The sequence below is a fragment of the Miniopterus natalensis genome, chromosome 13, assembly GCF_054644295.1.
Source record: "Miniopterus natalensis isolate mMinNat1 chromosome 13, mMinNat1.hap1, whole genome shotgun sequence".
Classification (NCBI taxonomy): Eukaryota; Metazoa; Chordata; class Mammalia; order Chiroptera; family Miniopteridae; genus Miniopterus; species Miniopterus natalensis.
The window spans coordinates 29529149-29817506 of NC_142093.1; the positions used below are offsets into that span (position 1 = coordinate 29529149).

The 288358-nt window shown below is 40.8% G+C and overlaps 1 protein-coding gene across 6 annotated transcripts; it reads left to right on the forward strand.

Annotated features, from left to right (window-relative positions):
• Window positions 1-6207: 6207 nt before the first annotated feature.
• Window positions 6208-153627, forward strand: CCDC85A (coiled-coil domain containing 85A). 6 transcript variants are annotated; one of them, XM_087823573.1, is made up of 7 exons: window positions 6208-6546; window positions 15362-16295; window positions 115981-116057; window positions 141151-141285; window positions 144157-144276; window positions 147764-147862; window positions 151861-153627. In XM_087823573.1, the coding sequence occupies exons 1-7, from the start codon at window positions 6292-6294 to the stop codon at window positions 151948-151950; spliced, it is 1710 nt and encodes a 569-aa protein (XP_087679699.1). In that variant the 5' UTR covers window positions 6208-6291; the 3' UTR covers window positions 151951-153627. The 6 variants fall into 6 exon arrangements, with proteins under 6 accessions (XP_087679699.1, XP_087679700.1, XP_087679701.1 ...); XM_087823574.1 differs by lacking the exon at window positions 147764-147862; XM_087823575.1 differs by lacking the exon at window positions 141151-141285.
• The last annotated feature ends 134731 nt before the right edge of the window (window positions 153628-288358 follow it).

A 288358-nucleotide genomic window follows, 5' to 3' on the forward strand; every position in this document is an offset into this window, starting at 1 on the left:
GTGAGTCTGGCCTGAGCCTCGGACTCCGAAGGCCTGTCCCATAGGGATTCAGTGAGGCCACATGCTCGCCCACGACAGTTCTTGTCCGGTCACAGTGTGGCCATGGTACTTTGAAAGGTTCTATTTGGAAAGACAATGAGTGTACCTCAACTTCTGCTGTGTCATTTATCATTTTTATATATGAGGGCATATTATAACCCAAATCCCAGGTGAGATTAATGCTGCCAAGGAGATTGTTTGCCTGCTGAAGAGCAGTCTTCCTAATCAAACTTGCAAAGCCTCAGGGCAGCCGATTTTTGCGTCAGGTGAAAAGCAATCATAATGAGCGAATGTGTGAAGAGGCGTATTCACTTGTGAGACACTTGGCTATGTCTGTGTCAGGCAGCTGAGCAAAGGGACTGAAGGCTTCCAGGTCCTGTGGGGGTGGGTCCGCGGGGGGCAGGGGAGGCCAGTTCCCCTGGAATCTGCCTCACAGCCCAGACCTGGTAGGCAGTTTCTGCTTTTAGCACTTCCTTCCTTCCTTGACCCCAGGGCTTCTCACTTCAAGTGACCAGGGCAGGCAGGCAGGAAAGTGGACTTCTGGCTGTTTGTGATCTGCACCTTTCCCATTGAGCCATCTCGTCAGGGGGTGGCTTTTTTTCCCTGCTTTTCCTGAGTTCACACCAGAATCGGGGCACCCCAGAGGCCGAGCTTCAGATGCCCTGAGCAGCCTCTGCTGTGCTCCTACAGCACCTGCCAGGTGTGGCGGAGGGGTCACCGATGAATGGCACAGGTCCCTGCCCTCCAGAGAGAAAAACTCAGTAGGTATCCAGCTAGCTATGAAAGAAGGAAGGCTGTGATAACGACAGCAATACAGATAAGAAGGGAGCGCTTTGTTATAAATGGTGCTGTATTAGCTTCCTGTTGTGGCCACAAAGTTAGTGGCTTAAAACAACAGAAATTTATTTTCTCACAGGAGGCCAGAAACCTGAAACGCGTCATACGGGACTAAAACCAAGGTGCTGGAAGGGCTGTGCTTCCTCCAAAGGCCCTAAGGAGAAGCCGCTCCTTGACCCTCCCAGTCTCCAGGGCTGCCAGCATCCCTTCACCCGTGGCCTCGTCATGCCAGTCCCTGCCTCTGTGGCCGCACCGCCTTCTCTCTGAGGAAGCCCCTCTGCCTCCCTCCTGTGAGCACAGATGTGAGTGCAGCTAAGCCCCACTGGCATAAGGCAGGGTGACGGTTCTAGCTCATGGTCCTTAATGTAACCACGTCGGCAAAGCCCTTCCCTGCTGAATAAGGTGGACTCACAGATTCCAGGGGCCAGCCCTGGCTATCTTCTGGGGTCACCATTTGGGTGCCACCCTCCCCCTTCCACTCCCTCCCCCAGTCACATACAGCTGGAATGTCCCGTATGGTAGCCCCTGGCTGCATGCTCTTAGAGGGGAGAGTGGTTATACTTCAGGGTGCAGGTCTTCGGGTTGCCTGGGGTAACCCTGTGAGGGGCCCAGGCCAAAGGAACAGCAGCTACCCAGGGCTGGCTCTTCTCCCTGTGAAGTGTGGGAGCAGAGGAGGGGGAGCAGGCAGGCAGATGTCTCTGGAAGCTTCGTCAGAGATGGAATATACCCTCAGATGTACCCCATTCCACTGGCAAAGCGAGTCTCGTGGCCAAGCACAGTGCCGTCAGGGAGGGGGTTACACTCTGCCCCTTGTGGGAGTTAGGGCAAGTCGCGTGCCAAAGGGGTATGAATTATACAGAGAAGTTTGTGAAGAATTATGAGCCATGATTCTACCTTGGCTTTTTCGATAGTTCACTTGCATAGCTGTGTGGAAAGCAGATTTGAGAGAGGAGATGATGGAGTCAGAAGGACCAGCCGGGAGGGTCAGGTGAGACCTGGTGGGAACCTGGGCTAGGCAAGAGTGAGCTGCAAAGGAACAGTTAGTTCAAAGCAACACGTGAGCTAAACCCACCGGGGCTTAATGACTGAGTCATTTACGGCAGGTTTTAGACACCTCCATTCACGGTACACAGAGTCCACTGTTAAGGCTTGCACGCCAAACTGTCAGTTGCTTATCCAATATCTATTTTCTTGTTTTTATCAAAACAACTCTGAATTTATTTGTGGCGTTAATGTGCTTAATTAAATTTTTTTTTTCCTGCCCAGCCGGCGTGGCTCAGCGGTTGAGCATCGGCCCAGGATCCAGGAGATCGCAATTTGATTCCTGGTCAGGGCATGTGCCCGGGTTGCGGGCTCCATCTCGTCAGGGGCGTGCGGGAGGCAGCGGATCGATGATGGCTGTCTCATCATTGATGTTTCTGTCTCTCTCTCCCTCTCCCTTCCTTTCTCTGAAATCAATAAAGATATATTTAAAAAAATATTTTTTTCCCCTAGCTCCCCTGGCAGCTGGGAGGTGGTCATATGGCAAGCCCTGGATAGAATGAGATTCACTAGGTCGTCCTACCAGAGACACTTTTCATAGGGGCATTGCCTTTTACCATCTGCTCCCCTCTCTTCCTGCCTCAAGTGTAGATGGCTGGCTGGAGCCCCAGCAGCTATTTTGTGGCCAGGAGGCAACTATGTTAAAGATGGCTGAGCAGAGAAAAGGAGCCTAAGTCTTTGACAACATCATAAAGACACCATACCAGCCCTCAATGGCCCGGCCCGCTTTAGATCAGTTATGTGAAAGAAAAGAAATGCCCTCTTTTTAAGTGTCTGTTTTTTGTTAATAGCCAAGTGATGTTCCTGTCACTACACACGACCTTAGCAACATAAAGAAATGTTATTTATTTAATAATTATCCTGACCAATGACCAACATTAGAAACTGTGGCGACTAATATAAATTAATATTTTTCCTCCCACCTTCCAAGTTCTTCTAGCTGGGCTAATAATCAGATTAACAGACAGATTAACGGGAAAAAAATCAAATTTTAATACATGTGCATGGCACATTCACATATACATGAAAATCCCAAAGGCAGTGAGGCAACATTTAATATACATGACATTTTGGACAAAGGACAGAAGTGTGTGTGTGTGTGTGGGGGGGGTATCGGGGGATGGGGGTCCTAAATTTCAGAAGCGAGAATGGGCGATTTACAGGTAGTGAGGAAGAGTGGGCCGTCATGGCAGACGCATTCTTGCTGGGCAGCTTAGAAACAGTGGGACACAGGGATAGCAAGGAACGGCCCCAGCCTCAAGCCCTCTTCTAATTCAAAGTAGGCTAAGGGAACATGCTAGTTTTTCTATCTGCATCTCTTAGGCAGGAAAGGGAGGGACAAATGTCCTTTGAGTGTTGGTGTTTTTTGTTTTTTTTAAATGAGTCTTTTGTTTCTTAATAAACAGTTTAAGATCAATATCCCAAAAGGCAAAACTTTTAGTCTCTTTCAAAACATTAAAACCTCATCAAGGTGACCTTGTGCAACAGTAAGCAGCTGCTGGTGTATATAAATCTGTGGAGAAATTTTTCTTCTGTTTCTTTCTTCCGTGTCCTCCCAACACAAGCCCAATTCCTCTTCTCAGCCATCCCTCTGCCTCATCATATCTACTTAGGTGTTAACTCATCTGAGAGAGCAGCCAAGGGGCTGAATGTTCTGAGTTAGAATAGGACCCTTGAAGAACAAACCTGTGATGGAGAAAAAAGCCACCGAAACAACAACAAAAAACAGAACAGATGTAGAGATTGCTATTTCCGGACAAGGAACTGCCCAAATGTAGTATCAGTAATGATAAACTTGCATTTCTGCAGGTGACTTGATAAAGCACTCCTTGTGCATTATGTCATTAGCTGCCTGAGGTTAGACGATTTGTTCAAAGAGAAGACCTAACAAGTGACAGAGATGGGACTCAAATTTTCCTGACTTATATTTTCCCTTCTCGTGCCAAAAGTGGTCTTAGGAACTGTGTTGAGGAGAGTCTTCTGTGTACAGGACAGAGAGGGAGGAATCACAGAAATACTGCGCTGGATATAAACAGGAAAGGAAGACTCCATTGCAGTGGGGGAGAGAGAGACCGAATTTAACTTTCCTGACATAAAAAGGCAGGCGGGTTCTTAAGCCCTGAGGTGAGCTATTGGGAAATACTGGAGGGCTCTGGGAGTAGGAGGAGTTGGTCGGTGTGCTCAGGCTTTCCACGTTCGCGGAGCAGCTCTCTTAGAAGTTAGGCTTCTACCCTCCCAGACAGACTGGGATACGGTGGCCTTATCTTTCTTGATGGTTCCATTTCAAAGGGATGGCTTCCCTGTCTTTGAGAAACATCCCTGGGTGGTATAACTGGTGAGAAGCTGGGAGATTTACATCTCAAGAACTGAGAAAAAATTTAGAATGGAAAGTTCTCTAAAGTAAATGCTGTAAGAAAAGGGCGATCAGGGACCCATAGCCAGGAAGAAACCTGCCTAAAGTCTAGTCAAGCTGAGGGGGAACTCCAAGGCTATCTAGCTCAGAGGGGGCCTTTCCTTACTCTCAGGGAAGCCAGGTCTCAGAAGTTCCCAACTGATCATCTCCTAACAAGTGGCAGCTTTATCAGGGACACACATTGACTAGCTGGTGGAGGGACTCTAATTTAAGTGTTCATCCAGGTGGAGACAATTCCCTCTGCACCCTAGTTTCATGAAGACCCGTGGAGGTAAATCCTTGCAGTTTTCTGGCTCTCTCCACCCTGGAGAGGAGTGCGTTCACCTAAGTGACATGCCCAGGACCAAATATATCCAGTTCTTTAGGCAAAAAATGTTTTCAGCTCAGAGATGATTCCATGCAACGTCACAAGAGGGTAGAATGGGGAGGGTGGAAGGGACTCTTGTAGCCCCAAGATAGAACCCAGGGACACAGGGCACCCCCTTTTCAGAAATTACCATCATAAAGAGCTGAACCCAGAGCCCGCAGCACAGAGGAAAATGGAAATCTCCTTGGCTGCCATTTCAGCTTGCCTACCGCGATGCTTTGCTCAGAGGGGAGGCGACCTGACCTTAAAATCCAGGCCTCAGGAAGTGGGAGATGAAGGTATTTTATTTTCCCCTTAAGGCTCTGATGTGTTTCATGTAAAAAATTTTAAAGATCCAGTTCCTCCCCCTGAAGCCCCTTAGCAAAGTAGTGGAGTTTTAGAAAAGACAAAGGCCTGGGGGTGGGTGGTCCCTGAAGAGCGTTGCCCTGAAGCCTCTCTTTCCTTTTTTCAGAGCATGAGAATTTTTTAAAACGTTCCTTACTTCTCCAGCGTCACCGCCAACCCCTTTTCCCCCAGAGATCTCTTCTTTCATTCTCCAAAGAGACCGTTACCCCTCAGGTCCTGGTACCCATTTTTCCTGAACCCCAATCCCTCCAAACACCAAGCCGCTCTCGTTTTGGCCAGGAGCTGTTTCCCCTGCCTGGGGCCAACCTGGTGTGCGGAGCAGAGGGCGCCTCTTCGGCCACACGGTGGCGCTCGCGAGCCTCCCAACGTGCCGCGCACTCGCCGCCCTACCCGCCCGTCCGCGTCCCAGCGCCGGAGGAGCCGCGCCCCCGACCTTCCCCGGCGGGACAGCGGAGAGCGCGCCTCGGGAGCCGGGGATGCTGTAGAGCGGCTGCGGGGTCCGGCCGGCGCGGGAGGCACAGCTGGCTGCGGACGACCCCGGGTCCAGGCTCCTCCTCCTGCCGGTCCAGCCCCCCCAGACCGCCCCCACCCCGTTCCCCCCACGGCTCGTCTCTGCGAATCCAAGGCTTCCCCAGGCAGCCGGGGAGCGGCGGCGGGCGCAGCTGAGGCGACCGCAGGAGCGCAGTCGGCCGGCCGCCAAGCCTTCGGGCACCAGCGGCGGCGTCGCCGGAACAGCCCCAGAGGCGCCGCGGAGTCCGACGCGCCCTTGCCCGCCGAGGAGAGGGGAGAAGCCGCGGGCCGCCGCTAGGCAAGGGGAGGAGAGCGCACGCGTGTGTGCGCCGGAGTGCGGCGGGCGACAGCCTCAAATCAGGGCGGAGGAGAGGACGGGGCAACCGGGGTGCGGCCCCTCGGCGCCCCCTCTGCACCCCACTGTCCCCGAGGTCCTCCCGCGGCGGCGCCAGCGCCTCAGCGCCCCTCACCATGGACTTGCGCGGAGTTGGGACGCGCCTCGGCCGCGGCGCGCGGGCGGCTGCCCGGCCCCGGGGGTGCGCGGGCGCGCGCACGGGGATGGCGAGGTAGGATGGCCGCCCAGCGCGACCCTTGTCGCCCCAGCCCAGCGGCCCCCGGGCGGTGCCGCTGACTCGCCGGAGCGCACAGGGGTGTGGGCGGAGGCGGCCCCGCCGCGCCCGCGCCTTTGGGTGTCGCTTTGCCTCTCGCACCCACTCGCACCTGCCACCGCGCGGATATCATGTCGAAGGCGGCCGGGAGCGGAGCGGCGGCGGCGGAAAGTTGTCCCGCGGCCCCTGCGGGCCCACCCGCGGCCGTGGAGGACCTGTCCAAAGTGTCGGACGAGGAGCTGCTGCAGTGGAGCAAGGAGGAGCTGATCCGCAGCCTGCGGCGCGCCGAGGCCGAGAAGGTGAGCGCGATGCTGGACCACAGCAACCTCATCCGCGAGGTGAACCGCCGCCTGCAGCTGCACCTCGGCGAGATCCGCGGGCTCAAGGTGAGCGGGCGGGCGGGGCCAACTTTCCCTCCCTCCGTCAACAGGTGACCCTCCCCCGTCTCCAGGGCGGCACCCCCTCTTGCCCACGCCTGCCCTTTGGAAACTTTTGTGAACTCTGGGGGCGTCGGGCTCCCTACTCTTTCCCATCCGGGACGCCCGGCGTCGAGCTCCCTCCCGGGTGCTCCGCGGCCTCGGAGGCGGGAGGAGCGCGCGCCCCGGAGGCGGAGAGGTTGCGAGGGCGGTGGGCGCGCGGCGGCTTTCCTTTCCGAGGGAGCCGGGGTGCCGGCTGCGCCCCGCGGGGGGAAGGCGCGCGAGGGAGCGCGGCCGGGCCGTCTTCGCCCTTGGGGATCGGGGCTACGAAACTGCTGCTCCGGCGCCGCGACTGCCCCGGAGGGCGGCGGGCGAGCACAGGGCGCCGGCGCCCGGGAGAGGGGCTGGCGGGGCGTCCTGGGAGACGCTGCGGGCGCCACCCTCGGAGCCGGCCTCCGCCCCCGGCCCCGAGGCGCTTCTGCTCTGCCTCCGCCCTCTCTGCCCGCCCCGCGCCCGCCTGCGCCCCGGAGTCCGACGGCGACTCTGGAGTGGCCGCCCCCTCCCCTCCCGTCCCCTCCCCACCCCCCTGATTTTAATTCCAGCTCCCGCGGTGCGAGCACAAAAGGACTCAGCATGGGAGGCGCAGGGTTTTGAAAGGGCACCCCGAGTGGCAGTCGGGATGCTTGCTTTATGAGCCAGCCCTCCCGCTTTGCTGCGAGGGAAAAGAGAAGCAGCGCCCTGGCCCCCAACTTTCTTTTCTCCGGGGAGAGCCCCGCGCGTGCGAGCCCGGAGCCCCCGGCTGCCGCTCCCCGGGGGCCCGCAGGAGCCATCCTGCGGGCGTGCACCCCAACTTCCTCGCCTCGCCCCGCGGGTGCCTCCTGGTATTCCTTCCTCTCATTGTCTGCTTTTGTTTATAGGAAGCCAGACACAAACGCAATCACTGCAGGGACCTCAGGGAGCGAATTCCCGCAGGCACAGGCCGTTCCCTCCCCTGTCCCCTCCCCTGTCCCCGCCCACCCGCCGCTCGCGCGGTGGACACGTTCTGCGCTGCCTGCGGCTCCAGCCCGGGGCCCCGGGGCCCTCAGGAGAGGGCGGAGCCGAATGCCAGGTGCTCGCGGGGTGCGGGGCCCAATCCAGGAGGAGCAGGCCCTCCCCTGACGCCCCAAACCACTGACATGTACTCCTTAGAGGGGGTGCCGTTAGGAAGACAGTGAGAAAACCCCCAAGGCTTACTCTTTCCTTCAGCCTAGTTCATCACTAACGGCGTATTTATTAAGTACCAGACTCTGGTGGGATTAGACAAGCGAGTGTAGTGGGTAGATCCTCTCAGAGGTGGGTTTATATCTAGAACCCTCATTTGCCAGGAGGGTGAGCTTGGGTAGTTAATGTCTTAGAGCCTCATTTTACTCATCAATAAAATGCAACAATAATAACCATCTCCAGACATCAGAAGTACAACTAAACTACAGAAGAACCACCCTTCAGAACGCCCGAAATCTAGCTGAGTGGAAGCCCTACAGCTAAGGGTTTAAAGAAGAAACCACACTGAGGCTGGTAGGAGGGGCGGAGACTTGCACAGGCTCCTCCCACACCCAGGTGTGACGGGTAAAAACCAGGAGGGACAGCTTGGCTTCAGAGGTACCCGGAGGAGAGGAGGTTCCACATCAGCCCTCCCAGCCCAGGGTACCGGTGCTGGGAAGAGAGGTCCTCATAACTTCTGGCTGTAAAACCCAGCAGGGATTGTGGCTGACTGAGAAGGAAGGCTGCTGGAGTCCCAGGCAGTTCCTCTTAAAAGACCCGCAACAGGGATTTACTGGGATTCACTGCCTTTGGGCTCCAGCCCTGGGGCAGCAGCTCGAAAGGCCCCAGGAACATACTGCGAGGAACTGAATTGTCTGGCATCCGGGTGAGAGCTGGAGGGACAGCTTTCTCCCAGACAGGAGCCATTGTCCCTTTTCTGAGTCCTCCCCCAACACAGCCAGCAGGTGGGTGCCATATCTGAGTCTCTATCAACCTGGCCATCACTGTTCACCCTGCCCTGGTGATTTCCTGAGACCCTGCCCCATCAACTTTGGGCCCATCCAAGCTGTTTCCAGTGGTTTTCCCACGTGAATGGCCTGTCTTGGCTCATGTTTCAGACTTTACTAAAATTTCTCAAAAAAGGAGCATCTGGCCTCGGCGTGCCCCGTACCACTTGCTAAGTGGCCCCAGGACTGGCACAATTGGCAGTAGGGCTTGGTTCGCAGCTTGGCCTCCCCTGGGCAACTCCAAACCCAGTAAAAGTAGCAGCCATCTGCAATCTTTGTAGCTCATGCAGGGTGGCCCCGGGCAGAACACAGGTAGTGGTTGACCTTGGCCTGAACCTCCTGGGAGGCCCCAGAGCCAGTACACCTGGTTGACAGCATCAGACACACCTAAGCACCACACAACCACCTCCACAAATGACACACTCAAGGGGTGGACTCAGTGGGCACAAACCCCACTGAAGTAAGTCCTGCTTCTTGGGCCCCTGCACAGCTGATCCTCTACCGTAGTTGCAGCCAGTTCTTGCAGCTGGGGGTAAATACTTCCCCTTGAGGTGCCAAGAGCAATCAAGGCTCAACTACAGCAGGAGGGTGTACACAACCCACATGGAAAGCACGCCTGAAATGCCCAGCTCGGGTGAATGGGGAGGCTGTGCCACTGGACCCTACAAGACACCTACTTCATTAGGCCACTCTCCGAAGCCCAGGAGACATGGCAGCTCTACATAATACATAGAAAGAAACACAGGTAGGCTGTCAAAATGAAGAGACAAAAAAATGTCCCTTATGAAAGAACAGAACAAAACTCCAGAAAAAGAAATAAACAAAATAGAGACAAGCAATCTGCTAGATGCAGGGTTCAAAACACTGGTTATAAGGATGCTCCATGAACTTAGGGGAAGAGTAAATGAACTTAGTGGGAACTTCAACAGCATAAAATAGTACATGGAAATCATAAAAAAAAACAGAAAGGAAGGCTACACTAACTGAAATGAAGAGTAATTTATAGAGAATCAACAGTAGAGTAGATGAAGCTGAGAATCAGAACAGCAATTTGGAACATAAGAAAGCAAAAAAACACCCAATCAGAACAGCAAAAAGGAAAAAACAAAAAAGAGGATATGGTAAAGAGCCTCTGGGACATCTTCAAGCGTTCCAGCATTTGCATCATGGAGTGCTGGAAGGAGAAGAGAGAGGGCAAGAAATTTAAAAACTATTTAAAAAAATAATGATGGCAAACTTTCCTAACCTGGTGAAGGAAATAGATATAAAAGTCCAGGAAGCACAGACAGTCGCAAACAAGAGGAACCCAAAGAGACCCGTACCAAGACACACCATAATTAAAATGCAAAAGGTTAAAGACAGAATCTTAAAAGCAGCAAGAGAAAAGCAGTTAGTTACCTACAAGGGAGCTTCCCTAAGACTGTCAGATGATTTCTCAACCGAAACTGCAGGCCAGAAGGGATTGGCTAGAAATGTTCAAAGTGATAAAAAGCAGGGACCTACAACCAAGATGACTCTACCCAGCAAAGCTATCATTGAGAGTCAAAGGATAGGTAGAGAGCTTCTCAGACAAGGAAAAGCTAAGGGAGTTCATCACCAGTACTACATGAAATGTTAAAAGGTCTTCTAGAAGAAGGAAAAATATGAACAAAAAATGGCAATAAATACATATCTATCAACAAGTGATTTTAAAAAACAAAGTAAATGAACAAGCAGAACAGAAACAGAGTCATAGATACAGAGAACATTTTGACAGTTGCCAGATGAGACGGGGGTTGGAGGGCTGGGTGACTTGGGAGAGTTTTAAATTAATTAGTCAATTAATAGTATGGAGCATTGGCATTAAAAGACTTCCCAGCCCACCTCCTCATCAAGTTCAGAAGTGATGGGTTCTGGTTACTTTCTGACACAGCCTTTATTCTTCCTTTCCATCGTCCCTGGACATGTGCAAGGTGGTATCTCCAAGACCTATAACCTACCTCTAGCACACAGTTTTAGACCCCACTGAGAGGCCAATCTTCTCCCTTCTCTTCATCATCTCAACTCAGAGCTTCCTTGGACACCATAGTGATCTCTAAATGCAGTTGGCTGAATATTTCCGGAAGGAAGGGATTTTTTTTTTTGCCTTTGATGGTTTCGGATTCTCAACTGAGGACTGTAAATTTAGGGTAATTAAGGCCATAACACTTCTTCTTTTTTATGCCCTATGTGAGCTGTCTTTGAAATTGGGTCTAAATATTTTCAAGGCTCCTCGGTGGTACTGTAGCTGTAGACATGGGGAGATGGGAGCATCAGTTCTTTTTCTCTGAGGGGCCTGTGACTCTGTCCAGCCACTGGCTGACTTATTTGTGTTTAACCATTTGGGAGGCAGTGCAATGTGGGCAGTGGAAAGACAAAGGATTCGAGTCTGGCAATTTGGGTAGCGTGGGCAAACTTAACTGCTAAGCCTCCATATTCTCATCTGCAAACCAGGGAGATTGATATACAGGTGAGGAAACACCAGTGAGGTTGAATAGCTTTCTCAAGGTCATTCAGATATAAATGTTCAAAATAGACTGCCTTTCTTTTCTTTTGGCTGGTTGACATTCTCTGGAATGTGTGGTCCTGAAAGGGGTGGAGAAAGGGGACTTAGGGTGCTGATGTTACAAGGTAGGGATTCCTGAGAACCATGTCCGTGCATTGCTGACCACGTACCAACACTCAGGCTACCCTGACTTGGAATTTTAGGAGGTGGGGGTGGGTTTGGGGGAACTGGATCTCTGCAGCACATTAATTTTCCTCCTCACTCCCCAACACATCAATTTCCCATGCTGCAGCGATGAAAACTAACAAAACAATTCTTCTTTAACTACAGATACAGCACTTGAGAGTCTTATGAAAAAAATTTTTGGTTGTATGCTATGAGATGGTTTAATCTTTTAAAAGGCCACTTTAAACAGAAGGATAACATCTGGTGGCTTGTGGCAATGTCAAAAGGACACTTAGCATTTGGGGAAAGGAAAAAAAAAAAGCCCAAGTCTTCATGTGGCAGATTTGAAGAAGCTGGCTCACAAGGTTATTATCAAGCTGGTTGCTTAGCTGTTCATCAAAAGCAAAGGAAATAGCTCAGAATTGGAGAGCAAATACTATTCCCAAGAAAACCAGTAATAGGAAGGAGCTGTGATAGAGGAAAGTGAATGGGCCAGTACCCATCCCTTTCTCCCCGACTGGAATTCTGAGAAGCATTTGGTCCACTCCATTTGGAAAGGGCATTAACTCCTTGACGCCCGCAGTTGTACAAGTCTTGTTTACTTCCTAGTTCTGGAGAAATCAGGAAGTTGTAGGATAGCCAGAGGGAAGGATTTCCAGATGGAAGTTTAGTTAGATGAAGAAAACATGACGTGAACTTTCTATGAAGTGCCAGGATTGAACTAAATGTGGAGTACTTTTTGAAGCTTAGTAAGGTTGATTTTGTTTAGTATTATTTTCTCAGAATATCCACAGCTTCTGATTTCCCCTAAAAGCATCAGTGTCAAGGGATAATTTATTTTATTACTGTAGACTCCAAATAGCAGGGGCTTGCTGCAAACAATAATAAGAAATCCTTGCTCAGTAGCTAGACCACAGGCCTAGGGCTTTAAAGGGTTGGTCAGTTCACTCTATGCAAATCACAATCCCAGGTGTGTCAAATGTGCAAAGAAGGATTTTGGGATGGACTCTGCCCTCCAGAAGCTATCTACATTTGAAAAGAAACAAAATGATGCCCAGTGCATGCTCTAGCTAGTATGTCTTACAGGCAGTAAGCAGAGAGTGGGGAAATTATGTCATTCATTCATTCATTCATTCATTCATTCATTCATGCCTGGTGCTGCTGTACTCCAGGTGTCGTTCTATGGCTGGGGGAGTCTTCTAAGGAATCTGTTCTCTTATAAGTTCATATAAAGGAGAAGATAATATTTCCTAGTTGGAAAACTGGACAAAATCAGGGTTCAGAATTAGCAGACATAAAGGAAGCTAAAGGTGGGCAGGCAGGAGAAATCCTTTCCGGCCTGGCCAAGGGCTTATTCATTTCCCTGGCAAAGGGACTGTGATGTGCAGGCTGTAAAAGGGTTGATATGCGGGAGAGAGAGAACCTGCAGGGAGTGTTTCTGGAGATCAGTCTGGACAAAGAGACCTTGCACTGGAGGGGGTGAGGGAATGGGGCAGGCCAAGGGGCAGAGGCAGACCAAGACAGGGAGGCCGGTGAGAGCGTTTGGAAATGCCAGGCCTGAGGTCAGAAAGCTGCTGCGAGAAGCAAAGGAATAGCCCGGTGTTAGAGACAAGGAAACGGGTGTCGGCGATGCCAAGAGTCGGCGTGGAGGTGCACGCTGCGCTGCACACACCTTCTTCCTCCGCCGTGAGCATCACTCCCAGCTTTGGCCTCGTGCCGTTAGGAGGTGTGCAGGGTGTGGGTGGCAGATGTTTTCTAGTTTATTTTTCTAGTCAGTAGCAGGGGAAGTGTTGAAGTCAACCTGAGTTTAAGAGAATTAAGTCCTCTCTCCGAGTACCTCTAGTTCTAGATTGGAGTCACAGGACCAGAGGTTTTCAAGGGAAAAACCTGCTTTTTTGTAAAGCAGGGGTACTCTTAGGTAGTCGCCCCTGTTTCACCCCCACCAAACCATGGTGCTTCAAGAAACAGTTACCCCTTTTACTGTATATGTGAATGGAGCATAAATGGGGCTTCTCAATTAATTTTTAAAATTCCTTGGTTTCAGGTACCTACAGTGGGGTGCAGTGTTCTGGATACACAGGGGTGAACAGAATAGACAGTGGCGGGGTCTCTACTCTCAGGACTAGTCTCATGAGGATGGAGACGTGACTCATAGCCACACTCAGCCACATGTCACCAACCATACGTGACTGCCAGTTGTAGTAAGTGCAGCAGATGCGAAGTCTAAGGGGGCAACGGGAGAACACAGAAGGGGACTTCCTTCGGATTGGGGGTGGTGGTCGGGGACAGCTTCTGTGGGGAAGTAACAAAGTAAGACCTGAAGGTTGTGTAGAAGGCTGAGGGAAAGCATTTCAAGTGAAGAGGGGAAGGGCTTGTCCCTTGAGGCCCTGAAACAAGGCCAGTGGTGGTGGGGCCCAGTGCGTGATGGGAAGGGGACCTTCTCCCCTTCTCCACGGCTGCCAGGCGTCCAGGCCACCGGCGTCTCCCTCTGCCTGGACTAGCCTAGGGGCCTCCTGGCTGGCCTCTGGGCTTCCACCTTATCCTGTCTCCTTCCCTTCTCTCCAACCCCTGCCCACCAGCTGACCTATTTTTCACACAAAACTATGGTGATTCTTTACGAAATGAATCAGACCATGTCACTCCTCTATCCCACAGTCCGAAGTCCTTTCCTGGGCTGGCCAGGCCCTGTAGTACCTGGCCCCTGACACCTTTCAGGCCTCTGCCCTCCTTGCTCACCTTACTTTTGGCACGCTGGCCTCACTGCCGCTCGAGCCACACTTGTCTCTAGGGCTTTTATGCTTGACCTTCTCTCTTCCTGGGATCATCTCTCAAATGTTTGCGCCTTTATTTCGCTCAGGTCTTCGCTGAAATGCTTTCCTTCTCTGCAGAGGTGCCTTCTCTTAAAAAAAAAAAAATAGTTTTTTAATCTACTTTAGTTTTCTTCCCAGCACTTTTCACAATGTTCTGTCTTTGCTTTTTGCGAATCGTTCCCACGAGAATGAAAGCTGTAGGAATTCAGAGTCATTGCTGTGTCCAGTGGTGTATCCCTAACATCTGGACTGGTATCTGGCACATAATAGGTGCTTACTAAATATTTGTCAAGGAAGCAGTGACTCCCCCTTCATGTTGGAGAAGTAGGTGGGGCCAGAGTATTGGGGGCCTCCTGAGACTTGAAGGATTTTACGCTTTATTCTGAGGGCAGTGAGACGCTGTTAAGGGTTTTGAGCACGGGAGTGATGAGATGAATTTTGGAATTAGATTTCAGAAGACTCCTTTGGCGCAGGAGTGGAAGGCGAGGGAGAAGGAGGCGCCAGGCATAACTACAGGTTCTAATCAAGAGCAACAGGGTGGGGGGAGGTGGCGTCTGCCGAGAGGTGCAGTTTGGGGAGGGGAGTTTGAATATCACCCCAGAGCTCAGCATTGCTTCCTTTCCTGGGAGATGCCTGGAGATGAGCAGGGGCTGTGGCCAGCGGGGGCCGGATGTGCGGGACTGAAATGCCACTAGGGGGCAATTGTGCGGTTCCCTCTGGCGGGGGAGTAGGGGCTGGAAGCCTAGGCAGAGCTTGTTTGTGCCGATGAAGGCCTTCTAAGCATTGCACAGTCACAGTGGCCGTCTTTCATCCCTGAGGGTGGGGGACAGGGCAGTGTTTTGTTGTGGTGGGGTTGTTTGTTTGTTTGTTTGTTTACCGATTTCCTGTTAACAGGCTGCTCCCTGTATAGCTAATGGTTGACCTTGGACAAGACACACTTGGAGAGGCCTAGTTTTCTCTCCTGTAAAAGAAACATAACAATCATCGTCCCCCAATACCTCCTAAGTGTTTTGGAGAAAATGAGATGGGATAACACACAGAAAGCCTCAGGCAGGGAGCCTAACCAGGACCTGCCATCTTTATTTTTATGGGCAGCTGCAAACCTGGAGCTTCCTCTCCCCTTCTCTCTCCTCCCGCAGCAATGAAGGGACCTCGCCAGTGCCAGGCTCCCTCGCTCCTGGGGTCTAATCCCGGGGAAGCCCCGCGGGGACCGGAGACAAAACCAGACCCAGCCTAAGTGTCCGTCTGTCTCTTTCCAGGATATCAACCAGAAGCTCCAGGAGGACAACCAGGAGCTGAGGGACCTCTGCTGTTTCCTGGATGACGACCGGCAGAAGGGCAAGCGGGTGTCGCGCGAGTGGCAGCGGCTGGGCCGCTTCACGGCCGGCGTGATGCACAAGGAGGTGGCCTTGTACCTGCAGAAGCTGAAGGAGCTGGAGGTGAGGCAGGAGGAGGTGGTGAAGGAGAACATGGAGCTCAAGGAGCTCTGCGTGCTGCTGGACGAGGAGAAGGGCGCGGGCTGCGCGGGCAGCCGCTGCTCCATCGACAGCCAGGCCAGCCTGTGCCCGCTCGGCGCCGCCCCCGCGCCCTGCGTGCGGGACGTGGGCGACGGCAGCAGCACCTCCAGCGCGGGCAGCACCGACAGCCCCGACCACCCCAAGCAGCACGCGGGCGGCAGCCCCGAGCGCCTGCAGGCGGCGCGGCCGGAGGGCAGCCCCGAGCGCGCCAAGCCCGGCGGCGCCAGCCCCGAGCCCCTCGCCAAGCCGCGCGCCGCGGGCCTCGCCGACCACCCCAAAGCGCTGAAAGGACCCAGCCCCGAGCACCACAAACCCCGGGGCAAGGGCAGCCCCGAGCCGCAGAGGCACCCGCACCCCGGCGGCAGCCCCGAAACGCTGCCCAAGCACGTGCTGAGCGGGAGCCCCGAGCACTTCCAGCGGCACAGGCCCGGCGGCAGCCCCGAGCGCGCGCGCCACGGCGGCGGGAGCCCCGAGCACCTGCAGAAGCAGGCGCTGGGCGGGAGCCTGGAGCACCTGCCGCGGGCCAGGGGCACCAGCCCCGAGCACCTCAAGCAGCACTACGGGGGGAACGCGGACCACAAGCCCGCGGGCGGCGGCAGCAGGGAGGGGACCCTCCGCAGGCAGGCGCCCGAGGAAGCGTCGCCCCATCACCGCACCGTCTACAGCGGCATGAACGGTGGGTCGGTGCGCGGGGGCGCTCCGGGGGAGACCTGCGGGGCGAAGGGCGGTCCCGCGGGGGGGGGGGGGGGGGGCAGGCCCCGGCCGGGCGCGTTCCCGGGGTCATGCTGTGCGCTCCTCCCCCTGGACGGGCTCTCCTTCCTGCGGCGATCGGGCAGGGACGGCGGGAACAGCAATTCCTGGGACCCTGCGGGGGCTCCAGAGATAAACCGAGTCCCAGTCTGGAGGCCCCTCCATCCTGACCTGCAGCGGTTTCCCCGCCGTGCGCTCTCCCCCTGGGACTCGCTTGTGGGCCAGGCGTCCAAAAGGCTTTTGAATCCAGTTAATCATAGTTTATGTGCAGGAAGAAATGAATGTTTGTTATGAAAAACAACATCATCATTGAAAAGGAAACATGGTGTCCCCCAAACAGGCTCGAAGCTGGGGCGCCTGAATGCCTATAAATAGGCCTTACCTGACCTTGAAGGTTTTTTTCATGGTGTTGGGGGCCCTTAGCGGGAACCTGTAAATTTACTTTGCGTCTGAAATGCATCAAATGATTCCCTTATCACTCAGTCACAGCTCACCCAACCCTCCCACCAAACTCCCTGACACGTATTCTGAATAGCTTGCTCTTGGACCTTATAAGAGAAATCTTTTTTGGTGGTTTAAAGGTTCCTTTAAAAAAAGTGCAGATGTGTTTGGACGCTCTTTTGGTTTCTAAAGCATAATATCCGGTGCATTTGGTGAGGTGACTCTAAACCCAAGTTTTTAAACCTTTGGAAGAGGTTTACTTTTCTGCATCTTGGTTCTGAAACCACTTTGAACTTGAGAGGGGGAAAAAAATCATTTCTTTAAAAAACAAACAAAAAGCACACACAGTCCTTTTATGTTACCTATGGTTGAGTTGGAACTAAAATGATTGGTTTTATGGACTGTGGGCTTTTTTCATTCAAAACAGCTGAGGTTTTTCACTCTATTTGAAAGCTGCTCAGGAGTCAGTGTGCAGTCAGCTTTGAGCAGTGGTGGCTTCCAATTTTAGCAGTGACACAATGGGGTAAATTTTCAATATTGTACTTGGGGATTTACCTGTTGGATTCCATTTCACCCTAATCCTTTCCTTGTAGTGCTGAAAATCGACTCCTGAAGCTTGACTTCTAATGCATCCAATGTTCGGTTAAGTGCAAATGGAACTAGAAAGGGTGGGAAAGATAGGATGATTGGTGGTTTGTGTTGGGAGCTGGAGACAGCGAGAAGCCAATTCACCTGTTGTGTTGATGCCTCCGGGCCGGCTGGGGCTTTTAAGTTCACTGCACAGTCACTCACCCTTTCCAGGAGAGGCAGAGATGCTGCCCCTGATGCTGTGGGCAGCCTTGGCTGTGCAGTTCTCATGGGGATGAAAGCCATTTAGAAAAATGTTGGTTACATGACTACCAAAGATGGGTGATTGCCAGGAAGCTTGGCTTCAGGGGGTAATGGGTTAACAGGAAGGTGACGTTAATGACTTTTCCATTTCTTGATTACTTTTTAAAAAAAATATATCTTTATTGATTTCATAGAGAGGAAAGGAGAGGGAGAGATAGAAACATCAATGATGAGAGAGTCATTGATCGGCTGCCTCCTGCACGCCCCTGACTGGGGATTGAGCCCGCAGCCCGGGCATGTGCCCTGACTGGGAATCGAACCCCGATTGCCTGGATCCTGGGTAGATGCTCAACCGCTGAGCCACGCCCAGCCGGGCTCTTGATTACTTTTTGATAAGCATCAGAAGTAAATAGTATGAACTATTTTAAGGAAACTGTATCTGGAACCAAAAAAAAGCCACAAATAACCCCAAAAAACCCAAAACCCCTAACGGACAGGTGATTAACTTACAAAATAATTTTCTCTACAAAAGGACTTTTTAAAATAAAGAACTTACTGAGTTTAATCAATGTGTGATTAACTTATAAGAAAAGTTTTTAGATGCCACTTTTAAATGATGTCTGGCATAAAGTAAGGATGACGTTACATTATGACTTACTGTTGCTTCGATTCAGATCAACTTAGTGGGTCTGGGTCGGTCAAGTGTCTTTTAAAATTTAACAATTTTATTTAGTTAAAAATTTGATGCGTTATTTAGAATGCCACTGTATCTAACTTTTGTGTTTACGTCTTTTCTCATTCTCAAGTGACTAATCTTTTGACAGTCAATATCCTCGCCGAGGTATATTTGTAGCACATTTGCATTATGTTTTTAGTTCAGTAACTAACTGGAAAATGAAGAGGCACAATGTTCATGGATCATCAGCCTATAAACTTGGGCATTGGCGGCTGGTATTTATCCTGCTGTTACAAATTAATTTTTGATATGGATGGTAAGACATGATCTTTTATACTTACAAATCCCCACACACTTTGGTTGAGTCGTTGGCTTGTAAACAGATAGGAACCAGTAGCAAGGTTAATCTCAAATTGCAGATTTGCCAAGTCATTTACAGAGTCATTCTGTTGGGAGCTGGTGTGAGATCCGAGTGTTTGGGATGAGCACTTGCATGTTTTTATATGAACAGAAAGCAGGGAAAAGCAAGTGGGAGTGTGCCTGCACAGCGGAAGAATGAAACAGAGACGGTGGGATATTGCCCTGCTTGTAAGGATATACATTCCCTCCAAGAAGACACAGTATGCACACAGGGAACATCAGTGAAAACAATTGCTGTTTTAGTTGACTGTGCCTTGAGCATCTTTAAATCTTCTTGTGCCTTCAACTGCAAACTCAGTGGATTAAGTAGTAGATCAACTTGACCTCCAAGAGCTTCCTTTGGTTAAAAGAGTTGGCTTAATTTCCAACTGGATGCAAAGACCAAGTTTAGGCATTTTTCTCTCTTAAAAATATCTAAGGCTATAGAGCCATTTCTCAATTAGTAGCTGATTAAAAGACAACAAAAGCAAAGACGGAACAAGTGGAGAAAACCCCTGTAAGTTGAACAAAATGCTCATGAATGTATTTGCTTGTTTAGGAGTTATTATTCAGCTCTTCATTTTCAGTTTGCAGAGAGTTCCATTTGCAGAGAGGAAGTCAATTCAACACTTATCACATCTAGACATTAGGGCATTTGTCTGTTCATTCTAGTTACTTGCTGTATTCCAGATTTGTAAATTAAGTAATTGAATAGGCACTTCTAGCTATGAATGTACACAAACTGAGAATGGGGGATTCATTTACCTGGTTTCATTGAAATCCGAGGTTGGACTGAACTGTTTTAGGTGAAAGTGTTCCCTTCCACAATGAGACCAACGGGTTTTGCTTCCAGATATCAGCTGGCAGATCTTTGCTTTTTAACAGAAAACTTTTTAGCCCAGGTCACAGATGCCGTGGATGATTCAGGTTCTTTCAGCAATAATGGCTCTGTTTTATTGTTAATGTTCCAGACAAAGATGATTCTGATCCTCAGGCTTTTCTTTACAAGGGGTCCACCCATGAGATATTATGAATGCAGTCAAAAAATAATAAGAATAGTTTTATTTTAATTCTAGAAGCACATATTTCTGGTTATCAGCAACTGAGAAAAAATTCGTAGAAGAAGCATTGCTCCGTATTTTATTATCTTCTTTCTTCTGAAAACATTGCTCAGTTATCCTTAATTTGACATTTGAGAGCACATCCCAGTGAACAATAGTTTCATGCCCTCCACTGACATCACCTAGCCAGTGAGAGCACACACGAGGGCATTATTCCACTCGTGTCAGACAAGGTCCCCTTAGAACTTGCAGGACAGAGTGTCAGGGTTGCGAGCCTTCCTCCTGAGAGCTTCTTGCTGCCTCTTTTCTTCTGTTGTGAGAGTATCTCTAGGCTTAGAAAGAGCGGCTGTTTCTCCCACTAGCTCTTTCTCTAGAGCAGGAGTTCTCAGCAGCAGCACCGTTCACATTTGGGAGCACGGAATTCTTTGTTGTGAGGGGGTCGTCGTGTGTGTTTTAAGAGGTTTACCAGCATCCTGGGCTCCACCCACGAGCCACCCCAGTTGCCACTAATTAAAAATGACCCCATACCCTGCCAGCTGTTCCCAGGGAGTGGGCAGGGTTGTCCCCGATCCAGAACCACTCCTTTGGAGTAGTGTTTTCCAATCTGGCTGCAGATTAAAAATCACTGTGTTTGATTTGAAAAAATACTAGTGCCTGGGACCCACACTCAAATGCAGATTGAGTCGGTCTGGCATTGGGCCTGGGCGCATTGCAAAAAGAGCTCCTCTGGTGGTTCTAATGAGCAGACCCGCTGAAACCCATTGCTCTGGGTGAGCGATTGTTTCAGATGGTGGGTTGCCATGAGTGACGCTCTCAAACACCCAAGCCTTCTGGGAAAAAGAAAGTTAACTTTTCCCTTCCTTTGCTGACATGAATTCTGGGCCTGAGAAGGACTGACCCCAGCAGGTACTGTAAGACTTCACTCCTTCAGCCCAGACCAAGGCTATCTGATAACGCACTTTGGGGGGCTATGCTTTGAAAATTTGAGTTTTGGGCAAGAGGAATTGTTAGGTTAGTTTGGGGAAAAGCTGGCATATGAGTAGTTCAAAATTACTTTTTAAAGCCTTCACGTGCAGATGGAAAGAGAAGAACGTGAGTTTCTAACCCGTTCACAGTAGATGCCAATGGTGCATGTGGACCGTTCGAGGTCTGCTGTGGCATCTGCAGTGCCGATGCATGTCTCCCAGTTTATAGGTTTTATCCTGGGCTTTAGGACCGCTTCTTAGTCTCTGTTGAGGTTATTAATGAGGGAACAAAAACGCTGATAACACAAAATGGCCTTGTTTATGGAGGGGCAAGAACTCTGTGTGGAGAAGCCCGGCAGGATTTTTCTGAAGTGAGGTTGCCTATAAATTAAGTAGTGGTGCAGCATAGTGTGAATAATTGCTCTCATTAATCTTATATTTTGCTCAGAAAAAGTCATAGCATCACTTATGAATGAATCTGGACAATAGAAATTGAATATCTCTTGGGAGAAAAATTTCAACGGTTGCAGTATACCAGAACTGATTTAATTGAGTATGTTTTCTATTGTGTGAACTGAGGCGGAGATGGTTAAAGAACTAGATAATAGTTTTTTATCTTCAAACTTCAATATGGTAATTTGGTAGCCTTGTATCTACTTTGATAGGACATCAATTTAAGAAGTTTTGAAAAATAGAATCAATTATTGTACCATACTTGTGTACAAGTATGTACCGTACAAATGCACCTTGCATTTATCATAAGAATATATTAGATTACATTTTTTTTAATGGCATGAAAGACTTACTATTGGGAATATTTTGCAATTTCTTAAACTATATGTGAGAGGCAAACTATTATTGGAAAATCTAGATGGCTTAGAAAGGTATTTTCTAGTGGAATGTAAGGTTTTCTACTCCACTGGCAAGAATTCCACAAAGCTATAAACATTCTTTAAATCTAGGGGATCCTTCTCATCTTTCTCCGAAGGAGAATTTCTGTGTCTGTAATCTATATGCTATGTATATGTGTGTATATGTATATTTTAATAACTTTAATACTGCATCTGAACAGTGTCAAAGTTCAGTTGACTGTTTAGTCAAACAAATGACCAAATGCATCCAGTCCCATAAGCCCTTTACTGCGGTGAAGTCAACCAGAATCCCTCTCAGCTGATTATGGTTGTGTCCTTTAGAGCCAATGAAAACCAATGAGATGTTTGTAGCTTCAGATTTATTGCAACTTTCCTGGAGATGTAGCAGAAAAAATATGATTATTGAATTAGTGATGCATTTAGCTTTTTAACTGAAGTAATTTAGAACAAAGCACGGGGAACGTGAAATATACGGCAGGTATTCCATTTCGTCAGATAACTTCACGTGACAGATGAGCGCAGATACAGCGATTGGCTATAAGGCTGTACGTTTACTCACAGTGATGGAAGGTTATTCTGGGTGCGATGGTATAGGGATCTCAGTCAAGCTCCATTGGTCAGAAATAAGAGTATGAAGCCAGATGTTGCTGAAGTTAAAAAAACACACACCGAAACAGGCTGTACTTGTGTAGCATCATTGGGCCTATGTATGCTTGATGACATTTTTCAGACTGAAATGTATGACCTTGGGCTCTAAAACTTCTTAAACTTTAGCCACTTCTGATGCTTAGAGACCCCAGGGGTTCTTATATTAGGTAGACCTCTAAGTTCCTACGGTAAACGGCCCCACGTGGCTATTCTCTCCCCACCTCCAGTATCTGCTTCTAAAATGATAGATTTCCAGTCACTTCGGGTACCAGCCTCCTGTTAGCAGTATTCCTTGCTGCCCTCAGTGGGCCTGACTTACCTCATTTTCTCACTGCTGTTTCTAAATTCTGTTCTGCTATTGCTAATGGCCATACCTTGGGAGAGGGAAGAACCACACTGATTAGAACTGTCTAAAATACGAGTGAAGGGCCAAGTGACCGGGATTTAGTGCCTGGCCATGTGCCATGTATCTGTAACTATTTTGGCTTTCTAAGGTTCATTTTTGCTTATCTTTGGGGGCCTTGACTATGCTGAAGAAAATTGAGGTATTTCTAGAAAACTCAGAAATATTTGCTTCTTGGGTACTATGGCACGACCAGGTTTCCCTTAATAGTATTTTGATACATAATATTTAGGACAAGCATTTGTACACGTTTGAGAAAAATTATTTAGTTTGAATTTGACTCTGGGAAATACTAAGAATAGTTTCAAGTTCTGCAATGGGTTAATTTTCAAGAATTCTAGGAAATTTGAGATTCAACCCCAAGAATAGACCATGGGACACTTGAGAATACAGATAGGAAATCTCAGCTCTAAGTTAGAAGAGTCTCGATCTAATCTGCAAGAGTGAGGTTCAAGTTACTGCTGCGCCCGACACAAATCGCCTCCTCTTTAGAGTGCCACTCGAGAGTTTCCAGTAGGAAGAGTGGCTGCTCTTTCTGAGACAGAGGATCCTTAAGCCACAGCGAGGCAGAGGCAGAGAGGGTTTAGCAAAGGGAAAGTGGCCGAGCAACAGCAGGTTGCGTTACTGTCCTCATAAAGGCAGTGTCGGTTTGTCTTTCCTAAGATAAAAGGCAGTAACTGGGTTAGTCACACCTGGTTGAAGCATTTGCAGTTTTCATGTAACAAACAGTTGTGGATTATAGAGCTTCTGTACTTGAATCATTATGAAAAGGGCTTGGTCTTGGGCCTGAAACCAGGCACACATTACCAGATAAAAGCTTCAGGAATAATACTTATTAGTTTATTTCTTTATATCCTCAGTTTTAAGCCTTCTGTAGGCTTTTCTATGAGACAGAATATGTTAGGCACAAAGGTTGGGTTTGGTGATTGCTCAGAGGATATTTTAATTATTCGAGCTTTCTTTCCACACACACACAATTTAGTGTTTAATAGAACATTAAATAATTGAATTTGAAGATATTAAATGACTTTTAAATACCCTTTTGACTTTTATTTTCAGCTACCTAAAAACTATGAGTTCTTACATTTTAAAATCTTGCAAACAAAATATTTATAGCACCATTTATGCCTGCTGCTACTGTTGGGTTAAATGTCTTGGTTGACTTTTGATGACCAAGAAATCAAACGTGGTCTCTGATGCTTCCTGAGTGAGTTGGCTTTGATAGTCAGGTGTACTTATTCTTGCTTTAAACTGAGAATTTTGTCTTCTCATCTTGATTGTAAAGGAAACTGAAAGGCCCTCTCATCTTTCTTCCGATCTTGAGGAGTCTTGGATTTCGGCCGAAATCCCTGATCTGGGGTGTGTGTAGCAACAGCTTCCTGCATGTCCATAATTGCTAATTGGTTCAAAAATGGTGAGAAGCATGAATGGCATTTGGAACATGGTGTGTGTTTTCTTATCAGTAGAAATAAGAACCAGTTAGTGGTGAATACGCGTATGTGTGTATATATAAATACACACACACACACACATACGTGCATGTGTATATACTTGATCAGCTCAGTTAACTGAGCATGGATTTTAAGGCTAAAGAACAGAGGGAGGGCACTGTAGTTTATTAAGTTCAGGAAGTTGCAGTATCATAGAACTGAGATCTGTAACATGCTCCGTCTTTTATCCAGTTCAACTTTCCCATTTTCTGAATGAGAAAATTGACTTCCAGAGAAATTCAGTGGATTGCTCAAGGCCAATTGCCAAGTGAGCAGAAGACTAGAATCAAGCCGACTTCCAGGGCATGGGATCAGTTTTATAAGGAAGACATTTATTCTTCTGGACCTCGAGGCCACAGGAAGTAGGGATAATGTTTGAATAATAAAGACTCTAACTGGAATACGGAACCATTCTTCCCCCTTTCCTGTTGGAAATTCTGGAAAACCAGAGACCTGCAATGATGAGAGTGGGACAATAAGAACGTCAGTAGACTATGGCTTAGAAGACCTGGTGGTTTAGGAGGTGAGCTTGGATGTGGGGACCTGTGATTAGGCCCGATGGGGTACACAGTTTACAGCTGATGGACAGCTACTCAGATTCATTGTAGTTAAAAGAATCCTTGCCCCTTGTCTGAGAGGTCAACAACCTTACTACTCCTTTCCTCCCACACGGACTCTTCCCATTCCAAGGCCACATTTCTTCCAGGTAAACATTCTTGTGAAGGTGGACTGACCTTAGTCCTGTCCTCACACATCCACTTGTATTAACAGTCCAAATGCCATGTGTCTGGAGAGGTGTCAGCTTCTGGACTGCAAAAAAGAGAAGGGAAAGAGACCAGGAGCAAAGGGACGGGCCAGATGGCAACGCCAACTGCTCTCAAGGATTTGAGTTTTGTTTTTTTTAATAACTCAGCTTACTGCAAACAAAACTAATTACACCAGTTATTCTGATTTATGCTACTATTGCAGAAGTAAAGTATACTTACATTACAGTTTTGATGGCATTCAAAAGGTCAGAATATCTGAGTTGCAGATTTCTACTCAAAGCAGTTTGGTTTGTTGAACCACTCTTGAGAATTCAAATTAACCATGCTCATTAATTCAGCATCTCTTCTATTTCCCTAGACAGCAAGTGCCAATTCACCGTTCACCCAAACAGAGTAATAAGACCCTGAAAGGCGCGTCATTAGTCATATCTGCAGATGACAGATTAGTCCTACTCGCCAGCAGGAAAGGGAGCTGAGAGTCAACTTAGAATGAGAGAGAATGAAAACAGCGGACACGGGTGGTGTGAGGGGCCAGTGCCGTGAAGAATTTCAAAGGATCTGTCTGCCTGGCGGTGCATGTTGTCAGTGGGCACCTGTCTTACGTTGATTGGCAGGACAGGCCCCCTCATTGTTACAGGAGACAACCAGACTGTACTGGCTATGGAGCTGGGAGGCCGGGGAGGCGGGGGACTGGCCGAATTTAGCTGCCTATTTTATATGTGAGGGTACTTTGATAGAGAGCTCATTTACATAATTTACAATTATGATCAATTAGAGGTCTAGAAATAAACATTATGCAGGTGGTTTGCTATGAATAGTTCCCCCAGTGCAGCGATTTTCATGAGAAACAGTTTGGAATCGAGTTTCTCAAAATCTGTAGAATAACAGGCTTGACTATTGCTTATTTTTAGTGTCCTAGACTTGACTTGGGGTGGTGAACACACAATACAGGGCACAGGTGATGTGTTGCAGAACTGTGCACCTGAAACCTGTATCATTTTGTTAACTAGTGTCACCCCAATAAATTCAACAAAAAGGAAAAAAAAAAATTAAAAATGGAAACCAGTACTTTAATTCTTCTTGCCCTAAAACTGTGTGCCACATGGTTTTCACCCTAAATTTCCTTGGCTTTTTCCTGTTGCAATCTCAAAAGTGCCCACATTGGGGTTTATTGGCCTGTCACATAAATCTATCTTTGATGGAAACATTATTCTTGCCAGAGTCTACACAGCCAAGTTATACAATAGTCATTCATCTAAAAAAGAGCTAGGCTGGTACTACGAGACCTCTTCACAAAGCATATCTAGTTATTTTGTAGGTATCTATGGAAATTCACCCATATGTTAAGGCAATATGTAGATACCCATCCTTAAATTGGCATATGGCATCCAAGCTTTATTTATGGCTGTCAAGCAATGGAACAATTTTATAAACCTCCTTCAGTCAGATTCTATTTTAATTGTGAATAAAAGTGATATGTATCTAAGAACATCTTTAAATAGTTTAAGATAATTTAAATTTTTCATGGAGTTAAAGAGTATGATGAGCTAACTTATTTTTATATTTTTATTTATCGGGGTAACATTGGTTAATAACACATTTCAGGCGTACAGCTTTATAACACAGCATCTGCGTAGGACCTTGTGTTCTCGCCACCTGAAGTCTAGTCCCCTGTCACCGTGCGTTTGGCCCCCTTTACCTTCTTCGTTCTCCCCCCATCCACTCCACCTCTGATAACCACCCATCTGTTGTCTGTATCTGAGTTTGTCGCTTTGTTTGTTCATTTGTTTCTTGTTTTATATCCCACCTATGGGTGAAGTTATCCTGTTCTTGTCCTTTTCTGTGTGACTTACTCACTTAGCATAATACTGTTAACATCCATCCATGTTGTCGCGAATGGCAGTATTTCATCTTTTTTGTGGCTGCGTAGTATTCCACTGCATGTATGTACCACGTCGTCTTTATCCAGCCGCCCATCAGAGGACACTCGGGTTGTTTACATGTTTTGGCTATTGTAAATAATGCTGCAGTGAACATAGGGGTGCTGCTTGGCTTTATGAGTAAGGGTTTTCAAATATTTGGGGTAGGTACCCAGAAGAGGGAATGCTGGGTCATATGGTAGTTCTGTTCTTAATTTTTTGAGGAAATGTCGTACTGTTTTCCATAGTGGCTGCACCGATTTTCATTCTCATCAGCAGCGTACAGGGGCTCCCTTTTTCCCACATCCTTTCCAACAATTATTTCTTGTCTTATTAATAATAGCCACTCTGACAGGTGTGAGGTGGTCTCTTATGTGGTTTTGATTTGCATTTCCCTAATAGCTAGTGATGTTGAGCATTTTTTCATATATTTGTTGGCCACTTGTATGTCTTCCTTGGAAGAGTGTCTATTCAGGTCCTCTGCCCATTTTTTTTTTTTTAATCAGATTTTGTTGTTAGGTTGTATGAGTTCTTTATATATTTTGGATATTAGCTCCCAATTGGGGGTATTGTTTGCAAATATCTTCTCCCATTTGGTTGGTTGGCTGTTTGTTTTGTTGATGGCTTCTTGTGTTTTTTTTTTTTTTTTAAATATATCTTTATTGATTTCAGAGAGAGGAAAGGAGAGGGAGAGAGAGAGAGATAGAAACATCAATGATGAGAGAGTCATTGATCTGAGCCCACAACCCGGGCATGTGCCCCGACCAGGAATTGAACCCCGATCGCCTGGATCCTATGTCGACGCTCAACCGCTGAGCCACGCCCGGCCCGGCTCTTTTGCTCTTCGGAAGCCTTTTAGTTTGATGTAGTCCCATTCATTTATTTTTGCTTTTATTTCCTTGCCTTTGAGGTCAAGTTTGCAATGATTTCTTAAAAGGCATCCTGGCACACTGCCCAGCTGGAGATTTGGGTATAGAATTGGCTTTGCCTCTTTCTTGCTCTGTGGCCTTTAGCACACCACCAATTTCTGTGGGCAAAATAATGTTATCCCTTAAGTAAGAAGCTGGGAATAGAGATCTAAGTCAGTAGTCCCAGAATTCGCATTTTACAAATGGATACATAAAACCTGAGAATAAACCTGGAATTGCCAACTTTTTACCTTTGTGAAGTATGGATAGTAAATTAATAAAAATCTTTATCTACTAACACCATCATTTCATAAAAGATCATTCGAACATTTAAAAACAGAAAGTATATATATTTACTTAAGGACAGCCTTTCTCCCCAAAGAAACAGCTGGCAACACTGTATTAATATATTTCCATTAAACTTTTTTTGGAATAAAAATGCTACCATAGAGCCCGAGGTTCAGATTCGACAATGCCCCACAAAATGCATTTCTAGTGTCCAGCCTGTTTGGAGCCTCGTTTGGTTGGTTGGCTGTTCTTGCCTCAGCCGCCACAGAAAATCTGGCTTCGCACAGGCGTGTGTGTGAGCAGAATGCGCCGCGTTAGCTCCGTTTCCCTCTGGCAGAGCCTGGCAGCTGATGGAGCAGGACCCCCACCCTCTGGCAGCTGCGTGCCCCTTACCAGGGCAGGAAGCAGGGTGACTCGTCAGCTGGGGGGGTCTCCCCTTGCTTGCCACCCCACCCGGCTCCCTCCAGAGGTTGTGCGGCTGGGCTTGGGCTCCTCCCAGGGGCAGTGAAGATATTGGCCAAGAGGGAGTCTGTGCTTCGGTGGCAAGGTCACTGCATGGCCGCGCCTGAGAGCCGCTGGACTGAACCCCTCTCGGCACCACTGCGCCTTGTCGGGGACTTGTCAGGGTAGCAATGTGAGGTGGACTCGGTCCCCTTCGAAGTGGCCACAGCGATGCGTCTGAACACCTCAGGGGTGAACAGGACGCTAATGAGGCTGCAGGGGAGGCGCCTCGGGCTTTGCAGGGCTCTAAACTCAGCCTGATGGTAGGACTCTTCTGCTTGGACAGGCCTCGGAGGGAGCCTGTTGACTCTGGTTAGGTCAGTGGGGTGAAATTAACGCAAGTTAGCCTTTCATTCATTTGGCTGTTTTTCCACTTTAGTATTTTGATATCATTTTAGTCTGTGGTGTTGCATACTAAGTTTCAGATAGCTTTCAAACTGTGCTCAAAGAGTCAACAGGTTCCAAGATTATTTTATTCCTTTTATTGTTTTAACAGAATTAGTTCATTGATTTTCACTTAGCAGTAGATTTCTGACCAGGCAACTAGGCCATATTTCCCTAAAACATTATAACATCTTTGTTACTGACTCAGAAGATGGATTTTTCTTCACTTACGACCCTCATTGTAAAACTCCCCCACTAAAGAAAAGTAATTCAGCAATAACCTTTGGTAGAAAACAAAATAAAATAATGGAAGACAATGAAATGATGGCATAAATCTAGGTGCTTAAAGACCTTAAGCACTGAGCAGTGTAAAACCTCTTAGTTCAGGAAGCCTTAAGAAATGGAATAAAAACCAAACTATGAGGCCTACTCACATCCTTGTTGCTCCTTCAACACCGAGGTGCGCTCCCGCCTCCAGGCCGGCTCTTCTAGACTTCCTCGCCCTTCCTGCCAGCCCACCCAACCCAGCCACGCTCCAGCACCAGCCTCATAACACGCCTCCTTGGGGGCCAGCCAGCACTTGGCATCCTGTGACCCCTCTCCCAGGCCCACAGAGGCCCGTGGTCCCAAGAGCTCATTCCGTCCACTTGGTTCTTAACTACACACCTTCCCTGTTATTTATCTTCATGGACCATGAACTCCTAGCATGAAGGGCCTGTGACTCCCTGTTCCATCTCACACAGTGTGTGTCACCATGCTGCACCCACATGGAACACATAATAAATGTTTGTTGAATAAATGAGCATGTCTGTACCTGTATTATTGTCAATAATCTCTCGTCTACACATGGAACGGTGCAGAAATTTATACAAAGTAAGTGAAATGTGAGCAGAATTTGATTTTCTACTGCCACTCACACCCTGGTCTTTTACCAGCCCATACTTCCTTTTAGACATTTATATTTGTTTAACTATGCTGTTTATCTCAGAACACACTCTGATTAGCCTTTAATTTGTTGTAATAAATCTCTATTATCCCTGACATTGCATAGAATGCTGGCTGCCTGATGAGTCAAGGAAATGATTTATAACAAAATTGCCATAGATTTTGCCCTTCGCTTCACTTAATGCCACACTCCCAATTTCACAGGACGGCATTACTCCAAACTAGTTCAAACACCAGCTATAAAGTAATAGGATTAAAATGCCAAAGGAAGAAGAGAATGTCTTGTCTTCTGCCCAAAGGTTCCAGGAAAAGACCCCCAAAATCCAGTTAGGTGGGAGATAACAAACACACATGAAGAGCCCGGTGCCACTGCCTGGCGATTGGCTTACTCTCTTCCCAGCTTGAGGTGACAGCCTCCTCTCCATCTAGACACAGATGGCGAAGAGACTTGAGAACATCCAGGCTACAGCAGAGTAGAAAGTGAAATCCTTCACCCTGATTTTCTAGAGCACTCGCCCACTGAGCAACCTGGGGAAACATGTAAGAGTCTGGGCACATATTTCACACAAAGCCAGTCATTTGCAGTTTTCCTCCTGAGGCCTGCCAAGCTGAAGAACCCTAACATCCCCCAGGGGTGAAGAGGGGATGCAGGCAGACTGCCACACGCTGCCCCCGACCACAGGTACCCTTTAACCGGGCAACTCTGTGTTCGACTGGTTTGTTCATGCTTCTGCTGAAGCTTTTATCTGAACAAAAGTGACACTTTACAGAATTTGAAAACCTCTGGTCTAACCCAGAAATGTCAGAAGAAGCCAGCATTTTGGATGTATGAGCTGGGGTTCTGCACCAGTCAGTGGACGGTCCCAGGTGACACCCTTTCTTGATTCTTGTCTCGGAGCACGTGTACTTGGTCTCAGCTGTGATGATAGCATGTTATGAAAACACAATCAAGTTAACTTACAGGCACAGGGTTTTTGTTTTTCGGAGGGAGACATTTAAATTGGTGCATCTTTGAAAACATTCACCTTTGGCTTCTACTTAGTCTCCACCATCTGTGCTCTATTTTGTGCTGCCTTGTGGGGGTGGAAACAAAATATAAATTCTTTAAAGGAAACCAAGCTACTCTCTATATATAGTTGCTGAGATGCTGGGAATTTTTAATGGTTTTGATAGGAAGTAAACTTCTCTAGAGAAATAGAACTTAAATGTTCATCCTTGAATCCACCAACGCCGAGTTCTCCCAGTTTACACCTCCCACTTTTCCTTTCTTTACTACGGAAACATTTAGGCAGAGCTGTGTTTTAACATCTTAGTCAGATAAATGTGATCCTTATCGCGGCACCAGGGGGTTGCCATTCCAAAAGTCCTGTTTGAGTTTTAGCTTCCCTTAGTTGCCTTTCTGCCTTGATTCTGAGTTGGTACAGGAAGCTTTGCTTATTTAAGGATACTACATTTCTTAGCTCAGAAAAAACTAAGCTAAATTGTTAATTTTTTTAAAAAATCACATGAAGTGTTAGTCTAGGTCTTTTCTCTCTCTCTCTCTCTCTCAGACACTCACAAAATGCCTCCTCTTTTACCAAATGTAGGTACCAACTTGAACTCACCGAAGATGCAGGTTCACTGTAGCAGAGTATTTTGAAGCGGCCGTTAAGTTACAGCAACACGAGATCCTTTTCTTGCCCGAAGCCGTGGCCCCTGGAGCCCTGGGTTCATGGAATGAAGAGCCTGTTTTGACTGGTGGGATCTTGGAATTTGTTGGGCACAGAGGGAACCCCCTGCCCCGCTTAACTGCCTCGCGCCCGGCTCACGCCGAGAGAGGTTGCCCAGTGGTCTCGCAGGCCGCGGAGTGCTGAGGCTTTCAGGCTGCACTTTGTTTTCCTCCGGCTCACCCGCTGTGTGCTGTGACAGGAAGGTGGGAGAGAAGGGGACATTAGGAGAACTGGGGCCTTGGCATTTAGTCTCAGGATATTCCCTCCCATTTTCTTGTGAACTCTTGGTACTTCGTGGTCTTGAATATCCACATATGAATGCTGAAGAAACCAGTATTTCCTTTGGTGTCTCACATCAAATCTCAGACTGCCCCCCCCCCCCCCCCATTTATAATCCAGACAAGGCAGCAGGTGTTCTTCACCTCTCTCCAGGACTTTCTTGTGCACACAGGCCTGTGGGCTGTCTAGCTCGGGAGGAAAGGAAAGGAAAGGAAGGAATCTTCTGGCCGTGGAATTAACTTCTAGCCATTCTGAGCCCTCCTTCTCTGAAGGCTCCTAAGCAGATCGCAGAAGGGTGGTGGACTTGAACTTGATGTGAGAGTTCATATCCAATCATCTTCAGTATTCAGTCTTGATCTGGTAATTTATACCAGAGCTCATTTCTACAGATGGCTGTGGAACAGTGATTTCACAGAAAGTAAATAGAATGCTAATTTGTTGAATGCAACCTATTTGAAAGTAAACATTCTTGTATAGTCTCACGTGACTTTTTTCTCTGTTCCTTTTAAAGAAAATTAAAACAAGCAGACAAAGCAAGCCCTAGTCACTTACAAGAAGATTAATTTAGACCTGGGTGATATTTGGTAAAAATTACAGAGATGCAAATAGGAGTTTGTTTTTTTGTTTTTGTTTTCTTTCAGAACTAAATATTGTATAGAAACCTCCCTGCTTAGTGGTTTAAATAAGAATGGCCTTTTTGGATTGTTGTTTGTTTAAGGCTTTCATTTTTGGCACAGGTTTTACCCTATGGCATACTATAATGAACTAGCTATACTGGTTGGTTTCCATCAGGTATAGAAACTTAGAACTTGTCATTTCAGTTTTAGAGTCTTAACAATTTATATTAGTTTAAGACCTAAGTGAACCTAGATTAGCTTGTGTTTTGTGTGTGTGTGTATGTGTAAGGTGCCAAAATACAATGTAAAGGAAGATCAGACAAATCACTTGCTGAAATGGTTATTTATCCATCCATCCATCCATCCATCCATCCACCCATTTATCTTTTATTGATCTGTTATATACTAAGCTCTGTGCCCATCTTTTATCCCACTCCTGAATTCTGCTCTACGTCATGGATCCCAGTCATGTTTGTGACTTCCAAACTTACTGGCCCTTGACTTCTATTGTCATCACCATGGTTTTGAGGTATTAGAATATGGACCTTAAAATCCATTGGACATTTAAAACTAGAGCAAATCTTAGAGTGTTTTTAGGAATGTTTTGGGGGCATTTCTTAGCCTTCACTAGAGCTTTGTACGTACCTGCACTTGTGACGTATTTCTTAGTTTCCTTAGTGAGCAGCCCAAAATTTCACAAAAATTGTCAGAGGCATCCTGGTATAGTGGACGGGCCATGAGCCTGGAACCAGGCTCACTCCGTAAATTCTGGTTCTAGTTTCTTCCTAAGCTCCATGTCTTTGGGGACAGCTTACGTTACTTCTCAGAGCCTTACCTACCTAAATGTAGGTAGCAGATAATAGTGGCAGTTGGTAAGTGTCAGATCCCTTCCTTCCTCTGGAGGGGAAATAGCAGTGCACCTAATTTTATATTTGTTTGACAGTTGCATAGTTTCTCCCTCATCTCTCAGCTCCTTATTTTGTCATTTTAATCTCAGCAATTTAGAAGCTAGGAAACCTCATATTGTAAGCTAATTGTCACTATGTGTGAAGAGACTATAACATCACAGAATCAAGGGAATGAGAGGTGAAGAGCTCTCAACGGGCCCTACAGTCTTAGGTGAGGGCTCTAAGCTGTTACCAGCTGACAGCTTTCAAATGAATCACCTCGATCACTGTTGTTTATAAAAGAAATAAGCGCTTGAATGTGCTTTGAGTGTGTCCAGAATGTCACAGTATTAAGCTCTCTGCTTAGTCCTGGTCCCCGGTTGCCTGCTATTAGGGTATTAAGTCAATATATTACACTTACCTGCATTTTGTCCCCACCTTGTAGATGGGAGCTCGGATGGCTTGGGTGGCGAGGCAGTGCAGTAGCAATCGGGACCCACAGCCTTGTTAGATTTTGCTGTAATTGGCAGCAGATTCTTTGTGTTGCCAAGAGCTGTAGCTAAAATTACCTATGTGTCAAAACAAAAGGAGTTCTAGGAAATTTGTTTTTCTAAGGAGGCTGGAGGAAGAAGGGAGAGAGATGGCTTGTTTGAATGCCCGCACTCTAGGATGTAGGCCAAACAGGGATTGAGCTGCCTCTTAAAATTTTTATTATTATGCACTCTAGGAACCTCTTGAAAAGAGACTAATGCGCTTTTAATGACTGGATATTAAAGAGTATTTATTTCAAGTATTTATTTCAAGTATAAAAAAGTTGCTGTTGAAGTGATTTTCTATTCTCCCTAAAAGTAACAAAGTCTAATAACTGAAAATAGCACAACCAAGAATAGTCTCTCCTCATCAATGTGACCTGCTCATGCGCAGGGCGATGGAATGGACAGTGCATTGGAATTTTGGAGAGAGGGCGCCTGGTCAGCGGCAGGAGGTGGCCGGTGGAGAGAGGCCAAGAGGCAGCACCGCGTGCCCAGTGAGGCCTGATGGGCCCTGGGGACCGGGCTGGAGTGATAGTAGGTGGTGATCGCGACCTCTCCACCGAGATACGACTCACAGCTAGGCACAGTCTCCTAGGGAAGGGTTGACAGCATATGGAACATGCAGAGAATATGTGCTCTGGGGCCAGACAGGATTTTGAGTCTTGGCTTCTCCACTTGGTACATGAATGGCCTTTGACAACTTTTGTAACCTGTTTGGGTCTCAGCTTCTTATTTACAGGAAGAGGACAGTAAACATTTCTACCTCAAGGGGACTTTGTGAACGTTACGAGCGCCAACGTACTGTAAAGCACTTAGCTTGATCTCTGCCTGTAGTAAGTGCTGCATAAATGTCTAAGGTGAATTATCAGGACTTTCCACCTATTGCCACAGGTGAGGACCAGTGGTTATATGGGTGAAAAACTTTACCTGGGTGTTAATGAGCCAGTGGGTGAATTTTCTTTCATCTTGCTGGCCAGACAACTGTATTTCCTAGATAGATGCTGGTATCCAAGATAAGCTAAAGATGGTACAGCTAAAGAAAGAAAATGGGAAAGGAAGAGCATGCGTGTGCAGATAAGTCATAGTTAACCGTTGTATTGACTTACTGGTCAAAGGCACCTGAATTCAAACTCAGGTAGTTTGAGCCTAGAGTCTGAACTTTGATTCATCAGAGTGAAAGGTGACATGCCTCTTCCTCTCCCCCCCCAAGAATCACGACTTTTATTGTTTTTTGTAAAAGTGGTACATGATCATAATAAAAAAAATTTACGCAACCTAGAATTAGAAAGAAGAAATCCAAAAAAAAAAAAAAAAAAAAGAGAGAGCCCAAAGCATAACATCCAGAAATAAGCACCACTCAGATTTGTGACCCTTCTACACATCTCCCCATGCATCATAAGATGAAGATGGATTGCAGTTTTTCACAAACAGATAAATATATCCCCCCGCCGCCTTTTTTGAGGGCTACTGTGGAGAAATTTGAGACCAGTCTGATTTTTTCTCGCCCCATGAATGTGACTTGCTTTTTCTGCCTAGAAAATTTCCCAGCAAACTTCCCCTGTGTCTGTTCTGATGTTGATGAATCAGACTTGTTTTTCCTGGGGTGCAGTGGGCCCTACTGATGTGGTCACTTTTTAATTTTGGGAAATTATCTTCTATTATGTTTAAAATATTTAACAGTCTCATTGTAACAACAGAGAAAATGGAAGTAAACTGAATTGTGCAGTTCTAAGAATTGTTTATAAAGCACACAAATTGTAACTGTCTCCCCCCAAACTCCATCTCCCTTCCCAATCAAAACCTCCCCTGTCCTTGGTGGAATCCATATCCCAACTTTGAGAGGCACCGTTTCCTTGCTTTTTCTTACTAAAGTCTTGCCGCCAGCATTCATTTCCTGAGATGATATAGTTTACTTGAGCTCATATTGTGTGTTGTACTGTTGAATAACAAATGATGTTGAACGTCTTTTATGTGTTTAATTGCCACTTGTATATCTTTGGTCAGATGTCTGTTCAGATCTTTCATCCATTTTGAAATTGGGTAATTCTGAATTTTGTTGAATTTTTAAGAGTTCTTCGTATATTTTGGTTACACATCCTTTATCAAATACATGTTTTGCAGATATTTACTCCCACTCTGTGGCTTGTCTTTTCATTCTCTTTACAGTGTCTTTGCAGAGCCGAATGTTTTAGTTTTAATGAATTGTAAATAACCAGTTCTTTCTTTCATGAATTGTTCGTGGTGGTATATCTAAAAATCTACGGTCAAATTCAAGGTCACCTTGATTTTCTCTTACGTTATCGCCTAGGGGTTTTTACTCTTATGTTTGACATTTAGATCTATGATACATTTTGAGTTAATTTTTGTGAAAGGTGTGAGATCAGTGTCTATGTTAATTTTTTTCTTTTGCATATGGACAATGCCATTTGTTGGAAGCACCATTCTTTCTCTGTTTACCTTTGCTTCTTTGTCAAAGATCAGCTGACTGTATTTATGTGGGTCCATTTCTGAGCTCTCTATTCAGTTCCACTAATGTATGTGTCTGTTCCTTTGCTAATCCTGCACTGTCTTGATTGCTCTAGTGTTATAATTATAGAATTTGGGTTGTATGAGTCCTCACTTAAAATTTGTTCTTTAGTATTATGTTGGCTATTCTGGGTCTTTAGCTTTTTATATAAACTTTAGCATCGGTTTGTTAATATCCACAAAGTAGTTTTCAGGTTGGGAAGAATTGGTGTCTTAACAATGCTAAATCTTCTAGTCCATGGACACAGAATACCCCTCCATTTATGGTAAATGATACTGTTTTTTAAATGTCAAATTCCAGTTGTTTATGTCTGGTATATAGGAAAGCAGTAGACTTTTATGTATTGCCTTGTACTCTGCAACTTTTGCTGTACTGGCTTATTAGTTCCAGGAGGGGTTTCCCTGCCCCCTTTGGGATTTTCTACATAGTCAATCATGTCATTTGCAAGCAAAGATAGTGTTATGTCTTCTTCCCACTTTGTATACTTTTTATTTCCTCCTCTTATGCTCCTAGCTAGAACTTCTGGTATAATGTTAAGTGGGAATGGTGAGAGAGGACATTCTTGCCTTGTTCTGGATGTTGGGGGTAAAGGATCCACTGTGACGTTAGCTGTAGGCTTTTTGTAGTTGCTCTTTATCAAATTGAGGCAATTCTCTATTCTGAGTTTATTAAGAGTTTTATCAAGAAGGGGTATTGGATTTGGTTAAATGCTTTTTCTATATGGATGTGATCATATGATTTTTCTTCGTTAGTATATGTTATCTTTGAACTTGCTCACTTTTAAAAGAACTCAATCTTATGTTTGAAGATCGTCAGTCTGGCACAGGTGGTTGTGCTTTCTACATTTTCATTGCTGTTTAGCAGGGATTGCTAAACTGGCCGTGTCTAGCCTGCTGCCTGTTTTTATGACTTGTGAGCTGAAAATGATTTTTATGTTGTTAAATGATTGAAAAGATCTAAAGAAAATTATCTTGTGATGTGAAAATTATGACATTCAGATTTCATTGTCCATAAATAAAGCTGAATTGGAACAGCCACATGTTTGTTGTGGAGGGTCTGTGGCTGCTTCCGTGCTTCTGTGGAAGAGTTGAGTAGTTGCGACCGAGACTGTAGGCTCTCAAAGTGGAAAGTAGTTACTATTCGGCCTGTTACAGGAAAAGTTTGCTGACCCTGCTGCGTAGTCATCCACGTGAATAGTCGTTGCGTGAGTATTCCACAAAGGATGTGTCCATTCTACTACTGATGGGCTTAGGGTGCCACTGGTTTTTGGCAACTCTAAAAAAAGCTGTCTTGAACATTTTTTGTGTGTGTGCACAGGTGCATGTGAGCATGTGCCCCTATACTATTGCCGGGTGTATACTTTGTGTGGCATTGCTGAGTCATGGAGTGTGTCTGTGTTCTAGGGTGGATATTTCTAGTTACATTCTCACCAGCAGATGAAACTCCTTATTGCTCCATATGCTCACTGATAATTGCTATTTGTATGACTCAAAACTTTTGTCAGTTTGATAGGTGTAACCTTGTACTTAATTTAGGTGTTAATTTGTTCCTTCCACCACCAGTGAGGCCTATTATATTTTTAGCATGTTTCTGCTGTAATTCTTTTCTCCCAAAACACCATTTATGTCCGTCTTTTCCCCACCCCATTTTATAGTGACTTAGCCCACCACGTTTTTTATTTTTAGATAGTCATTCCATCTAGTTTTCCTCCTAATGTTTTTCATCTCAGTCATATTTTTCATTTTTATCTTTCAATTATCTTATGTGGGCTCTACCTTCTTGTCTTATTTTATTTTATTGATATTTTGATAGAGAGGAAGGGAGGAGAGATAGAAACATCAGTGAAAAATATAGATCTGCCCCCTGCACGCCCCCTACTGGGGATAAAGCCTGAAACCCGGACGTGTGCCCTGACCGGGAATCAAACCAGGTACCTCTTGGTCCATGGGCCGACACTCAATCCACTGAGCCACACCGGCTGGGCCCATCTTACTGTTTTGAACTATTTGCCTGAAAATTCCCTCTGTTTTATTGTGTTTTCCTTTTTATGTTCTTCATCTTTTGTTCATGGGGCAAGGGGAATGTGAACTGGGACGGTCTGAAGTTTCAGTTTGGATTTTGTTTCAAAAGTCCTCTCGCCAAATGGGTTATTTTCTTTGACCTGTGAGTTTGTCTTCCCTTCCCTTTTAGCCTTGAACAGGTGATACAGGACTACGGCAAAGTCACTGACTGACTGTATTTTCTTGGCCCTGCTGCATTTCCTCTGGCCGCCTCCCTCCTCCGAGGTTAGGTCAGAGGTAATAGAAATGATGTTAAAAAAGGGTTTCTTGCCCGGCTAGGCGTGACTCAGAGGTTTTAGCATCGGCCTAGGATCCAGGAGATCGAGGTTCGATTCCAGGTCAGGGCACATCCCAGCCGGGGTTGCGGGCTCGATCCCCAGTGGGGGGTGTGCAGGAGGCAGCCGATCAATGATGACTCTCTCATTGATATTTCTCTCTCTCTCCCTCTCCCTCCCTCTCTCTGAAATCAATAAAGATATATATTTATTTATTTATTTAAGAAAGGGTGTCTGTTTGGCCCTGGCTGGGTAGCTTAGTTGGTTAGAGTATCATCCCGATACACCAGAACTCAATCCTGATGCTCCCTAAAATCAATCAATGAAAAGGGTTTCCGTTTTAGCTGTACCTCCCATGACATTCTGTGCCTTGTTCCGTGCCTGCTGCTTCCGATACGTCCCTGTAACCACCCGCCCCACGTCCCCAGGCACACGCCTCTCCGTAAGGCTGCTGTGGGTGGTCACCGACAGGCTCTCCCCGCAGGCCTCGTCTGACGTGAGCTTTTGGGGAAACCCTTTCCACCAGTGTGGGAGGCGGGCTGGGTAGCAAAGTACCCTCCATTGCTTGGGCATGCTTCAGAGTTTGCGTTTTGGAGCTGTCACTCTGTCCTTCTTCCAAAGAATTTTCTTCTGTGTTTAATTTTTTGGTTGTTTTTGAAGGAGAAGAATTCCTTTGCTTAGCCATTTTCAATTGGAAGTCACCTATATTTTTGGTGCTGTAAAATACATGAACGTTTGGTGTTAGGAAGATAAAATAAATGGGTCATGATTTCACTTTTTTGTGCACTTATGTTCATATAAGGAGAGCCAGCATTTGTAAGGAGTTTTCTTCTCAAGCGCATACACATCTAGAATGGAAGGTAAACATTTATTCTATATGGAACAAAAGCTAAATACTCCAAATATAATGATGTTCTTTCTAAAAGCTTAGTGCAATGTATCTTAATTACTCAAGGATTAAAGCACATGATGTATGGTTATTATATTAATTGTACATGAAAATCATGGCGGACGTCCGAACATACGTCGCCGAACGTGATTTGCCACCCTTCTTTGTTAGTTATAATGAGTTCTCTCCTAATTAGTTTTGCCTGATTATTGGTTTCTGGAAATATGTGCACATTTTGAGGATCACCAGGAAGTCAGTTTATGAAAAAGCATCATTAAATTTGTTTTACAGACTCTGAATTGTTCCTGCTGAGGTTTGGGGACATATGGCATCTTGTCTGATACAACATCTTGTGTGAAAAAATTTTGCTCAGAAACCAAAACAAAAGCAGCATAAGATAAGAATACGTAAAATTTTCCTCAGTCAAAATGCTAAGTAATTTCAGCAGCTATATCGTACGTGTGAGTGGGGAGACAGTGCTAAATATCTTCTATTTGTGAGAAAGAAGAGTTTAAAAGTGAACTTGAAAAGGGGAACTATACTCTTAATATAGCCATCTAAACTATTTTAAAGCAAAACTATACTTGTTAAAGAAGCAGCTAATCCCTTATTTAGTTAAATTAAAAATAACGGTATTATTACACTAGCAATAGGTACATGTTATAGAAAATTAGAAAATATAAGAAAACGAGGACATCACCTTTCTCCCACCTGAGAGATCATTAACACTGCACATTTTTCATACCCATTTCTGTGTACATGTATCTGTTTTTAACCAAACGCCCCATACTCTACATGCTATTGTATTCTGCTTTTCCCCCAGTTAATTATCACTAGCTATTCATGTCAGTAAATTTACATTTTACATATTAACCTGGTTCATATTCAAAATTTAACAGTTGTCTCCAAAATATCCTTCTCATCTTTTGTCCAGTCAGGATCCTACCCAGCCCACTCTTTGCCTGTAGTTATTATGTCCCTTAAGTTTCTAGCACGGTCCCCACTTTTTTTCCCTATGACACTCACTTGTTGAAGAGGCTGGGCAAGAAGAAATGGGTGAAGGGTCTCACGGTTGTAGATATTTGAATATAAAATTTTTTGAAGATACTGTTTAACTTCTTAAATCATTAAAAATTCTAGGGAGGTCTAGGGAGGACCAGAAGCAAGAGTGGAGGTAAGGTGACCTAAATATATTCTTGAACTGAGAAAATCCTTTCATCTGCAAGGGTAGGCTAGTTATTTACTTACATGTTTAGCCTCTGAGATGTTGTCTCCCAAACGGTGAAGCTCTGAATTCGCCCAGCCCTTCCTCCTTGCATTACTATATTACCTCGGTTATCATGAGCATCCATATACTAAAGAGCTGGTTAGTGATGCAGGGGTGCCTCTGGTGAGTTTTATTTAGACTGTGTTTGCCTTCACACCAACTCGATGTGTATGTATGTATGTGCACATATGCATGCATGTGCACACACACAGATATCTAGTTTTTCTGGGCCCCGAGGCCCAGTGCTGAAAACAGTAGCATTAGAGTGCCCGGAATGTGCTGGGCCTTGTTAGATGTTGCGGGAGGTAAAGAGGAATGACACAGTCTCTTCCCTCAGAGGCCTCCATAGAATAATTATGGAGAAAAGATCTATCAGAAGTATGAAAACATAAATCAGTACAACGCTAGAGGACACCCTTGGGGACAGTAAACAAGATGGCATTAAAAAATACTCCATGACCTTGCATTTAAAAATCGTCTGTATTGAGCTACCATTTACATACAATAAAATGAGCCCATTTTAGCGTCTAGGCTCATTTTCTGACCACCTCCCGCTTCATTCTGCTCAATACCAAGCTGTAAAGTCTTTCCCAAGTTCTGCCTTCTTGCTTTCCCAGCTATTTAGTGGCTTTTTTGGGGGGAGGGGCTTTATTGCTTTCCCCCATCTGGAAGGCCCTTTATCCCACTTTTTTAAGCATGATCTGCTGCCAACCTTTAGCTTCACACCTGGCTGCTTACTGCTCCCCTGTGCTCTCAGAGATCCTCGTCTATAACACCATTTACCAGGGAAAGGGTCTGCATAATATCTTCCACTCCATTCAGACAGTGTCCTAACTTTATATTTGCCCCATTAGCAAAATTTGTCATTTTCCTTTTTCCTATTTCATCCATTTTGTAAATATTTTTTCCATATCCATAACATATCCGGCTTAAAGCTAGATCCTGGGGTAGATAAAACTTAGAGTAAGACTTTGATCCTTTCTTCATGGGTTGAAATGTAGTTGGGGTGACAGAAACAGTATGCAGTGTGATAAAGGTCATAGAGGTAAGTCCAGTAATCTGGGGGAGCAAGGAGTAGAGCCATCAACTATGGCGGGGGGCTTCATGGAGGTTAATTCGAAAGATTTGAAGTTTCTGGGTTTGCTAGATAGAGAAGTCCAGGCCATAAGAGTATAGGAAGAGTGTATATAAAAGCATGGTGTTCGGAAGTCAAGACATACTTGGGAAATCCTGAGATGTTAGTGTCCTTGGAAGATCTTTTCTTGTATATGAGTCTTTGTCAGTATAAACACAAATGTCCTCTTCTACAATCCCTTTTAATTCCATTTGTATTTAATCTTAAACTCTATTGCCCACCATTATTATTTCCTCAAAAAACTGGTAAATCAGGCACTCTCAACATGCTGAATAAATATTTTAGGGATAAAACAACAACAAACCAAGCTTGTATACTATGAAGACAAAATACTAAATTATTAACATATCCGAGCATAACATACTATTATTTATAGCCAATCAGTAAGCTACCATCAAGCTTTTGAAAACAGCTTACCTTTATAATTATGATTGTGAAGAAATCAGAGAATAAACTAGGACATGACACAACACACACACACACACACACACACACACACACACACACACACACACACACACGGAGTGGTGCCTTGTTTTCCAGAAACTCTATCACTCAATATTCTTTTCATTGCAGACAGTTTAGCAGGCCAGACATTTCTGAGAAGGCAGCTTATATTTCATCACTTTTTCTCAGTAGCTAAGTGGCATTCTGGAAGATCACTCTTCAGAATGTCAGTGCTCTTAATGATAGGACAAACCACAAATGGATTGTCTAAAAGCTAAGTAAGACTGGCTTTACCTAACAAAATAGCAATAGAAGCTGATCTCCATTGATAACCTCTTCTTTGGTTTCCTGGCTACCAAAAATAGCATGTAACAATGTTTTCCATGAATCTAGAAGGAAAGAAATATGCAGCTGGCCAAGCAGGTAGGCTCTCTTGATTGGCTCTTTATATAACTTCCCCATTCCCACCACAGCCTTCACCACCCCTCTTTCCCCATCATCTCCGGCATTGGGCCTGCTGGATTGGACTACATCTTCCTCTCCTTTCAAAGCAAATTCCCATTGTGAAAACATCTACATTTAATGTCCTAATTCTGTTGATGTTTTCTGTGGTTCTTTGCTTTTCTGACTCCATTTCCTGATACACCAATAACAAGCACTAGCTTATGAATAAGAGATGAGCCACAGATTGTTTCATAGAGACGTCTTAGTTGGGTTTGGGCTCATAGGAGGCCACTCGAGAATAGAATCAACCTACGTGCAAGGTTTCTCTTGGCATTTTAAACTATTGGCTGCCAAGACATTTATGTCTCACCAAGAAGTTATGCATCACATACATACTTACTATGTAGTCATTGTGCACTTAAGCAACTTCCACCTGAGCTACTTCGCAGATTAACTGATGATTCCCATTTCTCTCTAAAACATACTGACTTGTGCCGAGCGCACTTGCAGCTAGAAGGATACTCTTTAGGAAGAGTGCGCTTCTCTCACTAGCTGAGTAGTTGGCTTACCAGGAGAAAGTTGTGTGTATTCCCACACCTGTTTATGTCAGTTGCACTTGTTATTGTAATCTTGAATTTAATGAAATGGTGCATAAATTGATGAACTATGACTGTAAAATGAGAATTAGTTTTCTATGAAAAGTAAATAAAAATGCTATGGAAAGGGTCAATATAGGTAAGTAGTTTGATGAAAATTGCTGTCAGATTAGAGATTGCCAAAAAAAAAAGGTAAAATATTTGAAAACAGAATCATAAAAATTTATAAAGATTTTGCTAGATTACAGATTTCTCACTACTAAGTGTTTTTTTGTTGTTGTTGTTGTTTTTTGTACTTTTTAAATTTATCTTTATTGTTGAGAGTATTACAGGTATACCATTTTCTCCCCCAATTGATCCCCTCCACTTCCCTCCCACCCCCTTCCCAGGCCTTCACCCCGTTATTAACTGTGTCCATGGGTTATACATATAACTTCTTTGGTTAATCTCTTCCCACCCTCCACCCCCCTTCCCTCTTTCCTCTGAAATATGATCGTCTGCTACATGTGTCAGTGTCTCTGGATCTGTTTAGTTCCTCAGATTCTTTTGTTCATTAGCTTCTTCTTAAAGAAGACCCTTCAACATTTCCTGTAGTGCTGGTTTGGTGGTGATGAACTCCTTTAGCTTTTCTTTGTCTGAGAAGCTCTCTATCTGACCTTCAATTCTAAATGATAGCTTTGCTGGGTAGAGTAATCTTGGTTGTAGTTCCATGTTTTTCATCACTTCGAATATTTCTTGCCACTCCCTTCTAGCCTGCAAAGTTTCTGTTGAGAAATCAGCTGACAGTTGTATGGGTGCTCCCTTGTAGGTAACTAATTGCTTTTCTCTTGCTGCTTTTAAGATTCTCTCTTTGTCTTTAACCTTTGGCATTTTAATTATGATGTGTCTTGCTGTGGGCCTCTTTGGGTTCCTCTTGTTTGGGACCCTCTGTGCTTCCTGGACTTGTAAGTCTATTTTTTTCCCCAGGTAGGGGAAGTTTTCTGTCATTATTTTTTCAAATAGGTTTTCAATGCCTTGGTCTCTTTCTTCCCCTTCTGGCACCCAAATAATACGAATGTTGGGCCTCTTGAAGTTGTCCCAGAGGCTCCTTATACTATTTTCATATTTTGGGATTCTTTTTTCTTTTTGCTCTTCTGGTTGGGTGTTTTTTGTTTCCTCATGTTCCAAATTGCTGATTTGATTCTCAGCTTCCTCTACTCTGCTGTTGATTCCCTGTAAATTATTCTTCATTTCAGTTCCTGTAGCCTTCATTTCAAATTGGTACTTTATTATGTTATCGATTTTCTCAGTTATTTCCCTAACAGTCAGCTTAAACATCCTTATAACCAAAATTCTGCACTCTCTATCTGTTAGCTTGCTTGGATCTATTTCATTTAGTTCCTCTTCTAGAGATTTATTCTGTTCTTTCCTTTGTGACATGTTTCTTTGCCTCCACATTTTGGCGGCTTTCAGGTGTTTGTTTCTATGTAGTAGGTAGAGCTGCTGTGTCTCCTGGAATTGGTAGAGTGGCTTTGTGTAGTAGGTGTCCTGTAGGGTCCAGTGGCTCAGCCTCCCCAGTCACCTGAGCTGGGCCTTCTAGGTGCTCCCCTGTGTGGGCTGCGTGCATTGTCCTGTTGTAGTTGAGCCTTGGTTGCTGTTGGCGTCCCTGGGAGGAACTGACCCCCAGGCCAATCGGCTGTGAGGACCAGCTGCAACTACAGCCAGAGAGCTGCTGTGCTGGAGACACCCTTATGGATCAGGATTTACTTCAGTGGAGCTTTAGTGTTCACCAAGTGTGCCCCTTGAGTGTGTCACTCGTGGATGTGGTAGGGTTGTAATCCAGCGTGGTAGAGTCTGATCACCAGGTGCACTGTCTCTGGGGCCTCCCGGGAGGTGCAAAGTCAGCCTGTGCCAGTGCCTTGCCCAGGGTCCCCCAGCATGAGCTACTCAGCAAACCGTAGTTGGCTGTTACTTGTGCTGGGCTTGGAGGTGCCCAGGAGAGGCCCAGCTATGAGCCAATGCAGCTGCCGCCAGTGCCAGGCCTGGGGCCGCTTATCAAGCTGTATGGGGCACGCTGCTGCTTGTTTGAGAGATTTCAGGAAGGTCCTAAGCATGAGGCTCCAGAGGCCACTTGCACAGAAAAGCCCCTGGAAACGGCCTGGATGAGCTGCAGGTGGGGAGGGCGGGGCCTCTGGGAGTCACGGGGAGGGGCCAAAGGTGCGAGTCAGGTGCTGGCGACTCAAACATGGCGCCTGCCTGCCGGCTGTGCGGGGAGGACTCGCCACAGGAGCCATGAACTCCGCCAGCCCTTCTGCCTGGGAGGAAGCCGCCCCTCCAGCTCTCTCCCGGATTTCAGGCAGGTTAGTTCCTCCCTGAGTGTCCCGGGTCCTTTCCGGCTGCTGCCCGGCGCTGGGCTCAGAGGGAGCGTCCGAGTGAGTCTGTGCCGGGCCCTTTAGAGGAGCTGCTGGGGCCCCTGCAGCCTCCACGACCCTCAGGGACAGTCCCCGCTGGTTTCACAGCCTAGAGTTGTGGGGACGTCTCTTCCCAGCCTAGAGCCCTGGGCTAGGGGCCTGCTGTGGGGCTGAGACCCCTTCCTCCTCTGGGAAACCTCCGCCGCAGAGATTCCCTCCCGGGTTTACCCCGCGGCACCGGGTGTGGGCCCTTGGCCATGTCTCCGTGATTCAGCCCCGATCCGCCCGCGTCTCCGCCCCTCTTACTGGTCTCGGTGCTTCTTCAGCTCCCTGGTTGTGGGGCTTCTGTGCAGCCGGATCTCAGGAGGCTCCGAGTGACGGTGGTTCTGTATTTTAGTTGTAATTTTGATGTGGTTGCGAGAGGCGGGGGTGTAGCTTTTACCTGCGCCGCCATCTTGTTGTTCCTCCACTACTAAGTGTTTTAAATGCTGTTAATTTCTCACTATACTTTAAAGAAGAGAGCACAACTGGAAAATCTAGGTAATACATTTTGCATGAATTTTTGTGAGCATTACATGTGTAGACTCTGAGAAAAGGCCTTTCTCTGTATCACTTGAAAATGGTTCCCAATTTATGAAACTAATGAAATAACCCCAGTTATGCTGTCTCCTAGGCAAAAGGACTTGGGAAGCCTCTGAAATACAGAGACCACCCCCCCTTCCCCTTTTTATGTGCAGTCGTGCAAAATGGAGTGCTTCCTGTTAGAACCACTGGGCCGGAACACTTCTTTTATAGGAGAATGGATTTCTGGACCTGGTCGGGGAAGGAGATGGTCAGACCTTTCAGCTGCTAGGGAGCCCATCAAGGATAATTGAACCATGGAGAGTTAATGTCTTTGTAAATCTCTTTCCTGGCACATAATATTCAGGGGCATAGCAGACACATTTTCCCACCTGTTGATAATAAATGTATCCTAAGTCCCCTGTATGAGATGTGACTGGGAAGTAAAGAGACAGATTTAACCAATATACCAGAATTTATACATCCAAATGAGCTTTCTTTTTCAAAATAATGACAGTAGGGGGCTTAACAATTATTCCAAAGATGCTGTCTCTACTCAAAAATCATTTTTGGAACTCATTTGAAATTGCTTTAGAAAGCAATTTACAAGCGTCATAGTAATTCTAGCTAAATTGTTTCAGAGTCACACCTGATTTTAAACCAATGACAGTTTTATCCATCTTGATTTGCCATCTTGGGTCTAAACAGCTACCTACCTACTTATAAGTGCCAAAGTTCTTCACTGCTAGGATATTAAAGAACTTGCATTTCAGGTCTTAAAGACAGCCCCAGAGGGAAGTTTCACAAAAGCTTTGAGCAATGGTGGCATCACTGAAATAAATATAAACCATCTAATGAGGTGGATGCTTTGAGGAGGATAGTGTTAATTTGAATGTATAAATTATTTGCTTAAAAAAGTTGTTTAGAGCAGAAGTCAGCAAACTTTTTCCATATCTGGTCCATAGAGGACCAGATAGTAAATGGTTTAGTCTTTGGGGGCCGTAAGTCTCTGTCATAACTATTCAGCTGTGCACAAAAACAGTCATAGACGTCATGTAAATGAATGGGCATGGCTCTGATCCAATAAAACTTTATTTACAAGTACAAGCAGCAGGTTGAATTTGGCCCATGGGCCACAGTTTGTCAACCATTGCTCTACAGAGTCCTGAAAAACAAATGACCCTCAATAGTTCTGTCTCAATCTCACCTACTGAAAATATAGATTGGAATCATTGTTTTCATCTTTGATGTAATAGTCACTTAAAGGACAGCTACTTATATCAAAGAATAAAAAAAATTCTGGTCATGCTAACATATAATTACAATCTGATATTCTTAGCCAGTAGCCTAAGGAAGAAGTCTAAAGGGGCTTGACTTCAGCATCTGATCAGCTAAATGTACTCACTCCCACTGTATTACCTGACCACTGCTGTTGCTGCCACAAAACCTGGCCGTACAAACGCCTGGAATGGCCATATCAGGGATTTAAGGAAGACGTGATGAGATGGGTCTTCCATTTCCCTAAATCTTTTAGAATCTGCTTCAGCTGCCTAGCTGTCTCGCCTTCCTTTTCTTCCTCCCCTCTCCCTCCCACCCGCCCTCGCTCCCTTCCTCTCTTCTCTTCCATTCCCCCTACTATCTTTCTTCTCTCTTCCTTTCATACTAAGATATAATTCACATATCATAAAATTCACCCATTTAAATATACAGTTCAGTGGTTTTTAGTATACTCACAGTTGTACAACCATCACTACAATTTTCGAACATTATCATCATTCCCCCAAAAGAATTTCTGTTTATCCCTTTAGTAGTTGTTCCCCATCCTGGTATGAAGTAGTATCTCATTGTGGTTTTGGTTTTTTTCCCCTTGATGTCTAACGATGTTGAACACTTTTTTTTATGTGCTTATTGATTATTTGAATATCTTCTTTGGAGAAATGTCTGTTCAAAGCTTTTTCCCATTTTAAAATTTGGTTTGTCTTCATTATTGAGTTGTAAATGCTCTACATATGTTCTACAATTTTTCCAAGTTCTATAGGCCGTCTTTATTTTCTTGATAGTGTCCTTTGAAGCATAAAAGTTGTTAATCTCAGTGAAGTCCAGTTTGTATTTTCTTTGGTTGCTTATGCTTTTAATGTCAAATCTAAGAAACTACTGCTTAACCCAAGGTCATGAAGGTTAACATTTATGTTTTTTCCTAAGAGTTTTGTAGTTTTCGCTTTCACATTTAAATCTAGGATCCATTTTGTGTTTGTTTTTGTATATGGTGTAAGGTAGGGAGTCCAAATTCATTGCTTTGCATGTGGATATCCAGTTGCTCAGCACCGTTTGTTGAAAAGGCTATTCCCCATGGAAAGAGTTTGGGAGTCCTGTTAAAATCACTAATCATAAAACTGAGTTTATTTCTGGCTCTCACTTGTCTTCCATTGATCTGTGTGTCTGTCCTTATGGTAGATAGAACCATGCTGTCTTGACTACTGTAGCTGTATAGTAAACTTAGAAGTTAGAGAAATGTGAATCCTTAAAATTTGTTCTTTTTCAAGATTATTTTGGCTCCTCTGGGTCCTTGAATTTCCATATGTGTTTCAGCATCAGCTTGTCAATTTCATCAATAAAGGCAGCTGAGGTTACGATAGGGATTATGTTGAATCTGTAAGGCAATTTGGGATATTGCTAGCTTATGAATATCAAGTCTCTGATTCATTAACATGGAATGTCTTTCCTTTTATTTAGATCATTTTTAATTTCTTTGTGTGTGTTTTAAACTAAATTTATTGGGGTGATGTTGGTTAATAAAATAGATAGGTTTCAAGTGTACAATTCTATAATGCATCATCTATATATTGCACTGTGTGCTCGCTACCCAGAATCAAATCTTTCATCACCGTACACTCGAACCTCTCTACCCTTCACTACTCCCACCCCCTTTTCCTCTGGCAACCACCATACTTTTTCAAAAATGTTTCGTAGTTTTCAGTGCACAATTCCTGTATTTCTGGTATTAAATTTCTTTATATGTATTTTGTTCTTTTTGATGCCTTTGTAAATGGAATTTTTTTTTTAATTTCATTTTTGGATTGTTCATTGATGTATAGAAATAGAATTGGTTTCTGTTGTATTGATTTTATAGTCTGAAGTCTTACTGAGTTCATTTATAAATCCTGGTATTTTAATGAATTCCTTGAATTTTCTACATATGAGATTATTTCGTCTGCAAATTAGGAGTTTTTTTAAAGAATAATCTATTTTATTGGACTCAGTTCTCTTCTGTGACTGTTTCAGACTTTCATCACCGTCGCTGTCTCCTTCCCAGCCTCTGAACCCTCTGCTCTCAGCTAATGCTCTTCTCCTAGAATGACAAGGGAAACCTTAAGCAGTTTCACATTAACACGACCTTAACTGCAAGTGGCTGAAAAAATAAAAATTTCATTGTTTGTAGCTGATTTATAAAAATTTCCAAGGTCAGAACAGTAGTAGGAGCTTTTAAAAATAAATTATTGTTTTCATTATTGGTGACTTTTTTTTTTTTTATGTGTGTGGGGTTTTTGTTTGTTTGTTTGTTTTGATCATAATCAGACAAGATGCTTGCTTAGGATATTTACTTGGAGCAGGGCCAGTGAGATCAGGATCATTAATTTGATCCTGTGTTAGCCAGTCTTATAGATAAGTACCATCATCTGTCATGAGATGGTGATGAAAGGGTGAAGTGAGCTGATGAGGCCTTGGGCACTGGTGGAAATGGAGCTCAGTGTGTCCATTCTAACTGGAAGAGGGGCAGTCATGTTCTCTCAGTTTATGAAATAGGCAGGGTTGGGGCATATGGCCTGGCACATTGTGCATTGAACAACTCCAGTTCACATAGACTAAAATGCACAGTTGTGCTCTGTTGGTCCTGAGATAGGATTAAATACATTGTCAGAATTGGAAGCCTTTCAGATTTACTGGTAGTGAATTAATTCAGACTTTTGAATATTCATTTATATTCACCAACTCATCTTAGATTCCTAGTGCTTGGGTTGGCTTCAGCCCACTCCTGCCATTTCTTGGCGATTTTATTGTTTTGGTTTTTTTCATCAAGTGTTAGAGGGAGTTGTTAAAAATAGACGGACACCTAATTGAGTAAGCTTTTCTCATTTATGTAGTTAACATAATTTAAGAAAATTAAAAATAAAAGTAGAACTTTTTTCTTTCACATACAGAAGTATGTCCAGTTATATAATTTTGTATGTTTGTATGTGTCAGAATATAAAGTATATGAATTTCTTCTGCAATGATAGGATGTTAAAGCAGGTGGATTTTTAGGAAGGATTTGATCCAACATCCAGATCGGCACACATCGCCTCCATGTTGCAGTCAGCGGCTTGCTGGCCATTGTCCACTTGAGGACTCTTAGTTCCTGGGAACTTGGTTTGTTTTAAAGGCATCTATAATCAACTTGGGGGCCAGATTTTGTATCACAAATCTCTTCTTTTTGTTGAACTGAAATTAGTTCTCTTGATGCCCTCCACCCATAACATCCTCTCTTTGGTTCTACTCTTGTTTTAACGCTTTACAGAGTAAACCTCATACTCTTCTACATAAAAACCCTTCTGTTCTATAAAGATGCTTATCACATGTGCACATAAATCTCCTCTCCTGCTTAAAAAATCTGGAGACTATTCCTGATATATTTTCCAGATAATCCATTGTCCCGATTGACACACTGGAATGTATCTAGAAGAACTCAGCGCCTCTCTTAAAACCAGTCACATAGACCCGAATACAGATTGACAGGTGGAATTCATTGCAAAATGCAGTGGGATTATCACCTCCCAAATCGGGGCATGTGCAGTGAGCTGTGGTTAAGACTCTAGGCCTTACAGGCCCACCACTTAATCAACTCTGTGGGGAAGTTACTTAAATGTACCTTTATTTCCTTACCATAAAGTAACGACGATAACATGGGAGCTCCTCTAGACTGTGGATTCATGGGGGCGGGAACGGCATCTGTTTTGCTTTGCTCATCCTCAGTTACCCGGCTCTTAGAACAGCGCCCGTAGCTGCAGCGTACATTCATTGTCAGTCGAAGGGACGCGTGAATGGATGCGTGTCACATAGACTGAAGGCACCGAGCACAGAGCCCAGAACTTAGCAAGCATTTAGTCATTTTAAAAATGGTCTTTAAGCAACCATGCCATACTTTATCTGATGTTAAACCTCCATTCAACTAAAAGTCTGTGATCTTTCATTCATGAACTCTTTTAAATCAAATTTTCCCAATTCAGTCTTCTTAACCTCAATGCACTTCATTACATTTGGTGTTTGTTACCTTTGGTATTATGAATTTTATCTCTTTTGTTTTGTTTACCTCTTGCATCTTTATTGCATCTCCCAAATCTGTTAGTGGAAACCATTTCCCAGTCCTCCCACTCTGCCTATCAGCTTTATAGGGTTAAAGGACCATACAGAACTCAACGACCATGGTAGTCATACCTTTACAATCTCTCTCTAGAACTTCTGCCCATAGTTTTGATATCTGACTCTACAGCTCAAGTAGAACGCTATTCAGAGGGACTGGGTGTGCAGTTTTGGAGTTTTGTACCTAAGTGTTGGTGGCTTTTTCTTTGTTTTATGAATGCATAACCCATGGGGATGCATCCTGAGGAATTTCAACAGGCAAATTCTAGCACTTAAAGGTGCAAGAGCTAACAAAAACCATTCAGTAACTAAAAATGAACAATTATAGCTAATGTGATATGAACGGCATTGCTGTGATTTTTACATGGTCACATCCCTTTGAGTAGCTGCATAGAGTCATCTTGATTAGCTCTGTACACTGAGTTTTCTGACATTGGGGAATCCGTGGCTTGCTGTTTCCAGTGTAGAAATCAAATGATTTCATGAGTCCTATTTCTTCTTTTCTCTTTTATTTATTTTTAAAAACTTTATTCTGTAATCAAGATATCCTGTTTCTATTTCTATACCCTTTCTCTACAACTGAGAATGTTGATCGAGGTCTCTGATTGTGTCATAGCAGAAGTGTGTTGCTTGGCAACAGAAGGAAAGATATAATGTGTTCAGATTTTAAAAATAATCCAGGGTTTTATCATTCATTTTTTTTTCTTATTAAAATGGTTTCATTTTTTGTGGAAAAATAGCCTGGAGGGAGAAGAAAACAGACCATGGCCTCGATATCTTCCTTGCATTTATCTTCTGAGAAACGTTTAAGCAGGAATTGGTTTTTGTCCCTCTGAGATGTATAGACGCTTTGGTTGGAGCTCAGGCTCATGGTTTGAAGATTTGCCCTGTCTTCCCATTCATGTGTGTGGAGGAATATATCTATTTTTTCATTGTTTCCTTCTAAAAAATTATAGCCCACATGTCCTCTCTCTCCAGGAAACCTTCCTGGAATTAACCATACCCGTGGGCTGACACATCAGGACCTATATTTTAATAGTTGCATTTTAATAGTTGTGTATTTATGGTGACTACGCATTAGTCTAACCTCTCTCTCCTGCTGGAGGTCAGGGGCCTTGAAAGCTTTTCTCCGTCTCCCCCCGACTCCTGTGGGGGAGGTTTGTTGATGGTTGGATTGCTCTTTTCAAGGTATGTTCACGCTGATTTCAAGAACTGTGAGAGACTCAGTACTGTGGACACCAGTGCTTGTCGCACAGTCCTTACCCCTCTGTTGTGAGCTTTCCCTGTGACTTACAAGGTAATCGGTCCTATTTCAGCATCCTAGTTGCTGAGTTGCTGAGAGGTTGAGATGATTTTTCTCAAAGACATTGCATAGGATGGAGTTGAGGACAAAAGCTCCTCCATGAGCATCAAGGAGTGACTATGTAACTAAGACCTTCCTTTGGGAAGCCGGCCAGTCCTATAATACGTATTTGGTTCTGCTACTTACAAGCTCTGCAATAAGAATAAAATTTTTAACTTTTCTATGCCCCAGATCTCTTATCTGTAAACTGAGGGCAATAATAGTACCCACCTTTAAAGGTTGTTCTCAGAATTAAAAGAGACAACACACTGCCTGGCACATAGCAGGTGTGCAGTCTGTTTGCTTTTATTATTGATACTAGTGGTCAAAGGCAACAACATAAAAGCTTACACTATGTCTTCTCCCTCATCCTTTTATTTCTTTAATTCCACTCTACTCGACCATATTAAGGTTCAAAGTCAAGTGGGGAGAAGCTTTTATCTCTACCTTCTAACCTACACTTTTTTCATCGGACTAATATTTTTAAATTTTGAGTTTTCACATTAAGGATTCCTCATTGCACAACAGAAATAAAAAGAGACCTGGATACCTGTGGGGATTGCCAAAGCTTCTGAAAACCCCAAACTTCTTCCTGTTTAGGGATTTCTTTTTTATGCAAAACCAAGCCAAGGACAGGAGTTTTGGACATGTGCAGCGTTTTCACTGTTTTTTAAGAGAGGATCTTAAAGAAGCATTTGTAGATTATTAACATTGTAGCTAGTAAAGCAGCAAAAGCTGTGGGTCAGTGATTGCCATTTTAGACTTTAGTTCTGCAAAGTTTTATAGGACTTGGGTATCAGTGGCAAGCCCGAAGTGTAGAGAAGAGGAGAAATAAAGGAAGAGAGGAGAAGGAGAGGAGGGTAGGAGGGAGAGAAAAAGAAACAGCATGTTTGCTGGGACCAGAGACCTCTGACTTGTGCTCTGTGTGACCATCAACTTGTTTTGTTTGTTTGTTTTTAAAGGTAGAAGAGCCATGTTGAAGCACAATTACAGACAAATCTATTAAGCCTAGATTTTTCCCCCCAGATGAAATATGAAAAGTGATCAATTTTTCAAAACAATATATGGTGCAAATTAGGCTTAGAGAGCCTACCTACACTGTCTTTGTCTTTTATCTGATGCGAAGATGAATCAGTCCTCACAAACAGGTTTTCACCCGGGAATCAATATGACTTTCACCTTGAACTAACTTGGCTTTAGCAGCAAGATGTATCTGAATTTTGACTCTGAGGTTACACTAGGAAAATTTCTTTGTTGTCAGAGTATTTTGGTGAGGTTGTTACAGATATTAATGTTGTCAGTAAAATTACAAGGGAATAAGTATTGTTGAGCCATTTATTTATTTATTTTTTTGACAAAAGTACTGTACAGTATCATTATGAGAATCAGCCAGTAAAATTTAGCAGGGTATTGGTAACATGGAGCCCAGCATGTTCAACATTCTACTTTCTGTATCTCATGTTTAGTTTCATTTTCTGCGTTTCAAACATTTTATAGAGGCTGAATGAACTTCTGAATTATGTAGACTAATTGCACTGAGAGTCCTTCTTTGCTTGCTTATGACATAAGTAGCTCGTGATTGATAACAGGAACACAGATTTCCTTTAAGAATGGATGCCTGGGGCAGATGAAGTAATTCCTGTACACAGGCCGTAAAAGCATAGCAGTTGTTATTTTCCTGTGCTCCCTACTCTCACCATTAGTCATTGAAAACATCATAAAAGAGGTAGTGACTCATTTCTTTTATAGGCGACCCCAGGAGTTCATATTTCCTTTCATGCTGTTACTAACCTGCAAAACTTAGATTATTTTCTGGTGGTTTTAACTTCAGTGTTGGCCATGAGATTTGAAAGCATAAATGAAGACTCTTCCCCAGCTGTCCCATGGCTGGCACCTCCTTGCCATTCAGGTACATTCAGGTCTCAGCCCACGTATTTCCTCTTCCGAAAGGTCCTCTGGCCATTCAGCCAATGTAGACAAGCCTCAATGCTTTCAACTCTTGTTACGTTTTTCAAAGCAATCATCCCCCTTTGAAAGTTTCTTGTAGATTTATTTATTTTTGCTTGTTTATTGTCTTCTCCAGTCTGCTAAAATGTGCGCCCATAGAGGGACCTCGGCTGCCCCGCAGCACTCGGTTCTCGGCCCTGGTGGCGGTACTGGCCTTCCGAGAGGGCGTCGGAACTGCTTGGTGGAGGGATGCGGGAGGAAATACGGGCAAGAATGAACTGTTTCTGGTTCAGAAACTCCTTTTGTCATGTGTACTTTCTTGCTACTGCAGGTCTGCTTAGGTGTTTAAGTGAGTTTCAAAGCAGGACCTGGACAAGCCCTGTCCAGAAATATTTAAACCTTTAAAGAATTTTTGTGTTTGTTTGAGCCAATCCGTCGACAGTTGCTGCGAAGCAAAATCTCAATGTATTGAGGTAATGCTCCAGAGAATGGCAGTTTTGCACCATTTTATACATTACAATCAAAAGAAGATGTAAGTGGGTTACATGAAATTCATTGGTGATAGATTAGGGAGGCAGGGGAAAGCAAAGCGGGGGGATGGGGTGGGAAGATCTCTGGGATTGGATAAAAAGTGAAGTGATAGACACATACCTTTTACATAGGTGGGTACTGGATAGTTAACAGTTAACAAGTACCATGATAACAATAACAGTGAGAGGATTTGTGGTCTCTGCCCTGGTGCTTCAGTTGTGCCCTAAGGATCAGGAAAAAGGGGAATTACCCTGACATTCCAAAGGTATGTTGTCATAGATGCAGAAGACAATAGTCTAGATAAAGGCTGACTTTTTTCAGGGAAGATTCTAGCCCCGGACATGACTACCTGCTGTAAACTGCTTTTAGTTAACAAGTTTTAACCTCAGACCATCCTTTGATGTTATTTAGGTCTCTGAGTTTGCAAGGCCACCACGCAGGCCTTCCCTGAGCTTGTCAGGTTCCCTATGTGGCCCCTTTTTGTCCACACCTGCTTATCTGTTTCTAATGTCTTGGGATTTCTGTAAGAAGTTCGGTAACCTTGTCACACACAATCTGGTCTCTTTCCCTCATATGAAAGGGCAACATGCCAACCAAAGTGGAGATTTAGGAGCAAATGAGAGCTATAAAAAACTGGGTCTTGCACACTGGTCTATCTTTTCCAACCTCTGACTCCGTAGGACCTGATGGTGTGATCCCGGCTGCTCATTCAGTTGGCACACTGCAGTCTCTTCTGGCAGAATCTGGTAAAATAGCATCTCGGCTTGACAGACCCCCAAATGCTAAACACAGCCTCCCCGGCCTGAGTGGGAGTAGAAGCAAGTTAGGTAACAGGATAAGGCAGTGGAGCCCCGAAATTGTCTCTGAGGGCCTGGCTCCGGCCCCTGGGCCCAAGGAGCCCCTTGCAGAAGCCGCAGGCAGCCCGCCTCTGCTGCCGTAGCTCAGCCAGTGGCTCTGTCCGAACCCTGGCGGCTCCGTTTTCTGAAAAAGACACTCAAGGAAAAGAGCTTCAGGGGAGGCTGGGAGACTCGTGGACGGCTGGACTCTCGGGGCCGCTGACTCTTGGTGTCCGTCGGGTGAAAGCAGTGTGTCTTCGCTGTGGATTTGCGTGGCTCTCTCCCGGGCGCCTGGAGCCGTAAGGGGCTCGCAGCTTTAGGGGAGCCTGTCGCGTACCCACCCCTCGTGCCCGCTGCTTCGCGGGCTGGTGCTGCCTTGGCCGGGGCGAAGGTTCCTGGCTTCATCAGAGATGTTTCTGTTGCATCCCGCTTTTCACTTCCTCACCTCGCCTTGCTTTCGGACCCCACTCCAGTTCCCACCACCTCTCCGAGATGGCTCCCCTGGAGTCCCCAGTCACCTCCAGCTGGCGGCTCCAGAGGGCGCCGTCCTGTGACCACAGCAGCGGACAGGGGTGGCCATTCTCTCCTTTTTCTGTTTTACCTGTTGGCTTTCCTGACATCACGCTCCCCAGGCTCCTTCTTTGGCTGCTCGTTCTCTTGGACTCGGTCTCACTCCCCTGCTTGACCTCTCAGCCTTGGAGGGCCCAGGCATTCTCTGGCGGAGCTCCTCGTTTTACATGTATATTTAGGTAATTCCCTCTGGGCCCATGGCTGTAAATGCTAAGAGCACAGATGATTCCCAAATCTGTACCTACCGCCATGACTTCTCTACAAGAGTTCATACTCTGATGGCTAAATACCTATTCAGCATCATCACTGGGCTGTGTTATCTGATACCTGCCCCAAACCAGACACTGGATTTCCCCCCAAAAGCTGCTTCTCCCACGGAATTGCTCATCTTAAAAAAGGGTTCCAGTTGCTCAAGCCCAAAACCTACTACTTGCATTTCCTCACTTTCCACCTCCATCCACTGACTCTGCCTCCACATATATGTGTGTGTATATTTATATATATTTGTATACTTGTATATATAAATTACATATGCATATTTGAGGTGTATGTGTAACTGAGTTATGTATGTGAATCTACAGAAGGGTGCATGTTTGTGCTTGTGTCTCTTTCCCCCACAGAGTGTCAGCTGTTTAGTGCTCTGTCTCCACTGTGCCTATAACGTGCCCGCCACATCCTGAGAGCTTAGTTATTTGTTGAATGATTAATATATGATTATATTGAAGGGGATCTGTGATTAGAAAAAGCATCAAGTATGACTGATGTCAGCAAAGCTATTGATTTGTGGTTCAGGATTTGTCTTTTGTGCCATTGTATGACCAATGCCTCTTGTGTTGTATGACTTTGACATCTCAGAAATGTGCATGTGAAAGGAGAGAGCCGTGCATGTGAGCTGGAAGTCAAGGCTAAAAACTCACTGGCCTGTCCAGTTCCTGGTGAGCCCAGGCTGCTGACTGGTTGGTGTGGATTGCAGCACTCTCCTGGACAAGCGGGGAAACTGAGGCTGTTACAAGTTAAATCACCTGGGCAATGACGCAGCTGGTGACTGAGGGGCCAAGAGTGGAACCCTGTCCTTCTGACTACAGTCTGTTCTGTAACAAGGAGACTACACAGCTTTCTTGTCTATCCTTTGAAAACAGCTGAGGGAATCCATGCTGAGCATTTGTGTTGGGGAATCCTGGCACTCTAAAACAGGAGTCAGCCAACTTTTGTAAAAAGCTAGAGAGTAAATATTTAGGCTGGTTTTCTGGGCCAAAAGGTCTCTGTCATAACTACTCAACTCTCCTGTTACAGTGCCAAGGAAACCATGGACAATATGTACAAAAATGGATGCGACTGTGTTCCAATAAAACTTTATCGACATTGAAATTTGAATTTCATGTAAGTTTAAAACGCTTTCTTTTTAACCATTTGAAAACTTAAAGCCTATTCTTAGCTTGCGGGCTGGATTTAGTCCAGGGGCCATAGTTGGCTGACCCCTGCTCTCAGGGATGTTATCAGAGTTCCCATAAAGTGTGTTTGGGAACCTGAGAGTGGCCTTGGTGACCCTGAGGGAAGGCTTGTGATGCATTTCTCTCCACATTCTTCTGACGCTGGCTTGAGTGGACCCCATTTTGTTGCATCTTGGGTCGCAGTCTGGATGGAAAAACGATCCTGACTACATTTTAGGTTTAGAAAATGGGGAAAATCGGCTGGTGCATCATCTCATTGGAAACGCACCAAGACCTGAGTCGTTTTTCAAGTATTATTTTCAAACTTCTGAGCTAAGATCTTGAGGGATAAAATTTAGACTCAAGGTGCAGTGGAATCGCGCCTGGGAAACGCCCTCCCGCTGAGAGGCTGGCTGGAGCCCTTCCACTCCCGAGCTGGTGACCGGCGTTGGCAGTGGGGCCTGTCCATGCGGCCCACGCGCTCCGGCGGGCGGCGCTTGCTCCCGTCCGCCTTTTCGGAATTCGTTCTTCCCGGCCCAGCCCTAGCCAAGTGAAGCGCAGTTCCTACCCATTCGTACAAGGTTTTGTGTGTGTGTGTGTGCGTGTGCATGTGTGTGCGTGTGGTTACTGAACTCTCCCTTGTGAGTGGGAACGGCCTGCCCACAAAGGATGAGCCTCTCCTGTCACTGGGAGCCCCCTCCCCGGCCTCCTCACCTCCCGCCAGTCCCCTCAGTGTGCCGCCTGTCTGTCTCGGTTTTAGGCGCAGTGTTGGCTTCGTTGGCCTCACTTCACCGGGCTTCTGGGGGCCCAGGTCTTTCTATTGCCCCCGAGACCTCAGCAGCTCTCAGGCAGCATCTTGCCCTCAGTAGGACCTCAGCAAATAGCTGTGGAATTGCGTCCGGCCCCAGTCTGAGCTTGCTTAGTCTTTTATTTCTAGCTACTGGTCTTTTTATCACTTAAAAATGGCTTGGTTATGGGTATTTTTCTGATATTAACAAAAAATTAAGCCTCCGTGGGTTTTCATTTCCTCTCGTATTTCATGGTTACTTATTATATCTTGGTTCATCTTGTAACTCCTCAGTCTTTTTTCTCAAATTGGCCTGCTCGTTGTAGCCGTTCATTATTTATCATTTACCTTTGTCTCCTGTCTGGGTTTCATTTCCCTTTCAAATATGCATGTTCTCTGGAGCCGGCTCAGGCCTTTCTTATTCAAGAAACTCAGCACTGATGGAGCCTTTCTACCCCTGGGTTCTGCACTCATCCTTCGCTGCAGTGTTCACACTTTCTTTTCTTGTCCTGCCTGTTTGCTGACTTAGGGAAGATGCGATGTTTTAATTATTTGGATAATACCACATCATGAGAGGTTGAACAGTTTCTATCACCTCCGCTGATAAAAAATAGCTTAGTAGATGTTCCCACATACCTATAAACCTGAACATAAATGAGTTGATTTAAGGTTGTGGAAAAAACAGTTTACTAAAATTTGAAACAAATCAAAACAGATGTAATGTTTTGGGATCATTAATTTCCATTAAAATTCCATGGAGACCTATGCACAAGCTAAAAATACGTTCAGCGAATTATATGCAGTGCCATCTTCCAGGGTGTGCTATGTGATAGGGGAAAAGTATGAAGCTAAATACTAATTTATACTCCTACTCTGCACACTCGGCTAAATGAAATTGTGGATAATCTCATTACTTGGAGTAGTTAATAGAGTAGGTTTCATGCATAGATTCCCCTCTTAATATCTTGTCAAGTTCCACTTACTTGGAATAACTGGAGCCTTGATTAAAAAACCATCATTAGATGTACTTTGAAAAATAATATAGTGTAGGAGGCTTATTTTGATATTGGTTTTTACACATGATTGAAAAAGGTGGATTAGGGAAAAGACAAAACTAATCAATGAGAGAAGCAGAATGTATAAGATACAAAAAGATCAGGTTTTTTTTCTTACTTGCGGATAAGATACTCCTTGAGCAAATGTGTGTGGTGCATTTAATGCCAAGCACAGGCTCTGATGCCATGATGTTCAGCAGCACTACAGAGAAGACAAAACCAAGTGGAAGTCCCATAAAGATGGTCCAAAAAAATATCTGTGACGTGTAAGAAAAATACTATTTTTGATTGAGGCATGAGGAGGCATTGTGGGGGAGGTGTGTTTGATATCAACTTTAAAAACATGGTACATGGTAAACAGGAGAACATTCCTGTTGGAGGGAAAGCCACAAGAAAGAACCACCAGGAAAGGACTACAAGGCATGAATAGGAAACAGTGAGAAGTTCGGTGTGGTTGGGATTCAAGGAACAATGCTGAAAATACAGATCTGGTCAAATATGGAGCTTGAATAATATTGGGGACTGTAACAACAATAACAGAATAGTAGCTTCCTTCCAAGGTCGTTGTAAGCATTGGAAATAATGAAGAAAACATCCCTGTGCAGTCCTTGGCACAGAGGAAGCACTCTGCGTTAGTCTGACTGGTGCTAGGGGCTGTGGGGGCTGTAGGACCCCGTTCTCGGTGACTGAGGTGATGTAATCACGTCCCCGATGGAATGGAGTGTGGAGAGACTTGGGGCGGCCGGGAGACCAGGGAGACAATAAGCGGTGATCTGACCTGACTTCTGTAATCGTTAATGGGCTTGCCTCTTTCTAGAGTTGGAAGTCAGGTTCAGAGGATCATGAGAGAGGGGGTGACAAGATTTACTGTGGAGGAAAGAAGAGCATCTAAGGAAGGACAGAGCAGGCGTGAAACCTCACACTTCTTGACGTTTTATGAGAAAGTCATTTTAATTTTTTTTACTCTCCCCCCACATTTTACACATTCCATTTCAGAATCTAAAACTGTCCTGTGCAGTGTTGGGACAAGGGGTGGTGGCTCAGGGCAGAGGAGATAAAATAAGCATCCCGCTTAACTCCTGAGGGCATGAAAAGAACCTCGGCCTCCCTAATGAGTCCTCTCTCTCTGTGGAAGTGGCTGCGTCAGCATTTTGGCCTCACATTTGTGCCTCCTGTGTCCCCAACATTCTCATTTCTGTTTTCATGCCTGAAAGAGGGAAAGATGCGGAGTTACCCAAAAGGTACTAGATTGTCTCTTTCAGGGACCTAACACATAGAGCTCTGCCCTGCAAGAATGTTGATTCTATCAAATTCTTTCTGTTTTGTCCAGATTTCCTATGAACTTATTTACATGGCTCATCAAAATGTTTTTTAGTTGGTTGCTAATCCATGCAAAAATGCTGCTTTGATGCAAAGGGACCTTTCTACGTGGTGCTTATTTCAGCATTTCTGTTACATTGGGATTTTCACTGGAGACAGACCTGGAATCCAATTGCCTCACCGAGAGGGCTGACTTCAGACTTGACCGGCACAGAGAACCCCTCCTCAGATGTGGTGTGTGCACTCGGCTGAGGCTGGACATCGTCTCCAGATTCTGGGCATGATTAAGAGAGGACACACCATCTACAATTAGTTCTTTAAGCTTATTCTTGTTCCAGTTATAACTCAAATCACAGGCAGGCCCAGCCTATTTGGCTGGGAGGTTGGGTGCAGGAGGCAGAAAGCAGGTGGTCTGCAGGTGTTCCTGTCATGATGTTGCTTTTGTGTAACGTGATGGAGACTCAGCAGATTTATACCTAAAGGAAGTTAGTAGAAGAAACATCTGTAGGAATCTTGATAAGTAATAATAATAACCACTAAATGTGTGTCAAGCTCCTTGTTAAGCCGTTGACACGAATGTCTAGTCTCTGTTTTAAAGACAGGGAAACTGAGTGTGAGAGATTAAGAAATTCAGTCAAAATTTACTCACCAGTATGCAGTGGAGCTAGGATTCAAACTCAGGTTTCATTGGTTTGCTGGAACTCTTAACTATGATGCTTGACTCCCTCTAACCATTAACAAATTTGGCTATGGAAGGATGCTTAATACCGTGCCATTTCTTTTGTAAATGAAGAGAAGAATGTTGGTTAGGTCTCTGTTGTGGGTGGTCTCGTGGGAACTGGTGGCTTGCTCCCCAGTGCCACATGCTATGCTCTGCATGACATCTGTATTTTCTTGTTGCATCTGCATGGAAACTTGGTAGGTAGGTATCTTCATTTTAGAGTTGAAAGCTGAGGTTTGAAGAGGTAACGCAACTTTTTGAAGTTCACCCACAGCCAGTTCTTGGCGGAGCGGGGCTTTCAATTCAGATCTGCCTGACTGTCCAGTTCATCTCTGCTCTTCCCACTGTGCCATCCTGCCAAGAGGGAGCAGCTTCATATAAAAGCAGCACTAAGCATTCAACCTTTTCATTATGAATGTGCAAACATAATAGATGATCTATTCTTTTGTTAAAAATGGGGCTCATTAATTCTCATTTCTGGCATAGTCTGGGTAGCCCATATTTTGGTTCATTAAACACTGTTCAAATAAATACACTTAGAATATAAAAAAAATCTTTGAAAATTATTTGGAGGCTTTGTCTTTATGGGACTATTGGTTAATTGCAGTGACCAAATTGAGCTATTTGTTCCCATAATCAGAGATTTGTTTTCCCTTCAAAGAGTTTATCATTTTCTTTTTACTGGACCACTTAATTAGGAACTATGCAAGAGGGATAAACTTGTACTATTTTGAATCAAGGGCTCACTCTCCACAAAATCAGCCCTTTTCATTGAGGATTGACTCATTCGATAGGCATCAAGTACACATGTGACCTTGGTTGTATGGCTCTGAAATGGGTGCTTGCTGAAGGCTACTTAACTACTTTAATCTTGCTTTTTGTTTTATGTTTTACCCAAAAGATGGGACATCATACTCAAATGTTTGGTGCTTATCCAAGAGCAAAATGGACCCTTATACTTAAGAATTTTCTTGGCAGCTGAAAATAAGTGCAAAGAAGCTTGGAAAGAGAGGCATGTCCTCATACTCAAGGTACATGTCATACTGGTCTCTTTGTTTAAAAGTGGGCAGGAGAGAGAAACCTCTGGATGATGAAGCCCAAAAGAGAAATGGCATCAAGTGATCTGTGTATGAAGCCAGGCTGACTAACGCCTTGTACTGGCTGACAGATTGCTCTCTGTAGGTTTTATCTTGCTTGTTTTTATTTCCTCTTAAAGATAACTTGGAGGTAGCCAAGAGCATTTCATTTCAAATTGTTTGGTAGGTTAGGGTCTGGAGCCTTGGAAACCAGCTCTGAAGTACACTGAGGCACGTAACTCACTTGAGATTTAAAAAAAACGCACACACCTAAAACTGGGTTTGTTTCTGTCCTGTTCTCTCTTTTGAAGGTTGATGGCTTTAAGACTTCTCACTTTTGATGTCCTGGTTTTGAAATATATTTATTTTGAGAAAGAACAATTCATTCCAGTCACCTTGCAAACCAAGTATGTATGAAAGACTTGGAGTTGTGATTATTATAATTTTCAACAACATTTTTCTATGAAAATTCAATGACATAGATTTTTATTATAAGGAGTCAAGTGTGCTGCACACTAAATTATGCCTTCTCAAAAAATGATTATGCCATAGTAGCATAGGTTCTCCCCAGAAACAAAGACTGGCCTGGGTGTGTAAAGAGAGTGGCTTTCTAAGGAGGGATCATTTAAAGATGACCAGAGAACACAGTGGGCTTCCAGATTTTTTCTTGTCTGTGTTACGATCCCTTATTTAGGTTGGCACTGGGGTTCTCTGACACTGGGTTGCAATGAAAATATGTTGCTTAGGAAGAGTAACAGTAACCCACTGGTATCCAGCGATAACAAGTATTGAGAAATTTAAAATTTATTTTAATACTTATCTGGGGGTTACAGACATAGAATATGACAGGTACATATTTTGTTCCTGGAAGGAAATGGAAGGAATTTGGAAGATAGAGTTGACTTCTGCAGCTCTGCCTTGCATAGGTCACACCTGCTACTATTAAAAGAGTGTTTCTCTACAATCTCAAAGTAGTTGGAGTGTTGTCCTGCTTTTTCCCCCATTGAGAATATTTAGGCTTTTAATGCAGTAGGTGCTCACAGGGAGAAATAGTGTCCTTGAATCCACCTTGTTTAAATTTGAAGTGTTTTGTTTGGGTATCTCCAAACTGTGTCTTGTTTTGATGGCAACTGATAAGTGTCTCCTTCTGTACTTTGATAAAAATATGAAATGAAGAAGACTAGACCATTAAAAATATAGAGAATATGAAGGACACTACAGATAGAAGATATATTTTCCTTTCTAATATAGTTTTGTAAAATACTGTTTAATGTTCTCCTTTGAATCACAGGAGAAAGCAAGGAATGCATTAATATAATAAATAAGTGGACCATCTGGGGATGCTGGAATTGGGACCAATGTTTTGCTGATATCAGAAGCTACATAGAGAGGTACAAGCCACTTAGAGAGGAGAGAGTTCTTCAGAAACTCAACTCATCCGCTGGGGAGCAGGGAGACATGTCAGGTGTACTCATGCTTTACCTCCTCGGCAGGAAGTTCCAGCAACTTTATCTTTTTCTCTCACTGGAACGTTTCAGAAAGTGACAGGGGACATAAGTGATATTACTCAGATGGCTGTTTCTAGATGTCTCAATTTCTGGAAGTCGGGATATATCACTGTGATAAATGCTTCTGCTCTCCAAATATTCCACAGAAACATTCGCTCCAGAGGGAGAATGTCCTGCCACCTGTAGGAAGGATGATAGATTTAGAGTAAAGGGCCTATTCTGGGCATGGTGTGCCCTGGAAGGGGCTCCCTTGCTCAGGCCTCTAGCCTTAGTGACTTCTGTTTTGGGGACAGCCCTGGCCTCCCAATCAGGTGCTGGGATGGGGCAGCGTACTCAGGAGATGCACATGCTCATTGGACTAGTATGACTTGCCCTCAGGAAAGTGCAGAAGCAGGTGACATAGACCCTTGGTGCTGCAGGGGAGGAAAATTTTTCTTTAACCTTTCTAGGTTCCTTCTGACTGGTTTGATAATTAAATTGACATAAGACAGATCAACAGGAAAAAAACAATCACATTTAATTTTGTATGTATGGGAACCCCAATTATATGAGGCTCAAAAAGTGACCAAAGCAGGCAGCTTTTATACCTTTTAGACAAAGGAATGATTATTTGTGAGGATTTGACAAAATGGAGGGGTTTTACTTGGAATAGCAAATTAGTGAAGTAACCAAGTTTGTTTATACAGCTTTTTGAGCCTTGGATTCCCCATCTGTGGTGATAAGGATACTTTCCTGCTGTAGGGAGGACACCTTCACGTGGGAGACTTATTTCCTGCTTTCGTGGGAACAAAGGATCAGAGTGTTCTTCTTGCACCAGTTGTTTAAGTAACTTTTATTCAAAGTAATATGGCATGTTTGGGGGCAGCCTGCCCTGAACCCCATCAGTGCCTGCTGCCTCCCTTCCAGTGCCCATCCTCTGCCTTTGGGGCGTCAACCTGTGTCTCAAGGCCTCAGTTTCCCCTTAAAGGCTCTGGCATCCGAAGGCTCCCATTGTGACAGTCCAATCAGTCCTGCCTCTCCAGCTTCACATGCTGGTCCTTCTAGGTGGATTCTTGCTTAAGGTGATAGGTGATCATAGATGCTGAATGTGCTATGTCTACCTGAGATATTCCTATTTTGTTTTTTTTTTTACATAGACATTATTTTTTTAGAGCAATTTTATTTTTTTATTTTTTTTAATTATTATTTTTTAAAAAATATATCTTTATTGATTTTAGAGAGAGGAAAGGAGAGGGAGAGAGAGAGGCAGAAACATCAATGATGAGAGAGTCATTGATCAGCTGTCGAGCCCGCAACCCAGGCATGTGCCCTGACCGGGAATCGAACCCCGATTGCCTGGATCCTAGGTCGACGCTCAACCGCTGAGCCATGCTCGACCAGGATAGAGCAATTTTAGATTCATAGCAAAATTGAACAGAAGGTAGATAGTTTCCATATACTCCCAGGTGTTTCTGTTTTAACTAGTGGCATCTAGCAGTGCAGAGCCTCATCACCACGTGGGGACTCCAGGTAATAGGACCCATCGGTGAGGAAGAGCTCGGGAGCGATCATTGTAAATAATAGTGATGGTAATGATAATGACATTTAACGAGCCCTTTTACATGGCAGGGTCTGAGCTAAATGCCAAGTACATGACTCAATTGTGATGACAACACTCTGAGCTGGGTTCCACTAAAATCCCCTTGGTGAGGAAGCTTGAAAAGGGCAGAGCACTAATCCAGGGTCATATAGATAATGACTGGTAGAATCAAAATTTATATCAGGGAGTCGGACGCCAAAACCCACACTCTTAGCTAATAGTGGTCCTGAAGATCATATCTGGTGGGTGGTGGTATCAGCCAGGGCCTCGTAAGAACAGGTGGGACTCTGCAAAGCTCTTGGGGCAAGGGCTGTAACCTTCAGTCGGGAGAGTAACTCCTCAGTTCCAGGTGACACTGGAGGGAGGAGTCAGGGGAATAAATACCAGGACGTGCCCCTTGCCTCTGTCCAGTCTCCTGCAGATGCTGCTCAGTGACCGAGCCCAGGGGAAGCCAGAGGTGGGAGAACCCGCTGCTTCAGTCCATGTAGATCAGACCTGCAGGGACAAGGGGAGGAGGTGGCTGTCACCGTGGGTGAGGGGCCAGCAGACACGAGGTAGAGGGATGTACACACTGCCAAACCACAGCCAGGCAGTGAGAGATCACCTGTTTTCCTTTACTCCCATCCCTTGCCAGGGCCTCTTATGAGCCCAGCCCAGTGAGAAGCTGGAAGGCAGGGGAGCCGAGGTCTCGCAGCCTTGGGGTACAGAGCAGGGCCGAGGAGGGTAAAGGGAATCGGGGGATAGGGGGCACAGAAAAGATCTTACAGCCCATCTATGAATCCTTCCCTGAAGAGCAACCTCAGAAGGTGCCCTGTGGCAGCTTCGAGGTCACTGGGTCGTTGGTCAGCAGCTGTATTTAGGTCACTTACCTTTGAATATACAGCGTCTTTCACTTGACCTTGTTACTTATCAGTTTTCTCGGAGCCTTCTATTAGAAGCCTGCATCACTTTGCTTTGCCTTCTGAATAAAGGCCAGCATATCTGTAGAGGGCTGTCTCCCCTCGTCTGGATGTCCGTGTAGTTTGCAAATTCATGACCTTGAGTGGCCCTGGCATGTGGTCATCCCCTAGTCTACCCCCGGACCTGGGCATTTGTGTCCTTCAGATGCCCCTTACTCTGGTAAACTTTCCGAAGTTTCAGCGTTTTCCTTGTCTCATTAAAATATAATTTCCTGTAACATTGCAGAGCCCAGCCATGGCTATATTTAAATGGCTCTGCTGCCTCATTATTTGTGTTGCCCCTGCTTTTGAGGCTCTCGAGGCGGCGGACGCCTTCAGCGATCCAGCGGCCGCGAAGGGCAGGCGGGGCTTTGTAGACGAGGCCTGTGTGCCCACAGGCTTTGCTTCTCTGCAGTGTGCAGGCTGCACTCAGGGCTTCTTGGGAGAGTGAAGCGGATGGGAGGGGCGTAGTGGGACAGCAGGAGCCTCTGGGAGCGAGTGTTCATTCAGGGGATTGGTACGTACCTGTCTGATTTTGGGGAGGCCCACTTAAACTAGTACGATTTTTAAGTTCGGATGCTTTTCTGGCTTGGAAAGAATGGCAGTGCCAGTTGCTGAAATTGTTTGCCATGCCAATTAAAATGGTTCTGCAGATTGTATTTTTGGGACAAAGTTGGCAGAACAAAGGACAAATGTAACTAGTTGTGTGCCCATCCAAGCAAATGTTGGCTGTGAGATCTCTAAGCACAGATTGGCACGTTTGGGCATTAAAAGAATGTGCCACATTTACTCCTAATTTATTCCCCTCAACTCTGCTTGAGGAGGAGGTACACATACGCATATACACATCTATTTGTATATACCCGTACACATGTACATGAGGACTGTTGAATTTGATGACTATGAAAGAATACCTGCTCCTGTTCAGAGCTCATAAAGCACCCTCAGTAATTTCTCAGAGGGGCCCAGCAGTCCCTTTGGTGATGCTGAATAACTTTTATTTTATGTTTATTCTAGGGTATTAGTTAGATGTCCAATGGGCAGTTGGAAATGCAGGACTAGAGCTTGCAGGAGAAGCAAGGGTTGGAGATGTTATTTGTAGAGAAGTACAAATAGGAGTGATAAAGCAGAGAGAAAAGGTGGTAAGAACTGTACCTGGGGGCCCACGTCCATGCAGCTGGCACCCGGAGGAAAGAGTCCTCCTAAGAGACAGAAGAATAGTCAAAGGCTAGCGCATGGAGTTACGGTGGCCTGGGTGAGGGGTGTTTCGGAGGGAAGTAGTGGCCACATTGTCAGTGTTGTGAACATTAAAGAAGATGGGTCAGGGAATTGAGGAGGCCATTGGCGCTCTTGTTGGAAGGAGGAAGAAAAGTGGAATCGTGGGAAATTATTAAATTGTGGGTGAGGAGTTTTTGGGAGGAGGGGGGAAGGGAGTAAATGCTGAACATGGTGATGGCGTAGATTAGGGAATATGGAGAGGGGCAATGAAAACACAAGAAGTCTAGGATTTAGAGGAGACAGGAACAGACTGAGCACAGGGCTGGTTGAGTCTGAGTGGGCCTCGGCGATGCGGAGGTGGCGGTTCATTCTTAGAGATAAGAGCAGAAGGTGGCGGGAGAAGTTGCAAGTATAGGGGAGTGGTTGCGGTGATGAAGGGGTTGATAGGAGCAATGAAAAGAGGTATGTAGCCTATACAGAGTTCAAGACCCTGAAAGTTTTCCCATTCATAATCCTGAAATGTACAATATGTTACAATAAATTACACAGTAGGACTAAATATTCAGGTTAGCCCATAAAGATCATAATTCAAATATATCTTGATTGGGGGCCACATACTGAGGACCCTGTGAAAGGGCTATTGTTGGAAAATTAAAAACAATAGTAAATGTTGCATTTTGAATAATTGTGCATTTATTACTCTGCTGGGGTTTTTTTGTTTGTTTGTTTGTTTTTTGTTTTTTTTTAATCCACACCCAAGGACAGCTGTAGAGAGGAAGAGAGAGAGAGAGAGAGAGTGTGTGTGTATGTGTGAGTGAGTGAGAGAGAGAGGGAGGGAGGGAAGGAAGGAGGGAGAGAGGAACATCAATGAGAGAGAGAAACATCCATCGGTTGCCTTCCATACACGCCCTGACTGGGGATTGAACCTGCAGCCCTTCGGTGCACAGGCTGATGCCCAACCAGCTGAGCCACTCTGGCTGGGCATTATTAGGCTGTTTTTATGGAAACATAGAACCAACCTGCTGGGTGGAACTGTCTACAGATCTTTCTAAGCAGAGTCAAGGTACCTATAGGACTTTGTATGAACATTAATTAATGAGAATATCTTTCAGATGTCAGGCACCTGCTTATTATTACTATTTATTAAGTGGGCACATTGTGTCCTTGGTGGCCTATTGATCAGTGTTATCAGTTTAAACCCTGTCAGTCAGCCTAGTTGTGAATTGTCTAAAGAAAATTCAATTATAAAGTGATTGACTAAAATAATTCATGCATAAGGAGGGAATGAATTGCACCATCAGAATTCATTTGCTGTATTAAGTCAGATATTTTTTAGAGGATTAAGTTTTCAGCGCTCACTTTGAAAATTCGAAGTAGGGCAGGGCATTTTTATTCTGATTTAAGAGCCACACAGGTGACTTAGTTACTGTTTGGCTGGATTTTACTCTTGTACAACCTGATGAATATGGACCTTTGGCCCAAATGCCTAAGTTGTGTGAATGACGGCCACATACACTTGGTACACTCCCTGTGACTTCAGAAGTTGCTAAAAGAGTGAACAGCTCTTCAGACTCATCTGAAAAGATTGGGGGGGAAAATCAGATGGCAGTTGTTGAAAAGAAAAAATCAGGCATTTGTAAAGTGTTGCTGGGTGACTGCCATTTATTTTTTATTTTGTACTTGAGCCTTTTAAAAATAACTGGTAGTAATCTCAAACAGACTCAACATGTCAAAAATGTTTGAGAAGGAAAAGGAGAGTGTTCACTCATAGGGGGAACATGAATTGAAGTCCGCATAGTACCACTCTTCCAATACCATAAACACAGAATACCTCCAATGACCCATGACCTTAGAAGTTACCATATGATAGACTTTGGTTTGCAGAACATTTAATGAATGCCTTCTGTGTACAAGGTGTTATAGTATGTCCGTTCTGGAAGCATAAACTTAGATAACAGTTCTTAAGAGAGCTCATAGTATCATATTATATATGTATAGGGGAGGTGGCTTATTTTTAGATTGCACATATAAATAATAGTAATAATGCAACCCAGAATGTAATGGATGGCACAAATGAGACCCGAAGTACTATGGAAGCCAAAGATAGGAAGGTGACATTTTCAGTTAGGAGATTAGGAAAGTTTTTATGAAGGAGGCAGTATTTAAAGTGAACGTGTAGGAGGGGCAGGGGGAGGGTAGGAGGGGTCAGTGGGGGAAAAAAGGAGACATCTGTAATACTTCCAATAATAAAGATAAATTTAAAAAATAATACCCCGTCCACAAAAATAAATTGAACCCTAAATCATAGGTAAGTCCAAATGATGGTGGAATAGTGAAAGAGGGGTTGGGGTGAGGGTGCATGAGGGGTGAGGGCGGAAGCAGTGGGAGGAAACAAGGAGTGGGTCAGGGCGAAGCGTGCGCAGGGATGGGCTCTGGCAGAGCAAGGGGTATGGGTAGAGAAGTCGCAGGAGAAAGCAACTGGCATTATGGTGGGTTTGGGTATAATTTGGAGGCTCTTAGATACCCTTCCCTGTTTTGCTTTCCCCCCACCCCCAGCCTCTAACAAGCACCAGTCTGTTCTGTGTACCTATGAGCTTGTGTGTTTTTAGATTGCACATGTAAGTTGGATCGTGGGGTGTTTCTTTGTCTGACTTGCTTCCCTTAGCATAATGCCCTCAAGGTCCATCTGTGCCCTCACAAATGAGATGAGATTTCATTCTTTTTTTACTTAAGTCTTGAGTGAGTTTCAGATAACTGAAGGGTGGGTTATGTAGAACTAACTTAATGTTGGTGTTGGATTTAAAAAAAAAATTATGAGTAAGAGTGCATCCAATATTCTGGGGACTTATCTCAAACAGAGTAACGAGGTTTGCTCATAAGGACTTGTTTCACTCTGTTCTATAACTAAGTGCTAGAAACCTCCCTCTCTCTCATACAAAATTGGCTTTCACCCAGCTTCCTTGGTTTCTAAGGGTTTTCCTGCCTGAGAGGGCTAGGATGGGGCGATTAGGTACTGTGGATAAACTGGTGTGACTCAAGTGCCCCCGGGTAATCAAGAGTGTTCTTCACCTCCCTGGGAGGTGCTCATCTCCAGTGGTGGCCATCAATAAACAATCCACACATGGCTAAGGGCTCATTAAATTCTCTGTGGTGTCTGGTAACCAGGGCCGGTGTGTCTGAGAGAGCCAGCAGCAGGGTCAGACTCCTGTTCTACGTAAGGCTGAGGCAGGGAGGGCACTGCTGTCTCCCACTTCCCAGTGTTATGTTTTCCAATCGAGTCATCGAGGTCAAGCTCCAGGCACAGAGGATGTCCATACGATGCCAGCACAACAGCTCACAAAGAAAATTTAAGTACTTGGCTGTGTGTCTCTAAACAGGGCGTTTGGTGTGCCCACCTCTCCCCTGGCTGGCTCATTCCATTACTTGGCAGAGTGTAACTACAGCTTCAATTACGTTGCTTGGAAAATAAGATGCGCCTCAGAGAACATTTTTTTTCAAGACCACTTAAAGCGTTGATTAACAAAGAGACCAGCGGGAACCAGATGAATACTTAGTTCAGAATAGCACTAGAAGTACTGCAAGCAGCACAAAGCAAGTGAAAGTACTTAATTAGAGAGTGGGAAACTTGACCTTTCCCAGGCACATGGCATCACATAGGAACGCAGCGCGGTAGAATCCGGGGGCAGGAGCTCCTCCAGAGAGCTGGGCACCCTAGGAGCTGGGGTCCTGATGCACGAGGGAAGTTCACGCCCTGGAGCTCTTTGTCTCACACTCCCACACACAAGGAGAGCTTCTACATGGTGCTAGTTTCTGTAAGTGCTGAAGCTTGCTTAAGAAGTAAATTCTGTAAAACTTGAATGTTTGGAGACAAGTAGAATAATTTATTTTTTGGGTTTTGTCCCCTTTGGGAAAACATTCTATGCAATTGAATCATGACAGGACCATGACATTCACAGTAAGTCGTTCCCCCCCCCCCGCCCCCTCAGGTGAGTGGAGTGATGCTCCAAGGTCACTCTTGGCTCCATGGAGCCCTGGCCTATGTCATCCCAAGTGTGTTCTCCTTTGTTCCCTAGCTGTGTCCTGGGCTGGTCCTTGGATGAGAAACCTGGATCTGAGGGGGTGTGTGAGTGTGTGCATGTTCTCGAGAATGTGAGTGTGTGTCTGTGTGTACAGGAGGAACGCATCAGAGTGGGGGAGAAGTGGGCGTTAGACACTAGCAGCCCTCTTCCTGCAGTGGGGCATGGCTCGTGGGAGCCGAGAACCGACCCATTCTCCTGTACAAGGAGGCACATAGGGTAAGGTGTGAGGGACTCCTTGGCAGCCCCTCTTTGTGATTTCTTTTCATCTTCCACAGCTTACACACTAAAACATCGGGCTGCCCAGGGTTTCAGTACCTGACCGTCTTCCTTTTCTATTTCCACTTATTCCCTGGGTGATTGTATCTAGTCTCACAGTGTTCATACCATCAATATCACGTCTACCCCCTCAGCTTTCAACCTCCCTCCAGAACCCCAGATTCTTTATCTAACTGCCTATTTGATATTTCTTCTTGAATATACAATCAGTTATCAAACATACCATGTCCAAAACCAGGCGTTTACTATCCCCTTCCTCCCAAACCCGCTCCTCTGGCTGCCTGACCAGTCTGCGTAGACAGCAAAGCCCTCTCTCTGTTTCCCAGACCAGGTACCTAGGAGTCACCCTTGAGACTCTCACATCCCATCTTGCTTTGAAGTTTCATATCCAAAGTACCAGTGAACCCGTTGGCTCTGCTTTCAAAACATCCAGAGTCCATCTACCTTCCCCACCTATGCTATGAACACTCTGGTCTAATCACCATCATTTCTCTCCTGGGTTATTGCAGTGGCTTCCAAACCAGTCTCCCTGCATGTGATCTTGCTCCTGAATATCTATTCTTTTTAAAAAAATATGTCTTTATTGATTTCAGAGAGAGGAAAGGAGAGGTAGAGAGAGAGAAATATCAATGATGAGAGATTCATTGATCAGCTACCTCCTGCATACCACTCCCCTGGGATTGAGCCCGAAATCCAGACATGTGCCCTGACCAGGAATCGAACTGTGACCTCCTGGATCATAGGTCGATGCTCAACCGCTGGGCCATGCCGGCTGCGCTTGAGTATCTGTTCTTCACACAGCAACCGGAGTGGTCCTGTCACTGCAGTACACGCCTATTCTATTTGTGTTTTTGTCTGTTTGCAACCCTCCTGCTGCTTCCCTTCTTACGGTCTGAATGCGGCGATTCTTGTAGGACTGAAAGGGCAGGCCCTTGTGATCTGGCCCCGCCTTCTCACTGACCTCACCTCCCAACACACCCGACCTCTCTTTCACCCCTTTAGGCCATCCTTGCATTCTGTCTCTTCAATCACACCCAGTATGCTTTTGCCTCAGGCCCTTTGCATGTGCTGTTCCCTCTGTCTTTCATCTTAAGGTACTTTGCATGGTTTGGGCCCTAATTCAGATCTCTGGTAAAATGCCAGCTCTTTAAGGAGCCTTCCTGGACTTGCCTATGTAAAATGACACAGTAATCATCTCCTGATCTTAGCATTACCTCTGCCCCTCACCTTTTTTTCTTTTTCTCCGTAGTACAAACCACTGTGACTTAATGAACCAGAGTGGGGAGGGGAGGAGCAGGCATTGCTCAGGGATACTACTGGCACTCCCAAGCCTTAGGAAGTAGGAAGAGGGACAAAAAGAAAAGAAGCATTGAAAGAAGGGAAGGACAAGCTATAGAAAGAAAAGTAGAAAAGTTGTCTTGCTGATGCCACTCTGCCAGAAGTGTGAACATTGCTGGTACTTGAACCAATGTACAGAGTAATCTCTGCTGTGGGGAACAATTCTACTAACACAGCTACCGGTCAAGATGAACCATAATTTGTAGGAGATGAAGAAAGTCTTGAAATTTACAATTTAGCTTTCATGGCTTTGACTTTTTCCTGAGGGTCTTAAATGGGTTAAGCAGCTTCCTGGTTCCTGTTGCTGTTCAAACTTCTCTGTCCCTTTGCCTGTCTGGCTGCTGTGACACCTGCTAGCCTGGCCCTTAGTCATGTCCTCGTCATTAAGATAGACTGTTAGCAAGTTGTACAAATGAGGATGTTTAAGACACATTAGCAGTTAATTAAGGATTCTCTGCTGCAGTTCTATGAAGACAAGGACAAAGACCATTAACGTTAAAGGGGGTTAGGGTGTTGTTTGCTTTAAATAAAAAGTGAATAGCCAAGAACAAGATCTTTGAAGATTTTTCTATTTGTGAATCTCCATGTGCTTGCACACGTGAGGACAGCCTTTTTATTTTTTAAATATGCAGTGTAGAGATAGTGTAGCAGGCAGTTATGGACAATGAAATATGCTCATAGGCTCGGTTTGTGGTATTTCCAACTGAGAAGTTGAAGCTGTTCTAAAATGGAGCAATTTTCGCCAGCCCTTAAAATAGAGATTAACTCCCCCCACCCCCAGACCCCAGTTTCCTGCCAGTTCTCCAGTTCTCACCAGCCCCAGCCAAGGCTTCAGAACAGGAACCACGCCAGCGCCCTGGGCAGATCTCTTTAACCACCAGTACTCTATTTCCGATCTCTCTCTCTTTTCTTCTTTGAGGCAAAAATCCCAGTCTGTGCAAAGATTAATGAAGCCTATTGGGAACGGTAGTGTTTCGGCTGCTCGTTGCGTGTTACACGGGGTGCACCCCGCATTACGTCCGCTAGGCTTTTCGTGCCTGTGGTTTCTGATGCTCGTGCAGAAAGGTGCTTGGAGTAGTCGTTGAGGCACAGACCCCGCGCCCACCCTGAGCGGCCGGATGGGACGAATGTGAGGGCCGCGTGGCTCGGGCATGCGGGCACCCGGCTGAGCCCAGGGGCTTCTGAGTGGGGTTTCTGAGAGTTCGCAGCCGCCTTGGAGCATAAAGCTGGTTGTTTTACATCGTTAACCCTGAAAGACAGTCAGATGGACCCCTATTTCACCTACAGGGTGGGATTTGGTGTAACTCAGGACTATTTTGACACCCCCCCCCTCCAAATTTCAGTGACAATATAAACTTCATTAGCCAAAACCTAACTCGCAGGATTTAGAAATATCAGGAATTTCTCCTGGAACATAACTTAGAGACACAGGCTCAATGCACTGTGGTGGTGGTACAGCTAGTGATGTGTAGGGTGAAGCTTGGTAGGCTCAGAAAACCCACATCGCAATTTTCCTAAAAATCAGTTTCAGGATAAATGTCATTCTGTTTTGACTCTTCTGTGTGGTGGTTAAGTGATGCCCTTGAAGAGTTATATACAAATTAAAGAAATCTTACATCAAATTATGCTTTTGCCTGGCCGGGCGTGGCTCAGCAGTTGAGCATCGACCTAGGAGCCAGGCGATCGCGGTTCGATTCCCGGTCAGGGCACATGCCCGGGTTGCAGGCTCGATCCCCAGTCGGGGGCGTGCAGGAGGCAGCCGATCAATGACTCTCTCATCACTGGCGTTTCTCTCTCTCTCTCCCTCTCCTTTCCTCTCTCTAAAGATATGGTAAAAAAAAATTATACTTTTACTACATATCAGGCTAATGTATTCAATATTTTTGGAAGATTTACATGAGCTGTTCAGATTACCGCTAAGTTAAGTTTCTAAGTTTCTGGGGCTTTCACATATATTATATGAGGAGTGATATTTAATTATCCTACGGAATATTGAAGACAAAGATCTAATATGCAGAGGCAAATCCAGGTTTTGTGGGGCCTGAAACATAAAACTTTGGAGGACTTCTTGAAGGAAAACAAAAGATTAGGTACAGATGGAATATTTGGAATGAGAAAAGAAATCACAACAAATTATAGACTAAAAAACACCTGGAAGATACCACCATTATCCTATAATATCCAGAAAAATTATGTAACATTTTAATGACTTGCCTCCATTGTTTTTTGAAAAACATTTTTGGCAGTAGAGCCTTTTATTACTTCATACGACAACAATTTTTGCAATATTTTCTACAGATAGTTTAGAAAGAGAATTGCCTTCCCTTTTTGGAGGTTGATTGGACTTTGTTTTCAGTGCTAGTTCAGACATATTTTAGAGTTTATTAGTAACATAATATACATTTTTTAGCATTGCTGTCAGATTGGGGAAACTCAGTCACGTTTCTTTCACTGTAAATATCTTTCTGTAAGATTTGGAAAATTTTTCCATAGACTGATTTCTGGTTCTGAACATTTATTTCAAGCCTTGTTTTCTCCTTTCCCACCCCGTTCTTTTTATGATGCTGAGCAATATAGGCCATATTTATTTTGCAATCTCTGGCCCTGCATCTCTGGGTTATGATGCAGGGGAATTGGGACAGTGTGTGGCAGGAGTGTTCCTGAAAGACGTATCTCCACGAGGACTCCTAGCAATACCTTATGTCACAGGGCAGCATAGAAATGTACTGAGTGTACTCCCAATCTCGCTGCTCCTTCGCTGGGTTCCAGAATGCCCGTAGGTGCTACCACACCCCCTGCCAGGTGTCTGTGTTGGGCAGGGTATAAAAAGGTGGGAAAAATTGGAGTACAAGGAAGCAATCTTAATGATAGTGGCAACAGATCTCACTTTTGCAGAATTTACAAAAACGTAAGTCTGTGTGAAGACATGGCCAGGGCTCCTCCCAAGTCCTTGGAAGAGGCCCATGCAAGTGAGAGCCCTAAAGCCTGAGCTTCATTATCACCACGGTAAGTCTGCCTTTGCTAATATGTATTAATGATTCATCAGATCCATCCCAGAGAATGCTCTCCAGAGTCGAGTATGGCACTTTCCCTCACCAATGACTCCAACCCCGCCCCCCAGGGCTACATTGGGTTCTCATAACTTAAGCATTCGATTTAAAATTTCCCTGTGTTTAACGGTGCTGTCTCACTTCGCCCATTAGCGCCACCCTCCCCCTCACTGAAAAGGTACCTGGAAAAAAGGTCATTTTTATTTTAAATGAGGATATGCAAATGTTAAGCTGACTATGGGTATGGGATGGAGTTCACACCTATTCATTCCCTTGGGTTAGTGCAGATGATTCATTACCATAAACAGCACTATTATATTTTCCTTCCACATTAGCTTTGCTGGTGATTTTTATTTTATGCTTGACATGGGATACGCATATCTGTCAGTTGGACTGCTGTTAGGAGTGTTGTCTGCTAAATGCTCTCTCCCAGTAACAGCATTGTCAGGCTAAGTGAGTGTCAGGTTCCATTTCGTGCAGAAATAACCTGTCAAGTCCACCTCACCTGTTTTCATTCCACTGAAGGAATTATTAAAATCTTGGTGGGTAAATGTACATGTGTGTTTATCCCACCCGGATTGGGAGATCCGACCTGTTCGGTATACTAATTAATGGTAGGATCCAGAAAGGTTTGATTTATCTCAGTGATTGGAAATTGACACCATTTCAGGAATTGTGCACGATTAGCGTCATTTGATTAAGTATTCATATAATTTCCTAATTTGATAGCAAAGAACAATACCTAAAATAATTAGTTTACTCCCTCACTAATTCACTAGATACCTCTGAGGCCTGATTTTTTTTTTTTTTAAATCCTCACCGGAAGATATGTTTTTATTGATTTCAGAGAGAGAGGAAGAGAGAGGGAGAGAGAGAAACATTAAAACATCTATTGGTTGCCTCCTGTATGCACCCAGACTGGGGACTGAACCCACAACCTGGATATGTGCCCTGACTGGGAATCACACCTGCAACCTTTTGGTGTATGGGACGACCCTCCAACCAACTGAAGCACCCGGCCAGGGCCAAAGGCTGATTTTTAAGAGTCCTGGAAAGTCAGGTAGAATGTTGTTACTATTCAGATTTCCAAAGAAAATGTGATCATAAAATACCAAAGAGCAAGAAAAGCTTCGAGTGGAATAGATTTCTACCATTTCCATTTAAACACCTGGAATTAAAAGTAATAAATACTTGGTAGATACCTGCAGTGTATGTCAATTATTGTGTAAGCCCAAACAGTTGATTTTCCATTTATATCGAGAACTGTTCAAACTTTGCACATTAGGGCTTAGGGGTTCAACATAGGAATTTGGGGGGAACACAGTTTAGTTTGTAGCAAACAAAATGTGATTCTCATTTCCGGGAAGCAGGAGGCAAAGGCTCATTGTGAACCTTCTGGGTCAACATGTCCTTTTGTTTCGGTGTCCTTTGTAGCTCTAGCTTTGCTAATTAGATAAAAATGATTTCTCAGACAATGAGTTGGAAAAATTAATATCTTATGGGCTAACCTCCTGATGTTTTCTCACCCTCCGTAAGTGTCTTGTTTAAATTTGGTTCAGATTGATAGCTTTGAGAGAATGTCACACTGTATGAAACAGGTATGTAGAGGGCATTTCTCCTCCTTATAATTCCTATTTGGTAAATTTAGAAACTCATTAATTTCTTTTACCTACTGTAAATTGTGGGTATAAATGTAGAATTATTCCCAGGAATATGCCCAGATTGGGTAACAAGGTTAAGGACCTAGGAATTTTTTTTCTTCTGCAGTGCTTTTCAATTTGCTACTGGCTCTTGGTACACTGCCTTTGGAGGATGACTGGTTAGAATGGCACGGGGTCGTTTTTTTAGGGCTAGGTGGGTGTATTTCAACTTGAAGGTTAATATATATCTGGATTGCAAATGCAAACTAGTGATCACTTAGGCAAGTGTCCTCTCTTTAGCAACTGATTTTGTGTCCAGCTTGTAGTCGGTGCTGAGGACCCCAGGGTCTCCCAATTATTACACGGCCCAAGGAGCAGAGAACTCAATCTCCAGACCTTACAAGGGCTGATAGGTTCTCAGATTCTCTGAGTGGTGAGGTCTTTCTAAGACCCCGAGTCCTCTCATTTTGACATGTCTTCCTGTCTTTAGTGACTCTCTAGATTCTTTTGCAATAGCTTAGCAGCTTGAAGAGGATGCTGGGTCCTGGGGCCGAGCTGGCAGTTCTCTGATAGACATTCCCCTGGCCTTCCCTGATGGGAATTGCTGCCATTGCCTTTGATGTCTGTAGTGTAATCACTAGGAAGTAGGAAAGGAGGTAAAACTGAACAATCATCTTGCATGGCCCCTTATTTTCGGGGCATGATTAAACCGTTCAGAGCAGATGATTGTCTTTCTCCTGAAAACTGTAGGAACAAAAATCTCAGAATGTCTTCCTTGTTGAGAGGTGCTTTCTCATGACCAACTAGATCTCTTCTGCTTTAATCAAGCCCCCTTTTCTTCCTGATTCTACATTAACAGAGACTCATAGCACCACAGAGCTTCAGAGCTGGAAACAATTCTTTAGAGATCATTGAACCAATCTCTCCATTTGACACAGGAGACAGAAGCATAAAAACATTCACGTGACTTATTTAAAGTCATAGGTTAGTACTGAAAGTTGGACTTGCTGTGTGATGATTGCTTCATATGTTAGAATTTTCTGGGAGAAATCCTTGAAGAATCCATATTGTCATTAGTTCATTTATTCTTTCAGCTAGCTTTCTCTGTACAAGGCCTCTGCTCAGCATAGGAAGCACCAACATGAGTAAGATGGGGCTCTCGACTGTCAGAGAGTCTCCTAAGAAGCTCCCCTAAGTACTTTCTTTATAGGAAACACCACAATGAGTGAGGGTAGCACTTAGCTCTGCTGGGTTTCTAAGAGGTGGTGACTCTGCTCTAAGTTTAGGAAGATGAGTTGGAGTAACTCAGACAAATAAATGTATTAGGAAAGGATATGTTGGCCCCGGCAGGTGGCTCAGTTGGTTGGAGCATTGTCTTTTACACGGAAAGGTCATGGGTTTGATCTCCAATTGGGATATGTGCAGGAGGCAGCCGTTGACGTCACTCTCCCTCTCTCTCTCTCTCTCCCTCCCTCCCCCTTACCCTCTCTCTAAAACTATCAATGAACATGTCCTCAGGTGAGGATTTAAAAAATTTATTTTTTAAAAGGAAAGGATGTATTGGACAGACAGAGTAGCATGCAAGGAGAGTAACTTGGGAGAGGTCATGGGATTCCCAATAGCTCAGAATGGCTGGGATTAGGTCAGCATGTGAGGGATGTGTGGGAGGTAGGACCCGTGTCTTCAAGGACCCTGGATGCCGAAGAAGGCTCCAGGACGCTTTTGAAGGATTGTGGGCTGGGAATAGTATGTGATCATATTTGCTTCTCAGAAGGATCAATGTGGCAGTACCATGGAGAACCCCTCTAAGAGCGGGGGCAGGGGTGCAGGGAAAGCAGCAGAGCAGGCGAGAGTTGATGAAGGTCAGCAAGGGCACCCGAGCTGCATGGTGGGTTTCTTTACAAAGGGCCTCATCTTGCACATGGACCGTGACAGATGCGCGACTCTGATTAATGGCTCACTGATAGCTTTTCACTTGGTGATGCAGAAACCCAGCCTACATGTGGTTAACGGAAAGGAGGCTGACCTCTTTCTGGAAGGAGGTTGCTGGAGTCCACCCTGAGGGCCCTCAGAGGGCTGGCCAGTAGCTGTGGGTGTCAGGGGCCTGGCTCCAATAAAGAGAAATGTCCCCTCTCTCTGGGAGTGTGGGATTCTGCTGCCACTCACTCCTGTTCCAGATCATTTCTGTCCAAATTAAGAAGGTGGTGTCTGTGTAGCGCCTTCTCCCCATGAGCTTTAGCCTCATTATCTAATGTCAGGAAAGTCTGTGTGCCACAGAATAAGGGGAAGAAGGATGTGCCTGGAGGGACCCCTCTCCCTCGCACTCCTTACCAGCTATGGCTTCAGGCAAAGGCCCGGAGAGAGGGTGGGGTGCCCAGCCACCCTGTCGCTGCCCAGGTGCTGTGTGCCTGAGGATTTCTGTCAGGATTCTGAACATCTACTCGACAGGGTTTTCTACTACTTTCCAATTAAGTCTGTAAAGTATTGACGTCTCTCTTACATACACAATCAGGAGAGGGGGGCAGGCAGCCCCGAAAAGGGGGGGAGGCCAGTGTTTGAAATTTGAAATCTACAGGCAGCAATTTCCTTTTCTCTGTGTGATGACAAGGTCAGGAACTTTGCACACCAGCAGGATCCCTGGGGACAGCTTCATTGCCTCTTTATTCCCCACCCCAATATTTCCCACTTAACAGAAGCTTCCAGATGTGGTCTAATGGCCATTGGTGCCTCTTTGGCTGACATTACCGCACTTTTGTAAAAGGTTTGTCCCAAAGAGTCATTAGTAGTTTAGAAAAGAAATTATTTTTGCTGAACTGTGCCAGGGTGCTAGAAATAACTTAAAACTGTTTATAACATGTCTGCTGAGAAGTCCTGGGGTGCGGCTTTCCTGTTCTCCGCAAATGGCAGTGAAAACGAGAGGAGACTGTGGAAGCCCACCTACTGCTCACACCAGTGCCCTGTCATTACTACTGGCAGGTAGTCAGGTGATCCCCATCTCGATTTTCCCTGGGGGAGGGAAGGGAATTTTGGTGGATTTTGATCTTGAGTGAGCATTAAGCAAGCAGTATACTGAATGCTTTTCATCAAGGTGCTATGGCTTGTTTTATAAATGGACACCTGGATTGCATATCTTTTTTAAATAATATGTTTTTATTGATTTGAGAGAGAGAGAAAGAGAGGGGGGGGAGAGGCAAATATTGATTGGCTGCCTCATGCCTCATGCCTCATCCCCTACTGGGAATCGAGCCAGCAACCTGGGCAAGTGCCCTGACTGGGAATCAAACTGGCCACCTTTTGGTACATGGGACGCCGCTCAACCAACTGAGCCACACTGGCGAGGGCTGGATTGTGTATCTTGGACATGAGGTGAGAAGCAGTTTACTTTGGGGAGAAATTTTTCATTTTCCTTGGAAAGGAATGAACCACCTCTAATTATGGAAAGAGGAAGGAGTTTAGCAATTCAAGTAGTTTGCATAGCAAATTAATAGCGCAATAATTATCCATTTGCTTATTTAAAATGGGTCAGAAATGCTTACTTTTTTCATGGAAGATTATTGCATTGCATGTACTAAAATGGAATAATGTTATACGGAAAAGCAGTAAAATGAAATAAGACTTTTGAAAACATATTAATGTATAAAATATTTATTGCAGAGGCTCAGTAGTGTTTGCATTTAATCATTTTTATTGTATATTAGGGGCTAGTCACTTCATTCTGAATTCTGAAAAATGATCATGAGATGTTTTCAAGCATTGCTTTTTCTGGAGCACACTCTCAGTGGAATTTACTGAGGAAATACTTATTTGTTGGGAGGCGGGGCATGTATCTGTAAGCACATTACAAATGCTTTCTGCAGTGGCACTGAAATGATCAGAGAAATGAGAAGCAAGCCTGGTGAGGTTGCTTCATTGAAATGGATTCTCACTGGTATGTTAAGTAGCGTATGCTTGAGTTAGGGAATCTCAGGACAAAAGAGAGGAGGCGCCTGTCCTGTAGCTCTGTGTTTAGAAAAACCACATGCTTCTCTTAGGGTTTTTGTACACTAGCTTTTGTTTTAGCCTCTGTTTCCCACTGTGTGACCTTTGTGTGAAACATGCATATTTTTCATTTCTGAACCATGTATATATGATTGTTCAAGTTTTAGGGCCAAGAGTTGGGACATTTGTAATGTAGTTACTTAATAAGTGAGAGTTAATTGACTTAATGATGATACATTTCTAGTGGAATCACAGTGCAGGACCATGGAAAACGTCTCTTCATTGGTAGGTTTCCTGTGTTAAGCCGTGAGGTCCCTAAGGACGAGTATCCCCTATTCTAGGTCAATTCCAAAAGCACTGGGCAGTGGGGAAAACATTTGCTCACTGAATCCAGGTATGTGTCAGAGCTTGCTGTTTGAGAGGACCTGGGGACCTTGGATGCTGGTGCATGGAGAGCTCCATTCTCCTCCAGCCATTTGGCTAAATTGGATGACACTTGGCAGATGGTTAGCTGGAGCTTGGCTCCAACCACTGGCAGTGTTTAGGGCTGTAAAAAACGGCTGTGAAATGGTAATATCTTCCAACCTGTTCCATGCTTGAGTCATTCTGATCTGCTATCAGCAATAGATTTATGTCTGGGAAAGGTTTTAGCTGTGATTCCCACACAGACAGCAGAAGAGATTTACAAGGCCCTGCCTTGGGTTCAGAGCCATCCTGAATAGCCACGGAACCTTCCTGGGGTTGATGGTATGTCCAGAAATGATGATGCCTTGTTTGTGAACACACTAGCTGAATGGCAACTTGTGCCAAAGAGATATTTTGGGTAATTTGAAGCTGACTGAGTGGCACTGGTTGAGGAATGGCATCAGGAGAGAGTAGGCAAGACTAAAATGATACCCTTTGCCCTGCACATGCTACAAAGGTAACTGTGAAGTGAGGGTTCTGGGGTAAGAATAAGCTCTAGACAGACCCCGGCATCACCTAGGAAGTGTGGGGGCTAAAAATGTTAATACTTTTCCTCCCACCTTCCAAGTTCTTTTAGGCTGGGCTAATCAAATTAATAGAGACAGATTCGTAGGAGAAAATCAAGTTTTAATACATGTGCATGGGAAATTCACATAAGCATGACAAATTCCTGAGGCAGTGAGACAACATTGGGTGTTTAAGACTGGGCAAAGGAGAAAACTGGGGAATGGGGCCTTAGATTTCAGAAGTGAGAATGGGCCCTTTACAGGTAGTTGAGGAAGAGCAGAATATAAATGGCAGGCAAATCCTTGCTAGGCAACCCAGAAACAATGGGACACAGTGGGTATCTAGGTCACAGGCAGCTGCCTGAAGCCCTCTATTGACCACACTTACTTCCAGTTAGGCTGAGGTGAGCATGCTAGGACTTATTCCTGAAGCAGGTTTCTCTGTCTGAATCTCTTGGGCAGGAAAACGGGGAGGGCCAAAGCCTCCCTCTGAGTCTGAAAATCAGTATTCCATAAAGCAACTCCAGGGAGGCAAAGCTTTGGTTCCTTTCAGAAGCATCATGGGGTTTTAGATCTGAAAAGGGACTAAATGCAGGAGAGTCCTCATTTCAACCACCTGACAGACTGGATTATGGAGAAGAGATGGTCTGTTCCACATTTGGTTCAAGGAACATAGTAATACTTTCAGTTAGTATTTAAATCCTGAATTCTCTCAGGGCTCAGCTGAACTTTTATTTCAGAAATTCTTAAGGAAAATCTTTCTCATACAAGGTGGGGCAAAAGTAAGTTTATAGTTGTGAGTACTTGAAACACAGGGTTTGTTATTGTATTATTATTAATTATTGTATTATTTTCCATATGAACAACTGTAAACCTACTTTTGCCCCACCCTGTATGGTGTCATGCATTCCCTGAGGATGTGCTGAGTTTAGGGAATCTTTTAATCCTACTATCCCTTTTCTAGTTTCACATTTTTTTCAACTCATTCTAGGACAGCTGGCGTCCGGGAGGTCACCTGAATGGTTTATGGTGACATCACTAATCTAAAGAGTAAAGAACAGTTGGAAATTAGGAGAGGCATCTAATTTAATTGCAAATAAGCTTTGCAAGGTTGGACATTTGGGGTCTTATTAACAGTGCAAGTATTTAACCACACACATCAGTTCTGTTTGTCTTTCGTGGCCTTTAAAATGCTGTGATTTTATTAGTTAGCCAAATTTCAAAGGTCTGGAGGGGAGAGACCTGGGAAGGGGTTGCAATGCAGAGTGGACACAGCAGCTGGAGAGAGGCTAAGGACTGGAGGCTAAGGACTGGATCAGTGGTACAGATTCTTCCTCAACTCTGCCATTCTCATTACCATTTCGGACCCACAGAGCAGCAAGTCCAGTCACACTGCAGCCAGTGCCTGGCTTAGGCATGCATTAGCGTGACAGGGCGGAATAAAGCTTTCCGCACCTGTAGTTCTCATGCATTATTTATTGCTTGTGCCCCCACTCTTGCCCCTCTTATAACTGCACTCAGTCTGGTAGAGGGTGCACAAGAAATCCTGAGCTCTTGGCCTAGTGCACTTAGAGAATATTGCCTGCCAATTTGCTAACTGTGATAACTGCGGCAATATCCTTGGGTAGCTTGTTTCCAGGGCACCTTTAATGGGAGGAGAGTATATAAGGAGGCTATTAGCCTCGGCTGTGCTAAGTTTAGAGTGCTGTCACTGATCCACTGCACCAATGCCCCCTGCTGACTTCTTCCTTGATTAGCCTTTTTCCTAATGTTCGTGCCGGGGTGCATCTGTGCTGCAACTGAGAATTAAAATTCATAACCTCTCTTTGGGATCCCAAGGCCTTACTCTGCCCTGCAGCCCAGACGTCTTTTGTTTCCTAGCTTTGCCACTGGAAACAAATGTCCTGGCAAGCTGGCTGATCGTTAGATGAACAGCATGAGCATGAGAAAGAAAACGCTGGGCCCGGAGGATGGTCAGTGGCAGCCTGACTCAGAGGAGGAGATTCCAGCGACTGTGTCCATGAGAAGGGACAACAGCCAGTGAACTTGTCCTGAATCAAGAAGCTGGATAAGGTGAGGAACAGATCATTATAAGCAAAAAGACAGAATTAGATCCCTGAAGTACTGTTAGCTGTGATCCCCTGCCATTGTCTTCGTGAAACCTGGCACTTCTGTTCTCCATCCCATTGCTTTTTACGGCTGTATCAGTCCATTTGACATGGAGCCAGGGAGTGAGTTTTTATTAACTAACAATCTACAGTGATTCATTTCATATGTGAGTACAAATAGGACACACTTCTTAGGTCTCAGGTCCAATGACTCAAATGACATAATGGGGACTAGAAGAGTTAACCAGGTTGGGAAAAACTGAATGAGATGAACAGACGGACAAGAGACTGGACTTTTGTCACATTCAGTAGGCCCTGTTCTAGGGAAGAAAGGAGTACAGTGTCTGGAGACAGTGAGGGCAGGTCACAGGCACCGGTTACATAAAGGTGTATCCTAGTGGTGGCCTGAGGAGTGGCCAGCATTTAGAAACAGAATACACGTAGAACCAGGCAGACCACGTCCCAGGTCACTGTGATTCAGAGAAAGGACTCCATAGATCCCAGACCTAGAGGAGCTGGCTTGTTGGACCAGTTATCCAGACACAGTATCAGGTATTAGCAGAATGAGGCCGGATGTGGTTCTGATGGGGAAGGGAGGGGCGGAGTTGGACCTTAGTATCTAGATCATAACACCCTTGAGGGTTAAATATGCATTATACAAAGCAGGTTCTAAATAAACATTTGTTGAATAGGAAAATGAACATGGAGAAAACTGTTCCTTGACGCTGAAAATAGACCCGTATTCTATTTATAGAGAGACTATAAAGTGCTGATTAATTAGAGTCCACTTAGATATTCCCAGCAGTCCCTTCTACTCCCTTCCCTCGTGAGGCAGCTTCAGCACCTGGGGGCAGGGCCAAGCCTGGTTGGGGGAAGGGCTTAGGAGCCTGATCAGTGGGCCCAGGTGGGTGGGAGGGAGTGTGAGGGGCAGAAAATGCGGTTGCCCTAGCACACCAGCGCCTGATTTTCAGCATGGACTGCCTTTCAGTTTGTAAACTCAGTACATTTTTCCTTTCCCCAGAGGATTTAAGGAAGCTATCCAAAGTGCATGCCACATAGCTGTTGTAGCAAAAGCCGGCTCCAGCACTGGGCATCCGGTGAGTGTGGGTGGGCTCGCCCACTCTTGTCAACTCCCACTTGGGGTCAGTGTTTCTGGGGTATGACTGCATTTGTGGTATTTACCCTGGAAGTTAGTGAGTCTTCTTTTACAACTTTAAGTTCTGAACCACATTTAATCACAGTAATTTTTACTACAACACAAACTGCAAACTTCGGTCTAGGATACCAGCTAAGTAATCTGGATTTTGAAACCCTGATTTTATTTTATAAGAGGCACTGAATGGAAAGAGTAATATTCAACCCTCCTCCCCTTTTAAAAAATACCTATCCAAGCTGAAAATAATTTTTTGCATCAGAAGTTTTGTAAAAGATGTCAATCTCTAGACTTTAGATGTTTTTCCTAAAATAATAAAAAGCTACCCTAAAATTTTTTCCTACTCAACATAGTATTTGTTTGTGTTCTACAAAGTATTTATGAGGCAAATCAAATTACTCAGTGGTCACTAAATGTGTACTGTGTGTTTCTGTGTGTTTGCATCGGTGTCTGTTGTATACTGAGTATGTGTTGTGTGTGTGGTATGTGTGTTGTGTGTGTGGTATGTGTGTGTTGTGTGTGTAGTGTGTATGTTGCATGTGTATCGTGTGTTTGTTGTGTGTGGTATGTGTGAGTATGTTGTATGGGTTGTGTGTGTGCTGTGGGTGTGTTGAGTGTGTGAGCGTACACATGCGAGTGTGCAGAGTTCTGTCACAGGATGAATCTATGGCAGGATACTTACTCTGAATATGACCTTCCTACCACCTGAGACAGAATCCCCCAGGGGCTGGTTCAAATGTAGTTTCTTTGGCCACACCTTTCCCATTGGACTTTCCTGGGGCTAGTGTATGGGACTCTGTTTTAAACAAACAGGCCCCTGCCTCCTTTGATTCTGATACAAAGGCTGAATAATTTTTTTGGACAATATGTGATTAACACCAAAATAACAGGAAGTAGAAAAGGGGAAGGACACTGCAGATGGTGTTTGGGGTGTTGAGAAAAACTTTACAGACAATGTGGAATCTGAGTTTTCCTGGTGCTGAGGCAGGACATAGACAATCTATGCATAAAGAATGGCTTAAACAAAAGGCGGAGCTGAAAAAGGAAGTAGATGGATCAGCTCATCCGATGTAAGGCTTAGTTTCACCCAGGGCAGTAGAAGATAGTTGGGTAGGTAACAGGAGGCAAGATAGAATGAGGGGCTTTGGAGGGAAACTAACTCTCGTTGAACTTGGGGGGAATGAGACAGGGTTGTAAGATCACTGAGAATAACATGTGATACTTTGGCCCACATAGGTTTCCTTCCTGTTTCCCACCTGTCAGATGAAATAGGCATGACCTCCAGAATTTTGAGCCAGAAAAACTAACCACATGATTACAGGAGGAAAACTACTTGGGAGAAATATACCTGTATTTGGTTTTGTACTATTTGCTTAGTATAAGGAGATCTGGGCCATCTTTCCAATATTATGACATCTTTGTTTCTAATGTTCTCTGATGTGAACCTAATCTTAGACTGATACAGTAATTTCAACATAAAGCTCATTTTACAGACACCCGAGTGAGATTCGCTGCGTGCAGGTGCATTATTGTGCTTACTCGTGGATGCTGGGCTGGCTGCTCTGAGGCTTCCTTTTATCCCCTTGTCTTCTGCCAGCCTAGTAAGAGAGTTGTGAACAAGGTCTTAGGAAATTACATTTCTTTTTCCTCATTTGATGCTCATATGAACCATGTGAGACAGATGAAATCGACAGGCTTTGTTTTTCTTTTATCTTTATGCAGACTATTTTTTAATTGAATTTATTGGGATGACATTGGTCCATAAAATTGTATAGGTTTCAGGTGCACAATTCTATAAAGCATCATCTGTATACTGTATTGTGTGTTCAGAGAAAGACAAGTACCATTTGATTTCACTCATATGTGGAATCTAATGAACAAAATAAACCAACAAAATAGAGACAGACTCAGAGCAGACTGACAGCTGACAGAGGGGTGGGGGGTTGTGGGGCTGGGCGAAAAGGTGACAGGATTTGTTTAGAGCATTTAAGCTGAGGGCCTGGGTGGGGGAGAAGTTAGGCCATGTGCTCAGCAGGAGTCGGGCCAAGCTTTCTTCCCCGGGTAGTCTTGTCCTCTCTCCACACCAGGCCTCCTTCGAATGGACCTGCTGATTTCTTTCCTGGAACTAACTCCAGGGGTATTCCGTCCGTGACACAAGTTTGAAGCCTGCAGGCTGCTGGCAGTAATGGTGATTTGGTTTCCAGTTAGAGATGTCTCACAAAATACAGACACTTAGAACATTTTTGGACTTTGTTGTAGGATTAGGCTCATCACTAAAAATAATGATAGGAAATATTGAGTACTTATAGTGGTTTTCTAAACACTAGACATATTGACTTACTTAATCCTTATATTAACCCTGGGAAGTAAGAACTATTTCTATCCCCATTATAGAGAAAAAGAAGACAGAGGCCCAGAATTGATGAGTAACTTCCTTAAAATTGCACAGGGGCAAGGAAGGTAAGGAAAAGCAAAGAAATTTGTTTGGGGATATCTGGGCTGGAAGAAAATGTTGTCCGTGTGAGCACTCAGTGGGCCTTTATTTCTCTTGTGTGACTTTCTCTTGTGTACTGTCTGTCTCCCGAGATGCTGATTATAGTATCTAACTGTAGGACGTGCTGACAGTCGCAGCGGATGAACGTGGGGGTTTAGAGATTTCTAATTGAATGTACTTCTGATATTTGCAGTTTCACGGAAACCTTTCCTTTTTGACTTAGTAAGTGAAGTTCCATATTAAGGCATCTGGGATGTATATAGGATTGTATGTTACAGGTCCCAAAATGCTAACACAACTTTTTTAATGTATATGTTCTGGGGCTGAAAATAAGGAATGAGGTTTAAACTTCCCAGGGAATAATTTCTTTCCCATTGAAAAGAAAACCTCAACCATTTGAAAGTGATGCTATTCAATACCTTCCTAGTAGACTTGACTGTCCTCACTTTTATTTCACGGTATCTTAGTTCTTTCACTTTTCTACGGCATAGCTCTAACCAGGTAAAACAGATGTTTTGCTGTTTTTCTAAAATGCTCGGGGGGTGAATTTCGCCGAAGCCCTCTCCTGCGTGCTGTGTACGTGCCGCCGTGGGGAAGCGGTCTGCACCGGGGCCTCCTGCGAAGGGATGTGAAGTGTGGGCGGCGACACAGGCCTCTCGCTGCAGCACCTTCCTCCTGCGCCCCTCATGTGGACTCTCCCGATTCCCATCAGTTCCCTGAGTATTTCTTTAATTTCCTCTCCCCCCCCCATCAGCTACTTGCAGAATTATACTGTTTTCTTGACTGTTTTACTAGTTTCTTGTTATGTCTCTATTCTGTAAAGCAAACCTGGTCTAGCCTCATCCACATGTTACTTTTCGGGGGCTCTCCATTGCTTTGGCTGAAGGACATGGTGAAGGTCAGCAGAGGTTTTTCCTCACCTGGCCTCTCTCTGCCCACCTGCCCAGCCTCTCTGCTACCTTCCTGGCACTGCTTTGCTCCCTGTGTCTTGTGCCATCGCTCTCTCATTAAGGGACAGTGCCCCCTCGCCCCCTGGCTGTGTGCTGCTGCTGCGAACAGCTCCAGCTCCTCCTCAACCAGAAAGAATCCTCTGTATTTTCATGTCACGTTATACCATTCTCTCTTACAAGCCTCTCATTGCATCCTAATTCTTTGTTTACTTGGTTGTTTTTCCCATTCTAGACTCAGAGTAAGCTGCTTACGGCCTAGTGTTGTGTCTCCTCTGATACCTCATATCCCCTCAGCCGTGACACGTAGTAAGTGATCATTACACAATATTTAAATGAAAGAATACACATGATTTTGTGGTTCAAACTAAAAATAGTCCAAAAGACATGATACTGGGCTCTAGGAACCCAGGCGGGTATCAACTGTTATGTTGCACCCTCAATTTTTGGCTCAAGACCTGGCCCAGCGTATGGGCTTAATCACTATTTGCTGGATGAAGAAATGGAGGAAATCAGCAAGGACTGTCATAGGTAGGAAAGAACTTGGTGTGAGCACTGAACCTGGAAGGATGAGCAGCTGAAGGAAAGGCATTGTAAGGACCGTGACTGTTACAAGCAAAGGGCTTGGGAGAGTGAGAAGTTTGTCTTTAGGGAGCCGGGTCATTATTTTTCCTCTCTGAAGAATGATTCCTGTATTCATAGTGCAGATGAGAAGCGATCAGGCTATTACTTTTATTGAGGGAAGAAATTACTATATTTGTAAAAGTTTTGAACTGTCTGTGTTGGATGCAAGGAGCAATTATTTGATAAGTATAAAGTGTGGTTTAGGCTGTTATGTCTGGCATCATTAGTGGCCAAGCAATATGTTGGTTGACGTGAGTGTCTCCTAATGAAGGTTGCTTAGAAACTAGGTCCGCAAGGACATTTTTGGGAACTGACGCTATTTGAGGAAGTTTTTTATATCAAGTAAAGCTGGGAGAAGCTGGGAGAGAGAGAAGGATGGAAACGAAAAGAGGAAAGAGTGGATGCTGCATCTCTATGACCTCGTGATTTCCATCAAATGACGGCAGTTACTTTAAGCTATTTCAATCAGGTAGCAATTGTGATGGTTCCTTGCATTGCTGTGAACTGGGCTGTCGCAAGTGCATTCTCATTGGGAAATATGACGTTATTGGAAATACCATCCCATTCCATGATGAATGCCACTGACGGTAAAGTCCATTGATTCTGTGGTGCTAATTGAATATAGCACATACTATCTGGGCTTTGTGAACTTAAGGAAAATTCACAGAACTGACATTTCAAATAAATAATTGTTTTTGAAACACTCCTACGCTCACACTAGGCAGTGGCGTCGAAGATGGGTTCCAAGGAGGATTTTAAATCTGAGGAGTATGATATGCATGCAAGTTTGACTTTTGTGCAGCGGCACCGATAATTCCCTCTAGGACTGGTGCATTTATAAGGGAGTTCACCGGGCCAAATAGACTTAATTATGAGGCGAAATAACACTCTGTGATTTTATTTGCATCGGTGCTGGTGGCAGAACAGGAAATTAAAATTATGGAAGAGCTGTTGGGCTACCAAATTAATATTGTGATGAAAGTAAAACTCAGAATTGTTGAAATAACAAACATTTCTCAAATATTTTAAAGAAACTGTCTGACTTCAGAAAACTTCCTTAAAATGTGCTTATTTTTAAATGTTTAAAAATTTTTTAATGCTTGTTTTAATAATCCATGGAAGACTGTCCTCAAGATTATTAGGAAAATAAAAAGAAGTAAAGAGTAATAACAGTTGTCATGAATATATTTAGGACATAAGGCAATTGTCATATTGTCACTTTAAGGAATAGAGGTGAATACATATGTTTATTAGTAATGGCTAACATTTACCGAACAGTTACAATTTAGCAGATACTTTTTTAAGTGTTTCATAGGTATTAACTTATTTTGATCTTCCAACAAGTATCTGAGATGGGTGTTGTTATTCCCATTTTACTGAAGCACAGAGAAGTCAAGTAACCTACCCTAGGTCACACAGCTGTAAGCAGTAGAGTTGAGATTTGAGCTTGGACAGTCTCTTGTTCCTGCTCTGTGTTTGCAGCTGGGGGAGTACTCTGAAGTACACAACATCCACTGAGAGATTTATTCAAAAGGCAAGGGCACAGCCAGTAGATAACAACTCCAAAAGAATCTGTGATTTGTGTATCTGCCTCAAAGACAGCAAGAGCAGGCTTGTTATAGTGTTTAAACAAAGAGGCCATTAGACTCAGGTGGCTCTGATGCCTTGGTTGCCTATGTAAAAATCAAAACTTAAGCCAGACTCAATACACTCTAATCCAAGAAAGTGCAATTTAAGTACAGCCAATCACAAATAGTCAACTAGATTTTCCCAAATAAGGCAACCGCTTAAGCTATAAGCAGTGAAATAGTGTCTTTGTTTTACTTCCACATCTTCACTATAAAAACCTTGTCCTAATAGTGGTGTGCTCCCAACCACTTTTGGTTTGGCACTGCCCAATTCCAATTGATGTTTGCTCAACTCAATTTTTCAAAAATTGTATTGTGCCTCAGTTACCGTTTATCAGGCTTCAACAATGACAAGTTTCATTACTTGTAGAATTCAGCAAATTGTATCTCGGCATTCACTGATTGAAGTCAAGGTCTCGGTTTTGTTTGGCTAGTTATATGCTTAAAATTCAATATTGATGTATACAAGTGGGCACACTGGCTTTGATTAATTACTGAATTTAATTCATTATAGAGTACTTCTGATTCTGTAATCAGCATTGCTGATTTAATAATCATGTACTTCTGTGTCCAAGATAATGACATTAGGTACCCAAAATGACAACTTGAAGATTGACACTTTTTTTTTTTCAATTGAACTATAAACTTCTTCCAAGAAGATATTTCCTCCTGTCTCGTGCTGTCTTCCTCCTTTCAATTCCTTCATAAAAGATGGCTTTTCAGTACTTTCCAGGTGCCAGAGCTGTGCTAAGTGGTACGGCTACAACGATGAACGTGAACAGGAAGATGGTGACTGCTTTCTATGCTGTGCATTCTGTGAGACTTAAGAGAACACGAACTTGTATCTTCCTAAACAGCCATTTTTGAGTTTGATTTGAAATGGTTTTATGGACAAAGTCAAATATTAACTCATTACATAACCACTTACATAATCACATATCTAGTTTAGTTAATTCAGAGAAATTGTGGGGAGATAAGTTTAAGTTACTGAAAAGTATGAATTAGAATGCTTTATTTACTGTATGTTTATTGCATATAATAACCCCAAGATTGTGGTCTGAGTCAGCTAAGGTTGCTATAATAAAAATATCATAGACTGGGTGCCTTAACAACAGAACTTCATTTCTTATTGTTCTGGAGACCGGAAGTCTAAGATCAAGGTGCCGGCATGATCAGGTTCGGGTGAGGGCCCTCTTCCTGGTTGCTGGAACCTTACGTGATTGAGAGGGGGAGAGAGAGAGAGAGAGAGAGATAATCTTTGTGTTTTTTGTTGTTGTTGTTGTTAAAGGGCACTAATCACATTCATGAGGGCCCCACCCTTTACCTCCCCAAAGCCCCACCTCCAAATACCATCACATGGGGGCGTCAGTTAAGCTTCACCTTAGGGATTTGAAGGAACACAAGCATTCAGTCCATAGCACGGCGCATACTGTTGCTAACTCTAGCTGGAGATCTGCCAGGCATGCTAACATTTCAAGCAAGCACAATTGCCACTTGGTTAGGCACTAGATATTTATTGAACACATACAGTGCGCCACGCCCAGGCTGGGTGCTGCGTTACAGCAGTGAGCAAGGTGCAGCACCTGTCCTTGTGGACAAGATGATCTAGTAGGGTACTGCCAGACTCAATGAGATATTCGTCCGAAGTGGGCTACATCTTCCTTTCCCAACTCTTAGTATGTTAGGAGGACATTTTGCCTAGTTCAAGTTGATGTATTGAAAATTCAGAATGAGGGATTTGTGCTAGATTCAAAATTTATGTGACTCCTAATAATTTAAATATTTTTAAGCTGGAGATATGGTTAAGCATTTAAAAATGTCTAGAATTGCAGCCCAAACTCCAGAGGCAGTCATCTGGGGCTGCCCTCCTCTCTGACTGCTTCCTGTTTCCCTCCTGCTCTCGTCCACGCTGCATAGTTCACACTTTCCTCAGGTCTCAAGGCCCTTCTCTATCGACAGTTTCCATCAATGCTGAAATGTAGGGTGTTGGCTTTTGCTGGCTTTTAGCAATTCTGGTGAGAGTCCTTTTGAGACTGTGTCTAAAAGCTCAAGCTAATGATCTTTTAATCATGGTTGTGGTTGTTTTTAATGACTTTGTGATAAAAGTGAAGGTAACCAACATTTTATGAGAATCTATGTGTCAGGCACCTTGCTAAGAGCTTTTGTGTGAGTTCAGTTTAGCTTTACAACAATTCCAAAAATGTTAGCAACGGAATTTCCCTTTTGCAGATGTAAAACCAACTCAGAGGGCTGGTTCACTTGCTTGAGGCCTCACAGTGGTACAGGGCTGAGTATCCCTAGTGCTATAATACCTTACTCTGAAAGGGCCAGCCCAGCTCAGACCCGCTGAACCAAAATCGACAGTTTAAGTAATCCACAAGTTATGTGCATGCGCAGGAATGTTTGAGAAGCACTGCTTTACTCAGGAGTTCAGATCAATTGGAGACTGCAAAAGGTAAGGAGGGTGAGGCACCATTTAGGTGTGATGGTGGACTTTTCAGTGTGATATTGGACATCTCTTTTTCTATCTGACTGAAGCAGGAGGTAGTAGAAAATGAGAGAAGCATTGTGGTGACCTACAGACTAATTTTTGAGGTGCCGAAACACCACCACACTATAATTATCAATAGTAAACATTTACCAATCACCTTTTCCTTGAACTGGCAGCTGTCAGTTGATGAAATGACTTAGAATGCCTCTGTTTGCTGTGCAACATCTATCAGGAGAAAAATGGGGGTCTAAGTCAGAGCTTCTTGGACTACGTGTGAACACCTGGAGAGAGTGCTAAGAAAGCAAGAAAATCATTGTTAATTAAATATTTAATATTACAGTTACCACAGAAGTCTGGGTTTGAGTTTATAATATAATAGGGTTGCATTTTGTAATATAGGTAAAATGTATGATGCATTAGGGCCCTTTGTATAACCAATGTGTACTGTGCGTAAATGCCCGTATTCTAGGATTTGAAGAATAACTTCAGTACTTTACAAGATTATAAAGATTTATGATTACGTTATTTTTGCTTTTATGAAATTGTAGATCATATTTGTGATTGCTGTAATACTGAATCCTTGGTCAGAACAAAACACCCAATTACAGAACAGTCTCTGTGGGAAAACATAATTTGCTCTAATTGTTCAGTTTATAAAGTCATTTTAAGGGTTTTTAACGACAAAAAAGAAATACTATCCATACAAAATTTTCATTTTAGCATTCATTTGTCTGACATTTATTGAGTGCCTACTATGTGCTAATTACATTCACCTCTAATTTTGGAAATCTGACAGTATGCTCAAGTTCTGAAACAAATTGATATGATATTTCTTGAGTTTTATATAAAAAGGATAGTGTTGTTAGTCTAGGTTTTAATACGAAAGCATGATAACTAAGTTTGTAGAGCTCTTTATTATTAATTTTATCTTTAATTTTAATTTTATTTTATTCATAAGAGAGAGAGAAACATCAATATGAGAGAGAAACATCGATTGGTTGTCTCCCATATGTGCCCTGACTGGGGGTCAAACCTACAACCCAGGCTTGTGCCCTGACCGGGAATCAAACCTGCCCCCAACCTTCTGGTGCATGGGAGGGTGCTCTAACCAACTGAGCCTCCTGACTAGGGCTGTAGAGCTCTTGATGCTTCTAAAATGCCTGATATGAACCATCTTATTTAATCCTCCCATAGGTCAGGTCTTAACGTGCCCATTTTATGGAAGGATGGATGAGTCAGGTGATCTTACTGCCTTTTGCATCCTGAGTCTTCTGTTATGGCCACAGATGAGGCATTGTCATATTGTTGCTCTGAACATTCAGGGCTGTTACTGTTTGTATGACCCATTGGCAATAATCATGTTGCTGTTGGTGATGACTCTGTGTCTTCGATTTTTATTTTCATAGTCATTTAAATCATATTTATTTTGTACACTTCACATTTATGTTCCCAACTAACCTGTACAAATCTCACGTGTGTTATATTTCTTTATATTCCTTATATTACCTGGCGCACCCTTGGCCCTTGATAAATCTAGTTGAACCTGACGTGGGAATAGGACTGAGCTGCTGATTTGCATCCTGCCCTCTTGTTTTATTTCCTAGGCAGTGTTTTTTCTCTAGTCCAGGCAAGGCTGGGACTGGTGCCTCTCCTTCCCAGGCTCTCACTTTAAGTCATGTCATTGCCCAGCAGACCGTAGCGCCACAAAGAGGATTTGGAGCCCAGTATACTCAGTTTTGCCAAATGTTCACTGCTCTGATAAATCATCTATCGGCTAAGCTAACTTTGGGGAATTATCTGTGGACTTTAATTCTATTAGCTGGCCCCATCTGGTTGCCATGGACACTTGCTGAGGCAGAAGGCTGTCCTACCCACACTGGTACAAGATGTTGCCTGTGGCAACAAACAGCTTGGTGGGCGGCAGAGGAACAGGGGTGGGACGTGAGTACCAGGTATTCACAAGGAGGGCAGGGACTTTGGTTGGGCCCCTCAGTGGCTCTGGGGGACATTCCAGTCAGGTGTTGCTGCAAGCAGGAATTGGCATTGAAGAGGCCCACTGAGAGCAGCAGGCATGTCTTGGCTGGTGACCAGCCATGTTGTGATGGGGATTCTGGTGGCAGGTAATCTGCAGAGATCCCTGTGAACTGGCAGTTGAAACAGAATTTTGTATTAAGTAGAGTAGATTAGGGACAGGAGTCAGGGGCAGCCTGGAATGAGCCTGGGCACTCAGGCATGGAGGAAGGGGGAAGGCAGAATCTCAGGATCCCGAGGAGAGCACATGGGGTGAGGGCATAGCTGCCGCACAGGATTGAGCCTGTGGCTGGAGCTGGAGTTAGAAGCTGCGTGTTACTGTAGAAGAAAGGATACCGACCTGGTGTAGGAGCACTCTGAGTTCTAGTCCCTTCTCTTTCACATCTTAACCCCACACTATCTCAAGGAATTATTTTACTACTTTAGGCCCCAGTTACCTCATCTGTAAAAAAAAATTTTTTTTTTCCAACCCATGACCTGCATAGTGTTGTCCTTTGCAAAAAGCATTCTGTTTTAAAACAGTTTTGGAACTGTTGCTTAGTGTATCTTTCCCCAACATTGCCAAGATTTACGATGTTCACTATTGTCTTAAAGGCTGGTGGTGACCTTTGATTGAATTTGTTTAGCTTAGTGGTTTGCAAGCCGATTGACCATGGAATGGCATTTTCCCAGAGCAGCTTTTCATTGGTGAGGAAATCCAGAGTTTAGAAGCACACGCATTGAAAAAGACTGGGCTCAGTGGTTTCGCAGATGCCTGTCGTTTGCGCATACCCTCAAGTGCGTCTACCATTCATTTATGAGGCCGTTGATACATAAATGGCCTGTCCAGCTGGGTAACCACAAGCGGCCCCTGCCCTTCAAGTTTAACTTGGTATTTCCTCCTGTCTTTCCTCTTGAACGTTATAGCGGAGACTCTACTGCTGTTTGGGATTTCCTGTCCCCGGCACTGGAGCACTGGACCCTGATTCCCAGATACAACACAGAAAAAGAGGTGTGCACAGTGCTTGAATTTGTGTCCCTGCCCCCCCCCAACCCCCAGAGCGTTGGCCCTGGGGGTAAAGTCAGCCTTCCTAGACCTGCTTCTGTCCCCTGGCTAGAGCTTCCCTTCCTCCCAGCCCCTTGTACGTCATCTGTTGCAGGCTTCTGGAAAACTAATCCCCACGTTAGAGCATTATTTCTGTCGCTGGGAAAGTGTTTCCTCTTTCCAAACAACTGATTTACAAATAAACTTTTGGAATTCTGCCCATCCACCCCACCTCCCATGGGGTTGGCTGAGGTAGTTCCTTAAATACAATCTGTTTAAACATTTTGTAATCAAGAGTAGGAAAAAATACTAATTGTTTTTTCAGACTGCATTTAGCATAAATAACTTAAGAACAGCTTGACACCCCCCCCCCCCCAGCAGCCTTTGGGAATGGTGAAATTTCATAAAATAAACTTGGTGGAAGTAAATGTGACTTTTTTAGTGATCAAATCTAGTTATGGTAATGATTTTAAGACTAAAAATATTTACTCAAGTAGCAAGTTCTTATGTAGTTTATATCACATGTCTAACATTGTGCCAGACCGAGGGGATGCTCTGTTAAATATACTCTAGTAGGATTTCTTTTTCAACCAAGTTCCTGCCCTCAAGAAACGTATGCAACTGGGGAGGTTAGACTACCATATGGATACATTAGTGGAATCCTGTATTAATCTACATAGTATTTCATTGAGTTAAGGGAAAGTGTGGTCTGAATTCAGGGACGGGAGTGACCATTACAAGCTAACTTAGTCACAGGAGGCTCTGCTGAGATGAAAGGACTTGAGGGCAGCTGTTGAAAGACAGTTGGGATTTGTAGATTTTGCAAACAAAAGGGACAGTGTTTAGATGAGCAACAGCATAAGCAGATAAAACCTCCTCAAATAAAATACTTTGGAACCCTGGTGTGTGTTCCCGAGATGATAATGTGGACTCCCTCTTTGAGGTGGCAAGTGGATGCGCAGGACCTGGGGGAATGGCTGTAAGTGCAGTGACCACAGCCTGAAAAAGCTTCCCTGCTGGGTTTTTGTGGGAACTTTCCCAGCATGGTGGTAATGCGCAGACCAGCTGGAGGGAGTCAGCTCCATGGTGGACTTGGTGTGGGAACACCTGGGACCAGAAAGAGTGGCGACAAGGGAATGCAATGTGAATAGCAAAAACAATAACGCTGCAGTACATTCCTGAGACATATTTGTTAAAAGAAATTCGAGATGTGAATTAGTTGACAGCCAATGAGATGATAAATTTCAAATAAAATGTTGGTAGTTTTCATCATCCTAAGAACTGCCTCAGTGCCCAGTTTGGTTTGGATAGCTTTTAACCATCCGTCCTTTCCAGGACACTTGTATCGTTACGTGGACACTTATATGGTTCTCTTATAACCTGTTCTTGAATATCAGGGGCAAAATTGACACGTTCCCAGCTTGGATTGCTTTTCTCATATATTTAGACAGAACCTCAGAATTTTGGTTCTGCTTTGACTTTGGTCCACGGGGTCACAGAGGGCCCTTGTCCTACCGAGTGACTAGAAAGATCAGTCCAGCGATTCACCTGAGTTTTGGTTTTGGCTTTGTTATTTACAAATTGACAGGCCACTGATGAAGCTACTGGTCATTTCTTTTGAAGCCTTGAACTGGTTTGCAGGTGCAGACAACCATCTTAGTACTTGGCTTGGAAAAAGTCACTAACCTTTTGCTAGATCCCACCCATTCTATCTGTTGAATAGTGATAATACTATCGTGAAGATAAAAGTGTCCAGAAAGCACATAGTAAGGGGCTGCTCTGTTAAATATACTCTATTAGGATTTGATTTTTTTTTTTTTTTTTCTCATTACAGACACATGGTTGATTGCCCGTAAATTTTGTTGAGTAAATGAGTGATTAAAGATTCCCACTTCTGTTTCAGGCAGTTATTCACCAAATGGCAAACTGTTACTTTTCTATGGTAAACATGTCATTAACATTCAGTAAATTGAAAGTATTAATGATAGCTATCAAAGGTTTTTAAAATGTTTCTCTGTGTGTGTGTGTGTGTCACCAATGATGTCGGGAAAAACATTCCTAAACCGTCATAGTTTTTCTTCTGTTTGTATTAAAGTGGACTTTCTATTCACAGAATGAATCTTAGCTGCAGATACTGGAGAATTAACTCGGGCTCTCATGTTATAAGAGATGCTTATAGTAAACGGGAGATGGGGAAGTGGAAGATTTCTCTTTTCCTGTTACTAAAAGCCTGTATTTCCCAAAGCTAAGCCAATTCAACTAAGACTTGTAGGCACCAATTAGTTAATATTTTTCTTTCCAAGAAGCAAACTTTAATTAAAATATATAGTTGCCATGGTTTCCAGGCTATCCATTTGAGCAATTTATCCGTAAAGATATTTTCACAAAATAAACTCCACGTGGACTGGAGGTTTACCTTCTGTACTGAGCAACACCTACACCATCCAGGATATAGCAGTCCCAATGCTGAGGTTGGCATTGCCAGATGCAACGTTTTCCCCAAATTTTCTTTCCAAATGAAACAGCACACCATTTTTCAGAAATATGAATGTCTGAACTATGGCTGTCTACCCTGACTCGCAAAGCTAAGTGGCAAATGAAGTACTTAGCCAGGCAACCCCGTTCAAATGTCCTCCAACTCTCTCGTTCCTCATTAAGAGGGAATTCATCTGAAACATTGGCATTGTGCTCATAATTGGAAATGAGTTTTTCAGAAGGGACTTGAAAAGGGTGTTGATTTCAGAGTCCCCTGCAGAGTTTAACATTCAAATCTCCATCTCAGTTTTTAGAAAGAAAATAATATTTTAAACTCCCAAGTTATTCATGGGCTTGCTTGACTGTTACTGTAGTCTCCAGTTCCCACTCATCCATCCCATCTCCATCCTTGAGTCCTGCAGTCCTTTTGCTATGAGGATGGGGCGTTATCCATGACTATTTATTCTTTCTTTGAATAACCAGATCACCACAGAGTTTCTAAGATTCAATCTATCTTCTTTGTTCTTGTAATGAAGGCTGATGACTATGCATATCATCTACTGAAATGCCTTCCTCTAGCATTTTTGTAGAGTCAGTCCGAAGTGCTAGAGCCAGTATATTCTGCCTTATCTGTGCCTATCAGTAAATCACTTCCTATAGAGATTTGTAGAATTTTAGAGCTGGAAGGGATCACAAGACCCTAATCACCAAGCTGGTTTGAGGCAGATACGGACTTGATACTTTACCCTCTTCTTTCTAATTGTACTTTCTATTAAAAAAAACACAAAAACTGCTCATCTCTACCACAGGGCCTTTGTGTATGCTGCTGCTTCTATCTAGAAGGCCCATCTTCTAACTAGGCTGGCTTTCATTTATTTAATATTTATCAATTTAAATGTCAATTCCCTAGAGAGGCCCTTCTTGACTATAGTCATTCCTTCATCCCTCTTAGTACATTTGAAATGATTTCATTTATTTATATTCTTGTTTCTTATCTATTGTTTGTTCTCCATTATATTCCAGTATCTGGGACATTCAAATATTTGTTGAATAAACAAATGTACTGTTTATATGTGACCTTTGGCTTGGCCTAAACACAGATTGTTTATTAACCATCAGTGTGTAAGTAGTCAGTTTATTAACTCTAGTCAAACGTATGTTGGGTACATTCAGTCATTTAGTCAGTGCTTCTCCAAAACACAGGCTCTGTCTTTCCTTTGAATCTTCTTATCCATTTGTATTCATCTGGTTTTCAGTCCCATTTCACAGATTCTCTCTGCTGAGGTTCAGTGCGCGATGTAGTGGTCAGGGCCCAGTCACTGGATGCTGCTATTACTTGCCACTGTTAGTGAGACTGAACAGCTGGGGACGCCCAGCTGAAAACCACATGGCCTGCGTGGGGCAGGCCGAGATCACAAGACGTTGAGCACAGGCCTGCTGCCATCATGGCACTGGAGTAAGAGGGCAGAGCAAAGCAAGCAGTCTGCTCCCCTGCAGAGGGCCAGAGATGAGGCGGTGGTATCAAAACTACATTTAGCACTAGGAGGGGCCAGGTGATAATAATAGGTGGGGCTCACTGTGTGCAGGCACTGTCCCTGGTGCCTTATACAAAGTAACTCACTCAATCCTGCACTTGTGAGGTGGGCAGTGTTATTAATTATTTTACAAATGAGGCAACTGAGGCCCAGGAGTTTAATAACTTGTTCAAGGCCACAAAGTAGGGGTTAGAGCCAGGAGTCAGACTCAGGCAGTCTGGCCCCAGCATCCACGCTCCAACTACTTGTCTATACCGGATCCCAGATGAGTGTCTTCAGAAGGCTATTGCACAGATAGAGCAGGGTCAGATAAAAGCTGGAACTGTCTGGAAGATTGCTAGTTTAAGTTAGTGGAAGCAAATGAACAGGAAAGATGCCTGGTCCTAGATTATCAGAGCAAATTAAAAGCATCCACAATGGGCAGGCTCTCTCAATAGTACAGCAGATCGGGATGAGTTTAGGCAGTCTTTTGGCCCTAGACTATAACCCTTTGTCCAACAAAGAATACCCTAAGACTGGATTAGACATGCTCTATTTTACCATTAAAAAAATACCAAACAATACATAAAATCTATAATGCAGTAGAATTAATTCATAGACTTTTAAAGTTGTATAGCTTTTATGTAAGAGTAACTTTTAAGAGACCACATTTAAAAAATACATTAACTCTCAGTAAATGTTGTTTTCAATTAAATATTGCATGTACTTTTCAGGCGATAAAAGTAGACTAAAATGCAGTAGAATAAACTAAGAAATAATGGGCACAGCTGATACCATTATGATGCTGAAGTCATGCAGAAGACCAAGTGCCCTGTCAAATGCCCGGGATATTGGCTGGGGAATTCACTGGACCCCACACACAAAAGATTGGGCAGTGAGCATTGATCTCAGGAGCTGAGACACTAAACAGCCGGATAGAACTTAGCTTCTGAAAGTGTAAGAAATGGAGGCCCAACCCAGCCACTGTAAAGGAGACAGGGCTAGAGCTCTAGGTTCTGTGTCGAAGTTAACTTTGAGTTACTGTACCATCTGCTTACTCTTTAGATCAGAGTGAGCAGAAGATCATACCAGGCAATTCCTCAAGGACCCTGTGGATTTGAGAAAGTTCTGATATCCCCTTCTTGGGGTAGAGCCTTCTTTGAGCTGTTGTGGAGGTTTTGACTGAGCTAACTTTTTTTCCCTTTCAAGATGTGTCAAGAATGCAATGATGGTGGTGGTCACACAGCAAATTCTTTCCTAGGCCTCTATAAAAAATGGCAGATTTCTTCTTATTCCCACAGAATTGAGGAGCACTATCTTCGTAATTATTATATGCATTTCCCCAAGTAATTCATTTTTCTCTGTGTATATTAGGAGCTAAATTCTTAGCTTGATAGAAGTGATAGGATAAGAGAAGTCATTGTCTCTTGAATGTTGACTTCTCAGTAACCCCCACACAGACAATAGGAAAATAAATTTTGAGTTGTTATTTAGGCTAAGAAGATTTACCTATAGGTCAGTTGGTTAAATTGGTCATTATTGAAAGACATACACATTTGTAAATGTGAGAAGTGTCCATCATTTTTCATGGATTTGAATTTACATGGGCCATGGGCCTATTGTTTTATTCCAACTCAGTGTTCCTGGGTATTTCTTAAGGACAGACTGCAAATTAAAAGCAGTTCACCTTGTCCCATTCCTGGGTCTAATATGACTTGAAAAACCCTTTCTCAGCATATTTGCTAAGTCAGTAGCCTCAACCAGAAGGCCTGGTTGAGTCGTTGGTGCAAACACAGAAAGCTGAGCTGTCCACAGAGGGCAGAAGGGTGTAAGTATAAGCAATTCTCTTAGCAGACCCTCCACTTCCTTTCATTGTTATAAGTTCTTCCATAACTGTTTACTCTCAGGGAGAAAAGAGACTCCTAATTCTCTTTAAGCAGTGACGGTGACCCCATAGCCATGTACTCCCGGAGGAGCCAGGATAGAATACTGTTAATTATTAATTGAAGGGATACTCGGGGGAGCCACCTCTTTGGCCAGCTTCCCTGAAGCCATTGTGCCCTGAGGTATCTTCCTAGAATGGGATTTTCCCAAGTGTGTGAAAACACCATTTAATTATTATTTAATTAGAATGCCTTCCTCAAGCCATTTGGGACCAGGTATACTATTTTTTTAAATCATAATTGGTCCTAAAGAGGAATGCTTTTATTGTGATCTTATTTGTACTTTTACTTTATTCACAGTTATATTTCTTCCTTAAAGTCAACTGCTTGCATTTCCTTTCAGCTCTCATAGACTTGAACTTTATATAGAGAGACTTTTTTAGCTCTTAAAATACTCATAGGTTGTTATTTTCATGCTCAAGAGGCATGCACCTTAGTTTCACAACTATCTGGGTTTTTGTTTTGTTTTTTAATATGTCTTTATTGATTTCAGAGAGGGAGAGAGAGATGGAAACAGCAATGATGAGAGAGTCACTGATCGGCTGCCTCCTGCCCAGCCCCGGCTGGGGATCGAGCCCACAACCCGGGCATGTGCCCTGACCGGGAATCGACGATCTGGGATTTAATATTGGTGCCGACCTGGGGTTATAGAGACGGATAACTTATGGTCCCTTCTTTAAGGACATGGCGTTCACAGTCTATCTTGTTCCTTCTTTCACTTGTTCATTTGCACATTTCCTATTTACAGTTTAAGGTTTTCCTTAAACAGTGAGAATGATTCTGCACTGACAAGAAGTAACTCAATTGAAAACTTAAAGATTTTCAATTCCATCTGTTTTGAAATTAAAAGAAACATGCTTGTATTTTGCGAGGGTGAATAAAAATCACTGATTTAAGAATGCTGTTTTATAATAGAGCACATACCATTTCCAGGGTAATACATAATCAATGTGCAAATTAGTGTAAGCAGGACGGAATTTAATAGGTTCATTGTATGGCCAAAGTGAATTTAAAACATCCTTTCGATTGTTGTGTGTATAATTTCAGGCGGAGCTTGGGAAACCATTATTTGAAAATTACTGTTATTTGAAGTGTAGAAGTTTATTGTATCCACCCCAGTTTCTCATGTATTAGAAGTATTGATAGATACGGTCAGAATCCATAGGATTTTGTGGAAAAGGGTGATTACTTTAAATACAGTATGTTGAGATATTTGATATTTATAACCAACTTCTCTCCACATGCCTATAATTACTCCTGTTGGTTATATGCATCCAGTACTCCCGTTATCACCAGGAAGGATGTCACAGCCATGGCATTAAATGAAGCAGAGTGAACGTATAACTTGGTTCCCCAGATGTCTGGAAGAGAATCCAGGAGAGATTCAGAAAAGCAGCTGCTTCAAAAACTAAAATTAGACATTGACAAGCCAGAAGACACTGTCCTTTGCCTTTGCCCAGCATTTTCTTCCAAGCCTGTAGGTTTCTGAGATGTGGGTTGTAACAAGTTTGTGAAATTTTTCCAAGGTTGCACTGTGAATGGCCATTGGCATTTATTAAGCTCACTATTGACTTAGCTTCATCCACGCACCTTGGTTGGGATGGTTTGGTGGCTGGCGACTGTGGAACTTGCTCTTTTCCCTTTGGCTGACTCTTGTTTACTTGAAGTCACCACCATACGAACTGGAGAAATGTTATTTGCATCCTGGGAAAGATGCAGTTTTCATTCTTTTACCAAATGCATCAGTGGAGGGATGGCACAGTGCTCAAGTATAATCAGGAAGAGAATTGAAGTTAATTAGACTGTTGGTGCTCATCAGATCCTTTGATAATTGCTTAATATGGCCCTCACCCCTTCTCATCACAGGGCCTGTGTTCCCTGGCAGTGAGAAGCATTCATAGTGCTGCAAATGGTGGGCTTCTCTGGGCAGGCTTCAGGTTGAGTTCCAGAACTGAACTCAACCAGCTTTGTGACTTTGAGGAGTCATTCAACATTTCTAAGCCTTCTGTCTTTCATCCCCAAGATGGTGGTGATAATATCTGCTTCTTGGTTTTGCAGTGAGGATTGAAGGCATTAATGTGAAAAATGTATATGCCTTTTTAGCAAAATGCTTGATACATGATCAATCAAGTGAAAGTTATTAGCCGTTATTTCTGTCATCTGATTTACTTGCTTGACCAAATCGATTAGTCTGTTGTTGCCTAGTAACTCTTTTGTTCAGAGAAACAGTGTACTTATTTATGTGTCTGTGTACACATGTCTTTCTGTATGTCTTCCTTACTAGAACTTTCCTTGAGTAGAGGAGCCCTTTGTGTTTGTTTTCAGTGGAGTCTGTGGCACATGAGTGTCTAGCACATAGTAAGTGCTCAATATAAATATATGTTGTGACTGTGATTACAAAGTACTTGTTGAAAAATATACTAAAATCATGAACATACAAAAAAATGTTTCAAAGTATATAGTCTTTCCCAGTGTGTTTATCTTAACTAACTAGATCCATCCATTATCTGTCCACATTTTATGTGTGGTTATATAACGCTAAACCACTGTGAAAACTTCGATTTTCTTATGTAGGGGAACTATTTCTTAATTGTTACACTTTGGGTTTGTTTTGCCAACTCTTGTTTCATAGTAGTGCAGATAGTATCTATAAGCTAAAATCAATGAAAGTTTTATGAATTCCCAACTGATGGAGTCTAAACTAATGATGCTTTGTTATATAATTTGATGAAACTTCTATTTTGCTGAAAAGTATGACCATAAACAACTATATATAGGATTTTTAAAACATCTAAATATACATAAAAATTCAGAATAACTATCCTAAGAGAAAATACATTTTTATAGGTTTACTTTCTCTTGAAATCTTGTTTTTACAGATTTACTCCCTTGTGCATTCATTGACAATATGGACAGATGCACTTAGAAGGGGGCCACACACATTTAAGAGAATTGTTACATTTATTAAAATGACAACAGTTGTATTCTCTGGCCTTAGAAAAGACAGTTATTTTCTCGGGGAAAAGACAACAGCAGCAATGTCACCGTAGAAAGACACATTTTAACCCTAAATAGCTGCTAAAATGGTCCGCATGCTAAATGGCCCTTTAGAGTTTGAAATATTTTCCCTGTAGCTCCCAGTCCTTCAGTCCAATTTATTGCCATGTACCTAGCACCTCCTTTGCAGGGCTGATGCTTTCGAAAGAAACAGTAAAAGTGAAGGCAATTTTAGGGCACAAGAAGTTCCTCTAAGCCAGTCTTCATTTTAGATTGATTGTTGTGTGTTTTCTAGGTGGTAGTCTGACTGCATTTTGAGTTGACTGCTTCTGACTGTCCTGGGAGCACAGAACTCTGAGCAGCAGGAAAGCAGTTGGGGACAGAGTGACGACATTTGTGCGTACCTACCTTCGACAATAAGTTGCTGAGCACCTTCTAGCTCATAGCTCTGTGCTGGTGCTAGAGCAGCTCAGAAATAAGTTAAATAAAAGGTCTTCCACATCGAGTCTCCAACTTAGAGAACAATGGTGCCAATTCCCAAGGGGTAGGTGCAGGTGGATGATAGCAAATATGCAACAAAATGCCATTTTCTTCCATTTTAAAAACACCATTTGGAAAGAGGAGACACTCAAAACAAATTTATGATGATTATTTTCTGATACAAAAGTTAGGACACAGACCCTGATTTTTTTTCTGATTTCTTAATTGACTCATGAAAATCGTTGGATTTGGATGTGCATTTTAACTGTTTACTCTGCTAGAAAATAATAAATAAAACAAAATCTGGACTGTTTCAAAAAATATAGCACTTGCATGGCTAGGAGAATAGCACTCATGGTTTTTTCTGTCAAAGCCGTCTTGAAAACGGTTCAGTATTGCCAGCCTTCATTTTAATTTTAAGTAGATTAATTAGATTTAATTAATTAGATTTAATTTTGATAAACAAGAGAGCACATTGCTCTGTTTTTTTTCCCCCTTTGAAATGTCAGATTTTTTTTCTCTTCACAAAGAAACATAACCTGTTTTGATGTGGACCACTGCCCACCACACTTCTCAGGTGGCTCTCTGACAGCTCAGAGCCCCTCCGTCACTCAGGGCCCAGGCGACACCTACCCAGTGCTTTCCCCTGGCCCTCAGTGCAACCCTCCTGGGGGTGGCTGGGAAGAGAATGTCTGGGTGAAATTTATATTCCTTCCAGTGGGTATTTGTAACCAAAAGGAAACTGTATTAAGCAGATATCCAGCTGAAGAGCCTTTATAATATATTCCAAGATATTAGTAATAGAAACAGTCCATATTGTGTACATCCCCCACAGCTGTTTTTGTATCTGTTTGTCTTTCTACATTCCCTTCTACTCCCCCCACCACGTTCTTTTGGAGCCTGGTGAAAGTACATTTCAGATTTCTTATTGAAATGACCTACCAACGACTAGATCTGACTTAGCTTGAGGACCTCCTTAAAGTTTTCATCCAAAGTTTAATGTTCCAACAAATGTTTTTCAAATGGCACAACAGAATTGACATTAGGCTTCATTTAAATACAAATCTATCTTGCCCAGAGTGATTGAAAAGACCTATACTATGATTTCCTCTCAGGGCACTATCTACATAACTGATTTATTGGTTGACTCATTCAATAAATTGCTTACTGTGCCAGACACTGTGCTAGGCATGTGGAGCACATCACTCACACAACAAAGATCCCTGCCTGTGGAGCTGACGTTCTGATGGGGAGAGACATCTTTTACCATAAACATAACATATGAACAAGTTAATTTGAATGATATAAGGTGATCGAATATTTTGAAGACAAGTACAACAGGCTGAAGGAGAATCATGAGTATGGGCTGGAGATGGGGACAGGTCGCAGGATTAAATGAGATGGACTTGGGTGAGTCTCATTGAGAAGCTGAGATTTGAACAGACTGGTAGGAGGTGAGGAAGTGGCCACGAAGCTATTTGGGGGAAGGGCACCCCAGGAAGCTAGACCACGTCTGGGGGTTTCAGGGACTGAAAGGAGGCTGCATGGCTGGAGCAGAGGGTGTGATGGTGTGAAGCGGGAGAGGTACCAGGTGGCCAGGCCACGTGGGCTCTGCTGGACGTTTTAAGGACTTTATTTCTTACCTGGTGCAAAACATTGAGCTCCTGCAGGGCTGTGCATGGGGAAGGAAGTTCAGACAGCGTTTGGAAAGAAAACCCTGGCGGCTGTGGGTTTGAAATAGACTGAATGAAAATAGACTTGGAGTGGAGGCAAGAATAGAAGCAGAGATGCTGTTAGGAGACTACTGTGAGGCTGGATTCGTGGGATGTTCTGGAGGTAGGGCCAGAATTTCCCAATGGATGGGAAGTGGGGGGTGTGAGGAAGCACAGCCAAACATAGGCTAAGGTTCTTGTCACAAGGAAAGACTACCAGTCCAGGAGTCTAAGTCTCGGGCTAAGTGTAAACAGCCAAAAAGCGCACAAAGTTTTAAAAACTTAAGCAGCAGAGGATGGTGACGAGACAGACATCCCTGTTTCCAGCTGCTCACTTGCCCCGTCTTGCCTGGATTCCAGGAGCCGAGTTTCCCAGCCAGCACCCGTGCACTCACCTTTCCTTCCGCCCGTAGTTGGCTTATTTTCAGATCTGAGCCCTCAGAGACCTCTTCCCAGGCCATGCTCCCTGATGTCGCTGTACCTCCCCAAATCTCTCAGGCTAGTTCTGTTTTGTTCTTTGTTGCACGTATCACCTTCACAAAAGATCCTGTTTGCCTTCCATTGTCCGCCTTCCCCACTGGAATGTGACCGCCACCAAGGCGTGACCTCACTTGCTGTTGCATCCCCCGGATCTAGAACAGTGTCTGGCACACAGCAGGTAATCACGACTGAGTGAGGAAGTCTTGGTATCAGAGTAAATCGAGTGTGTGTAAAATAAACGACATGAAAATAAACAGCGTAAGTAAGTAAAGAGAAATCCTGAGTCACTCAATATATGATGTATTGGCAAATGAGTTGAGAAGAGACTGAAAGAAATCCATGGAATAGAAAGAATTGAAAATGTGGAATTATTGGACTTCAGAGTTAAGGGGACCAGCCCGACAGCATACACAGGTAGAAATCTTGGCAGAATCTCATTGATCTTACTCTGAACACCTCCATTAACATGAAGTACATTGTCACATTTTTCAGCCTTTGGATATTCTAATGATTAGGAAGCTGTTTCCCATACCATGCACAGAGGAATTAGAGGTGTTGGACTGAGTGTTTGGCCAGGGCGGGTGTGGGCAGAGACCCAGAGCTAAGAAGTTGAGGCCAGTGAGTAGCCATGAGCAGGTTTCTACGTGGCAGGAACGGCACAGAAAATAAACTGCCTCATATTCCTTTCAGGTGGGCACGGAGGAAGGGTCTGAGGACAGGAGCATCACTTCACAGATAATAGGCTGCGGCCGAGCCCGATTCATTCTCTGTCAGTAACGCAGTCTGAGCGAAGTGTCCAGGCAGGTCTGAAAATGCTGATCCCAGCAAGATTTTTAAGAAATAAGTATCAAATTATAGTGAGAAATGTAATCAATCACTTATACTCTGGAGCTGATACAATTTGAAGTAGGAGGCTCATCTTTGCTTGCCTGAGGAAGAGAAACACTTTTAGTTGGAACAGTAATAATTTTTGAAATGTAATTCTGAAGTAATTTCCTTAGGAATGTGTGCAAGCCTGTGGCTGGTGGGATGAATTTGGGGCTAATACAATCAGTGTCTTTAGAGGTTGGGGTTTATTGAAGAGACTGCCTCCGGATTTGAAGTCAGTGCCACTAGACTCTCTCTGGCTGAGGGGGGACTAACTCTTAGCCCCAGAAAATCTTACACCTGTAAAGCCCTGGCTGCTAGAGCCTCCAGATGACTGTTCTCTTTACACTCTCCCGAGTGCTGTCGTTTATCTTGGAATGGACCAGCACCAGATTTTATTTTCTGCCCTGAAATTTTGACATCACTTCATCTAATCAAAACCACTCAGAAGTTTGACGAACATTAGACAGCTGCAACTACCAACAATAAACCGTTTATGTACACCAATCAGACACCTTCATGGACGACTTTAAGGGTGGGTGTTTGCTGACTGAGAGAAACAGTGCTCCAGCAGCCAAGGCGAAATAGGAGGGCCTAGTATTTTCATCAGAGCATTTTCAAACTAGCAGAGAAAAACGTAGAGCTGCTTTATGTGATCGAGTAAACTGAAGTGAAATCAAGTCCAGGATATTTGCCTAAGGAAAATATCAAGCTGTCGTAAAGGTAAATATCCATCTGGGAAAATCTAAAAACAGGGAAAAAGGGAGACCTTAGAATTTAACGATCTATGTAAGAAGCTTGACATATTAATGATTAGGAGATCCAAGATGGGAATCACTGTGATGTCTCAGCAGTGAAACAAGATCTCTTGAATGTATTTGACTGATGCCAAGTGTTTAGCTAAGTTCACTGCCTTCTGGGCTTTTATTCTCCCATTTGCCAAACGAGTCGAGGGAGCGAGGACAGGTTGGCTTAGGAAATCTCTAAGGTGCACTCCAGTTCTAAAACTGGAAACATCGAGAATATGTGAATTTAGTGGAATCCTTATGACTGTTCCTTACATTTGTTTTATTGCAAGAGGTCCTGTGGACGTTTACATTTAGGTTGAAAGAAAAGTGAGACACTTGGAGAGAAATGGTTTGTGCTCTGAAAAAATGAAGGAGATTTACCCAAAGAGCATCTTGAGAATGTGGTTGGGTTTTCACATTGGTATTGTTTGCTTCACCTTGCTTTTCTAATGTGTAGATGTCCGTAGGTTCCCACCAGGGACAAGAGAAATAAAATAACTTTTGGGGGGAGATGAAAATCATCGCCTGCACAACAGTGTCTTGACGTTGGTTTTTCAGGTCCCGACTGTGGGAGCACCCTGGCCTTTCCTCCTTTCGCTCCCCAGTATTTCCCTTTCTCTTCCTTCTTGAGATTCCTCTCCCTGTTTACAACAGGATTAGTCCTCACTTCCAGCCCTTGTCCTTCCTGCGGCTCCACTCTCATCTCTCTGACCATCCAACTGCTGCTTATCCGTGAAGCTCAGGTTCCTCCTTTCAAAGAAATACCGCCGCTGTCGCTCTCCTTCTGTGCTGCTGTTTCATGTGATTTAGCACTGAACTTCACATCACCTTACCGTTTTATTTTTTGCCTTCTTTCCTTGCAACTGGTAATATCCTTCCTGAAGACAGGGTCATTCTTTAATACACAGGACATCTCTGTAGAGTGTAGCTTAGTATTTGGCTGTTTTTCAGGGGGAGCCTTGACGCTCAGTCTCTAGAGCTCTGAAAGCCAAAATGGCATTCTGGAATCTCAGTTTTAACAGCTGTCAGCCACTGGTGTAAACCTTACAGATCAATTCCAGTGATGGGATATTCTAACTCAGTTGTGTGTGTGTGTGAGCGCACGTGTCTCATGTGGTAAGTAGAAAGAATGGCAGTGTTTGTCAGACACTTCTCTTAGGTCAGTCCACGTTCCCCGGGTGCAATGGAAGGCCAATTGTTTTATAGTTGGCACCACTCTGGAAGCCCCTTGAGTAGGGAAGGAAATGGAAGCAGCAGCATGGGGAAAGGGCTGTAGCAGACATGGCCAAACATGCTCCTCTGGGACAGAAGGGGCCCCTTTTCTTTCTTACAAGATTTTATTCAGTTATTTTTAAATAATGATCACTTAGGACTGGGATGTGGATTATGATATATTTTGAAGGTATGGAGCTCCTTACACTTTATCCCATTATGTTTTATTTACAAATGTTTACATATTTTCTGTCCCATTGCTGGTTATGTACCAGTAGTTAGGCTTAGTTAGCCTATGGTGCAATAACAAATAAACCTTGAAACCCTAAGGGATTAACAAAATAAATATTTGTTTTTCTCTCACTTCACAAAGGATTGGGGTGGTTTCCTCAGTGGCTCTTCATAAAGGGATTTAGGGACAAAAGTAATGACCTTACAGTATATTTAGAAAAATCTTTGCCTACTCCACTCCCATTAATGGATTATATGATCAGTTTCTTGAATAAAACAACTAAGAGCATGAGTTCTCTTACTTACGCATGCACATCAGCTATTCTTCCTGTTCCCTCCCACCTCCAGAAGTTCCTCATTTGCTCCATCCCTTCATTATTAAGTAATAATTGCAACAGAGACAGGACTGAGCCTCAATCTACAGGGCCCTGGGGAACACAGCTTATGGGTTTATAGTCCTAAAGTGGAATTTGTGCTCTGAGAAACCTAAGACTTGCAATAGCTGGTCATCTTTTCATCCCAACTCCAGAGCAGTGCCTGACAAAAACCAGTGCCACAGTAAATATGTGTTGAATGAATAAACTCATAGCTCTCCTTAGCTTTGCCTTCACCATAAAGCTAATTTTTTTCATTATTTTACCTGTCTAAAATATTCCCTTGCTTTTCCTATATTTGTCTGTATTTGCAGTGAATGCTTTGAAACAAAGCTTTGAACTTCATCTACTGTAATTTGACATCAGAAATTGGAGAATGCTTTCCAAATTCAGTAATCCCTCCCCCTTTTTTGTACTGACATAACTTTTGAAATATAAGTAGAAACTTTGTGAAAGCATCACATCAAATATGTAAACTGCAAAGATTTTTAAAAGGAGAAAGTGACTGAGATCAAGTTACTGAATTAAAGTCCATTTAGTGGCATTTTTTAAGTCGCCTGAATCACTCTGTATAGTCATTTCAGCTGCTTTAGGGATACAGCCTCAGGGATAGTGTAGTATAGGGACAAGAAAGATAAGATGTAAATTTCAGACGAGATCGGATTCGTTCAGGGTGGTATGGCCATAGACAAGATGTAAATTTCAAACAAAGGAGAAAAGAAATGGGTTTGTACATCATTTAAATAGAATATTTCTGAACTTTCCCCTTGATTGGCCCTGCTCAAGTGGCTGTTTTTCTAAGTAGAAAGTGGGGCTTGCAAAACTGTAAATTGGGCAATCTGCATTCACATTTTGATGATCCACAAATTATTCATTTGCTAGGATAAAGCAGATTTATGAAACCAATAATTTTGTTATTCATTTATGCCTTATACTTTTTTTTTCCCATTTGGAAGAACCTGTAAAGCAAACTCTTAACATTTCATTGAGCTAAAAAATGAGAGCCTATTTCCAGCAAATGTCTTCAGTTTCCTTCATCTTGTGTTTCTTTGTTGTATGAGGCCCACTCAAGGCTGTGTTCTCCACTGGTGCGAGATCAGTGGGCGGTTACACTAATGTCACTGATAAGGACTTTCTGCCAATGTTCGTGAGAACGGGCCGCTATAAACTGGTCAGGGATGAGCTTAGGTGATACATTTGTGAACTAAAGGACTGGCGGTCCTTATGTATTTTAAGAAAATAAAATGTTGACTTGGAGGTCACAAATACAGAATTGCGGTCATATATAATCAACTTCCATATAAAAATTATAGAGTTTCCGTGATAAATTTCAGATCAGGTATGAATTTGCATCACTATTCATCCTAAGTTCAGCTTGCCTGAAGAGGGCTGCTGCTTTAAAGCCTACTCTGGAAATGGCTCTGCGCTCTATTAGGTACATTTCACTAGGCCGGAAAGGTTTGTTCTTGGGTAATGAACGGCAGCTATGTGGCTATATGATGTGCTTGAATATTTTCTCTTTAATAAAAAATAATTACAGTCAGATTGTTCCTCAAAATGAAACCCCTTCCCAGGTGTAAAGCTGTGAACCTTCAAGTTTCACTAGGACACTGTAACTAAGCATGATGCTGACGGTGAGCTCAGCCCACACCTGAGCCTGTGAAGAAATTAGAACAAGAACCAATTTCAAGTTTGCCCCTGATTAACCTGGAGATATGGCGGAAACTTGGGTCTCTGTCACACACAGCCAAAATGAAAGTCAAAATTCAGCGTACTTCATGTTATTTAGCTCTTTCATAGCCATTCTCTGAATTACAGTCTTAATATCTATAGATTTGTGACAAGAAGAAAATGTTGGTCTTAACACTTGAAATATTTATTGGGAAAATGAAGGGAGCTGGAAACTTGAAATGCTTTTTCTATTTTTAATATGACCTTGTAATTTATTTGATTATAATGAACATTACAAAAGAGTGTTATGTGTGGGACAGCTCCCTGAAAGCTCAGACTGCACAAAATAAGTAGAAAAGAGAAAACAAGCGTCTTCAAGATGCCTAATGTTCTGAGGGCTACGTGGTACACAAAAGCCTACAGTCTCACCACTTATACATTTATTGAATTCTCCTCAACATTGTACGATTGTTCAAACTGCTTGTTGTTTCGATAGCGTCTGCTATTGTTTTTCTGGGGAGAAATATGGTGGGATTTTTCTTTCCCTTTTTAAATAACAGATTTAGTGGTCACTACCTGATTTGGATACCTCAAGCCAGAAATATCCTGACAGTGCACCGAAGCAGACCTGTGTGTATAATGTGAGTTCTTTCTTTTCAATTTTAGAATCAACCTTGTCCTATGTTAGGCAGCTGGAGGCCAGAGTCAGACAGCTGGAGGAAGAGAATCGCATGCTGCCCCAGGTGGGTGACTCCGGGAGCTCGCAGCTAGTCAGTGTCCTTTGAGTTGGAGCGTTTTATTTGGAATTTAAAGTCTCAACTACATTCTCTCCTTTCAATGATAGAAATCATTTTGTAAGTAGCCATTCATCAGTGTGGAGTGTGATTACTTTCCATAATGACCATCATATTATCCAGATTCTTAAGCGTGATGATAAAGGACGCAGGTGTCTGAAATAAGAATGTAAAATAATTTTGGAAGGAAGAAGAGAAAAATGAAGAGAAGTAGAAAGTACTCTGATAACACTGCCCATATACATTGTGCATGTCGTTGGTGAAGACAGAGAAGGGACTCGTATTTAAATGAAAATTTTGCTAATTTATGAGGTAGACAAAGCTTAGGTAGTTTGAGGACTTCATGTTTTAATTAAATCAGTATGTTCTAAAGTTCTGTGTGATACAACAACAAAGTGATGAGAGTAATTGACAGTTTTTACTTTGGGGCTTAATTTCTTTTCCCTGGTGAATGTAAAGTGCACTTTGTCTGGGGTTTAATGCCTTGCCATATATTTTCCTTATAAAATTATTTCCGTGGGCTGAGATCCTTTGAGGCGGTGGTTCTTGGGAAATGTTCTGTGAGGAGCTGAACAAATCTGATTCTGGTTGCTCCCCTTTTCAGGCATGTAGACAGCAATGCATTTAAATATTTTATGAAAGTGAGCATTTAATCGCTGATGTTCTTTCCACATTTTGGTGATTATTTCTATTTCATAAGTGACTAAGGGAAAATTAAAACTCAAATAGCTACTAAACAGTAGTTTAAATGAAAATACAAGATTGGTTATAGTGCAGGAGGAAACATAGAAACATTAGTGCAAATATGCTTTGGGAAGACATTTAAAACAAAACTGTTTCTGCTCATCACTGATGATTTAGGCCATCAGGTACCGCATGTGAGAATGCCTGTCTCATACTTCCACTGGCCAGCCAGCTGGCTGGAAATCATGAAATGAAATGAAATGAAATGAAATGAAATGAAATGAAATGAACCTACTTATCTCCCTTCTCCAGCTATACAGATGTCAAAGTCATGATGACAGAAGGGCTTATCTGTATCATGAAGTAAAGTACTACGTAGAGTTTTTTTCTTTGCTCTTCTGTACTTTTCAAGTTTTCTTTGCCATTTTCCCTTTTATACTGCATTCACAGTATGACTGTGCTAGGACCCTGACTAAAAACTTCTCCGTTTCAAAAACTAAAAAAATATAATTAGTTGATTGTGAACATTATATATGGTTATATGATCTCAGAGGCAACTGGGAATGTAAATTAAGAGAAAGAGAAAAAGATGTTTCATAGTTTTCCTGTGAGTAGGAACTGGGGCTCCCATTAACACTGAAATGCTAGCACTTGTGCTATCTTATTAAGAGGAACTACAGATGCAAACATGATTACAAGATGGACTTCTAAAAATCTGCAAAAGTGAGTGTTAGTGGTCTTGAAGGGAAATCAAGAGTCTTCAACTGTACCTGATGTGTGTGTATTTCAATATATAGTACTTACATAGTTAAGAGTAAAAGAGATGAAAAAACTTTTCAAGGTGTAAAGTATTCAAGCATATGTTTTTAAATGCATTGCTATTTTCTATTAATGAAGATTGTTATTTTTCCCGCACAAGAAATGGCTAGGAAAGATCATGTTTTATTGAAACTAAGGTGTTACTGATGTGGGATGCCCCATTATGATATGTACCATTAAGAAAGAAGAAAGATGCCAATGATTTCATGTCAGATTCTTGCTGATTTCAGAGATGGTAAAATGGAAAAATGCTATAGAATTAAACAGTTATTTTTGTGTCCAGATTACTTTAATGCAAAGAAAATCCATTGTTTGAAATAAGCCATTGGACATATGCAAAGAATACAATAGATCTATCTCAGTTCAAGAGCATTATTTCCATAAAATTTCTGTATTTGTTAGTGATGTCTTTATTTACATCTAAGACAGATATGATAGAGCCACCAGTTGCAACTACTTGTGTAAATACAACTGAAAAGAACATACAGTGAAATTCATGTAGTGTGAATCCTCGTGTAAGACTGAGACTTGGGCTGGATAACACAAAGGATATGCAATTTCTTCTTAGATGTCAGTGGGACAATTACAAATAATTATGACATTTTCCTGCGGAAACTATTTCTGATTGCACGATGTTAGCTGATTTGCAAGGTCAAGTCAGTACAACAAGCTAACATCATTGCATAAATTAGCCTCAGTATCTGAACACTTGATTTTCAGTTTTAAGAGTTTGCTCACTGTGCCTTGATTAGAAGGTATTCTTTTTTGATTCCCAAGTTTTTAAAAATATATCCACTTGTCTTTGGATAAATAGGAATAAGAATATAGTTGGCAATTGGTATTCCAAGTATATCAGATATCTTTTGTGACTGTGTCCAGTTTCTTTGCTGATAACTTAGTGTTTAATTATGTAAAACATTTTCTTGGAGGAAGAAATCTCCTTAATGATCATTTTTATTCTTTATATAGAATTGCATATAATGAACAGAAAGTCACAATTTTTCCCTAGCAATACATATTTTAAAATAAGCAAAGCGTGTGTAATAGATGCTGTGGGTTTCTCTCTGGTTAGGTCCAAAGGCTTCTATTTCTTAATTTATAAGTGACAAGGTTCCTCCTAGCTCTTAAGTTTCCAAGTCCTAGAATGAAGGGTTTTCATTCAGGAACAGAGAGAAAAATGCAGTGAAAATAGAGTTGGTTCTACCCAGTGGTACAGGGGAGCCCACAGGAAGTGTGGATGGAATATCAGTATAGACACCATGGCAGGTCATTGCCCAGTGAGCACAGAGCTCTTTGCTCTGCCACAGTCTCTAGAATATCTTACAAGGACCATTGAGCTGTACCTTAAATCCAGTTTGTGAACACAGTACTTAGAGGTGTCCTAAAATAAGAACAGTGTCATTATTTTCAGAAAATGCAGTAGTATTTCATAGGTATTGTTTGAGAAGGAAATGTCTTTTTATTTTATTAATTTTGATAGAAAACAATATGAGATCTACCCTCTTAAAGATTTTTAAGTGTACAATATTGTTTTCTATGGGTATGATTTGTTCATTAGATCTCGAGAACTTGATTTTCAACACCCCATCTCCCCCAGCCCCTGGCAACCACTCTTCTATCCTTCCCTTCAGTGAGCTTGACTATTTTAGATATCTCATATAAGTGGAATCATGTGGTAATTTGTCCTTTTGTGACAGCTTATTTCACTTGGCATATTACCATATGATCCAGCAATCTTACTTCTGGATATTTATCCAAAAGAATTGAAATCAGGATTTCAAAGAGATAGTCTATTCCCATGTTCACTGCAGTACTATTCACAGTATCCAAGATGTGGAAGCAACCTGCATGTCCATCAGCAGATGAGTAGATAAGTAAAATGTGCTATATGCATACAATGGAATACGAATTGGCCTTTAAAAGTAGGAAATCCTGCAATATGTGACAACGTGAATGAACCTTAAATATGCTTTCTGAAAGTTGGTACAAATGATCATTAGCAGTCCCCTGAACTTAGGTATTCTTTCTTGAACACATAAACTAATGTAAACATGTTTTTACAGAATACACTTAAAAATATTTCAAAGAATTGCATCTAACCTCTCAAAATACACACAATGCTAAAACTGCTCAGACTGTTCTGTGAGCTCCATTCTGTGTATATTAATGTGACATGAACTCTAAATGAAGATTGTGTGTTACTTAAATGTTGCTGCCGTCTGTGAAATTTTACTAACTGGAGTGAGGTAGAGTCACCCACAATGACATAAGTAGGAATTTATGAAATAAAAGACCCACTATGGTGTAAAATTATTGTAAGGAATTTTATATAAAATTGAAAAGGAACATACCTATTACATGTATACATTTATACGTAAACACAAACTTTCTGTGGATAGATTTTCAAAGTTGGGTAGAACCTTACCTATCACATTGGACAACCCCCTCTTTAAGTAAAGGCATCTAAGGTTCAGAGGTGATGAGTATAGTCCTGGGCAGACTCAGACCAAGACATAGGCCTACTCAGTGTTCTTTCTAGCACACACAGTGCCTCCTTTAGTCACTTCATACCATTCATGTAATTCAGTGTAATTGAGCTGTTAAAGCTATTTTTCTTATTGTCAAATCCTTTTTTGTTTAACACATCTTAAAAGTTGACATGGTATCTGATTAGCCACCTAAGATTTCTTAAACATTTATTTTATTTCTGATTTAAGACAAATATTCTGTTTATCTTAAAGCATCATAAATTTTTAAAAATGCATTTTATAGAGTCTTCTGACACATTTTAAAATACTTCAGAATCATTAAATTTTATTGTACAAACACATATGGTGACATCTGCATGAAAAACTTATACTTAACAGAATGTGGAAAGAGACGGCCTTTTTCTTCAGAGTGCATTGGAGGTAGATGGGTAGGAGAACAGATAGTTACAGTTGCAGTTTACAAGGTGTATGATATTTTAGCCCAAATTCAGAAGCCTTGCTTAGGTCTCTACTCATTCCATTGCCCTTCTCTCTGGCCATGAGGACTTTCCATTGAGGCCTGGTCAGTATGGTTACGTACTGTATCTGCAGTGAAGTCTGTTCATCTAGACAGATCCTAAAGCGGACACAGAATACCTTTCTGATGATTTTATTATAGATAACACCACCCTCTGAGGACATCAGGCACTATTCAAATGTAACAGTGAGGTAAAAGCTTCTCTAAAACGATCTCACCTATCCTGTGTTGAGTTTGGATTTTGCATCATTAATAGGGCTCGAGACGTGAAACAAGCAGTTTGCTGAGATTCCGAAGTCAATTAAGTACATTTGTTAAAAGCCCCCCTGGGAGATCCGCTCCCTTCATCCAGTGTCCTGGCACCAGCATCTGTCTGGAAAGCGCCCTGTACCTCCTCTGTGCCCCAGGCACCATCCCCAAATCAAAGCGCCCTCCTGTCGACACCTGCACTTCAGAGGTTCCCAGGGTCAGTGCGGGTGCCCTGCCCGCCTGCCCAGTGCCCTGCCCGCCTGCCCGGTGCCCTGCCGCCTGCCCGCGCACTGCGGGCCTGGCAAGTGGTTTGAGAGCCGCAGCAACTGGGAGCACACAGGGGGCCCCCCAGCACGTTTCTGTTTGTTGTCCTCGCACAAATAAGCGTCCAAGTTTAGGAACAGGAAGGAAAAGTCTCCGCTCGTGTGATTTGGTGACAGTGTGGCCTGCACCGCAGCCTTTCAGCGGCCGGGGCAGGGGCAGGGCCGTGGCCAGGGCAGTGTGTGACAAAGGGAGGACCTGCGAGAGCTGCCAGAGGTGCTGGGCGGGGCGCAGGAGCTGAAGGAACCGCGCCTCGCTCCCAGGACAACCCCGGGCCCGTCCCATCTCCCCAAGCTCCCCCCTGGATCTCCAGCGGCTGGGCGGACAGGGCTGATTCTCTCTACACAGGGGTTTCCCACAGGTGCTTTTTCTTTTTTGCTGTGGAAATACTTAAGGTTGTTCCTCTTTCCCCTTTTCACGTTTTTCTAACATTTTTTGCAAGTCACTTTTGTCTTGTGGGGCCACAGATGTATGGCTCTTACAGGGCTTGAATTGCTCTAAAAAAGCATCTAACTACTGCACAGAAAGCAGGCGCATGTTAATGCTTCCCGGGTGCTTAAGGCAAGTGGCGGTGGTCTTTGTTATTTCATGGAAATTTCTGTCTGGTGCTCCTGAGCAGTAACATGTGCAACAAAATTTTTTTTCACGGATAGGAACTCGAGGTTGCACAACCTGCGTAGAATCCCGATGCTACTGTAGGAGAAAAAGTTAAACCTGTTAAGGGTTGGTTGCTGCTAGAGTCGTATTTGGGAAAATACTCCACCAGAGGAATAGTGCTTGTGGATTAGCATTTTCTCTAAATCACCATAATTTAGATAATTAAAGAAAAGAAAAAAAAAGCTGTTAGGTATAGTTCAGTAGAGTTTTCAGAGGACAGATGGGAGCTACACCAGTGGCGTGCGGGTAGTGAAATAAAAGAGACGAATAGATACGGAAAATAAATTTATGGGGGAAAAGTCACACTGGAGAAGCTACGTAAATGGAGACAGGGTTAAGGGGAAAATGAAAATCTATGAGAGAAAATATCAGTAAAATTTATAGGAAAAAAATGTCAAAAGCAACATGGAAGGCCCTCAGAGTGAGATTTACATCCATCTGTGATTCCCCTCATGCTTGAAGGTTCTTGTTTGAGAATTTCTGATACATGATAAGAAATCTTCATTCTAATGAGAGAAAATAGGTGAAGTAGCATAGAAAATATAGCTATGCCACTTATTAAGCTTATTAATAGAATTGCTAAATTTTAATAGTACTCTATTATTAGGGATTATGGTATCGACAGTTCATATTTAACAGTGTTGCCTTTTTATATCTACACTGGCATGTTAATAATTCTATCACTAGGGCATATTAAATTGTTGCCTTTTTTTTTTTTTGTAGTAGCCATAAAAATAGCAGCATTTCTGTTATCTGCCCTTGGCAGAATTTGTCCCCAAAATGATGGGATTCTCTCAGCATCAAGTTTTGCTGTGTAGTCATCCCAACTGGAATCACAGATGTGTGAATGAGAAGCATTATGGAGGGACATTTGGGAAAAACTCGAGATGAAACTAGAAGAGAAACGTTGCCTTGTCGAAACGGTTTTCCACTCTCCTTTTGCTATTTTAAAAATCCAAAGTCAAGTCAAAAGTTAAAAAAAAAAGTTAAAGATGAAACAGTCTTTCCTTTTCTAACAGGGTAAGGAAACGGGCTCATAGAAAGTGGAAAATCTTGGGCACTGTTTGATTTGGGAATTAAGGGTAAATTCTATTGAAATATAGATATAAAAGTAGGCAGCTATGAAAACTGGGCATGGCTGAAGCTGGTGAAGATGCTGAGGCTCCTGAGCACAGCCTCATTAGTCTCCATTTCCTGCTGGAGGTCACCACCTCTGTGGTTGATGTGTCTAAAGAGGCGTCTACACCATGCCGTCCCCTTCATCTGGTTCAGGCCTTTCCTACAATGACGTTCAGGCATTTTTAAAAGTACTTATAGTTTCTTTCTTTGCTGTAGCCTGAGCAAAGTGAAGGTGCTTCTAACACATAAAAAAACTAAAGTTGGTGCCTCTTGATAATTGGTGGTTATCTGTATCCTCTAAATATTAAGTAGACAAATATAAATGTAATATAGGCAGTATTTGTGTTGCCTAAATATAAATATAAGGTGTCCCCAAAAATGTGTACACAGTTTAACAGCTGATAGTTCAATTTTGAAAATGAAATGTATTTTAATTTTTCAAAGTGTGTGTATACCTTTATAATTACTCAAAGTGTGTGTATACATTTTTTGGGACACCCTATATACTATAGCTAATAAATGTAATATAAACAAATTATATTCTTTGACAAAATAAGCATTTAAATTTCTAAGTGATTTGAGACTTTTTACCAAATTATCTTTTAAAAGCTATCGTGTGAGAAATAAGCAAATTGTAACTATCATTTTAGAAAGCTGAGAGAGTCAGCAGTGACTTTGGACTCTTGTCAGTAATCCGTGGCTAAAGGAGGTCCTGTGACAATGCTGGGACAATCACTAGCTGGAGATCAGCACAGCTCGGCGTTGGTCTAATCAGCGGCAGGGCCAGGACAATGCCTCTGACCTCTGTGCGTGTGCCTTGCCTGAAAGAGGGTTGTTCTAGCTGATGGGGCAGTTCTTCTCAGTCCTGGAAATCCATGGCTCTCTATCCAGAGGAAGTCTGTGTTTACATGTCATGTCCACACAAACCAGGGGTGTACCCCTTTTTATTTTGATATAAAGTTCCTTAAAACTACAACTTTATACCATGCTTGGTCTTTCATTTACAGGTATTGATTTATGCCATTGTGGGTTATTCTACCTCACTGGGTTCTAATGTTAGTACAACTTCATCAGGTAGCTATGAAACTTGCTTACATCGTGCGCACTTGTGGGTATATATCTTTGACTCGCATCACACCAAATACGCATGTGGTGGATGGAGCTCAGGTACTAGGCTAAGCAGGGTTAGTTTTTGTGTGTTTTGAGAGATAATGTGCATTCTCTAAAGGGTTTTTTTTAATTCACTATATAAAATTATGTGTAATGAACAGGAAGGCACTGTTTTCCCCACCAATATACTTACTTAAAAGTAAAATGAGTGTGATAAGTCCTCATTGCTTTCTCTTTGGTCAGGTGCAAAGCCCCCTGTTGCCTTATTGGTAAGTTACTCTTTCCAGCCCTTAACATTCAGAGCCCCGGGATCAATGAAAGCTGGGGTCCGTGTCTTGTATCCACGCAAAGTACCTAGGTCGTAGGATGAGGGGGTCTCTATTGAGGAACAGATAGAGAAATGGGACGGCTGAGTTGGCTCTCTCCAGGGGTGGAGAGGAGCTCCCGGGAAGTTGGGGGGTAGCATCACTGTCCAGGGGGCGCGGAGCTCTTCGCTCTGCCACGGTCTCTGGTATCTGACAAGCAGCCTGGAGCTGAACTTTCAATCCAGTTTGCAAACACAATATTGCAGAGAGTGCCCCAAATTATGAAGTCTTATTACTTCTAAAAAATACAGCGTTATTTCTTAGGTGTCAAATTTGAGAAGAAATGCCTTTTAAAAGTTGGTACAAATCATAGTAAAGATCACCCGAATTTAGGAGATTTTCTCCTGAGACCATAAACTAATGTAAACATTTTTAAAAAGGCTCATGTAAAAATAGTTCAAAGGACTTCATATAATAAATGGAGACATGACATTTCAGAGAGAGAAAAATTTAAATTATGATAGAGTACCGTATAGGACATGTTAGAAAATTAACTTATTTACCTTCATACTGAAAAAACTGTATATTCTTTATTTTGAAATGTAATGTATTTTTCAGTAATTCCATTCAGAGATAAACTGAAATAAATTACTGTGAAAAAACAGACATGCGATAGCACATACTAGTTTTTGCAGTGTGACTGCATATAAGTCGAAGTCTGCTTTACTTGTGATACACAGAAGGAACAATGTCCAGAAGAAAATATTTTTTCAGAGACTATCAGATTTATTGGATTTATTCTGTAGTCTAAAGCATCTGAAATAGCAGCCAGCAAGAAGTGGGCTGGGTCTTTCCTTAGGTGGTGTGGTTGACGCAGAGAATGAGAGAGGAGGTGTGGAGGTAGACTGAGGCTGTGATCAGTGTTGCTCTTACAGTTATATGGAGCTTGTATATAGTATCTTTCAGGTTATGTGACACTGAGCCTATATAACCTGGTAGCATGTTAACCTAAGAAGCTCATTAGAGGAGGTGAAGGAGCATATGAAGTAAATTACAGGCGTTGCTTCATTGTTTTATGACTTGGGGGCCTTCGGTGGCCAGGTATGCATTCTAGCAGATGATTTAGGGCTTATGAGTTTATTCTAGAAATTCTACAAAGTAGTTTCTGTGTCAGTGAGCAGTGGAATATTCTGATAAACAGCCCGCCCACATTTGCAAATGCGGCATGACTGAAAGTCATAGATTGTGTGCACTTAGGCCACAGCAGTGCAGTTGGCGAAACAGAGGGAATCGGTTCCCTCAGCCCTGTGTCCGGCTAAGTCTGGTCCTGACGGGCCGCTGACCGGCTGCTGCAGTGACGTCTGGCCCAGCGGCCCCCAGCCTTCTCCGGGCTGAGACAGTCCCCCCCGTGCTCAGGTTCTACCCTGTTCCAGGCCCAAGTCCCGCAGAGAAAGCACTGCTGACCACGGCTCTCGTGCTAGGCCCAGAAGCGGAGGTGGGAAGGCAGGGTTACTCTCGGCAGAGACAGTTCACAGACTGTCCCTCCCTTTTGAAAGTGCTCAGTTGTCCTTGGTAGAAGTGTCTTTACCTGGTCAGAGCCTTTCCTTTGGGAGCACTCTGGTCCTCAGACTTCACTGTGCCTCAGATATTTGTGATTTCAGGAGCTGCTCTGCTGCGGCCCGCGGATTACAGCAAGCCCTCTCTCAGAATTGTTATCCCTTTGAGATTTTGGGGACTCCCACAGTGTAGGTTAATGGAGTAGAAGCAACTTTTGAACTATTATTTTTTTACAAAGAGCAAAATAAAAGAATAGGGAGGCAGCTAACCTACTTGCCTAAAGCTCTTGGACTAATTGTTATTTTAGCAGTTTTATTCCCCCAGTTCAGCGATTTTCACCCTGTGAGCCACATGAAGGTTTAAAGCACGCAACACCTGACTCTTCAGGCCGGGGCACTGACCTCTTTTCCCTTAGACCGTCCAGTAAAACAAGGACAGCAGCCAACACAGCAGCTGTCCGGTATGAACGCCCTGTCTTGAGCCGTAAATATACAGGTCACATAATAGAGCTGCATCTTAGTGGTCACTTTGCATAATAATGTTGTGTTTGATTGTTAATTCTTGGTACCAGAAATCCTTATATACAAGTATACACACCTGATTTTTTAAAAATTTATCTTTATTGTTGAAAGTATTACAGATGTCCCTTCCCCCCTCCATTAATCCCCTCCCCCAAGGCCTTCACCACACTATTGTCTGTGTCCATATAAGCATATAAGTTCTTTGATTAATCTCTCCCCACCCACCCACCCACCCCCACCCCCACCTTCCCTCTGAGATTCCTCAGCCTAGGCACCTGATTGTTTTTAAAGTTATTTTGGAGCAAGAAGGGTAGGTAATTACTATTATTCTTGTAAATCAAAATTATACCAGATTGGCAAAAAATATATTTGTGAGTGTGCTGCAGAATTTTAGTAATTAGTCTACATGTGCCATGAGATAAAAAGTTGAAAACTGCTGATCCAGCCATTGCTCTTAGCAGTTATATTAGAAAAAAGACTGAATATAGAAATGAAAGGATCACAGGAAAAATGTAAATCTGACTCAAATGTAGTATAGCAAATAAAGGCTTTGGTACCATCCTTTCTTCACCTAAAATGCCTCTTACTTGCAACAGAACAACATGCGAGGCAGAAGTTCTAATGTTTGACAGATAACAAATAATAAACCCGGGACCAGATGGGAGCCATCCTGGACTTACATAAAAGCTGGCTCTGAGAGAGGAGGCTTTTTAATAGCCAAGATATATCAGCTGCTCTGACACCCAAGGCAGGTGTGTCATAATGCCAAAAAGAGGGATTTTTTATTTACTTAAACATTTTCATATGCTAGGAAACTTAACAGCCACACTATAGAAGTCTCATAAAGGAAAAGCATAAAATGCACACTCAGAAACAGATCTCAACTCCAGTAAACTTGATCACAAATAACTGTGTGGGAACAATGGGTCTTTGTCCTTTTGGGTGCCAAGCTTCTGCTGAGTGCCAAAAGTTAGCAGAAGCTACGCTTAGAATTTGGATGACATCTTTCCAACAGAGAGTTTTAGACAAAGGGGGCTGTAGCAGCTTTGCATTTTGAATTTGGTTATTTTGTTTGGGACCAGCCTTGCTCACTTTCCATGCCCTGTTCCTGCCCCACTCCTGTTTCACTTCATGGTTCTTTAAGCTGCAAAACTCACATGCTTGTCCGTAAGCTCTGCAAATGGTAAGATAGTTGGTGATGGCAGCTCAAGTTCCTTGCCGACTTCAAAGGACTTTGGAGAGGTCTGTTTAAGACTGGACTCTCTAAGCGGTCACTTGTGAAGAGGTGGCTCATGTGGCCGTCGGGCATTCATCTGTTTTTTCTGGAAGGGGATTTTCTTGGTTAGGGAAACCAGCTCTACGGAGCCTTTGGCACTTGAGAATGAAATCAAGGTGGGCCTGAGAGCAGGTAAGGACAGCTGCCCCTCCAGTGTTTTTCACTTAGTACCCTGCTCAGGGTCTTGATATTGACAGAGTTCTTTAGAATCAGCCTTGAGAATGGGGTAAGGCATCTCTCAATTTGGCTGGTTTCTCAGGTCTATAAATTGAAGCCCTAGGGATTTTAATAAGGAATAAATAGGGCATTAGGAATAAATAAGCATTTAATTGGTCTTTAAACCAGCAGAAAATGTTTGATGTTATCACACTGAGTTTTAATACCTTTTGCCTTCTGAAATTACATTTTGTTTTCAGTGTATGTTTTATGTTAATTTTATTTGAAGGCATCAGTCCTACTTGTTTTAAGTGTTCAGAGTCTGAAGTCTTTAGGACGCAAGGAGAGACACTGTGGGGCATCAGAAGGACAGTGTCCAGTTCTTTTATTTTACACTCTTCTTCCTTTTAAATGCAGGGTCGACATTTGTTTTTGTCACGAGCACTGACTGCAACCCGAGTGTCAGCTGCGGTCCTAACGATTGGGCCCCAGGCCCCTGTGGTGACTATCTCTGTTTTGTAGGTGAGAGAATGTCCACTAATGGGCAGAGGTGAAGTTTGTGTCCAGCTTTTGTTACCACTGGTCTAGCAAGTTTTTTTTCTGAAACCTGTCATGTGGCAAGTGTGTTTCTCTAGAAGCAAGACAGCTACAAAACCACCACCACCATCCCAAACAAACCTCTGGGGTGGTATCTTTGGGTTCTGAATTTGGAATTAGCCAAGAAACCCAGTTTAGTTTCTAGTCCATCTGTTTTGCTATTCACTGAGAGATTTCATCCCTCTAACGATTTTCTCAGCATGGGAAGAGTTCATCCTTTTGTCAATCTTCAGGACATTTCTAGGCCCTAGATAAATAACAGAGGAAAGAATATTTGCCTACTTATCGCTTATCTTTAAGCCGCCCGCCTCCTCCTCCAAAATTGCCCCTGACTATTGCGTTCTGCAGCAACCTTCTTGTCCTCTCTACCGGGGTTGGCACTTCTTTTTTTCTTTTTTTCTTTTTTTTTTTTTTTTTTTTTTTTAGCAAAAGGCCCGATAGTATTTTCAGACTTAGAACCATATGGTGCGTTGCAACTTTTCATGTCAGCAATTGTAGCACCAGAACAGCTGAAAACAGCCACAGAGAATATCTAAGTGAATGCATGGGACTGTTCTAATAAAACTTTATTTACACAATAGGTGAAAGGGGCTGGATTTAACTCTGCAAGTAGTTTGCTGACCCCTGTTCCACATTAGAATAATTTGTCAATTATTTGGGTTATCTCTTAATATTAATGTGTTTTTTATTTGGGCTCTCTCATATTGTTACATAAATTTTCATTTGTACATAAAGAATTTATTATACACATATACTTTTTTCAATACTTTTTTTTTTTTCATTGGTTTAAGTTCCTTTGTCCTAGCATCCAAAACCTGCCCTAAGTGATCAGTATGAACCAGAGGAGTCACTGAGCAAGAGGCGAGGTAATTTTTCCTAACAAAACACTTAGCTTTGGAATGAAGTTGTTGGAGATGGAGATGTTTGCACTTGACTTGAAAAGACAAGTCCTCCTGTACAGGAAGGACAATTGTTGTTGTTCTGTCCGCTAGGAAATTTGCACTTTTCTGAGACACACAGGTATGGTAACTGAAGCTGTCCTTTAGTGAGTGATTGATTACATTGTTTTTGTGTCCCTGCTGTTCTCGCATGTCTTAGGGATTGCTGGTTAGATAGCACGGGGCAGGTTGTCTCCAGAATAGACACCACAGGCTGGCAGCTTGGAAAGAACATGGATTTCTATACAGTCCTTCAAAGATGAGAGAAATTCTAAATCCATGTGTATTGGTGAGTGAGGAAAACCATTTCCCGCTTAGGCGGAGGTCAGGAATCAGCATCACTCTTTTCCCTGAGACGAGGGCATTTCGTGAAAGAATGAGACATCGGGAGATCCCGGTAAGGGTTAAGGGAATGCTGTTTCTCAGGCCCTTCATATTACTATCCCCCTTCCCCGTGATCTCTGCAGACACGTGGGTTATAGTTACGGTGCATGGGGGCGTGGACGGGAAGGAAAGGAAAGGCTGCACCGGCACGGTGCCTTGGAAAGTGCGGGGGGAACAACGGCTGGTCCGTGTGCCCAGGGCGTTCCTGCGGGTCAGGGTGAGACCTACAGGAAAGTGGGAAGGACCCTCACCTGTCCTGTTGTCTTTGCCACTAGGACCAACTGACATGAGAGGAGCCAAGGGGTGGAAGAGAGCTTAACAAGGGCCAAACGTATTGGCAGTGCCCAGGTGGTGACCGTAGCAGCCTCTCTGTCGCAGTTACTGTTTCCAGAGGCCTGGCAGTCAAGTTCATTAGCCACCCTCGCAGCCGCCCCGTGAGGCTGGCAGACCTCTCGGTATCAGCGCTGACAGCGACTTGCTGAGGGTCAGGAGCGAGCCGCTTATGGAGCTCACTAGTCTTTGAGTCGTTTTTCTCTTGAGTAGGCAAAATACTTTTCACTTTTTTTTTAAAAAAAGACACCTCTAGCCAGCCTTACAATTCTTTTACTGGTTAACCTGTTTTTTTCCCCAGGATGATACTACGGCAAAAATTCTAATTTTAAAAAAGTTCCTTTTTAAAATTTGCCTTTTCTAAAGCTTTATGATGTCACTTTTCAGAATTTCCTAATCAACTTTTTAGAAAAATTTAGCTATGCATTTTAAAGTTTAGCCAGGTCCTTTACTTGAGTAACATGCTCAGAATGTTGGCCCTTTCATTACTCTTAAGTCCTTCACCCAGAAACTTCAGAAAATAAAATTTTTTAACGAGGCAGACTTGTTTTTTCGGCATTAGCTGTGATCAAAGCTTGTATGGAAGGATTAGGTAAAACTATTTTAAATTTCAGTTATTTATGCTATCTTTTATCCCTAGAATCTAGGCTAGACAAAAGCAGTAATCTCACTAATTGAAATTAAAAACATTCACATTTATCATTAGATTGGCACAGGGATATTCATTCAGTGAGAAGTGATTACTGGGTTTCCACTGCTTTTCTTAGTATAACCAAAACAACCCTTAACAAATATGGAATGGGATTTCTTTAGGTCATGGGTGGGGGATGTCTTGGACATTCATTCAATATTTTACGCCTCAAATACTTTTTGTGTCTCTTATGGACCAATGCTATTTTAGACAATAGGTATACAGGCTTGAATAAGGAATTTGTGCAGCTTACATTTTAGTAGGTGGTGGATCATTATTTAAAAAAACAAAAATATGTCATATCTGGAAGTGATAATCACTATGAGGAAAACAAAAGCCGGGTACAGCATTGGAGAGTGTCCGGAGTGACAGAGCATCTTACATGGAGTTAGAAAGGCCCCTCTGAGGAAGTGACATCTGAAGGGACCTGAAGGAAGGACGGACTGTAGCTGAAACAGTGAGAGGGAGAGTAACGAGATGAAGTCAGAGAGACAGGCAGGGAACAGACCCCGGGGGGCTGTGTTGACCAAGGTCAAATGTTAAGATTTGGGTCTGAACTGATGGAAAGCCATTGGAGGAATTGGGCAAGATGCGAAATCACCTATTAACATCCTCAAAGGTCACTGCAGTGTTGGGTAGAGAAGACAGAGGCAGCGAGAGAGTACAGACATAGGGACACTTGTTAGGGAGCTATCTTGATGGTCTAAGGGCTGATGGTGGCTTGAACGAAGTGGCAGGGTGGGGATGGTGCGGAGAGGGGCTGGATTCCCAATATGGCAGAGCTGAGAGTGCTCTGTGACAGGCTGGGTGTGGAATATAAGGGAAAGAGACCCCGCGTGGCTTCACAGGCTGGGCACTGACAACCCCTGGGGGAGCTGTTCCCGCAGACTGTGCAACGAATGGCGCCCCAGGGGTGGTTCAGCGTGGCGGCTCCAGAGGGAATCTAGGGCGACTCCTTGGGTTTTGATGTAGGCAAGTGTATGAGCGGTGGCGCTTTCTGAGATGAGGAAGGCCGGGAGGAGGAGGCTGGGGTGCAGGGGAATCACGCTGTATTTGGGGCATGGATGTCTCCGAGGAGATGTCACATACAGAGCTAGATATGTACATCTGGACCTCAGGGCAGAGGTCAGGGTTGGAGATGAAAATGGGGAAGGATAAATGGCTAACTGTGGACTGTATCCTGGGAAACTAAGTTTGGAGATGGCAAAGGAGCACTGAGTGCAATGCAAACGGAGAGGCCCATTTCACGTTTTTAACTTCCTAGATTTGATGGGTGATTTTTGAACTTATTTTCTGTACTAATTCTGCAAAGTTGTTTTATATTTTATTTTGTTTTAACTCTCTAGTGGATCCTAGACTTACCTTTTTGAACATTTTTTACTTAAAGGAACATATACTAGCTCGAGTCAAAAAATCTTGTTTTGCATTATTTGTTAGGAGGTAGGGCAGAAATGAACCCATTTTTAAGTCACTTTCCCCCTCACAGCAAGGGCTGCTTATGAAAAGAGCTCATGCTTTCGCTCTGCTTCCCGTGTGCGACAGTGTCCTCACTCACGGGGAACTGCATTTCTCCTGCTGATTTTCCTGCTGCCACATACGCAGAGGCTACACTGCCCAGACCACCTTGGCCACGCGTGGTTTTTTGAACTTTTAAGCGCAGGGTCACGGGGACCGCCCCAGGACAGAGCCGCCAGCGCGGGCTGGCGGGAGCGCAGCCTGACAAGCAGCTGTGCGTGCCTGTCCCACCCACACGGCTCCTGGAAGGCGGCTGCCCTTGCGCGGAGCTGACGCGCCTCTCTGGTGCCCGAGCTTTGAGTGCTGGAAGGCTCCTCCGTGAACCGAAGACCCTTTCTCTTGCTCAAGCCAGGGCAGCAAACACCACCTCACCACGGAGCAGTTCTTGGTCAACGCCACAAGTATTTATCTTAAGTAGCGGCTTAGGCCCGAGGGCGCTAGCTCTGTTTGTGTCTTCCCCTGGGCTCTGAGCATGAATGGCTCTGCTCTGAAATCCAGATGCAGTGGTTGTTAGCATGACTTTTTTGCTTTTGGGTCTACACTGGCAATTCAGTTCTGTGCCCTCTCCGTCCTACATTTTTATAAGCCCAAGACCTGAAAGTATTCAGATATGTGGTAAACTTTTACTATTGAATAGCAACCTGATTATTAAGATGTATCAATCTTCTTTCTTTCCTACAAATTTCAGTGTTCTTCACTGGGAGTTGTATGGTTAATAGAATACAAGAATTAAGCACATAAACTCATTACTAGAGGCAGAATGTGCATAAATCTAATTGTCCACATTTCCTACCTATTGTTTAACAGCTATTTTTTTTAAAAAAATCCAGGCTCTGTTGTTGTTTGTATGCTGTCACTCTGGCTATAGAGATACAGAGTGTTTGCTGTCTTAGCCCTTTCATGATATTCTTTCCTTCCTGGGGTTGGCCCTCTCTAAACCTTGTAAAAGGGCTAATCTCTGTAATTACTTTCATTTATTATTATTATTTTTCTTGGAACTATATATATCTTCAAGTTATACCTGCAGTCACAGACATTTCAAAATTACTTTCCTTCCAAGAACATTATATTGTTTGATCAGGTGATATTCTCATCATGGCATGGAGTTTAAAATCATTACAATTGAAATATTTTGCAAACTCTTTTATTTCACATGTCAGAAGAAACCCATTTGTATGGTTAGCTGTGAGAAGGATGATTTGGGGCTTCATAAATTGTTAATTACTTCTTTGATCTTGATTTTAGAATCTGATGAAAGAGTTAGATATATTACTTTTCCTGGCACTTCCTGTCCTGGTTAATAGTGACCGTTTAGCTGGTACCCAGCCAGAAAGCTCGGAGCCATTCTGGATTCTTCTTTCAACCTCATTGCCTACATTTGAATAAACATTAGGGCTCATAGGGTCCTGTCTTTTAATCCATCAATATCCTTCTGCTATTGTCCATTGCAGGCAATGAGTAATCATTTTTCACTTGAACTTCTTTGTTAATATCCTAATTGGACTTCATCCCAGCTAGTCTTGTCCCATCCAAATTATTCTCCACATAACTAGAGAGATCTATAAAGCACAAATCAGGTCTTGTCACAGCTTGTGCCTCAGTATAGAATTAATTTCAAAGCCTTCATATGTTGTAGGAGGGTCTCTGTGATCGGACTCCTGCCTTTCCTGTCAGCCTCAGTTGTGCTACTCTTGGCCCGCACATTCTAGGCTCACGTTCCTCTGAATTGCTGTTTCCTGGAACAGGACGACTGTCTAAAATCCAGGCTCTCTGAATTTAAGCTCCTTACCCCCTCTACTGTGACTCCACAGACCTCAATCTTAGCCATCATTTGGCATGATAAATGGAGTGAGTGATTAAATATTACCATCTGGTTTCCTTATCTAGTAACTCCTGGAAACATATAGATTGGCCTGTAATTAATGAAGTTGAGGATACTGTCCCTTTTGATGATTTTTATTTTCACCACTTGATGTTTGCTATTACATAACAATTTTGATGGGATTCAGCATATACTTTGGATGCCCCATCGATAAAGTCTATTTCTGCTTTTGGTCTCCTACCATCCCTAGTGATCATTTGAGTTACTGTTTTAACATATATGAGCTTCATTGTAGCTTTAGAAATAGATGGAAGTGATTCAAGATTTTGAGAATAGATTTATTTTGCTAGAATAATAGTAACTGACTAATGAGAGGGGGTAAAAATGATGGGAATTTAGTCTGTGTTTAAATTTCGTAGCTTGCCAAATATGGTTCATCACAAAACTGTCAGTTTCACTCATTTCAGGCCATTTTAGCACCCTAGAAGTGTGCTTTAGTTACCTGACAAATAGTCGAGTACCTACTAATTACCAAGTACATAGGCACATAAAGAAAGCATTTACACAACTATTTTTGAGATAGAGGAAAAGTCCCAGTCTTACACACTGATGTTGATACTCCATTAATACATTTATTGAGCAACTGCTATGCTACTGTGTGCAGATGGGATGCTAGTCATCATGACTACAGACATGGTAAGTCAAGTGCAGTGACCTTGAGGAGCTCCACGATATATATAATATTATGCAAAATGGGATAGGGCTTAAAACTGAGCTATGAAAAAGAGTCTTGTTAACTCCCATAAGGGGAGGGGTCAAGGTGACTACACCCATCTGTTAAACAATGAAAAAGAAAGTTCACGTGATCCTGACTCACTCATCAGCAGAACCATCAGCGAAGCAAGTTTTTTGACACCTATTCCAGGATGAGAGAGAGAGACTATGAATATGAATGAACAAGAACCAGAGTTGAGAGGGTGACATCTGGGTCACATTAGTATGGGGCAAGAAAAGCACAGGATCCAGAAGAGTCTCACTGGAACCCAAAGAAGAAAGAACAGGAAATAGACTATTCTCTTGATAAAATAACTGTACTTAGCTGGAGCCCTATTGTATTTCGTTTATAGCATAACTCATAGTATTTCAAACTGAGCTGTCAGTAATTTTCAACAAACTCCTTAGGCTCCTTTGTAAAATCCCAAGTTTCAAAAGCCTTGGGATATTGTTATAGATGCAGACTTTATATACCTGTCACTGCCACAGCTATGTGCCTGGAGTAGAGAAAGTCAAATGAGCAGAGCTGATGTGCCCCTGGAGTGCACTGGTTCTTCCGGATCAGTTATTAATATTAGCACACTTCTCCTCTGATCCTTCCCAGAACAGAAGGAACAAAAGAACTTTAGGGCCCAAACAAAAAGAAAAAAAAATCATGTAGTGTAAACTCTTGAGAATAGCACAAGGCCAACAGTGTCTTAATTTATCTTTATTGAGAGTATTATAGATGTTCCCCCCCACCCTTCATTGATCCCTAGGTATTAACATGTAGTGGGAGCCTTAATAATCTCTTAATTGACCATGCTCAGGAGAGACCTAACATGTAACAGGAGCCTAGTAATTGAGAGCTGTTACGACTAAGACATGTTCTCAGGAATCTTCCATCTACTGAGGAGACAAGCATGTAAACAGACTGCAACCCCTAGCGACCTGTGAGGGAGAGAGTGGTCCCTGTTCTGATCCAGATTTCTGTCCTGGTTTGCCTCTGCCTGTCACACATGCTCTCCCTGCACCGGGGTGCTGTTTCATCCCTCATTGCTATTTCCTGGCAATTTTATTCTTTCCTAGTGTGTCTGCTTAAAATTAAGTGCAGAATCTTTACCTATTGTGTTGCTAAGAAAGCTTTATTTTCTTCCGTAATTTCCACAAACCACCTCCTGCCAATTTCGCTCTCTGTGGGACGGTGCCTGGGTTTTTGAGGTCTGCAGCGTGCTGTATCTCTCCACTCGCAGAGCAATTTGTTCTCGGGGCCACTGCCCTGTACCTGCCCATTTTGTATTCTGGCTCTGCTAGCATTGTTGCAGTAGGATGTTCTGGATATTTTTTATTCTATTCCTTTTGTTAGGAAGAGTAAATTCCTATTCGGAAGTGGGAATATGGATGTTTTGATACTTAGACCACTTGAGGGCTGAAGCTTAGAGAGTTTTCTTTAAAATCATTATGAGCTCTAAGTCGTGCGGGCAACGTGTCCTCATCTGCAAAATCTGCTACAGAGCTGTCAACAGAAATGTTGTTTTGCAGTTTTCCAAAGTAGTTTTTCCTGTAAGTCAGGCTTTCTCATCTTCAGCACTGCTGACAAGTGGGGCTGGGCAAGTCTTTGTTGGGCGGGCTGCCCTGTGCACTGCCAGACGTGCAGCAGTGTCCCTGGCTTCTCTACCCACTAAATGCCCATAGAAATCTCCCAGCGTTCACAGCTAAAAGTGTCCCCCCTGGACGGCCACATCACCCCGAGTTGAGAGCTGTTGCTCTAAATAATAAACATCTGAAAATAAATTGACGAACAAATTACAAAATGTGTTGAAAAGAAAGCAAAAACATTCACGATGACAGTGAATACTTATAGAGCAGTGATTTTCAACCAGTGTGCTGTAAGAATTTTTAAAACATGCAACACCTGACTATTTAGTCAGGGGCACTGACCTCTTTTCCCTTAGGTTGTCAAATAAAAAAATGACAACCAACATAACAGTAGCCATCTGGTGGGAATGAATCAAAATTATACCTATTTTTCTTTTGGGTCAGATCTTCAAAAAATATATATTTTTGGTGTGCAGCAGACTTTTAGTAATTAGTAAGTGCCATGAGATGAAAAAGGTTGAAAATCACTGTTGTAGAGCGCTTAATGTGGGCCAGGCACTGGTTTAAGAGCTCTTTTCGTATAAGTAACCTAGCTCACAGAGTAGGGGTATGATTGTACCATTATTGCCCACATTTTATAGGTGAGGAAACTGAGGCACAGAGAGGTCATGCAGTTGCACAGAAGTGTCCGGTCAAGAATCTGAACCTAGGCGTCGTGACCCTGGAGTCACTGAGCTGAACTTCCTGTGCCTCTCTCAACAAACCTCGGGGTAGTACCTCCTGTAGGTGCTGAGCAAATATTTCTTAATGAATAATGAATATCTATAAATCCAGGAATGATTTCATGTTTTAAATCAGTATTGAATAGATTTAGAGTCTTTAGTTAAATGAAAAAAAGTCAAAAAGAACTTTGAATACAATCAACTAAATATTCTCTATTACAGCAAAGCAGAGTCTCTTAGCATTTCTAAGCCCATTTACAGGACTCTTTTGTGAGAAGTTTGTCAAGGTGACCTTTAAAGTCTCTTCTAATCTTTGATTTGTGCGGCACTGCAGTTCTGCAAAATGTCAGGATGCAGACTGGTAAAACTGAACAAAATATTAATTTCCTGATGAGATTAAACATACCATCTGCTCTTGCCCTATGATAAGGAAACACTGGAGTCATCTTCTCTACTAAGCTAGGCGTGTGTTCTGATGAGGGATGGTAGTTTGACCTACCTTCAGGACTTATAAAAAATTAAATGTCTATAAAAAATTAAACATCTTTAACTAACAGGAAACCACTTTAGCCGATCAATTTTCAGACTTCCATAGTTGGCTTCCTATAATAGATAAGAGGGCTGGGCTCTAAAGTTTCTTTCAAGTGCACTGTGTCTGATCTATGTCGAAACAGGAAGCCTGCATTTTATATAATAAAATGTAAAAACAGTATTCTCTCATTCTTGTTAAAGATTTTTTTAATGTGTACTTATGTGAGGCAAAAGAATGGAAACTTCCGAAGTGTTAATTAAAATGTTACTAAAATAGCAATAAGTAAAATATAACCATAAAAAGAGCCAGAACACAACTTATTCACAATAGTTTCATCTTGCCAGTTCTCTTAAAATTCATATTGTGAATTGTAATTATTTTACTCTGAGACTATAAGTAATATATTTTCTTTTAAAAAATTGAATGGCTTCATTTTTCTCTTTAATTCTTAAGAAGTGACAATACTAGAAAAATGTCCTAAATCTTACTTTTCATGGAAGATTTTCCAGCTATGATGTGATAAAAGGGATAATGGAACCAATATATTTATCTTCTTCAGTGACAGGAAGGGATGCTTTTGTTTCCTGACCCAGGCCGTCCTTTACAGCGTTAGAATTCAGGATTTCTATAATGAGCCCTTACCTCCCACACAGTCTTGATGCAGAACATTACTTTGCTATTGGCATTTAGGATGGACTGTCCTGACATCTGCAATAATTTGTGGATTACTTTATGTACCTTGTGTAGAAAGTGGCTAATGAGTACTCAGCTTTCTATTGGAATGGTAAGGTTATTCAGGTATTTTTTTTCATAAGTGTAGAATTTTGAAAAACAAAGCCAAGTAAAACAAAATTACTCAGAAAATAGAAAGTGACTTTCTTTAGGTTGTTTGGAATTGTTCTCCCACTTGATGGGCAGGACCTGGGAATAGTTCTCCCACCTGATGGGCAGGACCAGGGAATTGTTCTCCCACCTGATGGGCAGGGTCTGGGAATAGTTCTCCCACCTGATGGGCAGGATCTGGGAATAGTTCTCCCACCTGATGGGCAGGATCTGGGAATAGTTCTCCCACCTGATGGGCAGGATCTGGGAATAGTTCTCCCCCTTGATGGGCAGGATCTGGGAATAGTTCTCCCCCTTGATGGGCAGGATCTGGGAATAGTTCTCCCACCTGATGGGCAGGACCTGGGAATAGTTCTCCCACCTGATGGGCAGGATCTGGGTTTCGATCACGTTGAGCTCCGAGTTGCCAGCAACAACTCCAAGCACCTAGCTACTGGAGGCTTAGTGTGTTTTATGAAGCTGCCTTCAGAAAAGTGTGATTGACAACTGCAGAGCTAGCAAAGAGCTAAGCCTTCATTAGTATATAAATACCATTCAGATATAGTTTACTTGAAGGTCAAAAATGATGACCGGTCCAGAACACACTTTTTCCAAGACCAGGATTAAGAAACAAAAATTATGTTGCCGATATGAGCAGAAAGTCAATACTCCTGATTCTAAACGACCGCCTTTTCCTTTATAATGGTTATGTCATCAAGTACTTTATTCTTCCACAAAAATCTAGCCCATGTATATTGCCCCGTTAGATCAGTAATATGATACAGTCTACATATGTTTTAAAAGAACCTTTAACAAGATTTTGAAAAAGCATATGTATTATTTTCTATTTTAACTGCTTTCTGGAAGTGGGAAAATATTGTACACTGTCTACTTAGTAACTAAATGGCTGCTCTTGCCAACTGCTTCTAAATAGTTATATATGCTACCTTAGATTTCATGGTTATGATACATTTTGTTACAATGGAGAGGCATTGGTATTTAATCTTACTATACATTAGGGAAGAATTACAGTAGAAATTATGCTTTACCTGGTTGTTGAATCTGAAACACATTAAGGGAGAGAGGGATGTGGAGTCATGGAGAGAACCAAATCCTGAAGATAGAACTCACTTGTAAAAAAAATTTTTTTTAAATACATTACTCATAGGGATCATCTCAGAAACTGAACTATGCCAATTAGGGTAGGAGGTGAATTTTAAGCCATTAGTCATATTAATTACTGGGTCTAATTCTTCTGATTGTGAAAATAAGACACTGACATATGAAATTGTTACATAAGAGCAATGTTCAAATCAGTGTTGCTGTGTTGAAATGATCGTTATCGTCCAGTGCAACTATCTAAGTCTCTCTGTTGTATGTGAGGAATATGTGTGACTTATTAAGTAGATAACTGGGACTGATTTCATAGATTCAGGAAAGAGTTCTGTGAGTAACAACTGCTGATCATCATTGCTCCTCATTTCTACTTCACTTAGGACATTTTCTTTCTTAATTCAGCCTCCAAAAGTTAGAAGAGTGAAAACTAGACCAGGACTATTCACAGGAGAGCACCTGCTTTTAGGAAAGTGGAGTGATGAACAACCAAAAGTTATGTTCTCATTTCTGTCTCCTACAATTAAATAGGTAGATACTGCTGAAATCTGGATACTATTTTATGAATTTTTCATATTATATTATTCCTTAGGACAAAGTGTTTTTAGGGAGAGGAAATTATGTTCAAATAAGTTCATTTTGGTTCTGATCATTTTAATAGAATTAGAGCTTGGCCATGGAAAAAACTAAAATTTAGGGGAAAATTTTCTTTGTATTTTCTTTTTATTTTGGTTATGTGATATCACTAGTTCCAACTAGTATAGAAGTTTGGGGATCAACTTGATTATTAGACATTTTGATAACTATGCATATGTCCCATGTAACACAGTTACTGTGGTGCACCAGTGACCTCTTAGCTCCTACAGACAGGGTGGGGCAAAAGCAGGTTTACAGTTGAGTATATGAAATAGTTTATTCTTGTATTATTTTCCGTATGAACAACTGTAAACCTACTTTTGCCCCACCCTGTATTTCTTTAAAAGTGCAGAAATTTGGTTGAGAATCTGAGACAGTGTCAGCTTTTGAGCATTCTTGAGTGCATCCACCCAGCTTGTGCTTCTTAACAAAAGGGCATCATGCTCCCAAATGCATTGTAAACAATTTGTTAAGTTCTGAAGTTCTACTGCTTTAAATACCTGGAAGATTGACGGTATTTCTCTATTTCTCACAAGTAAAACCCACAAAATAAAAGTTATCTAAGTAGCTTCCAATTTTTTTCTTTACTTTCAGCATTATCATCTACCACTTTTAGATGACCATCAGTCTCAGCTCCAATGCAGACTTGCGTTTGTTTTTGTTTGAATCCCCCCCCCCAGGTGCATGCTCCGCCTGCCATTGTGGTCACTGTGGTGCATTTCATTAAGCTTCTTGTTCTATCTGCTTTCTTGAGTCTTGGGAAACAGTATTTTTCTGAGTGATTGTACTATATTGTTCCAAATATAAGGCCACCCAGAATAGAAGGCAACCTCCAACTAGAAACAGCTCAAATATGGAGAAAGGCTGGGGGCCCAGAGCCCGGCGGGTCTTGCAGTGGTGGCCAGGGTGCCGAGGAGTAGGACGATGCCTGCCCACCCTCCCGGTGAGTGAAGACCAGCCAGCCGCTGGTTTGCTTGTGCGTAACCGGGTGGCTTGTGCTGCCGGAGGAACAGCCTGCGGGGGGTAGAGAGCGAGCCTGTGCGCGTGAAAGAAAGTTGCTGTGTGTCTAAATCTGGGGAGGGAAGTGGGGGCACAGTCATCTCCCGTGTTTCTTTCTTCCCCTGAACTGGAGGGTGAAAGCTGAGTGGCCCCAGACGCTGGAGAGCAAAGGTAGCCTGCACCTTGCATGAAAAAGAACTGTCAGACACCGGCAGACGCCTCCCGACCAGCCCAGAATATTCCTCGCCCTTCCAGACTGACCGCTGGCCCCAGAGACGGCCCTGTGCTGTGGGGTCACATGGGGCTTGGAAACAAGCCTCCCTGCAACCAGGAGTCACATTTCCCGTTTCATTAGGTTTCCCTCGTCTCCTGAGCCAGTCAAGTTACCATGGAAAGGGGCTTAATCTTATTGAAATATTTGTCTCACTTAGTAGCACATTTTAAAAAATACTTCAGTGAAAACATGTTAATCAACTATATATCGACTGAACCTAGATAATTTTCCAAATTTCGGTCTCATTCTAACTAAGCACATAGAAATCTAACCTTTTATTTTATAGTAACTAAATGAGATGTGGCAGAGTGATGTGCTTCATTCTGTTACAACCTAGAAAACTGTTTAGCACCTGCTGGTGTACAACTTTACCAGGCATTTGGCTACCTTTGTGGCTTCACAAAAATCACATAAACCATGAATCTGGGTCTTTCCTGTGATTATTAGTCCATGGCACACAAAGTGAATTTGAAATAGGACTTTAATCGCACAATGATAAAATTCCCCACACTGTGTAGTTCCTAGTGTAGCCTTTATTTTATTGTTCTTTTATTAAAGAAGTTTCCTTAAATAATATTTGTTATTTTTCTGAATAGATAAGGGTAGAACAGGACAATCCTAAATTGTCCAGAGGATTTGGTTTAGGGAAGCTACTTACTGATTTTAGAAATTTTCTTGAACCAAAATGCCCTGGAAGAGGTCCCATTCCCAAGCACGAGCATGCTAGGATTGGCATTCCTTCCATTTTACCAGGTCTGGGAAAGAACCTTTGAAACCGAAGGACTGGGCAGAGAAAGGTTTGAAAGGAAGAACTGGGAGGAGGGTAGCCCAGAGCTGGAGGAAACTGCCGGCCAAGACAGATTTCCAGCCCGCAGAAAGCCCAAACTGCAGGGGTGGGCCCTGAATGAGAGGTTTGATGTGAACTCTGCATAACCTCAGAGGCCTTTTCACAAGAGTTCAGAGGGTAGTAATAGTAGGGAAAGAGAATAGGACTAGAGCTCCCTTTATAATTCCTTTGTTTTGGAAACATTTGATTTCTACCAAGGGAAAGGATGTCCAAAGTTTGGTGGTGGGTTGGAGGGAGGGCGTGTCCAGTTAACCAACTTCAAATTGTTTCCCTTTTATTACTTGTATCAGGTACTATTACATCTGATTTGGTCTGAATTACAAATACAGGAAAACATATCTTATAAATATTTTACCCAGAGGGGGGTAGGGCTATTATAATTGGTTGTCCACCTGCTATTAATTTAATCGTTAGCAGCAAGGAAGGACAGAAGCTGGAGAGGTCACCTAAATGTCACATTCTATGGCTGCCTCTCCCTGTTGGCTAGTGAGGGTTGGGGAAGGACCTGCTTTGTTTCCATAACTCTGAGCAAGGACAAGAACATGGCCTCTGGTTTGTGAGGTGACAAGGGCAGCCGTCAAGGACGTGAGAAATGACAGCAACAGGGAAGAAAGAACATATTCCAAACTGCATACATCATAATTTTTTGTAAAAACTGATGAGAATTGCCAATTTCTTTTTAAAATTGCATGGTCTGCATAAAACCCATACCTAAAACTGTTGCTGCAGTCAGCTTCTCCTTCCCATCTCGACAGTACACAATGGAAGCTCTCCTGTAGATGCTGGGAAAGAAATGTCCAAAACCACACGATACTCCTCCTCAGGGGACAGATTCACAGGATCAAGATAAATGAAGCAGTTATTAATCTATTCGGTATGAAAAAAATCTGTAGGTTTGTTGATGGACAGAAATTAAAATCTCTCAGGCCCTCTGAGTATAAACAGGTTTGGAAATTCCCACTAGACTGCTTTGTATGGGAGGTTAGATAAGTGCTGCTCTTTTTCTTTCCTGATCCTTTAGTCTTTCTCCAAGCAATCCCTAGACAAAGTAGTTTTTATTTTTCCCCAGTTCCTGTATGGGTGACTGACTCTCGCAGTTCAAATTAACCATGCCAGGTTCTGATTCTCAGCAACTCACTAAACTATGAATATGTAATCTGACCTATTTTGTTTTTCTTATCTATAAGGACCAGAAAATACTGAATTTAGTTAAATCTCTTTGGAATATGTTCCACTATAGGTCCTCCCTCAAAGAAGCATTTTATAAGAGAGAGTTTCTCCAATGCAAGAATGTGATGTGTCTGCATTTTCTGAGACATATGGAATATGGCATTTGTCTTGCTGAATGAGCATGTTTAACTCAGCTGTGGAGTAACTCACAAATTCCCTACTCTTGAGTTTAAGTTTCAGAAATCATTCTTGAAATGTTTAATGGCCATTCCATAGGGGGCATCGCTCTCTTTGGTAAAACAGGAATGACATCTGGACATGCATAGAGATGGTTCTTGGTTAGCTTTTCTTGCTGGTCAAGCAGCAAGCGTGTTCCAGTTAACAGGCTGAGAATATTGTAGGACAGGCTTGGAAAAATAATTAACAAAAATGGCTAATTCTCGTTTGGCAGTGAAATTGAATGACATCTTTGCCGTTATAAACGACTCTTGTTTTAATAACAAAGTTGTTGATTTTCTACTAAGGGTTCTTTTAGGTTGTCATCAGGGGCTGATGGGAATAACAGTTCACCCAGCTCTCCAGCTAGCTTCAGTGGACATGCCACACCTTCTCAGCAGCCTGAACCCGTGGTACATTCTCTTAAGGTAACCAACCGTGTACACCCGTTTATCAAGAAATTCAGTTGTGTTGTGGCTTGTTTGCTGTAGTCTAGTAGTCCTCAGTCTTGTTTTAACTTTATTTATATGCTTTATTTTTGACCCCTAATGGTGTAACTTTATCTTAATTCTTGAAGTATTTTGATTTTTTCAACTAACAATGGGTTTGCTTACTTACGGTTGACTCTCTAGTGTTACCATTTTGTTTTGAGTAATGTGATCCATTATCTGCATCGAGTTGAAGTCTGACGTGCATGTATATTCATATGTGTAAAATACTGTTATAGATATTTTATGTGCAATGTTTGTAGCACAGATGTCTTCAAATATAGGGAGTTAATAGTTGGCCAAAGTAAGGAAGATATGCCATATTTTTCTTTCTTTATAAAGTACATTGTGCAGCTTACTAAAAGAAAGTAGTGAAACAAACAAAACCCACTTCATCCTTCACTAAATACAAATTAGGTCTTCACACTCTAGTTAATGTTCCTTTATAGAATATTAGAAAACAGATATATGCTCTTGCTCATAAAGCTATTTTTTGGCTTTTACTTCAAATTCTGTAGAGTTAAAAAAAGACTTGGCTAAAATTTATCATTTCAATTTCTTTTACCAGTAATGAGCTTTCCAATAAGTAATACTGATAATAAGTACCGTAAGTAAAGTTAATAATAAATAAGCAATATAAATACTTGAGTAGAAGCAGATGCAGGCAATAAAAATCATCTTAAAATTGATACAGTTCCTTGAAGTTTTATCAGCCTCCAAGTATGAAACACCACCCTTTAAGTGATCTACAATCCCTAGCATGTAGCCCGAGGAAACGCTCTGAGCCATGAAGCAGGTAGAGTGCTTCAGTCCCGCGCCTGCCACGTGAGTTTCACAGTTTTTCTAAAACTGTTTTGGATTCGGAATGATTTATCAACAGGCTGAAGATGCATTCTTTTGAGTGGGCCTCCCTTGCCCTGCATAAAGCAAATAAGTAGATGGGAACTTCAAAATATTAATTTGATTTGGGGATGATTTAGTTTGAGCAGAGCTAGCTCCCTCCTTAGGTTTTGCTGTCCCCTAGATGAAATGAGTTTGCTTCTCCCAAGCAGAAGCTGCGGAGGGAAGGTTCAGAACATGCCAGTGGCCTGCCCGTGGCCTTTCCTGTTTGGGTTGGGCTAACTCGGGAAGCAGCAACCGAGGAATTCATGGGACGCGAAGGCACCACAGCATGCGGGGTGCCACCCTCCGTCTGGTGGGTGCTGCTCTGTCTACTGAGGACACTTGCCCTGCCACAGCATCTGAATGCTGCTCAGCACGACAGCCTGTTAAAGGCGCTGTTCCCTTAGCATGAGCCCGGCTCTGGCTACCTGAAAAGCATTTTAGAGATGAAAAAAATGAGAGTGGCTTCCATCCTGTAGTATTAGTGTCTGCACACACTCCCCAAAGGGACTCGTGGGCCTTTTCAGGTTGGGGGCCGATTCCGCCTGCTGCCCTCTTAAAGGCCACGTGCAGTTTGACCAGGTCAGCACCGTGGGTGGCACTGCCGTCCTCCCCACCTTCTCAGTGCCGCCTGTGAGCGCCTGGAAGGAGGGGCAGGCAAGGAGCTCTTCAACTTTCTCTCAGTTCACTCTCTAATTTTCATATAAAATTTCCTCTCTAGAGAGGAAGATATTCTGTTCTAATCGGAACACATAAGTGTCCTCACTTGGCAGATGGGTAATACTGAACAACTAAAGTGTCTTTATTGGCGAACTGGAGGCTCTTGAATATAGAATGTGTTTGCTTCCATGAATTAACTGTCTGAAACAGAACTATGTGCAAACACAGCCTGTGGGACATGCATCTTAACACTATCTCAATGTAAAAAAATGTAACCACTCAACATGTTTTGTTTTTAAAAGCCACCAATCTGGAGCAGATTTATATCATAAGATTTTTCTGTTCTGAAAGAAATAATTACAGCAATGGCTCAGTTTCGTTTCTTCTGATAGATTTCAAAAAAAATTCTCCAGGATTTAATAACTCTGGTCATGGTTGGGGGAAGTGTTTGAAGTCAGTGTGAGAAATTAGCTCACTTAAAATAATACCACATTTTTCTCGTTTTAAAATTCATGATAACTATTAATTGGAGCTTCACTTCATTTAGTAGAAATTAACTGATTTGAAGTATACTTCTCTGAGGTGCATTATAAATCAAATTTGTAAGTAAATGAGCTTGTTTCAAGAGTTCTTAAGTTTCTTATGAATATTCACTGAGCATAGTCAACAGTATGTAAAGAATGTGAACTGACTAATCCGAGTTGAGTAAGTGGGTCAGGCTTTCGCTCACAACTCTCATATCCTGTATTATAGAAGTGGTATCTACATAGTAACAATGGCTAGAAGTTTTGAGTTAACCAGAGAGTAGTTTGTAAATTAGATTATTTTTTGCAGGATTGAACTCTGATAAATATCAATGTAGCCTCAGTATATATGAATTTGACATGGAGGTCCCACTTCATGCTTAAGTCATTTATTTGGCTCAACTGTTCATTGGTGCTAATTCTCAGGTGACACCTTTAGGTGTGGTCATCAGCATTGACCAAGAGGACAAGGAGTTAGCAACGTCAGGGTGGATTCTACAGGAACTTTTAGGAAAAGCATTATTATTTTCTATGCTAAGTTAATGCTTTGGTTTATAAGCTGACAAAGGAAAATAGCAAACAGCACTCAAAGCCCAAGTTTTGTACTATAGGAAATATTGACATGAAAACTTTACAGACATTTTAAAAGGATTATTATTTTCAGTCTATTTAGCGGTAATTTAGAGAAATGGAATCTAAAAACATCTCATCCCCAGATACTTTCCTCCAATGAAAACTATTTAAAGTGTTGCTCAAATATTTTCACTATAAGGAGTCAGTGTTTCTCATTGCTAATATCAAAGACCCATCTCCATAGTCCTTTCCTAGCCAATTCCTGAGAATGCCCAGGCAAGAACTGTGAGATCAGTAGTGTTAATGTTAACAAAAGTTCTTATGTACATATTCCTGGATTCTGACCAGTTTTACCATCACTATCACCTTTTTTCGTCATCTTTTCTATAGGCCATGTCTACATATCATTTGGATTGTTTGGTGTATAATTAATTATATCGCTCATTTTTACAATGAGCAAGAATTATGGACTCTAAATTGCTGACAGGTTATCTTAATGACCCAGTTAACTAAATGCATCTAATTATTTTAGACATTAATAAATTCAGTTGACTCTTAGTGATGCAATAGATCTTTTAATGGCCATTTGAAATCAAGTAGAATTGATTCCAGATAGGTTTCACAGCAATGAACTATTTTAAGAGATTTTGCCATGTATGTATCCACTCTGATATGCAGACATGGAGAAAACTAAAGGTTTTACAAAGTGGAGCTCCTTGCTGGTTTTATTCTATAACTAACAAGTTTTTTTCCATGTGAAATTTGCTTTTCTTTTTCAACAAATCCAGGTCTTGGATGTTCAGGAAACTATAGATCGTCAACAGGGTAAAGAGTATGAACATGACCTTAGTGAGACAGAAAAAGCTATAGTCAGAGAAATGTGCAATGTAAGTTTAATGTGCTTTGTTGTGTACTCTGTGTTGAAAGCCTCATCGTAGCTTAGTGACTGCTTCATGAATATCTACTTTTAAAATGCTGGTCAAGTGCCTTAATTATTTATGTGAAAATAAAATCAACTCCCCTTGTTTTTATCTTTAGTATTAACATAATCATGTTATAAAACATTCAGGTAAGCAATAATCAGCCAATATACTCCAGAATTATGAAAGTTTCTAAATAGTAAATTTATTGTCTAAAATGTATTACTAGTTTTATAAAATAAATGGGTTTCTGTTTCATACTTTTAAGAAGTTCCTTAGAAATCAGTGTTTAAAATTTGCGATAAAGAAAAAACAGATTCCTTTGGATTTATTTGTACTATACTTGGGGGAAAAAAGTCACCATCTTAATAGGTAATATCTGCTAGGTTCTTCATGCGGATATGTGTGTTTCATGTCATGCAAAGTAGTATCTTTACCTTTCAGTGGCAGACAAGCTCAGAATATAGTAATAGGAGACAGACACAAAAATCGATCTATGAAGTCATAGAGGAACACAGTAAAAAATATTGACATGCTATTTTCATGATGCATATCTTATGTGATCATTATGTGGTTTGAATTTTGTTATTAATCCCTGACTAAATTTTTATTCTTTCAGTAATATGCATGGACATATCATTTATTCAAAAATATAATTGTGAAGCTTATTAAAAAGCTAAATAGAATATTGTAGAGGAACACATTTGTTAAAAGCAAAAAATCATGGAAGGTTATATTAATTACTCATTTTAATTGGCTTCATATATATTGTACTTTTATCCTTATATTCTCTGTCCATTAGGATATCAAAATTGTTTAGAAATACCCTTAAGCTGTAGGACCAGGTATTCTCAGACACTTATCTCTTTGAGGTCTTCTTGGAATAGAGTAAAAGTTACAAAGTCCTATGGGTATTTTATATGTGCTGGGAAAAGAGTTTTAAGTTTCCTGCTTGTTTGTGTTGTGGCTGTTTTTCTTTTGCAACCCTTTCCAAGTCATTTTTCTTTCTTTCCTGCATATCTGTTTTTGTCTGTTTTCAAAGCGTCATTAGTTTTAGATGGCATGATTTCCTAACTGCATCGCTGTTTACCTGCTGTAGCTTTTCAGCCTGTCCTTAAGGTTTTCAATTAGAGTATTTCCCTTAGAGAGATTTAAGAATTCAAGCCACACACCTAGGAATGACTGTTGTTTCTCATCTGTTGACTGTGGAATGGGGAAGTTCAGACATTAGCAATTGTAGCAGTAGAGAGGGCCACAGAGGTCATCTCTCAGTGGGTCTCCAAAGAGCAGTGTGTGGAGCTCCTTCATAATTCAGAGATCTGAGTTTTACCCCAGACCATGGGCAATTTGGATAGCACTTACTGGGCAAGAACACCACACTTGCATTTTATGTTTGAGGAAATGAAGATCCTGAAATTTGTTACTTGCTCAAATTGTTATCTACAGAACAGTTAAATGAGCAGGAGTCTACCCACATCTCCTCTGAGGACTAGCTCTCCCCACTTTCCCAAGTATGGCAAATCTGGGGACTTCCATTTTCTTTCCTTGGGAATGAAAAGTAATGCGTCTTACATCTCCAGTGTGCTTAATGCCAGAAATTCTGTACAGAGGTGCCAGAATTATTTCTTTTTTTGCCTCTTAAAATTTTAGATGAAAGATTTCTAGACATCACGAAATTTTTCTTAATCACAGAAGGGACCTACTCATGGATTGTACCTTGATTAGTTTGTAAAGATCTTTTAGTTTGCCTCTTTTCCCAAAAATAGGCCAAAGGGCCCCATGCACTGGTATTGTTTTTCCCCTATAGAAACTATTTTCCTGAAGCCAGAAGCTTTCCTTCTTTGTTTGCCTTTAAACATTCTCTGGGAAACCTTTCTAACTGTCCACTTTTGTATCTGATTGCCAGAATTTGAAAAAAATAAAATACAAGCCAGCCCAAATCTGACAATGAGCACTCATATATTTGGAAACTGCTTAAAAGCCAAGGGAAAAAAGTGTTGACTTAAAATATTTGCTTCACCATTATAAAAACATCAAAACCACAAATCAAATACTAGAGAACAGAGAAATGTTTTTGCAAAATGTTTTCATGGATAAGTAATTTCTTAGGGACCAGCTAAGATTGTGAAACCTATTAGAGGAATGATGTGCTTTTATAATAATGGCACAGACATATAAAGCCTTCTCGTGATGTGAGATCAGTTGTAAGACTCAGAACTTGATGGAAGCTTTGCCTCCCCCTGAAGATAAGCTGTTGACGTCTATACAACAGAAGACTGGTATTCACAGCACATCATGCTGGTTAGTAAGCACAAAGGGCTTCATTCCCTTCCCAAACTGTGCCACAGAAATAAATAGTGAATCTATCTTTTTGTGTTAATGGTTTTATCTTAGGTTTCTCTGTTTGACTCTTATAAATTCCTGAGATTTTCTAGCTGAAATACTTGATAGGTCATCTAGGCCACAATCTCAGACACCAACCTGGTCTGCTCTCTTAGTTAGCGGGTCCCTATTCTGTGTCCCCTTAGCATCCTTGGCTTATTTCAGAGTCTTCCTGCTCTGCATTTCCTTTCACCACCTGGCCCGCTGCAGTCTACATCTGAGCACCTGAAGAGGGGTTGCATTTTGATTTGTAACCATCTAATGCTCTGGGTCTGTGATCCTTTGAGGTTTTGCGTTTATCTTCTACTTCTACACCACAGATTTAAAGCATGCAGGGTAGATGCAATTATATTTACAATTTAAGGGCTAGAAAGAGATGCTACCTTGGCTTCCTGATTAGATGTTTATATCTCTTCACAGTCAGTTTATTAAAAAATGAGATTCTCTTAACTCCCTTGTGTACAGCTTGAGCCATCCGTTGCTATTACATTCCTTTCCAATAGTTAAGGACCATAACTACAACTCTCTTCAAATATGACAGGACATTTCTGCCACATAGTAGTGTCTGCTAAAACCTGGAGACTATAATAGTTGCACCAGCTTACAAATTAAAGTACACAGAACCCTGTATTATTCTTACCAGGTTTCTCTGCAGTATCTATTCTATTTAAAAGAAGCACAAAACAAAAACACACACAGTCTATAAAATAATGAATGAACCAACTAGTTTTGTGTTCATGTTATAGCCATGTAAATTTTTGTGGAATTTACCAACCTGAACATAATCTTTACAGTGAAACACTCTAGGAGGGTTAATGATTGTTACTGTGTGTATATGTGTGTTTTCCAGTTACTGTTAGCATAATAATCTTATTGGTGAATTCAGTAGTTTTACCTTATATTTTATTCTTAATCTCGCCGTTACTACTGTCCCTCTAAAATGGTCCAATTTTTAACATTGTGATTGTATCTAGTTCAGTGATTCTCGACTGTATTCTTATCTTTTCCCCGCATTTGATGCTTTCTGTTTTGGTAATCTGAGAGATCATACTGTTTGGTAGCTAAGATTCATGATTGAAGCCCCAACTCTGCAGGGAAATTTACTAGTGGCCCTCAAGCTATCAGCTCAGGACTTAAATAGCTCAAGATCAAAGCTTCCTCAATTTCCTTTGATATCCCTTGTTAGAGAAGCATAATATAGGAATCAGGATGATTTTGCTTAGCGGTTCTTAATTCTCACTACACATTAGAATCACATTAGGATCTTTTTAAAGATACAATGCCTGCGCCTCACCTCCATCAGGGCCATCTCCGAGGCTGGGGCTCCTGTGTCAGAGTCCTCCACGCGCACAGTGTGCAGCTGGACCTGAGCAGCAGAGCCTAGTGGTCCCACCTGCTGAGTAGGTCTTGTAATTTAGAAGCTTGCACCACATTTCATTTGTGTTTGAGCTCATTCACGTGGATATTTTGTCTCTTGTCTTCACATTGCCCTTGGCCCCCCTCATAAATCTCCCTTAAAAACACACATCTCTTTGTGGAAGAGAACAATTAAGATGCTTGCTTTTTTTTTTTTTTTTTTAAAGGTTGTGTGGAGGAAACTTGGAGATGCTGCAGGTTCGTGTCCTGGGATTAGGCAGCATTTGTCTGGAAACCAGTACAAAGGACCAATGTGAGAAACATGCTTTCAAACATGAGGTCACCACTGCCAGAAACAGATAACAGAAAAGAAGAGTGGATTTCCACAAACCTGAACTCATGGAATAACATGGAGTGATTGTACATTGCACATATTTTCCCTCTAAAAACCTTTAGTATAACTAAAGCTGTATTTTATGTCTCTCGCTTTGATGTCTACAATAGTCAATTTCAAACAAGGTAGCTTTGAAAGTCACCATTTTGGTACCAATATTTTCATTAGAACAAAACGTTTTTGACTCCTTAGATCTAAGATTATAATCGGGAAACACGCATGATTGGAAGAGTACAGTAGAGCCTTGGTGGTTTTGATAGAGTTGAAACATAGCATTTAATGGTGGGAGTTTTCTACCATGTTGTACTGAAGATAAGAAGAGGTAGGTATCTTCCAGCTTCCCAAGATTGAGAGTTCTGAGTACCTATTTCTTATATTTTAGTCAACAAAATACTAGTTCCTGATGCATAATTTAGATGCAAGATAAGATTAGGTTTCCGGGATTTTGTTCTGACTTTTGAGGTGCTACACTACTACATAAATTCTCTTTACCAGCTGGTAGCAAGACTTTGTAGAGTGCTTATCAGAGAGTACCATTTATTTCAAATGCTCAAAATAAATTTCTTTTAATCCTGATGTATTTTTCATGAAGACACTTCTTGGGACATGTCATCCTCCATCGTCACCCAGTGTATCAATTGATAATATTAACTATTTCAAGAACAAGCAAACAACTTTTCTAAGTGTTTTCAGCTGTGAGATGTCAATTTCTACAATTTAGTTTCTAGACATGCTGTTATATTTAATAAACTTCATGTAAACTTTAAAATATTGCACTGCATTTATGAAAACAGCAGCTAATGTTTTATGAAACTGGCGCATGTCCTTCATTGAGGCTAAAAGCTTTGTTCAGATTGCCTGAGGTTTGAAAAAGAGGTGTGCTAGCTTTGCTTAGTTTATTTCTAAATTTTGGTATATATAATATTAGACTGTGTGTACTGAAAATGCTATGATAGGTATTTTGTGTTTACTCAAATGCAATGATAGTTTCCTGTATGAATGTGCAAGAGGCTTGTGACAGAATGCTAAGTTTTTACTGTAGTTTAAGGTTATAAAAGTAGGAATGCAACAATTACCAGTCTTCTTCTAAATTACTCATATTTGATTCATAGCAGATACTCTCTATTGTTGTTTTTAAATGGGCTTATTACACAGTTTATTAATTGTCATTGGTGAAGGGATTTTATTATAGTTTTTAAATTGTGATAAAAGCCAGTCCTCTGCTTTCAGAAAATATTTATGAGTTAATTTATTATAGACTGATCTCTCTAATTATCATAATTGGGTTACCATTTAAGCCTATCTTTCTTTTTATATTTTTAAAATATTACTACTCTGTAAAAGAAAATTGCTTGCTATATTTACACCTTCTCTTGTTAGAAAAGCTTTCATCCCTAAATTGTTGTATTCCTACACTCTGAAGACACATTTAAAATAAGTTTTTGTGCCTGCAGAAGCTAATACAAGGAACACTGGTCTTTTGACAAAATACTTGTGTAAATTTTGATACTGTATTAAAACTATTTTTTTAAAGTTCCACATAAAATGGAGTATCAAGTATGTGTTCATCTTAGCACTGGTAATAAATTATTTAATCTCACAGTGTTTCTTTTTCTTCAAAATGTTTTTTCTAAATGACATTTCTAATAGTCACTAAATACCATAATGCTCATGTATGATGATAGTAATAGTATAGATGACTTATTACCTTAAATATGAAACAAAGCCATGCTTTTAAACATGCTCTCAATGCGGGGTTTAATATTCAGGTATTCCTCAACTCACACTATTCTCTATTATAATGTAAAAAATTTAGAACATTGAAAAATATTTTAAAATTAGTTTGTTATAAAACCTTCGTTTGTTATTTTAATTCATCTAGATTCAAATTAAACCTAATTTCTAACTATTACTTAAAATCATCAGAAGGAAATTTACTGGAGGGGAAATTAAAAACTTAGCCTCTGTACTTAGGAAGCTTGTATATTACTGAGGGAAGAGGTAATATACACATATAACCAAGACATAAATCAGAAAAAATAAACAAATGGGACTACATCAAACTAGCAAAGAAAACCACCAACAAAATGAAAAGAAAACCCATTGATTGGGTGAACATATTCACCAATGAAACATCTAATAAGAGGTTACTATCCAAAATTTATAAAGAACTTATAAACCACAACACTAAAAAAATTCAATCCAATTAAAAAATGGGCAAAGCACCTGAATAGACACTGCTCCACAGAGGACATACTGATGGCCAAGAGACATAAAAAGATGCTCATGTCACCAATCAGAGAGATGCAAATGAAAACCACAGTGAGATGTCGCCTCACACCTGTCGGAATGGCTCCGTGAACAAATCAACAACAGTGTTGGCGAGGGTGTGGGGAGAGAGCCCTGGTGCACGGTTGGTGGGAATGCCGACTGGGGCAGCCGCTGGGAAAAACAGTATGGGTTTCCTCAAAAAAATGGAGCTGCCCTATGATCCAGCGATTCCACTCCTGGGAATATACGTGAAGAAACCTCTGACACTATTTAGAAAGAATATGCACCCCTATGTTCGTTGCAGTGTTATTTACAACAGCTAAGATCTGGAAGCAGCCCAAGCGCCCCTCAGTAGAGTGGATGAAAAAGCTGTGGGACATTTGCACCATGGAACACTACTCAGCCTTAAAAAAAAGGAAATATTACCTTTTATGAAAGCATATTTGGATCTGGAGAGTATTAGGCTAAGTGAAATAAGCCAGTCAGAGGAAGACAAACACCAGATGATTTCACTTATATGTGGAACCTAATGAGCAAAATAAACTGACAAACGAAATAGAAACAGACTCATAGAGACAGAACAGGCTGACAGCTGTCAGGGGCGGCGGGTGGTGGTTGGGTGTCTGGATGAAAAAGGTGAAGGGATTAAGCAAAGAAGCCCCCAAACTCATAGATACAGTCAACAGTCTGGTAAATACCAGAGGGAAAGGGGGTGGGGGAGGTAGAAGAGGGTAAAGGGGAGAGTAAATGGTGACAGAAGGAGACTTGATTTTTGGGTGGTGAACACACAATATACAAATGATGTATTATAGAATTATGCACTTGAAACCTATATAATTTTATTAACCAATGTCACCCCAATAAAATTAATAAAAATTTAAAAAATAGAATGGTTAAAAAATAAGAGATCAAATGATAGAGACAAATAGAAATGTAAATACGACATACGAAAAAGTTTGAGATGCAGCCAAAGCAGTTCTAATGGAGTATTGCTGCAAACTAAGGCTGGCTGCCAGGTGCTCCAAACAAGCAAAGCTTGATGCCCGCATCGCGAGGAATTCTAAGGGGACTGACGATGGCCAGGCATTTTGACCCCTGGGTCAGGCAGCGAACAGAGCGGAGAGGAAGGATGTTTGAATGGGAGACACAGGGCAGCGTCTTCAGTTCCGTGACACCCGGATGAAAAGCGGCCCCGTGCCCAGGCCGGTAGGCACGGACACAGCCTGCCCTGAACGTGTCCCCCTGGCTCCCGCATACTTCATGCAGACAGGCTGAAACAGCTCCCAGCCCCAGCGGCCTGTGCCTGCGTCTCCCGAAGCAACTTGGGAAATAAACAGCAGGCTGGTGAGGAAATCCTAGAGTGAGTGTAGGACCAAGCATCACCCGGCGCTGGAGGGGGCCAAGCGACGAGCCAAAAGCCCAAGCCCCGACGGAGCAAAGGCCATTCACCAGGTGAAAGAACGAAGAAGGCTTCCGAAGTACAGCCAATGTTCTCAGAAAGATGGTAAATATTGCATTCATTAGAAAGAATCTTGCATCTCGGGAATAAAATGTTAGTGTAAAAAAACCTCGATGCGTTGGCTGCGTAGCAGGAAGGACACCGCTGAGAGCAATTCAGTGAGACTGAGGCCAAGAAACTTTTCCAGGATTCGGCAGAGTTTTTAAAGTCTGGAAGTTAAGAAAAATGGAGGCTCTGTCCCCAGGTTCCCGCTGTGCTTTCTCCCTCCCTCACCCTCTACCACTCCCTTAACCCGCCCCTCCTCCTCTTTCCTGGTTGTTTCTTAATCGCCCTATTTTATATGTTTCAATGTCAAAGGCCACCAGAACCCTCTGAAGTCAGGCTAAGTCGCCCGCGAAGAGCAGCCGTTCCGTCGCGGCTTAGTGCTGTCCCTTTAAAACGCAGCAGATCTTCTCGTTTCACAGTCAAGTTTCCCATAGTTTTGATGCCCAAGTTTTAATTCGTGGATCTTTTTACCACGGCGCCTTTTGTTTCTTACCTTAGGCCCTTCATTTTTCTAGATCCTGTTCTAAAGTAATAGCACACAATATATAACATCATAATTGCCATGGCAACAGATTCATATGCTAATCGGCAGTGTAGTTTTACAGAAGCACAAAAGGTCTGAATTTGGCCTTTGGTTCTAAGAACCGTTGTTGGGTGTGGGCCCGGCTGCGTGAGCTTAATATAGCCTTGCGGGGAGGCCTCAAAAAATGTTCCCCCTCTGCGAGGATCTGGTCGGTAAGAACGGGTTTGATAGGCCACAAAGGGGTCTCTAGGGCTGTGTGTCCCCCTCACCTAGGCCTCCCAGGCGATACTGAACACGGTGGTGGCCTCCCCAGGATTCATTTTGCCTTCCTCCTTTCTAAGGGAGCCTCTGCTTTGCTTCAGAGCACCCCCTTCCGCAGTGCCCAGGAGGCTGCGGAGACCCTGTCGCCGGTCCAGAGCTGAGCCCTGGTCAGCCCGAAGCCCGGCCCCAGCCCGGCCTGGCCGCTCCCGCCCGTCAGCCTTCAGGGAGCCGCTCGGGCCTCAGCCCAGGGCAGCCCGGGGCCCTGGGGGCCGCGCCACCCAACAAGGCTCAGCGCAGCTCTCAGCGGAGGAGCTGGACGTTAGGGGCAGGGGCGAGGCTCGCTTCCCTCCCTCTCCATGCGCTAAGAAGATTTGTCTGCTGCTTGCAGCCACGTCGGCTGTTGTCGGAGAAGTCACCCTGGGGAGAAAGCGCGCGCGGGGAAGGGCAGAGGGGGGAAAGGGAGCTAAGACATGGGTTGTACTTTGTCTAGAATCCACTCTACTTCTGGATGCTCAAATAGGTAGATTTTTTCTTCTTGTTGTTTTAAATTAATTTGATTTGGGATTTTTGTTGCTGCCCAAAATCCTACTCAATAAAGTTGTACACTTTCAATGTTATAAGTTGGATATATGCTCTCCTAATAGAGTGAATTAGGGGATAAATATTCTATATGAAGGTGGCTTAGTTTTAAGTCTTTTAGAGTGTGTTTAAACAACTGATTCCTTTAACTACTGTCAAAAAAGAGATTATTATTTTATGTAATGGAATAAAATAAATTAGCAAATGGAGCTTCCTGGTTTTCCTCATTCTTTCTGCTGGTTTTGCACCCCCCATCCTGACCCCTCCATCTGGGAAAAAAGGCAAGAAGCAATGTTAAAGCAGGTAGCAGGAGAGGTGACCAGCAGAACCAGTAAGAACAACGAAAATGTCTATCATGCATAAGTACACTTGGTTTTTATTACAATTCTATTCATTATTATTATTTTATTTTTTAAAAAAACCCTGAAAATTTAGCCAGTGAAAGAAGCTTTCCAATTTATTTGATTGGACATAAATGATTTTATACCCGATAATTTTTAAGACCAGCACAGATGTGACAAGTTACAACCAGCTCGCTTCTGATAGGCAAGGTAGAATCTTCCCAATTCGTGCAAGCTGCTGCAAAGCTGAAAGGTGCCAATTAAGAAATCATCTCAATCTAGTAGCTGCATAGTATATTAAAATATATGGCACTTGGCATCAAATGAGAACATCAGTGAGTAAGAAAAGCCTTGAAAGACCTCAAGATGGGAAAAATGTTTACTAAAACAAGGATTATTCTTGGTGAAGTTAAGCAACAAATAATATGGGAAACAGAAAACGTGACAAGAATGAAGTGGTTTAAGCCAAATATTAACAATTAACTCTGTGTCTTATAAAGAAGTGCATTTTGTAAATGCAAGTCAGCAGTAATAATTTGTCATGGCAAGTCATAGAAAAGCATTCAACTAATTCCAATCCCTGGCATTTGGCCCTCTTAATTGAACATTTTATTTATTCATATGCCAATTAGGTGGCTTTAACTGCCTCTCTGGGTATTATTCATCTTTTCATAATGATACAAAAAGAGCAGAGTACAGCAGGTTCCTAGAAATAAGAATGAATGTGGACACGTGTGGTGTCTTTCACTAATGAAAGGCAGCAGTGATGTTTGTTACTGACCCAGGGTCCACTGTGGATGCTGATGTATGTTGTTTCATTTTGATGAAGGATTTACCAAAAGTCGCTGGAGTGCCTACTCCTCTAGAGTAGAAATCATTTTTCGTTTGCACTAGTGTTTTCAGCGCCTAGCACAGAAAAGTGAGCCATATTTTGATGCTGCTGTGAGAGTCAGAACACAGAAGATGGCCCTGTGACAATGCTGCTTCCACAAGAGGTTCCTGTCTCATGAATTTTTTAGGAATTGTCTATGAATTCCTAAAAAATATGTCTATCTGCATGAAAACATCCAAATATCAATGAGGTTACAAAATTCCAGTCTTTCACCATTGTTTCCCCTGTGAGACCCATATAAACATGATCTCTACAGCAGCTGTTCTCAAGTGGGAGCAGTTTTGCCCCCGGGGGACATCTGGTAAGATCTGGAGACATTTTTGGTTGTCACTGTATGGGTGAGCCTACTGGCATCTACCAGACTGAAGCCAGGGATGGTGTTAAACATCTTATAATGCATAGGACAGCCCTCAGCAACGAAGAATTCTCCAGCCCAGACCAATAGTGCTGAGGCTGAGAAGCTGCTCTAGAAAAGCTGCCCAGTAGGTAAAGGCAGGCACAGGAGCCTAGCAGGGTGACACTGATTTTAGGAAGGAGATGGAGAGGGGGGCCAATAAATTATTTTTTGTAATGTTGTACTTTTTCTAGGATACAAGCAACCTTCAGAATGCTTGAATGTACCTGAGATACTGTGAGATTCAGAGAAGATAAAAGCAGAAGTCTTCAATAACAAACGGAGCAGAAACAAATGATCTAGAAGGCTCTCTCAGTCGTGACAGCCCAGGATCAAAGCTCTGGGATGCTAATATAAATTTTTCTTGAAGCTTCTCTTTTAACAAACTGGATACTGTTGTGATTGCTGAGAAAGCAGGTCAGAAACTCCCCCTTTCCCCTGAAATGGCCGATTTAATTTTCCCATTGTATATATGAAGTTTATGGAAGGTATACTTTCTTACAAGGGAAGGATAGACGAGCCTTCGAGTCTTTCTCTCTTCCATCAAGATCTCATTTTTGTTTTGTTCTGTTTTGTCCTGTTCTGTTTCCCTCTTTCCACTGGTGGAGCCTAACTAACAAAAATGTATCTGTGTTTGGCCTCAGTGAATAAAAACACATTAGAAAAATTTTTATTCTTAACTAAAACGAACCCTCAAGTTATCAGGATGATCTGTTTTCTCTCCACAGATGTTACAAAACTGCTCGAAATAAATATTTAGTTTTAAACATGTACTCAGCCTTTTATGATTCAGAATAAGGGATGTGGTAAAAAAAACTCAACACCAGAAAAGTGGCGCATCTCCAATAAGGGTGACATACATGAACCTAGGATGTCTCGTGTGCTGAGCCTTGGTTCTTAGGCAGCATCATCGCTCACTTGATTAACACTTAGTGGTGTCCACTAGCTCTTTTCATACCCTGTTCGAGCAACTGGCCTCAGCAATGTAAGAACAGAACCAGCCATTTCTGCTACTTGCCAAGAATTTGACCAGGCACCAGAAACACCACCAGCACCATCAAAACCCAGTCCAACGGCAAAATCTTAAGTATAACTTTGGGTTATGAAGGTGAGAAGGTACTGATAGGTTGCCTTCCCACAGTGGCTGAAGAATAAAAAATCCTACATCCAGAGCTAGCGCAGAAAGAAAAAAAAGACATAAAGCAGCACGTAGCGAGTTCTGATCAATTAGCAGCATCCAGAGTCCTGCTGGGGCAAACAGTGCCCGAAATGCACATTTTTCACCTGAAAGCCTCGCGCGCTGCCCTCTTTAGGGCCCTCTCCAGTGCGGATCAGCACATTCCGCAGCCTCCAGCGAGCGTCTTGAGGCAACGTCCCTGTCCTACCAGATGATTCTCAGCGCCAGCGCTGTTTCAGCCCGATCAGCATTCCCGCAGTCCAAAGCCTACACTGTCAACGCGCAGGACCAAGTCATGGATCTCTCCGAGACCACCTCAGGCCAGCCAGCTCAGTATAAGCTGTACATGTGCCACTGGAGGTCGTGGGCATCTTCTTTAAGCAAGTACACAAAAAAGTCGCTTGGACTTTTCAGAAAAGTTCTCCTACTGGACTCAAGCAAAGGCTCCAGGTTGCACTTATTAGGACAAATAACACATCGGGGAATGCTAAATACATATAAATTGTGACTATTAAAATTTAGATAGACTGGGGGTCATCTTGCCCCGACATCAACATCACCCTTTCCGCATGTGTTTTCTAGGGACAGAAAAGCCCTTTTATTGCCCGCTCCTCCTCTGCCCTGCGCTGACCGGGCTCTGCGTGTGACGGTGGACAGAGCAGTTATACCTGGTGCCCTTTTCCTTTCCTGAAGAGAACGGGAGGCTTCTAAGCTTTTGTCAGTCGGCATGATATTTGCTGCAGAATTTGAATAGATACCCTTTCAGGTTAAAGAAGTTTCCTTCTGCATCAGTTATGAATACTTTTGGATAAAAGTAAGAATATCTAACATTGATGTCTGTGAAAAAGATAGTTAATTATCTCATACGGCAATACTTTTTAGAAGGCAGGTAGTTTCAGGTTTGGACAGTAGCTCATTAATATCAGTATATTGGATTGGGATCACTGGCCTTCTCTTATGGCATCATTCCAAGCTTAACATTCACATATCATCATAGTGACAGGGAAGAAAAGGAAGAATCCAGGGTATGGGGAAAAAAAGGATCACACATTTTTTTAATCTGGGAGGAAAGTCATTTCTAGAAGCTTGCTATCAGAATTCTCTTTACAACTTCACCGTCTAGACCTGGGTCATAAGAGGGGCCAGGAAATGAGTACGATTGACCCTGGAACATCATGAATCCATCTATGCCTCATGTGGCACACTGCTATACTTTATTAAGAATTATTAAAATTAATAATGTGTGGCAATAAAAGTACCTTTTGTCTATGGTTCAGTTTATAATTTTTAGACCATCTTTTGTACTTATTCTGCCAAGATACTACAAATAATCCTGCAAACTGTTGAACAGATTAGCAAACCAAGACAAAAGGGTCTGGCTTGAAATCCACTTTCCCACCCACCCATCCATCCATCCATCTGTCCGTCCGTCCATCCATCCGTCCAGACCTGGTTTTCTAAGAAGGATGCTTCTGCTTCTGACTGCTGCTCTCATAAAGATTCAGAACACCAGCTGCTGAGCTAATGTTCTTCAGGTTCATACGCAGAGGTATTTCATTTCTTGCAAGCCTCAAATAGCAATACTTTACTTTTAAATCAAACACACGTCTATTCTCTTTGGTTGTCTAGACTTCTTATTTATTTTGGTATCTCCAAACTCTGACACATACTAAAGATAATTTTTTGGTAATGACCTTTGCTCTCCTCCAAGGTTGGAAAGAAAGGCTTAAACAAATTTAACCCAATAGACATTTGAAATTTGGATAGTCAACCAGCTTTTAAACTACTCACAGAAACTAATCCCTTGGCTGCATTTATATCACAGGCAATTAATTTGGCTGAAACAAATATTCTTTGATGACCATCAAGCATAAAGCAGAGTAATTTTAATATGATAGAATTATTATCAACTGGGGAATATTATGCAAAATTGGTATAACCAAGCAAGATCAAAAAGGCTCTCTGATTATGAAGCATCAAAGGTTTCCGGCAAGTCCTTCCTCAGAGATAAGCCTAAAATACTGGAAAGCCCATTTATACCATCACATTAAGGCATGGTTTTAATGATGACAGACAGAGGTAGAATTTCAGAATTGCACTGAATCAATCCCATGAACTGCTTAGTTAGAGAAATGGTTCCCACCCAGCATCTGCCACACGAGCACGTATACATTATTTTTAAATGTATGGTACTGGGAAAAGCATATGACTTGTAGTTAGTCCCAGTTTGGCCAATTACTAGACATTTGGCTGCAGGTTATTTTCGACATTTCTGAACAGTTTTCTCATTTGTGAAAACATTTTTTGTGTAAACTGAAGGGACAGTATATGGAGAAACCACACAAATGTATAACTATAAATCTATAAACCATAAATTTCTATATCAATCTTAGTTATTGTTAAGTAGGCTATATTTTTTTGAAGTTATGGATAGGAACAACTTTCCAGAACCTCTTACTGGAATTAAACAAGTTCAAACAGTATTCTGGAACTTTGTTTTTAATAGAAGTCAATAATTGCTTTAAACACACACACACACACACACACACACACAGAGAATATGCAAACTAAATTTAATGTTCAAAGTAGCAAAATCCATGTTTACGATTTTAGTATCTCTTCCAATACCTGCAGAAAATATTTTTGCTAAACATTTTTAAGTCAATGCACATCTCTCACACAATTCACCTAGCCTTATGTGACGCCACTGTATTTGAGAGTCAGTACTGCTCGGGATTACCTAGAGAGAAGTGAGAAGCATATTTGGTACTTATTAATGTGAGATACTCTAGGTAAATGTAGCTAAATGTTAGCTAAGTATAACTAAATCGTGACTCTCTAGGTAAATAGTAACTGCTCACTGACTTGGCATCACTGAGTCTTGCCAAGGAGGGAAGACGATGATGAAGAGGGTAAAATAGGATTTAATTCTTCTTTTCCTTATACTATGTGAAAAGCACATAACTTCTATTTCCAATTATTGAGAGAGAAAAATGGATATGGATTACAATGTGTCAAGATGTGGAGTATAATGTAAGTCATATGTTTCTGTTTCATTTTGTGATAAAATATACATGCTGTGTTAACATAATTAATACTTTATACAGTTTGGGTTCTCATTAGTCAATACTATAATTTCATAAAATCCTCGAGAGAGAATTGTTAATAAAAATGGCATAGTAAGAAAATCTAAAAGTCTGTCCTGCCATAAAATGAATAAAAACACTGACAAAATCTGTCAGAATCAACTCTTTTGGAATTCCGGAAATTAACCAGAAGCTCGCAGCAACTAAGAAAAATGCTTAATCAAGAAAAACTTGTGGAATCTTGGTAAAAACAGAGCTGTGTGTTGTTCTAATTTAGCCTGGTGCCATTAACCAATAGTGGGCTCAGATGTGGCCTTGAAATCAGCTTACATTTCCAGCACAGTTAGCAATACCAGAGGGAACAGAAGAGGCTTCATTCATAAAGAGATGTGGTTGTTTGGTTGACCTGTCAGGTGACTTCTTGGATCAAAGGGCTTGCCTTTATTTTGCCTAACTTGGAATTTTCTCAGTGTTGAGATGGCTATCCAAAGAGGAACATCTATCAAATTTACAAGCAAATATTTTAGTCATGGCTAAGGGCAATGGATGCCAGTTAGGGCAGATAACAGACTAACCACGAAGCTTGGGATGAAAGGCTACAGAATGAGATACTTTGAGGAACAATGGTTTGAAAAGCTACAAAATATTGGGAATCCAGAGGCTGTGTGTACACATTCAGAAAAGACATGAGAAGGCCCTAAATTCTCACGTCTGGCCAGTCCCCAGGCTCTGCACAAGCAGGAAGTGAAGGCTAAGGCAGAGCTGTAAGCTTCCTGGCTAAGGATTGAAGGCGTGTCCAAGCTCACAGACAGAGCTCATCCCAAACTGGGAGACTTTCTTTCCAGCCATGTAAGAAAATCTTGGTTCAATCACCACCTGATCACCATTAACAGAACAGAGAATTCAGTAGTGAAACATGATAAAAAATATAGACTGTACAAAACTATTCAGAAAAGCCATAAAATGACCAACAATAACTACAATAAGAAGCAACAAAAAGTGAAAGGGAGGAAGGAGAATATGCTTTTCAAATTTGCACAATTATAATATTCAAAATGTCCAGTTTTCAACAAAACTTACAAGACATATAATAAAACAAGAAATTATGGCCCATACATAGTAAAAAAAAAAAAAGAAAGAAAAAAAGAAGGAAGGAAGCTAGCTCTCCTCGGGGAAACAGACATTGTACTTAGTAGACAAAAATTTAAAATAGCCATTTTAAATATGTTCAAAAACTAAACGAAACCATGTGCAATCAATGAAAGGAAACCATGAGAATGATAGTTCACTAATACAGAAATAGATATATACTAACAATGAAAAATCCAATAAGGAAATTAAGAAAATAATTCCATTTACAATGGCATTAAAAAAAAATACATAGGAATAATCTAACCAAGATGGTGAAAGGCTTATACACTGAAAACTATAAAACATTGCTGAAACAAATTAAAGACACAAATAAACAGAAAGGCAGGCCATGTTCATGGATTTGGAACTTAATATTGCTAAGGTGTCCATATTACCCAAAGTAATCTACAGATTCAATGCACTCCCTAGCAAAAGTCCAATGGCATTTTTTGCAGAAATAGAAAAATTTATCCTATATTCACAGATGACATGATCTTATATACAGAAAAGCCTAAAGAATCCACAAAATAACTATTATAGCTCATAATGAGTCAGCAAGATTGTAGGATACAAGACCAACAAAAAAATCAGTTGTATTTCTACTTGCTAGCAGCGAGCAATACTAAAATGTAAACAAGAAAACAATTTCATTTATTAAGGCATCAAAGGCATAACTATTTAAAAATAAATTTAATCAAGAAGTGTAAGTCTTGGACACTGAAAACTACAAAACATTGTTGAAAGAGTTTAAATAAATGAAAAGACATCCCTTGTTCATTAATTATAAGACAATATTTTAAGATAATTCCCAAATCCACAAATTCAATGCAATCCCTATTAAATGGTCAAACTTCCTTTTTTACAGAAGTGGACAAGCGGGCCCTAAAAAATTCATATAGGATTACAAGGAACCCAGAATAGCCAAAACAACTTGAAAAAGAAAAACAAAACTTGAGGACTCATATTTTCCAATTTCAACGCATTCTACAGTAGAGAATCAAAACACTGGTATTAGCCTAAGAAGAGACATATAGACCAATGGAATGTGACTGAGAGTACAAAATGAAATCCATAGAACTGATTTTCAACAAGGGTGCTAAGATCATTTAATGAGGAAAGAATAGTTTTTTTAAAAAATTGACTCAAAACAAATATAAGAACTATATGTAAAAAAGCTAAAACTATGAAATTCTTAAAAGGAAGTAGAGGTGTAAGTCTTTGTAACCTTGGATTAAGTAATGGTTTCTTAAACATTATACTAATTGCATAAGCAACCAAAGGAAAAAAATAAATTGCACATCAAACTTAAAAAATTGTTGGCATTGAAGGATGCTTATCAAGTCAGGGAAAAGACAACCCACAAAATGCAATAAAATATTTGCAAATAATGTATCTTGCAAGGATCTAGTGTTTAGAATATATAAAGAACTCTTACAACTTAACAAGAAAAACAACCTGATTTTAAAATGGGCAGAGGTTTTGAATAGACATTTCTTCAAAGAATATATGAAAATGGCCAATAAGTACAGGAAAAGATGCTCAAATTAAAAAATAAAACAATGATGTAGATAAACTGAAGCTCTCAATACATCGCTGGAAGGAATGGAAAATGGTGCAACTGCTATGAAAAATAAGTTGGTGGTTCCTCAAAAACTTGAATGTAGAATTAACATATTACCCGCAATCCCATTTCTAGATGTATACCTGAGAAAAATAAAAGCTACATCTATGCAGAATTCTGTACATGAGTGATCACAGCAGCACCATTCACAATAGTCACAGTGTAAAAACAACCTCGGGGCCCGTCAACCAGTGAATGAATAAATAAGATGTGGTATATCCATATAAAGAAATATTTTCAGCCCTAAAAATGACCGAAGTACTCTTACATGCTACAACATGAATACATCTTGAAAACATTACGCTAAATGAAAGAGGCCAGACATAGAAGGCCACAGACTGTATGACATCATTGATTTGAAATATCCAGAACAAGCCAATCTGTGGACACCGACGGTAGATGACTACCTGCCAGTGGGTTGGGTGGGGGAGGGTGGGACAGAAGTGACTGCTAATGAATAAGATTGCTGTTGGGGGGGAGGAAAATATCCTAGAACTTGGTCATAGTGATGGCTGTACAATCTTATAAATATACAAAATTTACTGAATTGTATGCTTTAAAATTATTAAAATGATAAATTTTGTTATGTATTACCTCAATTTTAAAAATCCTAATATTCCTTATGTTTAAAAATTACACATTACAGTTACCTGTACATGGCTGTAAAAAGGAAGGACAGCATAGGGGACCTGGAGAGTATTATGCTGAGTGAAATAAGCCAGTCAGAGCACGACAAGTACCACATGATCTCACTTGGATGTGGAACCTAATGAACAAAATAAATGAACAAAACAGAACCAGAGGCGTGGATGCATGCAACAGGCTCACGGAGGTCAGAGGGGAGGGGGTGGGGGGACTGGATCAAAGAAGGTGAAGCGAGCAGCCACCGAACATATATACGTAGCCCACGGACACGCAACAGAGTGGTGAAGGCCAGGTGAGGGGTGGCGGGGGCCGGGTGAAGGTGGGCAAAGGGGGGTGGGGGTGCGGGACATCTGCAATAGTGTCAACAATAAAAAAATAAAAAATAAATAAAATAGTTAAGTCTAACACTAATGAGAAGGAAATGCAGATGTTCTGAAATTTTTTAATAGTAGGGTTACAAAGGCAGTGCATTATGGACTAGAGGTTTTACTAAATACTTCTTTACGTATCTTTTCATGACAATTGTTATAGAAACAATATATCCATATCAATCAATTTTTATATTAGTTTTTTATTTTTACCCTGTCTTATCCCCAAGATTTAAGAAAGCCATAAGAAGTCATAGACTTTATCGTATTTCATTCAGTTATGCATCAGACACTCACTGGTAGAGAAGAGTTTGAACTATAGTTTATGCTTAATGTTACAGAAGCGCGTCTAAGAATATTAGCAAACACAATAATCATATAATAGGCAGCATCTTATTAGGTGGCTTCTGTATTTTTGTCACAAAACTTTACTATCTCAAGAAGTCACAACATGTCTGGAAAAGGACTCTATCTGATGAGAATTAATCTAAGGACAAGCATTTGCTTAATTAAGTGTAATCATTCCTATGAATTTAAAATTCCTACGTATAATAATGCCAAAGAACATTTTTTCAAAATGCTTTTTCACAAGGTCATTACAATTCATATAACAGACATTGAACATCTTGGATTCTTAGAAGTCTCCTGAGAATATCCCCCCCCCCAAAAAAAAAAAAGCATATGAAAAACTCGGTACCACTATTGCAAGATCACTCTTTCTCCACAGCAAAACTTACCCAAAAGGTACTGGCTTAGTTTCAATTACTTTATACACTCAAGCAGAAGCTAAAACAGATGCTACTGTACATTTAATTAGCCTTTGTAAAAGATCTTGTGGCTTCTCTCCTTTATCAGACTTCTTGCTCGTTGCCTGATTCCCCACACACGGGGTGACTGATTGCTAGGCAACCAAACGATTCCATCCGGGGAATTCTCCTACCCATCTCAACAGATGCCACTGCGTTTGGATACACGGGGTTCAAAGCTTCAGCATTTGTTTATGTGACCCAATAAGTCAATGTCATTTGGTGGTGCACTTGTGATGAGTAAAACACAAAGATGGGTCCCATCAAAAATGCTCATATTGAGACACTTTAATATCAACACTTCAGGATTGTATGGTACAAACTAAAAATAAAAATTTGGGAAACATAAATGAAATGTAGCATTTTTAAAATAACACTTTCTTCATTGCCCATACAAAAACTAAAACAATGTAGGCTTTTGCTTTACTATTTACAAAGGTTTTATTTTAGAATAAATTAATTGATAAATATTGGGTTCTGTTAATACTCCCTGCAGTAAATAAGGGCATTTTAAAAACATAGTATTAGCTTTAGAAACCTTAAAATGTTTTCATAAAATTGTAATTTTTCCTGACTGCTCCTAAATTTATCAAATTCAGCTGTTACCTCTGATTGGATTTTATTCTGTATTTAATCTAGGATCACTTTCTGTGCATAGTTAATTAACTATTCTACAATTGTTTTTGACATATCAGGTCTCTTTATAACCATCAACTGATCAAAGAGAATTCCATAAAAAATGCCTTTGGGTAGTCTTTTAGTAAATTATTATAGCAAACCTTTACAAAAGATTGTTAGGATCTGTTAATGTATGGAAGAATCTTTCACCACATCAAATAAGCAACCATAAAATATTATATTAAATGATGACATCTGAGTGAAAGATGCCAAGTTCAGATATTTCATTTTCCTCCCTTTAGGATTCCTTTCCATATCTGTAAGGAATTTGTGTTTGTAAAGCACTTGGCCGTCTCAAACGTTGGTTTCAACCCAACCAGAAGTTACCCAAGTTAGATGAGTGAGGTTTGGAGTTTTTCAAAACAGGGGATTAAGTCAGTAGTGCCCCACTGTGAAGAGCTGAATTTTAATAACAAAGAATGAATTAACCAGATGTGGGAAACTTGCTCAGGTGCCAAACAAGAAAAAAAACTGCACATCAAAAGGAAAGTAGAAATGACTTTCTGGTTGAACAAAGACTAAGTTAATAATTTCACATTTATTATGAAAAATGACTGTGATGAATAACACTCGCATAATAAGGGTAATATATGCAATGCTATTTGACATATATTTTAAAGATTTACTTGAAACAGCCATATTATATGGCTGTTTTTCTAAAGTATATTATGTTAGGTATGTATCCTATACCAGGAAAGAAGAAACGAAAGTTCAGAGAGGCTTGTACCCCAGGATTAGAACCACAGCCATATGACTCACAAATCAGTAGCTTTGCATCTACACTAGTAACCCAACAGGCAAGAACATGCACTTCAGAAATTCTTATGGATGAGCTTCTCTTTTTTATTTAAAAGCTAAAATAATGTGGCTTTTTCAATGTTTAATACAATCTGGGTGCGAGAGAAATTAAATTGCATATTACAGCAGACACTGGAGAGAATCAGGCAATCACCACCATATCAAAATGCACTGAGATATTATGAAAAACAACAAATTGCTCATATCAAGGGCTTCTGGCTTCTCTGTAAACAGATTCACAAAGGGAAAATCAAATCCGAGATGATCAGAACACACTCCAACAGTCAAGCAGTTTCATAAACGCATAAACCCGACCCTGAGCGTTTTGCTCGTGGCTTTGCGCCACCCGTATTCAAATCTTGTTTGCATTGCAAACAAAAGTTACTTCGTGAGGCTGAGACTTACTCCTTTTCTGACCGTCCCCGCATAAATATTATGGATTCTGTGTAGCCTATATATAAAACAATATGAATTCGGTTTCTTTGAGGTAGATCCGCCTCGAATTAAAAGTATTTGCACTAGCACAAATATTCATGGAATTAATATGTCTGCATTTGAAAGTTACCTAGATTTTAAAATTGCTGATTCTTTGGGAAAACTAGGGTTAAAATTATTCCTCCAGAGGTCGTTGTTCTTTCTGTAAATCAACCACCGAAAGCACTTTCAAACAAAGCTTTCTTTTTTCTCTTTCTATACAAAACCTGAAGCTATAACTAAAGTAGTGATGATCTACATTGAAATGGGGAAGGAAAAAAATGCTCAACTGATTTTCTAAAAAGCATTTTCTTACAATCAAAGAAAAGTCATTATCATGTGACTTAGCTTTTATATAGCCATGGGCTCATCATAAATCTCCAGAATCCCATTCATTCAGACTGAATGCAGTTACTTCAGAATTTTGTGAACCTCAAAGTTACCGTGGAAAGCAGCTTTAAAATAAGGGGAAAATTGAACATGTCCTTAAGAACATATCTAAAAAAGCTGTGCTTTCTAGGCCATAGCCAGACATTTGTTATTACTATTCAGCTATCTGATTGGCACACGTTTGATAGATATTGAGAATATGTTAGTCTATTTAATTCTGCAAAAATTCGACAATAGCGATCATTTTAAGCCTGATTTGTAAGTGGGTAGGCTAGTTGATTTGTATATGTAGGCTGGGAATCAGACTGCATGTATTTCAAAAGAGCACAAATGTAATCAATATGTTTTAAAAATCTGTATAGGAAAAATACGTTGAGTAAATTTGCATAATTCTGGATTTTGCCATCAACTTGCAGTTATAAGGGGAATGTTTAAAGGAGCAGATGCTTACAAGAGGTGAGATAGAAGGTTGTCTTGGTGTACTCTAGAGTATCTAGATAAACCCAAAGATTTTTTCTTCACTATTCTGCTGGTGATTAATCATATACTGCCCACAATATTTCCAGGTTGTTTTACTGAACTATGATTTAGTTCATGTGCTTTTAAACTGTTCATACTTTTTACCTGTAAAACTTAGGAAGGCAATAGGCTGTTAAAGAGCACAAGCTCTATTGTAAGATTGGGTAAAAATTCCAGCTCTCTTCCTCAATAACTCTGTGATCTTAGATAAGGTCATAGTTTTCTTTGAGGTTGAATAGGGTTAATAACGACATCTACTACGTAGGATCTTTGTGATGATTAAATTTTATATATAATGTATATATTCCTTTGCACAGTATTGGATACATAACAACATATATTACTGTTTTGATAGTCTCAAAATCAGGAGCAGTAATAATAGTATTATCTTGGCCTTAAGCTATAAGCATATTAGAAGCAGGGATTCTTTCTAATCAATCCACCTTCAAATTTATTGTGCATAGTAGGAACTCAAAAGAGTTTGGTTGACTTATTGAGTCCACTAATATTGCTATTATAACTCTTCAGAAGCAAGAATTACAAACCTAATCCATTAAATGAGGGGAAAACGATATCTGAGTAACATAATTTGGATACATCCCTGGAGCAATTCGTTCTGGATCCAACTTTGGAACTTGACATGACCAAACCAAGAGGTCAAATAGCCCCTGTGAGCAACAAATGACTTGAGGGTATTTTAATTTATCTCATTTAGTACAAGATTTCATGCTCAAGGATTTCAACATTGACTATGTTTTCAGCACATCTTTAAATAAATTTACAGTAGATAACATTTCAACACTCTCAAGTATAGAATTACAATTTATGCACAGAAGACATTTTATGTAAAGATTGATAGCCAGTTAACTTCTACTATTATTTTGAAGTAAAAGAATAAATCAGGTGTATTTAAAATTCAGAACAGCTAAATCAAAATACATCTACAGACCACGTGTGATACGATGCTAGAAAATACAAAGAATTATTGGCAAGTTTAAGTGTCGGAAATGAAGAAAATACATAATATTTGGTATGTTTTCTATATCATATTTATTTGAAAAAAAAAGTTTAAAGTTGACCCTTGTCTTCAGTCCACCTCAATACATTTAGGAATCCCGGGTGATTACTGAACCTAAGCTTCAGCTCATCGTCTTTCATTCTATTTATTCATTCTTGCACTGAGCCTTCCATGTGTCCAGGCTCGGCAAGGGTTTCAAACAAGCAGAATAAGATGCCAGCCATGCTTGAATTCAAGGACTTCACAGTCTAGTGGAAGAAGCAGACATGTGAATTTAAAACAATAACACACCTGTCAAGTACCAAAAGCTGTACCACATAGGATGGGATATGTGCAGTGTTGTCACTGGAGAGGACAGCATGGCAGTGAGCTATCAGTGAAAGCTTTAGAAAGGAGGTGAATTTAAACTGTGTTCACACCAACCAACTGGGGTATGAGCACTTTCATATGGGAAAAACATGTGCAGAAACAAAATCATGTGAACACTGGGAGAACCGCAAGTAGCGTGACACTCACGAGCGAATCTGAGGAAGTAGCCGGAATGAGACGGGCCGCTCGGGGGAGGGCACAGTGAAGGCCTCCCGCGCCTCCTATTAGGAGTCCTGTATTTTAAACATGAGACTGTACCTGCATCCTGGAAATACACCTCTGGAATCATGGTACGGGATGGCTCTGAGAAAAAAATTCTAGTTAGCAAACTATTGCACTAGCTCAGGCAACGTATAAAGAGATAGAAGCAACCTTAGGTTTATAATGACTTATTTTAGGGTGATCACATTGTCAATAGTAAATACAACACCTTACAAGTGTTTCCCCAATTTTGACCTTCCAACAACATTTTTACTAAGCCATATATTTTCCTTTTATATGCTCTAATTACTCTCAATACACTGCTATAATTTTTGCTTTAAATATTCAGTTATAGTTTAGAGCAACTGAAAATTTAAAAGAACTTTTGTTTTTACTTCCATTCATTTATTTTGAGCAATCTTCATTTCTCTGTGAAAATCCAAACTGCTGTCTAATGTCATATTCCCTCTGCCTGAAACACTTCCCTTAACATTTCTTTATGCCAGATCTTCAAGCAATGAGTTCTCCTAGGATTTTTAGTACTTTCTTGGTCTGGAAAGCTTCTATTCATTGTTCTCTTATGAAAGTTATTTTCATTGAGTATAGGACTGTGAGCTGATGGGTTCTTTTCCTTTCAGTATTTTAACAATATTATTTCAATCTCCTCCAGTTGCAGCGCCTTCCCAGGGTGTTTGGACGATCTCTGTTTACTGCATATACCATGCTTTCCCTTAATGTCTTCAAGGTGTTCTCTCTCTTTGGTATTTATTAGTGTTAATATGATATGCCAAGATGTGTGTTTGAGTATTTTTGGTATTTGTCATGTTATGTGTCTTCTGAGCTTCTTGGTCTGTGGTTTGGCATGTGTCAGTAATTCAGGAAGGTTCTGCATAAATAGTTGAATTCCTTAATATTTATAAACTGAAAAACAGAACCAGTGAAGAGGGACAGATTAACGACAAAGAAGAGAAAATGATAGTGCGTGTAGTAAGGAACCAGCGGTAGTAGAAAGGGATGGGGGACAGAGCACCAGGAAACGGCCCAGCCCTGACCCTCTCCCTCCATAGCTGGACTGTGCAGAAGGAAACAAATTTAGAGACAGTGGGGCGGAGAGCTGGCAGCATTTGCGGGGGGTAGCTCCCATTTTCCACCTGAGAATGAGAAATTAACACTCTATCTCTGAATTCATTTTTCATTCAAATCTCGATTTAGTCAAGGCTGGAATAGACATATTGGAGTATCTCAGAATCAATAATTCTGCTTTTTCCTACTTGCAGATCATTTTGGAGCTGTCACATGGGCGCGGCTGCAGAACCTCTGCTGTTCCCTGCCCTCTCCGCAAGCCTTTGGCAGGTGGACACAGAGATAACAGCGCTCCCACTCCTGGGAGTCATGTTGTTAATATTCCCTGGCAACTATGAATGAATGACTTCATCTTTCAGCCATGCCCGATTCTGCCACAGATACGCAGACCTTGCCTTTGTATAGAGTAAATCCATATGTGATTTAATGAGAAAAATATTAGTAAATCTGTTATATTTGATGTCGTTTCAAGAAGATGTCAAGAAATCTGAGATCCCTGGTCTTTTGCTTATTAAATGCATATAAAATGGATGTATTTGCTTTTGAAGTTAAACAATAATGCTGCAAAAGAACCTGTGTAAATCTCATCCCTCTTTACTACACCTGCTAACCAGAAAATCAATAGCATTGATTTCCTGACATTTATAATGGATATATACATATTTACCAACCTTAAGTCAAGCAGGTATGTAGGTTAAAGTAAAGTACACAGGCTCAGCATAAGTAGGAATAAGCTAATCAATAGGAAACAAAGGTATTTTGGTGGTAGCTGAAAACACAGACCCAGGAACACACTACGTTACATGAGAACAGAATTGCTGTCTGATAATGGACAGACTGAGCAAACTTTTCGCATTATCAGCCTCTAGCTATGTGACTTAAGTTACTAACCCAGCCTAAAACTCAGTTTCCTCACCTGGTGCATGAAGACAATGAGACCTACTCAGTGTAATGGCTATGTGGGTTGAATGAGATACATTAATGTAATAATTGTCCAATATTTACCTCCCGCACAGTACATATCCTCACTCAACAACTGTTGGTTACAGTTTTGCGTTCTCGCACCTCAAAAACTTGGATAAGAGACCATGGTTTATTTTCTGAACAGATACTTTGCACTACAAATTGAACCAAGAATTCCCTTACATTATCTAGGTAAAAGAGTTCTAGATAAAACTTATAACAATATGGGAGATATTATTTACGTTTTACAGATGATGACATTAAGTTCAGAGAAGTCCAGTAATTCATAAGAGGTTACACACCTAATAGCAAAACTAAGATTCCTGATGTCAGAATGAAAGAGTGAAGTTCAATGTAACCTCAGCAATAGATCATACGTATATTTTAGACTTTATTTACATATGGTATCCCTTGTCCCTAAGAAATGAAACAGTAAGAAACCACAAGATCTTGCTCTTTAGCACACTCAATACCACCTGTGCCTCACTTACGCAAAAGTCCTCAAAAAGTTAAGAACTGAGCTACCATATGATCCAGCAATCCCTCTTCTGGGTATCTACCCAGAAAAATTGGAAACATTTATTCATAAATATATAGGTACCCCTATGTTCATTGCAGTATTTTCATAATAGCCAAGACATGGAAACAACCTAACTGTCCTCCCATGGGTGGCTGGATAAAGATGATGTGGTACATACGTACCAGGGAACACTACTCAGCCCCCCAAAGATGAAATACTGCCATTTGCGACAATAGGGAGAAGTCTTGAGAGTATTATTCTAAATAAAATAAGCCAGACAGAAAAGGACAGGGACCATAGGATTTCACTCATGTGTGGGACATAAAACAGAAAGCGACAAATGAACAAACGAAACGAACATATGAATGAACAAAACACCAAACACACAGATCCAGACAACAGAACGGCGGTTACCAGAGGGGGAGGGGCTGCGAGAGGACAAGGGGGTGAAGGGGTCACATCCATGGTGAGGGGACGAGGCTAGGCCTCGGTGGTGAGCACACAGCACAGTACTCAGAGGTCGTATCGTGAAGTGACACACCTGGAATTTATACAATGCTCTTAACCAGTGTTACTTCAATACATTTAATAGAACTTGAAAAAGTTAACCAGGCAGGATAGTCTATAGGGTAAATCTGAGTATGTCCCAAGACGCATAGCCCAGCACTTCAGGGACAGCTAAGTCACAATTTCCCTATCAACTACCATCACGGTCTTTTTCCTGAATATATGACCAAAATTTAGAAGGAATGACTATGATCCTACTACTAATGCATTAAAAAAAATAATTCTATTAAAATACCTAACAAAAAATGAGATATCGTATGCAAATACTTATGTCTCTGACCCTAAGAGTGAAGGGTATCTGGCTAATTGAGTAGAGAAGATCACAAAATAAAGACTTCACCCCAACAAAACATTCAGACTGGCAATAACCAGAAATGCTCAACACCAATGGTGATTGAAAAACTGAATATTCCAGACAGACACCTTAGTTGTTTATTAGCTAATGGCATTAACTGCCATCTACTATGGGTCTGTTGCATGCCAGATACTGAAGACTAGCTTGCCTGAGTGCACACAACTTACTAAGGGGAAGAATTGGACATTGAAACTGATGCTGATTCCAAAGCTGATACTCTATCCAGGAGCCAAGGTCACTTGTACTATTTAGGTATCTAATGAACTGATAGGAAACCCTTCTCATTCACTCTTGACAATGCCACTACTAACATCTGCATAGATGGTTGATTGTTTTTATTTACAAGTAATTCTATGATGATATTGCTATGATATATAGGGTGTCCCCCCAAAAAATGTATATACACTTTTAACAGCTGATAGCTCAATTTTGAAAATGAAATATATTTTAATAAATACTGCCTTTATAATTATTCAAGTGTGTGTATACATATTTTGGGACACCCTATATTATTTCATTTCATCAGAGGGTACCCCAATTCTCCTTTTTATAATAAAGCATCAAGATATTTCTGTCTGGATTCTACTTTACTAGACTGAAAGCACAGTGCCATGAATTCATTAGCTTCCAGAAATTAAACATAAAAAGCCATGATATTCTTCTACTCTTATACACATATCACTTCCCACATAAACAAATTACAACCATGTCTGTGATGAAGCATCACCAGTATTCACCAATAACCCACCCCTAAAAGAAATCATAAAATCAAGCAAATGTGTTCTAACCCAGGAAGGAAATTTACCAGAGCATAAAGCAATTATCTAAATTGGCATTTGACCAGAATCTTCAGGTTAACCAGAATTCAGTAAGGATTTTTACCCTTGCAAAATGACCTTGATTTTGTAATCATGTTGGTCTATCTTTAAAGTTTCTGGGAAAATGTACTTGACTTAAAACAAGCAAACAAAACACCCCTGAGGTTTCTAATGCTCTCCCAGTGCATCAGAAATAACCCAAACTAACTGCCATGGGCATTTCTCAATCAAGGACTTGTCATCTGGAATCTTCAATGAGGTGGGAAATATTTTTTAAGCTCAGAGGAATCTTCAAAAATGAAGTAATAGAAAAGAAATAAAATAAACTAGCAATAAGAACATAAAGCTCCATAATTAGTATTTTGGTTGAAATATTAAATTAAATGAAAAGAAAGCCTTATAAACAATTGCCACTGAAACAATTAAGCTACTTCACCATTTTTGTTGCAAATTTGATGCACATTAATTTATCTGACCATGAGCTATCACTACTGATTATTAAATCAATTTAAAATACTGAATTAATTATGGTGTGTTCCAGATATTTTGGAGATATATATTCAGCCAGTCAGGAAACACTTATATAGAGAGTCCCTATTTTATGCAAATACTATTCTGAGAACAAGGGTGAAGTATGTTACAGAGCCTGCCCTCAAAGAGCTCACAGCCCCGTGAGACGCATACATATGGATATTGTTCAATCTCATCTACCCTAACCAGCTGTATCTTATAAACACAAATAATAAAATAAAGTTCATGAATTCTAAAATTTACATTTATTACCATCCACAAAACAATATTCTTTAGTCTGAGGATAACACACACACAGAAATGAAACCACTCACTTACTTTCATATGTTCTTGCTTTGGTCTCAAAAACTTAAATAATGTATTTTTTAAAGTGTAAAGAGATATAAGCATATTTTGAAGATAACACTCGAATTCCTACACAGACTGAGCGTTACAGTTACATACAGCCAGTCCTATTGACAGCATGAAGCCTGCTCTTTTTCTGGGGACAAACGGCCATCCTCAAATACAGATGACCTGTGCTTAGCATCTTTAATTGTAGTGTCCAGTTGTAGTTAATGGCAAAGAAGCAAAACATAGTTAATGGCAGAGAAGTAAAACACGCTGAAATTTTGTTTAAATAAATGAAGGTATAATTTTATACTGTATGTGTGGATTCACAGGAAATAAGCAAAATGAAAGAATGATGGCATTGTTTACGTATGTTGCATTATATGCACGTCTGTGTTTAGGTAAATGAGTTGTCATAAGCAGTTAGAATTATGAGTTTGTGTGTGTGTTTTATGTTTGACAGAAAGTAGGTATGAAAATATGTTTGATAAAGAATCTGTTTTAAAAATTTTGCTCTGCTTCTGAACTTTCCCTTTCTTCTCCCTTCCTACTGTTACCTACTGATAATACAACAAAAAATGCCTAGACTGCTTCAAAGCTGAGACTGCTAGCCATGTTCTTTCAGGAAAAAATAAGGGGGGGGGGAGCCAAAATTAGAGACACAGGTCCTCCTGGATGAGCCCAGGTACTTTCAGTGAGACAGACAGGCGGGCACACATCATGGTTTGCAAAGTGGCGGCACGGAAACCTAGAAGAGTCCATTAGAATACGCAGCATGAAAACTCAGCTAATACTGTGCTATGGGCTGAACTGCGTTTCCCCCGATTCACATGGTCAAGCCCTAGTCACCAACGTGAGGGATGTTGGTTTGCGATGTATCAGGTTTAAGTGAGGTCATGAGGGTGGGTCCCTCATCATGGAATCAGTGTGCTTAGAAGAGACACGAGAGAGCTTGTTCTTCTACCATGTGAAGTCATGGAGGATGATCCCCTATAAGCCAGGGAGGAAGTCCTCACCAGAATCTGATCATGCTAGCATCCCGATTTCAGACTACCAGACTCCAAAACTGGGATAAAATTAATTTATTTTGTTTAAGCAACCCAGACTATGGTATTTTATCATGGCAGCCCGAGTAGACAAAGACAGTTATTTAAATTAATTATTTAACTTGAAAGAAAATAATGATTATGCCATAAATCTTTATGTATTTGAATTGGAAGGTTAAAGAGAATATAAGCATGTTTACAACTTATTCACCTACTTTCTAAATATTCAGCTTCCTGTGGATATCAATAAAAACAAAATTATCTATATGTGCAAATAAAAATGGACATCTTTACCCACACCAAAGAAAACAGAGAAATGAATCTGAGACTATATCACAGGTATAAACATCATGAAGAATTTCAGTTACAGGGATATAATCATGATTACTTCAGAAATAATAACCCTTCTATACTCCTGAATGCCTAAGGAGGAACTGAATTTCCTATAGAAATTCTATAGAATCTTAAACTTCCTTCTCGTCAAGATGCTGGAAAGAGCCCAATAAATGCGCTGACATCCATTTGTCCGATTCCCCAAGATCCATTCTTGTACTAAACCATCAGACAGTAAAGCACATTTACCACATTATCTCAGCTCTTCAAAGAACTGCTTTCACTGAGGCACAACTTAATGTAATGTTCTTTGCCTCTATTGAAGGTCGATACAAGAACCATTAGTTTGGGCAATGTTTCTTTATGTTTGAAGATTTTATTCATAGATGTTCTCTGTGTAAAGACCCAGGAAACAAATTTCCTTTTTTTAAAAAAATTAATAATAATTGTGCTCACATCTCACTATTGTAAAAAAAATACAAATAAAAGTTGTTAAATTCTTCATTTCTGTTTTTTCTTATTCTTAACATCTAAAGACTTAAAACCGAATCTCATTGCTTTTATCTTTTGTTTAACCTAAGATATGTAATTTATTTAAATAGGGTGCAAAAAATCCTCTACTCTTGAGAGAGATAACTGAATGTATCTCTTAGTAATATTTGTTAGGATTTCTTCAAGACACACAACACAGTAGCTAAAATAATTTCCTTTTCTCAGGAGTAAACCTTATTATATTTTATCACAGCTTTTCACTGATGAATTTGGAAGTAATCAAAGGTCAAATGCAACTATTCATTCCCATAATGGCATTTCAAACACTGTGTCATCTGAGAAGTGATTTGCACTTAACGGACAGATACTGAGCTAAAATTGAGGCAAAGTGCAAAATGCACTACAGATTCAGGACAATTCAAATAATAAGTCCATTTCACTAAATTTATGATTGAAGGCATGTTGCATAGTGCCTCACAAGTCAAGCAATGTAATTACTAAAAAACCAGGATAGGGGATCCTCCACATTAGTCACGTGTTAGAAAATTAAAAATACATTCTGACCAGTGCAGATCTATTCCTCCAACTCCCCTATCTTCTTATCAATGCCATGCTGTGCTAGTGAGGGGCAACTGGTTCATCTGGAACTTCTCCACTTAAAAGAGCTATTTGGAAGATCCTCAGTGGTTTTCATTGAATTTCAACTCGAGATTAGGATTGAGATAAGATAACTCAAGTATTATTTATTCATGATAGCTAATGTGAAAATCAGTTTGAAAGTGAAGAGTGGAAGTGATACAAAAGTACATTAGCTCCAAATCACACTTTATCAGGAACCATATAAGCATCTTTCAGATCTTGGTACATTTGGCTTATTTGTTCAGATAAAGGTAGCAGGTGTAGAATTATCATGGTAGCTAGAGCAGGAATTGGCACATACAATCTCACTGTTTCCGTGGCCAAACAATTCATGTCACCAACTGTCAAAGCCCCATCACCTAGACCAGCCCCTGGAGTCAACGTCGGCTAACTAGTTCTGTCTGTTGTCTTAACCAACTTATATTAACATACCTTTTTTCTTTATACACTTGAACCCTTTCAAATGTTACCTGGGGAAGTTATGACAAGTTAATGGAAACTCTGATAAACATGGCAGATTGAGCATATATATTTTCAGCCCCTAAGAATACTACCAAAAAGAAAATAAATCAGTAAAAATGGATAAAACACAAGGGCAAAGTAAATAAAAGACAACTAGAGCACATAAGATATATCAGTAAACATGTAGAAGATGAAAGTAAATTCACAAGTGGTAACTGTCCTAGTAAAGGGAGACACTTGAAACCAGTTCCAGTCAAAGAAGCCCTAGAGATTCAATAATTGAAGGTACAGGTACTTGTGTAGGCAGATAGAAAGGCAGAAGTAGAGGATGGGTCTGCAAAAGGGAGTCTTTATAATGGGAATTTTGACCCTCATATGTGTTCCTTTACTATACAAAAATTTAAAGTTTCTGAAAATTTTGAAAGTAAGAACCTGTGGATTTGAGGCTGCACAGGTGGGGGCAGGGATATTCTACAATTTTGAAAACAGGGAACTTAATTGAATTATACACCCTGAAAGGAGGCTTGCACTCCAATTCACATACTCCGCTCCCAGAATGCTAACAGTCAAGTTTACACACATCTTTTGGGCAGTGGGTTAGAGGAGTCATCCACAGGAGTCTGATCAGAGCTGGAGAACACAATATACATTATCTAACCACACCTTAAAATTATACTGTGTATGTGTCAGTTATATCTCAGTAAAACTGGGAAAAACCTCATATCTACAGATATTGACTTTGGGCTTTGCCCAATGAAATGGCCAAGAACTTATCAAACAGTGCTATAGAAAGATTATAAACCTGTACAAAGAGAGTGCTTCCAATGACCTTTCAAGCACCCCACTCTTAAAGAGGTGCATTATAAGATATTTGAAAAATGTCATTTAATGAAAAATAGAAAAGAAAATAAACAGAAAGAAAAGCATCTTGGAGAAGCAGAGAAAATACTAAAATTTATCATTAATGGTCTCAGAGAGATGAGAAGTTATTGAAATCATGATGTAAAAACAGATTGCTATAAAACAGAGAAGAAAATATAATTGGACAGCAGAAATAAAAAATTCAAAAGATAGGCTTGAAGTTAAAATTGAAAACAATGATCAGAAACACAGAACCAAAAAGAAAATAATTGAAAAACAGAGGCGGGGGGCGGGAAAGAAAATTATAGGCTCATTCCAGGTGTTCTAACATTCAACTAATTAGAGCTCTAACATCCAGAATCAAAGCACAGAAAAAGCAGAGAGAATAAGTTATCAAAGAAATATTATAAGAAAATTGCCCAAAAGTTGAGTTTCCAGAAAGAAAAGCTCCTCCAAGTGTCTAGCACAATGAATGAAAAAGATCCAACCAAGGTGATTGTCATGACATTTAGAGACAGTAAACATAAAGATGCTAAAACCATTAGAGGAAAAGAAAATGGATCACAAAGAATCAGGAATCAGAGTGATATGAAATTTCATAGTAGCCACACTGGAAGCCAAAAGACAATGAAGGAATGGTTTCAACATTTTAATCTAAGGGAATGCGATATCCAACACAGAATTTTATACAAACCAAATTGTATATAAAAACGTTTTTTTGTCTTCTCCCACCTCTTCCTCCTATTTTACCTGCTCTGAGTGCACATGTGATGTCAGAGATTACCAGACATTTTTTGACCATCAGAAGGCAAGTCCTACATGATCACAATGTCAGGGAGAGAAGGTGCCACGGGCCCTGATGACTTCTGTAGCTACCCTAACTGCACAGAACTCGCTTTCCACTACTTGCCCATTAGCAAAACATCAATTTATTCCTTGTTTAAGCCATTGTTGTTTTGGAGTCTCTTATAAGCATCCAAGGGCAATTTACACCAGTACACATGAATCCAAGAAAAGGGCTTCATCATATTAGTGAGGCAAAGGAAATTCTTAGTATAAAAAGTTGCAAGATGATAGTTTTAATAAACTAATATTTAAAAATGGGAAATTATAAAAATATGAATTATGGAGCCAGATTTCTTACTCTAAAACAATATGTTTAATCACTGCTTTTCTTGGTTAAAACAGCTTTTTGGGTATGAAGACTAAGCTTTCTTTTACTCCTGTCTTCCTTGAGCTGATCCTTCAATGAGTTACTTAGCTCGGCCATCTCGCCTGCTCTGGTCACCGTGTCTGTATCAGTGCCCTCCATGGGGCCTAAAACAGAGCATTGGTCAATCGTCCGCTAACTGTTGTTAAATTGAGATGAAGTTTTAATATTTTTTTATGAAGGGTGTATTCATAAGTAAGAATAAATTGAAGACATCAAACAATAGGAAAATCGTATGAAAAAACAATTGACAAATAAATGCATTTGTCCACAATAGATAAAAGATTATCTAAAACTGTAACCATACACAGTAAAACAAAAATTATGAGTTGCCATTGAGATTGGTAAAGAGTAAAAAAAAATAGTGACAGTGAATTAGGGAATTAATCACATCATATACTGCACAGTAACATACATATGCCCTTTGTGGAAAGTTATTTCACAGTATCTATAAAAAGCTTTAATGCTCATTTTTAAAAAATCTGTAATTCCACTTTGCCAAACATACTGTAAAGCAATAAATTAACAAGATTCTAAAAATTTATGTACAAAGATGTTTATCTTAGGATTTATGGAAGGAAAACAGCTTAGATATCTAAGAATGCGACATAAATTATAAATGAAATGAATATATTAAGGTATATGCATATGCCAATGCAGTGCAACCCTAGATATATATCGACATGGATAGCTATTCACAGTGGGGATAACTACTTAGTGGAGAATACAATTTTAAAGTGTGTGTGTGTGTGTGTGTGTGTGTGTGTGTGTGTATATATATATATTTGTAAATATCACATATATATGTCTAAAAATATATATATACAAAAATACTACCGCAATTTTTCTCTGGGTATAGGATTGTATGTGAATATCATTCTATTTATTTGAATATACTTTTTAAAACTCTATTTGTTTTGAAAAATATATAAAAATGTATATCTCCCAAGGGGCCCACCACCAAATTTCCAGGCTGTGGGACTCTTGTTGCTCACCTGAAGTTTTTTACAATAGAGTGGTGAAGGCCTAGGGTGGGGTGGGAGCCTAGTGGAGGGGGGAAATGGGAGGAAAGAGGGGCAACTGTAATACTTTCAACAATAAATATAAAAACATAAAGTAAACAATAATAACTGAAACATCATCATAGTGATGTGGTTTAACATTACATACTTTCGCAGCCGCCATGCCAATGCTGCAAACTGGATGCTCAGAACTACAGGGAGTGATACTTTGTCACGTAAGAATTTATGACATTTTTCCATGTGAGAGGGAGAATTTGAAAAATTAATTTTTTTCTTTTACTTTAGAACTTTTGATGCTCAGATCATTCCTTCACTTTGAGGTATATTCGTCTATGATTTTGACAGCTACCTGACATGCAAATCTTCATGGCATTCAGACACTGTCACTTTTAGTTTCAAAGACAGGGAGCAAGAGGAGGAGAGAAGCATTCCCTGGAGACTGCGTGGTGTTGCAGTGGAGGGTGTCGGGTTCACTGCCTAGGCTATGCGAGCACCAAGAGCCAGACCTCTGATAACAGCACTGCCCACGTGTCCTTCAATAAACTTGGGAGTCTGTGTTCTTATGGCGTGCGTGTCCTTTTATAAACAGGGAGGGGCCCCTGCTTCCCACTTACGAGTGGTTCTGATAAGGGTGCCACATCATCTCCTTACTTCCAGCTCACCCCACTTCAGTCCGAGTGGATCTGGCTTGTGCTTCAGAAACCTACTGAAACTGCTTTCTCGAAATTCATCAGTAACATCCGAAGCAATGAATCCAATAGAAAACTACCAAGACATAGTGTCTCTGTATCATCCCCATTAATCCCTCCCAAACCCTTTAAACGCTTCCTTTCCTGGGCTTTCATGGCAATACGCTTCTATTTCCCCCGCTCTCTGCTAACTTGTGTTTCCTTGACTGAAACAGGTTGGTAATACCAGTTTATATGTATAGAGGTCAATACACTATATAGTATGTACGCATATAACGATGAATTGATCAACGGATCAATAGATTGATGGATGGATAGGTAGAGTGAAACAAGATAATGATTTGAACTGGGACATTAGGTTTTCTGTTTGGTTGGTTGGCTGCTGTGTGTGTGTATGTGTGCATGTGTGTGCATGTGTTGTATTTAATTGTTTTTGATAATTCAGTATTTTGACCTTATATGTGCAGAAAATAGAGTACATAACTAGGAATTAAAACTCAGGATCAAAATAAATAAATATAAAAGAATAAATCTGTGACCCTTAAGTACCTGATTAAATACTAGAATGACATGCTTCTATTGTTTTCCTGTTATGTAAGATACTGGATGTAATTTTGAGGATATTCACTTTATAGTAAACAAACTATATATATACACACACACACACACACATTTGTTTTATATATATATAATAATGCACACACTATATACACTCACTAAATGCCAACATTTCAATACTTTTAAACCATAAAAGCATTTCCCAAACTATATTCAACATATTCTGTAACGTGATTTATTAGCTCTTCAATGAATTTTTCATGGCCTGCTATGAGTCCAGCACTATTCAAGGCATTAGGGTTACAAAAGAGAAAAGAGACCTTTTAGTTCTTTCCTCCACAAGGTTTTTAACTTCCTCATATGGTCTTACATATTTTTATTGAGATTATTTCTGGAAATTTCATATTTTACAACTTTGGTATAATTTTTTTTGCTCTTTTAAATGTTTATTACTTGTTATTAGTTTATTATAAGCTATTGACTTATAATATTTATTTTGAAAATGGCCACTTTACCAAATGTTCCTAGTTTTAATAGTTTTCCCACTGATTTGTGCCACTTTGCTTCGAAGGCATTAGTATCGGTTTCATAGCACTGTAGATGCTGAAACCTTGTGGTCAAATGTATTTGCTTAGGTTCTTGAGAAATATGTTGTTCCTTACCTTTTCATTACTTTATATTAAATAAAGCTATTTCTAATGCAATACTTAAAAATTGGATGTATTAGTTACTTCTATTCTCTCAGACATTTTGGGTGGGGAATCAATAGAAAACCATTTTTGTATCAGTTTTTAACATGTATTTTTTTAAACAAAATTTTCTGTTTTCCCCTCTGTCCCTTCCTATGTCCTACCTCGTGGAGTACATATGATGTACATTAATATTTTCTTATTCATTACAACTTAAGTGAGAAAGAACTTAAGAATTCCCTTTTTCTTAGGCCAAGAAATTATCTAATTACACACTGAACTTATAATACTAAGTTCAGATAATTATTTAATTAAGATGCCAAACAAATTACAGCACTATTTTAAACTATAGTGTTTCATTACTTGGTTTTACATGTAGGATTTTTCTAGTGCTTATTAAAAGACTTTATTATTCTACTATAATCATCATGAGAATACAATTTATGCTATTAAAATGCGATATTTATGATCCATTATAGAATTTCTTCCTATTAAGCCCCAATTTTATGGGTTTATAGTAAAACATTCAAATAGGCACACAGCTTTTTTTATGACACTGAAAGTCTGAATTCTCTCCTGTCTTTTTATTCTACCTCAAACTAACTGGACATTGTAGTTAAAAGGGAGAGGAAATGCACAGATTAAAAACACAGATTTTTGTTCCCCCCCGAGAAATCTGTTTTTCCTACCTTATCTCTGAGTTTTGATCAGTTCTCTTTCCAGATCCTCGGGTTTCTTATTTCCTTATAGGAATTGCATCCCGACCTCCAGGGCATCAGCAACAACCTAGGAACATTTTTACGATAGTAGGAACTTCATTAGATCAATCAAATGATTGAAGACACTTGGCTTTATCTCCACCCTCCTCCCCACCCCCAGTAACTGACTGACCTTTGCTTTACTAAATTGACTGAATCTGTGTCTCCAGGACATTGAAATTTCAACTCACCAAAAAATAAAAATAAAAATAAAAATAAAAATAAATCAAATTAGTTGCAATCAAAACTTCATGTTGAAGTTTGGGGCTAAAAATATTAAAAGGATCATATACTCTGTACTCTCCCCCCCCCCTTCTTTGTGTTATTGCTGAAAAAATCTCTCAGACTAACAATTTGTATTTATTTATTTGGGGTACAGTTTGAATTTCAAAACAATACTCATCTAAGCCTATTTGGTCACATTTGACTCACATCTTCCAAAAAAGCCAAAATTTATTTCAAAGATGTTTTAAATTTACTCTTCTTACATTCCACAAACTTGTATGTAGCATTCTTTAAATGTAGCTTTAAATCTGTCTCAAGCTCAGACACACTCTTCTACATACAATCTAAGTGTAAATATTTATATCTAATCTGTTTATTTTTTAAAAAAGATCCATTCAATGAATAAAATTAACTGACTCTATTCTAGATACATAAAAACAACAGTAAAACGCGTTTTCAATAATTATAATATGAATAATTAACATTAGTTGAGTTTATTACACTTAGCACATCAAAGCAACACTAGGAGGTGGGCATATATCTGTTATCTTCATTTTACAGTAACGGAAGTAAGGCCCAGAGAACTAAAAGTCATTTCCCTGCATTAGTCTTCTCAGGATGCTATAACAATAACTATAGGTTGGGTGGTTTGTGCAGCAAATTTATTTTCTAACAATTCTGGAAGCTAGAAGTCCAAGAGCAAGATTCCAGCTGATTGCAGTTTCAGGTAGAGCTCTCTTCCTAACTTGGAAGATGCTGCTCTGGGGTCACTCCTCACATAGAGCCCAGTCCTACTGGGTCAGGGCCTCAACCTTATGACCTCAGTTAAGCTCACTTCCTTAGAGATCCCACATTCGAACAGCCACACTGGCAGTTAGGGCTCCAACATATGAATTTTGAGGAGACACAAACATTCAGGCCATAACATTCCCTAACGTTACATAGTTAATAAGTTGTAAAACCACAACCGAAACCCCAGCACTCAGACCCCAGAGCCTGAGCTCTTAACCATATTCACCAGACTTTGAGCTCCTTACTACCGAGCTTTCGCTGCACGTTAAATATATTAAAAGTTAATCATAAGTATCCCCCGCTGTGCACAAATATGCTTTTATATTGGGGGGAAGGAATTAGGAAAGAGAGCAGCCCCTATACTAGGCCCTACTCCGTGATTGCTTCTTGTTTCATAAGGTTAAGAAAGACTTGGAGAAAATAAAAGTTTGGAAAAACCCAGGTGCAGTTGCTTTGTATGTTGTGGCGAGTGGAAAGGCCAAAGACAGTGTGAAGGCCCCTCACAGCGTCAGTGGGTCTCTTACCCGCTGCCAGCCTCCGACTGTGTCCTGGAACCTGGGACAGGGAAGCGCCACACTCAGTCCCTCTTCTTGGGAGCACTGACGGCCACTAAGTGGCAGAGAGCGACAAGCCTGGCGAACAGGAGCCCGGCCCGCCGGTGAAGACGGCAGTGGGCTGCTCCGCGCTCGCGCCCGCCGGCTGGGCTGGGCTGCACCTCACCCAGGGCGCAGCCGGCCGGGAGACCAGGCCGAGGCTCACGCGCCGCTCAGTGCCTGCCCCGCCGGCCTTGCAGCCAAGCCTGCCTGGCTGCTCCGGCCGCACCTGTCCCCGCACAGTCCCACGGGGAAGCCACCAGTGCAATCAACCACGTCCTGGTACATTCTCCTCTTTCTAGATTTTCCTGAGGAAGAGGCTAGTCTACGACAACTTGGTCTAGCTTCAAAACTATCCCACTTTTTTCTTTTGTAGATTTATAAATGCTCTATGGGAGTCACATTAAATCTTCTTTGCGGCATATCACTGGATACGGGTCATATAGATGTGGCCCCAACTGGATGTTTCATTTTTCAACACGGCGAACATTGCATCGTAGTTTCTCAAATTGACTGCAATCATCATCAGCAACTTCATTTCTTTCTTAGACTATGATTGCCTTTATTTCTGTACATTCTCTCAGTCTTAAAATAAAAGCTTACCCATATGTCAGTTCTCTAATTTGTGGAAAACATTGAACAATACATAAGTAAGTTTAGTTCCTGTAATTATGGAAAAGGGAACACATCCAGTGACCATTACTGTAAGGTTAAATCGAATCGCCCTTCATGCTCTATAAATGTTATTGGCTACCTTCATTTCTTTTGGTGATTTTGACCTTCATAGTTCTGAGACATCTTTAATATAATTGTCATTGACCAGCAGCTGGAATCCGAACATAATTTTGAGGTCATTTTATTATATCCTGTAAAAGAAGCATATGGTACTTGAGAAAGCAATAGATTGCATTTCATCAAGAAGAATTTGGGGTAAATATATTTCCTGATGGATGTTATTTTAAAATTTAAATTATAGAACTTATAAAGTATCCTTTCATAAGAATGTTTAAAACTTCCCACCCCTTAATAGTAATGATCTACATAGTGTGAATTGTGTGGTATCAAAAGTAACAAAGAAATGTATCCCCAAAGCTGGCTGGCCTGTAGCCAACCCTTGGATTCCACCATTCTTTGTACTTGTAGTAAATACATATTTGACCTTTGTTCCCAGTTCCTGACAGAGTTTCTAAAATCCTTGGAATTTCCTGAGTGATGGGGGTAATAGAAACATTTTTTTTGTTGTTATTCATAACAAGCCCCTTTCAACCATACTTGACTTTATGTTAACAAGATGACGCTTGGTAGTCCCCTAGACAGCTTCAAGATAGGGGTTCATTGCCAGAGAAACCAAACATGTGATTAGAAGATCAGAACTTTCAGCTCTACCTTCAGACCTGTGGGGAGGGAACAGGGCTTGAAGATGGGGTATAATCACCACTGGGCAGTGATTTAATAAATCATCCCTATGTAATATAAGCTCCATTAAAAACCCCTAAATAACAGGGTTTGGGAACTTCTAGGTTGGTGAACACATCCAGATGCTGGGGTGGGGGTGAGGGTGGCCTGCCCAGAGAAAGCATGGAGGCTTTGTGACCCCTTCCCTACACCTTGCCGTATGCATCTTTTCTATTGTTCTGTTCCTGAGTTGTGTATCCTTTGTAACAAACTAGTAATAGTAAGTGTATTCCTAAGTTCTGTGAACCATTCTAGCAAATTATTGAACCTAAGAGGGGTTGTGGGGATTCCCCAATTTGTAGCCAGGTTGGACAGAGTGTGGGTAACCTGGGGGCCCAATATTTGTTACTGGCATCTAAAGTGAGGGCAGGCTTGTGAGACTGTCTTTAAACCCGTGAAGTAGGATGCTAACTCTGAGTAGTTAGTGCCAGAATTGAATTGAATTGTAGGATATCTAGTTGGTGTCCAAAGAATCAGAAAAGTGGTTGTTGGTGTTAGGAAACATCACAGAACCCTTTAAATACCTTCTGAAGTTCCATATCATGTAAAAGTGTTGAAGTTTCACTGTAGCCATCCTATAGTCATTGTCCGACCTGTCTAGGCCACCATCACCTCCTACCTCTCATCTCTCTGCTTTCTCAACAATCTCTTTTGCCCAGAGCAGTCAGAGTGATAACTTAAAAGCATAAGTCACCTCCTCAAAATCCTCTTCCCACAATACTAAGAATGCAAACACCTTACCATGGCATAAAGATCAGACACTCTCTACCTATGTAAACTACGTTTCTTTAGCTCTTCTCCTCCTCCCTCCTCTTTAGCAGCAACGGGCTTCTGCTCTTCCTGCACAAATCCTGCCTCAGGGCCTTCATACTTACTGTTCCCTCCAGGTGGAATGTGCTTCCTCAGATTGACTCTCTCCCTATGTAGTTTGAAACTCTGTTCACATATCACATCAGAGAACCCCTTACTGACCACTGTTACGAAAAACAACCTTTTGCCAACATGTCTCCTCTTCTTGTTTTTATTTTCTTTATAATGAAGACATAAGGTGCAGGACAGTCTGTATCCTACCTCGGTCTAGGACACAAGCTCTGTGCTTGCAGGCACTTTGTTTTGTTCCGTACTATATCTCCAGCTCCTGGACAGAACCTGATACACACACGAATGAGTACTATTTAGCAATAGTATCAGGCAACAGTGGAGGTAGGCTGTTTTACGGTCCCCGTGTCATACACTTGGACTTAGTAGAAGTTACAAATATAGTGACAATGTATTATAAGACCTGATCGGTATTTCTCAAAAAGTCCTATGGGGACCAGCTATATCACCTGAATTTGTTATCATTAAGAGCAAGAGTCTATGCTCTATCTCAAACAGAAACATCAGAATCTAAAAACGAGGACTGGAAAGCAAACTTCCTTGGAGAGTCCTTGAAATGGCTGCCTATGAGAATATACTTCAAAAGGAAGCCCTTTCCAAGTCTCTTTATAATCTTAGTCCCAAGACCCATCTTAATTTTCTTCACTCAGGACATACCCTTTGCTAAAGTCCTGCACAACTAAACTCCAGGATTCTCCCTGAAGGCATCCCACCACACAGGCTTCGCTTTGCTTTTTAGTTTATTTCAGAAATTATCCCTTGAAATTTTTCCAGACCCTAGAAGTACCAATTGAAATCCTACTCATCCTTAGAAAGCCAGATCAAATGCCCCTTTCTCCATAAGGTCTATGTGGAAAAAATTAATCAGTCCTCTCATAACCCTTGTATTGTCAGTATTGTATACAGGGTGGGGTGGAAGTAGGTTTACAGTTGTTCATACGGAAAATAATAATAAATAATACAAGAACAAACTCTGTGTTTTGTGTACCCACAATAGTAAACCTATGTTTGCCCCACCCTATATATCCATAAATTGATGTATCATCTGTACTATAGAGCCAGAAATTCAATTGTCAGTATTTTTGTAAGAGAATACAAGTGGTTTAGATGGGTTTACATGGATCTGGGAGAATTTTTAAAGTCTTTATTTAATATGGGCATGACCTAATTTTTTTTTACAGAGCCTATGAAAATATGGAAAAGAATAAGTTGTCATGTATTCATTGCGGTGCTGAGGCACAATTCAGGACTTGTGAATACAGGAGTAGAAAAGATGCCACATCACCCAACATTGAGCTCCTGAGCTTAGACACACAGATCCTAAAGAATTTGCATCTTCTTTAATTTGTCTCTTTTATGAAGTTATCCTGCTGAAAATTGAAACTTTTCTTCCAGTTCAGACAACTCAGGTTTGCTTGCTTTCAACTGAGCAAAAAGTGAAAATATTCAGTCTTAGAAAAAAATTCTGCTAACACAAACCATTGGAAAATTTAATAAGTATTATTGCTCCCACTTTTTCCCTGAAGAGATTCAACACAATTATTGCTAGAATTTGCCCTAGATTTTTAGTCAGCTGCTGCAAGAGAAAAAATAAGACTGTCAACAGAGTTAATTAAAACTTGTGTTAATAAACAACAGCAGAGTGAACCAAAAAATGGTCAATAGTTGTTAGTATTTCTCATTGGCAGCAATTACATTCATTTTTAAACATATGTAACCCCAAGTGACCCCGTTCATAATTTTCACATTGGGTTCTCTTTCCAAAAAGACCCATTAACTTACTTCCTGGTATCTCACAGTATGTCAACCCAGACAGCCTGTGAAGATGAACTTTCCATGTTAGGACCTGATGTCACCTTAGATCATGTTAGGACCTAATGTCTCCTTAGATGATAACATATTTCTAGGTACACTGTGTTTCCCTTTAGTAATTTCAGAGGTAGGATCCTGTTTTCTTCCTCCTTTTTTCTCCTTACAAATACTCATGGTCTTAAGTCCCCTGGAGCTATAATAACCAAATACCACAGACTGAGTGGCTAAAACAATACCCATGGATTTTCTCACAGAACTGAAGTCCACATGATCAAGGCACCATCAGGGTTGGTTTCAGATGAGGGCTCTCTTCCAGGCTTGCAGACAGCCACCTTTTCACTGTGTCCTCACATAGCCTTTTTCCTTTGTGGGAGAGGAGAGGAGAGGAGAGGGAGCTCTGGTGTCCTTTCTTCTCCTTATAATCCTATCAGATAGAGCCCCACCCTTACGACCTAATTTAGCCTTAATTCCCTCCTTAGAGACCCTATCTCCAGAGGCAGTCACCTGGGAGGTCACAGCTTCAACATATGAACTTTGGAGAGAACAAACCAATCCATAACACTCACTTAGACTTATTTAGAATACTAGAAAAAAGTTTTGCACATGATAAGCACCTCAAACAAGTTATATCTCAGCTTGAATATATTCCTTTTATGAGCCTAACATCTCCATCAGCACCCCCATAATAGCATAGAATTGTATGTTTCTTACCTTTGCTGTTGTCAATCCCCTCCCTACCGGTGTTTACTCCTTTCCTACTCTACCAGACCATCATTCTTCAAGTACCAGCTAAAGCTATTCCGTAGTCTTTGATGACCCATGGTCTTCTTTAATCAATCTCTAAACATTTATTAAATATGATAAACTCAGCTATCTGATGCCTTCTTCTCAGATTCTCCCTGTGTTTCATGTGTGTATGCATGATCTTCCCAATCGCCCACAGCACCTAGCATAGTGCAGAGTACACAGTAGATACTCGGTAAATATCTACTTGTTCTGTATTGTGTTCAGCTTATGTAAACAAATTATTTATGAGTATTTTAGTTAGCTGCCCCTCCCAGCTCTCAGCTATCAGAAAACAAGAATATTCAATTTTTGGACATCTACCATAGTGCCTTAGGAAAAAAGCAAACATTCAAAAAATTGTGGAATGAAGATCTCTTCTTATCATCAGCATCTTAAGCAGCAGGCTAAAGGGACTGGGGGAAATAGGAAATGCTGATCAGTGAGTAGGGCCTCGTGGACTTTAGGATGTGAACAGATTCACCCAGAGAGACAGTAGCAGTTTCCCTGTTGAGAAGACTGAAGAGGAAGAAAGTAAGGGGACTGATCAAAGGCTGCAGAGGAAGCTGGTGAGAAATTCTAGCATAGGCTCCAGGTTACATAATTCCTAGTTCCCTGAAAGGAAAGGTAAGTCAAATGCTTAATTGCAAAATAATAATAATAATAATAAAATAATTAAAAACCTCTGATGAGAACAGAATTGTAAGTAGTTTAAGGTTAACTGTCATATTTAAACAGTATATATATAATTTTTTTTAAGTATATCTTTATTGATTTTAGATGGAGTAAGGGAGAGGGAGAGAGAGAGAGAAACATCAATGATGAGAGAGTCATTGATCTGCTGCCTCCTGCACGGCCCCCTACTGAGGATCGAGCCCACAGCCTGGGCATGTGCCCTGACTGGGAATCGAACCTCGATCTCCTGGGTCCTAGGTGGATACTCAACCACTGAGCCATGCCCATCTGGACTAACTGTCATATCTGAATGACACTGTCGTGTATAAAGACTTTCTCATCAATAGGACCAAGTCTATTGTATTTTATGTTACAATGAAAACATTTTTAAAATTCTTATGTTTCTCATACACATTGATGCCTGAAATTAGTATTCTGTCCAATTATCTCTCAGAGGTCTCAAAGAATCATGATTTCCATGTTTAAGTATAATTAGTTTATTGCCATGTCAGCTAAGATATGAATTGTCTAGGCATTGTATGCATTACTGCTGTATGAAGGGTAAATTCAAGCAGAAAGAAGTACTTAAAAAGTTGTCCTCAAGTATGATTATTTAAAAATGTGTCCAAGTACTATGTGTATGTGGGGGGGGGAGGCAACTACCAAAGTCAGCCCAGTCTAGCAGTATTTTAGCAACTACTCCAAGCCATCTATGAGGCTAATATTTAAGTAATAGCTGCACAGTTGATAGCCAGTTTTTAGTGTAAACAGTGTGAAAGACCAAGCTACCCACATATAAAACTGTCATCAACACTGTCTTGTGAGCGCTCCAGTCTCCCAGCCCATTCCTCTCTATTTCTCCCAATTTTATGACACTTCTCCCTCTCTCACCTATGTCCTGTTGTTCTCTTTACTCTTCTTCCATCCATCAAACACTGCCCTTGGGGAAGGCTCTGTTATACCTCAGTAAGAATCTGAATTAAAATGTCCCTTTCTCAGAGACATTTATATTTAACTCTCTTTTCTCATATAGAAGAGAAAGGTTTTCTATATGGCATTAATTTCTGCACCAGGGATGAGCTGGTGGTATTCTCTTCATACTAAGTAAGTAGGTCTGCATGTTAAGGCTGCAGAAGAAAAGCAGCAGCTTTTCAAACACTGTTTTCAGTGAAAATATAAACCTCAGCCCTCTTCCTCAGTGAAAACCTTCTGGCGAGCTCCGATCTGCTGAGCTCACTCTGCACACAGAGATTCAGGTAGACTCTGAAAGAGCAGAGTACTTTTACCAAAATGGAAAGTGCACTCCTTGGCTCTGGTCTCCCGTTTCTCTGGGTCTGTGATGCTCCCGAGCATCGGTGCTTTGCTGAAACTCTAATGCCAGCTGGAAAAGTCAAGAAGCCTTCTCAGGTCACTAAAACTTTTAGGAGGCATGGAGGCATTTTTTATCTTATCTCTGAGATGTCACTAAAGGCTCCTTTCTTAAATACAGTCTTCAAAATGTGATGAAATCTTTGAGTATGCAAAATTCCTTTGCAGCATATTACTGGACTATTAGACCATAGAGCGACCGGATGCTTCATTTTACAGTGTGGTGATCATTGCTTCATAGAAAAGAATTAGGTTCTATACGCTCTTAGAGAGAGGATGCAAAAGAGACTTTGACAAAGAAGAAAGCAGATTTGTTTTCCCTTAGCTTATTTTGATTTATTTTTCAGCCTATGTCAAGAAAAACCTATACCTGGGAAGAAAAAAACTAGATATATTGAATGTTTTCCTACTCTTCAAGTGTAAGATATTTATGGCTGAGTCTGGTTTAAAGCCAAAATAACTAAATGTTGTGAACATCAGTTTAAGCCACTGCAATTGTACCAGTTTTTCATTTTGCACAAGGATCCATCATGCCCCTCCAGCCCCATGCAACAATTCTCTAGCACAAGATCAATTCTGAAATTAAGGATCCAGATCCAGAGGCTGAGGGCTAATAAGGTCAGACAGCACTTAATGCTGTTTCTGTAGCAACATGAGAACATCTGCGTTGTCTTGAATATATTCATCCACATTTTTGAAAAGTTTATAAACAGCCCTAAAGAAAGTCACAATTGTGGCCCGGCCGGTGTGGCTCAGTTGTTGAGTGTCAACCCATGAACCAAGAGGTCTCTGGTTCGATTCCCCGTCAGGGCACATGCCCAGGTTGTGGGCTCAGTCCCCAGTAGGGGGCGTGTAGGAAGCAGCCGATCAGTGGATCCATGTCTCTCTCTCATTGATGTTTCTATCTCTCTATCCCTCTTCCTTCCTCTCTCTCTAAAATCAATAAAGACATTTTAAAAAAGAAAAAAGTCACAATTGTGAGACTTCTATGAACAAAAGACATGGAAAAATGCATTTTCTGCTTTTCTAAGTACCTGAAGATCATATAAGACATTCAACAAACCTGGCTTTCATCCTTACACATTTTACAGATGCAGTGGCTATTCCAGTGTAAATCCATTACAAACCAGTTTAGAGTAAAAACTCTCTATCTTAAAGATAAGAGTATAGTCATTTCTTAGAAAACAATACAGTCCACTGAAATCTGTCAAGCCCATAGCACATGGAGCTATATGATGTGATTGCCTTTCAGTTTCTCCTTTGAGAGATGTGTGGAGGTATACTGGCTTATAATTTCAGACTGGAAAATGGTGTCATCTACTCTAGCATAGGAATATAGTTTCTATATAAAGAAAAGAGATTTTCAACACATAGAGTCTGACGGGATATTGATTTTCTTCAGTTAGTTTCACAGTAACTCACATTCAAAAGCATAACTGATGGTTAAGGTGAAATGCAACTAACATGTTATTAAAAACCTATATATATTATAACATTTTGTATAATATATTTTGGAAACCAAAATTTTCATTAAATTAACTGGACCTATAAAATAAAGTTTCTTGTTCTTACCGTCTGACTTAAGTTAATATTTAAATATACAGTTTCCCAAAAAAATTTCATATCACTGCTACAGACCAAATGAGAAGAATGCAGTTTAGAACTTAGAATTTAGATTTTTTTTTTAACCTAATGCATACTTGGCAAAATGTATACCAAAAATAAACTCAGATTTAAAAGTAAACTTACTTACAACAGAGAAGTCACATAAACTGCTGCAGAAGAGTCATCCTTGTCACCGGAGTAGACTCTTTTGTAATGATACACATTTGAGTGGGACAGAAGGTCTTTTCTCCAGTAAAAATACTCCTCTTAGGTCTTATGTGTTCATTCATTTACAGTCTTTCGACTTCACATTTATTGAGGCTGGTAATTATGCTAAGTACCTACTGAATGAAAAGTGACATAGTAATAACAATATAACTTGATAATAACAAAATGTGTGAGGTGTCCTGAGAAAAAGAGAGAGTGTTTTAATCTACCCTGGTTAGGAACAGGGAGCATGAAGAAAAAACATTAGAGTGTCTTTCAAAGAAGGATTATGAAAGCTGGGTACACATGCTCCAGTTAGGAGAGAAAGAGAAGGGACTATCGGTGTTCACAGCGGCACAGGCAAAGGCTTAAGGCACAGGAAGGTCTGGAATTAGCAATATTGTGATACAAATGGACTGGTTCCACTAGCAAGAGATGAGAATGGAAAGGCGATGGGTGCCAGGTTGGCAGATCGTTGCGCACCATGGTAAGGAGCTCTTTTATTCGTTGGGCAATTGGGAGCTAACGGTTAGGAGATTGTTTATAGATAAATAACGATAAGATCTTTATTTAAATAAGTCATGGACTGAACTAGGTTGATACTGCAGGCAGGAGGCCCAGGTCACTGCAGTTACCTGATCGAACGGCACCAAAACCATAAACAAAGCAGGGAGGAAAAGGAGACTGTGAGTCTGGAGGAAAGTGATAAGGGAGAAATGATGAGGCTATCATTTCAGAGTATTAAGAAAAGTTTAAATGAAAGGAGACTCTAGGGTCTCTAAAAGGAATGGGAAGATGAATATATTATTAATGGAGACAAAAAGTAGAAGAGATGATTGAATGGAAAAAATACTACAGTTTGTAACCTGTTTATGGTGTTTCCAAAAGGACTGTAGACGCTGATAAAGCAATCCACAGCAAGGATCCCGTAGTTAATGGATTTACTTATTTTCGGGTAGGCGACCTGGGCTGATGGGCAGTAATGGGTGGGAAAGAGATGGAGCCCTGAATGAATGTTCCCAGCGAGGAAGGTGAACGCCTTATACTTCACCATCATCATAGTATTCCCACAAAAAACTTTACGCAAAATTTTATAGTGCCTATATTCATAATAAAGAAAAATCTGGAAATTACCCAAATGATCTTCAACTAGTGAGTGAATAAATAAATGGTGACACATCCATGCAATGCACCCTATTCAGCAATAAGGGGAATGAAACCCTGAAATACAACAACATGGATGGTTCTCAAATGCTCTCTGTGAAGTGAAACAATGTTTCTAAACATCAGAAATGAACCATCCCTTTACTCTCTTCCTTTTCATGCCATTTCACCTATTTCTTATAAGGTTAGTGTCATGAGTTTTTGTTTTACATGTTCTGTGTTTCTTCTTCCCCAAATGAACTAACGTATGTATCATTTTCACCTTCCCTTTTTTATTACATGACCAATAGCACATTAAATTTGTATAGACACTAGTTTTAACTTCATATGTTTTGGAGATTTATTTGTTTGTTGTTTCTTTTTCTTTTTTAAAAACTGATAGTATATCCTGGGAATTGCTACATATCAGTTTTAGAGACCTTTTTCATTCTTTTTACAGGTATGTTATACTCTGTTGTATCAGTATAGCATAGTTCATTTGACCTGTTTCCTACATATAGTCCATTAGGTTGATTCCTGTAGCTTACAATTCCTAACAATGCTGAACACTTGTGCATATGTGTCTTTATATTATTGATGGTGTAGCTTCAAGGTAAAGTAATACATGTGGGATTATTGAGTCAAAAGGTAAATGAATACACAGTTTTGTTAGATATTGCCAAATTTCCATCCAACAGAATTATATTCATTTGCATTCCCACCAGCAATAGATGAGAGTGATGGCTGCTTTAACGCCTTGTCAACAGAAGTAAGTCGTACTTTTAAAATTTTCACCAATTGGGAAAGTGATTAGTTTTAATTTTTCTAATTATGTTTGAAGTTGGATGCCTTTTTATGTTTTTGTTAGTTTAGTGCAGTTTTGTTTTTGCTGTGTTTTCAACAACTTTACTGAGGTATAATTGAGATACAAAAATTAGTACATTAATATATACAATTTGATGACTTTGGACATACGCATGCAGCCATGAAACTGTCACCACAATCAAGGTAATAGCCATACCAATGTCTCCAAAACTTAGCTTGTGTCCCCTTGGGTTTTTTTGTTTTGTTTTGTTTTGCTTTGTTTTGTGTTTGAGGGTAAGAGTACTTAATATAAGATCTATGCTCTTAACAACTTTTAAAGTGCACATTACAGTTTTGCTGACTATAGGAACTGTGCTGGACAGTAGATTTCTAGGACTAACTTACTTTGCATATCCAAAACTTTATATCAATTGAATAACTGCCCATTTCCCCCTTGCCCTGGCTCCCGGTAACCACTGTTTTACTGTCTGCTTCTATGTATTTCACTATTTTAGATACCTCATCTAAGTAGAATTATGCAATATTTGTCCTACTGTGACCAGTTTACTTCATTCGGCAAAATCTCCAGGTTCATTGCTACAACTCAATAGCAAAAAAAAACCCCAAATAAACAAATGGCTTCAATACATATTTCTCAAAAAATAAAAAGACATACAAATGACCAGCAAGTATATGAAAAGCTGCTCAGCATTACTAATCTACAGGGAAATACAAATCAAAACCACAATGAAATACTGCCTCACACCAGGTGGGATGGCTGTTATTAAAACAACAAAAGATAACAAATGTTGGCAAAGGCCTGGAGAAATTGCAACCCTTTTGATGTTTTATGACTATTTTCATTGTGAATTATCTTTTATATATCTTTACCTAATTTCTCCTAGTTTCTTTTTAAATTATTTCCCCTCTAATTTTAAGAGTTTATTATGTATTAGGGATATTAACCCTTTATATGTGATATATCATGAAATCATTTCCCCCCAAATTTATCAAATGTCTGATTTTGCCTATAATTTTTGATGCATTTAAACATTTTTTACATAGTCAAATTTATCAAGTATTTTTTTTCTCATGGCCTCTGATTTTACAACCGTTGGGCCACTAGAATCTACCCTGTTGGGCAGAAGTAAGAGTACTTTGCTTGACAGCTTGACCAAAACAATGAGGCAGAGAAAGAGCTGTACCCAAGTAAAAATATTCTGGGCAGACAACAGCTGCAAATATCTGTTGCAGAGCCTCCCAGACCAGGGGGTGCCAGCTCCTCTCTTCCTTGCTAGCCCCCACCTATTCCAGTCCCTGGGCTTGTTCCATTCTTCACAAGTGAAGATTTCTAGACCATCCTCCCATTTGTGCCAAATGGCAGCACAGTATTTACACAGCTGTGCAAAGAGATTCATCAGTCCCAAGAGCAGAACTTCAATGGAGAGCAAAACTTATCCAGAATTTATGTTGATGCTTTTATCACCTGAAGTGTTACAAAAGCAAACAGCCCATAAAACCAGCATCTTTGGTTCTTTCACACAACCCAGGAGCTGAAAATGCACTTACTTCCAAATCACCCAGGCTCCATTTTCATGTTCTTTGAACACTTTTGTGACCTCAAAAATTGCCTTCAGAGGAGAAAATGGCACAACATCAATTAGATATCTGAAAGTTGGAAGAGATACCAGACCTGTAATGGTTAATGCATTCTGAAAAGTGAAATTGTGTGTGTGTGTGTGTGTAAATACTTTGACCTTTAGACTTGTTGGCATTTCTTCTCTCTTTTCATCTCTAGATAAACGCCATAAGCAACAACAAAAAGATTAGACGTGAGTGTGCAATAAAGCAAGGCAGATAAGAAGATTCTTAATAAAAACCTCAAAGCTTATAATCAATATAATCAATAATATGCCCCAAACTGTTGAACTCATGGTAGATATCAATCAAAACTTAAAAATACAAAATTGCACTAACAAGAACAAACGTCAAATTTGATTTTTATAAAGAGCTAATATCTACATGATGTGAAAACTCACATGGATTGATAGCATTTTAAGCCAGAGAGAACTCAATGGACAAAATTCAAGGAGACAGTTTTTTTTCATCTAAATGCACATAACCAATTAAACACTTTAAACTCTGAAACCAACTTGGTTCACTTTCCACCTCACTGATTGCCCTTTGCCTTTGCTCCCCCCCACCCCGCCCCTTTTCTTCCTCCTCTTGCCTTATTTCCTAATCTCTGGTTTTGGCCCTGCCTCATTCTGCACAATCTCCCTTGGTGATGTAATCCACTCAATAGTTTCAAATGTCATGTATATGACTGACTTTAAAATCTTATTTCTCTCCTGAGTCTGCAAGTACACAGAACTCAATGTACCCAAAGCTCCTTTTACCTCCTACCTGAACTCTCATCATAAGTGTAGGTTTCTCTACCTCTAGCAATCTGTCATTCTTCAATCCCTTCTTGATAAGGCTGACAAGAAGATCTTTTAAAACAGAAATCATAGTGCATCTCTCATCTGTTTAAAACCCTTCAACAATACTATGGTTTCCTACAGGACAATATTGAGTTTCTAAATGGAGCACACAAGAGAGGCCCTTTGTCATCTGAGTCCTATCTTAGTTGTGCAACTGAATTTCCTTCCCACTGACCTTCAGTCATTCCTAATGATGGGCAGTTCCCAGAATTTACCAGACCTCTCTGCCCTTGTACAAGCTCTTCTCTATGTCTGTAATTCCTTCTGCTTTCACCTGGTTAAAATCAATACATTCTCAAGACTTGTAACAGCATAATCCATCAGGAGTTCACCATTGTCATTCTCTCATGGTACCCACCTGCTATAACAACTGTTACCCACTTGTTTTATTTCATGCCTGTCTATTTCCACTAAAATGTAAGTATCTTTAGGTAAGGAATTATCTCTATGCTGTACTGCTTTTAAAAGAGGAAAACATTACTCATTTCAGTTGTTTTAATGGTAGAAAAACCTGGACACTATTAATGAGTATCAAACAATAAAGAAAGTCTAAGGTGTAATACATCCACCAAAAGAATATAGACACTGATATGATGACTGATGAGAATTATTCAACATGGAAAATATATATAACATCAATTCTGGCATAAAATGGAAGATATAATTTTATCTATACCTTGAACAACACTTTATAGTGTTTGTATAAATAGAGTCTATATGGAAAAACTGAAAAATTAAAACATTTTCTATAATTGAGTGGTGATGTTTTAGACAACTTCCTTCTTTTTAATTTATGTCTGGGTTATTTTATACTATTTGCATGGTAAAATGAAGAAAAGAAAAAAATGCTGAAGAGCACACCATAAAAAATGTATTTCCTGGGGGTGGAGTAGGGAGTGGGGGGATTGCAAATGTTTGGTTTGTAAAGACACAATCTTCCCTATATGGCAGTTCTCAAAACATTTGTCAGGTCCCTAAAAGTCAGTAAACCCAAGAAAATTAGTTACTGCTCTCCAAAGCCATACATTCAATGGTAGATTAACTTGTCAATATCCAAAAATCTACCATGTCTTGTAGTCACTTCCCCACAACTATACAACGCCAGGAAAAGAAAAAAAATCAGTTTAGAAAGTTCTGGTCTAAACTATGTCCAACCCTGAGTACACTTGGACATCTGTTTCATATTGATGTTACTCTTTTAGAAATGTCCTTCCTCTGATCATTACTGTCCAAAGAGATTAACTCAGGAAACATTTCTGAGATGCTGAGCAGGAAGATATTGACTGACTCAGGTTGGCCCCAGGTCTGTGTCTCATGTTTCTGCTGCCACAGCCAACCCAGCTTCTGCCCAAGCTACCAGCACAAGCAGAGCTGGGAAAATTGTATCTTTGGCAGCCATCCCATGGGGTGAAATCCAATACACTGTCTAGAGAGGATAGGAAGCCAAAATTAACTCTAACTTGTCATTGCTTTTCACCAACTCATTTAGAGAATTGAAGCACTCTACTGGACCGAAGAATGGCATTTATTCAACAAATATTTGTCAAGAACCCACTGTGTGCAAGGCCTTATGCTGAGCATTGATTATTCAATTTAGTTGAAATGAAAGGGCATGAGTCAATGACCGCTGAATATCATGTACATGGCCAAACTACTTCTTAATATGCAGGCGGAGAGCTCTTCCTGGAATGTCAAAGCTGAAACACTCTCAGAAAGCTACTCTCTGCTGAAAGGTAAACCCATTTTGGGCAAATGATGATCTGGCTCAGTGTTTTTGACTTAGCCTGTGCTCTGAGGAACTCAGGGATCCCATGAGCAGGCGGGACTCTCTCTAAGCTCAGCTTTTTTTTCACTGGATACATATAATGGGTCTCCATCCATTTGGACAGGAGGTTTGGAACTTAACACACACACACACACACACACACACACACACAAGCACACACAGGCGCACACACACACATACAGGCATACATATACACCTAGATCTAGGTTATTTCCTAAAAATATCTTTCAAAAATATAGGTCCATTGCAGCATTATTCATAGTGACCAAGACATGGAAACAACTGAAATGTCCTTCGATAGAGGATTGGATAAAGGAGATGTGATACGTATATACAATGGAATGCCACTCAGCCATAGGAAAAGATGAAATACTGCCATTTGCAACAACATGGATGGATCTTGAGAACATGATGCTAAGCAAAATAAGTCAGACAGAAAAAGTCAAGAACCATATGATTTCACTCATATGTGACATACAAACAGAAAGGAACAAAGAACAACCAAAAACCAAAAACCAAACAATAACTCATAGACACAGACAACAGTAGGATGTTACCAAAGGGAAGGAGAGGGCCATGTAAAGGGTAAAGGGGGTCAAATACATGGTGACAGAAGATTTGACTCTGGGTGGTGGGTACATAATGCAATATACAGATGATGTATCATGGAATTGTACACTTGAAACCTATATAGTTTCATTAATGAATGTCACCCTAATACATTTAATTTATAAATTTATAATTATAGGTCTAGGCCTAGCTTCCCGCCGCCCCCCATGTATCTTTTACATTTAACACTAGGAAATTTTTTATACCTTATCCAAATCTTCACAGTACAACTTAAATATATTTATTCTTTTTATTATTCAGTCAATAATATATGTTGGTCATCATAATTCTTATTGTAAGAGCTGTTTACACCCTTAAAGGCAGTTAGCTAAGAAGTCTTCCATTGGCCTCTTTTTGTCCAGGCCAAATATTTACAAATTCCAGAATGGGTCTTATTTTCAGCTTTTTAGCCTTCTCTGGGTTCATTTTGCTTTAGGCGTGCTCTGTGCTCAACATGCTAAACTCATCAGATTGAGTCAGAAAAATGATGTAAGTCTTTAAACAAATTTAATGTGAGCCATTTGGCAATTCAAAACCTCTGTGGCCCCAGCTTTCCAACCTGCTAAGAAAGAACAAGGCTCCTGAGGTTCCTGATTAACTGTGAATACCAGCGAGGCCATCCTACTTACCCATAGACAGTAAGTTCTAAGACCAATAATTTAGCCATCTCCTAATTAATACCAAATTCTCTTAGTAAAATCCTGTACCTCTTTGCTCTAGTAAGACTTCAAAGTTATTACCTCTGGACAAGAAAGAGGTAAAGTTGGCTTCAATACACATTTGGGGATATATGACTCTAAAAGCTGTTTGAGAAAGCTGCAAGGCCACTGGAGAACTGGGCTAGCACTCGGTCCATTACAGATACTCAAATCAGTATTTGTTCTTTGAGTGATGAGCTCAAAAGAGAGACAGAGACAGGGAGTGATGGCCAAAAGTGAAAAAAGCTTAGGACATAACGGGTATCTCTGTTTACTGCTGTTTCCCAATGACCCAAAAGGGGCCCTATTGAATGAAGCAGAAAAGCACTAGAAAGCTAAAGATTTTAAATATGAAGTCCTAGAACTTTCCAGTTTTGTTAAGGGTAGGTCCTGTTCCTATGAGTCCTTTTCATCCCCTAGAACTGGGGACACAAAACTTCCAAATAAACAGACTTCTACAAAAATAATCTAATTATCCAATCTATACAATTTATAGTGACAAATGCATACTGCCTAGAATAGGGCCCCATTTGAGATGGCCAGATACCTAAATTAAACTAGATATTTGGAGATGTGAAAGATAAGACACCAAATTGTCTCCTCAAAATAATATAACACCACCACCAATACAAACAGGTACAGGAAATCATCTCAGAGCAACATTTTGGTATATAAAAAATCCAGATTTTTATTTTTTATATTTTTAGTGAAAAATGTTTATTTTATAGTTTAACCTATTTTTTTAAATTTTAGTTAAAAGAGGTCTGATATAATCAACAATAGCTAGAATTTTTAAAAGATCTAGTTTTAATTGATTACAAGGTAAAATAAATTCTTCAGTTGCCATAATAAAAAGAGATCTATTTCTAGCTTTTAAACAGGAGGCAAGGCTTATAAATCCTTTGAAATAAGTTTAACCCCTGACTGAGGTTGTCAAAGATAATGTATATGAAACTCCCCAGGGATGAAGTCCTACTGCTGTAGGAAATTATAGGCATTTTCATGTCTTGGCTTCGTTGGAGTGGCAAGAATTCTAGTGTGGTTTGAAGGGATAAAAGTGTGTGTTTCTTTGGAACAATCATATCATGATATTTGTCTTTGTAAATATCAAACCTGGATCATTTTGAGGATGTTTTATATTTTCCTGGCCTCTTCATATTTTTTTGGCCTCTAACAAACCTGTGGTCAGGTAAACACAAGTGCATAGCAGGGTAGGCATTTGCTAACTGGTAATTATAGAATTGCTACCGGGTTTTGGACAGAATCCCACGATGAAGTCAAAGATCTTAAGTTTTTATAGGAGAGAGGTGCTCTGCACGTTGAAAAATGTCACTGCAAGGACAGTTCAAAGAGCTGTATAAGCCTGGAAATTGGCAAAAGGACTTTTCATTAGAAGCCTGGTTTGACCAGTAGGCATCTTGAGCAGTATTTTTTAAGAATGGCAATCCTTTTCCACAATCTAAAATATTTTTTGTTTACTTTTTCCAATGGCATTAAAATAGGTTTGTCTAAATAAATTTGGAGACATGAAGCACTTGTGTGCTGTCCTCCATGTATGGAATCACTGACTGTCATTACTGGGCATTGCCTTGATAAGCATCAATAGTTTTGTGTCAATGTCTGGTCAATGGCTGCATCATGGCCAGCACCCTTAGCATGATGGCCTGCTTGATATATCCTGGTGGCTACCCAGGCCCTGTGGATTCTTTTCATTCCCTTACTACTGTTTATCATGACATGTGCATGACAATGTGATAAGAAAAGACAAGAATAGAAGGGGAACATAATGAAAAAGCCAAAAAATAAATAAATTATATGTCTATAGAATGCAACTACCACCAAGATTTATCAAAACAGAGGGCAAACTTTGGGCACTTACCAGCAATGCTAAGTGACCATGAGCTATTGGTCACACTTCAGTGGAGATGGGAAAGGAGAACTTGGAAGACAAACATCAATCCCTCAAAAGCACAATATTCTGTAATTAGCATTATAAAAATAAGCCACCCAGAGGCTAGGGAGCTACTCTGTTATCTCTTTTGATTTCTCCAGGATGGCCATGAGGTTTAGAAGAGCTTTGTAGAAACACGTTATAAAGTCTCTGATATCCCCTTCCTTCTGCACACATTGGCTGATAAGCACCATGGAACCACATATACTCTCCACCTGCCCATAAATCCCATCTGCATGTCTACCTCTACTTAGCTAAACAGAAATTCACATTCAACTAGACGTACGAAATGAAGCCAAGCTATAGCAAAGCAACATCCAGTGTCCAGGCACTAGGGGCAGACAGCCTGGGTTTGAATCCCAGCTCTGCCACCTACTCGCTATGTAATTTTGAATACATGATTCAAACTTAAAGCTTCAGTTTCCTCGTCTATACAACTTTCATGATAGAGTTCAGGAGAGTATTTAGCAAGCAGTAAATTTCTAATAGTTAAGCATTGCTGCCATTAATGAAAGGTTCTCACTGTGTGCAGAAATTATTTTCCAAAGACTTTTCAAAGTCATGAAATCAAAGCTGCACCACTCACATTGTGAAAGCAGGCTACAGGTAATCGCTTTTTGTTGTTGTTGTTTTTTATGGTAGCTATTTAGAGCTAGGATTTATTTATTTATTTTTAAATATATCTTTATTGATTTCAGAGAGAGGAAAGGAGATGGAGAGAGAGAGATAGAAACATCAGTGATGAGAGTCATTGATCGGCTGCAGCCTGCAACCCGGGCATATGCCCCGACCGGGAATCGAACCCCAATCTCCTGGATCCTAGGTCGATGCTCAGCTGCTGAGCCATGCCCAACTGGGCATAGAGCTAGGATTTAAAAAGAGAAGAAAACTGAAGACTTTAGGGGCAGGTAAAACGTGATTTTCCCCTCGCTAAGGAAAAGGAAAGTCAGAAGCTGAGTTTATGTCACTCAGCAATAACAATGCTTTCAGACTGTTTTAGGCAAATCATTTGAATTATCTAAAACACTGAAGACATTTGAAAGCAAAAATATCTTTATATTTGCCTTAAAGAGTTATTATGAGAACAAAATGAAGTATATGACATTCATCAAAATGAACAATGCTTTACAAGCTCGTGGTAGAAATATTATGAAAGCCATCCATTCCTGAATGATTAGACAAATAAAAGAAAAAGCTGAACAAGTGATTTCAGAAGGGAAGATACTTAAATTGGCCAGGTCCCTGAAGAGATCCTGCTGGCTCTCTGTCCCTTCTCATCTGGGATGAGAAGTCCTTCTGCTCTCTTGAGCCACATTGGAAGCATCACTCTGGCATTAACACTGCTCAAATTTGAGCTCAGCTAGGTGAGCCACGCTAATTGCCACAGTTGCAGGCTTTTAGCATTTTATACAAAATGATTATTGCTTTGCTTGCTTTCATAATTACATGTTTTCCAAATTGTAATTTCAGAGTTTATTGAGCGAAATTGTATATAAAAACAAACCTAGTGCATTCAACCTTCTACAAAAACTGAATATGTGAGAACAACAAAGGACTCAGAAGATTTCTGTGGACCCCTGAGGTGGTAACAAGAGCATCTAAAGCAAATGGTTTTGCCTTTCAGTAAATGACTAACCTGGCACAGTGATTATTGCTCTGATGTCCTGGAAATTTAATGACGCTTTCCAGATTTCGCATCTACTCTCAGGGCTTACTTGCGGATATACACTGGCCATGGTGGTCTCTTGTTGAAGAAACAGTCGGAGATGAGAAGAATAACAACTAAGAAATAAACCAGAAGGAATCAGGAAACAATCTGGGAATAGCTTGAGGTTACTTGAGACTATCAAGTCATTTTATTATAGCATTTCAAACTCCTGGTAGAGACTCATATAGAACTCTAGCTTATCTTTTAAAATAAAAAAATGTATAATAGGAAATGAAATTCTATGCTGAGCCAAATCAATGCACCATCTTGATATATGTGTGTGTGTGTGTGTATACATATCCTAACTAGTATATATGCTTAGCTACATGAATAATAATTTGTTAGGGAGCTGAGTATTTGCCAGCCAGTAACTCAGTGGCCCTACTATCTACTAATTTTATGCATATATTCTGAGCACATTATTCCCCTTTGACAACTGCTTATGGCATTGAAATATTTCTTGGATCTGTCATTATTTTATTCTTCTCATAAAAGTCTTTGGTGGCCAATAGAGTTTGTTAGTAAATTTCTTATACTAACTACCCACTAGTGAAAAAGCAGCTGCCATTGCAGTTTGAGGCAGGCGGTATTTGTAGGTCGTTTATTACCTGTTGCTGGCTCTAGCAGATACCTGGGCTCTGTTGGTTCAGTTGGTACCACCTCCAATAATCCAAATCCTCACTGGTTCAATGTGATTCCCAAGAGATGTGACACAGGATCTGAAACAGCCAAACACCTAGTTCTTACCACAGCTGGGGCTTCTGTTCTAAACACTTACCTGTTCCCTATCCACGTAGGCTGAACAGTCTAGAATTCAAAAAGCCCTGAGACTTTACCCGGGGACAGCCAAGCATCTCTCCTTGCTTTCTTCCCCATGAGGCGTCACCTTTGGGCTTTGCTGGCCATGCAGTCTCTATTGCAACTATTCAGCTCTACCATTGCAGCACAAACTAGCCATAGACAATACATAAACAGAAGCATAGAGCTGTGTTTCAATAAAACTTTATTTAAAAAGAACAAGAAATGGGCAGGATTTGGCCTGCAGGCCATAGTATGGCAACCCCTAATCTAGAGGGAAGACACACATAATTACAAGATGACAAATTTATGGCCACAATGCAAGTATGCACAAGTCTCAATAAGCCCATAAGGGAAGGGTAGCTTGTTTAGCTCTGTCATTAGTTATTCATGCCATTGGTTAGCTCTTCCTACAAGGTGGCAGAAAAAACAAGAGATTTAATGAGAGCAAAAAAATCTAAAATTAATATATAGATTTGATGAGAGTTTCATTTCTGAACTTTTTCTGCCGTATAGAATTCTTGGTTTCAGAAGGTTAAGCAGAAAAAAATCTAGTTTATTGTCATGTCATTTCATTCATCTGACAACCTATATTCTTCAGATAGAATGAAAACAAATATAAAAGATTCCATTTGCCATGATTCCCCAAATTCAGTCTGTTCCTGTGGATCAAGGCAACAAGGTCTGAAGAACTAATTATAATAGAGCATTTTGACATATTGGAGACTTGAGTTTTGGCTATAGTAGGATCTTACTCAGGAATCAAAATATATTCAGGAAGAAATGTGGTAAATGCTACTAGACAGTATAAAAATCATGTTTGAAGATGCTTACATGCAAAACCTTTTATTTTATATAATTATCCTCACTCGAGGACATTTTTCATTGATTTTTAGAGAGAGGGGGAGAGTGAGAAAGAGGGGGAGAGAAAGTGAGAGAAAGAAAGAGAGAGAAAAAAAAACACACAGATGTGAGAGAGAAGCATCAATTGGCTGCCTCCTGCACGCACCCTGACCAGAGCCAGGGATTGAACCCACAACCTAAACATATACCCTGGTTCCCTGACTGGTGTCGAGCCCATGACCCTTTGGTGTACCAGATGATGCTCCTACCAACTGAGGCCCACTGGCCAGGGCAAACCTTTTGTTTTTAAAATGAGCATCCTTGGCTCATTAGAATGAGAACCTCAGAGAGAATAAGATTTGGAAAACAAATCGCAATGGTGAATACACTTGCTGACTGTTTCCGGCTCTGCATAATTATCCTGGAGAAACAGTGTGTCCCAGTGGCTGTCAGAGCTGTCTGGCGTGTGGGCATACGAGACTTTGCACAATGTTGTGAACATACATCCCAGATGCTGCGGCCTACTCTCAAGCTGCATGCACCCCCAGCCTGCCATCCCTGCGGGCACGGAGTAAAGGAACAATGATTAAGACTATCTCAACTGCAATGTTCTTTTTTATGTATCTCTACTCTCCAGATAAAACTGCAGCTTCTTCTAGAAAGATAGTCAATGCCCATGACTCAGAGATGATCTTTCCAGTCTCAGGGCAAAATTCTTCTTCTTTCTCTTTCCATCCCTCTCTCAGAGGACTGGCCAATTCATCGCTAGTTAATGCCCTCTATCAAAGTGAAGACAAGGGAAATGAAATACAATTAAGCCAGATCAGTTCCATTTTAACTACTTGCTAACCACGCTAATAAAGGTTGCTAATAATTAAGGCAGAAATTACTGCCTAAATGAACATGCTTTATGCCTCTGGACTTCATTCACCATATTAGTTCAGTAGCTCTGAGAAATATAACCATAAACTGGATCTAGACTTCACTTCTGCAGAATTCTCAGGGGGGGAAAGGAGTTTCAAGGATTGCTTGAACCTTCTTGGTAAACAGACACCCTAAAGTTCATATTGTCCATGCCTATAATATCATGCCACCTAACAGGGCTCAGAATACTGACTGCTGAGGAGTGGAAGTTCCTTACCAACTTCTAAGCAAAAAATAATAATAATAAATAAATAAAGAAGTGTAAAACCTCTTCGTATTTTTTCATCCTTCAACACCTTTCAGAAAGAGGTTAGTGGAGCTTTTTTTAAAAAAGTAAGAATTTAAGTTAGCCAGTTCCTAGAAGTAAAATGGTGCATCTTTTGTCTTCTGCTGTAACTTCCTTCAGACCCACCATAACTGAAGGAAGCGTTATGAGGATAATTTCTAAAGCTGGTAAAAATATTGTAGTACTGTGGACATTATGCCAACTCTGTTTAGTTAAGGGTTAAAGTGATATTTACGGTATACCATAGAGAAGGTGGTAGAGAGAAAATTAAATAGGTTATAACGTAAAAAAGTGATAAATTGGAAAACCTATCAAGCTTACCCAATTCTTTCTCCTGGGATTGCTTCCTTTCCTAAATATTATTACCGCTTAAGCTCACAATTTTGTATTCTCTGCTTTCTTTTGCTTTGCTTCCAGCACCAAATCTGACAGATAATGACATCTTTCTTGCTAACAGAAAAAAAAAAATTAAATTGGGAACCAGAAATATATCAACTTTGTTGATAGAAATTTTCCTACTAAATAATGATGCCAATAACTACTCATTGAATCTAAGCCCAGAAGACTGCTAGGAGTGAAGTCTTTTCCACGCTCATGCTGCAGAGCATCTTGACAGGTATTTAATTCCTTATGCTAAAACAATCCCTCATCCATGTCTTTGTGACACCAACACTGAGAATTAAATACCAGTTCCCTCCTCACTGAGGCTGTCCTCATATGTACCTGCAGAGGAGGGGCCCTTGACTTTACTCCCACAGCTGGGAGACTGGAACTAGAAACCACACCCCAGCCCAGCTGCTGTGGCTCAGTGGTTGAGCATGGTCCTAGGAACCGGGAGGTCTTGGTTTGATTCCCGGTCAGGGCACATGCCCTGGTTACCGGCTTGATCTCCAGTAGGGGGCGTGCAGGAGGCAACTGATCAATGACTCTCAACATTGATGTTTCTTTCTCTCCCTCTCCCATCCTCTCTCTGAAATCAATAAAGATATATAAAAAAAAGAAAGAAAGGAAAAGAAATCACACTCCACCTGAAGACAATTATCACACAACAGAAGCACAGGAAACAACAGTGCTCCCTAGGCAGGGGGTACATTTCTTATTTCCAGGAGACTGGGAATTCAACTTTAGTTTTGCTGCTATTGGGAGGAATCAATAATCAAACAAAACAAAACAAAGCCAAAATAAAAGGATATAAATAAATACCCACATGAGACTCAAATTCACATTTTCATCTATCTGCTTGTAGAAAGGAGGGCTAGAGATGATAAAGAAAGAACACTTTAAGCCAAAGAATGAGATTGTAATGATTCCAAGGTCTGTGTTGGGACAGAGGGAACAGCGTGTGTAACAGACGGGAGATAACAGAGAACTAGATGACATGGAGCTTGAAAGAAATCCAGTTAAGTTGGGGCTGAGAGAAAGAAGAAGGCATGGCAAGAGATAAAATATGAAAGAAAGTGGACAAGTCCTCTACTTTAAGAGGATGAAGCTACCCTTATGGCAATGGGAAGTCATGGAGGTGTTAAGCAGGGAAGATACATGATTGAACCTACCTTTTAGAAAGCTTACTGTGCAGAAGGGACAGAGTATTGAACAGGGGCAAATCAGCAGGTGGGCAGAACCATTAACAGAATATGAAGTCATACCTTCTTTTCTCAACCTCTGGTTCCGAGAGAGAAAGATTTTGGTAGTATAGTAATACAGAAGAGTTATGCCAAGGAGGCACTAAATGCTGATAAAAAAAAAAAAAAAAAAAAGTGTTTTGTTTATACACTGAAGCTTCTGAAATACCTTAAAATTTCTCCATCTCTGACACAGCGAGGATCTACAGCCACTCAGCCAACTGTATATGAACTGAAAGGCAATTATGAGAGAAGTGTGAAGAAACACTCTCACACATCGCATGGGCCCTTGGCCATTCTAGTTTGGCCACCATTAAGACTTTCTTCCTAATAATCTGTTCTCTCTTCCAAATTTTATATGCTCAAATGAAGAGTGACAGAGTAATCTTGAAAGAAATGGTGCGATTCAGATTAGGGTATTAGTAGGGGAAAAGGACCTGCATATATTTTATAACATTTTGAGTTAAATTTCATAGACCTTGGTGATTAACTGAATGTGTGGAGTGTGAGAGAAAGAAGTGGTAACTGTGCCATCCATATTTCTTATGTCTTCTGTGGGTTCTTCAGTAAATAAGGCAAAACAGGACATATGGGGAGTCAAATTTGTGGAAGAAGATGATGAATTTTTCCTTGACTATACTAAAATTGAAGTATCCATGAGACCCCAGAATCAAGATATCAAAGGGGCAATCCAATGTATGGGATGGTGTCCAGGTGAAAGTACAAGTTTAAAAACAATCAGATATTTGAGGAGTGTATGATAGATGTGAAATTAGAGATGGCAGAGCCATTGGAATGACTCTGTTTACTCAGGAAAGTTGAGTTGAACAGGAAAAGAAGAGTGAGGAAGCCTACAGAAGAGTCCCGAGAAACACCAACATTTTAGGGATTCGCAGAGGAGTAAGAAATATGCTAGAGACTGAAGGTAGAAGCACTGGAGAGAAGTAGTAGGAGAACCAGGGAGCTCGGTATCCCAGAATCCAGGGAAGAAGCTTTTCAAGAAGGAAGAACCCGTCAGAATTGTGGAATGCTGCTGAGAGGCCAAATAAGATGATGACTGAAGGTCTACTGAATTTGTCAAAAAAGAGGCCATTGACCCTGGCAAGAGAAATCTCAATCAGCTTGGAGGTGCAGAAGTCATATCACAGGAGGAGGAAGAGTGAATGAGAGATAAGAAGACAGCAGGTACCGGGAACTATTTTTCCAGGTGTTTGTAGGTCCTTGGGTGCCTAGTACACACGCGGGTGCGTACTGAATGCTTAACAAGTACTTATGATAATGCTGTACTGTATTTCAACTCAGGCTATTACATGTGCATTACATGGTCTGTGTTTGTAACAAATACTAAGCAGACGAAAAACCTCAGAAGAAAAGATATATGGCCTGATCGGAACCCTGGATAAATTCATTTTAAAAATAAGCAATCACATTTCTAATGTTCTCATAGGATTTAGACATAGAGGAGGGGAAGGAGTGGGAAGGGGGGCCTGAAAACGCTTACTTCCTCCTCTCTTTAGATAAATGTTTGGCCTCCTTCTGTCTCTGTTGAGTTGAAGGTAGGGGGTAGATGACACTAAATCCCCCCGAGACCCATCCCGGTCTGGGATCTGGATGCATTGATTGAAGTCTTAGGTCAGGGCCTGAGATTTTTAACTCAAGGGCACTACATCCTGAGGGATCCCCAGTCTTGTTCTCAGGTACCATGGAAAGGAGCAAGGGCCTGTGGGTTCCTCCTCTAGCAATTACAATGTTTTTTGCCTTCTGGGGAGACCATGGTTTGAAAAAGCATAAGATGAAATAACTTAAGACACACCAACTTGTGAAGGCTCACAGAATACTATGTTTTAAAGGTTTCCTCTCTGATTATCTGCAACAGAATGGAAGACTATTTATCCTGTCATCATTCACATCCCTACCGTTTTTATGGCTGCCCCTGCTGTTATAATTGGCTGCCTAAGACTCCCACTTATTATGAGAGTACAAAGAGAGACATTTATATTCAAACATACTAGACTGGAATTATGTATAATTCTGTTTTTCTATCTATACGGATCTTTTCTTCCCCATCGCCAACTTGCACTTTTGTCCGCACCCGGCCAAGCATCTTGGTGATGAATGGGGGGCCCAGTGAACCCCCCAGCTGCTTTGTTTACACTGAGACTATGAAAAGCATCTGGACCATCAGCTGAAACCTGCCCTTCTCCATCTTTTGCTGGTTGCTATGCAGGCACAGTCCCCGTGTGTTTAGAAACAAAACTAATGAGTTGTGGTTTTCCTCATTTCTCTGTAAAATGTATAAGATCTTGACGCAAAACAAATTGGAATACAGTTTTAAAGAAAAAAGAAAGGTTTTTTTTTTGGTTTTGTTTCTCTCTAGTTTTTCCCATCATATTCTTCTCCTGTCCCTAGACATGACATCGCCACAAAACTATCCCTTCTGTATTAGCAGAGTGTTTGACCTTTTCATAATAAAGGGCAGAGATTACACACTCAGTGATATAAAACCTTAAGGTCAGAGAAGTTAAGTGACTAGCTTAAAATCACAGAGTTATAAGTAGCAGAATTAAAATAACAGCACAAGAAAAGCAGAAGAGGCCTGGCTGTAATTTCTCTTCCCCACAGCAAATCTCAGGATTTCAGGAAAGAAACGTTGAAAGGATCTTTCCCACAAAGATTTGTTAATTTGCAATTAACAAAAATGAAGGGAATTCTTTCAGATATTTTTAGATTATTGACCAATAATTTAAATTTATACTGATATTTATATTAGCAAAATATAGGAGGCTACAACTAATTACGGAATTGATAGGTAAATTTTTGTACTTAGATAAGATGAAATATTTACTATCACTAAAATTAGGAATACAAATTCTTTAACAATAGGAAGAATTATTTAAATCATGTTAATTGATGCAGCAATATGAAATTACAGCCGGGCCTCTTTTGCTTTTCTTGTGCTATTACTTGAATTCTGCCACTTAGCAGCTCTGTGATTTTAAGCTAGTCACTTTTGATATAGTTTGGTATATGTAAGACATATAGATACCCAGAACAATACAGGGAAGAGAATGAACCAAAATATTAACAGCAGTGAAAGCTGGATGATAGTATTATGAGCCACTTTTATCATTCTTTTTACACTTTAAAAATATATATATATCTTTATTGATTTCAGAGAGAGGAGAGGAGAGGGAGAGAGAGATGGAAACATCAATGATGAGAGAGTCCTCATTGATTGGCCACCTCCTGCACGCCCCCAACTGGGGATCGAGCCCGCAACCCGGGCATGTGCCCTGACCGGGAATTGAACCCTGATCGCCTGGATCCTAGGCTGATGCTCAACCGCTCAGCCATGCCCAGCTGGGCTTACACTTTTTGCATTATCTAAATTTTATGCAATAAGCAGCATAGTGTGCCACCCAGATTTGCTGTCTCCCATTAGATTTTCAGGACTGAAGCACTGATCCTCCTTACCCTGGCCCCAACTACTAGGGGACTGCGTGACCAACATCTCTCTGCTGAGTGTTTCTCCAGGACTTGCTCTAGCCTGAAGAGAGCTGCCTCGGTCAAAGTTGCCTCCTCCCCAGGGGCGGCTGACATTCAACGACTGACTGTTAAAGTGTATGAGGGTCTAGACCCTCTCTGTGATTCAACTCTGAAGGGCCATCTCAACTCCAGAGTGCTCAATGAAATTAGCCTACCTGTTCATGATGGCGTCATATTTCAAATTCTCCCTCTATTCAATTCTTTTCCCTCCATCCCAATAGGAGTTTCAACCCCAATAGCACAACTTAATACACTTTCTGCATGAAGATCTCAGCATTTGTTTTCTCCAATAGTTGGTGCCAAGAATGACTCAAAAAAACAATCTACAAAATGTAATTTTGCTACTGAATCACCTGCTGATCAGTTGGCAATAAAAGCATGTTGTAGATGGAACACTGACAGCTCCTAGAATGAAGTAGTGGGGCAATTGTTAAACTTTCACTAATAGTGAAATGAGAGGGGATAGTGGTAGAAGGGGATATACTGGTGGTTACAATATCTCAGGCTTTAAGAAACATGGAACATAATTATGAAGACTGTGTAATTGGATGGCTATTGCTGGGAGCAATCAATAGCTTTGGGGGGTGAAACTTGTTATCCACTTGCTATGAAAAGATAAGTTCCCTGCTGTTAGACTATATGCAGATTTATAGACAGTAGAAGAATGACTTTGATGGTGGGATAAAGCCCCTGAAGATAAAAGTTGGAAGATCATAAACAAAGAGTCTGAAAAATAGACATATAGATAAACCTATCAGAGTTGAAGACCTCTGATCACATGTTAAGAACCATCAGAGAGCATCCACCTTAGAAGGGGCATTTAACAAGTAGAAGAAGTATTTGATTAGCTGACGTCAGTCAGCCTCTGTCATCAATCATCTAGTACAGAGACAAAGTCAATTGAATTGAGTAGCCCTAGAAGCAAGGATGGTGGTGATGCAAACTCAGAAACCGATACTGATTTATGAGGAAATATATTCACTTTGGATAGGACTTACCTACCCCCCAAATAAAATGGCTCCAAATCAAAAGCACTCATGTTCTTCAGGGTTTCGTGTTTCTTCTAGGTTTAAACAGTTGGTTCCTTCAGCATCCATATGCATGTTTTACATCAACTGTTGATTTGTTGGAGAAACATCACGCTTTCTAATTGACTTAAAAGACATCTCTGCAATACACATCAACATTATATTTCTTAAAGTGATCCACTCCCAATTTACTCTTTCATTCATTTATTGAACATTAAACATCTACTATAGGACAGAACTTGTGCCAGGCACTGATGAAATAGCAACAGAACGCAATCCCTGCTTTAAGAAGGTCACAGTCTAGAGGGGAAGACAGACATATGAAAAGATAAGTTACAATATGGTGTGACAAATGCTTTGACAGGGTGCTATGGAAACATATTGTACTTGTCTCATCGAATCAGGTTTTTGTTCATCCCACATGTTTCAATTTAAAAGGCATTTGGGGGAGAAATGAGAAACAAGGGTGAAAGTAAACCCTAACTCCACCCTGTATTATAAAAATGCAGTTTTTTAGGCAAGAACTATTACCCTCACACTTTATATTCCGCTACAGGCATCATTCTTCCCTTTTGCAAAAAAGAACCCAAAGGGAATAGTGGACTTTAAAGCAGATGTGCTCACATTCAGTGGGCTATATCTCCAGGTCACTCTAACCTGACTGGATGTCATCACCAACTCTGATAGCTCCTACCAAGAACCAAGATTCATACCTTCATGATAAGACCAAAATTACCTTGTGGAAATAGACTCATGCATTGTCCGGTCCAACTGTCTTTGACACTAAGCTCTGGTGATACTCTAAGGCCTCTATGCCAAAGATTGAGGAGCTATCCAAATAGTCCACAATTTTTTTCAGTACTATACGGCATCTAGAAAGATGTGAGGACAAGAGAAAAAAGAAATGATCAGTAAAAGGCCAACACTTGCCAGCCACACATGGCACATGGCCAACGTTTATACATAATTTGCTAAGACAAAGCCAGCAACCAAATGTTAGGGTAAGGACTCCAAAGGCAAGGTGTGATGAAATAGTAAAACACATGTAATATCTGAGAATATATCTGGGCTGAAAGCTACACTTCTGCCTATCTTTCTGAACTGGATATAAATGAACAGTTTAATTTGAAAAGATGTTGTTCTACCAAGTTTCTTACCAGGGTCAGCATTGTGAAATTGTTCTCTGAAGAGAGCAAAAGTGATGTATTATAGGACACAAACAGTTTAACATTCTTATTGGATATAACCTTTTTTCCTTTCTTGAGAGTAGTTGGGAACTGTGCACCATTATTGTTCAATAACTACTGAAAAGAACAGAGCAGCAATAATTCTTTTGAATTTCAGCGCTTCAAAGTAACATTTCCTCCTTCCATCATTAGAGATACTTACTTACTCATCAGCAGACTGTGTCCTCATTCTAAAATAATGCCTTGGTAAGCACAAGAGGTCCCAAAGGAGAGTATCAATGGTTATTGACTTCAAACCACTGACTCAGCAAATGACATTCATCTGTTAGGAAGTAAAGGTTGAGAGACTGGCACAAGGTCAGTGTCTCTTCAAAACTTACATATGTACCATCTGCTGTCAATTCATTTACATTTACCCCAAGAGATTGACTAGCAGTCTTTCTCATAAATTCTCAATAATAATTGGGAAGCCAAATTATTTCCCAATTTGTGTAATTTTAAGAATTCTTGATGATGCTGAATTTCAAGAGAATGTTATGTATTTTTTTTTTTTTTGCAAAATAAGACTATCAGTTCCTTGAGGGCACTCATTTTGTCTTAATTCTCTCTTATTTTATAATCTAGCACAGCTCCTGGCACATAGTTAGATACTCAATAAGTATTTATCAAGTAAGGGAGTCAAAGGAATGTTCTTTTTGTTCATTATTTTTGACGTAGTTAATAATATTAGCCAACAGTTACTGAGTGCTTATGTTCCAGGCACTGTGGCCACTTAACATATATTAACTATTTTAATACTCACAGCAATCCTATGATATTTGGATTATTATTATCCCTATTTTACAGATTGGGAAACTGAAATATAGAAAGGTTAGGTAATTTGCCCAAGATACACAGCTACTATATAGTAGAGCCAGGATTCAGACTAAGCAAACTGACCCCAGCCCTCTCACATTACCATGCCACTGTACTCTTCTATCTTTCTGAATTTATAAGATATCAAAATAGAAGCAAATTCCAAATATTTTCAATAGTGGCTAGTTACTCATTAAAAAGATCCCAAGTAGGTCTAGTTTGTTCTTGTGATCTTAAAATAATTTAAAAATAGATATTGTTTATTCTGGAGCCATCTTAAAATAAATGAAATATTAAACCAGTCAAAAATTGTTATTCTAAAGTTTAAAAAATTCCATCTGTAAGTCATTTTTTACTTGGGAAGCATGTCCCTTGGAGAAAAGGTTAACAATGGCGATTGGATATTGGGCCAGCCCATCTACAGAAACGTATTTAACTCATAAAGTATCTGAAATACAGTTTCAGAAGCACTTTGAAGCTCACTGCTATGTACAACAATCTTCTCCACTTTAAATAATTTTTGGAACAAGGGAAAACTTAAGCGTAAATAAGTAAAACATTTCTGTGGAAGGATGCATTTGGAAATCCAACTTAGTCATGCCCCAACCACATGTCTTTCTTGTCTTCTGAGCAGTGAGTATGAAAGATTCTCCTGCTCTGAGGTGAGGGTGGGCAGTGACTGAAGGGAAAGTGAGTTCTTTGTCTTTGTGGGTTAAAAATGAGAAAGCAGCCTGCTTAGTCAAGTTGATCAGTCAAGTTTTAAGACTACTGTAATAAGAATATAGAGTTGAACAGAGGCAGATTATAAATGACAGAATCTGAGCACCTGGGTCAAACTGTGCTCAGTAAATGAAATACCCTATTTTATTTATTAGTTTGTTTTGACAAATTTTATTTGCAAATGAAAGGCCCCCAACTAATAAATGAGGCTCTCAGGCTATTAAGAAACTGGATGGAAGCTGATGACCGGGTGAGTGAAGAACAGGGACAGTTTGGGGAGGGAGAGCAGTCTAATGGGTTATCACTATAATGGGTTAAGACTATAATGGGTTAGCTAGTCTTCAAGTGGCACTTAGAGGCTGTAAGAGAAGCAACAGGAAAGCTAGGAGATTTACAGTCAGTGGCACATGGGTAGGGTCTCCTTGTCATACATCCCTTGCTCTTCCCTTTTCACCTGGAGTTTCCCAGGAAAACTAGCGTTGGAAGAAAGGGAGACCAGGTTTAGTTCAGGCGTCAGTATGCCGTAGGGAGGGATTTTGCAAACACTCGGACAAAGTTTGCAGCTGCAGCAGCAAAGTAGATAAAGGCTGTTAAGAAAAGTTCCCCTTGCAGCTACAGTCTTTACAGATATTTTTATTACAGGGTCCATTGGATTTGATCATTTTTAATTCAGGGACTGAAAGAAAAAAAGGCATATGTGTAATGCTATTTAGATGGTTATGTTATTTTTAAAAAGGCGAAAAGAAAGTTTTTCACCCAAATGGCTTAAGTAGCTAAAGAAGACAGTAAGATTTCAAGATCTGGTTTTCATAGACTAATTAACCACATTTTGAATCACTGACATAGCCCAAAAGTCCTCAGAAAGCACTTGAATTTCACAGAGGAGAACCCTTACTTTCCAAAACCCAAGAAAGGGAATAAAGATCTAGGCATGGGTTTATTACAATCCAACAGAAAGTCAGCAACTGCAAGCATGGAAGGAAGGATATCAACAGCACAGGTTAATTAAATTTGTAGCACTAAGAACAGTTCTACAGCAATTACTTGGGAAGCATTTGTGCAATGATAACAAAGAGCCTGGAATATGTAGGTAAGTTCCTCTAAAATCTAAGCTTTAGAAACACCCAACAAAGAACAGAAATTTAAAGGAAGATGGGAAATTCTCAAGGACCTCTATAGTGACGGATCAAGACAAAATTAGTACTTAGAGACAAACAAGAAAGGAGTAATCTAAATAATTAGAAAAAGTTTCATGTTAAGATAGCTTGTGAAGGAATTTTCCAACACTGGAGAAAAAGTTTACTAGCCAAGGGCAGAGCCTATAAACATTTTTTTCTAAATGCATACAGAAGAATAGGGGAGAAAATACAATAAAAACAGTATTCTCCAGGACTGAATTTAACAGATTTACCAAATTTACTATAGGGCTTTACTTTTCTAATAAGAACGGGAACTCTGCAATTACAAATCAAATCTCCTCAATATGGAGATGTTGCAGCATTTTTAAAAGGGGACACATGGTATGTCTAAAGATGAGAAGTCCGTGTGCCTCTGTGTTTAAGTGTTAATTTGATTTGGGAAACTTTTATGCACTTAATAATTACCCCCTTTCTCCTTGTTAATTGGTTCCCTATCCCCACCAGCACCTCCCAGCAGAGCAGTAAAATAAATCTCTTTAGCACTATGTTTAGAATTGTTGACACCTCCTGTGACGTTTAACTGCCCTTCGCAATAGCAGCAGCTGGAGGAAGCTGTAACTTTGGCACTCTTTGGGTGGCGGGAAAGAACCCCTGGCTTAACAGGCACATATTACTTTATTAAAATGCAGGCATGGTTTTGGATTAAATCAAACCTAACTGCTAAACTCACTACACAAATAAATAAAATAGCAGGGAAAGGGCAAAATAACTTGCTTGTTATCTGAAAAGAGATAAAGCTTAATTCAGTGAGCTCATATAGTGCTAATTCCAAAAAATATTTTTTCACTGCCCGAAAGGCTAATAATAGAAATATTTAAAAACTAGTGGATGTGATGCCAGCAAGGTGGGAGAATAGGAGTTTTATATTGACATCTCCCCTGGGGTACCGATTTTGACTGCTACCGCTGGATGAGAGTACCTTTGTGGGAGCCTAAAAGTTCACCAGACAAGTTCCAGCACATCATTGGACCAAATAATAAAATAATCGACTCATTGAGGAAGATAAAAAGAGCAGTTTCACTTTACCTGTGTCACCCCTCCCGAAAGGTGGCATGGCTCAGTGCCAAGAGAGACCCCCTCAGCCCTCAGTGCCTCCCATGGGGGAATGAGAGAGCACAGTGAGTAAGGGCCTGGCTTCCCCGTTGTGTGGGACACTGCCTAAATGCCCTACTTCTTTATCAACCCATCCAGGATACTTAGGGGACCAGAATGGCTAAGTGGCTGGGAGAGGCTGGGATCAGGGTGGAAAAGCAAGGATTTAGAGCAACCAGAGCTTGAAACTCAACAAAGTGCCATGTATTCTACTGCTTTGCAGACTCCATCGAGAAGCTTGCCCAGTGAGCCACTGGAGATGCCTCACTTGTGGGCCCCTCAACTGGCTCATGGGTGCTCCCAGTGCTCTGAAGCACACCTTACATCCCTCCCCACCTGTGATGCTCCCATGGCCAGGTCCCTGAGTGCACTCCTGAAGACTGAGAATGTGAGCCTTTGCAGATGGCTAGTGAGCATGTGCAGAAAGCCAACCTGACTCTGCAGGATTGGCAAAATACACACAAACTGGAGCATTTCAGGGCACTGTCCTGGAAAAAACAAAAGGGGGATCTCAGCACTGAGACAGGATATCCAGGATCCAGGGAAGGAATACAATTTTAAGAATCCTCTCCCTCAACCCTCCTCAAGAAGGAACTCGAGGGGTGGAGCAAAGACCCTTGTGATTATATTGGATTCACTCAGATAGGCCAAGATAACTTCCCTAGCTCAAGGTCCTTAACTCTTGCCATGGAAGGTAACATATTTACAGGTTCCAGGGATTTGGACATGGACATAATTTGGTTTCATTATTTACCTACCACAAATAAGAATTATTACAAGAATTGAAATGCAACATTAGAAAATAATTTAATTAATGCAAAAAGAGAAACAAAGGAAATAAGAAGATGAAGCATATAGAAAATAAAAACCAAAATGGTACTTGAAAAATCCAACCATATCAATAATAACATTAAATGTGAATGAATTAAACAATCTGATCAAAACAGAGAATGTTACACTGGATTAAAAAAAAAAAGCCATATGCTGTCTACAGCAAGCACATTTTAGATTTAAAAGTACAAATAAATCAAAAGTAAAATGATGGGAAAAGATTTATCATGAGAAGAGCAACCATAAGAGCTCAGGAGTGGCTATACGAATATCAGATAAATTAGAGTTCAAAAAAATGTTAATAGAAATAAAGAATGATATTTTATAATGATAAAAGGATCAATTCATCAGGAAGACATACAATTATAAACATATGCATACCCAAGAACAGAGCCTCAAATACTTAAAGCAAAATTAACATAATTGAAGGGAGGAATAGACAATTTAACAATAATAGTTGAAGACTTGAATAACCCATTTTCAATAACCCATAGAACAACTATTCAGAAGATCAGCAAGAATATATAAGACTTCGATAAGTCTTTAAAGCATCTTCTTAAAGACACAGACATCTAAAGAACGATTCACCCCCAAACAGCAGAATTCACATCCTTCTTAAGTACACATGGAACATTCTCCAAGGTTGACCAAATGCTAGACAATAAAACAGGCTTCAATAAATTTAAAAGGATTGTAATCCATACAAAGTATGTGCTTCAACCAGAATAAAAAAAATTAAAAATTAGTAAGAAAAAAATTGGGGGAATTAAAAAATATGTAGAAATTAAACAACACAAGCCTAAATAAGTAATTGGTTAAAGAAGAAATCACAAAGAAAAGCAGAGAACTTTTTGAAATGAATGAAAATGAAACACAACATACCAAACTGAGGAGATGCCACTCAAGCAATTCTCAAAGGGAAGTGATAGTTGTAAATACCTGTATTACACAAGAAGAAAGATCTCAATTAATAATCTAAACTTACATCTTAGGAACTAGAAAAAGGAGAGCAAACTAAATCCAAAGCAATGAGATGGAAGGAAATAACAAAGAACAGAGCAGAAATGAAATAGAAATGAAATAGAAAAACAATTCAGAAAAATCAATGAAATTAAAATAAGATCTTTGAAAATGTCAACAAAATTGACAAATCTTTACTTAAAATGGACCAAGAAAAAAAAGAAAAGACTCATATTACTAAATCAGGAATGAAAGAGGGACATCAGTCCTGATTTTGCAGAGGTGAAATGGATTAGAAAGTAACACTAGGAAGAACTGTAAGTTAATAAGTTAGATGAATTTGATAAGTGAAATGAAATGGACAAATTCTTAAAAAGACAGAAACTACCAAAATTAACTCAAGATGAAATTAAAAATTTGAATAGACATATACCAAATAAAAAAAATTAAATTTGTAATTTAAAAATTTACCACAAATAAAAGCCTAGTTCCATAAGCATTCACTGGCAAATTTTAGCAAATATATAGAGGAATTAGTACCAATACTTCACAAACTTTTCCAAAAGAGAGACAAGAAGGGAGCACTTTTCAGTGTGCTATATGAGGACAAAATTACAAAAAAAAAAAAAAGACTAAAAGAAAATCAGACATAACTCTTATGAAAATAAATACAAAAGCCTTCAACAAAATACTCTCAAACTGAATATAGCAACATATGAAAAGGATTATACACCATCACCAAGTGGGATTTATCCCAGGAATGCAAGTTTGACTCAAAATATAAAACCAATCAGTGTAACAGAATAAAGGACAAAAACCACATGATCATCTCAATAGATGCAGAAAAAACTGACAAAATATCACACCCCTTCATTAGAAAAACACTAAAAAACTACAAATAAAAAGGAAGGTACTCAACCTAACAAGGGGCATCTACTAAATAACAATTATCATCCTCAATCATGAGACACTGAAAGCTTCCCTCTTATAATCAGGAACAAGACAAGGATGTCCATTCTTGCCACGTCAAGCCAAAATAGTACTGGAATTTCTACCCAGGACAATTAGGCAAGAATAAGACATAAAAGTAATCCAGATGGGAAAGGAAGAAGTAAAATATCTCTATTTGTAGATGACATGATCTTGTATGTAGAAAATGATGTATCCACAAAAATATTATAACTAATAAATCCAGAAAATTGCAGAATATAAAATCAATGTAGAGACAATTGTATTTCTATACACCAGCAAGAAACAATCTGACAATGATATTACGAAAATGATTTTACTTATAATAGCATTATAAAAAATAAAATATTTAGGAATAAATTTAACAACAGAAGTCTAAGAGGTACACTAAAAATTACAAAATATAATAGAAAGAAAATTTAAAAGACCTAAATAAATGAAAAGTCATCCAATGTTCATAGATTGGAAGACAAAATTAAGTGAAAATACTCTCTAAATTAATCTGTAAATTCAATGAATCTCTGCCAAATCTCAACTTTTTTTTTGCAAAAATTGACAAACTAATTCTCATATTCACATGGAATTTCAAGAGACCCAGAGTAACAAAAACAACCTTGAAAATTAAGAACAAAGTTGGAGAACTCATACTTTCTGATTTTAAAACTTACAGCAAAGCTCTATAATAAAAAAGATGATATGCCACTGGCCTGTGGACAGACATATGTATCAATGAACTAGAATTAGGAGTCCAGAAATAAATCCTTATATTTATGTTCAACTAATTTTCTACAAGGATGCCAAGACAATTCAAAGAGGCAAAAAGAATCTTTTTATAGTTAATGAAAACATTCTAAAATTGTAGGGATGGTTGAATATCTCTGTAACATCACTAAAAACCATTGAATTGTACACTTAAAATGCCAGTTAATATTTTGGTATGTAAATTGTTCCTCAATAAAGATGTTTAAAAATCAACTGAATAAGTTCAAATATAAAAATGTTCCTTTTATATTTTAAAGATAAAGTATAAAGTAACTCATGGAGAAAAGAGGGATGATTAAACACTTCAGACTTTTGACAGTGAAAATCCTGTATTCAAATGTGTGTCTCATGTCAAGATTGAGAAATTGAGGACGACTCTGGTCAAATTACTCATGCGCCAACCAATTCCAAAAAGATTTTGGTCAGTGCCAGTGTTATGTGACAGAGAAAGCCAGGAAAAAGAAAAAAAGAATCCCTCAAGTCACTGTGGGAAGCAAAAGGCAAAGATTAGAAGCTGGCATTCTTGGTTTGTTTCAGATCAGCACACATTTGGATGCATTTAATACTGAACATTTATTAAATGCAAGCAATTCACTGGGCCAGAGAGAATCCTGAGCTATTCGTGGCCTCCAGCTCCCTGATCTGAAAAATTGGAGTGAATATCAGTTCATTCTACTTGAGGCTGGCTTAACTGATGAAATTGCAAACAGATATTTGAATCACTTGACAGCATTATTCATCCATAACACGAACATAAGTGTTTTCAGTATATTTTCCCTTGAAGTTGAGTAATGTCAAAGTAAATTCCTGGCATATTCTAGAGAGATTCACCTTTTTATGAACCAAATACATTTTGTGAGTTTGTTTCGATCACCTTATCTCTAAGTCCCACCACCTCTGAGCTTTGTATAATAGTAGTAGTATCGTGTTACCACAGCTGAAATCATGCTTTTCTGGGACGTTCTGACGGCAGAGAGTACAAAGAAATGAATTCTCAGGAATCATTCCAGGACGGCATGCTGTCAGGGCATTCTGAGGATAACACGCATAATTGCCCATGTGCTATTTTTAAGTCACTCTCATGAGTCAGGCCATTGGCACTCGTAAGTCATTACAAGGTGCTCAGATACATATTAAAAGTGATTAACTGTCCTGGAATCAGTGACATAATATCATATCTTAAATTTTGAAGGTTGAGAGTTTCTCCCAGTGCTCTTGTCTATAGTGCTGTTTAATCACTCTCCTATCACCCTATTATTTGGAGAGATGACAGAAGAAGGAATGCAGAGGGAAATCAAGTCACTTAGATCACCGCTAGGTGCCAAGATCAATACAAGGCAAGTGACTGCCAGAGGTTCTATAGATTCACTCTGATAAAAACCTAAGTGCCTTTATTTCCACTCTAACTGCTCACTGATAAATGCTTCCCTGACACCACCGTAGGCATGCTCATATTTATTTCCTTCATAGACTTTCCTCCGATGGCTATTAAAACAAAGCTTCACTTAAAAATCAATATAAAGTTCATTATCTGAGAGATAAATTGTCAATGGTATCAAACCATCAATGAGCAGAACTGCTAATATGTCACACTCCTGTGCTCCCAGCCTCTCTGAACCTTCATTCTGAGTTTCCTTCATCCCTAGAACCTCCGTTCCTCCTACTTCATCTCACTTTAAGCTGTAGGAATTTTAGACATGAGCCACGTGATGAGTCCTTTTATTTTAAGCATGTGTACATTCCCAGTTTCCCAGAAATAACTCAGAGCTCTGGATAGTGGTAAAGGAAAGAGGTAGTGAGATGCCCAAATAATGTTAAAAAGGAAAAAGCCAAAACTGTCCTGGAGAGATCTGATGATCTCTGTTGTAACTGGGAGTCTACTTACAGCGCCTTAACTAGTTAGTCTTCAAGTTAGGGATTGACTTGAGTGGTCCATTTCAGCACAACCACCTAACGTTTTACCTTGACCCATGTTTCTCTTCATTGAGCTTATACCAGGCTTTATGAGACTCTGCAAATTACCATTTTTAAACTGCTTCAAAAATTTGAAACCATCTAAAGTTGTGAGAAATAGAATATACTTGACACATTGTGGTTCTGGGCTAAAAAAAGCTTCCTTAAAGTATCTGCTTTTCTAGGATAGGTTAATTTCAACCCCTCAGGCCATTCAAGGGAGGATTAGTTTTAAGTCTAACCCCAACCTAACAGTGTGGAGTTCCCTATGCATTCTGAAGGCACCTTTTCTGACTTGAATGTATGAAGCTACTGGGGAGCCAGAGCACCCCTTACTGCTGGCATGTGTGCCTACAGGCTTGCACTGAGGACCTAGCACAATTAACTTAGTCCCAAGTGGTATTAGTTAGGTAGGTTTAAATACCTTGACCTGGGTAAAAGGAAGTAAACTTAGATATTTGTATTTCTAAGAAAGAAAAGCCTGCAATGTTTGCAAAGGCAGTAAATGAAAAGTATCAACTCTGAAATCATACTCCTTATTGAATCCTAGCTCCCTGACTGTGACCTTAAGCAACTGTTCCACCTCTCAGCATCTCAGTTTGTTCTGCTATAAAATTGTGTTAATAACAATACTCTTCTTCACAGAGTGATTTTGAGAATTAAATGAGACTATGTATGTAAGTGCTTATCCTCAACTCTGGCACATAATTTCTCAATAAATGCTTTTATGTATTTGTGTGAGTATGAATATTTGCTTCACTTATGTTACTTGGTGATGGTTTAAAGTATGAGATTCATGATTCAAATGAACAGATTAACAGCTCCTTAGAGGAGTCTGTGGTCTGTCTGTATCACTGGGAAATAAACCCTATTGCCATGCAGCTTGGGGCTTACCTGACTGACCCCTGAGATCTGTCCTGTAGCCCTTGTTAGCTGGTTCCCTGCAGTCCTTCAGGGAGAAGTGTTAAGATACATTTATTCAGTTAGAGTATTCAAGTTGATTGGAACAGCATGAAAATGGTGCTTCCTAGCTAAGACATGGAAACAGCCTAAGTGTCCATCGACGGACAGATGAATAAAGATGTGGGGTATGTACAAGGGTAGGTAAAAGTAGGTTTATAGTTGTGAGTATATGAAACACAGAGTTTATTCTTGTGTTATTTTTAATTATTGTATTACTTATTTGTATTACAACTGTAAACCTACTTTTGTCCACATACACACATACACACGCGCACATACACAATCACTGGACTATTATTCAACCACAAGAAGGAAGGAAATTCAGTCATTTGCAACAATATGGATAAAACTTATGGGCATTTTACTAAGTAAAATAGGTCAGACAGAGAAAGACAAATACTGTATGATCTCATTTATATGTAGAATCTAAAAAAACTGAACTTATAGGAGCAGAGTAGTTTGGTGGTGGCCGGGGTGAGGGGTGGGATGGTGGTGGTGGAAATAATTGAAATGTTAAAGTGACTCTACAATGGCCTCATTCCACTCCTGACAAGATCTCTTACGATCCCTAGTTTGCTTCTGTGGCATAATATCGTAGTCAGCTTTAGACCAGGACTTTGAAAGCATTTTAGGAATTAGAATCACTGTGGGGAAAGGAACAGAGTCCTCAGCTCTAGAGGTCTCAATCTATCTGAAGAAGTCAAGGATAAAGTAAGCTAAAGGCCCACCTGTCCTTACAAAGGCCTCACCTAGCATGTGAGGGTAGGATGGTGAACCCACCTTGGAATGTAATATATAAATATGTTTTTAAATGTCTCACTTTCTTCTTGGAATTATACAGTCATCACATGGTATTTCCTGCCATTTTCGGCCTGCCTTTTATAATCAGTCTGAATTTGGGGAGATCTTTGCACTTCAATCAACCAGTAAAGCCCATATCTTGACAGTATGATCACACCAGCCCGCTCAGGAGCCATGGGGACACAATGGGAAGTTAATCAGACCAGTGGCTGGCTGTGCTTTTTCTCTTCTGAGTGAATAGCTCCTTTGGGAGCTGTAAGTATGCCTAAAAGCAACTCATGTTAAATAGAGAAGTTCCTTTTAAAATGAGAATGTAGAAAGGCACGATCAGTTTCCTTCACAGTGAGTAAGAATGTCCAGCCGACATTTTATCCTGAACACTGAGAGTCAAAGCCCGAAACACACCTGTCTCTTAAGAGTAAAGCCATAGACAAATTGGTGGAAATGTTTCATTATCTTAAACCAATATTTCCCAACACTTGATCCATGGGTGTTATATTTTTATTACATAAAGAAGGCTTTCTGTGAATAACATTTGAGGAAATATTAAGTTAAATAGATTTTTTTATTGCAGGACATCTGATATGCTAAAATGTATTATGAATCTATGAGAAGGGGGTCCAGTAATGAGGGCTTCTGAAGAGCATTTGACCAAAATATTTCTCATGCATTATGATGGAATCAGTGCCTGAAGGAACATGCTTTGGGGAACTCTCATGGAGACTAAGAGAGAAAATGAGACAATAGCACCTAACCACAGTAGATCGCCCATCCTTCAACATCAAAATATTTTCTACTAAGGAACACTGACATAGACTCAACCCTCCAGCTGCTCTTTTCCTTGAGGCACTGTCTGAGTGTCTCTACTGTTTCAAAACTGTCTCCCATCTACTCTCTACTGAAATAACTTCCACGAAGACAAATTTGATGGTGTTTTAATTTCATATTAGAAATAAGGCTTAGAATAAAAACCTCCTACCTCCTATTCTATCTACTGTGTTCTTGTTACCAAATCAGAATGTTGTTTTCTGAAATAAACAATGTTTTCAGAGTTTTATTATGTGTAAGCTATGTGTTATAAACCCTGTTGAGAAGGGAAACGGAGAGAAGTATTCTGAGGAAGAAAATAAAGAGTAGCACTCTGTAGAGTGGGAAGTTGGTGACCTCACATCTTTGCTGAGACTAGACTTAGGGAATATTGGCATTTCCTGGAAAAATGGGAGGGTTGTTGGAAGATCTAGTTAGAAACCATCTAATGGGTTCCTTTGAGACTCAAGAGAGACCTTAGCAATTATCTCTAATCCCAGTTTCCAGGGATGGCCTATAAAATCAGGGGCCCTTTAAATGCTTCAGGGGATTTATCGTGTTCTTTTCATGGATAGATGGAGAAAAGGTGCCTGGGATAATGGAAGCTCAAGTAGCACAAAAGTTTTATCAAACCTAGAGGCAAAAAATGTTTAACGAATGTACCAAAGACAGTAGAAACACAAAGGCCAGTTTCTCCTAAAATATAAGACAGTGAGCCTGGGCAGCTGAATGCATAGAAGGGTAGCCTGGCATGCATGCGTTCACAACAGAGTAAGGGAAATGTATTTTTCATTCCTACAACTTGGATCCCTGCTGCAAAGAGCTTGAGGCAGCTTTGTTTTTGCTTTATTCCTTAACTGTAAAAGCATGTCAAGTGGGAGACGCTAGCCAGGATCAAAATGTAGAATCAGTTCGCCTGAGCAAATGTAAAGCTTACCCTCAGTACTCAATAGCTCTTCCTATAAAGCAAGCACAGAGATATATGAGAGGGAGGAAAAGAGGGAAAAAGGAAAGAGGTGAGAAGGAGTTGGGTGAGGTTTCTTCATAGTAAGTGGTATTTAAAGTCAGTGTTGCTTACTTACAAGTTGTGAAGAAAGAAAATACCATTCTATTTATGTTCCTATTTAATTTTACTTCTGGTTTCTTTTCATTATAATAGTGTGTTGTTACTTTCAAGAAAAACTTCTCATTTCTGTTTATGAAAATGCATTTCTGGGTACATGTTAAACACAGAAATCCTGACCTAAGATTTGGGAATGGAGATTATATGGGCATCTCAGCCAGGGTTCCTTGGTGTGGTCTGAGAGGGCCATTTTTACAACCATCTACTATGTCATAGTAATGTCTCTGTCTTACAGGAATCTCATGAGGAGAGAAACAGCCGAGAAAGGAATAAAATCTGGTGATGTTGACTTAATGGGCAGCCATGGAACTTAGCTCTCCATCTATCTTCACCTGCTTTAGTACAATGCTATAACAGTGAAGTGGGAGAGCTCACTGTGTCTTCTCAGACCAGGTATCACTAAGTCTGCAACCAATGTGACCTCAATCTCTTATGTCTGCAAAGAACTTTACAGTTCACAAAAATAAATGCATATACACATATACACACCCATATAAATATATATATTATAAACATTATATATGTATTTATATAATATATATACACTCATAAATATATATATTATAAATATTATATATGTACATACATAATATATATACATGTATATATTATGTATATACCCATATGTGTGTGTATGTTTATATATATTCCACCCCTTTATTTAAGCCTCTTAAAAACTCTGTAAAGTAGTGATCTTCATTTCCTACTGTACAGACAAGAAAGGCAGGACTTGCCCAGCCGGTGTGTCTCAGAAGTTAAGCACCGACCTAGGATCCAGGAGATTGCAGTTCGATTCCTGGTCAGGGTACATCCTTGGGTTGTGGGCTTGATCCCCAGTGAGGGTCATGCAGGAGGCAGCCAATCAATGACTTTCTCATCATTGATTTGATGTTTCTCTCCCTCTCTCTCTCCCTCTCCCTTCCTCTCTCTGAAATCAATAAAGACATATTTGGGGGGAAAATTTTTAAAAAAAGAAAAGCAGGGCTCAAAGAAGTAAAGTGGTCTATCTAATGCCAGGGAGACAGTAAGGGGTAAAGCTGGGACAAGAACTCAGATCCTATGATTTCAAGCCTGGTGCACTCTGCATTTGCATTATACAGGAGAAACTGAGGCACTGAAAGAGGTTCAATGGTATATCCAAGGACACATGGCTGGTTGGAAGCAGAATTCAAATTAAACATTATGCTGAAGTGATTGAACAATTTTAGGGAGATAGAATGATTTGCAAGGTTTGATGAATATTCCCCACTCCATGACACAGTCATCCTTTAGAAAACTGAAAGGAATGCAGGACTTGGAAGAGCAGAAAGAAAAGAAAATGCAATTGCTCACTTTTCTCTTGCCCACAGCTTCTTCATACAGCCTTGAAGAAAGTTCTCATTAAGATTCATGACATCACACAGGTAAGGGTGAATAAACATAGTCAGAAGGTTCAAAGTGAAATTGAGCTTCCCCAAGGACAGTCTCAAACCCTATTCTTCCTCACTAGCTTGGCCTCTCCTGGCACCTCCAAGCCCAGTACAAGTAGCAGCCATCTGCAAATTGCTTTGTAGCTCATACTAGAAGGCCCAGGCAGAACACAGGTGGTAGCTGACCTTGGCCTGCACCTCCCAGGAGGTGCCAGAGCCAGTACAGCCAGTGGACAGCTTCAGACCACATTGAAGTACCATCCAACCACCTCCAAGCAACACACTCAAAGGGCAGACTTAGTGGGCACCACAGCTCTGCTAAAGTTAAGTCCTCCTCTGTGGGGTGGGCCTCTGCACAGCTGATCCTCCTTGATGGTCCCAGTCAGTCCCCACAGTCAATCAGCCCGAGGGTAAATCCCTCTCATTGAGATGCCAACAGTAATCAAGGCTCAACTACAGCAGGACCGTGTACACAGTTCACACAGGAGGGTGCACCTGGGGTGCCCAGCTTGAGTGAATGGAGAGGCTCTGTTACTAGACCATAAAGGACACTTACTACATAAGGCCACTCTACCAAGCCCAGAAGACATAGCAATTCTACCTAATACATAGAAATGAGCACAGGGAAGCAGACAAAATGAAGTGACAAAGAAACAGGTCCCAAATGAAAGAACAAGGAAAAGAACTAAATTGAATGGAAGCAAGCAAACTAAGAGATACAGAGTTCAAAATAATGGTTATAGGATGCTCAACAACTTAACGAGAACTTCAACAGCATAAAAAAAGGGCATGAAAACCATGAAGAACCAATTAGAAATGAAGGATACATGAACTGAAATGAAGAATACTTTACAGGGAATCAACAGTAGAGAAGATGAAGCCGAGACCCAAATCAGTGATTTAGAATATAAGGAAGCAGCCCATCCAGGAATGGCTCAGCGGTTGAGCGTAGACCTAGGATCCAGGTGATCGGGGTTTGATTCCCGGTCAGGGCACATGCCCGGTTGCGGGCTTGATCAATGACTTTCTCATCATTGATGTTTCTATCTCTCTCTCTCCCTCTCCTTTCCTCTCTCTGAAATCAATAAAGATAAAAAAAAAAAAAAAGAATATAAGGAAGCAAAAGACACCCCATCGGAACAGCAAAAAGAAAAGAAAATGTTCCTCCTTCCCCCAAAATGAGGACAGTGTAAGAACCCTGTGGGACAATTTCAAGCTTACCAACATTCACATCATTGGGATCCTGGAAGGAGAAGAGAGAGAACAAGAAACTGAAAACCTATTTGAAAACATAATGACAGAAAACGTTCCTAGCCTAGTGAAGGACATAGATATACAAGTACAGGAAGCATGGAGAGTCCCAAACAAGTTGAACCTAAAGAGGCCCACACCAAAGCACATCATAATTAAAGCACCAAAGGTTAAAGACAAAGAAAGGGTCGTAAAAACAGCAAGAGAAAATCATTTAGTTACCTACAAGGGAGCTCCTATAAGACTGTCAGTTGCAAACCAAAGCTTTGCAGGCCAGAAGGGATTGGCAAGAAATATTCAAAGTGATGTAAAGCAAGGTCCTACAACCAAGATTACTCTACCCAGGGAAGTTCGTATTTAGAATCAAAGGTTATATAAAGAGCTTCCCAGACAAGAAAAAGCTAAAGGAAATCATACCATCAAACCAGTATTACCTGAAAGGTTAAAGGGTCTTCTTTAAGAAGAAGAAGAAAAAAAGATAAAAATATGAATAATAAAATGGCAATAAATATTGACAAATATATGAAACTGGTTAAAACATCATTGAACAGGATGCCCTGGATTTTCAGCAACAAAGAAGAAAATAAGGCAGCTTCTATTAATTTCAGAGATATAGGTGAGATGACATCCTGTAAGAAAACTGACAGAATTCAGAATCAGAGACTGTGTCTGAGTTTATCATATGTTTTTCTTTTTTATATTTATCATATTCGTGCATTGATATGTTTGCCTAAAGGAATAAATGGTCGCATTTTTAACTTTAAAAAAATTGACAAATGAGAATATAATCATCACGAAACCAGATCTGCATACTCATAGTAACACCAGTTATAAATGCTTAAAAAAAAGGAATATTACAGTAGGGGTCAGAACTAATTCAATAAATACTGGGCTAAGCGCTGGAGGAAAGTACTGAATGAAGGGTGCTGGGGAGAGGATGGCCAATGTGATTAGCCATCAGTGTTTATAATTGTCACTATTCAAAGTTAGGGTCCTATCCTCCCACAGAGGTTGTGAAATAGGGGCACTGTCTATCTTGATTCTATTTCAAGGGATGGCTCCCAGGACCTTGAGAAAGACATTGCTGCATTATAGAAGATTTCCATCTCAAAGGGGAAGGGAGATAATTTACAGTTGCAAGCTTTTAAAGTAAATACTCTCAGAAAAGAGAGGTCAGGGGCCTATAGGCAGGAAGAAACCTGTTAAGTCTAGTCAAGCTGAGGGGAATGTTGAGGCCCTCTTGCTAACCACGTTTCACCACTTTTCAGTTTTCAGGCAACATAACCTATAAGCAAAAAGAATCTCAGAGCCACTACATGTTCTTATTCAGCATGAGGAGTACCTGGTATGAGTGAGTGGGAACAAAAGATTATATGATGATAGTAAAAAAAAAAAACCTTAAAGAAAGAGAAAATAATCTCCCTCTGTGGTTTCCAGTTACACCCTCTCAGCTATTATACTGAAAATAGACTCATGCTTGGTAATTATGGAAGCGATATCTTGGAAGCAGGAGGTATTTACACTAAAAGCCAAGTCAGCAAGCGATTGCACAGGAAAATTATTCCACCCCCTTGCACTGCCTTCCACCCGAGAGTCTGACATGCTGACTGCATGTCTCCTACTGCTCAGTCTGGGAATCCTGGGGACTGCAGGGGGTCAGTAGCAAGCCCACAATTCACTGCTGACCAGGAATAGGGAAGAGAAACATCAAATCAGGTAACAAACACGGGAAGTGTTCGAGGAACCACGTGCAACTAACGATGTAGGTCATCAGCAGCGCAGACTCTTGTGAAAGAATTGCTGCAGTTAGTTTCCTCCAAAAAATAATCACGTAGCATATTTGATATTGACATGGAGAAGCGACAGTGGTGTGGGTGATGTGCATGGAGTCCACGGACCACATCGCGGCTGCAGAGGTCTACAACGTCCACTGTGATACGTGGACTCCGAGAGATGTTTCCCTCAGATGCATCACCCCTCCAGGGACAGGTGACCCCGTCCCCTCAGCTCTAGCCCTTCTTCTACAGTTGCAGGTTTTTGCAAGATTCCTGCTTTCCATTTGGAGAGAGCAAGTCTGTTCATTAGTCTTGGTGCTCTGAGCTTCTGCTTATTTAGACTAATTAGCTCTCTGCCTCTGGTGAGAAAACGGCATGAGGACCAGGATCATTCCTCTCTTCTTCCCTCTTCCCACCATCCCCACCATTTTGTTATTATTATTTTTATTATTATTATTGGTAAATGGACCTCTAATTTCTTTTCTCTCCCTTTATTTTTTGTGGAGCTCAGGAGGTTGACCTGGCTGACAATTTAGCAATTTTGATGTCCTGGAAAAGTGAGTGAGGAGAGGGGGACAGTGCTGCTCATTAAGGTGACTCAGCTTCTGTAAATTGAGGGTCTGAGATGCAGGGAGCATTTCATTATGTGAATGACCAGCAGCCCCGAAGCAGAGCTGGTGCTATTTAGAGTCCCTGTCTCCCTTGCCTCTGTGTGATTTTGTTTCCCACCTCCTCTTCCTACAACAGGCAGTGAGTGTCTGTGTCCTGTCCCCCCACCCCCTCCACTCCTCCAGCTCTGGATGAAGTCCATTAACTCTTTTGACTCATAGGTCATTCAGCAAGTTAACTATTGAGCCGCAGGGGACCCCGGATGCCTTAAACCTGGCCTCCACTGGCAGTGGGAGTGTGCAGGGTTTGCTTTAGCACAAAATTAATCCTGCAATTCCAAAACGGACAGTTCTTATGCTTTAGAACTTCTAAAGATTTTAAAGAGATTGCATCAGCACCTCCCCAAATCTCCTTTGTTTCACTGACAGCTTTAAAAGATTGCCTTCCTTGGCTGCAAAATTATGGATGTCATTATTAATGATCGATGTTATTTGTCATCCCAGAGGATGATCTCTGGTGAGAATTACAGAGATGCCTTTATGAGATGGGGCCAGGAGCCCAGAATAAATCAGCGAGTGGTTTTATGGCAACCCGAGTGACAGAGCTGAAGTAATCGCGTGGAAAGGGACACCAGACTCTAAATAACACTCCCTTCCACATCGCCCCTGACCTACTGCTCATTTGTTCGCGTTGCTGCTCCCCGAGCATACCCTCAGTCTGGAGTACAGGAGAGCACTCAGGGAATCATTATCTGTTGGACAACGGCCTCCAGCCCCTGCTGTATCAGTAAGTAGCTGTGCCACTTATTCCACATCGATTAACCACTCTGAGCCTCAGTTTCCCCAACTGTAAGGTGATCTTTATTTCAGTGCAAAGATTCTGTGTGGCTGTGGTGAGCCCTTCATTTGAAATATCTCAGTGGTTCACTAACTATACCCTCCATTGCCAGAATGAAAGCTGGCTGAACACCACAGATGCTAAAAATCTTCAGTGTTAGAATCTATACAATAATTCTATGGAATAGAATAATTCAATGGAAAGCATCACTCCGTGACCAGTTTAAGCAACTATTCCCTGCCTCGTTAAGGAATCCTCACAAACACTAATTAACCTCATTAAGTTAGTTCGTTTTCCCAAACCTTCCCAGACACCCAGAAATCAAAGGCTAACCCCCAAGGAAGATCTTCTTGGAGGAAACTCACAAATAAACTTTCTGGGATTCAATCACACATAGCTACTCAAAGAATGGCTTCTGACATTTCTTTTTCATGAGAATGTACAACTGGGTTTGAGGAAGTGGGTCAGACTTGTCACATCCCTGTGCAGGTCTGCCCATGACATTTGTGGGGTCTGGACAAGGGTACAAATGAAGGTTCAGTTTCTGTATTGTCAGGGTTGGTGCTCTTTAGTGTCCTCGAAAGCTTGGGGCTCATAGCTGGGGCCTCTCTACCCAGACCTAAAAGCTGCTCTGTGTCTCTGGGGAACCTACCTGGTGCCTGATGGGTCACAGTAAACTTATTCCTAAGGAGATGCTTCACTCGTACATGGCATGTTAGTCTGGGTCCTCCAAGAATCAAATGTAAAATAAAATAAAACAACACAAATAGAGTCACCTTAAAATGGAGTCAGAGCTGCCATCCCAGAAGAGCTGCCTTCACATCTTATGCCTCAAACCTTTGGAATGTTAAAACAGGGTTAAATAATCTTAGGACTGGGCCTAGGTCCCAAAGAACTATTTACAAAAATAACAAGGGAGCAGATACACTACTGGACTGAGGGCTACTGGACTGAATTAGCATCACTATGATAGCTGATTTACACCAATAAAAATGTCTTTCTTCTATGAATGGAATTGTTCCCCTTCCCTTTCTCTTAAGTTCCAATGCCTTTGTCTCCTAGTAGGAACACTATTTGGGCTTCTGCCTGAATTAGTGATTCCCAAACAACTATTCTTTTTTTATCTCAAATATATGCTTGTTGCCTCTCACTTTGAAAGGCCTTTTGTTTTTAGATTAACACAAAGATAGCAAGAGAAGACTTAATGTTCAAGAAAATTATTAGAGGGAATGCTGGGGAGAGAAAATGGGGAGAAATCAGAAGAGGCCAGAACTTTCAGATATCAGTGCAGGCCTGACTCCAAGGAAGGCGCAGGGGAAGGAAGGAAGGCTGGTGGGTAGTGTCTTACACTACAGGGCATTTCTCTAAGGAATGCTGGTGAGGCCATTGCTCAAGGCAGTGTCCAGGGGACAACGGCCTCTCCCAGGAGAGCACCTGCCTGAGTATCCCTGCCTAACTCAGGCGCTGGCTGGGAGCAGCCTGGGAAGTGTGGCATTGGTGCGAAGGCTGTGATGGATTTCAGAGCGCAGCACCTGAAGCTGAAGTTCAATTTTACCCCCTGCAGTCAAAATTTAGGGTGGCTTCCATAGTCTGATTTACTTGCATAAACTTTCTCTCTGCTACTAATTGCAGATGAAGTTATTTCAGTATTTTCAAGTGAGCTACTTTTGGTGAGTTGTACAAATTCTTTAAGCCTCCAAAAGTCGGCCCTGCAACCAAGTGGCAAAGTGCCCAGGTTTCCAGAAGATGGTCTATCCCTATTTAGATTACAGGGCTGCCTATTAAAGGGACAAAAATCTAAAGACTGGATGCTATTGGCCACATTGGGCAGGGTTCTCCTGGCACACCTGCTTCTCTGCACTGCAGCGCCTTGGGGCTCTCCTTTGGTGAATACATGGACTCTGAGTCATAGTCCCCCCACCTCCCCACATACATTCTGTGATATGTGCCCTGTGCCCTTGTGAAAATAAGAGCCCTGATGCAGGTACTGTATGAGGTTTCTAATTGGGCCAAAACAAAGCACCCAAACTTAGTGGCTTAAAACAATACTCACTATTTCTCAGGTTCTGCAGGTAAGAGGTACAGCACAGTTGTCTGATTGGGTTTCACAAGGCCAATATCAAGGTGTCAGACAAGCTGGGCCCTTGACTACAGGCTCTGGGGAAGGAACAACTCCCAGGCTTATTTAGATGATTAGCTGAATTCGGTTCTTTGCAGTTGTAATGTTGGGTTCACATTCCCTTGCTAGCTGTCAATTGGGGTTGCCTTCAGTTCCTAGAGACCCCTTGCATTCTGAAGCACCTGGTCCCTTCCATCTTCAAAGCCAGCAGTTGTACATAAAATCTTCATTCCTCAAATTTCTGACTTCTCCTTCTCCTGCTGGCCAGAAAAAACTCTGCTTTTAAAGGGTTTATATGATGAGATTTGGCCCAGTCAGATAATCCAGAATAACCTTCCTATTTTAAGGTGATTAATTAGTAATATTAATCACATCTTTAAGCCTCTTTTGACAGATAACAAAACATATTTATGGATGTGATTTCTTATGCACAGTCACAGGGATTAGGGTGGGAAATCTTGGGGGGGGATTTTTAGAATTCTACTTACAATAGGTACCTGGACCTAAACATCCTACAAAATTATCTTTCTGTGATAAAAACCTTTAAAGCATAACTCTTAAAAAGAGATGATGATATTGGATACTTTGAGGCCTAACACAGGCCTGTCAGGGTGATGGATTGGGACTGCTCCGGGAAGCAGATGCCCCGAGGAATGGAATCCCCACCAACGCTAACTCCCCGAGACCGATGGAGAAGCATCAATAAAGCCACTCCACAGGGCACTGCTAAGCAGAGAGAAACGCAGGAGAAAGGATGTGGGGTTATACTTTCAAGATTGCAACTTTAGGGGAATTTAAAGAAGCCAGTTGACTTGCTAAATAAGAAAAAATCGTGACAATTCAAGAATATGGAGAAGGGCGCAGTACTAGCGTATCCTACAGCATTAACAGACAGACACACAAAAAAGATGCAGTATCTTCAGTAGGTGGAACAGATTCAAACACAACCTACTTACATAAAAATAAAAGACATCCACTGTCATAAAATAAGTGTAGTAAAATAAATATGGATTTAAGAGTGACATAGTAGAAAATAATGTATCTAATAAAATCACAGATAAAATATAAGTGTGCTTATTTCTATCAAATTAACAAAAGTCTTTTAAGAGAAAGAAATCAGAAATGAAGCATAATATTTTAAAATACATTTTGAAACTTTATATAGCTAACAACAACCATATGGAAAATTAATATGTAATGAGAATTTAAGGAAATAAAATATATGTATTTTATTGTAAGATATATGACAAACAGTAGCTACTAAATTTAAAAGTTTATACAGATTATAATGAAATTAGTACGGTTAGAAAATGATCAGAGAACCCAGATAAGCAGTATGCAAAGGAAGAAATACAAACTATAATTAAATGAGAAAAAACCCTATTTTGTCAGTAACCAAAGTAAAAATAAAAATAGCCTAAACACTAAAATATCATTTACTGCCTATCAAATTGATTATTAAGAATTATAGTTACCGGTATTGACAAGGGTGTGAGGAAGCAAATGCTCTTATGTGACATTTTAGGAAATGTATGTTGATTTACTCTTCCTATAAAACATTTTTGAAATAACACCTTAGATGTGTACATACACTTTCTTCCAAAAAAATTCACTTCCAGAAATGTATTGTAAGAAAATAATCAAGGATGTGCAAAAATTTATCTATAAATTCTTCAACCAAGCATTAGTCATTCTCATGAAAAATTTGGAAAAATCTAAATGTCAAGAAATAGGGGATTGGTTAATAAATTATTGTGCATTTTATAATGTAGCCATGAAAATGACCATGCTCTAGAAGAATATTAAATGGTGTGGAAATGCTGTGGTTCATTATGCACCATAATGTAAGGCAGTAAGAAAAGTAAGCAGCATGCAGGGAAAAAATATGTACACATGATACCATTTTGTTATGAAAGATACATTATATATAATAATAATAATAATAATAATAATAATAATAATAATGTTTCACATGGAAAACAGATTAAAAGTGTAACATGATAACACTTTGTTGTTGAGGTTTGAGATTATGGAAGATTTTTATGCTTTTGTGCATCTTTTCAAGTTTTCTGTAATGAACATATTATCAAAATTTTAAAAATTAATTTTAAAACAAATTAAAACTAAAAGCCCCAAATGGCATAAACTTGAGTGTCTCAATAAGGTTGGAAATGAAGACAAATCATTGGACAGAGAGGAAAATGTAAATTCTGTACCAGTAACATGTGCAGGTTAGCTCCTGGGCATTGGCCCAAAGGCAACGGGCATGTGAATGATGTCCAGGAGGAAGTGAGTGACCTGCTAGCTTTCAGAACTGCCTGCTGGGCTCACTAGCCTCACTGAAATTTGTCCTGACCATTTTATGAACATCCTACTTAGTTAAGCCTAAGACGTAGACTTTGGGAGTTCCTGGGCTGAAAGAGGCAGCAGCTTGCATTCCTTCCACTTTGCCTGGCATGAAACTCTTCGCAGCCAGGTTGCTTTCCACCCACCTGCCAAGCCAATCAGCTCCTTCAGAGCAGCCAGAGCACTTTTAGAGAGAGCTCCAGCTCATCGGACACGGACAGGCCGAAAGTTTCTCGGGTCAGCTAGAAACTTTCTCGCTCAAAGTTAAGATGTCTAGCTCTTTAAAACTAAAGGTATACCATTTTATAGATACAAACATCTGGAGGAAAGGAATGCAGTTCAGGAATCAAATTCTTGCTAGCAAGGAAAACTGAAGACAATGTGAGAGCTAGTTGACTTCACCAATGCCACCTGTCTCCATTGTGACATTTTTAATTTTAGTAGCTAACTTACCTTTTGTTCTACTTACTTTCATTGACATTTATTTTTTATTCAAAGGTATTATTCAAAAGGTAAAAGGACTCTGTGAAAAGGGCATTATATAAATGTTGTGAATGCATTGATTTGACTCTTCTAAGCAGTAGGTGACATTGACAATGGTACCATAATTGAATTTCAATCACTAACACATTTCCCTCCATATTGCTTTGTATCCCTTTAAAGCTGAAGAACAAATTAATATAATCATGTGCTTTAGTTCAGTATTCATTTAATTGGTGAGTTAGGGGTTTCAAAACACACCCAAGAGCATTTAGAATCTTAAGAAAAATTAACAAAGTCAAAACTACCCTGGAACCTACAGAATACTGCTCTAGCTCAGGGGTTGAAATCTATGACCCACTGGTCAAATTGGGCCCACTGCCTGCTTTTGTATAGCCCACAAGCTAAGAGGAATTTTTATATTTTTAGATAGTTGAAAGGAAAGAACATTATTGCATGACATAACAGTTTATAAAAATTCAAATTTTGGTGTCAAAATTTTATTGGAACTCAGAAAAGTTCATGTGTTTGCATACTGTCTGTGGAAGCTCTCGTCCCACAGCAGCAGAGTTGAGTAGCTGTGACAGAGACATATGGTCCACAAAGCATGCATATATATGCATATGTATCTATCTATACTATAACATTTACACAGATAACTATTAAGTTCTAAATTTTTGTAAACTTCAGCAGATAGAAAGGCACATTGGAAAATATATAACAATATAGCAAAGAGTGTGTACTTTGGACTCTGACAAAAACTGGAAGCAAAACCTGGCTTTAGTACTTACTAGCTGTGCAACTTAAAACATATCACTTAGCCACTCTGAGTCTGGTTTCTCAAATGTGAAATGAAAATACCTACTTCATTAAAATCAGAGTGAGGATTATAAATAATGTAAGTCAATGGCCTGGTTCCATGACTGAAATCTACTAGACTGTTAGTGAATAATATACAGGGTGTGCCCCAATATGTATACACACACTTTGAATAATTATACAGGCAGTGTTTATTAAAATACATTTCATAATGTATAAAATACAAAAAAGTATACATTTTGGGGGGGACACCCTATATATACAGTGCTGTGGTTTTGGTCAACCTTCCTTATGAACACATATCCTTGAGGGAGGTCTTCAGAAAGAAATTTAAATGAAAAGGGTAAGAAGTTGGTTAGTTGCAATGACTTTCAAGCCATTTTACTACCACCATCTACCCACACGTACAGGCTTGGGGAAGTCACCTTGAAGGATACAGGAGGAGCACTTTCAAGTATTTCAGAAATCTGAAGAGAAAAGCAAAGGGAAAAAAGATATACCCCATGCAAACTAGTGCCCCCAAAGTTGGCAGGATGTGGATGCAATACAATGGCGAGGATTCTGAGCTCTGGAATTTAAAAGACCAAGGTTGAGTTTCCATCTCTGTTATACTTACTAACCACGTGTCATGAAGGAGCTCACTGAAGCTCCTCTATTCCCTCATCTACAAATTGAGAGTCATACTGGTACCCACCACGGTGAAACTTTGGGGGAACGACAAAGATAATACAAAGTGCTTGAGATGGTGGCCGGCGTACAGTGAGCATCTTTCTCTTCCATTCAACATACAGTCATTGGCACACTTTATACCCCAGACACTGCGGCCAATGTTAGGAAGAAACTACTGAACGGGACGGCTGTAGTATCTGCTCTCATGGATTTTATAACCAACAGGGAAGCGAGACAATATACTCGTAACTGAACAAGTCATAAGTAATTCTATGAAAGAAGCAAATGGTGCTGGAATTCAGAATGTGGGAGGGGCCTGCGTTAGCTAGAACATTCAGGTCAGACTCTCCAAGGCGATGACATTCTCTTTAAGGATGAGAGAACCCAGGCTCATAAAGAGAAAAAGCAAAAGAAAAGACTTGTGCGAACTTTTCCTTGAGAGGAAACTAGGTCATTGGCTGAAGTGTGGTGAGCACGGGAGAAAGTGACAGAAGTAGTCAGAGGCACAGACAGGAGCTGGATGACATAGGATCTTTGAAACCATCGTGAGGGGGTTGACTTTGTTCTTAGTGCAAAAGAAAACATTTAAATGACTTTAAAAAGAGTAGTAACATGATCTGATTTATACTTTTTAAAGGGCTGCTAAGTGAATGGAGGAGGGCAAGAAAGGAAGCAGGGAGCCATTTGGGAAACAACTGCAGGTGTCCAGGAAAGAGATGTGTCACTGTCATCGGATGAGTTCAGAGCACAGGAGAAGCGGAGATAACTGGAGGAGCTGGGATGGGCAGGACACTGATGGATCGGGTATAAAAGTGAGGGAGTGGGAGGTGTCATCAGTCACTCCAGGTTTGAGACTCATTTTCTGAAACTTAGAAGACAGCTTTGAGGATGAAATTAAAGAGTCCATTTACACATGTTCCCGAAGTGAACCAACATTTAGAGTTTGGGTGGAGGAAGAGAAACCAGTTAAGGTGGTTGAGAGAGGGGGGAAATTCAAATAAGTGTTAAAACTAAGAAGCCAAAAAAGGGAGAAGAGAGGACTTCAGAAAGAACATGGAAGTAAGTTGTGTTAAAAAGTGCCATCATCATATTTATTATGAAGGAAACATTTTTATGAGGCTCAAATCCTCTTGCCTAAGCAATCATCTCTATTAAAATTAGTCGCCCCAGTTGGTCTCTAACACATCACCATACTCACTGTACTCAAAGAATTTGTCACAGTTGTTAAATATCCCATTTAATTATTTATAGTCTGGCTCTTCTATTTAAATGTTAGTTCCATGAAGGCAGGAATCCTGTCTGTCTTTGCCCTCACTGCATTCGATTATAGGTAGGAGAGATATCCCACCTCTGTTTTACAGAGAAGACTGCAGAATAGTGAAAAGGAAATGACTTGGACCCAGGAACCCTAACTTCACCTACAGGTTCATATTCTTAGTAGCTGTGTAATTCTAAGCAACTTCCTAAGTTGTTCTAAACATCAATTTTTCTCATCTGCAAAATGGGGTAATAATATTATACCAACCTCAAAAGTTTATCATAAGGATAAATGAAACCATACGTATTGAGCACAGTGCAAAGCATGTAATAGTGTTACAGAAAGAGCAGGGTGTGTGCAATAGTAGTAATAGTAGCAGTAGCATTAGTAATAGTAATATTTGGATATAGCGTAGAGCAATTTCACATTCAACTGGACGAGAAATTTAAGCCTTTAAATTGGTAAACTGGCCAAATCCTTCAACAACAAACACTATTCAAAATGAAAATCCCCATAGAAGAAAAATCTTCTCAAGCCTCTATCAGCTATTTGTTTCTTATCTGAACTTTACTTATCACAATGGGGCTGTCACATTACAAGAGGTTTTGCACACGACTCCCTGGAAGTCTACTTGACCCAGTTCCATGCATTAGAGAGGAGTCACAGTATCTGTCATATTATTAGGAAATCAGGCCATTTTTGGAGTAAACTCAGTATTTATACTGAGCTATCATGCAGCTCAAAATGTACTATCTCACAAATTAATGTAAAATATTTTATCTTCTTTCAAACAAGAACCTGGTACAGCACTTGAAATTCTTAAAGAAAGCTCAGGAAGAAAGTGTCCAGCTCTTGAGGCCTGACTTATACTAGATACAGCAGGGATCACTTCATGAAACCTCTGGGCTCCGAGACCTGGGCCACAGTTCTGAAATGATGCTCATCGGCAGCTGCAAGATCTTATTGCAAAAGATGTAGATATAGGGAAAAGTGGAAAACGGGGTCAATTTAGCAATTAATCTACTATAAACTATAACCTGTCTGTGACTGTAACTTCAGTGCCAAGCCCACCCAGTGCTTAGGCCATAGGAAGTGATCAGTAAATAATTACTGAAGGAGTGATGGAATGTTGTATTTGGGCCTGAGCCCTGACCCTTATTTCTCACTGAGATCCCTGATTACATCACAGATTTAAGCTGCTTGTTGTTCTCTTCCCTTCTTACTATCTTTGTTTGCTAGTCTTAGCTCAGCCCTGACGTCAACTAGAAAACGGCCAACATAATCAGGACAATACTGAGTCATTACATTATTACCAAAGGAAAAATCTAATGAAAATATTTCCATTCTGAGGAGGTTTGAAACATTTAAACTGCTTCCTTACTTTGGTTTTAAAAATGGAAGAGAGAATTAAACAACTTCCACAAATTGGTATTTTATAAGGATAGAGGGAAAAGATATTCAGTTACACATACAGACCAAACAAATGTTCGGTTTTTACATATATTATCTTGTTTAATCTTACAATACTTTAGGTGTTTTTTTTCCCCATTGCAAAGCTTCAGAGGTGCAAAATAATGAAAGTCAGCTGCAGAACTGGCTCCGGGTCATGCCTTTTCATCTACAGCACATGTTCTCTCAGGCCTAATAACAAGTCAGTCTTCAAGCAGCCTAAAACAGGGATGGTCATGAACCCTGAGATGAGGGTGTTAAATTGTGGATCTTTATCCTTGAGGCAAGTCAACCCAAGCCTCCTTTAGTGGACAAAGTTCCTGAGAGTTCTGCAGCAAAATTCAGAGGAAGATAGCTTTACCTGTGCATCCTCTGTAGCTGAGACAAGAGTAGGGGCAATAAAGAATGAGCCCTGATGGCCCAGTTTGGCCAACAATGAGTTATGGACAAAATTTTGTCCTGAAGAGATGCCTAGGCGCCATTCAGAAGCTAGTCATAGAGTCTTCCCTTTGGTCACAAAATAGTGTAATTTTTTCAAGACATTGATGGAATTATCTTTCCATTAAATTTATCCCCAAACAGCAACAAGTTCTGAGATCTCTATTGTAACAACCTCCAAAGTCCCATTCAAATTCTTTGTATGAATTAAAATGCTGTTTCATCAAATCTTCTTAAAGTAAAAATTGTGTCACAAGATGGCATAAATACTGAACTAAAGGTCTGATTCTAATACCAAATCCTGTATAACTCTGAGCAAAACTCTTTTTATCTCTAGGTACCATTCTCTTCCAAAACTCAAAAAACTATTATTATTCGACTGGACCTACACCCAAGTATCTATCACCTCTAGACATCTCATCAGACAAATTAGTTGATTTTCATACATATATGTCCATGATTTAGATCCTAAAACCACAGCTCTTTGGATCAGGACCAGCCTCTGACCCAAACAACAGCCAGCTCTAGAATATATTAGCATTCATTGTTGACCTGTGGCTGTATCAATTAGTCCACAAGGGGTGTCACAATCATGAGTTTCTTCTTTATCATGTCTTCTTCATTAACCAGTTCTTGTTATTCTGGAATTAAGAGCTTTGCCTCACCAAATTAGGCTGAATTATAATAAAATTCAGAGTAACCAAATTATGCCTTTCTTTATTCCATCTTAAACTAAATCTCCTGACATCATCCTACAAAATTCTCTTTATCAAAAGACCTAGATTCCCCTGCTAGTATAATCATGGAAAAAATGAAAATTAGAATTACTCCTACCACCACTAATCTCATTGTGACAAAATTGTTTACTTTCTTTGAATGAAGCAGATCCCAACCCCAGAGCATTATTATGTAACTAATTCTGTTGAAAAGAAAATTAATCTGTTTTCCTGCTTTACATCCATAAAATGAATGAGGTTAAGCTAGAGATCTGAAACTCAATTATTCCATTCTTAGATTGTGCCACAACATTTTCACAAGCAAATACACTGTCATTCTAATCAATAACTTTCCACTGTGAGAGGAAATTCTTCAACAGCAAATCTTTGGGCTAAAGATCAAGGTGTATCTAGTTATAATGTATGCAACAATAACCTCCACAGAACCATGAGAAAAAAGAACCATTGAACTTAAAGTTAGGTTACTTGAGATTATCCAGCCTGAAAAAACAGAAAGAAAAATAGAATAATAAAAAAATCCTCAGAGATGATCAAGTTTACAACTGAGCTCATAATAGGAATCTCAGAAGAGAAGGAGAGAAAATGGGGGTAAAAAGAATACTTAAAGAAGTAATGGGGGTAAAAAATACCTTTTCAAACTTATGAAAAACATTAATCTATGTTTTTAGAAAGCTCAACAAACTCCACACAGTATAAACTCATAAACTCAACATAATCAACATAATCAATACAAAAGACAAAGAAATAATTTTGAAAGTAGCTAGAGAGAAGCTACTCATTAATAGCTGTTTTCTCATCAGAAACCATGCATGTCAGAAAGCAATGGATTGACATATTCAAAGTGCAGAAAGAAAGACTGTCAACCAAGAATTCTATATCCAGCAACAGTATTTTTTTCACAAATGAAGCAGAAATTAAGACTTTCCCAGATTAACAAACTGAGAGAATTCATCACTAGAAGACCTGACTTGCAAGAAACACTAAAGGGATTCCTTCAGGCTGAAAGAAAGAACAGTAGACTAATCTGAATTAACACGAAGAAATAAAGAGCAACAGTAAAGGTAACTATATAGATACGTATAAAGGACAGCATAGGTGTATTTCCCCCGTACCTTATTTAAAAAACAACTGCATAAAGCAGTAATTTTAAATCTAATCAAACAATGTATAAAGATTCAAAAGTTAATAAATGCACAGGTGGTTAGCTCAGATTTTATGCCTCCAAAGTATGTGCACAAAACAATTCATGCAGGTACATAGGTAAATATTCTTATATTTATATGTAAAAATGGATATTTTTTGCAGAAAGTGTGATGCATCATTCCTTTTATTTCCAGTCAGTTAATAGCCATTTACTGAGTTTACTCTGTGCTAGGCACTGAGGATACAGGGCGAAATAAAGTGGCTCTTGCTGCAATAACTTTGCTGAATTACTTAGTGTGAATTACCTTGGTATGAATTACTTTAGCATGTTAACTGTGAAGAAAACAATGAAGGAAAGTCTACACTAGACCTTTAAGTGAGCTCAACCTTCCCACACAAGAACAGCCAACATGATGTCTCATGCATCACAGGACCTCTGTGTTCCTGATCTGTATACCTTTTAACACTTTCTTCCCCTAACTACAAACTCACTTGCTCCTGGGTTAATCCTACCTCTGGCTCTGGAAAAAAATGTCTGTCTGTTCTTGCTCTCCCCATAACTTCCAGGTGTCACTATTGACTTTAGCCCAGTCTCTCTACTGCAGCACTGTTAATATTTAGGACCAGATAATTGTGGGGACTGTCCTGTGCACTGTAAAATGCTAGGCTTCATCTCTAGCCTCTACTCACTAAATGGCAGTAACAAACCTCTCCCATGTGACAACCAAAATGTCTTCAGACATTGCTTATGTCCCCTGGGGGACAAATAAACCCTGGTGGACAAATAACCCCTGGTTAAGAATCACTTCTTCTTCTGATTTACTCTATGGCTCTTGCTGGCTTGGCCTGCTTAGAAAGCTGCCTTTTGTGAACAGTGCCTAACTCAATCCCCAGGAACAGTGCACACCCACTCTAGCACCAGGCTGCTTTTGAGGAGGTGGGTTCACTTCCTTAAAAACCTGTTTTCAGTGTTCTTCAAAAACATCTAATTAGCTCTATCTAGCCACTATAATCTATAGTATGTCTTTTTGTAAAGACCCCTTTCTACTCACAGAGAAAGGCCCCTGATGAATTATTTTAGTTCCTGGATCCAAACAATGTCCACACTGGGTACCTGTGAAGAGGAAGTGGGACAGGTCAGGGAGGGCTTCTGATCATTAGATGAATGACTGCTCCAGTCCCCAGTCTGTTCTCCACCTTTTTTTTTTTTTTTTTATACAAGCACCAGTTATAAGGCAGCATTAAACTGAGGGAGCTGCCTCAGCTGAAAAGAACGACAGTGGGTAGGAATGACTCTCAGGCCCTGAGTTTAGCTGTTCTGGGTCTAAACCTGGAATGCAACTGAAGAGCTTTCAGTCCACCAGGAGTTGGATAACTGTGAGGAGCAGACCATAGGAAAATGACTACAAAGCAAATAGTTGTGGATTAACTATGTTGCTTAAGAACCTTCCTGTTAGGAGAAGCAGCCTATTCAAGATAACTCTGAGGAAAACATTCCATTGTTACTGCCCTGTGGAGGGCCAATTCTTGTCAAAACTGTGAAATGAACTGTACTGGAACTTTCTGTGACAGATATTCAGTTCACCTAGCTTGGGATGAAAAGGGAACTGACTGGTTCACATTGTTGGGAACACCAAGGGGTGGGCCAGGGCCAGACACAGAGGAATCATCAGGTCTCTCCTTCCCTCTCTCTCCTCCTTACTTCCATGTTTGTTTCATTTTAAGGCATACTCTTTCCTCGTGATAGACATCATCGGCATCTGGTTTTCATTGTTTATACCAATTCCCAAAAAAGGACCCTGGTAGGCTCTCGCCGAGTTACATCTGTACCTCCAGACCCATCACAGTGTCAGGAGTCAGGAATGGGAGCAGTAATATCTGTTCTATCTGATTTTGGATGCCAGAAAGGGGGAAGGACTGCTGGGAAAGTAAGACACCAGAGTGCTGCTAGACATTGAAGCAGCTTTATGGCTTCCCACTGCAGTTCTTTTCCACCCTCCCTTTCTAGGCACTGTCTCCTTGCTGCCCTTCCATTGCCCAACACACACTCCAACTTTCCTGGTATCCAAAAGAACCCTATTTCCTTCCATTCCATACTTTAACTGTAGCCTTCAAAGCCCACGCACCAACGCGGATAAAATGCATACATTTGGTGATTGTCATAAAAATGTTTGGAGCCTCCTCTGGTGACAGGGGAGAGTGAGAGCCCATCAGAGTACATTATGTAGGCAGTTGTCTTACATCAGTGAGTATGTGCTGATTCAACCCATTCCCAGTAAGAGGTGTCATTTCATTTATTTGAATTCATGTTCTAGGTTCGGAATACTCTCTGAGGTGAGCCCTGGGAAAGTAAAGCAACAAGTCTTAGAAAGCTTCTAGGGAAGTCTGGCATTTGCCTTATCCATTCAGACAAACCCAAGCTTAAAAATCCATTCGATTCACATCAGTAGAGTCCAGAGCCTGGAAACAGATCTTCCTAAGGTTAGGGCTGCTGAAGGTTAGATCATGGCCTTCACTCTAGGGAAAGTCCCCCAGAATCTAATCAACATTGCTGGGCCTGTTCTCAGAATTGGACCAGGGGACCAACAACCAGTGAAAAACCATAGTGAACCCCAAGAGACCCAAACCCATCTTCCCTCTTCAAAAAATATCACTTTCCATATCTGACTCTCATAGCTTTGATAGATTATTTTTTGTTGTGCTGTGTTTTTTAAATAGCAATGATATTAGAAGGACTGTGAAAAATCCTCTCAAAACCAGAGATCACAAAATTTGGAGCAATATAGTTGGGCTCTATAGGCTAAAATAGACTCTCCAACACATATCTTGTTTTCTTACTTTCACAAAATGGCCTTGGCACCAGCAGGGGACTAGTTAAGCACTAACACTGCAGTGATTACCAAAGGCCTCTCTCCTGAGTATTTGGGGAGGTCTGAAACAGCAGTGTCTAATTGTCATATGAACATGAGAGGCCAAAAGAATCATCTCCTCTCTGAATTCTATATTACACTTGGCAAATACCAGAGGTTCTCAACCATTGCCACACATAGAATCACCTGGGAAGCTTTCAAAATATACCTATGCTCTGACTCCATCCTCAGAAGTACTGATTTAATTAGTCTCAAGTGGAGAACAGACATTAGAATGTATTAAAAACTTCCCAGGTAATTCTACTCTACAGCCAAAACTGAGAACCTCCGGCATATAAAAAACTAGTATTTACTGAGCTCTTGCTATATGCTGAGTATTGTACTTAATTGTTTATAAGCATTATCTCTTTCAAGTCTCATAACAGCTCTACTTGGTAGTTACTATTATTATACCCATTTTATAGATGAGGCAGTTGAACTTAGAAGAGTTTAGTCATTTAAATAGGCAGTAAGTTTCAGAAACAGGAATCTGCAGTTGGTCTTTATGGCCCAAGAGTCCACATATTGAGCACTTATATTATGCTGTTTCCTACTATGTTCTGCCACATTCTGAACACATAGGGTTATAGTAACCAAGTCCATAACAAAAACAAAATACATGTTATCAAATTGGAATGGAGGAATAAAGTGTCAAACAGTTGATGGGGATTTGTTTAATCTCAAACAAATGAAGATTTTGCTGCCTTACCAGCTGTGATGTCACTTCCTTGACCTCATAAACACTATATAGTTTCTTCTTTGGGGAATAAAATGATGATGACAATGACAACAATGACATGACAATAATGTAGGAATAGTAGTGCCCTTACTCTTTCTTTTAGGCACTCAGAAAAATTCAGTAAAGGAAGATAAACATGCTCACACACATACACACACAACACAGGATTTAAAAGAATCTTAAAATTATCTGCCCCAACCTTCTAATTTTATATACAAGGAAACTGGGACTCAGAAAAGTAAAATGATTTGCTCAGTTTCACACTAGTCTCCTGACTCTTTGGGCCAGTTTCCCATGTCCAGTGATGGAGAGCTCCTCAGGAAGACAGGTCAGTACCAGAAGATGCACAACATGCTACAATAACATTCCTCCAACCTGTGTCCATGACATTACCAACTGAGCCATACTCGTGTGCTTGTTTGACAGTCACAAAACAGTGCAGATTGATGGCCTTCTGGGGATAGTCTCAGAGCTATGTCCTCCATTATCTGTACCTAAAACAATATCTTTTTTGTTTTTCCCCCAGAATGGCACCTAAACCATAAGTGAAGCCACTAAAGCCATTTTGGGTTTTGCTTTCTTTGTGTTTTCTGCACAGGTTCTAGACTGTCAGGTCAGAATTACTCAGGGTGCTTATTCAAAATACATATATGTGGGCCACGAACCAGAGATACCAGAATTTCTGGATGCAAGGCCCGTTTTGAAAACTAATCAGGAAATTCTTCTGCACGTGAACATTTAAGAACCACTGATTTTAGGCCCCAGGCTTTCCTGCTACAGGTTCTTCCAACAAGAGCCAGAATAAAGTCAGCAACTTCGAGACCAAAATAGCTTTTTCTACTTTCGCAGTTCTGATTCTTAACTTAGGAGGAGAGCCATGACATTGCACTAGGAAATCCCTGCTGCTCTCAAGATGCATCATAAGCCAAGCTGGAAGCCTAGACAAAGAGTTATGATTCCCTCACCTTTTGATTTTACCTGTGGGAACCAACGGAGCATTGAAACTTGTGCACTCTGTGTCCCTAGAGCACCTCAGTTCACTGATGCCTTATCTGCTGCCAAGAGAATCATCTGAAGAGATAAATGGCAGACACTACGGCTCAGCTCCTGCCCTGCTCTGCAGTGATTCCCCCAATGTGTGTCTTCCCAAACAGGACACTCTGACACTCCTGCAGTCACTTGCCATGCTTATACTTTTTATTGTGCCTCTGGGGAGTCAGCCTTTTGACTTATGCTAGCAATAGAAGTACACAAAGAACCCTCTGAAGAACATAGAAAGTCCTTACTTCTTCTTGTAACGTTTAACCAAAAAAGCAAAAATTCAAGAATACCACATGCTTGCTCCTTGAAAGAAGGCAACCCCTCCATCTATTAAAAGGCATCTATTTCTTTTTATTCTAAGACTGATTCCCCAAGGTATAGATGTGCCATCTGTGACTTTATAGTAGCCTCATAGCACCAGCTCTGCCTGATGAAGATGTGAAGTGTCCCAACAATTTGATGTCATGCATCTGTGATGCCGGTAGAGGCTCGAGAACAAAGAAGGACAGAAAGGAACTGCCCTCTAACCACCAGTACTAAAAGTCCCCATCTAGCTATTTAAACTAAACTGAACCATGTAGTATTGTCATGGACCATTATATACTACCTGAGCAAAATCTTCAGTGAATCTCTTCAAACAGAATCAAATCCATCTATAAAAGGTACATTTACTAAAAAAGAAGACAGAAATATGCTTATTCTCCAATCTCCTGAATAAGCAAAACCTGAAGCTAAATCTGATTTGCATCCCTAGTCTAAATTCAATCCAACATGTTCATATTTTTATAGTATAGTACCAAATTATATTACAATGAGAACTTACTTCAGATGAATTATTAAACTAGAATATGACCATAATTATAGCTTTCAGTTCTAGAGGGAGACGTGGAAACAAAGATGGGAAATCTCAACAAAAGTGTGGCCCTGTGGAGCAGGTCCAGAGGCATGCCCCTGTGTTATGAAACGGGATTTGAATGCTGCTGAGTCGCATTACTCAAGTGCTTAAGGCTAGGTCCAAGTGCCGAAGGACGGATGCACTTCCTCCCTCAGTCAGGAAGTCCACCTAGGATTGAACTCACATGTGGATTTGTCCACAGAATTAGCTGTGAGGATCTGGGGAAGGCAAAGGTATAGAATAAGAAAGAAGTGGATGGTAACAAGGGACCCAACCTAGAGGATGCGATTCTATGTAGCATGCTGGTGGGATCAGTCAGGTGAAGAAAGTTTCCCATTTCATCCCAATTGGAAAATAATTTTGTTCCTTAATCACAGGACTTGTTATTTTACTCTGAGCTAACTGTCTGCAATCAAGGTGTCTCAGAACCGAAGGAGCGGTGGAATTCTGTGGCTAGGCTGAGACACCTGCCACTGGCACCAGCACAAGGATTTTTAGTGCTTGGCCTGAAGGGCTGCCCATTAAACAGTTGACTATTGAAGCCAGAACCATCCAGCTGGAAAGCCTCTCCTTCCAGTTCTCTTAAACATAGAGACACCTGGGATCCCCAATAATGCTGACAGTCAAAGGTCCTGTCCTTAAAAAGTAATGGCTATTAACCACAAAAGCGATCTCATTCACTTTTATTCTAGAAATATTTGAACACTTATTAACACAATAATACTTAACACTTACATGTGACTCCCACAGTATTGGAACTCAGCAGCTGTTGTTTAAATTTTAATGTAAGACAATGCTGCAAAAAAAGTTAAATTAAACTCTATTTTTGTCCCAAATGTGTGTACAATCTATTACGAATAATATTTTACAATACAAATGGATGAAATAAAGAGGAGCCCAATCTAGGGAATCTGAGTTTGTAAAAGGCAGATAAAGCATAAATATGTGTTTCTAACTATCTAGTGCTCAGTTCTCAGAGTGCTGTTTTTTCTGCTTTATGTGGGAGGACCAGAAAGCTTTGCAGGTGCAGAGAAATATTTTCTATCTGAATTCAACCTTTGGCTGTTATTTCTTCTCTGTCTTTTGAATATTATTGAGGATATGTAAGAGGCAAGGGAGAGAGAGGAGAGGTGAATAATCAATGAGTCTTTCAATATATTTTTAAGTAGTTATTTTTGTTTTGAAGCATGTACTTTTCCATACATTTTTCAGATTCTTCACAATAATCCTGTGAGACAAGTATACTTCTTATCTCCATTTATAACGTAAGCTTAGATATGCTATGTAATTGGCCCATCACTAGTTAGAAAGTAGTATAGTTGGTACTTCAGTCCAACTCTGCCTGTCTCCAAAAGAGTACTCCTAAATATTATCAGATATCATCTCCTGCTGTAACTAGCTACCTATCAAGTACTTTGTATTGATGTGGTGTTAGGAGTGGGGTAGGAGTGGAGAGTAATTCCAATTTGAATCAAAAATGATAGAATTCAGATATTTCCCAGCATGTCTGTAAAACCGATGGGATGGGCAAACTAGACATATATTTTCATCAGGTAACAGAAAGCTAATTTGCTTTGATTGTTGACCTTTGGGACATTTTGAAAAGCCTCTAGATAAATTCACATACCCACAAAATGTTTGTACAAATTTGCAAGACTCATATAGCCACTTGCAGTCCCTTGAGGCTCAGTCAGGGCCCATGGACTTATATTAAGAACATCATTGCTAAGGCAAGAAGGAACCAGTCACAGCAAGCTTGACCCATTAACCGGGTCTCAAGCATAGTGTGGTGTCTCCTGCTCACTTTTGCCTGCTGCCCCAGCTGTCATCCACTCTAATCCTGTGGTAGCAGGAGAGTTGAGAGTGAGAATAGGGGAAAGATTAAACCCTTATGAGGAATTAGAATTCAATGCAGGCTGCTTTTGTGTAACAGAGAAAGCTGCACACATACAAAAGAGAGTGCCAAATCCTACCTTATTTAGTCCTAAACCCCATGCAGCTTTGATACTTTGGGTGACAGGCTTGAGAAGTGGCAATGGGGTCTGTCATCAACGAGTAATTAATATGACCTGCCGGGTACTTCCAAGAAAAACTTCATGTGGAGAAAGAGACAGGAGCCTTCACAATAATATTTGTTCCAAAACACATACATGCCAGATATCATTTTAATTGATTGATTGGTGAATTAATTATTTTATTGTTTAGAAAACTTTAAAGGATGATTGAAAAGTAAAGATGGCTTGACTTAGCAGTGAAAAAAGAGGTTCATTTCAGGTGAGAAGAGATGTGAAAAGATGGAGTCTCTAGTTTGATCAAAGAGCAAGAGCGCTACTTTAAATATGAAGTGACTTTTCTGTCTTCTATTAAGTCCTTTTATTTTCTTTGTAGTGGCCCCACTGAATTCTACTGAAGCAATACAGAATGTATTGCTCAAGAGATTGCTTCTCCAAGACCATGAGCATACTGTGTTAGAGCCCCCTATTGTTTATTGTAATTCAAATAATTGTTGAAATAAAATGTTAGTTGCTTTGCCAGCCATAAGAGTCCCTTTAGAGACTGTGACAGAAATAATAATTAAATAGGATCCCCACTGGACATCATTGATCTTTCACTCGGGATTGAAATCTTTCTGTAGGAATTCAGAACCAACATAAAGCGTTAACATGTGCATATGAAGTGTCAGTATGCTATGAGTATTTAATTTCAAATGCTGATTGCAAAGAAATTAGACTGTAGTATTTTTTAAAACATTAGTGCTCACTAATTTGTATTTACTTTGTTATGAATTGCTTAATATTAAAATGAAAATAACATATGGCTTCATATGTAGTTTCTTATTTATAGTCATATATAAATTATATGCAAAGTTTTGTTTATTTTTTATGTTTTTCTGTGGTTTGGGGGGTGTTTCTGATGTTTTCATGGGTTCATATAATAAGCTGGAAACTGTACATGTTGCCATGAAAGTCATTTTCAGCAGAAGAGTTTACAATGTAAATCAATAGTTGTGATAAAACACACCATGGCAGCACAAGGGTGGATTTTTGTTGTTCCCTGTTGTTGCTGTTTATTGGTCTTATGGGATTTTGTTTTTGTTGTTATCAGTTTAGTTTCTTTGCTTTTAGACACAAGGTTTAATCTAATTCCAATCGAATGAAATTTTTAGACATACCTTGCACCTTCATCTGATACATTAAATAATTTGAACTGTTATTTTGCAGTAGAGATTTTTTAAAAAATCTATTTTAAGACCACAATAATTAATTTATTCATCAACAATATCTTTGGGTACCTATCACATTCCAGGCACTGTTTTGTGCATTTGGGGCACATTGGCTGACCAAAAAGGCCACTGATCTCATGAGCTTATATTCTACCCACAATCTAATAAATGAAAAGCAAACAATGTGGTCGTGTGTAAAAAGGTGATTTGCACTATGGGAAAATGGAGCATAGAAAGCGGACACAAGACTGGGGGTGAGGCTGTAAAAGGAGGCCTCATTTATGACATTTAAGGAAAGATTAAAGGAGTCAAAGAGGTTACCTTTGTTGCTTTTAAGTCGACTTAGTGAATTGACCTAAGATAGATGAGTAAACCTTATTGCTGAAATACAGAAGTCCTTGGGGATATGCTTGTCAGTTTTCCACCTTCTGGGCATTCTTTCTCTTTATTTTCTACTCTGGTCACTTTTCTTAAAAGAGAAGACAGAATCAAGACAGGAGCCAAGTAGGTATCAGTCACACTGAGTACCAAAGTCACCTCCTAGTCATTCTTCCCCTTGTAGGCCGCCCTTCTGGCTGTGATGAATTGAACAGTGTTCAGAATATGATTCTTTGAGCAATATCAGCAAGACACAACCATGATGGGAACCCAAAATGACCACCGCTGCAGCTCATGTCTGTTCAGTGAGGTGTTAGCAAGTGGTTCATGCCATTAGAGCAGTAAATGCAGGAGGGAAAATGTGTACATTAATCCACACATAGGGGGTGCTTCATTGGAAGGGAAAGGAACCAACTGATTCTCTTGGTGGGTGCTCTCAGTTACTTAATGACACCAAATTGTTGCAAGAAGAAATCCTGATTAATTTTAAGACAAAGACTATAGAAGGGAAGAATACATAAAAAAAAAGTCACAGTCTCTTTGTTCTCTTTGCTAGCCTGCCTAGAATTTTAACTACCAACTGAACCAATTTGACTTCTTTGCTTTTTTAAAATCTTTTTTCAAGCCCAATTCTTCCTCGTGAGTTGAATGCAGTTTATCCAATAGAAATGCCAATTTTGAGTTGTAACACGGAAAAAGATGTTTTCATTAATCAGAGTACCTTGGCTCCAACTCGCACCATCTTCCCTTTGGGAGCCAAAGAAACTTTGCTCAAGATAAAAGAAATTAGGGTCCCTGCTGTGAGCTGAAGAGCATCCCCAGTGAGGAAAAAGTGAATGTATATTTGTCTGCAAAGATGTCTCTTTATAAAAGCCTCATGCTAACATTTTAGAAACAGTTATAGCATCTGAAGAAAGAATGAGAACTATGTTTGACTTTACCCACTAAAGAAAGAGATAATTTAGTAATTTTTAACTTAATAACTAAATCTCTGTTTGACTGTAAAGGAAAATTAACTGTATTAAAAATAGATGATTTATTCCAAACTTTAGATGAAAGGTTTAATAACATAAGCCAATGCAAAAAGGAAATCAGACCCCTTAGTTTGTGGCAGCATTGCATTTTTGTTTTGTTTTGTTTTTTGCTTTTATTGTGGTTGATTTAGAATTTCCTTAACGCTGTTCCTGTGGCTTGATAGTCACTTGATAAAGGCAGCCTGAATATTAAGATTTAAAAATTCCTGAATTTGCACTATAGTTCTTTCAAAACGTGTATTAAGCATACAAAAAGAAGACAATGGAATGGAGATCAAGAACTCAGGTAAGGAAAATAAGAATTGAGAAAAAAATAGGAATTCAAAGATCCTAGCCATGGTGGTTAATGGTATTTATATGACTGAACTTCTAACCATGGACTTCCCGAGAGCCAGAGAAAAGGCAAAGCATGGTCAGTTTAAACTCATGGTGAGAAGTGTGGTGGGAAACTCACTATTTAATTACGTGAGACAAAGATTTTCCACTTATAAGTTCTAGACTGAATTTTCCATTTGGGATTGTATATTAGAAATCCTATTTGATCAATGGACATTATGCTTAGTTTTACAGCAAACTCTTGGTCATTTTCTGAGATGGTACTTCGTTAAATGTATAATGCAACTGAGTGAAGGTGGCTCTATGAGACAAGCTTATAGAGCAGGTTCTTGATATCTAATTTGTTTTAGTGGCAGTTTTAAATTACTAAAAGTAGCGACTGTATTTTATTTTTCCTACATGGAACTTTTCACAGCCAGGCTTTTGTTAAGAGATAGATGGTAGAAAATTAGATTATAGTCTCCAACCAAAGACTGAAAAGCAAATTTCTATACTGATTGTGTATTGAAGAAAGCTCCACATATGCTTTGGAAACCAAATGAGCAGGTAAACAGACTGATCTTTTCTTATAAAAGTTGATGAACAACCTGTTCTCCTTTGTATTAACTGATGACCCATCTATGCCCAGAGGTGAGCATTTGTTAAAAAGCCAGTAATTTTTAAAGAAAAGATTTGAGATGTGATGCAACATTTAAATAAGCCACAAATCTGATACCCTTATATGGCATAAAATAATTTTGGCTTAACAGGACTTTTTCTTTTTGAGAAAATAAAATGATGCCAGTGATTACAGCTTCCATTTCTACATGATATTGAATGCTTTAATCATAACAACAACAGTAATGATAGCATTATTTATCATAAGCTTATTTATGTGGGAAGCATTGTTTCCAGTGATTTACACATAATAACTCATGTAATTTTCACAAAAATAGGTAAATTAGATATTATTATCCTCAATATACAGATGAGAATACTGAGGCATGAATCTCAAGGTTGCACAGCTAATAACGGTTGGAGACCAGGTTGTCTAATTTCAAAGGCTGTGCCCTTAACCACTATACTAAAAAGAAACAAGTATAAGAACAAAAATGGGAGTAACAAACTCATTGCTAGATAATCATGTGATTGTCTACACTGGAAATTCAACAGGATACTCCATCCTGAAGGCTTATGTGATAAAGGATCAACAAAGGAAAATAAATAGGGTTCTCATACCTCTATAGGAAACAACTGGAAAAAAAACAAACCTGTAATGGAAATAAAGATCCCATTCACAAACTCTTCAAGTTCTTCAGAATGGCAAAAATGGTCCAGGTTAGGACAAGACATTCTACACATCTCTCCGCTGGTCTAGATTTCCAAATTGGGATAAAGAGTCAATTTTTCACATTTGCTTACTCACTGACATCATCTATAAAATCTGAGCACCCAACATTTATTAGTTTCTTTAACTGCCACACACTAAAAACAGGTACAAAAGAGGGGGGTTGTTATTGCTTTCCAAGGGAGATGGACTTTTATCCAAAGTGTAAAAGTAAGGTGCCCAGATAGGCTTTAGAGATAGAGGACCCATCACAGAGTCTCTCGTACCAACAAAACCCGCATCTGAAATAAGACTGGGCGATCTTATCATCTGCTCTTAGTCCTAGTTGTTGGGAGGGCTTCAGGTTCTCTCTTCTGGTTTTTGTATGTGAAATGTTCCTAAATAATTGCTTCCACCCAGTTTCTTTGTGGTTCCCCCATTCTCTTTTCACATACCCTCAATCAGCTTTGCCTCTTTTGTCATTTTAATATTAAAGAGTATACAAAGGTATTTACCAAACTGCTCCTCAAAATACCAAACATTCCCATGTTAAAGCCTTTGCTTTAGCTATTCGTGCTGCTTGGAACCATCCCTTACACCACCTGCATCTGCTGGTAACTTCTAAACATTTACACTTCAGATTACTGCTGACTACCGATCCATAGTAACTACCCAGTCCCCATTCTATTTTAATGCTCTGAATAGTCATTATAACAGATGTGTTCTTTGATTTTTTTGTTTATTTTGAGGTCCTATTGTGAGAACATAAACTGAGAGCAGAGACCTTGTCGGTCTGCCTCACTTGCTCATCCCTATATCAAAAGTACCTACAACAGTATCTGATCTAAATTGGATGCTAGGTAAATATCTGTTAGATGAAAAATTTATATATATATATATGTGTGTGTGTGTGTGTATATATACACACACATATATATATGTATATATGTATGTATACACACACACACACACATATATTATTGCAGATAGAATCCACAATGTGGTCTGCTTAAATAATATATCCTTACAATTGTATGATAGGATGCTATTTTGACTTCAGTCTGGTCTTGTGGTTAGCAAGGATTGGGAAACAGTTGTGAAACAACAATATATATGCTATAAGAAAACTGGCATTTTGGGATAATAATATCTAATTTACATATTTTTGTGAAAATTACATGAGTTATTATGTGTAAATCACTGGAAGCAGTGCTTCAGGACAGAACAATTTTCTTCCCGTCTGCATGTAACTTTAAGAAACACTGTCAACTTGATTACTGGAGAGTGTCCCTTGAAATGAAAATAGCCTCACAGCACAAAATTCTGCCCTTGCAGCTAAAATGGCATGGATGTTCCCTTACCAGCAGCTGATGCCAGACAACCTTTCACTCCATCAGATAGGAGCCAGCTGGGGGAAGCTGTGACTGCTGTCAAAAACTATATATAGTGTAAAAGATAAAAGGATTAAGTGTTCTGTGGGAAAAGAGAGAGGGGATTCAACTGTATTCCTGAAATATCTGGAAGGCTTTTTAGGCTTTTGGGGACTGGATAGGGAAGTAATTAGTTGGAGATGCATAGTTCCAAAGCAGCTAAAAAGAGGGCGGAGAGCAATTGAAAATCCTTTATGAAAATCCTTTATACCTCTCAAGGCTTCCCAGGTGTCCTGCCAGTGCAGGGTGATCATATCAATATTTATAGCACAGGGTGCCCTTGTTCCCCAGCCGGGGCGATTAATACTCGATATCAACACCTGTGACAAGACACATTTTATTTTTACCAACAAACAAAGAGGTTTCTACTTTCTCTGTCCGCTGACTACCTAAGCCTTTATTTTGCACAATAAACCACCCAGAGCTGGAGCTGACAGATAGATGCTGAGCTGCAGTCAATTCTTTCAATAGGTTTCTTCAACTGGCAGGTGGCCTGTCTGTAGCCTGTGTCAAATATAAGGAATTCTACTTTTGGTGGAAAATGCACCGGCATGATGGGGAGGGGGCGGGGAAAATTTGCCTGCCATGGTTTTCATAGCATGTATTTAAGCACTGAGCCGTATATAATGGGGGGAAAGGCAGGGTTTCTGTTAAGAAACTTTCAAATAAATCTAATACATATTACACAGCAGAAATGCAGGAAAATGTATCTTTCAACAGTGCTACCGTTTTAAGATGCTGAGGTGCTATATAAGTGTCAATTTCTAGGGTTATGATGAGATGGCGAAATGGACCCCTGTGGATCTCATTTTTAATAAAAAGGGCTTTTGTAACTTCTCCATAAAAAAATAAAAAAAAAATAGAAAACACGGACTAATTCTTAGATAAGAGAGAAGCATGGTCTTATATTTTGTATTGTGAGAAGGTATTTACTAAAGAAAAGGGAGGTGACTCTGGGTGTTGCTGAAGTTTTCTTGGTAAAAGAGAGTGAGCTGAGCAGAAGATGTTGCTACAGCCCTCCTGTTCATGCCAGCTCAGCCCACCCGAGCCCCTGTCCACTGCTCCAGAAATGAAGATGCTTGAGCTCTCCCCGACCCACTGGATTCTATGCAACATATCCCTGGTCTCTACTAACTTTTATCACTGATGATAATAAAGAAATAGATCCACTGGAGTTGTGAATATCATTAAAATATTCACGAGTTAATGGGGACAGCAACTTGCTAACACATATACCAGTCATACAGTGAGATCTTGTCCCTGGTTTTCAGGCAAATGAACTCTTTAGTGAAATGGAAAAACACTATCTGCCATGTGATATCTGAAACTTGATTTCAGAATGCTGCTGCTGCTAGCGAGTATATCTATTAAGAGCATAATATGTTCTTTCTACACTTTATGCTATATCACTGAATTATCATAATCATTCCATTAGGTACATTTTTTCACTGCCTGTTTTAGAGATGAACAAACAAATTCCTAGATTAAGCAATTTGTCCAAGATCCCACAAACAGTAAGTGGTGTTTCAGGGAATCGAATTAGGTTTTTCTGACTTGGAAGCCTTTTGATCTTTGATAGAGCAGATTATTAGCCCAAAGACCAAGCTTATGCTATCCAACAATTTATTCTAAGCATCTGCTATTTTCTCGGCATGATTTTCTGTTCTCTGGGAGATATAATTTCCTGGAAATGTTTGACTTTGCCCTCAGACGTTTACAGTCTTAAGAGACAAGGCAAATAAACATGAGTAAAACAATTAGACAAAAATTCAAAGGGAAGTAATTAAGTGCTGATAAAATTAAAGCCAAGTGCCAGCCTGGTATCACAGGTAGAGCCCTAGATTTGATATAGAAAACATAGACATAGTTCTGTCACTTATTTCTATGTATCTTTAGGCAAATTACTTAACTTTTATCTCCTCAGAGTATAATACTATCTGTGGTGGGAACTTGTCTCTTATCTCTGCTGGACTTGAACCTGAGTCCAATGAAATCTGTGTAGACAAATGGAAAGGTATTCCACTCCAAATGCAAGAGCACTCACAGTACTGTCTGGGATCCCCTCTGAGAGATGATAACATTAAAGACATACCCGGGGAAAAGTGTGAGTCGCAAACAGCCTTCATAGCAGGAGGGTTCTAGTCCTTCCTAACTGGAACAGCAGTAGAGGCCGTGGTGCCAGGAAAGCAGAAGCAGAGCAACCAGGGAGGAGCAGCAGGGCCAGGGGAGCTGGTGACAGGGAGTGGTGCCCAGCAGAGGAGGGGAGGGGGTCAGCAGGCCCATCCAAATCCTGTACAGGGCTGGGGGCAAGAGAATAAATGGAGTCAACACAACATATATCTAAATATTTTAAAGCTGTAAGTAGAGCTACTAGACTGCCAAATAAAATCCTACCTTATGTGATCCTCAGCTTGTTAGCCCTGGGAGTTATTGACATCCATGGCTGGTGGCATTCGTTCATGACCTTTTCCTTCCCAACCAGGCTCTATCCAGACTCTCAGTAGCCTCACAGATGCAACGTGGACACCCCAGACTAAGTGCCTAAGTTCCCTCAATAATCTACATGAACAGCTCCACTTGGCTACTCCTCAGGCCTAGGGGTGTGCTTTGTAACTGTGATCTACTCTCAAAATGACAGAATTGGGTATGTAAGAGCTGGTAGGGAATGCTTCTTCTATAGCAGACAGAATCCTGCAGGGAAGATAAGTTACAACAACAAAAAGGAAGAAGCTAGCTCCTTGCAGCAATCCTTCCAGAACTACAAGGAAGGCAAGAAGTCATCAAAGGTAAACATTATATCACAGGTTGCTGTAACTTTGGCAGTTGGTATAAATACATATGTATATTTAATTCTCACCTGAGGATATGTTTTTATTGATTTTTAGAGAGAGAGAGGAAAGGAGAGAGAGAAAGAGAGAAATTAAGAGAGAGGAGAGAGAAACATCAATGTGAGAGAGAAACAGATCAATTGCCTCCTGTACTTGCCTAGACGGGCGATTGAACCTGCAACCTAGGTATGCGTCCTGACCAAGAGTCGAACCAGCAACCTTTAGGTGTATGGGACGGCACTCCAACCAACTGGGCCACCCAGCCAGGGCGCCATAAATATTTTTGAAGAAACAACTCCTACAAAGTCCTCCTACCTAGTCCAAAATTACAATTGCATCTTCAGCACCTAACTTCAGACTCGATACATAACAACAAATAAGCATTTGTTAAATAAATGCATACGCAGCAAAGCTATGTGCTGGAGCCAAAAGCCATTTGAATCCAGAATTCTTTTGATCAAATCAGAATAAATTAGTGAAAGAAATAATACATGAATGAAGTATTTTTCAAAGGAAAATTGGGGTACTGTCATTATCACTATTGTATTGTAAGAAACTAAATAAGCAAGCTCAAGAATCAAAATACTTATGGTTTAAGACAGAAATATAAAAATAAAATAAAATAAAATAAATAGAAATTGTCCTAGTTGTACATGGAATCCTGGGTAAGTTTTCTGAGAAATGGATTTTTCAGATCAGTGTCCCTGGCAAGCTCAGGCAAGGCCTAAGGAACTGCACACATAAGGTCTCTATAGAGTTTCCAGCATGGCCGTAATTCAAAAACAATAGCGTAAACTTTATTTAAATGATGTAAATTTATAAATGTTATGGTCAGCCATATTTATTAAAGGACTAGTTTTTCTTATCCATAGTGGAATGAAAGCTTTATGGTATTTGGTAAGTTTAAGCAATTCTTTCTTTTATCACATTAAAAAAAAAAGATAAAATGGAACCAGGTTTATATTTTTTATATTAAAAAAGAATCCTAGGTTATCTCTCTCAGGAACCTGTTCTACCTTATCCTGGAAAGAATTTATGTAAGAAGGGCCTGGGAAAATGTGGGACAGGGAACTTAGATATTTTTTAAAAGTTACCCTCTCCACTAAGCAGTTCTCCTTGGCAGCCTCCGAGTGTAGAAGCAGATATCCTTTACTGTTATCAGTTTAAGATTAAATTTACTGAGACCCCTACTTACTGGATTTCAAATGATACACTTAAAAAATTTAGGAATTCTTTCACATCCCAAAATGACTTCTCTTCCTCAGAAACAGTCTTTGTCATTGAGACTGACTCTGAGAAGCCGTAATGAAGGATGGGCATTAGCAGATGCTCTCAGCAAAAAGAGCAAATGGGAATAATTCCCTGGCCCTCTTCTTCGGGTTCAGCATAAGCCACCCATCTTTTAGTCTTATGAGACTTCCCCTACATAGATACTGCTGGAAGCCCTGGCCGCTGCATCCTGAATAGTGTCTGCCAACCCCGCTCTGCAGGGCTAGGCTCCTTGGTGCCCCTCGCCTACTGCATGTCTAGCTTTACTTTGTACTTTCTATTTCTTATCAAAGTGTAACTGAATTGGCGATGGATGCAGGTTGACCCAAAACTTTTCTATTTGTCTTCTCCCAGTACCTACAAAATCACAGTTTAAAAACATTATTTCTCTCAGTTACCACTAGATGGAGGTACAAATTCTGAAGTACTTAGTAAATGTTCCCTGCTTGCATTTCCTGAAGGGTAATGGTACCAAGTAACACATACTATTGGGTTTTTACATGCCTGTAAATCCTACTGCCCTGGATAATGCTGAATCCATGTACTGTTTAACTCACATTGGGCGGGAGTATTTTATATATATGTATATACAGAGAGAGAGAGAGAGAAGTGTAAACATGCATTTTTATATTGTTTAATACAAGCATACATTATAGGTTGAAAGGTTATCAATAATGAAATAAATACTTCTCTGACTTCGCCATAGTCAGACGAAATTCATTGTACATTATTTTATTTGGAAGGCCTTCAATATTTGACAAAATGTAATAACAGTTGAAATTGAAACTGAAGTAGGGATGCATCTAGGCAAAAGTAGATGATGCTTATATTCAGAGCAAGAAGTCCCCTCTCCGCTGCTCTCTGTGCTTATTACAGGGTCCTCATGCCTTCTTGCCCCCCACTCCCTGTAGATATCTACTTTTAAAATCCATCTGACAGTCTTCCTCACATTGAAATCGAAATGATAACTATGTGCTGCGTGTTACCTCACTCTGTCACCACGACTCAACCCTGATGTTGTCAAGTGAATGCAGCCAGAGGCCATATATAAATAAATGAGTGTGACCGTGTTTCAATAAAATTTTATTTGTGGTCAAAAACATTAAATTTCATTTCATTTTCATGGGCCTTGAAATAGTCTTCTTTATTTTTTCCAACCACTTAAAAATGTAAAGACCATTCTTACCTTACAGGCCACACAAGAACAGACAGTAAGTTATAATTTGCTGACCCTTGATTTTGAGCATTTTACAGATTATAGTAATTAGAACATAATGTTTCTTATCCCTAGATAGAAGGCACAAAAGAATGTAGGTCTTCAAGCAATCCACGATAAATTATACTTTAGAACTATGTCTTAAAGGAAAGGTAAGCAAAAAGATCACATAGACCTGGGTTTGAGTCCCAGCTGCTAGCTTTATCTCCACAGACAATGTCACCTTGGGCCAATTATCTCTCCTTCCTAAGCTTCACTTTCTTCACCTTTTAAATAGGTTCACATCCTCACTCTAGAGTATTACTATGAAAATGAGAAAAGGTAGTAAAACTACTCAGCACAATGTCTGGCACCTGGAAGATGGTCCTTAAAAATGAGCCTGTTTTCCTTTGGTTAAAAAAAAGGTAACAGCTGTACTTTCCAATTCCTGGTTGTAATACTGGTTTTCAAAATCCTGATATTCACTTATAACTGCAGTTCGTAACACTGGCTGCATGTTGGAATCTCCTGGGAAGATGTTTAAACTTTTGATGATAGAGTCACACAACTCAAGCCAATTGAAGCAGTATCCCTGAGGGGATGGGCCACCCAAGCCTCGATATTTTTAAAGCTTCTCAATGTGCAGCCATGATGGAAAAACACAACCTTTTGCGTTGCTATTTTTAAAAACTAAAGCATTGGTACTTCTGTTGTGGTCATGAAAAGCTTGAAACATTGGTCAGCAACTTGGCTATTTTTATCTCTGTCTCTAATAGCCCCCTCTTCCCCTTCCTGCCCAGCCCCCTTTCCTGACATCATCAATGCAAGCCATTCCAACTGTTTTGTACTTACCCCCTGCAATATCTGTTATCCAACTCCTCACCCCATAGCAGCCCCCACAAAAGGCCTGGGAAGGAGCTGGCTGGAGAGTTCACTGCACAGGCAGATGCCTCACCATCGCTTCTGCGGAGATGGCAAGCAAAGCAATCAAAACTGCTAAAACCAGACTGTCGCCAGAGCAGACAGGTTACCCAGAGGTGACAGTAATGACAACTCCACCCGGAGGAGCTAAGTGACAGGAAGATATTGGAGGCCAACTGGACCGACCACAGCTCTGAGTGATCTCATCCATGCCAGGATAGAGAGGAATGGAGTCCAAACAAAGAGGAGAGCTCAGGGATGTCACTTAGTGTCTAGTAATTTGTATTTAAATGATATGTTTAACTCTTATTTTTTTATAACTTGAATTAAATACATTTTGTTCAAATGTTACAATTTGGAAAGCATTAAGTAATGAGATTTGATAATTTGTTAAATAAATCATGCTCACTTTTTTCATAAAATGCCAATATTGCAATACCACTCAAAAAGCAAAAAAAAAGGCAGTCCTGTCATTTGCCCCTGCATTGTCATCACTGCTTCCATCCCCTCCTGATGTGTGTGCTGCTTTACAGGGTGAGGCACCAGGACCTAGAAGCTCCACAAACTCGAACTCGCTTCTCAATGAGCACTAATGCTCCACCCAAACTGGCCCAGGTAGACCTGGCCTCCCTCACGTGCTGAGCCCTCACACACACAGTCACCAGGGCTAACAGTGCCCTCTCTTCAATGGACTATGGGCAGCTAGGTGAGGCCAGGACTCAGATAATAAAGCATATTTGATTGACACCAGATCAATAAACCTTGAATTCAGTGGCTCTGAAGGCAAGATGAAGAAATGGATTCTGTTAAATGTAAAGTCAGTAGCGGCAGAGCATTGCCATGAAATGAAAGTTAATATTATCTCAGAACCCTGACAGCCATCTGACACATGTCATGATTTTTAATATTAAATAAAATCTGGGCACTCTTCACGGGCTTAAGGGAAGCCACTTTTTTCCCCCTTCATAATTATTTCTTCTAAGACAAATGCATTGACTACAGAGCAACCACTTGTTTCTCTCTTCCTTCTGCTTCTCCCCGTCCTTATCTTTCAGAGCTCAATACTTTCCCTATTTCCCAAGTTGTTTTTCCACATTTCTAAAAGAATTGGCAAGACTTGTGTTTTTTTAAATAATCCATGAATTTAAAAATTCATAGTTGAGTATGTCTCTAGTCACAGTAAGCCAAATAACAAATTTGAAATGAATATGCAATGTCCTTTCGATTACTTGGAAGCTGAGAGTTGTTGTGCGAAGGCAACATTTGGTTGAGTGGGAATTCTGGGCCTGCCACTGAGAGCAAGGCTTGCTACAAACATGTACACAACAAATGAAGATGCATTTGCTCACACACGACCTCTACAGGGGTCCCACAGCTCTGCTGTTCTTATTACATTTCCTTGAGGATAAAAAAAATTACTTTAAAAGCTATAAATAAATCTTCATCTTGCAAAAATTGCTTGACTTCTGCTCCCCATATTCCACCAAAAAAATAAAAATAAAATAGTGCATTCCTGGGACTATAAAAACCTTTGTATTATATTACTAAATATATTGAATTATTAAGAGAAGTCACTTAGAAAAAAGTTCAAGCATTTGTCGTCTCACTATCTTTGAGTGGCTATCAAGCTTGATATATGTCTTCTGATCTGGAATCTGCCAGTGTAGGCAAACCCCCACAGAACTTCAAAAACAACTATTTCAAGCAACCACAAAAATATGGCAAATTCATGAAAAATATTTTTCTGAAACCAAGTAAAAGACTAAGTTCTTCTGTTCCCCTCTTTAGGCCCCAGGTGAAGAGACCCATCAAAACGGAAGAAAATAACTTCCTTACTTTGCCCTGTACCCTCAACAAGAGGTCACTGAGAAACATACAATAAGTGCCCAGATTTATAATGTGTACACTTCCACCCACCTCAGTGCCTCTGGGATTGTCTCAGAGAACACACCGGCCAATTGTCACAGCTGTGGGCTCCTTGGCCTCATACCATCATGGAATGTGCTGTCTCACAGGGACATGAGTGCGTTGTGGATGCCCTACGAGTGAACTGGTAGGTCTGCCAGGCTCCCCAGCTTACCATAGTACGACCAGAATCTCAGAGACTCAGAGCTCACAGGCCTGTGCCCCATTAGGGGTTGGGAAGAGACACGTCCCCAAGATAGCAATAGCTGTGGATGGAATGAAAGCTAATGGATGATAAAGATACTGCCTCATATGTGAGAAAAACAGCTAATTTCATGGCTACCCAAAGGGAGACTTAAAGGACTGCACATTTCAGTGTGTTCGGTAACCAACAGTGAAAGAAAACCCACACCAAACTCATTTCCTACCACCTTATTAGAGAAAAAGAAAGAAAAGCTGAAGTCTGTACATTTTTATTGGAATATCAGAGTAGAAAGAAAATTGCTTTTTTGTATCTTCTCCTAGCCAATTTTATCAGAAACTTCGTACCTGGTCTAGGAAAGTAGCCCCTTCAAATTCTGATGGCACCGTAATGTCACACTAGGAAAGATCACAGAGCAGGGACAAGGCCCACCTTCTCACCTAGAAAACCATCTTTCCACACAGGTCTATCGATATAGGGATCAATGTGTATATTTCTACAGGAGTAGATGGTGATTAAAAATGTATAGGCTCCATGTGGATAAAATAAAGAGCAAACACTGAGGTTTCAAGTTACCTGCCCAGGGCTGTCTTATCAAAGTTGGGTTTGACTCAAGGCTGCCTGGTGCTTAACGCTCCTTCTCTCCCTCTCTACAAGGTGCTTCTCCACGCCATACCTGCGCATCTCCACCCTGCAGTGAGAGCAAGTAAAAAAGTACTAGGGGGAAAATAGTATTTTTCTAAAGAGAAGGGAAAAGTGCGATGTTTCATTTTGTGTTGGACCAGAAACTAAATTATGTTAACCTGCAGAACGCAGAATTATCTTTGTACTGAACTATTTAGACAGCTTCAAATCTATCTTCCGGTCCACAGAGTTCAAGGTCATCCAAATAGCAAGTAACATTGAAGGAAAACGTCACACTGTTTTCTGACAGTGTATTATCAAATTACATTAGAAGCTGGCAATTCTTTAAATGTTCATGAAAATTTTAGACACAAATAAAAATAAACTCCTAGTACAAATATAAATGAGGAAATTGTAACAAAAATCATAACATACTTACAACTTAAAGACTTACGCAAAATTGAAAGTATTATATAACAAAATGGCTAAAGTCTTAATCAGAGGTAAGGTAAAATCTTAAATGCACTCATTATGTAATTAAATTAAATTAAAGTGAGTTAGACATCCAACTCAGAGGGCTAGACAAATAATTAACAGAATAAACCCAGAGAGAAAAGAAAATGCTAAATTTTTACATAAAAACAGAAATCAGTGAAAACATAGGAAAACACTAAAGAAATTAATAAAACCAAAAGTTTTAATATTTATAAAATATAGGTATTTCTAGTAAAATGAAAAAGGTATATAAATAACTAATATATGGTTCAAAAACTTGAACTTATCTACAAAGTAAAGATTAAAAATGAGAATACTGTGAACAACTTATATCAGTAACTCTGACTAATTAAATGAAATGGACAATTAAAATATATAAGCACTTGTTAAATTGACTTTGGAAGAATTTTAAATAATAAAGATGAATCAATAATCATTAAAGAAATTTAATAAGTTTCAAAATTCCACATCCCCAGGTCATTACTCATGGATCATCCACAACCACTCATCCAACCTTTCACACACACACAGACATATGCACACATAACCTTCCCAAAAGGCATAGGTCACAAAATTTTAAGGAAACATTTCCCAAACCTCAACCTCTAAGAAATAGATCGTTTATATAATGCGAAGACTACAAGACAAAGGTATCCAACTCACTCTATAATGAATATAATATCCACAATCAGAATTGTGCAAAGATATGCAATTAAACACACTGAAATAGCAGCGAATTTTCTAATTGGGAGCTAATCAAATTCATCATAGTAAAAAAATACCCCTGAACATATAGTGCCAATCCCATAAATGCAAAAATGATTGGCCCATTCAGGATAAAACCTGTTAGCAAACAAGAGATAGTAAAGAACTTCCTTAATTTGGTGGAAGAAATCTCAATGTTCACATTTAATGGCAAACATGACAAAATACTGTAATTTATCCAAGCTAAAAGATTAACCTAATATGGGTATCTTATATTTTCTGCATTTTTTATTTATGCTTAAAATTTTATTTTTAAAATTATAATTAAATATAATTTTTAGAGAAAGGGAAAAAAGAAAGGCAGAAAGGGAGAAAAGGAGGGAGGGAGGGGGGACTTTACTATTTATTTATTATACCCTGGCTGAAGAATCCTATTAACATTAACAAAAATTTGGATAAATGCACAGATCCTAGAAGAAGGTGAGTAAAAAGTAAGATTTTATCAAACTGTCCATCTAGCACTGATTAAGGAGGCAGGAGGCTTGAAATCTGGCACACTTAAATGCCTGTCACCTGAGATGTTCATTATAAAAGGATGGGAATCGTTTTCATCAGATTTTGTCATGATTGTTTTCATCAAATGAATGAAAAAGCTCTTAAGACACATTACCTCTGATGACACTCTCCGCAACCAATTTCTATTGAGTTAGCCTCCCAAATACCTTGATGTGTAACAGAGATTGTCCTAGAAAGCAAACATAAATATCTATTCTACGAGAAATAATACTGACTGCATTTTGTCAGTCCTTTGATTGGGCTAGCTTACATGTTAGTTCCCTCTAACTTTGTTTAGCTTCTATCATTCTCCCTAAAAATGACCAAACTGTGTGCCCTGGAAGAAAAAAATAATTCTGGAACAGCAAAGCTGAAAACAAGATTCTCTTTCGTGCTCAAATGCTGTGAGGTTCTTCCAAGAGGCTGGCTTGCTCCTAGTTTCAATCTTTTTTCACTTCTTAATACCAGTAAGGCCTAGTCGAGAGAAAGCTACCAAGCTCTGTTTAAATGTGATCCTTAACTTGGGATGTGCTTGGATGTGGCCGCACTGGTTCCGTGCATGTTAACGCAGCGCCCCCTACACAGTCAGGGCATAATTGCTTCCTGGTTGGAAGAGCTTGTCCACCTCCCATGATTTTTATTTTTGTTTTATTAATTTTTCTTCTAAAACACGCATAAATTTGAGAAGAAAAGGCATGAAGCCATAGTCCCTAATGTTGCTGATTCACCCAGCAATATGAGAAGTATTACACTCCTGGTTTTATGCTTTTCTCGATTTGGGGTTCTCATAGCAATTGTTGATCAATGTGAACTGCCCTCAGTTTACATTAGTTAGTAATGCCTTAGAAGCTCTTGGACTGTGCTGGAGAGAACTCATTTTGAGGGTTGGAACTCCCAGAAGAATACGCAGGCTTTCTGCAGGGAATAACTCTAGCCCATAATTTCCCTTTTTCTATTTTTTGGAGGGTATGGCAGACGTTGGCTATAAAACTCCAAATGGCTTTCTGAAAAAAATGCTACTAATAAAGAAAGCCATTCCCTTGCTTACTCCATTGAAACCATCCGTACTGGTTCACCATCTCGCTTATCTCCAGAGTAATTTCTTCCTCAGAAAGCAATAAGGCCCTAATGCTCAAACACGTAAACCAGCTGTGCGGGAATGAATGGTCCCCAGAAGTCCTTTCTGCGCCTGGGAGAAGAAGGCACCAAACGCTGCTCTGTGGCCTCGAGGCGAGTTCCTCGGGATAGAGCCACCTCAGGGGCATTTGCAGGAGAAACAGCCCAAGTTCAGTCACAGAATGGCACCGATGCCTCAGGAACACAGGATGTGTTTGCAAGTTTTCCATATAACCGTTATTTATTTCTCTGTGAGTGCTTGGAGTAGGAATAAGAAAAGAGTAGAGTTTCTGTTATATTTACTGCTGCTGTTCCATCCACCAGTTCTCAAGGTATGTCAGTGTCATTTGTCTCCCTTGAGGAATCAGTATTTATAAACTCCTGCCCCTTCACTCTCCTCAACCCCTGAAGTCTCTCAACAGAATCTGTTATGTGAATCAAGTATTTTTCTGCCAGCATATCGTGTATATGAAGATCTGTACCATACATACAGTACTTGCAGTTGGGGGCCATACTCCTTTTGATACACCGGGCTTTACTTTAATAAGGGCTATGCATTATGTAAACAAAGGTGCAGTGACTAAGTCTATTAAACAAAGAATTGTATTCATTGTGTAAAGAATAGAGTGTATTGAATTCAATTAACATAGAAGGTAAAATTTAGAGTTAGGTGTCGAACAGGGTTTAAGTGAAGAGCTCACAGAACACAGATCTGCAATATTTTATTTTAAAATAAGATTTTTTTCATTTTATTTTTTAATTACAGTTTACATTCAATATTATTTTGTATTAGTTTCAGGTGTATGACATAGTGTTTAGACAATCATATGCCTCACAAAGTGGTCCCCCTGATATTTCAAGTACCCACCTGGCACCACTACATAGTTATTACAATATTATTGACTATATTCCCTATAGATCTTCTGTATCTTGTGGGAAAGATCTGAGGGAAAAAGAAACTAACACTAAATGGCAGGATAACAAAATTACAAGTGTTTGCGATTAAATTCCTGTCTATGAAAGTTGTCATAAAGTTTCAACCTAGTCCAGGCATGGTCCATAGTAGAGAAAAAGCCATGTTTATAGACTGATGAAGATTGGAATGATCACTTGTATAACTGAGTAGCAGTTGCTGGAACAAAATTTCCCACCCAGTACTAAGTCCCCACTATGGCTGTTAGGTGGTCAGTTTTGATTCAGCAGTCCTTAGTAGGTGTATGCTGAGAACCATGATAAAATATGAAAGCAAATCAGAATCTTACAAAATTTAGAGAGACTTTGTCCTGCCTGTATGGCTCAATGGTTAAGCATCGACCTATGAACCAAGAGGTCACAGTTCGATTCCCGGTCAAGGCACATGCCCGGGTTGCGGGCTCGATCCCCAGTTGGGGGGGGGTGCAGGAGGCAGCCGAGCAATGACTCTCTCATCATTGATGTTTCTATCTCTCCCTCTCCCTTCCTCTCTCTGAAATCAATAAAGATATATATATATTTAAAAATACTATAAATAGTACCAATACAGTAATAGGATAATACCAAAGATAGTACCAATAAAAAGAGTAGTAACAATAATGATAGCTTCAGTGTTGCCTATTTGTAATAACTATACAATACAGAAAGTAATGTTGAAATAAATCCCGTAAGAAAACACTAAATCTTTAAGAAGTTTATAACCTGCCCTGAGGCCTAAGCATATTCCATTTTTTCTTCCTTTCCTTCTTACACTGGTAGGAAAATAGCATGTGTTAGGGCTGAGCTGAAAAAATTCTCCAGTCCTGAAGCAAGTATTTAACTTGAACAGTACATATTGGAAAGGCCAGAAAAATTCAGAGAATAAAAGCAAGATGAGTAATGAGTATTAATTAGTGTCATTGCTATTTTTCCTGAAAACAGCTCATGCTGAGGAAGCAATGGTATGGTGTATGCTGAATGTATGCCAACAGCTTTCTTGAATTTCACCAGCTTATACTTCTTTTAAAAATTGAACATCATTTTATTTTATTCAAGAAGATTGATCAGGGAAAACAGCTTTGCTTAATGAGATAATATTGGGTTGGATTGTTGGCTTCTGTGTGACTGTCTGCATTTGGAAGGGACTGTTCCCACTTGGCTCTGTTTTCTGACATGAAATGAGCTTGAAGATTAATCAGCCATGTGGTAAGTGCACCCCCAATATCATATGTTGTCTTGTTGTTACTGTCAACAGGAGTCTCTCTCTCTTTTTGTAATCTACTCACATCATTTGCCTTACATTAATATTGGAACTTCATATCATTACAGAGCCAGAAAATTGCAGCAATTGATTATAAAACAAGGTTCACTATGTCTGCAAAATTTCCTATTGGCCAGTTTAGTACTTGTCTGTGCAACACTGTCACAGCAAATGCACTGGACAACCTTTCACATCCAAAATTATATATTGCTCTCCCTGGGGCAAAATCCAAAAACAGCTTGAAATTCACGAATGTGCCTCAGGCCAATAGCAAATTTTCAGGTTGTTTATTTTTCCCCAAATTTAACATTAAATTATATGTACATCATTAGATCTTCTTGGCGTTAAAAAATGCATATGCTATTAAGACACTGTCAGGACGTTTTTCTTCTAATTTTTATTGCTATTATTATTAATATTATTATTACTATTTAATTTAAAAGTCATTGCCTTTGATTTTCACAAAAAGCAAATAATCCCACCAAATCCAGTCTGTTTTGTGAATTATTCAAGAACTATTCTTAGAGCTGCTGCATACAGCCATTTTCCCTGCCTCCCTTAATGCATTTATAAGGAGCTTCATCTTAAGTAGAGTGTGACTTTATTCTCAATCTCATCGTCTCTGACAATTTTTAGTCTCAGAAAGACCATTGAGACATGTGAATTGAGGTATACATTGCTTGGAGTGCCAAGCAAGACTGCTGTAGTCTCATGGTTGCCGCTTATGATTGTGTTAAATTTAATGTTAATCCCCAATCCCATGTCTCTTCCTCTTGTCTGGTTAAAGAGAATTCTAGCTAAATCATCCATTTAAATAGTTTTATGTTTTTCCATGGAAATGCACAAAGTTTGCAAAAACACATCTAAAGCATCAACTGTACTCTTGTGGTTTTTAGGTGCTTAGGTAAAAATGTGCAGTCTGAAGAAATGTGTAGTCTACTCTCAATTCTCAGTTTAAGTGGGGTTAGGAAGGTAGACTGCTTGACTTGCAAATCATCTAAGAAAGATTATTTTAAACTCAGTCGTTTGGAATTCTGGATGTGGTGCCTGCCACCAAACAAGGCCACTTCAAATACAGCCTGAATTTAAGGCTGGAGAGAGGGATCTGAGGTCATTACCAAGGTCCTGGAAGTCCTGGGAGGTATGGATATTCTGGTAGGAGAATGGAAATTTAAAGGGCATGTGGACCTTAGGAAAATGATCCCATGGATTCATATACGCAGACTTATGGGACAGTGGATCCAATGCACCAATGAGAGCTGGAGAGTGGCCCTGGCAGAAGGAATGTAGGGGGCCGGGCATCTAGGGCTATAGTGGGGGCTCCATATTCACCAGTTGGATGTCCTTGTGAGAGGTGATGAGCTATATGTGTTAGCCAACAGAAAATGTAAATTATAGATTTTTTTTTACTGTTACCCATCAGAACATTGTTTTCTACCATTAGAGGCACTTAAGTTGCACATTGAATCATATTTTGATATTAGCCTAAACAAGGTACATCTTAAAATCTAAACTGATACCAATTTTCACTCTCCTTGAGTCACCTCTAATTTTGAATTTCCCTTGTGTATTCTTTCTCATGGTGCAATAATATTGCCACAAACTCACACAGCATTCTGTTCTTTTAAAGCACTTCACACCTACTGTCTACTATGTTCCTGGCTTTATAGCAACTTCTGGGGATATAAAGATAAATAAAATGCTGTGTTTGTCCTCAAAGTCCTCATTAAATGTTAGTGTGTCAGATACTGGAGTGGGAAGAAACAATTGTAATTCAGTGTGAAATGTGATAATAACTGAATATACAACTTAGTAATAATAATAATTGTAGTTATATGTATGGAGTCCTTACTGTATGTATAATAAGCACTCACTCTTCTGTCTTATTTTTTTATTGTACCCTAATAATACTCAGTGCTGAAGGCATTCTTACTATTTTAAATATGATGCCTCAGTTGAGGCACAGGGAAAGAAAATAAGTTATCTAAGGTAACATAGCTACTAAAAGATGATGTCAGGATTCGATCCCAGGTGGTCTGACTCCAGAGCACCAAGTAAGAGGCCTCAATACAGAAGAGGGAGTAATTTCCATCTCTTCCCAGAGGCGTGATTCATCTCCTGCCTGGGGAGGGCTTTGAAAAACTGAATGAAAGTTAGCAAGGTCAAGGGGAATGAGACCAAGGGGCTGGAGGGAAATGGTTCAGAAAGAGGGAACAACCTGAGAAAAAGCACAGAAACGGGAGAGATTCTTGAAACTATAAATTGTTCAAAAATTCTCAATCTGAGAGTATGAGGGAATAAATAGTGAAAGATGCAGCTGGAGGGAGGAGCTACTGACTGAAGCTACAGATCCTTGCATGACATTCTGAGCTCAGATTTAAGCCTGAAGGCTACAAGGAGACAAGGAGGTTTGTGTGGGGAGGAATTCAGTGCTCGCGTTTGCATTTTGGAAAAATTGTCATGGTTGCAATGAAGAGAATAAATGCGAGTGCGGGAAGATCCAAGACAGGAAGGTAGTGAGGGGCCTGTTGTGCTCTCCAGCCCGTGAGCCTGCAGAGAGTGGTCTCAGTGTCGATAGAGGGGAGGAGACAGATGCAAGAGGAATCTCCGAGGAGATCCACAGATTTGGGTAGTAATTTGAGAGTGAGAAAGCTGGAGCAGATGAGTCTGACTTCACGATGCTCTTGGGGGACCGCGTGGACTGTGGTACATTGCAAATAATTAACTGTGGGTGAAATCACTCTCAATGAAGACATAGAAATTGGAGGTTTCTTTAGAAAATGGAACAAAAATAATGAACTGTTTTAAGTTCTTTTGAAAGTCAAATCAAATGCAACTTTGCTGACATAGTGATATGATAGCTTGGAAACTGTTACAAAACTGCAAGGGGAAAACACCATCATTGTGCCAAAATAACTCCTCTTAGGTTGCATTAGTCATTATTATATAACTGCATTTTCCACTCCCCTTAAGAGCTTTACATTAAATAACACTAATTCTTAGATTCTTTACAAAAGAAAGACACAGTATCTGTAACACTGCAATCATCAACTGCAGAGTCTGCAACCTTGGCTCTAGAAATGATTCCTTTTCTGTGTGTGGAACCCCTGTCTCTCCCGAGGACAGGGCCAGCTTTGAGTAAAACACCAAACACGGTCATATCAGCTTCCAAACGCGGTCATATCAGGTTTGTGGAAAACAATTTAAAAATCAGTACTCCATGAAAGTCAGGAATTCTCCCTGAGTTTCTGCTAAATGCTTTCTGATTAGAAGTTAATTTTAGTTCATTTGCTTCTGAAAAAAGTTTGGGATGAATGCTTATAAATTCTGGGAAGAACTGATCATAAGAACACATACCTGATACATTATTTGGAGACATGATAAAGGATTTTTAGTTGACTGTCGGGCATGGACCCTGAATGGAGATAGGAAATTTAATTAGAGTGAGCTTGCAGTGATCCAGGTAAAAAGAGAGGTCAAAACGTAGATGAGGGTGGGGAAGAAGAGAGGGATACATCATAAAAACACCAAAACAGAAGTCCCATAACATTCCATTTAAAAGATGAGTAATGTCTTACCCCTTCCAAATAAATTTCTAATCTGCATGCTTTCACCAGTTCCCAAAGCACTAATTGTAATCCTAATGCTAGCCCACCAACTCAAGTTTTACAGAGCTCCAAAGTTATTAGACTTAAAACTCTGGGTTAGTCAATTAAGAAAGCAAGTCATTCATCAATTCAAATAATGTTGCTCAATACAATGGTTAGGTCACAATAGGTGTTCATAGCCATAAACCCAACGTGACAAAGCCCCTTGTTTCTGTATCAGATTGAAGCCCCGTGAGGTGTATGTGTGTCTGTGTTTAAACACTCGCATTTTCCTCTAAGGAACAAAGCACACCCACAGGAAAACTTCCTGTAATATATTAATCAAAAATACTAGGCTGGTGTCCGGCAGCGTGGCTCAGCCATTGAGCATCGACCTATGATCCAGGCAATCTCGGTTTGATTCCTGGTTGGGGCACATGCCCTGGTTTCTGGCTCGATCCCCAGTGGGGGGCGTGCAGGAGGCAGCCAATCAATGACTCTCTCATCATTGATGTTCTTATCTCTCTCTCTCCCTCTCCCCTCCTCTCTCTAAGATCAATAAAGACATATATTTTTTTAAAATTACTAGGCTGGGCAGTTCTGCTTAAAGACTTTGCCCTGAGACCAGTAGCAGCAAGGGGTATATCTTAAACTCATCAGTACAGCTCAGAAGTCTAGGAGCCTCTTTCTAACACGATACTTGGGTTCAGAAAAGTAAACCCTTCATAGTCAAAATGCAATGCAGATGGAAAGTAGATTCTAAACTTCTGGGGAACTATAAAATATTTTGTTATATGCAAGAGAACACAAGGAAGTTGAGTTTTTAAAAAGAAATTATGTAAGAAGTTAAGAATATTGTGGACTGTGTTAAGCCTCTGTGAATATATTCATGGTATTTATGTAACGCATATATAGTTTTGAGCAAACAATAAGCACACAGGAGGAAAGATCCTTTTATTTACAAAATAATTTGTTGGATTAAAATCTTTACATATCTTAAAAAATCTCCTTTCTAAATTTCTCAGGCAAAGTTTCATTTGCATATGTAACACAACATTTAGCAATATATATAAAAAAACCCCAATGCCCACTGAAGGGGAAATCTCAAACATATTCAAAAGATAATGAACCAGTTGTACCACCCAGTAGTAATACATTTCAATATAAGATTAAAACTTCCCTAACTCTTAATTGAGCCCAAATGAGTCAATTATGGGAAAGAGAGGATATAGTCCACTACGGTGGTACAAAGGAGCAGTAACCTTGTCAGCCTGTCACTGCCCCTGTGCAGAGCAGCTATAAATGTTGGTGGGGATGTGACTTGCCTTGCAATAGGAATCTGTCTCCTGCGAGGCAGACAGCAATATAAAAGTTGTGCGTCTAGCCAGACTTGTCAACAGTGAAATGCACAAGGCTGGTTTGTGTGCCCCTAAGGATATTTACCTTTATCAATTAGTTTTGGTGCTTGCCCATGGGGCCGGATTTTAAAAGATCTAGAATTGGTAACTTGTTTTGAGAGCTTTGTTCTTAATTTGTGCTTTTCAAAAACAATCCAAGAAGATCAATGCTTTGAACTCCTGATGTGCTCACACCCAAACATTGTTCCAGAAGGATCATGAATTAGCATAATCAGGGAGGTGATTTCTAAGCTCCCCTGAATGATCCCTCAGTTATCTCCTCTGGCTCTGATCACTCCACTTCAAGTCCTCAACTTGAATTGTATTTATTTGTATTTCAAATCACACAAAATAATATTCCATGTAGGTTTCCCCTGTGAAAGGATTGAAGGCTTTCCAAGTGTTTTTACCTTAGTAAGTTTTATCTCTCAAAAGCCAGATAACAAGTTACATGAAGGCCCTCCCTGTGCTTTCTATTCCAGTTTCATTACTCTGAATTACCAAATACTGCCCCAAACCCACATGACAAAATATTTGCTAAGTGACTGAGTATTTTGATAGCATTATAGAATATGTGAAAATGAAAATGCCTCATAAAGCTTTTTTGGTGCAACATGATTCAATAAGAATATGAATTATATATGATTTTTTTGTATATCCCATAATCTACACAATACATAATCATTAGACTTATTGCCCAACTGAAATGGAAAACTGGGGGAGGTATTCTATTCTTTCACATTGCTTAAGGTTTTTCTTACTTTCTGTTTTCTCTTCAAAGAAAACAAAGTTGGAGAAACTGGTGAACTAGGGGAGTTGAGGTAACAACCTACTTTGAGGAGTGCAATAGGCAACGTGGGTTTAATAGAAGAATGTAACATTCAGTATTATAAAAGTTGTATGTGAATCCTGTCAATTCATCAGCTATAGCCACAGCCAGCTAATTAAAGTGCAGTAATTGCTTTTTAGACATTACTTACTTCAACCTGATTTTTCTCTCCTGGCTGGAAGAATGAATGAGCAATCTGGCTGCATTTGACCCTAGATGAATATAGATGTTCTTTGAAAGCAGACAACTGACCGACTGTCAGATAAAGCCATTATATTTTCAAAATCTATATCTTTGACTTTCATGTTTGAACTTGAACTAAATATATTTTACTTTTTAAGGCACTTGAGAAAGACAGGATTACTTCATTGCAATACAATTGCTCCATAGACAATTCAGTTTATTTCCACAAGAGCTGCTTATATGTGCAACTCTCTTAACATTTCTTCCTTCATGTGGAAAGATATACTCACCTTCATTCAGGGATTTAATTTACTTTGAAAATCAATTTCATTTAACATGCAGCATGATCTCAGTATTTAACAGCTGTGTTAACAGGAACTGATATACTGAAGAGTTCTACTAAAATCTAGAAATCCGATCTCTTGCCTCTACAAAATGTGAGAAGGTACAAAAATATACTGAGGTGTAAAGCATAATGAAGTTGAAAAGTAAAAAACTTAAAAATCAATTAGCTGGCATCTAATGTTTGAGAGAAGAACTGCCTGGGATACATTTTGAATTTTTTTTTTTTTAAATCTTACTTCTATCATATGATACAATCTCTAAGTAGAATGACAGACAGAGACTTAGGATACAATTCAGCACAACAGGATACCACAGTTTTCAAGGTACAAGAAAAATCATAATGGGTATATTACCAATCCTGGATTGTCTTCATTAATTGGTTTTCATTGTGTGAATGATGATGCCAGAATTTGGACTGGTTATTGACATATGAAAACAACCAGGACTTGGCAACCTCGTTTTCTAAAAGCCAGCCATGAGAAGAACAGTCGAGGGCAGATCATGGATCCTGTAAGAGTGAGCCCCACTGGGACCCCAATGCAGCAGCTTCTCTTCAGGCAAGACCTAGCCGGCTGCAGCATCAGGACACAGGACACCACGCTGACAGCCTGGGGCTGTGCCGCCAAGAGGGACTGACAAGGCGCTATTAGATTTCCACATGAGCAAGACCACTTTCCAGTTCTTTTGCAAAGAGCTGACAGATCTGATTATAGAGACAGGCTGCCCATCCACAAGGAGGAATTGATGTGCACAAGGAAATTGCAATCGTTTTTGGAGCCCTGCTGTAAACTGGGAATGCCAATTTCTGCCACACAGGGGAGGGGGTAAGATTGCTAAAGGGTGTCAGGACAGGTGAGAATAATCTTTATTTAGAGAGTTCAGTAACTTTCTGTATCTGAAGATTGTTTTTAAAAAGAAAACCACCAAAATTCATTTCATACAGTGAATAGAATCCTGGGTAGAATGTAAAATAGGACTTTAAAAATAAGAGCTGTCTTTATGTCGCGTGACACTTTATGTTGTAAGTGAACAGCGTGGTCAGTTGCCAAAAGGTTCTACACCTACCTGCGAGGTGGTCTAAACCTCCAAGCCTAACTACCGGTTTATCAAACGCCTCTCAGATCTACATTATCAGAAACTTACCACCTTGGTAAGAAATAACCGACACTGTGTTACATTGCGATTTAGAGAGAGCAGGCTGACTAGATTAAGGTAACTCCTTGAGTGTACAGGAGACAGTTAAACTGAGAAGAAAAGCAATGAGCAATGATTTGTCCACTGGAATATTTTATCATTATAAAAGTATGTTGGAATGGAAAAAAATGACAGAATGTCAAATGCACATGGAAGGCTGGTAGTTTGCATGGAATCAAAAATAAGAGAGAAAAAGGCAGATTGGGGAGTTATAAATATTGTTCTACAATATCCAGGAGGAATGATGTGCTGACTCTAATCAACTGCTACTGATTCACTGGGCAGAAAAAGTTTCTAGTGTGGCAAAGAACAATGGATTAGGTTCCCCAATGTTTCCCAAACTGTGTTCCCTGGAGCACAAGTCATTTGATTAAAACAAAAAAACCCAAAGTTCACTGTCTAGTTAACTTTAGAAAACACTGTATGCTGTATACTACACTTACGGATGGATAATTAGGATCTTATGAGCTCTATCTAGGAAAATTTCTGACTATGGAATACAAAACTTGTTAACTTTGTTTAACCAAAAAATTTTCAAACTTATTTAACCTGACTTTCCAACACTAAAAGCTATCACCATTCCATGAAAGTATGATCTGCGATGCATTGCAGTTGACAATATTCAATAATCCAAATTCCTTTGCCCTAACTGTGTGCTTAGCAAGCACATGATGCCCGTAATGTTGGCTTTGGTACGTCTGCACCTACCTTCAAAGCAATGCCCAGGCAGAGGCCTGTTCTAGACTCTAGGCTAGATATATGTCCTCCTGCTCTCCAGGGCCTCTGCCACCAGAATAATTGCTAAAAACTCTGAAAACAATCGCTGAGATCCTGAAGCAGAATCTTGATTTGTTTTCAGATTTCCTAATGTGCCCTTAGGAAAAACTAGGCACATTTAGAAAAGGGTGAAGGTAGAAGGAGAAATTTCATTAAGGTGTGCTAATAGTTTAAAAAAAACAAAACTCATGGCCTATTAAGACCTTATTTATGAGGGAGGGAGAAATGGGCAGGAGAAGTAACAAAAGTCACAAATAGCCCACGTTTGCTCTCTAGACTCGGTGGTGTATCCTAATGCAGCATTTCTCAGCTACACGTCTCAGCCGCTGACAGTGAGCTATGCCCAGCTAACTGCAACTCATAATAAAATGCAGAGGTGTGTGACTTACGGCCTGATGGTTAGACTCGACGGGGTTGTTGGCACACTTTTTTAAAGGGCTAGATAGTAAATGTTTTAGGCTTTGTGGGGCCAAGAATCACAATTGAGTGTATAGGTACTTACATAATGATTTAAAATATTACCCATTAAAAAATGAAAAATCTATTCTTAGTCCATGGGCAGCTAAAAAAGCAAAAACAAAAACAGGCATCTGGTCAAACTTAGCCCACAGACCTTAGCTTGCCAGTACCTGGTTTAGAGCATGGGCTCTGCAGTCAGACCTTTGGGGTCCGGGCATCGCCTGTAATTAGCTGGGAGACTGACTCTGGGATGTGCTTAATCTCTCTCTTGCTCTGTTTCTTCATCTATAAAATGAAGGTGATAATAATATCCTTACCTTAATTGATAGTTGTGAGGATGATTTAGTTAAACATGTGAGGCACTAGAACCCTGCCTGACAATAAGTGCTCATTAAATGTTTCCTCTCATTTTTTAAATAATTTATATTAGTCTGAAAATTAACAGACCCTGAGATGTCTTTCTCTCTTTAAATGATAAAGTCAGAGTGAAGTCTGTGTGTAGTGTGCCAGGAAGCCCCTGGAATGTGGGGACTAGGTGAGCTCACTCCATCATGCGTGTTGCTCTGACACGGCAGTGAGAGCCACTGACCCAGCAGGCAGGATACTGAGGTTCTGTTTTTAGAACTGTTCTGCTTCTTAGGAATGCAACATGACTAGATACTTTGCGTCTCAGTTTGCCCAGCCACAAAACAGCATTAGGAATACTTTACAGGTCAGGAAGTATGCAGGGGAAATAAGATATTGAGTATAAGGAATTATGGAAAAAAACTACTAGGTTCCTGACTGTAATATAATAATTAATATAACTTAGATGTTTACCCCAGGAGAGCTACCAGCCCTTGCAGTAGATCTGAGAAGGGAGCTCCTAGAAGATGGTCCATGATTGTGTTGGGGGCAGACCCTCCACCATGAATCTGACTGCTGAACAGGCATTAAGCCTGGAAAATCTCACTGGGCATGCAGCTCGTTGTCTTTGAATTTTTAGGGTCTGAATACTGAACTGAGCCCAAATGTCTAAATGCCCTACAACTTAAAATCTCTTTCAAATGAAAAGAAAACCTTTGAAAAGAAAGATCCTATCACATCCCAGAGAAACAAGAGCCAATGTCATTCATATCTTTGAGATCTTAGAAATTCCTTAAGAATAGAAAGTAAATGAAACAGGTTGATAGAGAAAAGCAGAGGAAAAAAAATAGGCCTAAAATGTCAGAAGTGCAATGAAGCTTTTGAGAAACTCCAAGCTTGGAGCCCACAAATCCAGAAGGCAGGCTTGATAACAAGGTGAGGTGCCTTCAGAACTGTTGAGCTCCTCAACCTGCAGAGCGACGGGAGCAGTGTGTGCTGCCCCCCCCAATGGATGCCCTGAGAACTGCTGCTTGAAAGCCTGAGGCTCTTGAGGTGGGGGCCGGGCAGAGCCCTGCGAGGCAGCAGCAGCCTCTAAAAGCAGAAAGCCGAAAGGGACTAGCGCCTGCTAACTGAGGCTGTTCTGTGAGATACCAGTTCAGACGGGAGGAGGCCCAGGCACGGAAGAGCTGACACAGTCATCCCAGGTGACCCGCAGCTTCCGGAGGGACCAAGGGCTCTCACACTAAGAAGACAAATCGATCTCAAGGACACACTGAAAGCAGCTCTACATTCTTCCCCGGAGTTAGCAGAGGAGGGCCCTGTAGGAGGGAGGGTAAATGTGAGAGAGAAACTGAGACAGAGAGGTTAGGTCCACAGGCTTCAGTTATGAGTTTCAGAATGAATATACAGAGGAAGTGGAGTGGCAGGAATAATAAAGAATAAAGTAAAATCCCAAATATGAACAACCCAAGTCTAAAAATTGTATGTAGTGTTATTGCAAAACAAACCTGCCCTGAGGTGCATGGTGGTGACGCTTCAGAAATTTAAATAGAAGAGAAAAAGCCAACGGCTCCCTAAAAGAAATAAAACATAAAAACTTATCTACTAGCATGTGAGAATCAAATTGACATTAGAATGTTTATCAGTAACACTAGTTTCCAGAAAACTATGGAATCATATTTTCAAGGGCCTGAGAAAAATAAAGCTAATGTATAAGTATAAGAACAAAATAAAAATATGCATAAGGATGCCTAGGACTGAGCATATTTACTTAGACTTTTTGTGAAAAAAATAACTAAGCAGCTAACCCTGCAAAGCAAAAACAACCAAAATTCAGAGACACGAAAGTATGCAGATAAAAAACAATATTTAAAGAAAAAAACTGGTCTTTAGACAAGAAAAGGGGTAGGGAATGAGAAAGAACCAATGGCTAAGCCTAAAAATTTGTTATACAATATATGAGAAAACAGCACATGGAATAAAATCACAAATTATTTGATTTGATTTTTTTAAGGGAAAGCAAAAGTTTATTGAAGGAGAGGAGAGACAAAAGCTCCTGCCACAGAGAGAGGGGTCCTGAACAGGTAGCCCACAAATTATTTTCCTTTGAGAGTTGCTAATGATGGAAAAAGAGTGACTAACCAAGGAGAGATTAGCTTTTTATTTTCCATCTCAGTTGAAATAAATCGTCATTCAGATTTCTATGATCCAGTGAGCACAAAACTCACCATCCTGGCCCGTTGTTCATCTGCTTCATGGAAGCACCTAAAGGTCAGTGAGATGGCCCTCTCAGAGCGCACATCATCTTTTGAAGCAGAAGATGGTCCACAACCTCCCAAAATCCTGCCTGGTGTTGCCAGGGGCCATGCTCAACATTGCAACCGTCTTTGTGAGCTGGGCAGGATCAAATGGAAATGAAATGACTATTTTTGCTAGACTGCAGGCAAGCAAAGTCTTATGTTTAAATCAGTAGTAGCTAAGACTGGATAGAAGGATCTCCTCATATATTCTCTCAGAGATTGCCTTTATTTTTATATGTTTTTAAAACATAGCAATAACATGTGGATGAAGAGAACAGACAGTCCACCTCCATTATTTGCTATCACATCACTCACCTTAACCTTAGAGATTTAATGGTGTATAGGACTGTTTGCTAAAACATCACTAGATTTACTCACTATTGTTAGCCTTTGAATTAATCAGCAGACATTTTAATTTTTAAATCAATCCAGCTGCAGCAGTAAAATCAATGAGAACCATAACTTTCTAAAAGTAAGAAGTCCAGAAATGAGTTCTTACAATATCAAATGATTCTCACAGAGAGGTCTTTGAGAAATAAATGCATATCTTGTTCACCAAGAGAGGACAAGATAATTCTTTCTTTTTTTAAATTTAATCTTCACCTGAGGATATGGTCTTACTGATTTTAAAGAGAGAAGAAGGAAGAGAAAAAGAGAGAGAGAGAGAGAGAAACATCAGTGTGATTGAGAAACATCGGCTGGTTGCCTCCTGTACATGCCCGGACCGGGAATCAAACCTGCAACCTAGGTAAGTACCCTGATTGGAAATTGAACCCACAGCCTTCTGGCATACAGGACAATGCTCCAACCAACTGAGCCACACGGTCAAGGTAGGACAAGATAACTTTTAAAAGAAGAATTAGCAAATGCTAGAAAATAATTTTCTCATGAGGAAAGAATTATTCAGGTCGCCATAAGGAGTTCAGTCAAAGTTAGAGGAGTCTGGAAGGAGAAGCCAAGGGTGGCAAATGTCGCCCATTCTCACCCCGGTTGTATGCAGTGGTTCTTCCAGCATGGTGGTGGTTCTTCCAGCATAGTGGGTGGTTCTTCTAGCAGAGTGGTTCTTCTAGCACGGTGGTTCTCCCAGCAGGGTGGGTGGTTCTCCCTGCACGGTGGGTGGTTCTCCCAGTGCGGTGCTGGTTCTCTCAGCAGGGTGGTGGTTCTCCCAGCACGGTGGTGGTTTTCTCAGCAGGGTGGTGGTTCTCCCAGCTCGGTGGGTGGTTCTCCCAGCGCCGTGGGTGGTTCTCCCAGCACGGTGGGTGGTTTTCTCAGCAGGGTGGGTGGTTCTCCCAGCACGGTGGTGGTTCTCTCAGCAGGGTGGTGGTTCTCCCAGCTCGGTGGTGGTTCTCTCAGCAGGGTGGTGGTTCTCCCAGCACGGTGGTGGTTCTCCCAACCCTGTTCAGATCCCCTTTGCGCGCAGCTGCAGAGCCGCGAGCCGCCC

Bases quoted from the DNA above. Each gene is read 5' to 3' on its own strand.
- CCDC85A (XM_087823573.1), top strand. From the start codon at position 6,292: ATGTCGAAGGCGGCCGGGAGCGGAGCGGCGGCGGCGGAAAGTTGTCCC. The intron at 141,286-144,156 runs GTGAGTGAAGAC...TTTTCTACTAAG, and splicing joins GATGCCTGCCCACCCTCCCG to GGTTCTTTTAGGTTGTCATC. The intron at 147,863-151,860 runs GTAAGTTTAATG...TTTTTTTTAAAG, and splicing joins TAGTCAGAGAAATGTGCAAT to GTTGTGTGGAGGAAACTTGG.